This window comes from Vespa crabro, chromosome 8, assembly GCF_910589235.1.
Source record: "Vespa crabro chromosome 8, iyVesCrab1.2, whole genome shotgun sequence".
NCBI lineage: Eukaryota > Metazoa > Arthropoda > Insecta > Hymenoptera > Vespidae > Vespa > Vespa crabro.
In genome coordinates, this window is record NC_060962.1 from 2,719,870 (window position 1) to 3,008,227 (window position 288,358).

At 35.2% G+C, this 288,358-nt stretch overlaps 11 protein-coding genes across 31 annotated transcripts in view; 5 read left to right on the forward strand and 6 right to left on the reverse strand.

Moving 5' to 3' along the window:
• Positions 1-47,038: 47,038 nt before the first annotated feature.
• Positions 47,039-50,219, reverse strand: LOC124426109. The gene is made up of 3 exons (XM_046967396.1): positions 48,239-50,219; positions 47,620-48,125; positions 47,039-47,374 (listed from the first exon to the last, which is right to left on the reverse strand). Exons 1-3 carry the CDS (start codon positions 48,374-48,376, stop codon positions 47,182-47,184), a joined length of 837 nt encoding a protein of 278 aa, XP_046823352.1. The 5' UTR covers positions 48,377-50,219; the 3' UTR covers positions 47,039-47,181.
• Positions 50,220-50,371: 152 nt separating this feature from the next.
• LOC124426108 lies at positions 50,372-52,185 on the reverse strand. The gene has a single exon (XM_046967395.1). The coding sequence runs from the start codon at positions 51,591-51,593 to the stop codon at positions 50,688-50,690; it is 906 nt and encodes a 301-aa protein (XP_046823351.1). The 5' UTR covers positions 51,594-52,185; the 3' UTR covers positions 50,372-50,687.
• A 5,184-nt stretch (positions 52,186-57,369) lies between these two features.
• On the reverse strand, positions 57,370-58,107 carry LOC124426175 (histidine-rich glycoprotein-like). The gene has a single exon (XM_046967559.1). It carries the CDS (start codon positions 58,105-58,107, stop codon positions 57,370-57,372), a length of 738 nt encoding a protein of 245 aa, XP_046823515.1.
• A 1,170-nt stretch (positions 58,108-59,277) lies between these two features.
• On the forward strand, positions 59,278-60,177 carry LOC124426176 (histidine-rich glycoprotein-like). The gene is made up of 2 exons (XM_046967560.1): positions 59,278-59,404; positions 59,456-60,177. The coding sequence occupies exons 1-2, from the start codon at positions 59,278-59,280 to the stop codon at positions 60,175-60,177; spliced, it is 849 nt and encodes a 282-aa protein (XP_046823516.1).
• Positions 60,178-61,671: 1,494 nt separating this feature from the next.
• On the forward strand, positions 61,672-62,397 carry LOC124426177 (histidine-rich glycoprotein-like). The gene has a single exon (XM_046967561.1). The coding sequence runs from the start codon at positions 61,672-61,674 to the stop codon at positions 62,395-62,397; it is 726 nt and encodes a 241-aa protein (XP_046823517.1).
• An 11,512-nt stretch (positions 62,398-73,909) lies between these two features.
• LOC124426178 lies at positions 73,910-75,608 on the reverse strand. The gene is made up of 3 exons (XM_046967562.1): positions 75,371-75,608; positions 74,223-74,474; positions 73,910-74,139 (listed from the first exon to the last, which is right to left on the reverse strand). Exons 1-3 carry the CDS (start codon positions 75,606-75,608, stop codon positions 73,910-73,912), a joined length of 720 nt encoding a protein of 239 aa, XP_046823518.1.
• A 5,757-nt stretch (positions 75,609-81,365) lies between these two features.
• On the reverse strand, positions 81,366-191,870 carry LOC124425943 (ankyrin repeat and SAM domain-containing protein 1A-like). 10 transcript variants are annotated; one of them, XR_006942614.1, is made up of 21 exons: positions 191,635-191,870; positions 179,245-179,325; positions 178,864-179,020; positions 178,482-178,627; positions 177,995-178,117; positions 173,888-174,114; positions 173,273-173,489; positions 170,762-170,983; positions 170,136-170,412; positions 168,555-169,304; positions 165,920-166,094; positions 146,511-146,831; positions 146,247-146,374; positions 145,780-146,157; positions 143,796-144,131; positions 143,544-143,702; positions 143,133-143,270; positions 141,906-142,137; positions 141,003-141,090; positions 120,898-121,199; positions 113,819-120,576 (listed from the first exon to the last, which is right to left on the reverse strand). XR_006942614.1 is itself a non-coding variant. In XM_046967062.1 (19 exons), the coding sequence occupies exons 1-19, from the start codon at positions 191,736-191,738 to the stop codon at positions 83,142-83,144; spliced, it is 4,236 nt and encodes a 1,411-aa protein (XP_046823018.1). In that variant the 5' UTR covers positions 191,739-191,870; the 3' UTR covers positions 81,366-83,141. The 10 variants fall into 10 exon arrangements, 7 of the variants coding, with proteins under 7 accessions (XP_046823018.1, XP_046823019.1, XP_046823017.1 ...); XR_006942615.1 differs by lacking the exons at positions 113,819-120,576; positions 120,898-121,199; positions 141,003-141,090 and adding exons at positions 81,368-82,026; positions 82,374-83,206; XR_006942616.1 differs by lacking the exon at positions 141,003-141,090.
• On the forward strand, positions 174,138-177,906 carry LOC124425947. The gene is made up of 2 exons (XM_046967069.1): positions 174,138-177,149; positions 177,424-177,906. Exons 1-2 carry the CDS (start codon positions 177,086-177,088, stop codon positions 177,813-177,815), a joined length of 456 nt encoding a protein of 151 aa, XP_046823025.1. The 5' UTR covers positions 174,138-177,085; the 3' UTR covers positions 177,816-177,906.
• Positions 191,871-192,019: 149 nt separating the features above from the next.
• LOC124425944 (transmembrane 7 superfamily member 3-like) lies at positions 192,020-198,445 on the forward strand. Its single transcript, XM_046967064.1, has 8 exons — positions 192,020-192,287; positions 193,695-194,030; positions 194,835-195,094; positions 195,385-195,553; positions 195,670-195,837; positions 195,937-196,083; positions 197,419-197,679; positions 197,788-198,445. Exons 1-8 carry the CDS (start codon positions 192,191-192,193, stop codon positions 197,925-197,927), a joined length of 1,578 nt encoding a protein of 525 aa, XP_046823020.1. The 5' UTR covers positions 192,020-192,190; the 3' UTR covers positions 197,928-198,445.
• Positions 198,446-198,570: 125 nt separating this feature from the next.
• Positions 198,571-231,043, reverse strand: LOC124425945 (paired box protein Pax-6-like). Of its 4 annotated transcripts, none has more exons than XM_046967068.1 (9): positions 230,577-231,043; positions 220,136-220,388; positions 219,580-219,760; positions 216,182-216,458; positions 213,354-213,518; positions 212,999-213,081; positions 207,033-207,259; positions 206,470-206,723; positions 198,571-202,541 (listed from the first exon to the last, which is right to left on the reverse strand). In XM_046967068.1, the coding sequence occupies exons 1-9, from the start codon at positions 230,587-230,589 to the stop codon at positions 202,453-202,455; spliced, it is 1,542 nt and encodes a 513-aa protein (XP_046823024.1). In that variant the 5' UTR covers positions 230,590-231,043; the 3' UTR covers positions 198,571-202,452. The 4 variants fall into 4 exon arrangements, with proteins under 4 accessions (XP_046823024.1, XP_046823022.1, XP_046823021.1 ...); XM_046967066.1 differs by having other exon boundaries at positions 206,470-206,708; positions 230,577-230,760; XM_046967065.1 differs by having other exon boundaries at positions 213,011-213,081; positions 230,577-230,759.
• A 39,970-nt stretch (positions 231,044-271,013) lies between these two features.
• Positions 271,014-288,358, forward strand: part of LOC124426152 (torso-like protein) — a 23,756-nt gene continuing 6,411 nt past the window's right edge. The window contains exons 1-2 of one of the 9 annotated variants that reach the window (XM_046967493.1): positions 271,014-271,591; positions 287,313-287,393. In XM_046967493.1, coding sequence (XP_046823449.1) covers positions 287,384-287,393 — 10 coding nt within the window. In that variant the 5' untranslated portion in view covers positions 271,014-271,591; positions 287,313-287,383. Of the gene's footprint in view, positions 271,592-285,283; positions 285,520-287,312; positions 287,394-288,358 lie in introns of those variants that run through there. The other 8 variants (XM_046967496.1, XM_046967495.1, XM_046967497.1 and 5 more) reach the window with 8 other exon arrangements.

The window sequence follows — 288,358 nt, forward strand, 5'->3', positions numbered from 1 at the left end:
CGATATATGTGTACATATATACATATATATTGCTAAAGAAAATTAAAAGTGATGCCGATACCTTTCGTTTTCATAAAATGGCACATTTAAAAAAATACAGCTACAACAATGAGTAATAATGTCGAATATCTTAGATATAGCAGACATTTTTTACCTTGGAAATAAAATATGAAAGTCGATAATTAATTTTAAAATTCATGATGGATAATTCGAATATTCGCCGAATATTTCATTATTTTCTCAAAGCCCTAATAAAGGACGAACACTACTTCCGAAAGTTTCCACTTCAAAGTCTATCCTATATTTTCCCTACTTTCTCAAATTTCGTACCGGATTCATTCGAGCACACGTACTGTAAGTGGAGAGAAAAAATAGAAATTACGGGAATTGGCTGGCGATCTACGTTAATCTCATGGTCAAGTATTATAGCTATATCAGAAGGGTAGAAAACTCAAATTCGCAACGACCAACCCTTTCGGAATTTTTCTCGGTGTAGTGATAATTCGTCGTTTAATAAAATTTTCATGCTAGAGATATAACACATTTATAAGTAAGTAAAAAATATGAAAATTTCAATAACAGAAATTGTATTCAATCGATAAAAAATAAATACTCGTTTATATTTATACGTTCTCAAAGCCTGTAATTTGTATTTAATTTAACGTTTTTGAAAATATTCTTTTTGCTATTCTAAAATACTATATATTTCTCAAAACAATTCAAATATTTGCTAATTTGTTAATAACTTTTTTCTTAATAACCTCCTCGTTCATATGTTTTTAGAGACATGTTACACCTCTGATACATTATTAACAAACGAATGTATATAATGTAAATTTGTAAAAACTTATTTATAAACATTTTTTTAATAAATTGTTCATAACTAAGTAATTAGTTATAAAAATTGTTTATCTTCAATTGTTTATAACAAGTTATTAAACTGATATATGTATGTAAATATAAATTGATTTCTCTCTTTTATTTATTAATGATCTATTTGTTCGTATGTTTTTTATAAATAAGTTGCCCTTCTGATACATTTTCAACAAACGTAGTGTTAATATAATGTATTATTAAAAAATTATTTATATCATATTATTTATATAATTTTAATTATAAATTTTATAAAATTTTAATTATACAAACATTATTTATTTTAAATTGTTTATAACAAATTGTTAAACTAGTATATATGTGTAAATATTCAATATTCATTATACGATGTTCTTCTACAAGAAATTGATTATAAAAATATTTTATTAGGAATTGTCTATAATATATTGTTATTAAATATTATTAAACATTTTATTGTTTAACTATAAAATGGAGAATAATTTTTTCTTTGAAATGATTTTTGTTTAAGTCTCTACGACTTTTAATTCCGAAGATATTCCTATAAAAATGTTAGATGTTCGAATTGAACTACTGACCTATATAATTTCTTAACGAAGCTATTGACACAGTGAACTATATAAATTCCTGGAATTTACAGGACATCTGCTAGCTGACTAATGTAAACAGTTTTTTCTATTTACTACGATGTTTATTTACGTTGCTATTAACACAACATTATAGAATTTTGAATAATAATATTAAAAGTCATATCTTCTGAATGGAAAGTTATAGAAACATGAAATATAAATCGTTTTAAAGAGAAAAATGCTCTGTTTTTTAATAACAATTAATTACAAAAATATTCAAATACTTTTTGAATTAAATAATATTTTTACGTTTTACAAATGCAAGCTAAAAACATCCTCATGCACTACTATATCAATCTATAAGATTGAGTAGCTTATACCACTTTCGCACATAATATAATGATCGATTTGGATTAGACTAAACAAAATGTTCTAAACGTTTGAGTAAATTTATGAAGTATTTAAAAAATTTGTTAAAGTTGTACTATTGTTATAGCAACAATAAAAAAGATAAAATTTCTTTATAGATTTTTATATATTAAGAATTTTAAAAAATATGAATATATTTTAGAGATCTTGTTATTTTGCATTTTGTAAGAATGACCAAAATCGACAAACCTGTTAAGGTAATTCATCACCTTTTGCTTGAAACGTATGTGACTTCAGCGACAGGTATGGACAAACTATATACTACAAACGCAAGCTGAGAACACCTTCATGTACTATCATATCAGTCTATAAGCTTGAGTAGCTTATACCCCTTTCGCACATAATATAATGATCGGTTTAGTTTGGATTAGAATAGGTAGTGCTAGTAGACTGTGAACTCATGCGTTTCATTCTCTCACATTTATATCCTATGATAGCGTGTCTGTGCGAGTAATCCGTGATAAATACGATACAGCATAGATAACTTTTACGATATAAGTGCATTAAGGTTAATAAATATAATTGATAAGAAAATTAATGAATATTTATATATGAAATATTATTTTATATAATATATGTATAAATATATTTCTTTTTCTACTTCTTTTTATTCTTGTCATTATTCTTATTATTATATTATTATATTATATATCATTACTATAGTAATACTAATAATACAATATAAATAGAACTATTCCAATTTAATCACGATAAGAATAAAGCTAGAAGTTTCACTTTATAGATAATGAGAAAACGAACTAATGTTTTGTTTTTTTATAAAAATAATATGTAATATATAAGTATATATTCATTAATTATTATTTTTGACCAAATAATTAACAAAATCTTGATTTTAGTCGCTAATTTATATACTTAATATTGTCCATAAAATTCTACTATATTGAATCTGTTAATTTATGAAAATATTATTATCAATTTAAAATGTTATTATTTTAATGTTTAATCAGAATTAGATTAATGGGATTTTGAAAATACATTGAAATATGCATCCATTCGACCGGTAGTATTTGTATCAGATCGGATTTTAATAGATAACAAGTAATACCAACCAGGTCTCATCACGTGGAGGTTGCTGTTCCTGGAGACCCACGGATTGACGATGACTTTACTTTAAAGTCTGCATTCTCGATTTTCTAATCGAAATTACGAACAATAAAATGAAGTCCATGATAGGACTTTTAATCGCGTCCACGAACACCCACGCCTGTGTCTGCCGACATACGCGCGAGTGTTCTATCTATATTACCCCTACTTATGTAAAATACTCGATGGTGAACCAAGCCGTTCGATGATACATCGAATCCGAGTCGATAAATCGAATTCTTAAGGACTAATACTCGCAGATGAAAGTATCTCTTGATGATCCAGCCTGAAGAAGAAGAAGAAGAAGAAGAAGAGAAAAAAAGAAAGAGAAAAAAAAAGAAAACCAGAAAAGAAGAGAAAGCAAAAATGAGAAGAAAAGAAGAAGCAAAAACAAAGATGAGAAGAAGAGAAAAAGCAAAAGCAAAAATGAGAAGAAGAGAAAAAGGAAAAGCAAAGATAAGAATAAGAAGAATAAGATAAGAATAAGAAACGAAGATGAGAAGAAAAGAAAGAGAAGATAAAAAAGCCGAAATATGCGTGCACGTGAGAATGAAACTCAGAACAAGAGGTGAACATATTGAATATCGTTCGATCCGAGCAAAACTAAAGCAGCAAGAAGAAAACTTGCCCAGGGCCCTTTCAAGGGCCCATATCCGAAAGACTTTCCCAAGGTTCTCACTGGAGAGTTTTACGCAATACTGAGAGAAAGCAATCCGCTCAAAGCCCCGCACTCAAGGGTTCATCCTAGGGTCCTTAAAATAACCGGTAACTTAGTCATACCATGAAATTAGCCGTACCATTTAATTAGCCGTTAAAAAATACAATATAAAGATTATTTTACTTTTATATTATTATTCTTTTAACATCAAATAAAATCTCAATCACGTTCAATGTCTTCTAGAAGAAAGCGTAAAAAATCGTTAGTACGACGAAATACATTTATCTTAATCATAAAATAGAAAAGCACCATTTCACATTTCATCTAATCGAAAAGGTTTTATGTTCTTCCGTATAAAAATTTGTATATTCAATACGAACAACTTTAAATCAATACTATCACGTTATCTATTTCCTATATACGTTTCATTATCGTCTTCGTAACCCGCGTATATCACGAATAAATCTATGTTCCTCTAAATGTAATTTTCAAATATCAATAACTTTGATATATTCCATAATTTACATTGAATTATTTCTATCGTAAAATGAAAAATGTTTAATCCTTCATCGCTTTCCTGTGGAAGTAAAGAGAATGGCATATATTTAAGGATACTTGTCTTATCCTCATGTGCAGTGCTATTGTTTCCCACAATTGTCATTTTATATTCCTTTCGTGATTTTAAAAAGTCATTTCGTGATTTAAATTTAATAACTCTGATATTATTTGATTTCATAGAAAATAAAAAAAAATAAGAAAAGAAATATGAAAAGAAAAAAAAAGAAATACATATATATACTACTTATTAAAGAATTACTTATGAAAGATAAAATATTGAATTTAATTTTATTTGACACGAAAAAAAGGAAAAGTAAATAAAAACTTCTCGATTATAATCTAAATAAATATTCATTTCCGTAGTGGCAGAGAAAGAACTTGACACGCATCCCAGCGTGCATGTTTCAACCCCATGTGCATCTTTATTCGGTATAGTTGCAGTGATTTCCATAATCGTCATATCTTATACGTTTCGTGACTATGATTTTAATAGAAAATAATATTATAAAAATAAGAAATATAGTACTTATGGGAGATAAAAGTATGAATTTAATTTAATTTTAAAGAAAAGAAGAAAATGAACAGTTAATGACTCGATTTTAATATTAAAAATGCATACAATATGAAATAATCTGATTCGCAAATGGGAATTAGTTCATTAATTTCTGAAAATCCTGAGTTAAAAATTGATGAACTTATTCTAGGACCTACGGGTTGTAATTTTGCAAGTCTCTTTATTAATGACTCAACTTTTTTTTTTCAATGTAATGACTCTACTCGACTTTTTTCATTTAAAAACAATGACTCAACCGAGACTTTTATTTCGTCAACAAAATTGATTAAATATTTAATTAATTTATATTTAAAAATATAATGAAAAATCTTTGGACGCTCCTTTTTACAAGATATTACCCTAATTATTAGAAAAAAATCATTAAATTACGTAATCTAGAAACGAATGTTCCATCACGAATGTTTTGTTGCTCATTCTTTATTAGAACTTGTTAATATCGATTCTTTAATATTTCCGCGAGAGAAATATATTTAAAAATGCATTGAAATATTCAAACTGCAAATAATTATAAACCTGTATGAAACAAGAACACCCTATTCTGATCTAATAAATAAATCAAAAAATAAGAAACTATTCACAAATAAATTTCCGAAGAAATTTATTCGTGTTCACTTAATGCTCTTTTGCTAATTAATTACAATCAATCACTCATGCCGATTCGATCCTTTCGTCCTCGACATGATTGAGTGATAGGAGGGACTTAAAAATTCTCTTACTACTTAAGGAGTTCTGAGATGGTTCCAAAAAAATTATTCTCAATTTAGGATGAAATTGGAAATGGATAATTTGTAAGTGGTTAAAAATGAGATAAGTTGACATCGATGTTGGTTGATCCTCTTCAATAATGCACTAACTCTAATTCGCAGTAGTTATTTTTTAAAGGATGATCACTGAAGTTAATTCGCAAAATTCTAATGTCTTTTATAAATACAGTTTGTGCTATAAAAAAAGAAGCAAAAACTTAAATAGTAAGTGATTATTAAAAAAGCAAAAATTTTGTGAACAAACACTGACTCTAAATTGCATTGCACGCAGTTGAGAACGAATAAACACTCCTTCTATTTCGCAATATTTTGATTTTTGTTTTAGAAATAAAAACACTCAATTATATTATTGCTTCGCGCGCGATTGTAATGCTGTTCTGAAATAGAAAATTATTATTATGATTGTTCTAATATGAAATAGTATACTCCGCACACGTATGAAATTATTTAAATTATTATAAATTGATCGAAAGTATGATATATTTAAGTGTACTCATTTGGAAAGAGTCTGATTCGATGTTTAATCTACTGAATGCAAAAGAAAACTGTTTCAATAATAATTAAAGTCAGCGAAATGTTTGCTGACGTAAACAGATAGCGATTTCAAACATTCAAATTTTAACGCTATTTAAATATTAATTTAATTCTATTTTTTATTAATTAGTTATACTCCGCACATGTTTTAAATTGTTTAAATAATTCTAAATATAATTGAAAGTATAATTTATTTAAGCTTACCCATTTGAAAAGGCAGAGTTTCAATCTTTATTTGTAAAAACCTCGTTATTGTTCAAGTTATAAAAAAAACAAATACCGCGACTTCGTAATGTAAATGTTTCAAAATATTAATTTAAATTTATTTTATATTAAATTTGTGTTTCGAGCTATAATATATTTAAATTAATGTGTTATTGTTTAAATACTAGTTTATTATGATACGCAAAGATTACATATTGCTTCAGTTATTATAAATTTATTGAAAGTATGAGTTATTCAAGCTAAATTGAAGATATACTTGAAATGTTAATTTTTAAGTACTTTACATTATTGATCTTTTACATTCATTATAATGTTATTAAGAATATTCTATCGCTTAATTATTAGTTGATCACAGTTCACGTACCTCGAAATAATCTTATTTATTAATTATTACTTCCTAAGTTCACAATTTATGCTTATTGAAAGACTAAATTGGATTTATTTAATATTTATTGTGTTTCCGATCTTTATAATGTTGCTAAGAATGTTCGGTTGTTTAAATATTAGTTTATTGTACTTCGTGTACATTGAAGATTGCTTAAATAATTAGAATATTGTGAAAATTATAATGTATTGAAGAGTGCCCGTACAGAAAGAATGATTTTAGATGTTTACTCATCAATATTTAAGAGAAAACTAATGCAATAACTAACAAAGTCTTCTGAAAATTCGTTTGTGTTAACATTAAATGAAGGCAATTGTCTCTGCGTTCAAAAATTTATTTTTAGTAAGATATTAACTAAAATTATTTTATATTTAACGCGTGTTACGAGCTCTGTAATGTTAAAGCGAATGTACTATTGCTTTAATATTAGTTTATTGTATTCCATATACATTAAAGATAATTTAAATAATTATGAAAATTATTTATAAGATCAGCAAAATTATTTTAATTAGCATGAACGACTGAATCTTTATTTGCTTATTTTTACCATAAATCCATCAGTCGAAAGCTCATTAAAATGTCTGAATAAATTACCATGGCCTCTTCGTATAAGCACGACGAAACACGTTTCCTTGTGTTTAGAATGGATTAGAGAATCTGAGCATCAGTTTACACATGCCAAACAAAGAAGCAATCGGCTATTTTATGAAAATAAACCACACACCATACTAGCGTTTATATGAAAACACTAGTGTGGGTAAGTGCTTCTTCTCTTTTGCCGCGATATGGCAGGGAGATCATTAAACGAAACAACTTCGTGAAAAATTTTGATGAATATGATCTCATTTGAAAAATGAATTGTCGAAAAAACAGTATTTTTTAACATGATTCTTTTGAAAGAAAATAATGCATTTGAAATCTATAGATATCTATAGAAATCTATATAAAATACGAAAAACTTATATCCTCGCTTGAACCTTCATTTTTAAAATCAATATTCTTTAAAAATTACGCATATACTCATTATTGACGTAAACTATTATAAAATCAAGGGTGATGAACAGCCTTGAGATATATTTCGTAGTTCTCCATTTCCCTCTCTCTCTCTCTCTCTCTCTCTCTCTCTCTCTCTCTCTCTTTCTCTCTCTCTCTGTCTCTTTCTTTGACTATCACTCTTTTTTGATTGATTTATAAAGTTTTTTAATTTCAAAAATTTTTGTTCGAATATTTTTACGCCAATACTATCAATATGATATGATTAACTTCGTAAAAATGTTTTTGATCCAGATATTCAATGAATTATTACAATCGATTTTCTAAACCGTTGATCTTTCCGTATCTTTATGCAATGTTTAGTGATATAAATTTAACATCGTATAAAGAATATTTGAAATGTTCGAATGAATGATGGGATCAAAATAAACACTCGTTTTCCATTGATTTTTTATCGCCGTACGATAACAATGGCTCGAGTCACTTAAATTGGAAATCTCCAATGGAAATATTCTATTAAAACGATCGAGAAATCTATATCTCTTACGAAAACACGACGTGATAGCCCTTCATTGATTTCGAAAAATCCATAGAAAGATAAATATCTATAGGCGCTGAATACAATCTGAAAATTTGCAGTTCGCCTGATCTCATTTATATCGATCGATTTTCGTTTTTCATATATTCGAGCTCGAGTTCGCTTGCACGTATCTACCTACGAATTGTATATCAGTTTAGATACAATACTCTTTTACAGTTGTATTCCATACCGACACCGTTTCGCGTATACTCGAAACGTAACGAGTTTTGAAAATTGATGAGCCACGTTTCGTGATTATTGCGGCTCTTAACAAGACTCGAAACAACATCCGCTATCGAGTCGGCACGGACACCGTCGTTAAAAGCATTAGTTACGCTTACGAACCTAACTTTTTTACGAGACATATTCAGAAAAACAAAGTATCCGTAATAAAAGCAAAAGAGGGAAAGAAATAGAAAGATGAAAAGGTTAAAATTTTCAACAAAAAAAAACCGAAACACGTGTAAATTTATAAATATTAGGTGGACTGGAAAGTAATGTCGCGTTCTTAAATTAAATTCAAACGAATAAATTTTTAAAAAGTTTTTATTTTTAATCAAATATCGATATGCGCAGAAAAGACATTACTTTCCGGTCCCCCTAATATATGTAATCGATATGTAAGAGAAGATGAGAGATGCTACAAAATAAATATAGATTAAATAGACATATTTCATTATTATTTTTTCGTATAAAAGTCCTTTCTATTGTTGTCCCTAATTCATTTTCACAATAGATGTGCTCTTTTAAGAAAATAAAACTTTTGAAAAAGTGTTTAACAGATTTTCATATTTCCAATATTGCGCTGAAGATGGAATATTCCACAATAAATAGTAATACTGTACTTGTACTTTTCATATTCGATATAATTCCATTAAAAATACAACTTATTATTGAATGAAGAGCAGTGTGATTAAAAATAGAAATGAATCGTACTTTTTCGAAGAATTACCTTTGTTCGTCGAAATAGAGAATAACTCAGAATCGTAAAACTCGAAATAATTTTATTGATATTTCGATCGAGTCTACTTTATTTTGCTAGTATGAAGTTTTTTCTCCCTAAAAGTTGATTCGAACTTTGATTTATGAATGGTTTACTTTAACCTCTTAACCTTTTCAACTCGTTCTATTACATTCCGTTATTGATTTGTTCACGAAATGAATTCGAGAGGAATTCTTAAACTTTCTTATCAAAATTCAAAACTCGCTTTAATGAATCTTCACATTTGCCGATATAAAGTTTCTCTCGGTATAGTTGTGAAAAGAAATCAAGTACTATCCATTTGTTTCAGTACTCATGAAAAAGACTTTTTCCAAAAAAGATCCTATATATTTTTCGTCTGCTACAATATAGTATATTTTCAGATCGCGAGAGAGACATTAGTGCAATAAAAATTTGTTACACGCATAGATCGTTATTGTATTGCGTGCGTGTCGTGAAAAACGCATTTTTTTCTTCGTACCATTTTCGTCGGCCGACCAGTGAAAATGTTGATGACATAGCGTATAACGATTAATAACGTGGGCATCGAGATTGATGGTCGTAACGCAACGAGACACTGCACCGGCAAATTTGAGAAGCTGAATGACCATTTCGTGCCGAAGAAATAAACTGCCGCTTTTTTATGACTTTACAGAATGCTATTTCTTTGTCCTAGTCAAATGAGATTGCAAATAGCCATGTCTACGGCGATTTCGTTCTTTTTCAAATGATATAAAAACATCTTTGATAAATTGTATCAGAAAAACAACGAATACATTCTCGTCACCCACAAAAATTGTGGATTAACTCCAAATTAATCATCAGCCTTCTCAGTTCAAACATATAAATACGGATAAACATTCAAGATCCGTGCATGTTGATTTCTCGGATTAGAAAAATTTGTTTTCTCCTTTTTATTCATCCTATAGAATTTCAGAGAAGATAATCGTAGTGTTTAAACGTTGATGAGTTACTATATTATCGATTTTCAATTGTAATTGAGTTGAAAAGAAATCTTGTAAAATAAAAACTTGATGATAAGTGTTGTATCGATTTTACAGTGTTTTTTTTTACATAAGCGTAAACGATATGTGTTTCGATGAAACACACAACAGATAAAGTCATGTTCGATGTACACGAGAAGCTAAAGTTTAGCGAAATAGAACAAAATTCATATGGAATGCAAATGGACGAGAAACTTTTTAAATAGTTCGTTTTACCATTGATTTTCAAAATTTTCTCTCGTACATTCACTTTATTTGATGAATTGTTATAAACAACGTCCATTCCTGTTACAATATTATACAACAAATGAAACGACGGTAGTGTTTTCGTATTGATTTTGCTAAAAGACTTGACCATTCAATACGATAATCGATATACGTATTTATTGTGACATTTTCTTGAGAAAATCGTACTTTTCTACAATGAATCTATAAAAAGAACTTAGGCACCACTTCTTTAGTCAAATAAATTTTATTATCTTCCTATTTTTCTATCTTTTTCGTGTAATTTTCACCGATGACGATAGAAACAGAATGTAGTAGATCTAACAGCGTTGAATAAAATTCATGCTGGTCGCGTTTACGTTCTGTTTGTCCAGGTGCTAACGAACTATGAATTCGTAAAGCAAAAAAGGAATAAATGCCGCGGGGAGGGTAAACCATGACGATGGTCAGAAAAGATAGACAGAGAAAGGAAAGAGAGTTGGATGGATAGATAAAAAAGAGAGAGAAAGAGAGAGAGAGAGAGAGAGAGAGAGAAAATGAAAGAGAGATAGACAGAAAAGAGAAAGGGTGGGAAATGAAAAGGAAGGGTAGATTTGTTCGAACAACGTTTTTTGTACTAGCCGCGAGCAACCGCAAGTGCGGATGAAACTCAATGAATTATTCACCTCCATTCTTTTCCGACTCTCCTCTCCACTTCGCTCAAATTTGCGCGCGCATGAGCAAGCGAGAAGTAACGAGGAAACGATGTGTACGCATGTATCGACGGTGAATGACACAACTTCGTGTCAGTGGCTAACACTTCCAAACTTTTTCTTTCACGGCATACGCCAAATCTCGATCTCGTTAAAAAGGTCCGGCACTTTCCGAATTCTACACTCGATTAGGGATTCGAGTCGAAATTTAAAGTTACCGTAAAATCATGACAGGAAGTGCTGAAAGCAAAGCTTTTATTAAATAATGTCTTATTAAAGACGATCTTAATTATCATTGATCTTTCTTCATCTTATCTTTTATGTAGACATATCAAATAATTTAATAACTATTGAAATTTTAATTATATCTGAAACTATTAGAAATGGAGAAAAATGAACATAAAACCTATGTTATTTCCGAATCATAATATCTTATCTATCATACGAGTTTACAAAATTTTAATTGTTTTCGTTGTATAGCTACTTTAACTGAATATTAATTGGTTATTATTTTTATTTCAATTTTCATTTATATATCATAATATATATATATTATATATCATAAAATATATATTATATATTTTATCGTTAACCTCATTAAATGTTATCTAATAAAAGAATTTCTCCTGCGTATAGAATTTAAAGAAATAAATAAGATAGATAAGTAGATAGATAGATATGTCTAGATATATATAATCTCTCTCACTCTCTTTATATATATGTATATATATATATATATATATATAAGAGAGAAAGGGAGAGAGAACGGACGATAACGCATAGATAATGGTGGGAACTCGCGCGTTCGTGCGTAGTCACGCTCGATTCCGCGTGTGGCTCGAGGAGGTGGGCATCCCCGATTTATCCCGTACGTGCAACCTGACGACCTGTATTAATAGTCGTCGTCAATCAGAGAAGGCCGCTCTCAACCGATGGAATGCGATTAATCTCGATCAGCTCGTCTACCGTAAACGAACGGATTCGACGCTTAGCCGAAACACAAAATTGAGTTGGTCGCTTTTGGGAACATATCGAAGATATGTTATTATTGACATATAATTTTGTTAGAACGAAAAAAATTAAATTTATTTCTTGCACGATCTTTTCTTCATTAACTTTCAGAACAATTTTTTTCTTTTCTTTCTTATATACCGATACAATTTTTCTTATCATTCCGATTTAATAGAAGAATTAATGTCACCGACTATATTATTTTTAAGTAACTCATACTATCTCTTTCCTTTCATTTCTAAAATAAGAACCTTCAGAGAAGTACCTAAAAAGTCAAATGGAAAGTTCGTAAAATCTTCAAATTGAAAATCCATTTCTTCCCTCCGATTCCTCAGCCTTGTTATCGAGGTTACCGATAATCCCGTTCATATTCTTGTCGACCAACCAAGACGTCGTCGAAAAGCTCGATCATATCTTAGAAGCTTGAGATATGGACAGAACGGTTCCATATTAAAATCTGTTAGAGAGTACTTAGCCTCTTCAATCGACATGAAATAAACGGACCATAGAAGCACTTAGTCCGCACACTTCAAATTCGAAAGCTGATTAGGCGCGATTCACCAAAATTATCTCTGTAATCCGTTGCAAGTCTGGATTAAAGGGATCGCATTCAAATAGGATTTCGAATTCAAGCTTCTCAGAGTTCGTCCTCCAGATCTCCCTTCTCTTCTTTTTCTAAGCTCCATCTTCTTCCCCGTCCCTTGTTCCTTGCCCAATCTCTATCGAAATTCTCGAGGGGCCACAGATAGAGATCCATTTGTCATATTCTCGAGGATACCGAACGCGAAAATGAGACGCCGGTGAATGCCTCCTGGCACATGGCTTGAACGGCTTCTGTGATCCTAAAGAAAAGAATCCTCGGGAAGGAAGGAGTAATAGATAGATAGATAGATAACAGAGAAAGAGAGAAAGAAGATGAGAAAGAAGTAAAAAGAAGAGATTCGTGCCAAGGTGAACTAATGAGTTACGTGTCGACGAATCTTCCTTCGCATTTCCAAATCCAATTACGAAAATGAGATGTCTGCGTTTTATTTCTGCAAAGAATTTTGTATATGCAAAAATCGTATAAGTAAAATTCGAAATAATCTTCAGCGACAAGAAGATTTTTAATATCACTTTGATATTCATTCTACAAAAATTCTAAATACGTATATATATATATATGTTTTCAAAATACTCATAATAATAATAATAATATTAATAATATTTACTAATATTTTCTGTAACTTCGTGATTTTATTTTTCACGAAAATTTATATTTTCTTTCGACAAGAAATTGTATTTAAGCCGCTTTCATACAACAAAGCTGAAAATCCTCCTACGTGGACATTCGTTTTTCAATGGTTATATGCTTTTCGCCGTGATACCAAATGTTCATAAAAAGAAAATGGTTACATTTTTTGACTAACTCTGAGATTTTTTAAAAACGTATCCATTAGAAACGAATTAATTATACGTGTGATAAGTAAACTTTAAATTTGAAACAAAGAAATTCAAAATTGATTCTTTATCAAATTATTCGTTGTAAACAAAAAACGAACCATTCGATTAGACGACTTCCACTTCGTTTGCAAATCTTTGAAAAATAAACCTCGATCCTCCACGAATAAAAGAAAGCACTCAAAGAAAGAGTATAATCAAGACCGTCTAATGAGAGACGTGGCACGAAATTCTTATTTGCATCTCTCTTTCTCTTTCTTTCTCTTTCTATCTATCTATCTATCTATCTATCTATCTATATATTTATCTCTAAAACTGAATTACAAGAACAAAAAGGAGAATGTTCCCGACATGGAATTATCCCAATCAGATCCACCCTTAAGTTCTTTTCTTTCTACTCTGAAAATGAAATGACGATGAACTTCTTTCTGTATATACATATATATATACCAATAAAAAGGGGGATCGCAAGATTATATAAGGTTCATATATTTCTGAATGTGAATAACGCGAAATATTTTTCAATCAGTATTCGACGTTACTTGATAATTAAGATATTAAGTTTTAGAAAGAAAATAAGAGATGACAGTAGATGGTACTCGTTTTACTCACGCGGAGAATACGCAATAGGACTACGTCTACTTTATAGCTTAGCTAACTTCTCATTAACCCAGATATCTTGGCAAACAAACCAAACTCACCGTACATTCTGTAGGGCCAACGCGCTCAGTATCGGTGTACTTGCATCCCGAGCATACGTATTTACGCCATCATGGATTTGGTGTTCCTCGTTCGTTCAACCCACCTCTCCCCATTTCCTCTCCTTTCTCTCTTTATACGAACTCACGTGTATTACTGAGCGTACTCTAGCATAAAATATAACCTCCTAGTTGAGAATTATTTGCCAAGTAACTTTCGTCCCATATTTTTCCTCTGTTACTAATTAAGATACCAAGTGACTATGTATGCGATATACATAGATACACATATGGATATGACTGTGTATGAAAAAGGAGTCACTGAGATAATAAATTCTTACTAAAGTGATGTACATTTAAAGGCTTCTTCTCCTACGACATTTTAAACGCAACATTATGAATTTGCATTTCCGCGATAAACTTTGTTGCAAGGTTTTATAGAATTTGAAAGACATTTGAAAATGTTGTTCTTCTTCATAATAAAGAAAGAAGATCAAAAAAATAAATGACGCGTGGACGTTAAAACGAAAGAAATATTACTATCCTTTATATATCATTACTTGAACATTATCATATTTTAAAGTGAATATTTACGCATAGTAAATAAAAATTAACTTATCTGATATCCGATAGAAATTACCATAAATATGCTCATAATTTTTACTATTTTATATTTATCGAAAAAATGAAATATTTTATATCTTTTTTTTTTCATATATGAGGAAAATAATATTTTTAAATTATAGAAACAGTTCTTCTTTATTGTAATATGTACAAGACGTCGATACTTCTCTTTGGCGGTGTTAACAATTAAAATAGATTTTGTCGAAGTAAACTGCGATTCGATAATGATTTTTTTTTTCAAAACCGATTACATTTTGCGTTGATCATTGCAAACCTAAACTTTTCTAAAATATTGATTTTAGTCTGCATAATCTTTGATTTAAAATCAAAAATTTCTGAGGCAGTTCAGGCTCTTACAATAAGGTCGTATATACCAGATTCTATCCAAGTCGCTTTATTCTAAATACCGTGAACAAAGTTTTGTTCGATTATATGTTCTGTTTAGATTATAAGTTCTGCTTCGGTTGTTAGTCTTTCAGATTCTGAGTCTATACCATAGATATAAGCAAGATGAATTCTAAGTTTCAAAATCTCTCTATAGTCATAATCTATAAATTCGATTTCAATGTAAAAGTTTTACTTTTAAATATAAATATTTTTTACATCGTACAAATTGTATATCATTTATTGTCTAGGATCTTTCTGGTCTATATCAATCCTGAATAATTCGTAAACTTCCAGCAACCTTTAAAATCTGATTTATTCTTTAATCACAAAGGTACTAAATAAATTTGTTTAAAAATTAACAAAAGCTATTGTAACAGCGACAGAAACATTCTCTAAATTATCAGAAATTTTTTCTTGGCAAGCCATTGAGTCGCCAAGGACAAAACTAGCAAACTGTGAGACGACCACAAAGAAGGAAGGGTTACGGGGGAGCGTTCAAGTTATAAACTATAATAAATTGTATGTAATGTAGGTTAATGCGGTCAGTGGAAGAATTATCAGCCAAATTTACGATGAGCTTGTTGCCAAAACCGCCATCATAAAGAAAAGAAGGAGCAATCCGTGTCATTGGAAAGAGAGTATCTAACCACGAAGATAATGGTCTCCTAGAAAGAGTGAAGAGAGGTGCAGGAAAAGGATGTCTCAACGAGAGAAGCTTGAGGAAGAGCGTGAGACGCGCCGCGGCACCGAAGAAGTTAATTTCCGAAAGAGGATTCCGTTCCGGACGGAACGTTTTGTAATCCCTAACAAAGGACACTTGTGCCGTTGTGCCAAATTCTCTCTTTCTCTCTCTCTCTCTCTCTCTCTCTCTCTCTCTCTTTGTCTTTCTCTTTTCTTACTTTGTCTATATCATAAAAAAAAAGAATAATAAATTTGCTATTTTAGAATCAATATTTAGAAACAGCGAACTATTTGAAAGAAATTAAAGTTAATGTTGATAATTATGATAAATATAATTTAAAATCTCGATATCAATGAAATTAAATAGAAAATAACGATTATGAATATCTTTAAATAATATGATCGTATAATAAACCAGATTTTATCTGATGACAATTGTTTGTTTCTTAATTGTTCTTTATTAATCGATGGCTTTATCGATAAATAAATGACAAATAATCTGATAAATATACACGGTATTTGAATAATTCACGTAGGTTTTGAAATACCGCGTGATTTTAACGCAACGATTGAAGCCAGCCAGGCATTAACGTTATTATATCTAAATAATACGGGAAAAGCTACGAACCGAAACAGGAAATAAACACGAGAATCGATCACGCCATTCTTGCTCGAAAGCGCACGTGATTACGCGTAATACTCGCAGATAATTACGCACAATGGCATCGTGTTTGTCGCTTGCTTAATCGGACATCAAAAGCGTTTTCATTATGTTCGATCGTTCCATGTTATTACCTTTCTTCCGTTCTTTTTTAAAATAACGTCTCGGAAAAATTAACCGACGACGAGATGGTCAACGATACCGTGAAATAATTATTGAGTATTTCTCTTGCGTGTTGATCATTCACAAAAGAAAAGATTATTTTACGGTTTATTATTTTTATTACATCTGAAAATATCTGAGATATATATATATATCTAAATGGAATTTAAAAAATATGCAGAGATAATCGTAACACTCATCTAATATGTGGATTTTTCATGTAAATATAAAAAACCTACAATAAAAACATAAATGGAATATTCACATCGTAAACGCACCAAAATAATGCACGTAAAAGGAAAAAGTTTAAAGAAAGATAAATCACGGTCGTTGAATATTTATGTGAAAATTACACAATGCGTACTTAAAATAGTGGACAGCCGAATAAAACTCTGACATTATATAGAGTTAAATAATGAGAGCATATGAGTGAAAAGGATTTAAAAGAGAGAAAAGGAAAGTTAGAGAGAGTTGGATATATGATGAAATACAAAGAGAATATGAGAAACGGAAAGATTGATCGACTGAAATAGAGAAAGATAAAGAAAGGCAGGGTCAAATGTGAAGAGAGACGGAAAGGATGTGTGAAAGAAGTAGATAGATAGATAGATAGAAAGATGTAAATGTGGTAGTCATTGTGCATAAATTACGAAGAATTTATACGCGCTGGCAATAAATCATCTTCCGATCACGAACAACAAAGACAGGAAAAGAGAAAGGGAGAAAAGGAAGACAAAGAGAAAAGGAAGACAGAGGAAAAAGGAAGAAAAGATCACGTTGCGTGTCACACACGATTTCTAGACTCGTATATGCGACTCATTCAATGGCTATTTCAAATATCAAATTTTTAAATTATTATATGAAAAATGAAAGTCAGTACGAGAAACGTATTAAATTGAAAATTTTCAGAATATATCACAATCCAATTAATTTATGAAAGAAATTTCATTAAACTGTTTATTCTCTATATCTCTAAAAGTATAATTTTAACTATGAAAATCTGTAAATATAAAAAATTAAAGATTATTTCTCAGTGTTGCAAGCGTTTACGAACTTTTGTCATGTAAATCCATAGTAATTTTTTCCTCTAAATTCTGTGCCTATACGTATTTCTCCCTTTTTTTCTTTTTTTTTTCATTCTTTCCTACTTCCGTACATCATCGTCCCTTTTTTCGAGTGTCCTTAAATTTCGTTTTCATGGTACGAGAGTTACATGGTAACCAGCATATAGTTGAGCAACTTGAAACTTTCTTTCGGAATATACCCATTTTGCTAGCGAGCTTTTTCAAACTTCTATGATGCTATTTTGCACCCTCTTTGTTTCTCTCTCTCTCTCTCTCTCTCTCTCTCTGTGTCTTTTTCTCTCTATCTTTCTTTTATTCGTCGTTCTTTGTTTCAACGTACTCTCATGGTAACTCGAAACACATCGAACTTTATATTGTCGGTCATTAAAAATGATGCATGAGCTTCGAGGAGAAAGCAGAGAGAATGGCGTTCGTGGAAAAATCGATTCAAGCAACATTGCAAGCTCGTGCCGAATCGTAATCTCTATCGATGCCGTTCCCTATTCCGAGCGTTGGTACTTCAAGTGCCGTACGATTTCGTTTTTTTGCGCTCGTAAAGTAAGCGCCGCGCTTTGTTTCAAAGCACACGCACGTACCTACTCGACCACCGTCCCTTACAGCCACACCGCGCCATTAATCATAAAATTTTTCCCCAAAGGTAAAAGCTTCCTGCGAGATGCGAGACTCTATTAAATCGTTCTACGTTTCGAGATTTAACGATTATCGTCTAGGGAATATGAAAAGAGTAGTTTCTCAAAAGTAGTTGCCTAGATTTGTGGATATGATTTAATTAATTAAAACATGAACACTTATTTGAAACTTTAGAAGTTTATTTTTCACTACACTTCGAAATTCATGTATTTCGATTCTGAAACATTGTAGAAATTGATTTACAAAGAATTGACATCTTTGGATCGTCGTTCAACTTAGATAAGACAAGAAATATTGTAAATGATCATGGACGTATTATGACTTAATGGTGAATCTGAAAAATAGCCACCTTCAATTTTAATGGTACTTCATGATTTGATACAACAGATAAAAATAAGAAATACGTATTTTTCCTTTTCTACAATAATTCGATTTAAAGAGATTTAAATCATCCCTAAATTTTTAAATCATATCGCATTGATAGTGAAAAATCGAAAAACCTACAGACTATTATATTTTTGATGGAGAAATATTTCAAAATCGATTTAAGCTTTCAAAAATTCAGTGATACATTTTTGAAGCTATCAAAGCATGAAATAGATCAGAATTGTTTAATCAACATGCCATACGCACTGTACACACGTTGATTGCATAGTCGAAACTATGCTTGACGAATAAATTGTTTGATGTTTTAAATTACAAACAATTATACAAACAAAAATGAATCACATAAGTCAGAGGTCGATAACTGATGATCACATGTAACTCGCGGTCCTAATTGTCTGTGTCGATAAGGTGGGAGAAGACGACCCCTACTATTTGATGTCTCCCTCGTGAGCCCCACCCTCGTGAGTTGGCACGCCTTTTGCTTCCATTTATTTATAAATAATCGGTTGAAGTAATGGCTAGTGAACTTACATAAATAATGGAGAACGGATTAATTGATAGTAGGAACTGTGTGGGTCGCGGCAGAAAAAAAGTTGCCCATCTCTATGACATAAACAAACTAAAGATAGAGTTTCCAAATTCAAATAAATCCTAAAAATGATTTCGATCGATGTACAGATCTAAGTGCATCGATTCAAAATAGTTGAAAATTCGATGATCTCGATAAATTCTTTCTTTTCTTAAGAAGAGTAGTGCCGTCTAGTTATCTTGTGCTACCATAAAAAAGTAGATGAAGAAGGGAAGATGGAATGCGGCAAGGAAAAGCGTTTTATTCGTTCATTAGTCACATCGACCAGATTGAATTCCTCTCGTGTCTTCTTCCAAGCTTACGGCCCTGGATGGAACTCGATGGTGGTATGGCCGATAGAGCCGGAGGTTACGAGAAAATCCTTCGTCTTCTCCAGTTTTACGGGCGGTAGGATGAGAGCTAACCACCACTAACACCATCTTGAGTGAAAGTCGATTTTTTCAAGGATTTTCATTAGCTAGGCTGCTCCTGGACCATCCTCGCTTCGTTCCTCTTTCACCGACACTTTCCCTTAACCTCGTCTATACTACCTACCTTCTTCCTTTTTTTCTTTTTCTTTCGGTCTATGAGCTCTGAAGAGTGACGCAAGACGAAGGCGAACGTGACGTGTCGAAGATCGATAATCCCGGTGCATTATTGTAGGAAGGACGATAACGCCTTCGAAACCGATTCTTTAGAAGCTGAATAGACCGAGCATCGATGGACCGAGCTTCTATTATCCAGACTGTAAGAAAGTTAAGCTTTTTATGAACGACTCCAAGATAAATCTTGCCTGGTGTGCTTATACGACAACCGAAAAGAATTAACGAAGAAATATACGATTTTTCAAATTTATCGAATTAGCTTTTCAAACATTTTATATGATTTTTCTACATTTTTTTACGTTATCCATTCGTTGATCCGTGCAAAACACATTTATTCCTTCGTGACACTTTACTTTATGTGTAGTATGTAATACGATATATAGGAAAGATAAAGAGAGCAACTATAGAGTTCTCGAGTGTAGTTAAAAGCAAGCAATTAGTAAATTACCTCATGTGCGGCGCATTTTACGCAAAAGGGTAAGATCAAACAATTTAATATCCACTTGCGACAAGTAAGCTTATACAAGTTCTTCTTGTACAAACGACACGTAACAAAGTACTTTTTTACGAATTTTCACAATATTTAGCACTCGTTTGTAACCTTTCCAAAAACTATCAAAAGGCGACCGAACGATGGGAAAGAGAATGGAGGGTTGGAAGTTTGAAGACGAATAGACAACGATGAGAAGGGAGTGGAGATGAAGGAGAAAAAGAAAGTGGAAGAGAAGGAGGAAAAGTAGAAGCGACGTTTGAAACACAGAGAGCCGCTAAGATGAAAAGTTCGGCCTTCCTTCCCTTTGAAAAGTTCGTCATCCGATTACAAAACTTTTCCTGGATACTCGCGCGGAAGAAAATTCTAGAAGCGGCCACTGGAGGTAATAAAAAGGCGTACATAAACGCTCAAAGGTATTTACATGATGTTCCTAATAATAACCAGAAACTTTCAACTTCTAAGCGTTGGCGTTCCGTAGTTACCATCAGAAAGAGACCGTCTTTTCATCAAATTCCCAAGAACGAGAAGATGAAACTTTACGACTTTATGTCTTACTTTTCGTCGATAATATCTAATACGGCTTGCTTCCATTGCAAAAGCAATATGAGAGAGTATTAAGAAATAAAAGGTAATTTCTATTTCATCATTCAATTAGTTCGTTATCTATAACGGTTCTTTATGGACGTATTTTTTATTAGATGAAGTAATATGTAATAAATGTATCGATCTGCCTCTTAATTGTTCAAGGATATTTTTCGTTCCGAACGAATAATACGATACATCTAACTATAAATTAGAAAAAATTGTTAATGAATCTAGAATAGGGAGAAATTATTAGACAATAGATGATTCAAATTTTGATATGTTACCTTTTAAATGAATCACTGACGATGCATCCTATTCCAGAAAAAGCAATTAAATGCAATTGTTATTAAAACGCTCATTGTCAATGACGTCTTTAATAAATCGATGACATCGTACTCGTTAACACGAAGACAATGTGTTTTGGTGATATCAAGAAACAGCAGTTGCGATCGTAAGCTAGATTTTGGAACGGCCAATGTGGACCAAATATTTCCAGCTGACGCCTTTATTGCGCGCAACGTCACGTGTGGATTAAAACGCCTTTTACACGGATGTTAACAGTCGCTCGTAAATCACGCCTTTTATAAAAGGTAAGGCGCCGAGACAACCCTTCGTACCTTTTTATTTATGACAAAGTGCCAGATAAAACGAAGAGAGTCAAGGTGAAGAGCTTTGGATTAAACGTGAAAGATGAGATTCTATAAGATTTCATCTATCTTTACGATCCTTCATCTTTTTCGCAGTAAGTATTTATACGCATTCTATTTATATCTTGTATCTAATCTCATAAAACAGTATCCCTTAATATATAATAAAATAACATATTTCTTTGGTTCACTTGAACCAAAAGATCGAACTTTTGATCGTCCACAAACTCAACCAATATCAACCATCTCTAGGAAGCTTTCCTGTAATTAAAAGCTGTCGATAAAAGAGTCATCACGTTCGAGCCAACCATTCTCGGTAATTACCAAGGTCATGTCGCGTATTATTGAACTTGGTACGTGATTTCTTTATTGGCAAGAATGACACAGATGAGAAGAGAGAGAGAAAGAAAGAAAGAGAGAGAGAGAGAGAGAGAGAGGAGAGAGAGAGAAAGGAAGAAAGGAAGAGAGAGAGAGAGAGAAAGGAAGAAAGAAAGAAAGGGAGAGAGAGAAAACACCGGACTCAACGAAGGGAAAAAAGTGAACAGAGAAAAGGGTTAAGCGGAACAACGGGATACTCCTCTTCGAAATAGGATGTGGACGACGACAAGGGTTTCGTGGTTTTCGTGGTCGAAGATAGAAGAGAAAAGGAAAGAGTGAGAAGGAAAGTGTAGGGGTGGCTTCTCATCCGATATATTGAGCCACAGTGGCCACGGTTGAACACGCAGGACTTCAAGAAAGAAGAGAAATGGAGAGAGAGAGAGAGAGAGAGAGATGGAAAAGAGAACAAAATGGAGAAAGGAAAGCTCGAAGAGAGAAAAACGCCAGAATAGTAGAATTAACTCTTTCTTTCTTTTTCTGTCTCTTTATTTCATTCTTTCTTTTTCTCAAGTCTGCTAGTAACCGATCAATACCGATTATCATACTCGAATGAACGTACTGAACGTATGTTACATCGGACAGTGGATTTTCGCGATTTGCCTCGCTTTTTCGTCGAAAGTTTCGAGTGGAAAATATTATATCTGCTTACCTACCGTCCACCATCGATTACTACAATTCTATTGCTCTCTTATACAACTCTTTCGATGTATTTTCTCCCATGTAGTCTTTCGCTAAAGTGACTTCAAGCGAAAGATTTTTCGAAGGTAATTAACCGAACTTTCGACCTTCTTCTCGATAAGAGTTTCACGATTTTTATCGTGAAACCATTATAATACCTTTTCATCGTCTTCGTTCATTAAAAATATTTTACCATATATTATAACCAAAATATGAGAAATCTGTAAAATCCATTTTAGAAAATAAATTAGAAAAGAGAAAGAAAAAGAAAACAGAAAAATTGATAGATTTAATAAATTCTATTTGATTTGATGATTTCTATTCTTTAGTTCTTTTTATTTATTTTCCCGAAGATTTCCTTTTAGTTCATGATATCTTTTTTATTTATTTACTTCCTAATATTACTCTGAGTCCATCTGCAATTCTTCCATGGTCACACATATAGAAATTCGCCAGCGGCGAAACGGACCGTCTTTCTTTTTGGCATAGCTGCTCATGGATATTTGGTATCTGCAGCTGACTCTGCACAAAAACGTACTCTAAATAATTCACATTTAATTACTGCTCTCCCTGTGTTTTCACGAAGCGTAACACACTTGAATTCCCAATGAAAAGCAAATCTTGCTCTCTCCTTCTCTCCCTTTCTCTCTCTCTCTCTCTCTCTCCTTCTCTCCCTTTCTTTCTCTCTCTCTCTCCTTCTCTCCCTTTCTCTCTCTCTCTCTCTCTCTCTCTCTCTCTCTCTCTCTCTCTCTCTCTCTCTCTTCTTAACCTCCGCCAGTCATCTCTCTTTTCCAACTTTACTGAGTAATTCTCTGCATCTAAATTTACTCATTGACTTTATAAATAGATATTTGACAAACAATAGAATGAAACGTTTGCATCATCGATAATTGATATTTAGGCACTTATTCTAATGTTAAAAATCGCAAATGTTTTGTTACAATAATCAAACAATAATATTACATTGTCAATAAAGGAACACTATAAATAGGATATAAATATTGATAATCTTTTATACCTGCATGCAAATATGAAGAAAAATATCCAGGATAAAAATAAAAGATATTTAATGCCTCGATAGCGATATTAACATTTTTATATATGAAATATCGCGAGAAAAAATGTTTATATAGAAAAAAAAAGTATCATATTCTGTCATTCGATGTATGTATATATGACGCGATTTCCCACGGAAATGAGCTTCGCATCACGCTTTCAAGCGATTCTCTCTCTTCCTCTCTTCTCTCTCTCTCTATCTCTCTCTCTCTCTCTCTCTCTCTCTCTCTCTCTCTCTCTCTCTCTCTCTCTCTCTCTCTCTCTCTCTCTCTCTGGACCGGCCTCGTTGTTGTTATCATTGTCGTGAAATCTCCATATCGAAATTCCGCAAATCGTTCGACAAGTTACGCATAGACCTGTACAAAATATGTAGATCTGCTTGGAGGATAATGTTTAATGACTGTATTTCGTGTTTATTCCGTTATCTGATTTTACACGAAGTTTAACGGGATATTAGTTTACAATCAGTAGGAAGGATCGTACTAGTCCGCCGTCTGGAATATCCTGTATCTGTCGCAGTCAAAGTTTCCGCCATTCGTGGAATATGCATTCTATGTAGACTAGACAATATGCATGGGAAACCCAAGAGACGTTCTCTCTTTCTCCCTCTCTCTTTCTCCCTCTCTCTTTCTCCCTCTCTCTTTCTCCCTCTCTCTTTCTCCCTCTCTCTTTCTCCTTCTCTCTGTCTCTCTCGGCGACTAAGTTTAAATGCTTTCAAGGTGTTAGTTTTGACCCAGTTCTGACGACGGGATATTGGTTTTATCCCACGGGAGATCGTCAACGTTCGATACTTTCCGCTTTGCTAGACACAATAAAGGTGCGCGTGACATTAAACGTTTAAACTGTCGAACCGGTAAAAGCGTTTTACGATAATTCAAAAATGTAGTTCTCTCATCTTAGCACGTCGACATCTCAAGACGTTTCTACGATCTTGCAACTTATAAAATACATACGCTGCCATATTATCAAGAAACGTTCGATAATGGATTCATGTTAAAGTAAAATAAAATAATATAGTGGATATAAATGAGAAACAATGCATGATAATTTTTATAGTTGTATTTACAACAAATGCAGATATTCATGCTTTCTATGTATGCAGCACTTTGAAATCGCACGAACCTGCGTTTTTGTAATTACAAAGCTCGACTCCCATTGCCAGCTCTTTTATACTACCACATAGGAAAACTCACTGTGTACAACGGCCGCAACTTTAGCACGGAACACGCATATTTCGAATACGGCTTGTTAAAAGTTTGCTGGTTAAACGGAAATGGATTTTGCGTCGAGTTGTAGGCGAGCTAGCAAGCTACCGAGCGAGCAAGTACGCGAGTGGGACTAGGAGACACGAAACCACTTCGTGATCTCGACGCGCACATCTGCCTCAAACTACGTTCATCATAGTTTGCGAACGAGTGAGGAAAAATAAAAATGCAAATAAAAATCAAACAAACAGACAAGAATAAATTTGAAGTAAGAAATATTGAAGTGCTTACGATTGACTTTTACAGCTTGATGTCGAAAAACGCGTTTGATACATCGTACTGACAAAAAAACAAGATGAGAGTTGGAAAAAGTGTGTACTCGACTATATAAAAATTGTTATCCCGGTTGCCCTTCCTAATTCGTATATCGAAAACATTTTATCTCCCTTAACTTTCGTAGACTTTTCAATTTTTCTAAAATAATTTTACTAAATCGCAAATACATACGAAAAACGAGGTTATTTCTATGAAAGGATGAAAGCTTAAGGAATTAAATTCAAAAAGAGAAATCTCCTAAGAAAAATTTTTAAAATCAACTGAATGAAGTTTATTTAGCTTCTCCGAAACAACTTTAAAATCTCTACTTGAAGTTTTGATCGCAGCAAGAAGGTTGAATCGATCATTTGCTTGGTCGCTTGACATACGTCCTAGTGTCCGCTAACTTTTACAATCATTTTTACCGTTGGAATAGCCATGTTTTTTTCTTGTACAATCTCGGCGACGGTAAAACAATGCCGAGCTACTGATCTTTGTCTCTGTCTCAAAGCGGAACATGGTGCAAACTTCTTCGTTCGCTCGTGCGAAGCCAGCGAACAACGAAGAAACGAAGAGAAAAAGAAAGAGAGACAGAGCTAGATAAGGGTTCTTCGCTTGAACGAATGATACAGGGAAAACCGTATTTTTTTCCATCGAAAGTGACGGAGAAAAAGTTTTGTTCACAAAGCATCTACCGGACCTGGTGCTCGTAAAATCCTTGTTGAACGACAAGATTTATTCGTGAAAAAGGAGGAGAAAGAATAAAGAGAGGGAGGCTGATGCGCAGCACAAGGATTATCATATTTTCCTCGACGCTCGAAGCTTGAGAAAGTCAACCGAGATTGTGCGGCATTATCGTTCGCGAAAAAGAGGTGGCGAAGGGGCGGAAAGGATGCTGGTAGTGATGTTGGTTAGGGGAAAGGGCAGATGGTAGAACAAAGAAAACAGAAGAAGATAGAAAGAACGAACAACCAGGTACAAGAAAGGGATGAAGATAGAAGCTTTTAATGCACCTCTCAAGAGCTACTGGCACGGTCTTCCAAAAGAGTAATTGCCTAGGAATGGCCTTATGATATTACGGCATGTAACATCTGGCTAACTATTTCAGGGTTTAGTGAGTTTTCAGCTCGGATTCAAGGAAAAGCGAAAGTTTTAAAGAACGGGAGAGATAAAAATGAAGAAAATCTGAAAGAATATACAGGATTAAAGGTATTGATATTTCCTTGAATTTAAGTTCGGATAATCATCATTCTTTTTATTTATCCTACTACGTAAAACCAATCGATCTCATGATGAGAGCGTGAACTTAAACGGAATTCAATATATTCGGTAAAACATCGTCCTTCGTTTTTCACCACTTTCACGGTTTTTCCTAATCATCCACCATTTTATCTCTATCCTTCACGCCATTTACACTGCCAACTGTCAATGGGTAAAACAGAACGATATTTGAAATGGCGAAAAACAAGTCAAATACGTTATCGACGAGAGAGTTTGGTACAAATACAAAGAGAAAAGAGAAAAGAGAAACGAAAGTTACATCGCGTTATAATCGATATCAAAGCGTATATCTATATTTACAGTTGAGAACATTTTTATCGATCATACAACTTGAACGTGTAATCGGTGCGTTTCAAAGATTAATTCCTCCTCATTATCCATATTATGACTCGTAAAGTTTCATTCTACTCGCAAATATAATCTTTCTTATGAGCTTATCCGTAATAGGAAACGTCGTAAAATTAATAATTCGTATCGCTTGTGAAAAGTTCTATTTTCCATTTCTTCTTTCTTCGCTATGCGTTAGCCAGATGTACAAGGAAACATTGGAAGGGCATAGGAATTGGCTGTAATTAGGAAAAAATGGCGCGACGCGTCGAGTTGATATGTTTGCACAGAAGCTGGTCTTTAAATTCGACTTATTCCAGTAGACTCCTTTGTCGAATGAGCGCTGTTTAAACGATAACTCGATTAAAAGAGCCGAGCTGAACCGAACAACGGCATTTAATTAACAAAAGTGCTCACTGAAAGTTTTACTGCCACTCTCGACCCCGTCTCTTCTTCTCAACATCTACCATTCATCCCCTTCCCGCCACTCTCTCTCACTCTCACTCTCTCTCTCTCTCTCTCTCTCTCTTTCTCTCTTTAACGCCACTACCACCAACGGCTATCCAAAAGAAAAGAATAAGAGAAAGAAAGAGAAAGAGGTTAAAATGAAGAGAAACGGACGCTCTTTCCGAATTCGCAGCCCTTTACTTCCTGCTATTCTGTCTCCTCTTCTTTTTCTCTTTCTCTCTTTTTCCGTAACCTTTACCAGCACTCGTTTCTCCCATTGCCTTCCTTCCCTTCTTTCGTTTCTTCCTTGTCTTTCTTTCTCGCCAACTGCTAGAGAATAATTGCGAGAATGTATTTAGTACCACCGAGTAGTCCCGCTAGGTTTGTCTCTCTTCTTTTCTTTCATACTCTCTTCGTATTTTATTATTCCCGTTGTCTTTCTGTTTCCTTCCGACCTCGCCAGGATCCTAATTCTTTAATGCCCGCTTTCATTTGAACTTCGACAATGCACACGTTAATTCCACGAATTAAAATATTTTTTCCTTTACTGTCATCGTCTCCATCATTGTCATAACGATTAATATAATTTCGTTTGCGAACTCGTTCATCCTGACATTCGATTTTATTCGTTTCGATTCGATTCAGTTCGATTTGATTCGATTGGTAAACGAAAAATAGTATCCATAAATGTACATCTTGATAGTAAATAGGATGGTAGGTTATCATCGAATTTGAAGGACCATTCCACAGAACGGATGTTAACTCTCCGGACGATTTTCTCGAATTTATTTCCACTGGGATATATGTTATAATGAAACTTTTTGCATCGATAGGTTTTCACGCTCCAATGATCAATGCACGATAAGAGAAAATAAAATTGTTGAAAAACTTTCAAGCCGAGCGAAAACATCGTTTATTGTAAAAAAAAAAAGTAAATTTCGATTCAAGCGATTGATATCTTCGATCAAAGATTTTTTATTCCTACATGTACTTAATTGTCTTAATAATTATTAAACGAATATTATGGAAATATATTATAACATACGTACGTATGTATATATATATATATATATACAACATAGCTTAGATAACGACGACGGAGAATGCCGATAATTAATTACTCTAGTTATTTAATATTCCAAGAGCAGCGTTATTATCATAAGGCGGACAAGATAGTAAAAGAGACAAGATAGACGAGGATCTCCTACAATCTTCATCTTTCCACTTGGATCATCTTTCAGATTAGACGACTAGCAGACGCTCGAATATTAAAGGAACCTCATCAGCTGAATTCAAGTGAGCAGAATCAGAGAAGGCTAGCTCATAAAGCAAGTGTCATATTCAGAAGCTTCTAAAATCTAATATCGACTATAAGGGATGGACGGGTACAGAACAAAAAGCTATCACCTGATCATCATGGATCGTTGTTCGTCCCTCATATAATAACTAACCATTCAAAAGAGATATTCCATTAACTTTCTAATTGTAAACTTTTTCATTGTCATTTGCGTTCTTATGAATAATTACTGGTCTCTATACGACGTATTAAAAATAAAATAAATTGTACAAGCTTTAGTCGAATTCTTACTCAGCAACCAGAATTATCTTTCTCTTTCGATAATCTTATAGTCATTTAACCTTTCTTTCATCAATCACTCTGAAAACATCGAAGTTTGAAAGAAAGTCGGCGCTATCCGCGCGAAGTTTTATCATCGTTTGAAGGTGCCAATCTTATATTCGTAAGGTTTTAGTACGTTCGTGTCATGCAAATCATGTTATTGAACTCTTCGGTTTCCTCGACATTTACGTTAGATAGAACGGAGGATGCATCTAACACGACAATTTCAACGAGCAACAGCATATACACATCTTCCTCATCTTTCCTGGGTCGCTTAAATCTTCCTAGATCCACTCACACTCCAATTTCCGCATAAGCGAATCCGCAAATACGTTGAGGACTTGTGTCGTAGACGCTTCTCAAAGCTCTTTGAAGTTTACCAGAAATAGAGTATGTGCGTGTGTGTGTGAGGAACGTAGACGTTAAGTAGCTAACGTTGGCAAGTGGGCCTGGCGTCAATGAAAAGAACGGGAGATAAAATCAAGAAATGCACTCGCACATCGATTTGTTTGCTCTCCTTCCGAGCTAAGCTCTCGGCTCATCCCTTCGTTCCTCTATCTAGACTTATCATCTCTTTATCTCTTTCTATCTTTATCTCTATCTCTTTCTTTTTTACTTTTTCTCTCACGCTGTCGCTGTACGCTCGATTCTTCTCCGATCTTTTCTCTTTGCCACCTCAAGTGGAATCCGATCGACGTAAGAATTCTACTTAAACCACCCTCCATTTCTCCTCGCTCGTTTCTTCGATTCGCACACAACGTTTCCACTTTCCTTCTACCCTCATCCTCTTCTAACTTTCCTTCCATTCCGTCTTTTCTTCTTCCCCTTCTCTTTTCTCACGTCCGCCTTTGTCACCAACGTCAGGGAATAGACATTCGTCGTTGGTGTCGCGCTCCGCTGCGTTTAACGTTTCCTACGACACTTCGCTATTGTGCGGGAGATCCCTATATTTCACGTGAAAAAATGTGTTATCCGCTTGGCAATTCTCTCTTCTATAGATAACCGAAGCTTTCATGACAAATAGCACGACGTTGACATTAAATTTAACTGATACTTTACGCTACATTGTTATGTTATAATTAAATACGATGGATGAATTTGTACTGCAAAGATAAGCCATTCCGAATTAGAATGATTGCACTTTGTTATTTATTTTAAGTCATTAATTTTACAAAACGGTTAAATTAAAATTAATCAAATCTCTCTCTCTCTCTCTCTCTCTCTCTCTCTCTTCTTATCTACCATTTGACCTACCTGCGTCTTTGTTTCCTTATTTAGTCTTTTTTAAAATGCATGTCGTGATACAATGCATCTCTCTCAAGAAACTACGAAACTTTATTCTATTTCTCTCTCTCTCTCTCTCTCTCTCTCTCTCTCTCTCTCTCTCTCTCTCTCTCTCTCTCTCTCTCTGTCTTATTTTTCACCTCTCGCATTTCTCACAGTACTATCGTCAACTTTCTTGAATTTCTATTAAAGACCGAAGGAAGTATTTTCTGGTAATGCTTACCTATTAAATGGATTTCTCATTAAAACTGGAAAACGAAATTATCTTTGGTAGATATTTGTATACGACTATGTTCATGCATGGAATATTTAAAGTCTCGTATGTATCTCCGTGTTTTTCACAGGCTGTCCTTTCACAGAATTATTCATTGCAATTGTCTTTTGTACTTCTCGGATATTTTATTATGTTGAATGTGTAAAATTAAACGTAATTATAACGTACATATATATAATTGTGACAGTGATAATGATAATTGTTATGGGGACAAGTATAAGAACGAATTTCACTTACTCATCTTTGCAAATATACGTTCAAGATTCTGAAGGCCGATGCAACTGACAGGAACGGAGATGCTTTCTGCAAGTATTTCAAATCAGAATCACGTACACCTGCATCCATAAATGACGTATAGTGAGAATTCCTTCTACATGCGTCTGGCAATGAGTTTTCGTTTCCATCCAGTCTTATGTTCTCCTTTCGTGCCTCCATCTCAAAATGAAAAATCATTGTATGTAAAAGAAATTTTTGTATGTATTATGTATCAGTAAAACAATAATACATCTAACAAAAAGAAGAAAAACCTGTCAAAAAAAAATGTCAGATTATACTTTTTTGAAGATAGATTATTTAATAAATGTTTGTTAATTATACAAACGTTATATCTTTTCTTTCTAATTATACATATTTAAGCCATTAGCGTAATATTAGTTAGATGGAATAGTAAAAATGATACACATTATATTCAAAAAAATATCGTGTATTTATATCTCATCATATAAAGGTCTCTGCTTAGAGATTTCACCATATAGAGACCATCGAGCTAATGATGAATTTACTCATTTATTTTAATATTATTAAAAAATCGAAGCAGTATCAAAGCAAAATATAAGTGCCGAAATGACTGTTACTTCGCGAGAATTCAGATGCCAACTGCAAGCCTAGGTAACAGATAGCAAGATCGTCCAACATCAGTAGCTTCAGTTATTAAGCACGATCGATCATATTTTAGCAATTCTGTAACTTACGTCAGAGCCTAAGATTCGATCCTATTATACTCACGAATACTCACACGAGTGTTGTGGACACGCTCACGTGAGTATTCTACTTAAGTACATTGGGGACTTAGCTTGAACTTAATCGCGCCCGTGAATATGCACGCGAGTTTCCGCCTATACTCCGCCCAAAGTATCCTTTTACTCTATTTACACGGGAGAAAGGATATTTTCTTCATTCTATATTTAATGTGATATTATTTCAAAAACAATCGTATAAAAATCTAAATCGATTTGAGATCACAAATCCCTCGATAATGAATGGATTTAATCTAAAGAAGAGAAAAAAGAATAAAAGACAAAAAAATCCATCCAACCATAAAAGTCCTTTTTTAATAAAGACCCATCTAATCATAAAAGCCTCCTCTAAAGAAAGCTTCACTCGAAAGCTTTTGCGAAAAGAATAAGAAGGTGCAATAGAACGTGTAAGAGCGTGAAAACAAAGAAACTGATAACAAGGGGTGGGGATCTTGAAGATCATATATTAATAATTAATAAGAATAAATAAGAATAAAATAAAAAAGTATAAGAATGAATAATAAGATGGTAGAATTACGTTTACCGATAGCTAAATTTTTTTTAAGCGGTTTATACTGTAAAACTAGTCCATTTCGAATAGTCCGACTCGTCTATTAAAATTAGTTTGTCAAAAAAATGCGAATAATAAGTATAAAACTAATTCATATTAAAAAAAAAAATATTAATCATATTAAAAACTAATCATATTCACAGATTATAAGACAAAAAATATTAACATACTAGTATATACTCATACTTGATATGATTAAATGATCGGACGACTTAAAAATTCACTCACTACTTAGAGAAGTTCTGTGATGATTCCTAAACAAATCTACTTTACAGGAACCACAGTAAGAGTTCCATCCAGAGTTTCTTTTAAGAACTTCCATCGAAAAGCTTACTTTTCTTCTTCTTTGAAAAAGAATAAGAATCATTGTTACATGTAAAACAGAAAAAGAACAAGACGATAAGTTGTTTGCAATAACGACCCAAAGTCAAATAGAATAATATATATACATACAAAGAAAAATGAATAAACAATCGTTTCTTTCGAATGGAGTAAAATTCCATGATAATGCATCTTGGAACTCGTGTAAAATTAATAAAGCGTAAATGAAAATAAAAAACTGTAGATGTAAATGTATTGCGACTGACACTGGCTCTATTTTGCGATTGTATAAACTATTGTTTAAATATTAGTTAATTATATTCTATGTACACCATATATTGTTTAAATGAAAGTCAAATAATTGGATGTATTTATTATTTCAGCTTGACTGTATGGAAAAAGAGAATATCGATGTTTACTTGTCAGAATATAAAATAATACTAACTCGATAAACTTTAAAGTCGGTTGAATATTTATTTTTGCTGACATTACAGACAAGCAACGGCGTTAAATTAGAGATTTAAATATATTGAAATATTAAATTATAATTATTTTATATTTAACGACATTTTACGAGTTATGTAATGTTTAAATAAATGTAATATTGTTTAAATATTACATACAGTTAGTTATATTAGCATACAATGATCTTTGTACAATATACATTGTTCATAAAAGTGAATGTATAATAATGGAAGTATAATATTATTCATTTTAATGTACCTGCCTCATGTGTGTGAGAGAGAAAGAGAGAGAAAAAGAGAAAGAGAGAGAGAGAGAGAGAGAGAGAGAGAGAGAGAGAGAGAGGAGAAAGCTACGACGTTTATTCGACGGAGTATAAGAGAAAACTAACTTGTTAATTTTCAAAGTCATATTTGGTTTTATTTACATTACCAGCCTGCTTCGACTGGTAGTTACACGTAACGGAGATCCATATTAAAATTTCATTGTATTTAAATTACTGTAATATTAATATAATATTTAATTATTTTATACTCTTTATATATGGTAAATAGAAGTACTCTTTATTCAATAATATTATCAAACATTATTTAATATTCAATAACATTGTTAAAACAAAATTCTTTTGTCGATGTTCAATGGAATTAATTAATTCAGAATTCTTTAATATAAAATAAAAATTTTTCAATCTCTTTCCAAACCCATTATTTCTTCTTTCCTCGGAACGTTTTTCTTTTATTCCTTTGTTGTATTCAACGTTCTTCTCGATCACCAATGGGACACGTATAAACTCGCGTACGTACGATCTGTGGAAACTTTTCTATGGCTCCTTTTAATTCGTTCAGGGACTTCCTGCTTCGAGTTCACTTTCAACTTCGGTATCTAGCCTCGCGACTCTTCGCGTTATGAGGAAAATTAAACTTTATTCCCCTCGGTTCGATGCAAGATTCAAAGTGTACGAAATAAGGCGACGAGAATTCTACCTTTTTCATAAAATTTTAACCTAATTTAGAGTGAATTATGAAATTCTTGGTAAACTTCATTCTCCTGAAGACATTCTCATTCAATTTAATGTATCTCGACATGTACCTAAGTATTTCATAATTTTTTCAATCAATTTTATTCATCAGAATTTTCCATTTTTACATTCTGGTTCTATTATCTATAAACCAAATCAATGTTACCAATACGTTAATCTGAAAAAATATGCGGAATATCGATTATATTCGACGAACGAATTTGCAAATGAAATTTTATTAATCGCTACGGTGATTACTCTTTTCCCTCTCTCTCTCTCTTTCTCTCTCTCTCTCTCTCTCTCTCTCTCTCTCTCTTTGTCTGTCTGTCTGTCTCTCTCTCTCTCTCTCTCTCTCTCTCTCTCTCTCTTTGTCTGTCTCTCTCTCTCTTCCTCTTTTATTCTTTGTGTCTTCCATTGTTCTCTATCTTTCTCTTCCTTAAGCTTTATGTTACGTTGCAAATGAACGAGCACCAAAGATAAAAGCGCGTAGGCGTCCAACATCCTTTGCCAGGAAACTCGTTGCTCACACTACTGGCGCTATTTGGTTTATTCAAACAGCTCTCTTCGATAAAGAATTATACATACTCTTATAAAATAGCGAAATTTTTAAACGACTAGGACATATTTGAGAACATCTTTCATAAAATGAAATATCTCCATTTGTGTCATTTCATATTATCGAATAATAATCTAATAGATTATTAGAATTATTCAATTACACTTTGATTATTTTCACCAATCTTTAAAACGATTATTAATTAACTAACAAGAACGTAGAACAAAAGCGAAAATAGATAACGAAGCTGAACGACCAATTGATTCCAATAAGCATCATCGAAAGAATTCGATCTGACAGAAAGTAAATGTTGATGCGATTAATTGACATTGCAGTAGTTCAAACTTAAGATCGAACGAGCCGTTCTCATTCATTGATTGAAATTCCATGGTCTTAACTAAAAGGCAATTAACTTTTAATCGAGAAAGTTCGAGGTTAGCATCTCTTTGAACTTATCACCTTTCTCCCTTCTCTCATTCCTTTCTTTTCTTTTTCTTCTTCTTTTATTCACCCTCAAGATTTTCTCGACGAAATTTCTATCACTTAGCAAGATGTGTACGTTCGATCTTATTGTTAAAACAACTGATTTATAATACGTATCTATCGATCAATCTTGTTAATCTCTCTCTATCTCTCTCTCTTTCTCTCTCTCTCTCTCTCTCCCTTTCTCTTTCTCTTTCTCTTTTACTGTTTGCATTATTTTCGATGCTAATCGATATTATTTTTCTACGTAGTTTACTACAACATTACAAGATACATACGTAATTTATTTAAAATTCATTTTCAATATTATACGTTCGAATGTATGAACTGACGGAGAAAAAATCTTTTATTTCCCAGTAGGCATAACTATATTCCGTATTTTTGAATCTTTAATCTCTTGAAAATTTTTTTACGATTTAAAGATATTTTCGTTATTAGAATTTGTCATCATATGCATCTCAACGTATAGAAATCTTTTTTAAGAGAGAGGACTGTCTTGTATTATATGTATTATTTAAGTTATTCATTTTCTTAATAAAGACATATGTTATTTTAAATTAGGAATTATTAACGTTTCAATAATTTCTAGTTCTCTTATGCAAAATTTTACGCAAGATCGGTTTCTCCAATAAAGATTCATCGTAGCGTAAGCATAATTAATGAAACAAACCCACAGAATTTCTCATGTCTCGATTCAAGCTATACAACAGCCAGTAGCATGTAAGCGATGTATGCAAGTATTACCACGTCAAAGCTGTTAAATTACATTCTCATCGTAGACGCTACACGAGAATCATCCACGTTCTTGTCACGATCTACTGCAAATGAAATTAATTATTCGTAATATATCAAAAGCGTATCAATTTACAAATATTAATTAAAATTTAATTATTTCAATGATTCATAGTGTATTATAAACGTATTACGATGTCGTTTCGATATATAAAACATTAAGTACATATGCATAAAAATTATAATATAGATTCCAAACAAATGATCGTATCAATGATGTTGAATGTCAATAGTTTTTACGGAATACTCTAATTCACGTGAAATAGCAAAGAAAAATTTGACGTAAATAGACGACAAAAATGGTATAAAAATGACGAAAGATTACTTTCTATAGTAATAGGAAAAAAGGTGAGAATATATTTTTCTCACGGTGTTATTTTATTTTCGGTTGCTGCCGAAAACAGATTACGCTGGCATTTGGTAGACGAAGTATTGCGTTTCGCTGCATCGATGGAATTTCGAGTATTTTCAATTTTCAACAATGCTCTCACAAACTCAGGTATATACACATCCAGCCAATAATGACGCACCAGTCAATTTCACGCCTGTAGGAAAAAGTTCCCTTTTAATCTACCTAACATTATTGTATTCGTATAGAGACAAATTTATTATACATTGTAAATTTTTCTATGGATCACAAACACATTTCATAGACATATGAACGAGTATATAATTGTTTCGGCTGCTAGAAAAATTATGATCTTTATAACATTATCACAATAACGATCATTCATAGTAAGAAACTAATATAATTTATTTGCCTATGTTGTAAGATAATGAAAAAGAAACCTTCTCATACCAACATGAAATCGGTTTTCTATTACAGATAGCTGAACAGATTATTGACATTGATCGTATTATTTATGTCAAATACGTACAACGAAGTATCTTTCATTTTTAAAATAGCCTGTAGCATATTTTCTTTTGAGAGATCGAATTTTTTATTCCATAAAACAACACGATCGACGTATCTTTTAATAGCGCATAGTTTTGAAAAGTGGTTTCGCTATTCTTAAAACGCTTCAAGCATATTCCCCTTTAACCAGATCTTCCTGCTTTCTCTGAAATCTCTAATTTTGACGAATTACAATAAAAATATTATCACGAACGTCATTCGTATGTTTACATACTTCTCACTTTTCTCATTAATAGATCGGTTTTCTTCTTTATCTCGTCATGTTTCATGTTTCAGTTTTCTTTTCGTTTACGTTAGATTTTCATGAATGAACCGAGGAACGATGAATTCATCTAAAGATGAATCGAAATAATCAAGTATTCGAATAGATTTGCATACAACACGCGGCCCGACCGTGCCTCGTTGGATAGTTGAGTCCTTTGAAAGGATTCCTGATTGCGTGTACCCAACCTACACTCCTCTCGAACAACGCATTCGCTTTCGCGATCGTTAATAGACATTCGTATAGTGTAGTATCATCAAGAACGAAAAGGCCACCGAAAAGGGACTCAATCGTAAAGGTTACAACATGAGGAAGAGGAAGTCAGTTAAAGAGTGACCTTCGTCATCGCCATTTAAGCTTTCGTAACGGAATTTATTTGGGTAGCGGATTAAAAGTGGATTTGGTTCCTCTAATTCGATGATCGTATTGATTACCTTTTACGAGTTCGTACTGATGTCTAACAACTTACCCAACTTCTATATCACTTTTGCTCTATCCCTCTTCAACCGATATTTCTCCCTATTTTCTATTTCTCCAGGCTTATATATCAATCTTATTTACGAACTTGATATATCTATGGATATAACTTATTACAAGCTTGATATATCTATGGATAATCATATGTAAGTACTTGTTTGCTTTAAAAGTAATCACTAAAGCTAGATCTATTTTCATTTCTCTCTTATATCTATATCTATTTAAATACCCTACACATGATAAAGCTCTAACCATCAATATACACGAATGTATATGTGCTTACGTAGTTTGTTGATCTCGATTGAACTACTTTTTGTAAGACAATATATATCCGTTGCTCCATTCGGTAGACACTTTGAGAAAAAATTTATACGGGACTCGCGTTCGGGACACCTCGAAATCGTATTATTTTCCGTGAGAAAACGTGAGTAGATTTTTCTCCCGACACCAACCACTGTGTTTTCTTCACGGCCATTCTTCTTATCTCTAAGATTTATTTTAATTCGTTCCTTGGTTCTTGCGCCTCATGAAGTCCGAGCACGCAGCTGTGGGATAATTGCGGATAGTGGACAAAGAGATTTTCGTGTGACTGTTCTAATCGTACCAACGTTTCCCGTGGTTCTGCCGTTCATTTCTTTTTTTATTTATTGTACTGAAAACGTCACTTAAGAAAAGAGCAAGAAAAATTCAGTGCCATATGCTCGAGTCTGAGCTTCTATGTGTCCTAAAAAGCAAAACCAAAAATTTCACGTGATTACGTCTATTCTGGGAAAAAAAGATGCACTTCTTTTCCTATTTAATTTATAATATCGAAAGAGGATACAAGAGAAGACGTCTGTTGATACGAAGAAGGAAAAAAGCAAGAGAGAATATTGTCATTCCAATAATGTCCTATTGCGCGTGTAATTGTCACGCAACTTCGAAAACGTATAGGGTAGAAAGGAGCGTGATATAAATCAAGCTGGAGAGATAGGCAGGAAAAATAAGAAGAAAGGGAGAGAGAGAGAGAGAGAGAGAGAGAGAGAATGAATAAAATGAGGGAGGACTGGTGGAAGAAATCAAGAGACAGAAAAATAGACACCACCGACAGTGTGGAGTGGCGTGGATAGAGTGACTGAGGGAGAGAAGGCACTAAGATAGCGGAAAGGAAAGGGGCGAGGAGAAAAGAGGGCGAGGCTGGAACGAGAAGAAAGTATTTTCATTAAAGTACCGACGGTAACGGAAGGCGTATAAATAGCCCTTGACAAATATGCTTCGATGCTGGTAGTATGGAAGAAAGTTCTCTCTCTCTCTCTCTCTCTCTCTCTCTCTCCTTCTTCTTTCTATCCCTCTCCTCTACTTCCTCCAACCGGAAACTCGCGAAGTACCCGCTCGTAAATATTTGCCATTACATTAGCGCGAGAAAAGTGAATACAGCATCGACTCCCGTAATTACATCCGCACGGTACGATAGCTTAAGCGAGTTAAAAATTGATTTTTCTAAGTGTTACATTTTTATAGATTTTAATGTTGCTACGAACTAGAACGGAAACATTCAGAAATTTATGTACATATTTATTATACACATCTATTTTGGAAAGTGTAAATATAGAAAACTGCAAGAAGATTTTCAAATGTTTATGTGTATCTGTCTAGTATAAATCAATGCTTAATATCGCGTTGAAAGAACAACACGTTAAAGAGAGACAAACTTAAACCAAAGACATAGTTATACTTTTTAGATACATAGCTAATGTTTTGCTTCACGAAAACCAATTAAGGCGAAGAATTAATGCCGTTTCCAAAATGCCAACAAACGCGGCCCTCTGGAAACTCTCCAGAGTTATGCGAGCTCTGCCAAATGCGTTAAACTTCATTGATTCATAAATTATAATGCGAATACATTTAATCTTTATGGCACTGACAAAAAATTTGAGAAAATATATGGCCGCTAATAGATAGCCACGTATAATCAGTACTGTAACGAATTTTTGTTTATCGTTAAATATCCGTACATTTTGTATATTTTTCTTTCGTATTTTATTTCTCTTTTTATTAATACGGATAATGAATGTTAATAACATAACGATCATAACTCGCTCGTGTCATAAATTTTTATTTAAAAAAGGCCTTGCATTATGGCACATAATCGCTATTTATCGACGATCAATTAAAATATAAGTTTCGACGGAATGAGTATTTATCGTTTATCGAATCATTTCTGTCGTTCCATTATAATTCTTCGTCGTGCGATATAATCCCAACAATATTTTATTGTGCTTAACCATGGAACAAATTCTTTGGTAAACGTAGTTTAATATTTCTGATTATTTTTATCCGGATTACCTCGCACATTTTTATCGTATATTCACACATTTATCACGAAATATTGAAAAACGGTTTAGAATATAAAACAAATAATTTATATAAAAACACGTACACATAGATACATTTACATTACATGTATATTAGATGCTGTAAACTGTTAGTTTTTAATATGTTAAAAAAAGTAGTTTTTTGAATATAAAATGGTATGGTTCCGTCAATACATTATAATATAATGTCTTATTAGTCTTTCCTCTTTTAAATATTATGTTAAGCAAATTCATTCTGAAAGGTATATTTAATAATTACAAGAAAATTAATAACATATTCGTGAGAATTATAACCATCATTAATCATAAATATCACAATAACAAATAACAAGATAAAATTGTACATTGTTGGAATAAGTAACAGAATAAGAGGATAGTAAAGATAGAAAAAGACAAAGGAACGATTAATGGAATATTTCGTTTGAAATTACGTCGGTGTGACTGTTCTAGTTTAAGCCACTATAAAATCTTAATAGAGAAAAGGAGAGAAAGAGAGAAAGAAACAATGAAAGAGAAAAAGAAAAGAACGTTAATCGGACGTTTATAACGCACTGCCACAGCTGTCCGTATCGTGAGGTCTCATTTGAGACACCTGCATGAAGCTTGCAAGCTCACCACACTTTGAACGTCTCGTGATACTCACATATATTGTGAATATGTGTAAGAGAGAAAGATATGTAATGGTCGCGCGACCATCACACTAGACGATTACAACACGCACAAGCGGGCACAAAGCCGAGGACGCGAGCTTTTCATCGTCGTTCCTGCTCCGCGGATTATGTTATCTCTCGAGCATGTGATATATCGCACACGGAAGCGTTCGGTGCAAACATAATAAACCGACAAACTGTACCGCTATTTATAGCGATGAAAAGCCGTGTGCAAGTAAACGTTTGGAGAAATCAAACTAAAAGAGATATAATTCTTACGTGAATACAAAGTTAAAAATTATATCTACTATATAATATACTATAAAGTCTTTCAGTGATAATAAGAAAAGTTCTAATAAGAAAATTGTCCCGATTATATCGAACAAATTGTGTTCTATTGCGATAATTTTTCTCAATGCAACAATTGCACTAACTAATTTAATTTTCAAATGAACTAACCAAAGATCTTATTTACGAAACATTTATCAAAAAAAAAAAAAAAATCAAAAGAGAATACTAAAGAAATTAACGTCCTTTCTCGTTTGTTTCTTCTTTTCCCATCATACTTCTCCAAAAAGAAAATCCGATATATTTTCTCATTATAGAAGATAACGAAATAATTAAAAAACTTTAATAGAGATTTTACCCAGAGAAAAAAAACGTACATCGAAATATTTTATCTTTTTTTGTGAATTATTTTCGCTTAAATCAAGATAATTGTTAAATGAAAAATTAGAGTATTCTGTAAGAATCGATTTCGTTAAAGTATGTCACTTGAATATGAACAATCTAAAAACAATTTAAGTATGACATTGAACGTGTCTGTCAGGTCTATACAATTCCGAGAATAGGAGCAAATTGATGTAATGGACTTTGCTGTTGCGGTTCGTACATCTCCAAACCCAATTTCGGTAGGCGAGGTATTTTCGTCTTTTTTTTTTCTTTCTCTATTTCTCTCTTTCATTTTATCTACTATTTCATCAGTCCTCGGCTCTTTTTCGTCCTTCGTGTTCCTCAATGTTTACACGAGTAAATGTGTGTATTTATTTTTTTTTTTGACATTACATAAACGTCTCATGTTATTCATTTGGAAAATGTTGTTTCTGTATAATATTAAATATACATAAAATTATTAATCAAATATATTTCATATATATATATATATATATATATATATATATATATATATGAAATTACTATATTTAATATATATCAAATTATTAATCTCATTTCCTATTTCGAGTTAAAATTACTAATAGATATTAATAATAATTATTATTATTTTTATTACGTAAATATTTCATTATGTTTAAATTCTGATACAAATTTGTATTATAAATACAATAAATAGAAACGAAATAATAATAACGACTGCTTTCAAAGGATACTGATAAAAATCGTGTCGTACGACGAAAAGAAAATCCTGAAAATAAGAAGTCGTTCTCTACATAAATAACGGCTTTCCTAGATTACCTCAAAAGAATATATTCACCGATTCAACTTGCAGGCGAATAGTCGGAATATGGCGAAAAGCTTAACATATCTAAAAGAATAGTAAAAAGAAAATGAAAGAGAGGGAGAAAAGAAAACTAGAAAAATATGATAGTAAAAACGAAAGAAAGAGATAAAACGAGTAAGAAGCTGGAACGAACGGAAATGTGTCTATATGTAATAATTTCGACGAATTTCATGATTATACACGTCTGTTCGTATGTACTTATTCGATGCGAGGGACGAAATGGCGTCTTCGAAAGAGTTATCATCATGCGCAAGTAATCAGACGTGTATATCTTTCGTGTCGTAGAGGTTCTTGGAATTATTTCTCAAAAGAATCTTTCAATGCGTTGAAAATGAGAACGAATAACGAATAAAACTATAAGAAAAAGTTCGAAAGAATATAAAAAGAAAGCAAACGTAGAAAATAAAGTAAAGAAAATAATCGAAAAAGCAAAATGGCAAATTTACGATTTTTAATTAAAGTAATCGAAACGTTATAAAAAGAAATTGTAAAATTACCGTTGCCATTATCAAAGAGGATTTAAATTTTCAGAATTGTTGTCGGAGCTAGTCGCTTGTGAAAGGGTTGAAATTATCTGCTGACATGAAAATTACCTACGCTTCAGTAGAGATTGGCCGGACGAACTTCAGCCATCTGCAGCTGGTATGCAACAATCGTGCTTACTGCGTAGAACAACGTGGAAAGGCAACGTTCGTACAAATGTTCCGAGACTATTCGTATTCTCCGAATTCACGCTCACTCTAACTTCTTCTTCTAAAACTTCTTGCGCCTCTTTTCTAAAACTGCCTTGTATTTACGTGCACGGCTTGGATCGTCGGTGTCGTCTTTCGGAAAGAAAAAGAATGGGAAAAAAGGAATAAAAGATAGGGAAAAATAGTGGAAAAGAAGAAAGGAAATAATAGAACAAAAGAAAAGGATAGCTAAGATAGAAAGGTTGGTAGAAAGAGAAAGAGAGAGATCCATGTAGGAAAACGGTAACAGTCTTCGAGCACGAACCATAAGACAGCGAAATCCAATTCCATCGCCGGTTAGTGCGTTGTCCGTTGCACCTGGAGACACGTCCGACGAATCAACGAGGTTTATATCTTCGACGAAGTACAGGAAGAGATAGAATGAGAGAGATGGAAAGAAAATCGTAAGAGTAAGATAGAACATTTATTCTTTTCTTCGGAAGACGTTTTCTTGTTTCTCAAAAAAGCAACACGTTGTTCAGATAAACCAAAGATTCAAGCTGAACTTGTTACCCATAAAATAAATAAATAAGTAAATATATCGTTCAAAATAATCGATTCATTAACAAAATTGATAGAGTTCAGGAGAAAAGAAATGTTTACAATTCCTAATAATAAAATTTTTTCACCTGAAAGCTCTTTGAAGTATAAAGAACGAAAAATGGTATGATCTCACAAAACGATACACCATCAAACGATATTTGAGAATTCTCTTTGCGCTCTATCTTGAGCGCTACTCGTTGAGATGCCGACCGAGAGTTAATTCGTTGATTTCATTACGTGGCTAATTTGACTGAAACTTGGACCAGTTTGAAGAGACCAAATTAAAGGTCCTCGACGTTCTTCAGTTTTAAGTGATGTTTAAAGTATGATTTTCATTAGTTATTTAACCTCAGTAAGTAATGTAATATTTCGTATAAATGTTATCAAACTTTCATGAAAGTACTTCAAAGATGTTATGAGTCAAAGATCATGTAGATTTTTTAATTTAAATATATACAATCAAATACGAGCAAATGTTCTAATTTCTATTCGAATGTTCGTTCGTTAATTGAAGTCCAGTCTTAAATAGAAGAATTTCGCTTCACCATTTCAATTCTATCTCGCAATTTCTCTACATATATGATCACAAAATGTGGACCGAAGGAGAGAGGTACCCAGCTGATGGTAGATAAGGGCGGATGTCTCAACTCAAACTATTTCAATTCGGCAAACAATTCCCAATGTTAGACGGGAATTACTAGACGCGAACGCGTGTTCCTAGAAATGCACCGACGAACGTTTCGCACTGTGGGATTGGAATTATGCAGATTAAGCGCCTTAACACCGGCTTCTCAGATGCATCGTGATCCTTACTTCGTTCATTAAGGTTCCATTGATGCATGCTTTTTTGTATGCGAGATAAGTAATATTTATAAATAGAGATCAATATCATATCCATTTACAAAGAAATAAAATCCATTTTACGAATGTAAATAAGTTGAGGTTAGTTAAAAATATAGTCAGAATATTGAATCTAATTAAATCGGGTACTAATTATATTACATAAAATGGACAAGTCCTTTAGGCTTTCGGCATTCTACTTTTTAATTAAGATTAATATAACTTTGGCTTTGATGTTGTTACAATCGCGATATCTTTCAACAGTTTTTAAAAATATAATGTAACAAATATAAAAAGAGATGTCACAAAAAGTCGCGTTTATGAAAAAGATATTTTTATCAACGCTTAACTTTTCTATTGTTGACTATGTTTTAATTATAATAGAGATGTTGAGTTTCAATGGATTTTTTAACGTCTATAAGTTTATGAGCAAACAGAATTTAATAATTTTATTTCGAATAAAAGAATTGAAAGTATGAGAGAATAAATTATTCCTAAATTTACCAGTTGTTGTAGCTTTTCGAATCAGTGCTATGAAATTTTTGTGTGTTGCAATAATTAATAAGAATGAGATATCCGAAAGATCTAGTCGTAAATATTTAATATAATGAAAGTATAAGGCAAGTAAAATATAAATTATGACAACAAATGTACATCCTTATATAATATTTCAATTTTTAGAAAAAATTAAGTTTAGAGATATTAAAAATACATAGTCAGCATCATAGCGAATAGCACACACACGTTCTCATCATAAGAGTACCTGATGCAAGGGTTAGTAGGTATTAAATGCGTTTCCACTGTATGTCGAATCAAAATCAAATCGAGTTTGATACGTGGTCGGATGGCTGCGCCAAAGCAGCCAAGGCAGCTAAGGCGACGAGAGAATCCTCCAACCGAAACGACGTCGCACTCTCCTAACTCACCTCGAAGTTTCTCAACTGTAATTCCGACTCGATAGTTGCCACGGTATTACGGAACCTCGCGTAGCTCTTCTAACTTCATTAATCATTACAGTTTCGAGATCGGCAGAAGGTTCTTTTTGAAAAGTATATAAGAGAGAAAAGATTGGTAGGATGTGGTCTGTAAATAAAGAGAGAGAGAGAGAGAGAGAGAGAGAGAGAGAGAGAGAGAGAGAGATTCAGAGAGACAGCAATCACAAGTTGTTGATGACTCACTAAAGATCTTATCTTGTCTCCAAAAGTCATACGAATTTTGAATGCCTTTATACGATCGTATATCAACAAAAAATGTCATCTAAGTTATATATCTAACACTTTTATTTGACTTCATAAAAATGTACTCATCAGCGTCTAGAACGAGACGTTGTCATACTGTTATATTGACCTAGATGATTTCTTAGAAATCTGTTGAATGATAAAGAACTCCCTGCAACGTGGTGTTAATGAATTCCATATCGCAGCTTATCCTTTATCCTATCTGAATAGAGCTGACTCTTAGATACATGAATTTTTAGTTCGAAGAGACGCCGGTGGTAGCTCGAATAAAGCACAAAAAAGATGTTTTACCGTCACGACGTTAAGTCTCCTGTATACGGGCATCTCTGTCCTATATAAATTCTCAGAACTGTTCTCGGCCATGGCAGCATTTAGAAAATAGGTCAGTGCTGTCGTTTAAAGAAGATGAATCGATATTCTCTATCTTTGGAAGCGCGTATTTTGCAACGAACAGTTATAGACAGAAAACTACTTGTTGAATTTCATGCAACATCAAGTACCGATGTACATAGATTTCTAAAATAATATACGCGTTTTATTAAAATAATACTTAATGCTGTAATAATGATTTCATACCTATTATGAATATGTTACATAACTTAAAGTTAGAAATCGTAGCGACGTTTCAAAAGCGTGTTTATCAAAGTGTTGAAGCTTCATTTCATGTTTCATAAATAGAATTCTTTTCTTTTTTATGTCAGAAACAATCTTCGTACGTTACACGATACGTCCGACTCACCATTCTCATCCTCTTGCTTTCATAAATCTAATACGGTTGATGAAATAAAAAATAAAAAGTACTGGTACACAGGTAAGTACATAGATAGTTATACTCACTGAATTTACGTCGACGTCATTAATTTGCGTTTAAACTGCGTCTGAAGATGGCCAGGAAGCGTTAGCCTACCTTCTGAGCGAGTACGCGCACACACATCGTATGAAGGGTAAGGGTATTGTAATAAATCGTTGGCTTTAATGGATTTTAGTTAAGACCAAAGTAAAGACGACGTACACACTAGAGCACAGCGCGTACAGAATTTATCTCTAGTTGCACCGATGATGCATGCGAGCAACCCCCCACGAACAACCCTCTCGTAAACACGCCCGTAGAGCCCCACTATTGCGGGCACTTCGCATTACCCCGATGTATTTCGCTCACGGCACAACAATTCCACTTTATCTTCGAGCCAAGAGAGCGCCGAAATATCCTTCTGAATTTATTCACCGTGGATACTGACGAAAAATATAACTTTTAAACTTACGGGTTTCATTCATTCTAAACACCTATTTCATATACTTTATAGCATTTCTCGATGAATTTTAATCTCCGTTACTAGGTATGTTATAAGAATTCATTGTATACAATAAATGTCATGATTTGTATACATGAAATGTCATGTGAGAAAAAATGGATAATAATAATAATTTAATAAAATAGAATATAAATAATAAAAGAGATATGTAGCAATTATTGTAAGTACAAAGTATTAAGACTATATACACGTTATATTATGCAAAAATCTATTAATATTTATTAATATGATTAAATGACCCTTTCTCCAGATTCTCCAGATCCAGAAATATTTCAAAATGAACAGAGCACGTTTTCGAATTAGTAGACGAGAATACAGAAAATACATATTTATTACATCTTACCTAGCGAACAAGTTTATCTCTCGAAATATTACAAGCAATAAAACAGTGAGACATTAAATAAAGAAGCTTAGATAATTTTTTAAAAGAGATTATCTCTTCCTCTTGTTTATCTTCGAACGGATCACTTGAACTTACAACTTTTATATGGCAGATGGTATGCATTAAGAAACTTGACATGATCGATATAAACTTTAATTTCTGTATTAGGTTCTTGTATATTTTGGAATACCATTTCGTCATTCTTGACGTATCGACAATAAGGTATCGTACATATTTTAGTCCATCCAAAACCTTCTGCGATTATAGCTGTATATCTACGTAAAAGAACGTACATACAAAATACAAATACAATATTTCAAGTTCGAAATAATAATTTTAAGTTAAAAAATAGAAAAGGAACGAATATTCGAATTGAAAGAACAACTCGATCTTGTACTACTTTTGAAATGCTGGTATTTTAATATTATGAAAAATTGATGATTCTAAGAGAAATCACTATTGTTCGATGCTTTGAATGCTTTTGATGCTTAAATAATCGATATTACAGAGTCAGACTCACATGTTAGAACAGTCGATACGGAACAATCGATAACTACAATCTCGTGCGAGATACCAACTCTCTTCAACGAGCTTCTTGGCTATACCCATTCCACGATATTCTGGGTCAACCGCCACATAGTTGCACTCAAACACCTTGTGAACGCAATAACGATTCCAAACATCTGGCTTAAGAGATACATAAGAATAAAACTCTATCAGGTCGCGCACTAGACTCTCTTCCTCGCAACATCTCGCATATTCCTTAATTTTTTTTGGTTCCCACGGACATGAACAAATGTTTACAGCAGCACCGATTATGCAACGGAGTTGATTTTCTGCGATTATCGTCATGCCGTTTTTAAGGTTCTCTTGCAAGATCTTCAACATGAAAGCTGTTGGTGATATATTACTAAGACCGATATTTACAATACTTGGCTCCTCTTTAAAATAAGTCCTGCACATGAAATTTATTACATTGTCATAATCAACAGGCATTGCCAAGCGAGTAATATAAGTTGGCGGCTCCTGAAATAAAAATTATTATTTTCGAAGATTACGATTATAAATGAAGTTAAATTGAAGAAAATAGAATAGCTTATTTAAATTATTTTAACTTTATTCTTTCAAATATTACTCACGGGACAAATGCATATTGTATGCTTTTCCGAAGCATTAAAACGAGATTGCGAATATCGAAGTTTTTCGATACTCCGAAAAAGTTTGACGTCTTGAAAAGTTTTAGTATTGGCGATTAATCTTGAAAGCAACGATACCATGTTTCTCTATATTTCATCGTCGATCTGCCGTGAAAACCGTTCGCTTCGTGAAATAATACGTAAATAAAAGATAGGAATTGCTCGTGCGCACGTTGCTAAATATATTTATCGACTAAAATGCCGATAGATAGCATATATAAAACAAATAACGGAGCTATACGTGTGAATGTGGTTTACCGTTCGTCGACTGTAGCGATACTTCAACGATTTGTAGCCAAAATCGCATAGGTTAAACTTTTTAAGAAACTAATCTAAAGTATTTTGAAATAGATGAGATCTGCCATCTCTTGAAATTAAATTTTGTACATAATAAAAATATATATTATATATAATATTCATTCGAAATTAACGACATTCGAATAGGAAAAAACGATTGTTAATAACATAAAATGAGTATTAGTACAAGCGATACGATACCGCGAAACACTAAAATTTTTGCTATTTCTGTTTCTATTCTTTCAACGATGTATATGTAGTTCTTGCGAGTATCCGTGAGACAATAAACTTTCATACGAAAGTGATCGAGACCTCAACATCGAACCCTCGTCCTCGTGAAATCGTACGAACACTTCTTAACTGTTTTATTCTCAGATAAAACGAATAAAAAGAAAAAAAAGGTAGAGAAAAACGGCGCAAGGAATGCTCACCTCCTCCCTCTCATTCTCCTCCTCCTCCTCCTTCACCCTGGCTTACTCGGAGAAAGATTAACGTAAGATAAATTGCATTTCTTTCGGAAATCGAAGGATTCGTTTGAAACGACGTGATCGAAAAGATTCCAACGTGTTTCTAGTTTGTTCTTTTTCTAGAACTGATACAGTCGTTTTGCGGTAATTTTTTTTACTTGTATCGCACTTCTTGCTCAATAATCTCAATAAAAATAAATAGTTTTTTACAAACGTCATTACAAATGTCATTAGATATTAAAGAAAATGGTAACACGATCTATTCCGAACTAAGATCAATTATTTTTTATCGAAAATAACTCAATTTTTAATACTTTCTAAAAATTGACACGTTAAAGCATATTTTTTTTTTGAAAACGAATTTAGCAAAAACATTAACCATGAAAGTAAAAGAACATTAGCAGGCTCATCTTTATCATATTTTTATCCAACGCTTGAAGATTAAGGTGTAAAACCACACTTGCTTACCCGTTGTCGTCGTGGAACGTGCACAAGCGTTCTCTCAGTATTTGCAAAGGCGGACGATAATTCAGGTACGGCTCTATTCATTCATAGCCGTTGTGCCAAGTGATATGGCTGGCAGCAGTCTGCAGACTGGCGCACCTGATTTATGTATTCCAAACGCGTTCCACAACCTACGATGCACACTCATCCATGCACACAAACAAACACACACGCGTATACATAAACACGTGGACCTACTCATAACTGTGCATGCATACACATAGATTGGGAAAAGGAGGAGGAAAGGGAGGAGTGTGTTTGGGGTTGCTGCGGCTTATTGTTGATGAATGCACGGAACCGGAGCTCACTGAACCACGAAGGGAATGGTACCTCAACTATTCTCACCCTAGTCAAAATACAGGAGGATGCGAATGTATCCGTGTGCGCGCTCGCGCGTTACCTGCCTGAAAAGCTGCCTTCTCCTCCTTCAACCCCTCGTTTCTCGTCCAAGCGAGCGATGCATCAATTATCACCTTTTATTCACGTCCCAGCTAACCGCGACGAAAAATCACAATTTATTGCGGCAACAATGGCGAACATTATTAATATCCATTAATCAACGTAACCATCGTCGGCAAATCACGTTGTTCACCGTGGGAAACCTAGTCGGGGGTTGCTCCGTGGTCGTTATCAAGGAACAGGACAATGCGTCAAGATGAACCTGCAATCCGATCGAGGTATTGTCCCCTTGGGAATGTATCGATTATCGATACGACTCTGCTGTGCTCTTGATTTTATTTTACACCTGCAACGTAACCCCTTAGAAATCGATACGTCAAAGCAAATTTGTCAAAAGGAAGAGACATGGTTATAATATCTTTCTAATCTTTATATGTGCAATACATGTATCGTCTACAAATATTCTAATCGTTTACAGTATACGTTAATGCTATAAAATACATTTTTTGTAAATTATCGTTATCAAACGAAAAGAATTAGAACACATATTTTGAAGATTTATCGTTTCATTAATCAAGATGTAAATGTTATCTAGCAACGTGTAATAAATAAATATAAATCTCTTTAATAAACAATAATACTTGAGTCTACGATCTTTAATCATGTATACAACAATAATAGAATACACCTTATTAAAATGCATCCATGTCTATCAGTGAGTACTTTTAATCCTTAGCAAGTCCTACTTTTTTAACGAATTCGTCAAGATTATGAAAGAAGCCATCGTAGCCTTGCGCAGCAACATGACCTTGGGTTTCTTCATTGACCCGAGACTTCTTCGATTTTCCTTCTTTTTTGGCTTCAGCCAAGTCGAACGCTGAATCGTGACTTAAGCCCTTCTTGTAGGAACGTTCGAGAGAATCGTGCTTCTCGCCGTATCTTCCGTGTTTCTTGAACTGTCCACCTTGATGATCGTTGTCGTAAAAATTGGCATCTTTTTTGTATTCGTCTTTATGATAAACATTATGGAAGCCAGCAGCGTTGTGACCTTTATTGCGATTACCTTCAATCTCATAGCTTCCACCTTTTTCGTTAAATGCTTGATCCTTTCGACCACTAAAATTGTTTTTGATGACGGTATGTGCTTTCTTTTTGCCAGCCGCTTCGGCATAATCTTTCTTCTGTTTCTCTTTTTCTTTCTCACCCTTTAAGCTCTTTTCAAATTTAACCGTTTTCTTACCACCCTTCTCATTCCTTACTCCTTGATTCGAAAATATGTACTTAATAGCCTTCGAATCGGTAGCCATTACTTGTGGTTCAGCAAGAACAAGTTCCATGTGATCAACGCCAGGTGGTATAACACCTTTGTAATTAGGTGGTAACATTTCTGCGTCTGGTTCCAAAATTAAAGGTTTTTTTGCATTTTTTCTTTGGATTGGCTCATCATCGAAATTTTCCAGACCTCTGTCCACACCAACAAATTTAACTGGTGACAAATCTTTGATGATATAATCGGTAGAAAAATCTTCAAGATCAGATTGTGTTTGGTTATTTTTATTCACAGGATATGTTGAAACGCGAACAATGGCGACACAGAGAACGTACCAGTACAACCCCCACACGTTTTTCATCCTCCTTTCTCTATGTCTACACCTGACGTGTCTAGTTTATCGTGTTTGTGATAAAACAGAAGGTTTTACTTCTTTTTCTTTCTCTTTCTCGAGCGCTCGCGATTAGGAAAAACGCAACGTCAACGTGACTAGGTATTTTTTTCTTTCTCTCTCTCTCTCTCTCTCTCTCTCTCTCTCTCTTTATCTCTCTCTATCTTTCTCTCCCTCTCTCTCTTTCTATCTTTCTGTACGGTTTTCTTTCTTCTTTTTCTTATATCGCGTTGAGTCTACTCGCGGCGTTTCGATTCTTGCGTTGAAATAAACTGTAATCACTGTTCCATGTGGCGAGCTCTTTTATATCTCCTGACCGATCGCCGGAACGCCCGCGCTCGATTGGCTCTTGCCCAGAACTGGTGGAGTACATCTGAAAGGACGGTACTTCTCAAGACTAGTGATGCTGCGGACAAACTTCGTTTCCACCGATTTTGCGCGATCTCACCGAGATGTCTCTTATAGAAATCATAAGCTGGCACGTTTTTCTCAAGGTCGTCCCACTTTGCTCGATCCGTTGAAAGTCGAACAGTTTCGTTCGACTATTCTCGAATAACTACTCTCGAAAACGAGAAGCTCATACGGGCTTCGTTGTATCCATTTGAGCTTTTAATCCAATTCAGCCTTGACACGTTATTTTTATTATTTTGTTTTCTTGTTCGAAGAAAAACGTGACACATTTTCTATAAACGTATATCGATCTATACGTAGCATCAACGAAACATGAATAATATTAGAATGCTGAATTATAAAAATTCGCGAGAAAATATCATTGATCATAAGCCCAAGATGTTTCATAGAACACTCTCTCGTTCGTAGAAAATGATCCTCAATCGACGCAAGAACGTGAACGAATGTTGCGTATATGTCCAATATTATCATACCACCACATTGAATCTAGCGTGACTAAAAAGTAACGTAAATATCTTTTCTCTAAATAACTTAGATATACTAATGGCAATGGTAAGCCATGTTTTAATCCAGCCGAAATTTTAACATCCTGCCGAAACTATGTTACGCAAATCTGACCGATTTATAGGAACAATCACAGCAGGATAATTGGAGTGTCAATAACACTTTGTACTTGAATTTGCTTTGCTGACCATGAGATAGTTACATAGAAAGGAGCGAGAATGTTTACCTTGATTGAAGGACTTTTGTTACCAACGCGTATATAAAAGCTAAACCAGTTACTAGCATAAGTGCCAGAGTAAGCGAGTCCACCTTCGACTGAACCTGCCAATTTTCGATTTTGTTCTGCATTCATTATGATTGCGATCATGACTATCCTTGTATTGATCTCGATCGGATTCAACGATGGATCATCAACGAAAATGGAAAAGATGACAATCTCGAAAACGAGTATGGCCGACCTTGTGTCTTCTGCTACGGGTTACACGTACGAGCAAGGACAAGACTATCCTGTGACCTATGTACATTACAAGTACAATTATGGGAACGGACATTACTACGATACGCCATTGCATTATGGTAGTAGTGTGGGTACTGCAGCACCTGTTGCTGTATCGGTTCCTCAAACGGCGGGTTTCTACGAAAAGCCTGTAATCTCTTATGCTTACGCAGGACAGAAGCCGAGTCTCTACGTGCAACAGCAATTGCCTTACATAAAGTTGGGTAATGATCACGTGACAGGACAAGGTGTCTACGTTGTCTCAGGGAAACCTTTGGCATCTTATCACGTGCCTGTGAGTAATGAAAAAGTAGAAGTAGAAGATGGTAATCAAGATCATACCGACGAGAAGAGTAAGGAAGAACATGATGATGAAAAGGAGGAATATAACAATGAACACAAAGATGATGGTCATGAAGATGATGACGATGAGGGCGATGATAATGACGACAGTGGATATAACGATACTCATGAAACTCATTACTCCTCGTTTCCATCAAAAGGATTCAAGCATATTTATCTAGAGCATCCTCAAAAAAATACTCTAAAATTATATAATAAAGATCAAGGTGATTTTGATAGTTCTCAAGCAGACGCTGCATCTTTCCTTAAAACTGAATCAGATAAACAATACTCCGACGAAAAGCATTCGTCTTACGGTGAAAAGGGTGATAGTGATCATAATAGCTATGACGAGTTTGACAAAGGACAGAAAAAACTTTATGATACGGCCGAGAATGCTGGTTTGTATTTTGCTTCTATAAGACAAAACAATATTCTTATACAAAATTATAGATAAAACTTCTACTTTGCAGTACATGGCTTACTTCTATGTACTTTGTTTTTCTAGGCCACTATAATCTAGAGGGTGGTCACAAAAAGGAACATACCGATACATCCAATACTTATGGTCAACACGATGACTTGGAGAAGGGTGAAGAAGGTGCCAAGCATGAACACAGTTCATATCATAAAAAAGGAGGAAAGACTAATGGTTTCCACAAAGTCTATCATAAAGACGAATATAAAAAGAACACGGAATTTTATGATGAAAGCCACAAAGACGGGGAGGTCAGTAAACACTTTGCCTTCGACCAGCATCATAATGCAAAAGAGGGTGATTTTAAAAAAGGTTCTAATCACGATTCTGGCTTCGATCATTGGGATAAGATGAAGAAAGATGATTTCTATAAGGGTCACGACATTAGTCACAATCAAGGACACCATTCCAAAAAGGGCGAAGATTCTTATCATAAAGATTACTCTGATTATTTGAAAGAAGATAAAAAAGAAGTAGGAAAGAAACATGGTTTTTCTAAAGCTCACAATGATCATTGATAAATAATGTAAATATTTATTTGATATATCTACTTTGCTATTATTATTCTACGACATGTATTTGGAATAATATAAGAAATAATTTAATGTAACGTTTGATTTCATAAATTTCTTTCATATTGTATAATTTGCGCTAAATTACGCCACAAAAATATATCCATTTGTGTGAGTCTGTCCCGCATACTCAAAAAAAAACATAATCCAAACGTGATAGAATGTATTCGAATGTACAATGTATTATACGTGACTAACAAATAGATCACCATAGAGCATTGTCAATCATAGCTCACATTTTTGTAATGCCTTGTCGATACTTATAACACGTGAAATTCGTAGTATTGCCAGACTAACCCTCTTTCAAGGTATTCATCGATCAATTAGCGTAGCACCGAAGTGAGTAACTGTCAAGTAAGACAGTGATGTAATACCGGCTGTTGTGCATTCCCGTGGTATTCTACTTTCTAAATTAGAATAGTTCGTGCTCCGGATTAAAAACAAAACAGTAAAGCATATACCGATCGAAGTTAATTTTTTGAGATAATGTCGCGTTACGGTCAATAAATCGAGCTCTACCATCGAAATAACGGATATGCGATTTATTTTCGAAATCTAAAAGGAAATATGGTCTGATAAAACAATCTATATAATTTTACGTATCGTCTTTGTTACTGATTATTATAAATGACGTATCCTATAAAAGAGTCGTTAGATCATATATATGTAATCAGAGACACGTCATTCGAACTCTCGAAGTTCTATCTTTGGAAGTATATAAAATAACATAAAATTATGTTAACAATTATGAAAATGGACGTTTGTTATGTCGTGAGTGTAATATGTTTGCTGGTATGCGAAGGAATCGAGGTGAAGGAACCCGAAAAAATTAAAAATAATTTGAACAAATCAGTAGTGGAAGATATGGAAACGTCAAGCAACGAATACGCATTTAATAGAAGAGGATATGAGTTTAAACGATACGACACAATTGACGAGCGTGGAACAGATGAATTTGAGCCTTTTATTAAAGGCGATGGATTTGGAAATTCCAATTTAAATGTGGCTAACTCGATTTACGGATTCAATTATCCAAACGAGTATAAAATTAGAAATATCGACAAAGGTATTCATTAGAATCTCTTTTTAATAAATATCTTGTAATCGTTGCAGTTATTTAACGACTATAATAAAATTGGACGATATCATTTTAATCATAGTAATCACTATGGATTATACGTATATTTGCATCAGGTATCCTTGGCGTGGAATCGAGTTTACGACGTTTAGGTGGACAGGATAGTAGCCTTGGCAACATCGAAGAATTCGATTACGATGGAAGCGATGGATTTCGCATTAAAGGAAGCCTCACTCGCTCTCAATATTATGGTTTACCAAGACATGCAGAAAATTATAAACTTTCGAGAAGCAAACTGGGTCTTGGTGGTACGAATATCAGACTGCATTCTAATTTAGATACTGACAATTTAAGGAAATCGATAGGAACACAAAATATTCCGTATAATATTTTGGAAAATGATTTTCTCACCGATAACATCGTTATACCGAGATTGAATTTAGAAAATGAATTTAAGAACGAAATAGTTGAAGACAGATATAATTTTGCTATTGGCGATATTTCAAGATACCAAGACGAAGAAAAGACTGAGACCGTCGAGAAGCTCGGCAATAGATACGAAGCAACCGAAGATTTTGATAAAGACGAAAAGGAAGCTATCGAAAAATCTCATCTTTTTGGATATCAACAAGACATTGCTGAAACTGAAAAGGACGAGGAGGAAGAAGATTTGAAATACGACAAAAATGAATCTGCTGCAAAGGGACTGTCGAGCGAAAGTCATGGAAAAAACGAGAGTCATAAAAAAGGTCACAAAACGTCGGGGTTTCATAACGTTTACCACAAGGACGAATACAAAAAGGACACGTCCTTTTATGACAACGAGCATGTCGACGAACACGAAGAGAGTTATAGCTCGGAGAACAGCGAACACGAAGAAGCGGAAGGTGAACAAAAGAACATCAAAAAGTTGGATGCAGGTTACCACGAGAACGAACACGCACAAAAGGAAATATTTCTCAATGGTCATCAATACGGTACTGCTCAAGGACACGATAGGGAAGCTAGCGGAAAAGAGCATTATATCGAGAATGGTGCATTTTTAAAGAAAAATGAACATAGTACGTCAAAAGTGAAAGGTAATTCATTGTATTTAAACAAGCACTATTAAATTATTGTTAAAGATCTATCACTTCTTTCTATTTGACGTTATTTATCAATTATTTCGTATAAAATCTATTGTTGTATAAGCTATTACTAATTTGCAGAATTACTATAGTTATTATTTCTATATTAGTCAACAATTCTAACAATTTCTATAAAGTTATTTTTTGATAATTTGTAATCCAATGCAAATTTATGATCCAATATGTAAAGTAAGATATTTTTAAATATTATAAAATTAAATCGATTTTAAGTAGTTTTATTTCTTATTTCAATGATCATTGATTAACTTTTTCTTTGAATGTATATAAAAACTGAAACAAATAGGGTGAAAGTAACGATATTTACCAATTTAATGATTGCATCAAAATCGCTCGTATTTGTACGGCAATATTACTTAATACTCAAGGAAGGGATAAATGACTATATAAAATTATTTTTATTTCGAAATGAAAGTTTGAAGAGTGATCTCATTTTTTTCTGTTTATAATAACAAAATAGAACGCGTGACCATAATCAAATATTCGAAAACGCTGTTACTGCAAAAATGAACAGGAAAAGTTATATGAGTTCTTTAATAAAGAATGATCTTTGAAATTTCTATATGCTGTATATCTCAATCGTTACTCGTAGATTTGATTTTGATGTTCTACCTATGAACGTAGGAAAATATTTATTTTGATAATTTGTAATTATACAAATAAAGTACAGCTAGAAACAAACATAATCCAACAAGGAACAATAATTGTGATTGCTACGACTTAATGTCCATCTTTAAAACCCCATTTCTTGTGATCTTCGTGATCACCTTTTTTACCATGCTTAGAATGATGTTCATAATGTTCTTCGTGTCCACCTTCACCCTTGTGACCCTTTTCATCGTGATGATGATGTCCCTTCTCGTAATGACCTTTTTTCCCATATTTATCCTCATGATGACCGGAATCGTGATGACCCTTCTTGAAGTGACCGCCCTTTTTGTGCTCATGCTCGTGATGATGACCACCGTGATCCTCGTGGTGACCAGAGTCATGATGTTCGTCGAAGAATTCTTTATCTTTTTTAAATTCATCTAATTTATGAACTCCGTGATGCCCCTTGGTACTATGGCCCTTACCGTAGTGGCCTTTCTCATGAAATTTATGGCCCTTTTCGCCCTTTTCACCTTTATGATGCTCGGCGTAGTAACCATCATCGTGGTGATGATGCTTCTTGTGTCCTTCATCCTCGTGATAGTGTCCCGAATGTCCTTCTTTGTCATGGTATCCCTTATCACCCTTTTCGTGATGATGTTCACCCTTATATCCTTTGTCGCCCTTCTCACCGTGTTTGCTATAATGATCGGAAAAATGCTCTTCGCCACCACCCTTTTCTTCATGATGACCAGACGCAGCTACTTCCAAGTCCGACAGATCTATCGTAACTTTTCGGCTTTCAACCAGAATTGAATGAGCGATCGAAATCGCTACGATAGAAATCACCAAAGCAAAACACCTCATCGTATCGACTGAATATTTGCTATACTTGTCAGCACCCACCTTTCGCTTCAACGCTGCGGTCGGTGTGATAAAGCCAAGCGCTACTCTCTTATTATATACAGAACGGAGAATAATCGGCGATATTAGGGAAGCAATACCTCCTTTTCTTGGCTGATTAGTTCGTTGCGAAAGTTATGTCTTTTTAACCTGTTTAAATCGTAATATCGACTTCAAACAGTTCGTTGATCATGAACGTTATGTAATCTCGATCGAAATCGTCGCTACGCTTGCACAAATGTGACGCCGACGTCTTTTAATCAAAGATTTTCTCTTCTCGATCGATCTCGAACTTCCACCACTACTTTCTTCCTCATCCGAGATGACTTAGCACATTTCGTGTAAATATTAAAATGTATTAATATTGAAATTCAATCTACCTGAGCACCAATCGTTAAACTTTTGACAAAAAGATACTTATCTAAGTACAAAATTGTGTGCAATAAATAATATTTTAATTGCTAACAAAAATAAGATCTTTTATGATAAAAATACGGTGAAAATCTAAGATAAAACGAGATAAAAAGTTTATAAAAAAGCCATTGTACAATCGAAGTATTATAGATAAAAACAACTTAATTATAACTTATTTCAGATACATATTATTCGCAGGAGTTATAGGCGTACAAAAAAAAAGGAATACTAAATTTACTGAATATATAATTCCGATTGAAAGGCTGTGCTTTCTTTAGAAAATGCATTTTTTCTATTGTATTTTTAAAAATACTTACCATTAAAATATAAAGTACAAACCTTTGGTGTACTTATGTGATAAAGAACAGTGCAACAATACCATAAGAAATGAAAGTTATGATTTAAACTTATATCTTATTTCTTTAATAACTTCAATGGTTTCCTTATATTTACATTTCAAACTTGATTTTGATCAAACAAAATAAAGAAGTATTCTACGAAAAGCTTCGAAATTACTTACGTTAGAAAGCACGTTCGCTGATGGCGCTAGATGATAGAAAGAAGATTTACGAAACGCGAAACTCGCTTTGTGGACAAGTCGATGAGAAGGAACGAAAGTGATTACGTACGAATCCAGGAGCGGAGCAACAAGTATATAAGCTTTGGTGTAGTGAAGCTTGGTCAGTCGATCGTACTCGTTGGTCCGTCAAAGTACCAACAATGGCTTGCTACGTGTCTCGGATATGTCTGGCTTTCTTTCTCCTCTATGCGATTGTCGATTTCTCATCGGCGAAGAATGCAAAAGACGAACGAGATCTAGAAGTAGCTGCTAGCCATCACCACGGCGGTGGTGGCGGTGGCGGTGGTGGTGGCGGCGGCGGCGGCGGCGGTGGCGGAGGTCATCACGAATCTGGTGGTGGCCATGAGCATCATGGTCATCATCACGAAGAACACGGAGAGAAAGGAGACAAGGGTTACAAGGGTTCTCACCATCACGAGAAAGGCGATCATGGCCATTATGGTAAAGAACATCACGAGGGACATCATGGCGAACATGGTGGACATAAGAAGGGACATCACGAAGAGGACGAACATCACGGCCATCATCACGAGCATGAGCATGGCCACAAGGGCTCCAAATTTGGTCATTCGAAGGGTCACAAAAAAGGAGAAAAAACTCATGGGTATCATCACAAAGCTCATAAAGATGAATATCACAAGGAACATAAGTTCTACGATGATTATCACAAAGGCGGACATCATGAGAAACATGGATCCCATCACGGACATCACGGAAGCAAAGAGGGACATCATAAAAAGGGTGGACATCACCACTCCGGTCATCACGAGGATCATCATGGAAAGAAGGGCCACCACGATAAAGGACACTTTGATGAGGATCACAAGGGACATCATGGAAAGCATGGCCATGAGGAACACTATCATCATCACGAAGACTATGGAAAGAAAGGCGAACATCACGGAGGGAAATCTCACGGATTCTCGAGCGGTGGTGGTCACGGAGGTGGTGGCGGCGGCGGCGGCGGAGGTGGTGGTCACGGCGGCGGAGGTGGTGGTCATGGCGGCGGAGGTGGTGGTCACGGCGGCTACCATCGCTAATCATTATCGCAACAAGTTCATCCTATTGTAATTCGAACGTTGTTGCATCGTTAATATTTGTTCTCTCGTTGATTATTTTTAAACTCTTTTAATCCCTAATCGATCTGAATTGTTAATTTTAATAATTAAAATATATAAGAATTACAAATCATATCGCATATCTTTTTCTTTACGAATTTCCGATCCAATTTTATATACACTCCTATGATCCTTAATTTCAGCATAAATCTTGGAGATAATAATTATTATTTTATTTAAATAAAACAACCGATTGATTAAATTATCAATCTACTTATGAGCTTTATATTTACAGAACTATATTTATGTTCACGTCAGAAATTACATGAGGACTTTAATTTATTATTCTTTTGCTTTCAATTCTTTTCTAAATATTGTTACGAACATTCTCTGTGTTTAAATTAAATATTATATCAAATATTAAATTCTTTATAATATAAGTTGATTTTCAAAATTGAAGAATAATATCTTAATATTATGTCAATCGTAGCAAACAATTAAAATTATTAGCGTAATCAAATTTTTTTTTAATGACCCTTTTCTATTAAACCGTATAATATATTATTACAATATTGTTCTCCATTGTGGATAAATAATCTCCTATAACCATTATAATTATAACAATATAAAATATTTATTTTTAATGTGACTAATGAGGATAATCGTCATTAGCACAGTGTCACGATACACATATCGAATGGCGAATCCAGTTTAATATTCTCCAGCACGTATGATAATAAATCAGCTAATACCAAAAACTAATTATGCGAAAGCACGCACAACAAATTATGTTACGGTAACGGTATGTGAAATGGTTTAACGTAGTAATTTTGAAGAATCAATATAAATTTGTTTGATCTATTTCCATAATATCACTTCAATATTAAAACAGAAATTGAAATAATCGACAAAATATTTGTAATTGTTTCGGTGACTATAAATTTTACTCATATAAATATTGATTATAACAAATAATAATAGTAATATTAGAATATATATAATGGTAGAAATATTATTTAAACTGAATTCTCTTATTTAACCATTGATATTAATAATTGTTATAAAAAAAAGTCATAAAATATTGACTATATAATTTTTTTCAAAAGTTGACCAACTGGTTACGTATAAAGTTTCTTTAACAAAACTCAGTGAGACCGTTTCGTTTCCCGATCATGAGAGCAGAAAACAACGTTACAAATGTATCAAACCGAAAAAAGGACGATCTCTATATAGCGCAACGAAGAGAGAAACCGAAGCTATTCGCTCCCACCACAGGAACCTAGCTGAAAACGCCACCACCGCTGTTGTGGTTTACCCACCTCCATCTGCCAATACATAGCGCTGGACTGGGTACGAAACGTATAAATTAATCGGCCTGGTATCGAGATCCCATCCCGTCACCTGCATCAGCTGGATGCATTTGAATTGGCAGTGGGTTACCTTACCAAATATCAACCATACTGCTAAACAAACAACATGATCGGTTTACGGGGTGCTCTGATAACAGTGGCCCTTTTTGTCACACTGGCCCTGGCTAGAGATATTAGTGGCTTGAAGGATTTAGAAACAGCTGCCAGCCACCATCATTTTGAGAAAGGTGGTGGGGACGAGCATCACTCCGGTCATCATAACGAACATGGTGAAAAAGGAGATAAAGGCTACAAAAGTTATCATCATCATGATAAGGGAGAGAAAGGACATCATGATAAAGAGGGACATTCGGGACACTATCACGAAGACGAAGGACACAAGAAGCATCATCATCACGATGATGGTTATTACGGAGAACATCACAAAGGAGAAAAAGGCGAAAAGGGCCACAGCTTCCACGAGAAAGGACATTATGGTAAGGGACACAGTACCAAAGGGCATCATGAGGTAAAAAAGTTTGACGAATTTAAGAAGGATAAGGAATTCCACGATGAGCATCACGACTCCGGTCATCACGAAGATCACGGTGGTCATCATCACGAGCACGGTCACAAAAAAGGTGGTCACTTTAAGAAGGGACATCATGATCATGGCCATCATGAAGATCATTACGGTAAAAAGGGCCATCATGAGAAGGGACATCACCATCACGATCATAAAGGTCACAAAGACAGCGGTGGACACGATGAACATTACCATCACGATTCTCATTATGGTAAAAAGGGTGGTCACGAAGATCACAAAGAATGGGGATACAAACACGGCCATTAAGAAACTCATCTAATTAGGAGATACCACCAGCTGTTCTTTTACTCGATTTGTTGTTCTCCTGAACTTTCCGATCACAATTTTCCTAACCCCCGTACGATTTCGGAACGGAATTCAAATGATATTTTATATTTATAAATTGTTGATTGTTAATTTTGTTAATTAATAAGTTGGAATTGTTCGTTAAAAATAAATTGTTTTTGTTAGAAATAAAATGACCGTCCCTAAAATGTTGTTTATCGATTTTTTGCTTGTTTTAATAACAAAGAAAGAGCTACGATTAAAATTTCAGTTACAGTCGGTTAGTGACATGAAATTCCTTTCGGACTATCTCTGTTATATAAGATAGTAAAAAGATTATTCTAGAGATATAAGCTTTTTCTTCGCGCTTAAAGATAAACACTTTCACTTTATTCATTCGCGTAGAAAAGCCTTTGATCTCCATTGAAATAAAAACCGTTCACAGATCCTGCGTTTTAGGATCTCCTTTCATATTTTATTTTATACCGCATATTATCACACTTTTACCATATTTTATTCAAGAAAAACATTAATAAGGTTTTCATATACGTTTAAATATGTATCAATAATCATAAGAATGCATGAACACGTTTAAATATTACGCGTAAACAGTCGGTATCATTAGCATTATATTATTATCAAAAAACCGTGTAAGAATGGAAAGCTTTCATTGTCATTAAAATAATTCCAAAGTTATATCGCTTTTTAAATTGCGATATTGAAATTAGATTTAAATTTAATTAAATTTAAACTGAATTAAATTTAACTGAAATATTCTAAGAAAGTTTTTTCTTAAACTACATTGAATAATACAATATTCTATAAAAAAAAAAAAAAAAATGAAAAAGATAAAGAAAGAAAATATCGAAATCAATATAATAACCGTTTAATTACGGAGTCGAACATTGTTCTTATCATTTGAATACGTACGGATGATTTTAGAAATTGTCATAGTATTAACGAATATAGTATACTTGTATACGTATTGTTTGTATATCTGCGAGAGCTTCCGATCTTGCCAGAGGCATTGTTTGTTAGAGGTAGCGCATTCGTGCGATCTAGTGCAGCCTACTTGATGTTCCCAGCTATTCATTTTAACGATGACGAAAGAGCGGGTATCCGCCATTGTTTCGATCTGCGTCGCACGTACGCGTTGCCGGATTAATTAATGTAATTGGAGTGGTCCTAGTACAAAGGAAAAGAAGCAAAAGGAGAAAGAGAAGCAGTATACTAAATGCATACGTGATACGTGATATGAGAGAAATGTTAACCGTGTATCTACCATTACTGTGTACACACACATATACACACACACACAACGCATACCAAATCAGTTTTATCTTTAACTTATGTAAGGTAAATACAGTAGAATAGATGAACATAATTTAAAACAAGTAAGCTTGATTGTTTATCTATATCTCTTTATAAAAAGATTCTTTATTTTAACAAGATAAAAATAAAATGTACATAGTTAACAGTTTCTCAGTTATCGTACTTATAAATATCGTACATAAAAAAATATAGTTTGAAATGTGTTTCTTTATCTCTCACAACAGATCAAATCGACTTTTTCCAATTAATTTTGTTAAGAATAGTTCTATAAAAATAAACTGCAATATTTAGACCAATTATGTATTATTGACGTACAAGATAGTTAATCGAATGAAATGACGTACACGTTTAACTAAAAATCGTTAAACCCTTTTCAATGCTATGATTTTCGAATGAAATTTCTCTGAGAGAGAATAATAGCTATTAATTAACAATGCAAATAGCAGTAAGTTACTAGTCAGAAGCAGCAAAGCCAGCAAGTATCCCCTTCGTTCTTGTCTAGCACTCTAGTGGTGGATGTCCTGCCGCTTCCCACCAACTTTGACCTACTATTTGACTCGTTTCGAGTCAGTTACGTTCTCTCGCTTTCACATCTCTAACTGATCGCCTTTCTTGAACATTGGAACAAATTGGATTCGCTTGAAGAATCATGATTAGAAATTCACAAAAAATGTAGACAATAATCTCTATCATTTTATCGAAATAATACAGATTATTGACACATTTATGTACTTGTATTATCAATTCGAAAAAATCAGATTAATTTACTGTTACTTCTTATAGCGTAATCTAATGTGATCAATTTTTTATCAGGGCATAAAGTCTCTACTAGAGATTAATCTTAAAGAATGTAAATTCGATAATGGAATATGAGAATGGAGATATAAACCGATAGAATAAAATGGAAAAAGTAGCACAGAAAAATAAAGATTTCAAATTGCTTATCTTCTCTACGAGTGCTGTAACGAATCAAGTATGAATTCTCATCTTAATGATAAGCGGATAACGTTCAGTAAGAGTTATAAGAGTATATAGAATGTTCAATTTATTCCAATCTTATAAATTTATTACTGTTTTTACAAAATGCAGAATACAGACTTATTTACTAATTATTAATTAATTAGCAGTTTCATGGAATACAAAATACAGAATTATTAATTAGTTACTGGTTTCATAGAATAGAGAATGCAGACTTATTAATTATATGTTTCACAGAATGGAAGATATAAATTTAAGAGATAATCACAAAATTATTAACTAATTAGTGATTGGGTTTATAGAATGACAAATACTGACTAATTTTCCAAATTTTTCTAATTATCCCTTTCTGACTTCCCTTTTTTCTGACGCATTTAACTCATCACATAAGAAACTTGCCAACATAAAAAATCTGTTTTTTCTCTTTCTATTATATAAAAATGCTAACACCTATAATTCTAATTGGTTTAATATTTAATAAGGAATTTATTGTGTTACGAAACGAAGTCTAACTGACGTACAATTAAAAGAATTTAATTGAACGCATTTTTATAAGCAGAGGTATTGGAAATCTAAACTGTTTATGTTTCCAAAGATGTTGAATAAACGTATTGATGACCTAAATTTCGAAGAATCATAAGATTTCGAAAATGATGCGATAAAATAGTAATCTTTTGATAAATATTAAAAATGTTATCGGTTAACTTTACGTTTTAAGTGGATCTTTCCGTTATACATTACTAATCTCAACGAGGAAAATATTACACGTGAGAAAAGGAAAAAAATAATTATACGCAGAATGTAATAGTATTGTTCTTAGGAAAATTGATTAATATATATACATGTTGGTCATAGCTTCGTGATAAAATTTCATGCCACAATATACTTGAAGAAAAAAAAGGAAAGAGAAAGAAAGAGAGAGAGAGAGAGAGAGAGAGAGAGAAAGAAAGAAATAATAAGACGATATAACTTACTTAGTCACATAACTTGATGAAAATCCTACGAATTCTCGAAGTTCATTGTTGTTGACCTCTCGCCACTAAAAGAGAAATCGGCTAGACGGGTTAGTTGATGCCAGACAATAGCAACATACCGAGACCACCACCCTAAGCTTGTCTTATATAAGCAGAAGAACCTTTGATAAAATTTTCACGAGATGGCAGCAACCTTACGAATAATAAACGCGTCCGCGTACTAGAGTCATGTAATGAAAATTGCATCGTGAAGCCGCATAAGGCGAGCTCTTTTGATGGTTGTAAGCTCGCGGATTAAATACTATGGCCAAGCTTAACTTGTTTATATGCTGCTCTTTCTTGACTATCTTAAAATGTGTGATATACGCTTAAGGTATATCTTTAATATTCTATAATCTGGATAGTAAAAGTTTTTCTTTTTGATTTTTATTTTTTTGCAATATAAAATTGAAGAGCAATAATTTGAGCGTATTAATTTTTAATTTAATATATAAATTAAATACATACAAATAATATATGTATATATATTTAAAAAAATATATACATATATAATAAAAATAATAATAATAATAACAATAATAATCATTTTTATTTTACGTGTGGAATAAAGTTTTGCTATATCCAACAAATATTTTTACTTCTACTTTAAAGAATAATATAACCGCGCAAGCAAATTTAATAGATACTTTACTTCATTTTTCTAATATAGATGTATGGGATTACCAATTGATAAAGTATTAACGAATGATGTGTAAAACGTTCGTTCATCAAAATTATGAGGAAGGGTAGCTATGTAACGTCACGTTTCGCTTTAGTTGCTACGCCTAGTTAATAGGTTGAACCTCTTTCTCTCTCGCTCTCTCTCTCTCTCTCTCTCTCTCTCTCTCTCTCTCTTTCGCGTTATTAGCGCCAACATTTCCGATGCAGAAGGCGCCAGAGATTCGAATTAACGCGAACACGTGTTTTCGACGGGTTACACCGGCTGCCTGTTCGTTCACATATCGACATAATGTGTGTGCATACTCAACGCGAATAACGAATAAAGCATTCACGAATATGAAAATATAAGAGACAAGAGAGAGACAAAATATATCAGAATCATGCAAACATTTATATCGTAGCAGACATGTCAATTTAGCAAAAAGCGAGTATCCTGCTATGTGGGTCAAAAAAGAAATAGAAAAAAGATAAAGAGGATGGGGAATACGTGAGAAAGCTTTTTGTTGGTCATTTTCTGCAGCAAAATTCCAAATTTTAATCCAGCGAACCAAACACGAAAAATGTCGCCCTATAATGATAGGTATAGTATGTAGGTCATCGAATTGGTATAATTACCTGAACGAATCGATAAAAATGTTTAATTAAAAAATGTTAATATCTTTCGACAGCACTGTCTCGGATTAATATTTTCGGATGTCTCGTTCAGTGATCTATAACAATTTTCAGATTGTTCTCAGTAGAAAGTTCTCTTTTTTGTTGAAATGAATTCCTATAAAAAGATTATTAATTATCATAAGCATATCTTGTTTCTTTGATACAAATGATTGCAAAGCAGAACAAAAAAATTAATTGACTGGTTCAATACTTTAAACTAAACGATAAAACGTGTAAATATATATATATATATATTTATAATAAAAATTAATGTATTCATAGACGTATATATATTGCATTTTGAAAATGTATGGATGTTTTATAAGCATTTGTGAAATTTCATTTTCAGAAGGAAGAAAATAAACGGAAAGAAAATCTCGATTGTGCAGTTTTCATTCAACACAATCTTTTTATTGCGATATGAGTCCTTCAAAAAAAGAGGTAAGAAAACTCCTGAAGGAAAACGTTCGCAATAAATCACGACAAACCTATAAGACACAATATCGCGTTGCCGTCTGAACAGTAATGCAGCTACTTACTATCGTTCAAATATGAGCCACGAGAAAGCTTATTTGTTCCATTATCAAAGAAAAAACTCAGAGATATTAAATTATATACTTTATGTGTTTTATATTTACTTATACAATCTTATTTTTAATATTTTATATTAAATTATATTTTATTATAAAATTATTCCTTGATAATGTTATTATTCTATTATCACGAAACGAAGCGTACAAAAATATTATGTTATGTCTGATTATTTCTGTTATCATTGCAATAATATCATTGTAAATTATTACGATTACTATTATCGTTAGTTTCACGTTATCAGAAGAGGCGCAATGAAAACAAATGCTAAAATCCACGCTTAACAATATTAAATGTAGCCAAGGTTATAATACCACTTCCATGATAGGACAAGCCCATGAATATTTGCATTTCCATGTTACATTTGCATGTTAAAGATAGTCGCGTTAAATATATCCTATATCCGATTATTACTTTTAACTTTCACGCTCTTATCATTTTCAACCGGCAAATTAAAAACTATACCAAAGTTTTAGGAATTTACCTTTCGATGTTCTAAAGAAAATTTATCGTCATACGTTTATTTTATCAGTAATCACCGATAAATTGTTTCTTAAGTAATAGTAATCTTTGTTAAGTAAAGAAATTATTCCTTTCGTACTACATAATTCCTAAAAATTTTCATTCGTAGAAAGATCGATACGACCAACTACAAAAAAGACAAAATACATCTATTTCAAGTTTCTTGCTCTTAAACTTAAGAGTCTCTTTAAATGTCTTTCGTTGTAAAAATTAACCTTTATGATCCTTGTTAAAACCATACTTCTTTCCAGAATGATGATCACCCTTCTTGCCATAGGAATCATGATGAGCGTGATGCTGCTCGTGCCCTTGCTTGGCATGATGTCCTTTATGTTCCTCGTCGCTGTGGCCCTTGTCTTGATGTCCTTTTTTACCGTGATGATCCTCCTTATATCCCGAATGTTTGTGTTCGCCCTTTTTATGATGACCTTCCTTCTTCTCATGATGTCCATGGAAATCACCGTGCTTCTCGTGATAACCACCCTTATGGTAATCATCATAGAACTTGTGCTCTTTGTGATACTCATCTTTATGGAATTTGTTGTGATAACCCTTCGTCTTGTGTCCTTTCTTGTGGCCCTTCTTCTCCCCAAACTTGCCACCCTTGTGACCCTTTTCCCCCTCGTGATGCTCTCCGTACTTTTCGTTTAAATCGTGATGACTTTTCTTGTGACCACCGTCTTCCTCGTGATGTCCAGCATGATGTTCTTTATCGTGCTTACCATGATCACCCTTATCATGATGATGATGACTCTTATAACCCTTGTCACCCTTTTCACCATGCTCCTCGTGATGATCGGCATGATGTTCCTTACCACCACCAACCTTATGATGATGTCCTTGCTGTTTGTGCTCTGTTGCAGCACTTTCTAGATCATCTTCTAGGTCTATGTGACTCTCAACATCCCTTACTGGAAGAACATGTTTATTTAGAACCTTGGCCTGCAAATCTTTCGCGTGACATGTCTTCTGGAGTAAAAAGGAGCAACAAAGAAGGAAAATAATCGGCAGGAGAGTCGTGACGCGTGTCATTTTGACATCCATTCACATCCGGCTTCAGCTACTGACGAACTCGAACTCCACGGTTCTCACTTAAATATCGTTCGATCATTACTTCCGTCACGGATCGAGCGTTTCCGACGGTTTTACTTTCCTCCGTACGACCACTCAGACTATTCGGTTTCTCCATTTGACGTTCTCCGATTCTCTGAGAATCGACGAACGTGCCTTCATGAATTCGACTTCCTTTCACACTTTCTCCCATTGACGACTACGTCTACTATTATACTCATACTCGCCATTCATATACTATTTTAAAATGATTAGAAATGGTACACTTTGACTCAAACATGCTTATTGTCCATTTTGATCATTTTAAAAAACTCTTAGTATATATTCCTATATATTTTTTATTACCAATATTATACATTATTATAATAATAAAAAACAATGATCAATGTATATATTATTACGTTAACTAAATATATAATAATTATAATCACGGAAACTTGACACGTATCTTACAACGTCAAATTATCATATTAAAAATGTTTCTATATTTTCTTATATATGAATATACATAATAAATGTACACCATTTCAAAACGTCAGTTTTACAAAAAAATTATCTCTTTGACAACCACGAAAATGGTGCGTTCAAGTATTACGTCGTCGAAACGGAGTATCTAGAATGATGAAAACGACTTTCTATCGTCACTTTTTCTTCGGTCTTTTTTTCAATACTGGCACAATACCACAGAAACTTGTGAACCGCGTCGAATCTGTCTTCTTGCAATAAGAAATCTCACGTTTTTATTAGAAACGATCTTATCCAATATAATAAATGGCGATAGTTCAATAAGAAAATATGCAATACAGTTTGCTGACGCGAACAAATTGTCACCGCTGCACGTGCCGCGACGTAATCATGTTGAAATATCAACGATTTTGTTAAACGTATCTAAATAATTAGCCACAAAACCGACTATCGATAACACCCGGAACGTTCATTGAAACCGAAAACCGATCAAAATGCGGAACAGCACGCTGATAAAAGTCAATCGGAAAAGTGATCGAATTTCCGATTAAATGGCACTGGAGATAACCAAGCGTAATGAATTTAATTTAATTAGCACGGTTGACGCTAGAATCTAGATTTTAGAATATATTGCAATTTGAAGCCAAAAAGAAATATTTAATTGACATTTCTTGCTTCTATTCTTCATTCGAACTTTTTATATTTCCGATCTTCTTAGAATCGTTCTTTCAATCTCTTGCTTTTTTCTTCTATTAACAAATAACGGATTGTTAATAAAATCATAAACTAACATCAATTTACCGAACTTTTACGGATATCACAGAGTGAGTTCTTCAGTTATTTTGATTATTAATGTTTGTTCTTTTTATTTACATTAATGATTTTTGTCAAATGCTTATATAAAAAAGTATTTAAAATAAAATGTAAATGGCATGCTATATTTCTTATCTACTTTCTCAATTACTTTTCTCTCCGTCATATCAATTTAATCTCAAATTTATTTTTTCCTAGAATATCTATACTTTTTATTATACTATAACGATATTCTCATGACACGATCAGCTATAGTTGGTACAACGAAATGATAATATCTAGCAAGACTAGGAAGGAAAGATATTAACGTTATCGTTCGACCGGGGGAAGAGAAAAATTGATTCTCAAAGGCTTCGTAAAGGCCGATAAGCGAAGGTATATCGAAGCCATTAACTCGCTGCAGCGATCGCATTTTCTTTCGCATATCGCATCCAAAGGCGGACGTCGAACCTGCTCTCCATTGCAAATCGTACGAGCTGGTCGAATTCATAGAGAGATAGAGAGATAGGTAGATGGATAGATAGTGAATGGAAGAGTGGGAGAAAGGGAAAGGGACGGGCTCTAAAACAGTGTGATCGATAGGTTCCTCGGTTCCTTACGACCTTATTTGGCAACGCCTTAGACTGGAGATTGGCCCGGATCGGTGGCGTTGGCGCTGCATAATCAAGATAAAGATTGGTTACTGCACGAGCACCCTATCTTGATCCCTTCGAGGGTGATGGGAAAGTCGAATATAGAAGGAGAAATATAAGGAGAAGAAGAAAAAGGAGAAGAATAAGAAGAAAAAGAAAAAGAATAAGAAGAGAAACCGGGAGGCCAAGGCTTCTGCCAAGTTCGATTTGAACTCGGCATCTCTCGTCGTAACGGAGATTAGATTAGATGGTGTTCGCTTTGGACCATCCGTATAGAGAGAGACTGCTTTGTAAGCGGATCCAAAGACGAGTGGTGGAACGTCGTCGAGACAATTCGCTCCTGTTCGCGTTCTTAGCCACCCCAACCCCACTTCCTTTCGTCATCCACCCTTGATGCTTCCCAACGATCGTTGCCTTTCTCGAAACGGAGACCTCAAAGCCTTTATGAAATCAACAATAGTACTGTACTCGAAGAAATCATTGTTCCGTAATGCAACGAGTGATGAAGAATCTTGCTAAGGGAATACAAATCGATGTAATTTCTTGTACATCTATATTTAATCTGTTTCTCACAACTTTTCAAAAAAGAAAAGAAAAAAATATTTGAAGTAATAAATTATACAGTTTAAAGAAACCGCCTTTAAATTGGTTTAATCGTCGCATCAACTATGAATAACCGATGTCAAATTACATCGCGTAATTAAATCCGAATATCTCTTTTAGAGATTTGCTTAATTACGTGCACCCTTTCCTTCCCTTCTCCGTTCACGTAGCAATGCCACCAACAGTAACCCCTCCGGCAACGTCTCGCGGGGTGTGCAATCAGTTGATGGCCCGGCAGAGAGAACTCCAACCCTTCTCAACCTCTCGTCCAAACTACCACCCTTGCATTCAAGTCCAACCGACGGTTCTCTCTCTTTCTTTTCTTTCTCTTTCTTTCTTTCTCTCCCTCTCTCTCTCTCTCTCTTTCTCTCTCTCTCTCTCCCACGCTTACCAACTTAACCATCCTTTACCGCATTTTCGCTAGATGAATAAAACCGGCGGACTGTGCGTTGGTGAACAAAGGAACTCGCGCTACCTTCTGGGCTGCTAATGAAATTGTTTCCTAATTTAAATCCTGGGAGAACCACGACGTGGATTCTATTCTACGGTCAAGAGCTCCCATTCAGCCTACAACCTTTTCTCGAGAGGGATACGGTGCAGAGAAATGATGCTGATCGTGAGTAATTTCGTATCTTTCTCTCTCTCTCTCTCTCTCTCTCTCTCTCTCTCTCTCTCTTTCTCCTTTCTTCCTTTTTAAACAAATAAAAGTCAACACAATTCTTCCAAAGATATCCTTTAATCTTCCTTTTTTACTATCATATAGATCTCGATATCCATTCAATTCGAATCACTCTGATAGAAGAATTTTACGATATTAATTGAGACGAAGGCCATAGGAAACATTGTTGATCTTAAAAATTAAGGATTTTGAAACGATAGGGAAACTGGGCTAACGACCGAGCGTTGGTCGAATGGAAATCTAGCATCGCCACTCATCGCGATAAGAGAAGTCGACGATCTTCATAGTAGCATTTCAAGTAGTAAACCCATTTGTTTGTTTGCGCTCAGGAAATAGCGTTTACCGGAAATGCCTTGGAAGAAATTGGCGTATCATTAAAGTTATAATTGAATTACTCATAATTGAATTACGTTGTCATAATTGAAAAACGAAAAAATAAACTTGAACATCATATCCCAATAATGTTATTCGTTCTTTTTTTAAAACTTGTTCTATTTTAGGTATAAGTAGTTAAGAATAAAAAAAAAAAGCAAAAATAAAAATTATATCGCTTGCCAACCATGAAAAAGAAAAAAAGAAGTATAATTATCCGGTGCAAGCAGTCTCTACCTCGAATATCTGCGACGTCTACGAAGTTTTGCTCGTTATAAATAATTGCTAAACGTAGAAACTGGTAGGTTGGTACCGGCAACACCTATCACCATGCGATATGTGTAGAAGCTCTCACACCATGATCGTCGCGTGACCGAAACTACTTTTTAACGCTCGCTTGCGAATTCTTCATCCGTCAGGTTGAATCGTGCAGCAAAGCGATATGTGTCTTCCTAAACCACCTAACTCGTGAATATCAACGTAAATCTAAAACGATTTCGAAACGGCGAGTTGTCTTTAAAATCTCGAAATGAAAGCTGGATGAATAAGATCATGAAACAATAAGACGATCGATTGACGAAGTAAGATGATCGTACTTCACGGCAAATTTTCTTTTTCCTTGTAAATTTCAAAGAACGTTCAGTGAATTCTTATTGTCTCATGTAATCACACCTTTGCGTGTTACCACAAGCAATCTAGGATAGATTATTTGTTAATGATTAATCGTATGAACGTTTAGGCATCGCTGACGTATAGAGTTTCATCAAATGATGCTCTTGAACGATTTCATGATTTCCGTCATACTTTTGAACAAAGTTACATTATAACAATACAACAAATTAATATCAGCTAATAACAAAAACCGTGAACAAATTGTTTAATTAACTTGTATTACAATTAATAGAAACTATTCAAAATTTTGGATAGAAACGCAACATTTCGAAGTTAATAAATTTTTAGAACATAATCGAACATGATCGTTATATTTTCAAATCGAACGATCATATGTTACGTATTCTTCCCGTTATCTGTTTATTCGATGTATAAAATAATATATACATAGGAAAAACAAGTATTATAAAATATTACTAATAATGTTCCCCATAATCGCCTCCAGAATCACTACCGGAAGAATAAGAGCTGTGGCTCTCGTAAGAACCTTCACTACCGGCAGAATAATTCTTGCTGTGGCCGTCGCCAGTGTCGCTGTAACTCTCAGAGTCTGGTTCTGCGACCATATAATGACTTCCATAATCGTCGGTATGTTCACTGCCGTGATCTCCTTCGTTATCCACATAGTGACTGTCGACGATCGTACCTATGAAAAATCGTTTATTTATGTCATTAAAAATGAAAGCTCGAAAATATGCTTTCATTCTTTCTATCATTTTATATTCTTACCTGCACCTTCGTGATCTTCCTGTTCTCCTACTTTCGTACTTTGCTCGGCATGCTTGTCAGTCTCGTCGGCAAGACGAGCTTTGCCGTAAGCAAAGTGTTTCTCGAATCCATACTTGTCTCCATCCTGCTTGTGGAAAGTGTCAAGCGTCTTGTATCCGTGGTCACCCTTGCTATAGGTTTCCTTTAAGTAGCCCTTCTCACCCTCTGCGTCACTACCGTACGTCTTGTAGTAGCCACCCTCGTCCGATTTGCCTAAAACCACAATGTTAACGGTCCTTGTTAGTCAACACGGCCGTTCGACCAAGCATCCGTGAAACTCGATGATTAATTGGATCTACAGACGTGCCTTCCTCAAACGATTCCGTATTACTCGAGAACACGTGTATCGAGTTCGATCGAGCTACGTGGCTAGCGACGTGAATTCGATCTGTCTTGACGTTTCGACAAATGCCTCCGACGAGTTCGATCCGTTTTGACGCGTGAACAAACAGACCCCATCCTCCGAGCTTCAGAAAGCTCTAATTTCTCCTGACTCCATGATAAATCCTAAATCGACGGTCCGCGTAATTTCATACGAATTTCCAATTCGAATAGATCTTAACGTCGGTAAGCTTTTACAAGCTACCAACCAACGTCAATGTCGTCGCGAATCTTATTCGTCTCCAAGGAGACATCGACGAGGGCGTGGCTCATTTCCCTCGATCGAAGTATTAAATTCGAACGAGTTTCTTCAATGTCGACTAAATTGGTCTCTGGTTCGAAAAGGAAACTGGTCTTAATGGGGATGCTTGCTCCGACAGATTGAGCTAATGCTACTCATGCTCGACGTTTCATTTGGAATGTGACAATCGTTTTGAGAAAGAGAAATAGAGAGAGAGAGAGAGAGAGAAAGAGAGAGAGAGAGAGAGAGAGAGAGAGAAAGAAAGAGAGATTCTCGTTATTCTTGTAATAATGAACTTTATCTACTGTACGAAATTACTCCTGACCTAAATAGAAATTGATAACTTTCATTTTTGAAAGAAAATACTTTGCGATATCTATAATTAACTTTAAAATAACTAAATAACCAGGATCATTATCGGCGATGAATTTCTCCTAATATTTCAAGGATCGATCATTAACGTGCACGGAAATACCATTTGACCTACCAGACGCATTCTTCGCGATCTTTTTGAAGTCCTTCTTCGGCGAATTTCCAGCTTTCGCGAGATCCTCGACTTCCGAGTGGAACTTTAAAGGTATCGACTGACGTAGCTCTCTTTTGAAGGACCCGACGAACGCCATGTCTTCATCGAGAATCGGATATTCTTCGTAATCCATGGGCATACCCAAAGAATGACCGAGAATAAGAAATGAAACGAACAACTCGTACGTTTTTCGACGCATCCTTCTCCGTTACGTTGGCTCTACTTCGATCTATGGATCAACGGCTAGACGATTTTCGTGATCGACAAAGACGTTAAGCTTTCGAGACTGTCCATGACTCTTATATCTTCTCCCACTTTAAAGACTCGCAGAAATTTTCCTTCGACAGGAAGGGACACAAAGAATCGACGCGGCGGATATCAAATCGATTTCGCAAGATCGATTCTCGTTTCTTCGCTGTGAAAGGCGATCTCGTCGTTCGATCGCTTCCTACTTTTCAACGTTTCATGAACGTCTTCGATTTATCCAATCCGAATAAATTTAAACTCGAATCAAAAAAGCGAACAAATAAAAGATTCATAATCATAGATTATAAACCACCGAACCTTTTATATTAAAATTTTATAAATTATTTCTTTTTGATATTATCTGCACGATTATCGATCAGCTAGACAACCAATCATATCTATATCAAACGTATCATACGATCGATTTCGCACTTTCCATATTCGATGACAATAATAGCATCGCAGCGGTCATTGACCGTTCCCTTATCATCTGCGCCAACCAGTCGTGCATTCGTATATCGATTACCATACTTGTGAACAAGAAATTAATATACGGATCTATATTATATTTCATTGTGATAATTACAGAGATTTACACTTAAGAATAGTTTAGGTTTATATTTAAAATTAGTATACATATAAAAGTTGTTATACATATAAATTGAATAAAGAAAACACGGTAGACTTTATTCATTTAATTCCTATTCACTTTCATTATTATTTATAGTTGTTAGTTAATCTGTTTCTAAAAAGGATAAATACTAAGAAATACTTACACATAATATATATTTTGTTTTGTGCACATTTAATGTATTAGAAAGAAGGACGATCAAATTTTAAGCGATATTGTGGGATAGAAAGAACAGTTGAAAAGAAAGACTTCCTTTCTTATTATTTATAATGCTAGTTAGTTACTCGTTCTGAAGAAATATCTCTTCACGCACGAATGGATGTATCTACGTAAGCAACTCTCGATTTCAGTCTAACTTTTTCATGCAAAATTACCTCAGACTTTTCGAGAAGGTAATTTCGCTCTATTAGTCTCCACGAACATTAGTCCATTGCATTATCGGATCAAATATAACATCATGTTGTATTGAAATAAAATTTCAAATTAATGTAAAATAATATTTATCATTCGACGTTTGTTATAACAAAATTCATGATTATTTTATGACAAGATATTTAAAATTTTACTTTATTAATTCATTTTCAACATTCTTATAAAAATATTCATCCGATTTCTACATATTTATATTTAATAAAAATAACTTATCCAAGAATTCGCTACACAAATCTCATTTTTATATCTCATAATTATTATATAATCCCATGTGAAAACAAAAAAAGGATCCTAAATGCCCGAACTATTTTATAAAGTGTAATCGTTTAGTCAAGAAATGTCATAGAAATCACGTTCACTGTAATTTCGAAAATCTCTCTCTCTCTCCCTCTTTCCCATTTTGCAATCCTCTTCCTTCAGTATCCTTGCCGATACTGCGGTACGAGACATGTCAGCGTACCGTTGCCGTTCGTCAGTGTCACCGCAAGCCGGTAGTAAATCGCAAAGCGACCCTCCTTCCTCGTCTAAGTCGAGCTAGGCAGAGAATAGGAGGAAGCCGAGATGATTACGCTTAACACCGTGTGAACCACTTGATGCAGCCGGTGTCGGGAACGTTAAGCGCCTTATATAGCTACAGCGCCAGCTAGTTTCAACTGAGATAATCCACTAATTTGAAAATCTTGGATGGAATGTTGCATTATGCCGTGTTACAACCACCCACGCGTTACTGTCCTTCCCTTCTCTCAATGTTCTTTATGCTACATCTTAAAAATATTGCAGAAATTTATTTTATGATCGTATTTTGCATTGATTACGACTCGTTCTAAAATAATAAAAAAATATTTTTAAGCGATAACCATTTACATTTCGATATAAATATTTTTATTCCAAATTTAGTATGTAAATCGTAATAAAATTGATACGTTATCTTTAAAGAACAGGCAAATAAATTATATTGTTACAGAATTATGACGTTGCTTGAGTTTAATCTTATGATAACATCGCTGAACTAACAACAAACTTTTCAAATGATTATAGTCTTCAATCCTGTTCTCTAAGTCACGTACAAATATTCAAATTTCCTTCAAATTGTCAAAGGGAAAGAATTTTGTGACTCGATCGATCAAATATTCCGTTTCCTTAAATCGCTGAATATTATGAGTTTTGAGATCAAAAGTCAGCACGTGTAACAGCACCCACCCTAAGATACGATCAACGACTTGGCTTCAGCCTGGAGTTAAAGCTTCGAGAGTTGAAGGGGTAGCTAACCCATGATTCGCATACTGATTAGCTTGAGAGAGCGGGTAAAGGTAATCTCATTGGCATATATTAGTGGGATATTGAGACGGATGAATGCACAGTCGTTTGTGTTGTCATTATATAATTAGAAATTTAATGTTCCAAAAATTACATTTTCTCGTATTATCTATTATAAAATGCACGAGAGATAAAATTTAAAGATTAAGAATTTTTAAATAAAATTTTATACAGCTATAATTGATATATATTGAATATATTTTTATATATTGACTCTTGAAATCTTTAATCTTATATGTTATTAAAAAACAATTTTAGTAATAATCATGGATACAGATAAAATATGATACGACAGAAATATTGTATTTTCTTAAACAATAATCAAAATTTGATAAATTTCCAAATCTTTTGATAAGTCAATCCTTTACTAGTAATAGGTATGTTCATCTGCAGAAAAGTAAAGGAGCATGGTATAAACAATACCTACAATAAATAAAACAGTAATCTGTATTATGTACTATCTTTGTGTTATATAATATTAGATAGTACCAAGAATTATCAACAGTAGGTTTTAGCGATAGTATCAGTAGAAGTTAATACCCACGATAAAAATCAATAGTCGTCTTGCATGGTACTTGCATCGAATGTCGACTGGCTTCCATACCGACGTAAAAGTATATGTAATATTTGTTATAAAATCTGTTAATAAAATTCTAACAAATAATAATTGCATTTTAATTTTATGTGGTATGTAGTTTTATGTATGTGTGTGATTATAAAAATATCTCGATGGGTAATTATATTACTGAATTAACAATATCGATATTACTCTATCGGTAACATTCCTAATGATAATCGTTTGTTGGTAAGACTTCAACCAAATTATCTACAATCGATATCATTGCTATCTATATCACAATATACTGAAAATTGAAATTAGTATCAGAATACACAGATGTTAGCACCATAAAGAATTTTGCTAAAAGTTTCAACTTACGAAAATAATTGAACTGATATCTGCTATGAAGTGATTATTACTTTAATATAGTTTTTTGTAATTTATGTAATTGTATATTTATAAAATACAAAAAATATTAACAAATTACATACATACACACACACACACACACACACACATATATATATATATATATATATATATATATATATATATATATATATATACTTATATATAAGTTATAATTGTAGTAAATAAATACAAAAATATATTATTTAACAAAAATAGATCCCATTACTAGTTTATCTAATAAATAAAACAAAATCAAAAAGAAGAATTGTTTGAGATAAACTATCGATTAATATCATTCCACTCTTATCCCCAATAGCAATTAATTCCTACTAATTCATACACGTTGCTAAAACGATTGGTCCCTCCCTTTCGACGTCTAAGCAATCTTGTAAGGACGATAGCCCCTCGGATAATAGCGTTCGTACGTTAGGACGATGGGATGTAGGTGGCTGACAAAGACAGGCGAGCAATTCAGAGAGAGAGAGAGAGAGAGAGAGAGAGAGAGAGAGAGAGAGAAAGCCAAGCAATTAAGAGAGAACATAAATCCCTTGGTTTAGCGCACTTCCTAGGAGTGAATCAATCGGCGTAATGGTCGATCGATTTAATTTTCATTTGGTTTCTAATCACGAGAAATAGTTTGCGAGATTTATGAATGCATAACACATTGGTCCTTCTAAATCCCGCATATATATTATTTTATCTGTAGATACAATAGAGATACCAACCGCAATATGGGTTTACTTTATATGTTAAATTGAGCAAGTATGAAATTTCATAAACTTCGAACTTGATCGCCTATGAATAATAAATCCGCGATATACAGGAAATTAATCAATATATGAATAATCACAAATAATTGTGAAACATACTCAATGTATTTATAAAAATAATGATTATTCAATTTTAATAACACAACTTTGAAATTTAGTTGAAATAACTGGAAGATAGAAAAGGGGAAATAATACTTCTGACAATTCAAACGGTCGAAGCGGAAATAAATTGGCAACCCGTACTATTCGGTTAAGTCGAACATTATGTAACGGCTCTGTAACAAAGATAAGCTTTGAAAAGTTACGTTTTATATCCTCGCGGTAATACCAGAGACTGATCCTCCGTTTCATTTCCTTCGTGGTCCATGAAACTTATTGAGAGTATCATTTCTAATGTGACACTTCTACATCAAAAGTTATGTAATAGTCTATCTCGGAAAATAAATCTATTCTTTTTATTTTTGATATTGACAAATATCTTCTCGATATTTATAGAAAATAACTAAAGAGAATAAATTGATTGAAAAAATTCCCAAATTGAAGTAAATCATTCATTTTGTAAATATAATTGCTTGTTAAACATTGCAATTGTTTCATGAATTATTTAAATTATTGGAAATAAAAAACCAGAAAATTGATCATCTTCCTCATCCATTTCTCTTTCTCTCTCTCCCTCTCTCTCCCTCTTTCTCTTTCTCTCTCTCTCTCTCTCTCTCTCTCTATCTCTCTTTCTCTCTCTTTCTCTCTCTTTCTCTCTCTCACTCTCTCGTATTAGACATCTTGTTCGGCTTTTCGCAAGCAACCCGTGGACAAATTATCGCTCTAGCGTAGTAATCAATCTGGCAAAGCCATCGACGGCAACGACTGGTGTACGTGCGAAACTGCACGTGTGCTGACACGTACGTACGTAGATCGACGATTACCTATACCTTCCCTTTGGTGGCACGTCTCCTCGTTGCTTAACTCTCTCCCCATCTTCACCTGACATCGACATCGTATTGCTCATAGACGTGCCAAGGATTAACTTCGATCCATACTCAACGTAATATTCAATTTGAGAACAAAGAGATTTTCTAATCTTGTAATTAAAATCTATTGATTCATTTACATAAAAATACATTTTAAACTTGAATTAACATTCGTACATTTCTTTAATTTCAACATCAAAGATATATTAAGAAAGTGCTGACTTCAATCTTATGACGTTGAACATATAGATCTCACTACATGGATGCTGACAAGACGAAGGAAAAATAAGAGGGGCCGAGTTAGCTTCGTTGAAACAAGTAACTCTCTCTTCCCGGTTCACGAATTTCTCTTACTTTCCCCTTTCCTCGCACAACGTCACGAGCCACGAAAAGCGAGGTCAAGCCGGTAGCTTGGCCGGCTCTCTGTATACGTCCCGCGGAACCCACGATACATCATTTTCGGCTGGGATGATCTTACGGTAGATTTACCATTTGCACAGTTTATGGGCGTCGGTCTGGGCCATAAACTTGGGTTGGCAATGACGGCGACCCGTGGCTGCCGTCGACTGAGTTAGGTAATCTCGAGGGTAACGTAAACGATAGAAAGAGAGAAAACTACAATAGATTACTATTCTCTTCATTCGCTTTATTCTTATATCTAAAGGAAATCTTCTTTTTGTTTTTTTAAGTCATTGTGATTACAAATTATCAAAATTTGTTTCTTAAAAGTAAAATATAAATACGATCATTATACTTCATATGTGCAATAAAATATTTTATGTCATCTTGAAAGAAAAAAAGAAAAATAAGTTATTATTATAAAAATAAATATGTAATCGGTATTATTAGCTCGATCAAATTTACATTAGATCCAAACAGGGGCGTAGACATAAACGAAAGAATTCGATCGATCTCGTTTCTTTAGTCTGAACCTTAACGGTTCAAGAAATTTATTAACACGCCTACTTCGATGCCTTCCGGCCAACAAAAGAGATCGATTATACACGCTCGAACCGTCCCCTTCTTACTTGGCTACCGGATTTAACTTCGCGATATCCACACCTGTACTTACCTGCACCTCGAGTGAGATGAACCGAACATAATGGGACAACCCTTACTAAATCTACCATTGTAAGAAATCGCTCGGAGTTAATAATGAAATTCGGCTTTTGCCATTGTGGTTTGCGGCCTACATTGTGATGCAGGAGATCACGAAAGCATAGAGTTCATCGTTCTTTCTTTCTTTCTCTCTGTCTTTCCCTTTCTCATATTTTCAGGAGATGCTATAGACACGAAGGACATGCTTTATTATTTTCTTTTTTAATCTAAACCATCGATTTATATGAACAGGCAGATGACACTCATAATGGATTAAAAAAATGATAAGCATATCAACCTATACGTATAAGAATACATGCATACAATTCTAATATAAATGAATCTAGAAAAAAATTATCTAGTCCAGCTGGATCAGAAACGAAATATAAATAATAACTTGAAATCGTCGAAAATTTGATAAGACAGTTGAAAGGAGACATAAAACAGTTTTAAATCTCGAAACTGGTACAGATCGAAATCAGCTTTTAACCAACGTATCGATCAAGAGATAGAATATGAAGGTTCTTTTCACCTGCGGCATACGCGCGCTTTTCGTCAATGAAGAGGCAAAAGAGCCGAGAAAAGTATCGGCACGAGATAGAAGTAAAAGGGGCGAACGGGAAGGCTAGCAGCATCTGGTGTTGCCTCGCTCCACCTTCCATCCTCTCTCCCTCAATCTTTCCCTCTTTATCTCTCTCTCTCTCTCTCTCTCTCTCTCTCGCTCTCTCTCTATCTATCTATCTATCTCTCTTTCCATCCTCCGTCCTCATTCCCGTTCAGGCCGCTGCCGTTGTCCCGACGTTACTTCCATGACGGTGAGCTTGAATGCACGCCGATAGTCGCGGCGGGAAACCAACGAGCCTACCCAAAGTCGTCCATGGTTTCCACGCATCCAACCCAGCACAAGCTCGGCCTAGCTCAACCTGGTCCAGAGAGACGAACACGTCGACAACGGCTGTTGCCGGTAGGTATACTACACGTACGTGCACACGCACGAACAAACACCAGGATCTACGTCATCGTTGGTGGAGGCAACACCGGTACCATCGGCAGCGGGGCCGCTCGCTCCTCTGAAATAATAACAGAAGAATGAAAATGAAAGAAAAGGAAAAAGTAATAATCTCGAGGGATCTTTTAAAAGCCATCGAAGCAAACGAAGCCGCCGGATTGTCGTGCGTTATAAGGGTTTCTCTCTCTCTCTCTCTCTCTTTCTCTTTCTTTCTTTTTCTTTCTTTCTTTCTTTTTCTTTCTTTCTTTCTTTCTCATTCTCCTTTTTTTCGAATCCTCGCCTTCCTCTTCCTCAACCCCTGTGATTCTTCTTCCACATCTTCTTCTCTTTTTCCGAATGCATCGAGCGCGAATCTTCTGTAAAAGAAATGGTTACATTGGTATGTGTTCATGTGTAAGTATTTCAATGTATAAACATATATATAGCTACGGTTACGTGCGTGCATCAACAACGTCGACGATGAGAAGGATGTATTATTGGAAAAAGATAAATGTTGTGCCCAGAGGTACATATGAAACGATTTATCCGTTTTTCTTTCTGCTCGATAACAATAACGTTGTACATTGTTATAAGTCAATTTTCTTCCGTTCGGTGATCATCTAAACCAAAAGATATTTTAAGAAACCTGTATAATTCTTCGAAATAAAATGAATAACTTGGTGCGATCATACTTTGACTTGGAATGCTCAATTAGGATTCATTTTGATGTTAATATTAACACAATGTTGATGATAATAGAACAACTTAAAATCTTTGATTTCTCAAAGAAGAAAAAACCGAATTGATAGAAGATACACGTTTGATGGATTAATATGATATATATATACATACATACATACATATATATATATATATATATATAAATGAGAGTAAGAGAGTGCAAGAGGTATAGATCAAGAGATAAAACAGCGAAGAAAGAAGAAGATGAAGAAGAAATAGAAAAAGAAAAAGATAAAGGAGAAAAGAAGAAGAAGAAGAAGAAAGAGATCGTAAATGGTAGAGAATAAGAGACAACAGATGAGATAAAGTGAGACAAGAATAGACAGGAAGAGAATGAGATGGAGAGAGAGAGAGAGAGAGAGAGAGAGAGAGAGAGAGAGGGAGAGATGCGAAGTTGGTTTCATTCGGGGAGAGCCGGGGGAGGCACAGGATTTCACGGGAGGCTGATCACGAATGGACGCGTCTCCCGCAGCTCTGCCGCTGACAGCCAGGAATTGGAATTGCATCGGCGTCGCTCGATAGCCAACCATCCCGCCAGTCAGCCAGTCAGGCAGCCAAACGGCCTAATACAGCCTACCTTGCTTGCCTATCTATCTACGTAGATTCTAGCTATCTACCTACCTACCTACCTACCTACCAACATACCTACCAACCTACCTACGTACCTAACAACTTGACTATCTGCATGTTGGTTTGCCTGTTAGAAGCATCGACTCCATGTCTGCCTATGTACCGACCAAATCTACTACCGTTTTCTCGTTCAATCTCGAACGAGCTCTTCCGATCGATTCGACGAACTACTACATTGCTATATAGTCACTCGAGAAATCCAAAGATCCAACGGAGACGGATGGATAAATCGGTTCTGGAATCGTCGCTCTAGCAATCGTCTGAATGACAGTTAGAGATATATCGACTTCAATTCGGAACATTTTCGACGATAAAATCTTGAATTCTTCGTTTTTATATATATATATTATATAATATTTTGGATCCTGTATTTATATGATCTATATATATATTAATATATAAGATTAATAAAATAAATATAGATATTGTGAAAAATAGCGATTCTTATATTTCTTTCTCTAATATTGTTAATATCGACATTAACAATATTTACCTTGAAATCGATTAGTCGAAGTATTTTATTGCTATAATTAAAAAGTGACCGTTCTTTTCTATAAGATCCTAATTGGGTCTTACCTTGTTTAACGAACAAAATAACAAATTACAACAGGTTGACAGGTAGAACATCGGTGTTGCATTCAATATTCACCGCGAACTCGTTATTCGAGGTATCGAATAAATGCGCATCGATAAACACTGGATACGTCACAACTAGGTATAACATGAATTGATATCATTGCTCACTAGTTTCATAGGAAATACTTGTATTTATAAAATTATCGCTGTCTACTATTTTTGCTTTCGAATAAATAACACTTTTTAAGTAAAAAGTATTATGATCGAAGAGTAACATACTGCTTTAATTATCTTATTTAAAGTACGACATTAATTATCAAAATGACAAAGAAAAATACGTGAAATTTATAAAATAAAAAATGTTTTCATCGAAAATATAGAAAATATGTCTGATCGAAATAAACTTTAACTAGTTAAACCTGCCATCGTACACATTCGAAATATGTTTCAAATTACAAATATAATCGAAAATAATTTTCACTTGTTTCTATACAAAAGAAAAAGCAGTTATTTTACCTTAAAATATAAAACTTTTATTTATTCTAAATAAACATTCCTCGTTTGTAAATAGATCGCGTGGGAAAAGAATTAAAATATATACGTCGTTGTCATAGGATATCATTGGAAGACTAAGATGACCGCAAACCACCGTAAGAATAGAAGGAATAGAAGGGGAATCAAGAACGATAAACGTAAACGACGAGAAAATGGAGTAACCGCGGAGAAAGCGAGAGAGCGAAAAAGGCGGTAACGCGGTAACGAGCGCAACGTTACGATCTTGCCGTCGAAAAGGAAGAGGAAGAGAAATAGAGAAAGAGAAAGAAAGGGAGAGAGAGAGAGAAAGGGAGAGAGAGAGAGAAAGAGTGAGAGAGAGAGTAAGAGAGAAAAAGAGAGAGAGAAAGAAAGAGAAAAAGGGAAAGGGTACCCTAGAGAACGCGATTGCGTGTCGTCGTTCCTCGCCCTAACAAGGACCCCCGTAGTGGCGAAGCGGCTTCCACGCTTCGCCCGTGCCAAACTAAAATCTCCCTTTTCATTCTAGCGAAACAACCCCTTGATATCAGCAGCGGGTCGGCGGTGTCCCATCGCTAACCCCTAGCTCGATGCCAGTACAGACCGTCTATATGTATATCGATGGACCCAGAAAACGCTTTCTCCTTCATGCTAATAACACGGTGATAGGACGACTCGCACGCGGTAGCTCCCACACGAATATCTTTATACACCTTTACCAATATCTATTATATATATACGTAACAGTAGACCAAATAAAGTGTTACAATCTGTTTTTGAATAATCTAATAGATATAGATTTCAAATTGAATTGTTTTTTCTTTTTTTTTTCTATATTACATAAGATGTTGATTAATTATTTGATAGGAGATTTTATTTTCTTTTAAATGTAATATATATAAGCAATTTTTGTTTTAAATAGTACATAAATTTGTGCAATTGTTAATAATTCTAGAGAAAGTGGGATAATTTTATTTAAACACGGAACACTTTAAATGTGTTTTAGTCATAAAATAATCAACTTTCGTATCTTGTTTAACTTTCTAGGAATATTAATCATTGATACTAGCGATTTCGAAGTAAATAGCTTATATCGTTCTATTTGCCCCATTTTGTACGTGTATATATGTTATATATATATATATATATATATATATATATATATATATATATATATATGTTTATCCGTATGTATATGTTATATATATATATATATATATATATATATATATATATATTATAGTCAGATATGAACAGAAATATTTCTTCGATATCAAACGTAAACTACGATTCTACATTTCTTCACCCTATGCTCATAGCTTCATCTCTCCTCTTCGATCCCTTTTTACGACACCCTTTTTTTCAGTCTCTCTCTGTCTCTTTCTCTCTCTCTCTCTCTCTCTCTCTCTCTCTCTCTCTCTCTCTCTCTCTCTCTCTCTATAATGTACCTTACGTCCAAGCGGAGAAGCGCGTTAAAACGCTCGTCCCTTTGGCGCGTTACGGTCATAGAACGATTTACGACAATCTAAGGGATAGAGGGGTTGTTCGGCCCGAAAGAAACTTGCTTTCACTTGCCTTCGACACGAATGTGACCCTTTTCCGTGAACGCTCGGGAAACGCTGATCATTATGAAATAATAAAGTCAGATAATAATCGTTAGGCGAAAAAGAGAGAGTGTGGTGGACAATGAACTTGGAATAGGACTCAAACGTTTTGAATGTTTTTATTCATGCGTACCGATAGATAATAATGATAAATATAACAAAATATTCATCAATTGTCAAATGGAAAGATCACGAATGATATCGAGGTATGTCCGTGTCATAAATCAGATTCTGAAATCACATAATTATCTGTGTAATCGAATGAATATTATTCATGATCAGAACGATGCAATAGAGAGTTTATTTTAACCTGCTCGTACTGTATTCTATATCGACGTATTCAAATCCTACGGTATCTTTTGATTTTCGAACAGTATACCTGTCTGTTCCCTTCCACGATAAAGAAATCCTCGGGGATGGTAATTTACTTTGAGCCAAAAGAAGAAAAGAAAACAGTACCGTCGAAGGAAAGATAAAAGGATGAAGAATACGAAAAAAAGGAAAAGAGAACTAATCCAGGAAAGCGAAGCACGAGGATTCGTGCGGAAACGACGCGAGTCAAGGGCTCATAAATGGCGTAACACGCGTCCTGCTCGGATATTTGCAGTTACATATATAAAGACGTTGTAGTTTGTGGCATAGGTACGCGCATATGTAAGTATGGAGAGAAAGAGAGAGAGAGAGAGAGAGAGAGAGAGAGAGAGAAGGACACAGAAAGAGAAGGAAAGAAAGACGCGCACACACTGGATGACGCGTAGGAAGTTGACTGCCGTGAAAGAGAAAGAAAAGATGGGTGAATAGAGGGTACGAAAGACGGAGATTAAGGGCCACCGAGGAGATGAGTTTGTTAAAAAGGCAGAAGCGGGCTAGCAGCACGCATCAGGGACATCAAAGCGACAAGACGAAATGAAATCCAACCGCTGGCGCTGCTTCTGCTGCCGCCGTTGCTGCCGGTCTCTCAGACGGAGAGTGCCAGGAAGAGAAATATAGAAAGAGAAAGAAAACGCGAAAGAGAGAAAGAAAGAAGAAGAAGAGAGAAAAAGAGAGAGAGAGAGAGAGAGAGAAATTCTTCTCTTCCATTCGTTTCTCCGTTGTCCTTTTCCTTTATCCGCTTCTACTTTTCTTAGCGTTTTCAACCTCCATCTCTTTCTCCCTTTTCTTTCTGACCCTTTCGCTCCCTCGTCGCGCCATCTTTTTTTCCCCCTTTACCCATCCCTATCACCCAGCGTCGGTACTCCATATCCGCTTGAACCCTCGTAAAGCGCGAGCCGGAGGTGGAGAAGTTCAGAGTTGATGGAGGAAGGAGTGGAGGAGGAGAAAGAGAAGGAGGAAGGACGACCCTCTTCTTTCAGAGAAAGACGATGGTCGGTGTGCAGTGTTTCTGCTCGCCCATTTTCAACAAAGTTCTTCCTCTCGGTATCTCTTTTTTTCTCTCTCTTTCTCTCTCTCTCTCCCCCTCTTTCTCTCTCTTTCTTTTTCTCTCATTCTAACCAGCCGTCGCCGTCTCATATTTTTCACGAACGTATACAGGCTAGACTAAGGACGGGGTAATTACCTCTCACATAGGTAGGTACACGCCACGCCCTGGAATCGTCTCGTTGCAGCCTCTCGAGAGAAACGCGTTACCTCTTTCCATTCTTGCTTGACGTGTCGAGGAGCTAGCTGCTGAAAGTAAAGGAGCTTGGAGAGAGGAACCAAGAGTGAAGGAGGAAAAGAAAAAATGCTCTTCGAAGGTTAGAATTTTCTATCCAACAAGCCCAATTGCGATGAGATGTGCCAGAGTAAAGCGTCAAAAGGGACCAACGTTATTTTTCTTTTTTCCCCCTTCCTCCCCCTTTTTTTTCTTCTTTTTCCTTCTTTTTATTTTTTCTAATTTGTTACATTGAGTAAAAGTGGAGACACGGTTGAAAGAAGGAGCACCTTTGCCGCTGTCCCTTTGATCGTTCTAGAATCTTCTTTCGTTTCTTCCTCTATCCTTCCCTCCTCCCATTCCACCTTTCCTTCGTCCACCTACAATCTATCTCTCTACATGCTTGTCTCTCTTTATTTCCTATCTTTTTACTTTCTTTTCTATCATTCCATGTGTTTCTCTTCTTTTTTCTTACATTGTGACCAACTTGATAGTGAATTACCCGCATTGTTTTCCCAAGTAACGCGAAGAGTTTTGTGCCTTTTGACAGAGAGATATATAAATAATATAAATAAATGGCATCGTCAAAAATTAGGAAGGAAAAATAGACGGTGAAATTAACGATTACATCTCTCGACCGTTGACATTTTTTTCATAATGCTTTTGATTATCTCTTTTACATAACGCGTAAACGCATATACTTTTAAATACTAATATTACAAACAAATTTATCGGTCGATAAAAAGAGTCACTTAAATATTAATGTTATATGAATAATACATAGAAAAAAATTCTTCGATTATCTGCCGAATGAACTTTCACGGTTTCTTTTTCTTTCTCTTTTTGATTTTTCTTCAAACATTGCATTACGAAATATTCACGGTCTTACGATGACTCGATAATATCTATAAAAAAAAAAGAGAAAAGAAAAAAAATTCCGATAATGTCCGCATTGGATTCATGCGACCCGAAGAATAATCCGTTTAAAGAAGAAATATTTCAAAGCGGCGTGAAACTTCTTTGCAGTTCGTCGTCGCTCGAACGAAACTCGTTCGGCACATTCTTCGATCGGTAAGAAGGAAAGAAAAATAAAGACAGAAAATGAACGAAGAAGAAAAGGGGGTAGACTTGAAAGCGAACACTCTCAGTTCGCTGATTCGATTCAAATTTCTCGCACGAGGACGATCAAATCATAAATATGTATCCCCCTTGGCAAACGCTAAATTCATGGAAATTCTTTAATTGAGTTATTTTGCTTTATCACAAAAATGACTACCACAGATACGAAGACGAGGAGAAGGTTTTGATAAGAAAATCCTTGTGGGAAGCATGACAGCTTCGAAAATCTCCTTAGACGTTACCAACTTTTAGAATTTCCTAACTAACACGCTCGCCACAAAAACCTCGTTATTGTTTTATTTCGGCTAAATATTTGAATGGCATGCTTCGATGAAGAAGGATATCTATCACTTTTAGTAAGAAATATTAAAACTTATAATCGTCGTAAAGTAAATTCAATTGCACACTCATCCAGAGGATCATTAAAATAATTTATAAATTCTACATCTCAACATTTGAAATTTTGAGAAAATTTCATTTTTATTAAAATTCTTCTCCAACGAAACAAGAAAAGAAAAAAGAATGGCTTTGGCGCGATATTCGAAGCATTTACGTCATCTTTATGTTCACAGAGAAAGAACCTACCGCGTAAATCGAGTATAACAGACACGTCGGGCGATGGCTTAAAGGAAGTATTCCCGGCATTTTAATATCGCTCGTTTGAAGAGGGTTAGCACGTATGAGCAACGCCAACGAAGTATCTAAGGTGAGTAAAATAAGGGAGAAGGGATAAAGAGAAGTATGGGGACGAATGAAACACGATGGGAGAATAAGGAAAAGGCGAGGGGAAGAAAATAGGGATGGAAAGGAGCAAGGAAGGAACAAGCATGCTCTCTGAAGCTATATAATGACTCGTTACGGATGTAACCGCCATAACGAGGCCACCCACGAGTGTCGATGGCATACCTACTTATCGGCACTCCCGATACGAGTAGACCGAAGGTGAGAAGAGGGATGATTCCTGTGTTCCCACTACTTGTTCCTCGCTAACGCTGTCAATTTCACACGATTATGCGCATTCCTGAACTCCTTTGAAGTTTCAACGAACATTATCGAATTGATAGCAATGAGAAAATAGAAAGAATATAAATAGGAAATAAAGAATATAATTGATATCTTTAATAAAGATTCATGACTTTTCATAATTATATAAAAAAAAAAAAAAGATTACAAATTCTCATCGACGCGTTTGAAACACCTTAATTTATAAAAGCAATAATAGTTGAACAAGTTTACGAAATTAAGTTTACGAAATGACATCCATTAAGTTCTAATATTGAGAAGTCTCAATCGTCGATACATAAAACTTGTTTGGATATCTTCAAAGATTCTGCTCAGTAAATGCTTCAAGAACGATCGATTCTCATCGCTATCTGGCAGAGGTGAGAAGAGAAGCGGACAGAGAGTTTCCGAGGTTGCCTACCTACGCTCCTACATATCCGCCACTTTGCAGCCCTTTCCTCCCCTTTCCCTGCCCTCTACTATCTCCGTATACAAGTCCCTCTCCTCTTCCTCTCTTACTCTCTCCCTCTCTCTCTCTCCGCCATTATGTTCCCTTTTGCTAGGCGTCTCTATAGCAACCCGCCGCCACTAACGCTGGCAGACAAGAGAACGGTTACCTACGCACACACCCACGTGGTTAGGAGCATGCGTGCACACCCTCTTCCTCCTCCTCCTCCTCCTCCTCCTCCTTCTCTTCCTATTCCTTTTTCAACTCCACACGTTGGGCATATCGTACACGGACCTGACCCATTTCAAAAAGTCCTTCAACAGAGCAAAGGTGAAAAGACGTGACTCGAAAGCTCTAATCTAGCTAACTTTCATTACACTTATCAAAGATTCACATGTCCCCTTCTTATAATTAGGTTAAGCGATTCATGTTCGTACTATTATAAATGGCAATTATAACTTTGCATAGAAATTCCTAAAGACTATACGTCGAATCACGAGATTATTTATCTGCGATACAAATAAAGAATTGGAAACAATTTATTTTATTATATTTTTATATATCTTACTTTCACGTAATAGAAATACCAGGATCGAATTTGAGTGGTTTTCGTTTTCGTCGAAAAGCTTTCTTCCACCTTCCGCTATTTACTAGTTTAGCGACGCGTAAATAACGCGTCGCCGATGGCGATACCATACAAGGAATAATAGGTAAGTTAGGCAAAATGCCTCGTACTTGTAACACCCGTAAATGGCATCGTAGTTGAGAGGATCCGAGGCAACTGAGCGCCTAGGGGTCGGAACGCTTTCGGGCCCCTTGATGAATTGTCCGCACGTGTCTGCCCGCGTACCACCGCCTAATTACATGCTGATCACAGCGAGTACCTATATTGTTCCCTCCTTCCTCCTACGTTAGGTCACCCTCGCATAACCGTACGCTATCCTACCCTCTCTTACTCCACCCTCATCCTTCCTTCTCTCGCTAAACGCGAAATTGCCTATTGTGCTCGGTTTCGCGGTCGAAACGGCCAACAGCCTATCATCAAAATCCACCGACTGATACTTTTGTAATTTGCGTTTATCCGCATGTTGAATGGTTATGGAATTTTAATAAATTTCTCGCGACGCTTTTACGAGACTTATGTGGGCGAATTTATGATATTTTTATAAGGTTTTACGTAAAAATTCTTAACTTTCTGAAATCAAGTCAAATTGTCGTACGTTACTTAATTGTAATTTGAGTCTCAATTTTTTTAAAAATTGATTTTTTTTATCTTCAACTTTCAATTTAATCGATTTTTTATTTTATATTATTTTTGTATAACTTTCAAACATTTTTTCTTCAAAAAGAATTTTGAAAAAAATACCTTTGACATTGTTTTTTCGTGGAATATTGTATAGTTTCTCGGACAGACCGATAGTTTTAACGAATCATTCGAGGCAAATAAACGATCATGGATTCCGAGCTTCCAGGGAGCGTACCATCGATCCGATTTGCCAATCGACATTTATTTTTTTCCCACCCTTAAAATTGTCCATCGTGGCGTGAGTCGTGGATTGATGTGTTTGCCGGAGTCGCTGATAGATGGAGGCGCTCGTGTTGTCGGCGCCCTTCCTACCCCCTTAACATAGACAAATGCTTCCTATCCACCCCTAACAAATATCTCTCAGATTTATTATGCGAAACCGTCTTCGCTACACGACGACAACCTTCCTGAAAAGTTCGAGGCTGCAAAAAATTGCTTTCCTTTTCGGCTCAATCGTGCGTAACATGACATAAGACAGGAGAAATTCGTTCGATACATCAAATCGATAATAAATTCACTATAAAAATGTACGAAAATTTACTTAATCCTTAAGTCAATCTTTAATTTTTATATTTCTCTTTCGCTTTTTTAAAAATACATACGTTCTAAGTTCATAAAAAGATTCATATAGTTATTATCGATCCATTCGTAAAAAGTAAAATTAAAATCGTTTTTTATTATAGAAATATCGATAACACATCTTATTGTATATAGAAACAAGTTAAATGCCATTTTTTGTGGTAATTTCTATGAACGTCATTTTTTTTCACCTTGGATTTGTCGGCATCGAATTAAAAAAATAAAAGAAAGGAAAAGAAAAAAAAAGAGGAAAAAGAAAAAAATAAAAAAGAAGAAAAAAGAAGAAAAAGAAAAAGGAAAAAAGATAGAAAGAAGGAAAGATAAATTGACCCATAGCCAGTGGGCCGCGGTTCATTATCATTACTCGCGGTTCGCGTGATACGTCGCCGTGTGCGTTCGACTGTGCGCATGGTAGATGATGTCGGGGCACCCTCGCAAATTATTGTGGATATAAAAGTGCTGCGAAGTGATACTACTGAATGAACATACGAACGAACGAACGAACGTTGGAACGACGGAACGATGGAACGATGGAACGATGGAACGAACACCGCGAATATCGGCGAACAAAACGCGCCGGCCGATCTCGTCGCATATTTGTGGCTCCGCTATCCGGTCGTAAATAAAGTCCCTCTAAAAACAAAAACACGACGAAATAACGAACAAATGCACCTATCACTTCTGGTACATAAAGTTCCGCGATATTTTCTATGTGTATAAGAGTAAACATGTGTGAGTGAGGTGGTGTACGAATGCATGCTAGCTCCTCCAGTTCGCGACAATCCTGATGGCAACGATAGTGTTCGTGTCGTCGTTGATATTTTGATATAAGCAACGAGACAAGAGTGTGAGGAAAAGAAAAAAAGAAATAGTATATGTATGTCTGCGCAATGAAAAACTAAAACTGTTGTTGTATACCGTCGAATGTTCAACCAGTATGAGGTTAATAGTCGAACAAACGAGGAAAGTAATGCAGACCACCGTGCTTGCGCTTTTCTACCAAACATAAAATGATATAGCGTCATACGTTGGTAAACTAAAAAACATTCACTTCGATGTTCTTGCTATTCATTTTATACAAGGTCGATGTTTGTTTTTCCTTAACGAAAAAAAAAAATATCTTATAAGTAAAAAACTCTTGCATTTTACAAATGAAAAGTTGCTAAAACTTATGGAACGACTATTACATTACCATTACACTCGTTCAATGTATCTTTTTCTATCCAATTTAAAGTCTGCCTTCTCATTGACCTCGATCACTTCTTTCTGCTACATACTCGAGTAGACGAGCATCTAATCGTTCAAATATCATTTTTTTTGTTTTCTCGTATCTCCGTAAAACTTATTTTTGGTCCTCTGGTTTCGTCCACCAATAAAACAAAGAACTGTTACGGATTGATGTTGGGGAAAGTAAGAGAATGGGAAAAAAAATAAATAAATTGCGATATTCTTGGGTAGTACGAACGCAATATCGGTGTATATTTACGAGCCTTCAGGGGGTTGCCGTAGAGGCTCACATCGGCGTTTCGCAAAGGAAAAGAGGCTAAGAGAGAAAGAGAGAGAAAAAGAGAAAAAGAGAGAGAGAGAGCGAAAGAGAGAGAGAAAGAGGGTGGAATGGTGGAAGAAAGGCAATGCGGCTGTAGAGAGGATAGGAGTGGGTCGAGGAGGGTGAGTTTGTTGGGAGCGAAGGTCGGTGGCGTTTCTTGCAAGAAGAAGCTCCCCGGGCCGTACCGCTCAAAAAACATTCAAATTAATTCCAGCCGGCTTGTTCCAATGATGGCGGCCAATGTTGTGCAACATAAGACGAGAGAGAAAGAGAGAGGGAGAGAGAGAGAGAGTGAGTCTCGGTCTCGTACGTGATCTCCCGTACACAGATAATGCATGCGAGTGAGTATGTGAGCATCATGACCGGATGTATATGTACAGGTATGTACATATGTTCCGCGTGCGCTTATGTACATTCCTACGAGTACATGCACAGCGAAAATCCATGCAGGTATCTATTTCCACGTACGTACGTACAGGGTGCTCTTTCAAAGAAAATCTGTTATGCTTCGTCGTTTTGCTTTTTCTGATAAAGAATCGATGTCCAAAAATATAAAAACTGTCATTTCCATCAAAAGGAATCGTAACAAAATCGAGAATTATTTCCGTGACTTTAATATAGGATTACTTTTTTATCAGTTTCGAATGTATTTATAAAAGAGCCATCATACTTGTAGAATATAATTTTGTAAAAAAAGAAACAAAAAAAAAGAAAAGAAAAAAAGAAAAATATTGTAAATATATAAAAGATGCTACATCTGTGTGGTTTGAATAAATACAAAGCACATTTCCAATTACATCGTTCGAATGAAAAGAGTTTCTCTCTTATGGCTTCGATATTAAAATAGAAAAAATGTACTCTGATAAAAAGAGAAAGAGAAACGCGACCATTTTCATCGAGACACCCCGTATTGTTACGCGTATACGGAGGAGTATCTTTTCTGGCCAAGCTATCTGAGTGTCTTTTCTTCATCGCCATTTTTCTCCCTTTTTCTCTCTTATACCTCCATCCAGATGTATCCTTCTTCCTATCTCTCTATCTCGTGTACTATAAGAAGACCAAGGCATGTTGGTAACAACATACAGGAAAGGAAGAAGCTTCGAGAAAGGGGAGAATTCCACGACATTTTCTCACTCCCTACTCTCTTTTCACCCGTCTTTGGTCTTTCCTTCTCTTTTCCTCCTCTCGTCCTACTTTGCATGCCTTTATAGAAGAGAGAGGAACCGTCAGGATGCGGGAAGGAAAGACGCGAAAGAGGAAAAGAAAGACGGACCTGGAGGGTGGGATGAAGACAGGGAAAAACAGAAAGAGAGAGAGAGAGAAATGATAATCCATTCCGCGGTCATAACGCAGTGTGCTACCGTAAAGCTCACTAGACAAGAAATACGGCCAACCAACCACTCTGTCTCACCTCCCTTTCTCTCTTTGCTTCTTTCTCCCTCTTTTCTTCTCTCTCTCTCTCTCTCTCTCTATCTCTCTCTAACTCTTGCTCCTTTCTTCCCCACCGTATGTCCTCCTCTTCTCGTCTTTCTCTTCTTCCTCTGACTCGGTCGCACGCTCTCTTTCTCTCCCGTATATCCCGCGGCAAACTTATCCTCCTGGTTATATGCAAACCACCATCGTTCCCCCAGGCCAGTCATAAACTTACTGAATTATATTACGTGGACTTGCTGCTACCTCTGTCCACTTCGCTCGGCTCTTCTCTTCGGCTTTTTCCTATCCTTTTTCTTCTCCTTTCTCCCTAGTGACCTTCGTTCGCGGACATTTCCTCGAATCAAAAAGTATGAGTTTCGACGTGAAAAGTACGAGTAACGTAACCAAGATAAATAATTAAGTGCAAACTTTATTGGATTATTAAATTTCGATAGTTGACTTTTGTACTACATAAACATTACCGGTACTATAAATATTATAACACGTAAATACTTACTTTATAAATGTTATATCAAAAACAATTAGAAATGAGATAACATTTAGGCTATTTCTTACATCATCCTTCTCCTTATTTCCCATTCAAACAAAATAACAAGCAACTAAATATAGAATGCTAATAGAATGTGATTCGGGATTCGGAGCAATCGATCGAGCATATATGTGCGAGATACTCGCGAGTCGGTACAGAATGTGCCGAGGAGGAAGACGAACATCATTACTAAATGCAAATCGTGAGCGTGGCATGCCCGTTCGTCGATCGATCCAGTTTGCACACGATTGTTCCACGCGCCAAGCGACGGCCGATGCGAGACAAGCGAGCCGAGCGAGCCAAGCAGCGTGCGTAATGTCGTTTAAACGTTTAGGGTTGGCGCGCGTTAACGGGGTGAGAATCGGCCGTCACCACTACCATCACCAGCACCATCACTATCACTACGCCAACGTCGTACAGTTCGACACGCGCCTCGTTGGACAGCCGATCAGCTTTTTTTCCTCTTCGTCGCATTTTAATAACCTTGCTTTCCTACTACTTTTCTTTCTCTTTTTTTTCTAATTATTCCGTTACGTGGACGTTTCTGAGAAAAAAAGAATGAATGAGAAAGAGAGAGGAGAGATAAAGAGAGAGGAGAGAGGAAGAGAGAGAAGAGAGAAAGAGAGAGAGAGATAGTAACAATAAGATACTTTACTTAAGCTCCGTCAACATCGACGACGTTATTGCTTAAAATTAGACGAAAAATGTTTTCTTTAACTTTGTTCCAGTGATTTCGATAACAAGGCCGAAGTTGATACGAAATATATTAAAATACCTTTTTACAAGAGAAACTTTAACAAAATATTAAATGTGTACAAGATGTTTTGTAAAATTAGATAAGAACAATTATTAATTATATTATTTATACGATCATTTCCAATAACAATGTTTCCCTCCATCTTGAAGAGCTTTTCTTTATAATCGGAATAGTCGATCCATATCGAAGCAAAGTCAACCTACTACCCTAAAACGCATTCTTGTTCTCTCACTCGACGTTCGAGCAAAACTCCCATAACAATCGCCGTGTAATTCGATTCGATATCGAGAATTAGAGTTATGATTCCATAGGAATAATATACCAGCAGGTCTTACTGTGATCGCACAACGTCCCGGCACGTGCGGATCGCCCATAAGCGCCGCTCGTCCAATTATAATGCGCGATTTGATACACGTTGCCTTTCTCGTAGATCGACGACGACGACTCAATCCACTGAGATTTCCTCGTCCACCCTCGACCTATCTAAAGTCATTGTGTATCCGATTTTCTCTCTTTCCTTCTTTATATCAATAATATAATTTTCTTACAAAAGTATAATGTCAATTTATGATCATAAGAATTATCAAAATAATTTTCTTTCTTTCAAAGAAATATCAATTTTTATTTAAATTAATAATTTATAATAGAATCAAAAAGTAATACCTAAGATGCATTTAAATCTTTGATTTATCGAACAAAATTTTACGATAAAGTTATCTTGCTGATCTTAAAATTAGCTGAAGTTTCATATCATAATCTGATTTGAGGCAGAAAAATTGTGCCAGTAGATAATGACCAACGATGTTACAAAGCCAAGCGATAATTCATTTCTCGCTGGCAGATCGTCCGTCAATTTCTTTGGATTTTTTTTTCTCAAAGCGAATGGTCGGACGTGCGTTCACGTACGTACGTATAAGCCCATTCTTTTTCTATAGGTTAGCCCTCCTACAGCGACACGAGCAGTCACGTGTCGATGGCACCCCCCACCCATTTTCGACCACCGCCCACCCGCACCGTTCACAGGAGCCTTCGCTAACCCCTTTGTCACCAAGCTGCCCACTTTAGACACCCCTGAAAGAACCACCCTGTTACGACCTACCCTCGTCACCTCCGCAACGAGTTCTCTCTTTTCTCTTCCTCTTTCTCTTTCTCTCTCTCTCTCTCATATTTTTTCTCTTTCTTATTCATTCTTTGTTTTCTCCCAATGTGCAGCACGTTTACGTGTTGGAAGCTTTAATAAAAACCTACTTACTTTAAGAGAAACGAAGATTCTTTCTCTCTCTCTCCCTCTCTCTCTTTCTCTCTCTCTCTCTCTCTCTCTCTCTCTCCCCGTCTTTTTCTTTTTTACATTAATTCTCTTTTCCATTTTTATTTCTATTATCTCTATATCTTTATCTCTGCGTACAATGAATTGGTACTATTTTTATAATATTGAAATAAATGTTATCTACCTACATATATCTCATGCAGATAGCATAACGCTGATAAATAAGATATTCTAAATAGAAAAAAAACATATATGTGTAAAGAGTTATATAAATTTAAGATGGAAAATTTAGAATATTTTAATTACGATTATTAAGAACTTTCTTGTCTCCCTAAAGTCCTAACGAGCTGACGTTCGTCCATTTGCATTTTACTTGCGACCCGAAAACTCATTGTGAAATCCGAACAAAGAAACGATGAGTAAAGGGTCGCGCGTTGTTATCATCTATCCATCGCAGCTGATGAAGAAAAGGAAGAAGAGATACAGGAATAGAAATAAAAGAGAAAGCATGACGATGAGAGAATGAAAGAAGAAATAAAACAATAAGAAGAAGAAAGCAAAGAAATGCGAAAGGGTCCAGGATTCATTCGCAAACGACAGTTTGTCTCGTGCTGGTTTACTCTTTGGGGGTGAAAGCAGTTCTGGCGATAATTTTCTCGCTTACAGTTACACAAAACGATAAGCTATGTCGCGGACAGAGGAACTCGTTCAGATGGCGGAAAAGTGGAGGGCCGAAGTGGAGGGAGATGGAAGCAGCGAAGAAAGGAGGAGGAAGAGGAGAAACGGTCGGACGGTCACCGTCGCAGTTGGGAAAATATGTACAGCAATTCGGACGAACGAAAAGAGTGTGAGAGACAGAGAGGGAAAGGGAGAGAGAGAGAGAGAGAGCTCTGGTGAACTTTAATATTACAAAAAGTTGTAATCTGACGGGCGGTGATACCTGAAGCGTAAACCTCGGGCCATCCAATTTATAAAAATAACGATGAAATTACTGTTGCGTGAAGTGTAGCATCACGCAGGACACCGATGTAGCCAGCAGCTAGCAGCATTTGCAGCAACGATGGTAACGTTGCATCGTGCAAAAGGATGACGTTCGTTCCATGGCCGAGTGTTGGTGAGAGGTAGCTGCTGAAAACGCGGACGCACGAATATGCGAGAGAAAGAGAAATAGAGAGGGAGAGAGAAAAAGAGAGAGAGAGAGAGGGAAAGAGAGAGATGTGCGCGTTTTGTCCATCATCGACACGGTGAATCGTCCAGAGGGATGAGAAGGATGAAGGGGTGGAAGAGAAGAGGAGAGAAGGGTACATAGGGACTGGCGGGAATGAAATTGATGTTTTAGTCTTCTCTACTACGCGTTTTACGTTCGAAAAAATATGCGCACTGGTACGTAAGCTAATCGGTGGCAATAACGAAATCTCGAATCCGATTAATTAAAACGGCCGGATACGCGAGCAGGCTCGAGAAAACGAGCTTTTCAAGTTCTTTCGAACGTTGCTATCGGTGAAGTATCGTCTACGTCGTCTCTTTTCCTTTCTTTTCTTTCTTTCTTTTCTCTTTCTCTTTCTTCCACTATCTATCTTCTATCTTCTCTTTTTCTTTTTTAATTTTTTCTCTTTCCCTTTCTCTATCTCTCATTTCGCCGTCAGTGCTGGTCGCACATCAGGACTGTATTTAAACGTACACCTTCTGTCGCTCTTCCAAGAACCACTTTTCGGAATAAACGTCGGCAAAACGAAATTAACTTTTTCTCACTACGTTTCAATGCAATCGACTTCACCGGCAACGAGAAAGACTTATTGCTCATCGTTGGGTTTAAGTTCGGAAGAAAAATCAATATTAAATCAGTGAAGATAATTAACAAACTAAAACTCGTACTTCTTCTCTTTAGTTAGAATACGTTAGAAATTCTAAACGTTTTTAATCGAATGATTATTTTCAGGAATATATTTTTAATATTTAAAAACAAAAGTTAATTTATCTCTTTAAAAAATGTACAATTGAGAAGACACCACCAAGAGCAAGAAATAAAAAACTTGAAACCTTAATGGAAAACGTTTGACGTGGCCGATCACGTCGGGAGGAGCAATCGAGATTCGAGATCCTTGTCACTTTATTAGATCACGATGAATCAGAGGACGTCGCGATTTTCGCTCAACATCGACCATTCTCAGAAAAGGGTCGGTCCTACCCAACATCGTTCTCCACCACCCTTACCTATGCAATCCTCATCGGTCTGATGCTAACAATGTTTGCAGATATATTGTATCTCACGCATCACTTGGTCCGCAAATTGTTTTATAAACAGATTATAGCTACAGCCGGGTCGCTACTACCGTAACGCCGGTAATATACTCCGGCCATCCTCTCAACCCCTCTTTCTCATCCCTTTCTCCCTCCTTCTGTCTCTCTTTCTCTCTCGTTTTCTCTTCTGGCATACGCGCGGATTTCCTCTCGTTTCAACCTCGACGATGGTAGCAGCCTTCATCAAATTCTTGATGCAATAAAGGAGAGAAATTCGCGTGACCTCAGAGAGACTCTCATATATCGTCACGACGAATCGCGGAAATAGCGCAACGAGTGACCCGGAAGAAGCCACGTTTCCGAATTTCTAGGCTATGAATGCGAACGCGGTTTAGTTTCCGTTAGCCCAGAAATTGGGATAGATTCTCAATCGATCGTATATCTGTTCGGAAGATCGATTCGAAGTAAAAATAACTCGTTACTTCTCCGTAAAAGCATTGTTCTGGAACAAAACCTGATCCCTTACATATTTTCATTTTTTATATTCTATAAGTACAATCATTTCATTTGTTATTTCTAATATCTCCAATGTAATTATATCTTTAAAGAATACATTTTTTTTTCTTTTCTTTTTTATTAAATCTCTTGCAAATTATAATTCTTTTTAATTGAAGAAAGATCTCTGAATGAAAAAGTTATAAAAAACACATTAAAAAGTCATAGCAGTACTCTATCTGAAGGATCGAATATTTAGGGGTGGCTCGAATTTCTACATTCGAGAAATGGGAAAATCCCAGTGAATCAGTGATCCTGGCTCATTGGCTCGATAATAGCGGTTAGCCGCTACCCGAAGCGGAACACCGGCCCTTATTGTGGTGAACCTGAGGCTTAATGGCCTGTGACCCGGACCAATGCTATTGCAACGTGCATCCGGACACATAAGTGTAGAAGAAGAGGCCATCGTGTTTCGCTATCGCCGTCGTTTTCATCGTCGTTTTCGTTGTCGTAGTCGTCGTAGTCGTCGTAGTCCTCCTCGTCGACGGGAGGAGAATCGCGAAGCGAAAACTTAGTTATTCCTGCTGCGACGGAAGACCTAACGTTCCCGGCGCCGCGACGCGCCTGCCAGGCGTCTCCGGTCGCGTGGCTTTATAGTCCCGCATAACCTCCCCCTTAAATTTGAAATGCTTCGAACCCCTATTGCGTCTTTTCTTCGGCTGGCTCCACTCCCAACATCTTTCGTGAATTTTCACAAGGTTTCCTCCGTTGAGGACTCTTCCATCTTGATTTCTCAGTTTATATCGCTTTCAGATATGCTGGTTTTATAATTGAAAAATATAAAAAAAAAAAGAAATATTTTTCTTCTTTTTCGTTCGTCACTTAAAGTATGTCGAATAGGCAGATTTATAAGTTTTGAATATTGATGTAAATTCAAACGAATCGTTTATATGTTCAAGAATGAAAAAATTGATACATCGATATTTGTCACGTATAATCCAATATCTTAAAAAAACCAAACCGATCGATAAGCTTTTACGCGAGAACTCGGTAGATGCCACGCAAGGGAAACACGATTAAAAGAGGGAGACGCACGTCGTATGACTACAACCTACGAGAGATGCCCCGCACGATTACCTACCCAATTTCGAATATAATTTTCTTGTTAACTGTAAAATCCAATAATTTTTGATTATGACTAACCCGGTCATAGTCGTTCTTCTTTCTTCTTTCTTCTTTCTTTACAAACTCCTATCTCCCTTCCTCTATTTCTCTTTCGTTTGCTCTTTTTAATGATAATGAAGAACGTAGTAAAAGAGAAATGAACAGCAAAGAAGATAGAAAAAAAAAGATAGAGATAGAGGTGAAAAGGACGAAAGGTCACGAGAAAGCATAAAAAAGTAGGAACTGACTTAACCAACTCTCAGCTCTTTCTCACTTATTTTGCGAACTCGACGTAACACGATTCCTGTAGCATTTCTGTTTTTCTCTTTCACTCTCTTTCTCTTTCTTCTTGACTTTTTCAAAAAGATATCGTATACAGTAGCCGTGCGTTCTGTTCCTCTATCTTTCGTTTCCTTCTTTCGTTCATTAAAGCCTTTCTCTGCATTTCTCCCTGATAAAGAGAGAAAGATCTGGCCATAAACTGGCCTGCCCTTTGTTTTTTGCGCAGTCCTTCCAATTATACCCAAATAAAAGGGCACAGGGCACTCTCCTTTCCTCGATCTCCTATCGATGTTCTTCCTCCTTGCCTCGTTCTACCCTTATTCTTGCATTACCATCGAAAGCTCTCACAATCAGCGCTGATTCTTGAGTGGGAAGTTTCATAGGCGGAGCTTCAGCGACTACATTGAACCAGTAGATATGGTTATAGCGTTGTTGGCAAATGAGTTTCGCTCGAGAAGAGATGCCCACCTACTTGATAGGTTCTCCTCTTAAGATCTTGTATGAACTTATAAAGGAAGATCTTTAACTCGAAAATTCTAATTTGAGAATTTATATTAGATACATAGAACACATAAAAAATCATATAAAGAATAATTTTCTTTTCGGCTTAAATTTTAAATTGGAATCACCTCTTGAAGTTTTCTTAATTTCTCTTTTCTCAAAACTAACTTTCTAAAAATCTATTTATACTATAAAACAATAAAAGATTATTATAAGGTGAATAAAGTCATTTTTATTGCGAATTCTTTCTTCGGTACCTGAACGACTCAACTTCGTCGATCTTGGTTTCTCAGGTCTCTCAACGACATAATGATATTTTAGTTCAATTATAAAACGGCAATCTTCGGTTGAAACGATTCAATCCTCAAGAACCGACATTTATTCCAAATCATTATCGTGATGGTAACGTCACCACTACACTCCTCAAATTTCGCATTAAGTGGATCCTATTCACTAGGAGCAGCCTCCTTCTACTTGTTTTTTTCCTACTCCTTATTCTCCTTCTTCTTCTGCCTTATTCTTCTTCATCGGCAATTATTATTATACTTTCCCATCCAAGTCGATACGCTGCGACGCATCGGGCTACTGCGGAAGAGAATAATGGGGGCATCCTGATGCAGGAGGTTAAAAGGAAGGAGAATGGTAGTAGGAGAGGGAGTGAGGAAGCAAAAGAGGAGAAGGGTAGATCGTTCTACCTTGGTCCATGATCCAGTGGTGAGGGAGCCAGTGCCCTCCTCTTCTATGCGCCTCGCTGACTACAGACCACGGAGTTGAATCAATTAAAGTTTAATCCGGAACTGGGATCGAAGGAAACGCTAGGCTCCTCTCACCCTTCCTCCTCGCACCCCCGTTTCTTCCGTTACCCTCGTTGTACCGACCTTCTCTCTCTCTCTCTCTCTCTCTCTCTTTCTCTCACTCACTCTTTCTCTTGCTTATTTTTTCTATTCTCTCTCTTTCCTTCTTCTTCTCCTTCGACGTTACCCACCACCCCCTTAAGAGAGCCGTAGGGATATTGTGCGAGCTACGAGCTTGGCAATGACGGAAACGGGGAGACAAGGATAGCTTGAAGGAAAGAATATATATATATATATATAGACAGACAGACAGATAGATAAGAGAGAAAGAGAAAGAGAAAGAGAAGTTAGAGAAGAAGGCAAAGTATGGTCTAGTAGGGTGCCGTTTCTACGGGACGAAAAATGGGGAGACAGAATGGGGATAGAAAGGGCCCTCCAAAACTGTATCGTTTACGTGAGGGTCTTCGATCACAATAGGGGATTCGCAACGAGCGGAAAGAATAGTTATCCGTAATATGGGGCGACGCGTGCTGATGAGTCGAGCCGGAAGTTTCGATCGCTCGTCCCGTCGAGAATATCGAAGACATCTACCCTCGTTAAAAACGATCTACGATCGTTCACAATCCCGTTGTTCCTGTCGTTCTTGTCACGCGATTTTTTTTATTCAACATACCGATCGAACATTCGTTATATTAATAGAATATTCTTTAACAAAGAGATTATTTCACATTAAAGAGCTACACGATATTTATACAAAAGAGATTAAATTTATCATTTAATCTAAAAGAATATTAACGATCTATGATTTTCGAAAGGTTTGATTGATTTTTAAGTTACTTGGATTATTAATACCTAACGTGAACGATCGTATAAACAAAAAACACTGAATTAATCTCGTAGAATGTTACGGCAAGCGGTCATCCATAGAGCAAACGTGAGATCCTTTTTAATCGGATAACCCCGCGGCACGCACTCCGAACGATCGAAAGTGCACCCACTCGACATCCACTTTCTCGGTCGTTGACTTTTTGTTCTTCCCTGTATTTCTCTCTTCTCTCTCTCTCTCTTTCTTTCTCTCTTTCTCTCTTTTCCTCTTCTTCTTCCTCTCGCTTCTATACTCTTCGAACAATGGACGTCAAGCTTAGAGAATGCGTCCGTGTCCGCCCCGTTTACCTGCAAATGCTTCGAGCACGGTGTAGTCGCTGACCCGCACGGTAATCTCTCATTTTTGCTCGGGACAAAAGCACACTAAATCTTATTGTTCTTTCGCCGGTAATTAAGGGGTGGGAGGGAGTATAAGTAAGAGAAAGAGATGAAGATGCTGAAGGAGAAAGAGAAAGAGAGAGAGAGAGAGAGAGAGAGAGAGAGAGAGAGAGAGAGAGAGAGAGAGAGAAAGAGAGAGAGAGAGAAAGAGAGAGAGAGAGAGAGAGAGAGTGAAAAGAATAAAATGACGAAGATGCGACGAGTATAGTGAAGCGGTTTTCTGAATTAGTTCACAATTGTTCTTCATTTTGCTATACTTTTTCTCTTTTGCATTTTTCGATTTTACCTTACTCTCATCTTAGCCTTCGTACACATAATAAATAAGATTCCCGACAAGATTTCCTTCTTTATTTCATGATTATGTTTACGCTCAACCGCCCGCGTAGAATTAATGAAAAAAAAATTGTGCGACAAAAATTGTGACGTGCTGAAATAAAAGGAGAAATACTAAGAGAAAAATAAAATTATTCCTACAACGATTAACATTATAATTACGTTTAATCGATTTCTTCCTATTTGATACTCATCAGATAAGAATTAATCGTTATAACTATGAGCAATCGTATACATATCTACATATGTGAGCGCCTTGTATTATCTATCAACTCTTTTATCTCATGAACATCATTGGTTCCTTAATGACATTCTTCGTCAAAATCTATAATACTCTAATTAAATGAGGAATTCTCATTTTATCATTCGTATTTCATAAGATAATCTTTCAATAATGTTATTATCAATGTCGTACGAGCGATATTGTATATTTATAATTTTGTTTTATTATCGATACTTCGAATAAATAATCTTTCGATTGAAAGGTCATTAAAGAAAAATTATTAAAAATTTCACCTACTTTTACACAATAAATACGTTATCGTACGGATATAATTATCTTTTAATTTATTATTAATAGAAATTGACATGTTTGATATTTTTTGGCAAAATTCTAAATAAAGCGTCGATTTCTTTGTCTCAAAAACCGTAATGCTTTGTACTTTTTAAGATAAGGTCGACGTTCGGATCTCGTTTCGTGGATGGAGTGTAGAAAAGTTGCGATTGCAAAAACTTGTCTGGTCTTCGAGACAAAAGAAACAACTTCGATGTATTTGGAAGTAGCTAGAGATTCTGACTTCTTCTTCTCTTTCTTTCTTTCTCTCTCTCTCTCTCTCTCTCTCTCTCTCTCTTCTTCTTCTTCTTCTTTCTCCCTGTTTCTCTGTTTCTCTTTCTCTCTTTCCACTCTCGTTCCGATTTTATTCGCAGCTTCCACCTATTTTCCCACCCTTCAGAGAAACTTTCGAACGATGAATCGCGACTGTATCTCGTACTTAGAAACTACGTGCTCTTCACTCCGCGCATCATCGCCGTAAACTTTGTTCAAGTTAATCGAGATATCGTGGAGCTTAAAAGCAAAAAATAAATCCTTGAACAAGCATCCATTGAATGATTCCTTTATCCCATAATGCGGAGAAAGAACTTCCTTGAATAAGAACGAGATTATTAAACTCGATTAAAAATTATAATATAAAAAATTATGGATTAAATGTTAAAAATGAATTTCTCAGTACATACGCTTTTGAAAGGATTTTACTAATTTGTAATAAATAATCTATTTACTTTCGTAGAATACTCAATAAAGTCATATATGATAAATGAATTTTTATCACTGAGAACTGTATGTAATGGAATAATAAAATAATGGAAAAAGTGAAGATTGATAACTTCACGATTTTTCATGGATAATTTTTCAAATTGAATTTACATATCTCCGATCGTTTCTGTAATCTCGTTGCTGACAAATCTTTCTTCTTTTCTTCCATCTAACGAAAATCTGCTACAACTGACGATTCACGTGATCGCAAAAAGTTAATTTGCATATTCGAAACCTTCCGTAGAACGGAAATTCTTCGGACAGAGCCGTTCATCGAGCATGACGAAGCATCGGTGCAATTTCTGATCGTACTCGTTTCTGATCGAAAGATTCGTCTCGTTCTCCGCGTTTGAATCTAAATAAAATAGATATATGGAAAATTTTTCAATGTAACGATTCTCCAAACGTTAAAAAGAGTTAGTAAATATTCTATCGTTCAACCCTAAAAATAGTCTTCTCGAAGTTTTACAAAAATTATGAAATTACAAAGAAGACATCGTTCGAAGTTTTACAAAAATTAGGAAATTACAAAGAAGACATCGTTCACTTGAAAGCAACAAAAAAGTATCCAACGGTACTCGCATAATCGAAAGATATCTTTGGAAGGGATGAACAGATTTATCTTCCACACGTTCATCCTAAAAATCTCTGTCCTCCCTGCTCATAGACTACCATCGTCCGTTTATCAAATAGCTTCAGTTAATCCGGTTACAAGCAATCCGGGAATGGTGGAAGACGAGCAACTACTGTGCAAAGAGATAGAGAGACAGAAAGAAAGAGAGAGAAAGAGAGAGAGAGAGAGAGATAGAGGGGAAAAGAGTAAGAGAAAGGACAGTGGCGACTGATTGCAATGTGTAATGATGGAACGAGGGGTGAGCAGTAGCCTGGAAGTAAGTAAAAATTTTAAATTTAGTTACAGCTCGCGTGCCCACGCCCCTCTCTCATCCCCATGTTGTATCCTCATCGACTCAGAAAATGTCGCTTGATACTAGACAAGATGAGTCAGCGACAAAGATTTGCTATTGGCAAGAATCGTTTCGATGTAGGTTACTGCTATCCTACCTGATTCATATCATTGAATTCATCTTTTATCCTGTACTCATCAATTTTTTAGATATTTATCAATAGATATTCATAAAAAGAAACCGAATTGATATCCATTTATTGTTCCTTATTGAACTTAATGTAAATTTAATTAGAATAATATAATAAAGAGTATCATTTGATGATATTTATTTAATAGTACGTAAATTTTAATAAGTATTACCGTATTTTCTATTGATTTCGCACATCGTTGATCCAAAAACAAAAAGGTAATTCTCAACAGAGAGAAAATGTAAAAAGAAAAAGAAGAAAAAAGATCTCGTGGAAAATATGGAAGGGCGAATAGAAGAGGTATCGGAAAAAGTAGGAAGGGAAAAAGAATGAAGGGACGAAGAAATGGAAGGGAGGCGTGTGGCTGATCGGCTCGAATAAAGTTTGGGTTGCTTCCTATCCAAGGGTTCGCGATACTTTCTCTTTCCTTTTCTTCTTCTTATACTCACATATATACTAATACACGAGTCGAGTTATTCGTACACGACTAAAACTAAGCGATCAACAACCAGATTATTAGAGTATTAGAACTTGTCTCATAACTCACGAACCTAATGGCCTTTGACCCGGCTGCGATGGCGAATCGGCGCTCGCGTGTTCCGTATTGCATTTGACACGACGGAGAATCTATGAGAATCGTTCGAATTACACTCCTTTTAGCCTCTCCCCCTTTTCTTCGAAATCATTCTCGTTTCCGCAAGAAATTGTTGTCCCGATGATATCGGTCAGATTTTTTTCTTTCTACTCCCCTCGAGCTTTCGGCAATTGTTGTTTCAATCTTATAGATTCCATGAGTTTGAGTTATGACCGATGAATTATTACCAAGCTAACGATGAAATTTATGAAGTTAGATATTTCTAATGTTACATTCACATAATAATATATTCCGTTTACTGATATTGAGTCTATGTTTCTTATTAACTTCTTAAAAACTTCTTTATTTTTCGAAAAGAGAAATAAAAAAATCTTCATACCTATGGCGTAACATACCGTTCGAAAAATCTGTCGATAAAAGTTTTCATCCGTACGATGAGAACAAATTTTCTCTTTCCAGTATTTCTCGATTTCCCGAATTACGACGAAATCCAAATAGTTTTTCAACATCGTCGAGAGAGTTTCGGTCTCGAAAGTAACTCAAGCATTTTTTTGACGAATGAACGGTAGGAAAAAACTAGAATATATTTTCGATAGGTGGTCAGCCGTAGATCTTTCGTCGAGAAGAGAGAGAATAAGAGAGAGAGAGTGAGAGAGTGAGAGAGAGAGAGAGAGAAAGAGATAAGGATAAAAAGAAAGAGAAAGAGAGGGTAAGAGAACAGCTGCAGCTTTAGAGCGACAGAAAGGATGCCGTGAAGTTCCGCGAAGCTGACGCAGCCGATCTCGCATTAGGCGAGCGAATGCACACTCTCGCAACAGGATTGTTTTAATGCCATTTAAACTAATCGAATTAGAGAACGAACCGATGTGACGATACGGAACGATAAAAGAGGGTGTAGGAGGCAAAGACTGGATGGAAGAAGGGCTCAAAGAGGGTTGGGGGTGGAGGGTGGTGGTTGCGATGACGATGGTGGTGGTGCTGACGGCCGGGATGGATACGCAAAAGGGGGCGCGTGGATGTGCAACAACAACCTCCCGTCCTGCAAACTCCGCAGCTGCCAGGCACAGCACCCACTCGACCGGAAGTAACGCGACTACTGCCTACTACACGTCGCTCTCTGTCTCTCTCTTTCTTTATCAGCTTCCCTTACTAATACCACTATTCTCATCATACTTTTTTCATTCTTTTTTCCACTTAGGTACTATATTTATCTGTATATCTATCTCACTTCATTTATTTGTCTCTACTCATATCTCGTACCTTCTTTCTCTATTCTCGTTGCTCCTCTACTCATCCCTGTCATTTACATCCTCCAAGTCAATATACATTTATCGATTTTGTAGATAGATACTTGAATAGTTAAAATAATCTAAGAATCCATAATTTCTGTCTTTTGATAAAAGGCAAAATGAAATAGCGTGATCTTCGATTTCTATCCATTGAGTTAATTAATCATTTTAATTAATGACGATGATAAATAACCATGATTATTTTAATCTTTAAGCAGTAAAAATAAAATGATTCTATTTCCTATTTATTATTAAAATGATGAATAGAAATAACTTTTAAGAGAAAATAAATTTGAGGATAAACCGTAGATTAAGAGCAGTCACATTTTTAAGGAAAAATGTTGTATAAATAAATAAAAACGTGGAAAGGAAAAAAATCAGAATCGCGTGAAAAACGTGTAGCTATTATGGAAGAGACTTTCAAATATAAAACGCAAGAATCGTAAAGTTCGTGTTTACGGTGACTACGTTCTCCCTCTTTTTTGCCTGTTCATTTTACATCGTATGTTTTTTGCGAGCTGTCAGGAACACGAGGATTTACACGCGTTCACACATCACGTACACGGTGACGGCGTGTGTTACCTAAATGCTAATTGCATATGTAATTCATTACCGCTTCGATGCGCATATAGGGACGCGCGCTCTCCCGCGCTCCTGGAAACGTCAGAAATTAAAAATCGCCGCGCATTTTCTCGCAATCGTAGTAAACTCTATATGGATGTGTGTGTGTGTGTATGTGCTTGCGTACATACGCAAAAGAGAAACGCAACGAGCATTTCACACCGTCGAATCGAATCGAATCATTTCTACTTCGCTGCTGACGCACGTGTTTGTCGTTCGTCAGGGGACGAGCTCGAAGCTCGCGCGTTATGCGAAATATTACTTCGCACCCTGAAATAATGACTTTTTTCTTCGAGATTTACAATTTAAGCTTGGATACTGTACGCGACGGTTCCACTTTATCTTGCAACTTATGATTTTTTTTTTTCTAGAAATGGCTGGAATAAAAGTCTTTGAATATTTCTTTGTTTTCTCGTAAAATTCGCATGACACATTTCAAAAGTAAAAATTGAAAGATAAATAAAAACTTTGTAGATTTAGAAATATTTGTTTTTAATAAAAAAAAAAATTTACGATATACTTTGAATTGATAAATCATAACGTACGATATAGATACTTCAGTTAAACGTTAGGACTACAATTAAATTATGTACAAGCTATGTCGAACATAATATGCCTATTGCTTATTATACGTTTCTCCTCTGTCCTCCCTCTTTCGCTGTACTCCACGTCACAGAATTGCGTACACCCCTATCCTTCATTAAATAGGTCTACGTACTCTTACTTCCGTAATACATACACGTCCGTCTGAAAGCAAATGATGATTATTATTATGTTCGGAAAATGTAAGACACTTTTAGAATTATTTCCGACATTTCGTATACAGTGAAAACACATTAAATAATAACTTCGAATGATAACAACAAATTATAATATAAATGTATTCAATTTAATACATATACATTTTTTTAAAGTATATTACATATACTCGAAAATCAATTATTTAATATATTATAGTAACTCGTGATTTTTATCTGCAAATTAAATTCATAATAAAAACTATGATAAAAACGCTTATCGTAAAAGAAATTTAACAAATACTTCGGTTAAATATATGCATACATATTTATATATTTCAATAGTCACCTACAAAGTAATTTCAACTATGATAAAAACAACATTAACAAATAGATGCGAAGGAACATTCTGTAATTAATAATTCGTTTACCCACGAATACCGTCCACTTAGTCGATATTAAATAATAATACAAAATAATATAAAATCGTGGATCTCGAAGGGCATGTGTTAAATATAGAGAAAAAAAAGAAAAAAAAAAGAAAAAAAAAAAGAAAAAAAGAAAATCTATTCCTCGTGGAGTGGTTTACTGTATATACAAGATGGAATAGCGCAATGCGCATGTAACATCGCGCTGATCCAACCCTCCGAAAAAGCAACCCCCCTCGAATAGCCGGTTGCAACCCTCCTATCGGCATCGCTCCGCCCCGTACCACCACTCTTGGTGCACCCCAATACCCGTGCGCCGGTTTATAGTCGCCTATAGGACTGCAGCTTCTGCCTGGCGTTGCGAGCGCGTCGGCAACAAACCCACTGAGTTTCCTATCCCCGCTATCATTGTTCCTTTTCGCGAACGTTTCAAGAACTGAATGTACCTCCTCATCGTACTTGTATCCGTCCATTCCTCGATTCCTTCTTAACAATCCACCTTCCACTCCATCTACATATCTTGTATATGATATTATCTATCAACTATGGATCTATATATCTCGAAATCATCATTGATACCATTATTTCTTGATTTTATTAATTTCTATGATAAATATATTTTAAAGTTGTCTCTATTATCTATCGTAGCTTTATATTTTACACTATTGGTTTGTTTTCATTATTTCTTATTTTTACTTTTCGCGAGTTGTTTCGATTTATTAATAGAAATTGATTGAAATCAAATTTAAATTAACGATCGTTATTTCTTTTGATAAAATGAGATGAAAAAATATTTTTAAAGGAGGATATGTTTTTCCTGAAATATATTATCTTTTCGTGTAAATGGATAGATAAGAGTAATATTATACTAAGAGATTTCATAAAAAAAAATTTCGTGAAATGCTTAGGCGCAATGCGTAAATTCGCTAATTCGGGAAATGGAAAGAGAGCGAGCAGCAGAGAAGAGGTTCGGCTAAGCCGCTAATGAAAAGGAGTGTCATTTATTTTTTTTCTCAAAAGAACTACCAAAGTAGCCATAAATTAATGAGTCCGTCTAAATTATACTCCGTCATTTTGTAAGCATACAAAGAGACGTACGTAGTAATATGACAAAAAGGATTAATTATCAGGATTAATTAAGAACGTTAAATCTTTGCACTCATTTTGAAAATAGTTCGCTGGTAATTCGTTCTGTTAATTCATTTCAGAGGTACGCTAGTCTTACGCACACTTGACACGATTTCTACGTAATAACGCAACGTTCTACCTCCATATTATTTGATATATCCAAAAAATAAAGATGTTTAACTATTTCGTATTTTTCGTTCTAGCTAAAAATACGACACTAAAGTCATAGTTTTATCATTTAAATGAAACCGCACAAATTAATTTCCCTTCACCGATGATAAACATTATCTCACAAAGTGTGATACATTATTATGTGATATTAAAAAAAAAATAATCTTAGAGAAAAATTATTTTAAAATATTTAATCAATTATCCTAAAATTTAAATTAAAATAAAAGCTTCGATATACTTATATACAATAACGGATTACATTCAACCAAGCAAAGCTTTCTCTCTTCTTTAGAGAATCCATTTTCTTGATTCGTAGGTCTCTCGTTTTCACTCTGAAATATTATACGCGTCCAATACATTAGTGGAAAGTCTTTTCGAGTATTCGGCGGCATCATACGATGTAGATGCCACCAAGGCATTAAGCTGAATATTACCGAGGAATATTTTAGCTTTTAGCTTCACGCTATACGTTTCGAAATACCGAGATGCATGCTCATTTCGAGATTATTTCCAACAACCTTGATGTAGTTCTTCGATAAAAAAAAATGTGACTGTCGTAGTTTATTTTGTACTACGATAATAAACAAAGATAATATTATTTAATTAATAAGAAAATTACGAATCCTCGTGAATGTTGATCTTTGAGAATATATTTGAAATTTAATAAACAATACTTCTCTCAAAATACTTCATTTAGACATTTTAATTCGAATAATATATTTTTAACATAATGTTCAATCTAAGTTTATAATTTCTTTCTTCCAACGAATTCGCAGATTCAGTAAAACAGACAAACTGCAAAGTTAATGAAAATTACTTTCGTTCACATTATTCGCTTTTGCGAAAATAAATTATATAATTGTATGATTTTGCAATATCCTCCTTTTTTACAAGAGATCCTGCTAGACTTTTAATTTGATAAGAGTGAAACATCTAAAGCAACTCGTTTGAATTAACAAACTTAAAAATATTACTATTCATTACCTAAATTACTTCTTTAATGACAATATACCGAACGATGTTTTATTAACCATGTTTATTTTTACTGGTCAGAAAAATTCAGAACAGTATTAAACCAATTATAAATAAATCATTTAAATTTATCTTTTTAAATCTTTTTAATATTGTTAGTACTTGCTTTTCATAAAGTAAAAGATCAAATTATCGATTTAAAATATCGCAATCGATATTTGCAAGTCTCACGTCACGTCCTCCTTTTTAGTCATTTATATTATTATTAAATTTATTTCTCGAATAATTGAATTTTACCTTTTACATTTATTTATAAAAATAATCATTATATTTTCCATACATGTTAATAATTCAACGATCTTCATCAATTATTATTAAAGTAAACTTTGTTGTAAAGATACGAGAATTCCGAACTCAGTTTCGACTTTCTAAATACACGAGCCCACATTGCGAACTCCACCCATCCAGAAATCTTGTGCGAATCTCAAAAGATATCTACGCGAGTGAGATGTAGGGAGATTCTTCCTCGAAACATCCATCTCCATCTCCAGGTCTTTCTCGCTCTCATTTCGGTTCCTGCACTACTTTGCCCAACCTCTTCTCTCGTTCGTGCTCTCGCCATGATCCACCGTGAAGAGGACACATCGACTTTAAACCTCAGCCAAGCAAGCAACCTACGGACCCTACTACGAGTCTCCTTTCATTAGTTGGAGTAGAGAACCAGCCAGCCAACCAACCTACCTACCAACTAACCATCCATCCAACCACCGCAACGACCTATCCACCATTACCAACACCGTCGTCGTCAGTGGCGGCACTACCACTAGCATCACCATCATTGCCAACGTTGAAAGGAGAGAGAGAGAGAGAGAGAGAGAGAGAGAGAGCGAATGGGTAAGAGGGAAGGAAAGAGAGAGAGGGAGAGAGAGAGAGAGAGAAAGAGACCGAGAGCTTCCATGATCCACTCTCGTTTCTGGCGCCCGGTTCCTGATCTTGCATGCGGTTGACTCGTTTTCAATGAATACAATGCCGAGACAGATCATATTGAATATGAAAACGGGAAATCAACGAGTGCTCCATCCCTCTTCCTTCCTACCCCTTTTCGAACCACCTCGTTCGTGTACCCATGCTTCTACCCCTCCCTCATTCTCCCTCTCTTTCTCTTCCGTTCTCTCACTCGCTCTTACTACGGACTAACCGTACAGACCGGAGACAGGATTTCCACAGGTTCGACTGTTCTTTGTCGAATTGAGCCAAAGAGAAACGCTAGAAAGAAACGAAAGAATCTAAGAGAGAAAGAGAGAAAAAGGAAAAATTATATTACGTACGATCATCGGATACAGTGAAAATCTAGTAAATAATATTCAACAATGCTTTTAATCGATATATGCTAAATTAGTGTGAAAATTCTATCCATTTTTTTCTTTCGTCTTTGTCGTTCTTCTCATTTTACTATGCATCCAGCATGCCTTTATTCGTTAGGATACTTCGTTTTGCACAAATCTAATTTCGGCTCTTTTTAATTTTGAATTCAGTTTTTCGCGTCAATTTACACGTTGTTTCAAGAGAATATTCGTATTATAAATAACAAGTAATCGTATCTTTTTCGAAAGGAATACACATTAATCGTATGCACTGACGAATTCATCGTTCCAGTTCCAATATTATTCCATATCTTTTTTATTACTTTCTTTTTTCTGTTTTCTTTAATCCTTTAACTGCTATGGATGCATATATGCGCCCAGCTAAGGTTTTGGTTGTTTACTATTGTCTCATTTGTATGTCCCTAGCAATCGCATCCACGGGCCGCATATTGCTTACATGAAGCACTTCAGCTTAGAACGGCTCTCAATCAAAAGGTTAATCGATCTTAACAAACGCGTAAATCCGTAGACGATAACGATCTTCTTTAAACCACATAGTAATAAGACCAATACGAAGAGATAAACTGGAATTGTTATGAGCTGAGATCGAGATAGGATTATTATACTAGTCTCGCGCGGTTTGTTTTATAAGCAGAACGAGAGTTCCCATTATTTCTCGAGTGAAATATTCATCTGTAACTATTTGTCGGCATGTTTACGCAAAATGCAAATATATGATACACACACATATATATGTACATATATATATGTATATATATGTATATATATAAATATATATATGTATATAAACATATAACGTATATACATATACGTATAAACTGCTGGAAATTCGCGCGCGCATCCTTTGTTTCGTTACGAACGAAAGGCCGCTCTGGGAACAAACGAGTGAGGGCTCGGAGTGTCTAGATATCCTTTAGCTCGAAGAGGAGAATGAGTCAACTGTTAACGACTTATCCCGGATTACGTTTTCCTTTGGCTCCCGCTCGCTCCCCATATTTCGTTCCCGTGGGCTCGCAGCAAATACACTTCGTTAGGCGATCCACTCTCCGTTGTTTTCGAGCGCAAGCAAACTATGCACTTTACCCTCTACACAACTAGTGCCTTTAACCCACTTACAGCCCTGTTCAGTATATACTCTATAGACACGTATTCACGGCCAAAGTCAACCAAAGTCGATTTTACTAGAGTCCTCAATTGTCGTTCGAACGTTAAAAATAAATTTTTCTTCAAAAGAACTATAATAATCTTTCTTCAACCACATAACCCGATTCCGACTAAAACATAAACGAAGTGTCGCGAATGTAGATGACGTATTTAAGTCAACGGGCTTTCTACTATCATTACCTTTTTTACTTTTTCTACGCAAAAGAAACAAAAATTCTAGGTCGGACCGATTAAACCATCCAAGGTAATTAGCTCCTCAATTTTTTTTTTTGGGAGTAATTCGTAATTAAAAATAAAGAAGGAAGTAAAAGGAGAAAGGTAAGATTGGAGCAGAAAAGACGAAACGGATTCGCATCTTTCGTATTCGACGGATGGTCGACTTTTCTTTTGGCTTCTCTTATTTCTCTTCTTCCTCCTCATCCGGTGGGAGTCAGAGGGCAAAGGCTGAGCCGTTCGCCCATTGCTGCCGTTGCTGCTGCTATTGCTACCGCAACTACAGCTCTTCTACTTCTCGGCAGCTCTTCAGCTCTCCGCGAGAGAGGATTCTCTCGACAGTCGCGCACAAAGCTTATTATGCCGGCATGCTTCGGTCTTCCTCTCTCCCTCTCTCTCTCTCTCTCTCTCTCTCTCTCTCTCTCTCTCTCTCTCTCATCTCTCTTACTCTTCAACCTTGGAGGAGCACATGGACTCGTGCTCGTTCTGCCATGGTACAAGTTAAGTCGATGGCACTTGACGAACATCCTTCCTGTCTACATTCTCTTTCCTCTTCCATCCCCTCCTCTTTCTTTTACTTCTCCTCTTCCTTCTCCTCTTCCTTCTCCTCTTCCTTCTCCTCCTTCATCTCCTTCTCCTTCTTCTTCTTTTCCTCATTCCATTCGTCTATCTACTCTATCGTCCCCCTCCCGCATTTCCCTCCTTCCAGCCACCCTTTTCTTCTTTCCGTCCCATCCTCTACACCAGCAGCTCCACTCGTTTGACCTGAAGAGCCTTCAAACCACCTGGCTTGCATTCTCGCGCTTACCCGACGTACGTCGCTTCATGCCGAATAACGTCAACGTCACTCGACCTCCTCCTCTTCCTACTCCTCTTTTTCCTCTTACTCTTCGTCTTCTTCTTCTTCAACATTGTCGACTACTTGACGACCGAATATCCGATTTTTCTCTTTCGCATGTTACACTCTTCGCCGAATTTCAGGATCCCTTTTACGTCCTCCGAGTCCCCCGTTAGCTCCGAGTCCTCTTGATCCACGATTTTTCGATTTCTCTTCCTCGTTTTATTTCGTCGCTCTTTTTACATTTCATTTTCATAAAATTTTCGATAATTCATCACTCGTACATAAAAAGAAGAAATGAAATTGTTTGATAAGCTTTTAAAAATCTTAATCAATTTTTTTCCAGTACGCCTTATTAAATTACAATTTTTTCGTTAAAAAAATATACGAAAAATTTCGTTAAACATAGAATGGCAAATCAAATTTGAAATAACATTCTTTTTCTTTTCACGAACACGCTAACTTTCATCGCGTTCTAATTAAAGATTTACCTTCGACATTCGCGAAAGTTTGCTCAGAAATATCGCTCAAAGTACAGAATTTCGTAATAACTTTTGTACTAACTGAACATGTAAGTACGACAATGTGTTTTCATCGTAACTCAAATTCTTCGAATAATACTACGGCGATCGAGACGATGATCGAACGTAAATGTATTGAATATATCGAATGAATATAAATTCATACAAAAAAATCACTAAAAGATCTCTAGGGAAAAACATGCTGAAATGATTAGAAAAAGTTTGTTAACTAAATATCTAAGCAATGATGTGTTAGTTCCTTTTCCATTCGTCGAACTATTTTCACCAGAGTCAAAGGGTGTTCAGGAAGAATATATTGAGGAAGAATAAAAAGAAGAAGAAAAAGAGATGGATAGAAAAAATAAGGGCAAAAGATCCGATATGCTCGAGGACGATGCTGCGACGGTGAGCTCCGTGGCTCGACTGATCGCCTTCTTCCTCGAAAAGCCTTATATAGGCTTCCCCGAATTTTGTGGTCCACTTAACTAGAAAACCTGGTGCTTATCCGACTCCGGAGCCGGTGCAAAATTACACGCTTCGGCTTATCAAGCCGTGAAACCGGTATTAAGCATCAGACGAACGAACGCGCGCCAACCAGGCAGCGGGTGCTCTTACACGCGCGCCTGCCGCTCGTGCACGCGCGCGGAGAGAAAAAGGTCTCTCCGGTTGCCGGCGCGGAGAATCACTCGGTCGAAGCTACCTTCTCACCATCAGCCTTAACCATCACTGGACCCAGAATGCATCGCTGATCTCCTTTACAACGTTTACGATTGTCTTTCGATCTTTTCATTTATCTCGTCAATCACCTTCCATCTGATATTTTGATCTTGAAAGTCTTCTTCAAGAATCATATACATATATTTAATCGAAATCAATAGAAATTCTATTCAAACAATATAACGTTATTATTTCTCCTTATCTCGAAGAATTGTTTTGATTTTTTTTTTTTTAGATTATATCCAAAATTTAAAAAATACTGTTTAAGTATTCTAATCATGAGGTTCTTCATCAAGGTAAACTTGAAAACTCAACAATTAAATTTGGTTTCTTTGAATAAAACAATGATGATAACAGATGATATTTTCTACAAGTAAATAATGAAGATTCCCTTATGAGGAAGTATACTTAATAAGGAATCATTAATACTAAATAAAGGAATCATTAGTGCATTATAGTTCATGAACATTCAGTTACTTATGTTTGCTGCAATTACAAAAAATCGGTAATTGTGAAATGCAAATGTTAAAACATGTTTTACCTCTATCTTACCAAATAATTGTATACTTACTTTATAATTATGTAACGCAACGTATAGAACGTAATTATACTTCGTACTACGTTTGAGCTTTAATGTTTTATATACTTTTTTCTTACTATGAGCGTACGGGGGATTGAAAAGTTTATTACGAATGATGAGTTTTATATATCGCTCGTGGTTTTACGCGGAATATTTCTTTATTGAAAATATTTACAGATTCAATCGAGTCCATCTAATCGATTATCCGATTTTTTAATCGGATATATCGAGCCATACATTTTCTCTATTCTCCGGAGACTCGTTTAAATCTATACGTCGTATTTGTGACAAAGCAAACATATAATTTCTCGAAATTTGTATAGTTGGATCATTTAAGTTTACTCGATTTTCATGAATCCATCCAACGAAACAATATTCGATAGGGAGCGTAATATGGTTTTGAATATAAAACATAAAAAGATAGACAGAAAGGAAAAAGAGAGAGAGAAAGAGAGAGAGAGAGAGAGAAAGAGAGACAGATTGAAAGAGGAAAAGAGAGTTGTATTACGTCGTGTACAGTTGTGTCGTTGTATCGTCACTCATAGCATAGTTTCTGCCTAATGAGGCTGATTAATTACTCGCACGTTGAAGTTTTATTAATTGCTTCTATTCGCTCGTTCGACTTTTCGAGCGTTCATTATAACCTCCCCAGTAGCCGTTTTATTTCCAACGAATTGAAATTCGTTTTAAAAAGTGACGTCGGAATCGTTTAATTTAATTATTTTTCGTAAATCGAGATTAATCACTCAATATTGGTTTTATCAATGAAATTTTTAATGCAACAAAATACGTGCATCTGACTTCTACCATAAATATTAATGATCCTCAAATAGAAAGAATGTTGAAAGACGACAAAACGTAAATATGATACAAAAAAAATTTTAAAGATAACAAAAGTTTCTCTTAGAAATGATAAATAAATACGTAAACTAAACGTTAAAGTAATAGATATGATTTCATATAACGAAATGACCGTATGGTTTCAAAATACAGACGATATAAAAGCGAAAACGTAAAAGGGGAGAAAAATAACGATAATGGCGATAAGGCGGATGAGAAAAAGGATAAGAGAAACAGATGGTGGAATTCTTTCTTCTTCGAGACTTCACCCCCTTCGAAACGATCCCTGCGATATCCTCGGCTTAGAAAAGATCCTCTCGTCCCGCAAAACTTGCTCCTTCATCGATGAATCTCTTACGACTGGCACTCGATCAGAGCCTGAGTCAACTTACAAGAAACAACAACATTGAAGAAGAAAGAAAGAACAAGTACTTCGGTTTCGAATCTTTTGTTTTCGAATATCCAAAACATTAATGATAACCTTATAATAACTTACAACGAGAATGTATATAAGATTAAAAACCGAACGTTTTCTATTATTTATAATCATTCATATAATAAACTATAAAACTGTTATGAGAAATTGTTTTAATTTTAGACATAATAGATATATTCTTAGTATCTCGTTAAATTCCAATACATATCGATTCTATTTTTTAGTCTGTATCGTTGATGATTAAAATTAAAAAGTATAATTTATAGTTTTACCTTTCCTCAAAAAGCTACTTGTCATCATAGTACATCATAGTACATCGTAATATTTTCCGCGTTCCTAAGCAATCATCTCTATGCTTCAACGGAGCGGCATATGTCAATGACGTAAAACCATGGAATGGAATTAGGCTCACTTAGGAGAAAATTGATGGCCATCCACGCGACACGTTGGAAACTCAGTTCTAATGTCGAAGAACGTGTCAACAACAGGGACGTTATTTTCCGACGGCGTGACTCGTGCTTTTCCTTTTCTTACGGCGTTCTTTTGTGTCGGACCGTTCCATGCTCGGCTTGGCCTGCGAAACGACATACGATATTCACGCATGCGTCAAAAAGAACGGCTAACAGTGAAAAGAAGGGGCAGGGGATAGCGGTGTTGCTGCTAGCGACGAGGACGTACAGAGACCAAAGAAGAGAGAGGGATGAAAAGGGAGAACGAGAGAAATAAAGACAGAGAGATAGAGAAAGAGAGAAAGAGAGAGAAAAAGAGAAAGAGAGGAAGAGAAAAAGACAGAAAAAGAATACGTACACGGAAAAGAGCGCGGCGAAAAGCTCGGGAAACGTGCGAAATGACGGCTGCGAAATTTCCAGGGAAAACAATTTGCCGCTCAAGACGACGAATCCCTTCTCCCTCTTTTTAACGCGAAAAGCACTCGAACTCCATAATGGAATTGTACGCGTCGCGGAGGGCTCTGACTTTCTCTCTCTTTTTCTCTTTCTTTCTTCTCTCTTTCTCTTTCTCTTTCTCTCTTTATTTCTTTCTCTCTCTCTCTCTCTCTCCCTCTTTCTTTCTCTCTTTCTTTCTCTTTCTCTTTCTCTTTCGTTTTCCTTCCCCCTGATCTTTCTATTCGGTGTACCGATCAGAGCGAAGCGACCTTTTCGATTTTTGGTCCCGGTTATTATTCGACAATGCACTTGGCTTTCGTCTCGAGCGCTTTTTGCCGTGTTTAATGAGAGACGGAGCTTTGTGGTTCAAGTCCATTCCGCGAAAGACAATTAAGTTCAAAATCGTTTAGTAAATCTTAATTCGTTTCAGAAATTGCTGGTGAAATCGATCGTGCACAAGAAGCAAAAGAACTTGATAAATTTTGAAAAACAATTCACGAAAATATTTCGTACTTTCGAAGGTTATCAATATCGAGGTAATATAATAAAACGAATATTTGTTCTAAATACAAAAATACTCGTCGAGGAAGATACGAAATTCCTCAAATATCCGTAGATTGATCGGTAAATATTCCTTTTGGAACGAAATCATTCACGATAAGTGATGCATATAGCGAGTTGAACGGAGGTTCAACGCAACCCTTGGTTTCACGCATCGCTGTAGGACAGTGTAGATTCGTAACGTGAGAAACGAAACTCTCACTTGCGTCACAGCATTGATTTCAACTGGACGAACAATACGCATCACAGTACGAGTACCCAGAAGTCCAATCGTCTCGCTCCCTCTCTCTCTTACTCTCTCTCTCTCTCTCTCTTTCTCTCTGATCTCTACCCCTACGGTCCGTTCGCTTTTCGTGCGATCTAACCGTGGCGGTTGTGCGCGACGTCGAACAAGTCAAGCGTTCGGCACACAATGGAAGCAGCTTAAACGGCAGTAATTATATTTGCGGGTGAGTGTCGACCTGGATGGTGCGCCAGCTAGTAGTAGTCCAGTTGGTTGAGGAATGGGGGTTGGTTGGATACGTTGCCGACGTACGTGTATCGCTACCCCTCGCGAACAACACCACGAAATGTAGTTCTCTGTTTCTCTCTCTCTCTCTCTCTCTCTCTCTCTTTCTCTGTTTCTCTCTCTCTCTCTCTTTCTCTGTTTCTCTCTCTCTCTCTCTCTCTTTCTCTGTTTCTCTCTCTCTCTCTCTCTCTCTCTCTCTTTCTCTCTCTCTCTCTTACTAGCAGCTACTGTTGATGGTGATGACTGTCAAGGGGCGAGAGGGGTTCAATGTAGAGGCGCCTCTAGCACGCTTGCTACGACATAGCACCACCTACATCAGTGGTTCTCCGATATATTCTATATAAACTTGTTACGAATTATTTGACTTATTCAAAATTGAAAACATTTAGTAGTCAGTTTCCATTTAGATCAGAGATCTTTTTTCGAAGTACAATACTTATAAAGATCATAACAAGTTAATATTACAATTGTAATATATTATACATGTCTTGAACGTTGATTTCTCCCATCTCTCTCTCTCTCTCTCTCTCTCTCTCTCTCTCTCTCTCTCTCTCTCTCTCTCTCTCTAAGGAATTATTCTTCGATCCTGGTTTTCAATTCATTGTCGTTCGTCAGGACAATCTAATAAAGATACGTAGTATTAATAAAAGATCTCCGATAATTTTTGAATTATCTCAAACAACGAGATTCTTCCGATCTAATAATATACTTTGAAATTGTAAGATTAACGCTCTATTTATATCACAATAACCTTCCATTCATTCATTTAATACGAAAATATTGAGAATCTCTGTGACTCGTGCGAGTCACGCGAACGTACTCGATCGTTCAAATTTTTCGCTTTCCTTCCGTATGCGTTATGACTAAAACGAGAAAGAAAGAGAAAAAGAGAGAAAGAGGGAGAGAACAAGGGAGAGGGAGGGAGTAAGCTCGCGCGCACGCACCCCCGCGTCGTTATTAATGGTAATACAAATTTCAAGAGTCATCGAGCGCTCTTCAATCTGAATGCCTTCTGCTCGTGACGTCATACGAGTTCCTCTCAATATTTCTTCGCTCTTTCTCTTTCTTTCTCTTGGTATACAACTACGTTCCCGTTTCTCCCTCCGACCCTTTCTCTGTCACCAAAAGTTTGTTGTATGTTTTTATTCCCGATGAATGACTCAATCGCTTTGGCTTTGCAATCCGCGAAGCGGGTACGTGAAGAGGCGTACGCGTGCGCCTCCAATGGGAACACTTCAACGAACTCGACTTACGTAATGCGAAAGACCGCGAGAGAATGAGCGCGAAACCAAGAAAAAGAGTAAGAGAGAGAGAGAGAGAGAGAGAGAGAGAGAGAGAAAGGAAGAGGGAGAGGAAGAGAGAGAGAGAGAGAGAGAGAAAGGAAGAGGGAGAGGAAGAGAGAGAGAGAGAGAGAGAGAGAGAGAGATAGAAAAATAGAAGAGAAGGAGAAAGGGGGTCGGCAGAAAAAAGAGAAGCTTCAATTAACTTCCCCGATCGTATCCGTGCCCACATGCGGTGGCACTTTTGAAGTTCCAGTCGCGTGCGCGCCGGTCTATACGCTTAAATTATTTAATTGCGCCGTGCTATTTTTCCTCTCTCTCCCTCTCTCTCTCTCTCTCTCTCTCTCTTTCTCTCTGTTTTTTTCCTCTTTTTCTCTCTTGATCTCACTCGCGGTGTACTTTTGCTCCTGTTTCTTTCTTTTTTTTCTCTTGACTCCTCGAAGCGCGAGAGGGTGAAACGCAGAGGGAATTTGGTACCCCCGAGTTCTTTGTCATTTCAAACGTATTCTCTTTCATGCTACGTTTTTCTGTTTGATCAGAATCTACTTTAGTTGCGTGCTGACTTTCGATGTTCTGAAATCAGGTACGAACGAGTAGACCGTAAGAATTTTTTTTTTAATTGTAATAAAGCCTTTATATATATCCTACACATGATTAAATCCCTAATTTCAATATTAATAATGTTCCGAAGTTTGATGAAATATATCGAATTTAATTGAAAATTATAAGAATTGGTACTTATTTAATTGTACCATCGCACTGTCGTTCACCAACATCAAATCTCTCCTTCCTCCATTACCATGTGTGAATCGAATGATAATGAGATTGTTTGACGGCGCCGGATGGCAGGCTCATTGGTGACAGCCCGAGGCTTTATCCACCCTCTTGGTAGACCCTCTTCTTCCTTTCTCTCTCTCTCTCTCTCTTTCTCTCTCTCTCTCTCTCTTTCTCTCTCTCTTCCTCTCTCGCCTCGATCCACGTATAACTATATATGTACGACGACCACCTCCGTCTCGATACACTACCTGCTAATGCATCCACATGCGCGAACGTACAAACACATCCGAGTATCCAGAGGTGCACCTGAAACTGCGCTATCCACGAGCTATAATGCGAGCCAGCAGTGCATTGGGCGTCAGTAACGTATGCAGGAAGTGCGGGTTTGCATCCCTCTCTCTCTCTATCTCTCTCTCTCTCTCTCTCTCTCTCTCTCTCTCTATCTATCTATCTCTCTCTCTCTCTCTCTCTCTCTCTCTATCTCTCTCTCTCTCTCTCTCTCTCTCTCTCTCTCTCTCTCTTCATCTGAGAGAGACTGAACTGGCTTGTGGACGTCGGCCGTTCAAGCTGAGCGAAGAGGAAACGGAGGATCAGAGAAAATGTATGAGTGTATGTATGTATGTGCTTGCGTCTCCGTACGTACATGGGAGAAGAGAAGAGAGAGAGCGGAAGTACAGGTCGAAGGCTCTACTACGGTCTACGCCCTCTTGCCCAAGGGCGAGGGTGAGGCCGAGGGCCTAGGGCCGAGGGTGCTGATATCCGCCCGAATGACTGCCACGTAATCACCGGCTAATTATCCGATAGATACCCGGGAGCTCTCTCGATGCCCGGCGTCAGTCGCAGCCTCGCTTTGCTGTGTCTGCGTGAATATGCGCCTTCGTATTCGTATGCGTTCATCTATCTCTCTCATTCTGTACATGTATCTATATGTGTATGTATGTGTGTGTGAGTGGATGCGCGTAAGTAGACTGAGGGATTGAGGAGGGTTGTATGCCAAAGAGGGCGATGGAAGAGGGTATGGAGGAATATCCGTGCGGAAGGGAGAGACATTAGCAATATGGAGAATATGTACATAGCTAGTTCCTGTTATCTCTTTCTCTCTCTCTCTCTCTCTCTCTCTCTCCCTTCTTCTCCTTTATATATATCTCCTTCGATTTATGAAAACTTTGAATGTGTTTCTATGATCAACGACATTCTAAACCAGTAACAATTTACAATCTTGATCGCAATTAATTTTACTCCTTCAAAACATGTTTCCATGATCAATGACAGGCTAAGTCTGAAACAACTTGAGGTCTTGTATAGCGGACTCTCAATCATAATTAATTTTACTCTGGCGGAAGATAGTTGGCAATAAAAACAAAAGAGAATCGTGATGTTTCGATCGAAGTAAACATTCATTATTTCCTGACGTTCGTTGATAAAATCAGTATGGTTCCAAATATTACGATCATTAAACCGCGAATATTACTCCGATAGCGCGAATAAAGTCGAAATTCACGAAACTAACCAACTGCAACGGGAATGTCCTCGAGCATCAATACGCACTACGGCTGCTCATTCCGAACATCAGGATTTCAATCATCGCACGCGACTGTTCCGTGGATAGAGAGTATAATTTCGTAGATTGTCAAACACTATCCTCAAATTTCCAATTGTCAATTTGTCGATGATAATGAATTCATCCGTACTCTCTTGCTCTTAACTTGATGTTTAAAGTTCAGCAAATAAATTTATCAATTGTTGCATACATAATTGTAAACATTTATGAAGGTGAAAGTATATCAATAGAAAAAAAAAATTAAGACACTTTTGCAATTTCTACGAGTTTCATATAAAAAAAATTTATACGCAACTATATTAATGTCTATATACAAATAAATCTTCGTAGAACATTTTAAAATCTGAATATAAGAATTGTTATCGCATTGAAAATCTAAGTATCGATAATTGAACGCGTTCCTTGATACGCAACATATCACACAGCTTCGAACGTGCGATTCGTCACATGGAGGGTGCTTGGAATAATTAGTCTGCTATAGATACAAAGTGTGCTTATACGCGCACACATAATAAGGTGACAGATACTCATACATATGCACACATACATGTACGCGTAGAAACGACGTGGAGTACACGTGAAAAGCTACGAGCGAGACGCGTCGCCCTGTGCAACGAGCTGTGTCTTAGATAACATCTAGATCCTGTCCTAAGCCTGACTGACGTTTCACTACACGGGCGTGTCCGTCCGTAAGTGTCTTCAGTGGCCAATCCTCGAGGGTTGTTTCCACTTTTTCCACTCTCTCTCTCTCTTTCTTTATGTGCATTTGATTGCTTTAACTGACGAGAAAAAAAGAAAGAGGGAGAAAATACACAATTTCAGCGTGTCTTTGGGCCACGTGGCTCAATGACAATACGACAAAAAAACGGAGACGACTAGTTTCGTTTTTGAAGGAACTACGTACGATTTTCAAAAGCTGAACCCCAGGCAATGCATAGAGTTTGCCTCGATATCGTGTGCCGATATTCGTCACGCTTCGGCGATGAGATCCAAAGAAACGGGATAAACGATAAAAAAGAGATATTCCTTTGCTATTTTTTTTATATTCTAAAAAGAGACATTTAATAGTTCGCTTCATAAGTTTTTAATAGATAGAACCAGGAGAAAAACCAGAATCGTCTTAAGTAAACGACTCGTGGCAATGTTTAGAGAGAATGCTTGCAAAGTTGCTCCAAGGGGTTGTTTCGCTGACAGGGTGATATTGGAAAATGATATTGTTTGCGTTAGAAATACCCTTAATATCTTTAGTTCGTTGAAATAACGTTTGAAATCGTAGTAAAAAAGAAGAAAAAAAAAGAAAAAGAAAAAAAAAGAAATAAAAATCAGAAATTGTATGCGTCTTTAATTAATTTAATTCAAATTTAAATAACCATGAGGAATTTAACGATGTTAGCAATTTACGATTAAATCCATTACATTACTCTTACTTCATTTTAACAAATATTTCAAAAGCGAGCAGAGCAACCATTTGCCAGAAATTTCTTTCGAGTCGGTATTACTTGACTATTAAACTACAAAGCATAAAAATTTCACTCTACCGTAAGCAAAATAATTCTATCAAAATGAGAGTTTCGTAAAATGAAACGCGATGAACAGTTTGAGGTTCAAAATGTACCGATTAATAATACGAAGAATTTCAAAAGATAAAAAGATACGAATCATTTTGTTCCTTCAAAATTTTAATTTAAATACGGATCTTTTCTTTTATCAGAATATAAACAATAAGAAACATTCGCATCTATAAATATGAATCCATCCTTAGTTGATGACAAATGTTTAACCCGTATTCTTATTTGTCATTTTTGATAAGCTTATTTTTCTTTTTTTTTCAAAATCTCCAGCAAAACCGTAGCAAGAAGGAACACCCTTCGCTATCGTGCGTAAGAAAAGAAATAAACGAGTAGGTGGTGTGTGCGTGACACGTCTTCTCTAGCGCATACACGCGGAGATAAGAAAAGAAAGTGCGTCGAGAAGATATGCGTGCAAACAATGGCGCGGACGGTTTCTTTTGCGAGAAGAAAAGAAACACGAAAAGACGGATCAGAATTGAGAAAATCCTTGGATCCGGAGGCAACGACGTGCCTGGCAAGAGAAAATCGCCGATTTCAGCGGACGAAAGCACGGTTCAACGTCGACAGGCGTATTCCTTCGACAAATCATGCTTTCTTACCTTTTTCATTCCTTCTCCACATCGATCTTCACCTGACATATATTTATATATATATATATATATATATATATATATATATATATATATATAGATATAGTATATATATATACATATCGTATATATATAGTATATATACAAACCTACTTCTTCTTGTTTCTATCTCCATCCTCTTGGAAACATCCAATTTGTCCTCCAAAATGTCGTCGAATCGAAACCTGTCTCATCGATCATATCAACGTACAATTTTTCTCGGTCAAAGTACGCCGTCGGCCGACGGCAACGTTGAAACACAGGCCACCAATCATATATAGTACGAGTTTCTCTCTTTCATCTATTATATCTTTCTCCGAAAGAATTTTCTCGATATATAACATTTCAGCACACAAACGACGTCCATTCCTCAACGAAGTCGTCTCATTCTTTTTTCTTTCGCTACATACATAATATATAAAATATATAATGTATAACGTATAAAATTATATATATATACATACATACAAAATTTTATGTGTTCTTAATATATGGTTCTTAATACAATTTAATTAAAATCTTGAACTAACAAGACGAAATCGTGCGTAAAACGGATCCGTCGACCGATCGTCAAAAATGACCGTGATTTCGTAAAGTTACGAAGAACTATTACGTCCGACGAAATGAGGCAATCCCATGAGACATAAATATCCGAAAATTAATTAACGCTCCCGTTTCCCATGTTGGAGGGTAAAGGTCATTTACGAATGGATTGTATATCAATCTCGAGGTGGACTGGGGCGCTGGAAGAAGGATAAGGCGAAATATACGCAAGCGTGCAACGAAACGAATGTGTTCCGCGTACGATTTTGTGCGAGTCGCGATACGTTATCTGTCCCTTTGAAAAAGAGAAAGAGAGAAGGACGAACACCAAATGAGAGAGAGAGAGAGAGAGAGAGAGAAAGAAAAGAAGAGAAGGGAGAGAGTCGTTTCCGTGGACCCAGGTCAAACGCCGGCCTCGATATCCATGGAGAGGTCAGATAAATTTGCCCCCCTAGGATTACGCGCCTGTCACTTTCATATTCATCGAGATACTTCACTCGAACGACCGCCCGTATTTCTACTATCGGCTTGGGACTCTATTCCCCTCACCTCGTCTCTCTCCCCGCCATTCGTTCCATCGTTTATCTTTTTATTTTCTCTTCTCTTCCACCTCCTCCTCTCCTTTTCCACTCACTCACTCTCTCTCTCTCTCTCTCTCTCTCTCTCTCTCCCTCTCTCTTTCTCTTTTTCTTTCTTTCCCTTTCGTTTTATTTCTCTCCTTTTCCAGATTTCTTTTCTCTCCTCGTCGTCCGATATACGCTCGAATTACTCTCGATAAGCGAGCTGAACGAAGGCGCGATCTTTCCGCTTCGATCGTGCGAAGAGATATCGTTGACACCGCTCGAATGTTTCACGAAGGATTTGGGGATATATTTCTTAAGATTTCCAACCATTTCTTCGAGAGAATGAAATGGATTTAGATTTTTTTGGATGATAATAACGATAAATTTGATAATTTCATTCACGATTTATAATTTCATTCACGGAATTAAGAGGGATAAGAGAAAGTTAAACGGAGATAGATGAAAAAGTGAATCGTAATCGGATCATATTCTTTTCATTTTGTTTAGTAATTACTAGCTAGGTTTCGTGTTTGAAACGATATAATCAATTGCGTATTCGGATTTAAATGTCGGACGTGACTTTGACCGGATCGTTAGAGCATAGAATCGAGCGATCATTCGTACGGAATTCGTTGATAATGTTAATTAAATCGGATTATTCTGAACAGTTTAATGTAGAATGCTAATTGCAATCGTTTTTCGCGATTGCCGATAAAATGCACGTGTTTCGTATTTCGAAGTTCAGGATAATGTCAGACAAGAACGCGTAAAATATTTGGAAATATTTAAAGACAATTAAAAGCGATCAGCGTTATTTAATTTATTATCAATATATATATATATATATATATATATATATATATTTATTTATTCAATGATATTCATAATTAATTGATTATAAATTTACGTTCGGTTAATTGTTCCATCACAATTCTTTGCTACTCGATGTGAAAAAGTTTCGAAAAATCATTAAAATATGTACCAAACTCTTACTTTTTTTCTTTTTTTCTTTTTATTACTAACGAGCGAACTATCGTATTTTTTTTGTAATGTAAAAAACATTTTACATTTACAAAATGATTATCCAAACACTCAGACGAGCGAGAACTATCGGCGTTCTATAGAATTTCTCAAGCAAGGACGGTGTTCTTAACGACTAAACTTTTCCGCGCTCGACTTTCTATTATTTCGCTGCGTTTCGTTACTACAATTTTGGATTTGTTTGGGAAAGCAAAGGAAAGGAAGCATGAGAAGTAGAAAGAGGAAGAGAGAGAAAGAAAAAGAGAAAGAGAGAGAGAGAGAGAAAAAGAGAGAGAAATAATGACGAAGCGGCAAGCCGCGCCCGCATCGTATAACAATTTACTGGCTAATCGAAAAACTTTGTTAAGACTGAAACTTGGTTAATTAACATCTTTACCGTAGGCCGCCTGCTTACCTTGCGGCGTTCCATATTGCCGTCGGCTAGGAACGGAAGGAAGAATTTCCGAGAAAATACAAAATGCAAGCCATTGACTCGCATCGGCTAACAATGCTATTTCCTAAGGTAGGAAAACTTGTTTTGATTTGACTTTAAAAGACAATGGACAATCTCCTTTCTGACTAGTGGAAAATAAATAAACAGATAAGTCGAGCATAAAGTACAGCAGCGTTATATTTTATTTATTTTCTACTCGATGTCTATCTTTTATATTATATTATGCATAAATGCATAAGAGCATCTGTATATTTTATTAATATATACTGTTCTTCAGATAAACTTTGTTGATTTTTATTATTATAAATTATGAAAACTAAAGAATAAGAAGAAGAGTGTGGTATAAGAATTGTTTCTACGTAAGTAAATAAATAATAATTTTACTCACCCATTTATTACATTTATCTTATAATATATGATTTTTATTTTAGCTTAAGAAAAAAATTTTCATTAATACAAAAAACTAAAATTTGGAGAAATATAAGTGTTCAATGATTCTACCATCGATATCCCATAAAGTATTTATTTTATTTTCCTCAAGGCGTTATAGATATCCAGGGAATAATCTCTGTTTCATATATATAATATTCTAATAAACATGAACAATAATAAATATAATGTATACAAGAACGTAGGAAGTTTGCGTCTAATCAAGCTGCTTGGTATAAAATAGCGTATTTATTATATTATTATATGGCATCTTCGGCAACAGCTTTTAATACGAATAGTGCATCTTTTCTCCTTCTTCTTTTTATACTCTTTTCTTTACCTTCGTTTGATTTCAAGAAGTCCTGACCACTTCCAAATCTTTTCTTCCTTTTGAACTTGAATGTAAATATCCAATATTTTCCATTTAGGGAGAAAAACGCTACATCGTCGAAGCCATCGAACTTTTCACTCGAAATCTATCGAAAAATCAATTTCATTCAATCCAAAAATTCTTTTAAGTTCTCTCTATTCTTCCTTTGATATTTTATGAAAATTTCGACGACCGAACGACGAGCCTCACAAAATCGTCTTTATAGTTTTACGAATTGCACGATCTTATGCTTTTTCTTTTTTTCTTTTCGTCGTTGTCCACCTACAAAATCTTTTCTCTTTCCACTTTTTCAAAATTGTTATAAAATATTATAAAATTCGCACGAAAAATATTATAAAATTCATTAAAGATTTAAATACAAACCTATAAGGATATAAGCAACTTTTTAAACGAACAAAACGAGTCAATTTTATGTACGCACGTAAATAATTACGAGCACAATGCAATTGACTCATTTTGCCTTTGAACTTCCTTTGAAAAATAATAATTTAATGGGATAAATATCTTCGTGGTCGCTGCACCAATTGTCTTGTACTACAAATCGTGTGAAAATTACAAGATTTATTATCTCGTTGTGGTATTAATAGATATATAATATCGAAAAAACATGGTTGAGCGATTCAATATCGAAAAACAATATATTACTACTGTATGTGGTCGACGGTATTAAATGTTATCTGTGACTATTTAAAGTGTCAACTTAATAATTTTACTTATTGCTATGTTGTATACTGTTTGCATTATTGCCAAAAATATCTGCGTAGTCTCGAGATTGTTCGTATACGTACTTTTTAAAATGAAATACAAAAGAAAAGAAAAGAAAAGAGAAAAAAATAGAAAAAGGTATAAAATGACAATATATATATATGTGTGTGTGTGTGTGTTCGTGTGTGTGTTTGTGTGTGTGTTCGTGTGTGTGTTCGTGTGTGTGTTCGTGTGTGTGTGTGCATATATATATAGTTATCGATTCCCCGAGAAAAATACTTCTCATTCTAAGCGTTTATCCAATTCTCATTTTCCATCCTTTCGCCCCTTCTAATTCGTATTTAAATTATACGAACATTCTCAAAATCGTTCGATGGTAAATCTCGAATGACATTTCACATAAAAAGAAATCGTAATTTTAAATCGCAAGTTTACAGGAAGTCGAAAAACCTTCGCCTTAACACGAAGAATTATTATACGCTTTTTGAAAGACAATGATTTCGCATGAAGAATCTATGAACGAATTTATTTTATTCGTGCAATTACATACTAACATGTTCCATATGAATAGAATGCTAGGCTCTTTCGTCATTCTGTATACATACATATATGCATCGCTGTTTCCACGTAGAACTAGACAAGAAAATAAAAAAAAAAGGAAAAACAGAACGAGCGTAATTAAAAATAAGAAAAAGAAAAAAAAGAAAAAAAATATCATGTAATACATCTAGACCAATGATCCAGTCTAGAAACTCATAGAAACAATGATGCTGAAAATGCCAATTCCAAAGGAGATACGAACTTACGATCGAACAATCGTCCCATTTTCTTTCGTCCCTTCGCGACCTTTTCTTTGAGCAAAGTCGCGCGTTTATCAAGATATAAATTTCTCTCTCTCCCTCTCTCTCCCTCTCTCTCCCTCTCTCTCCCTCTCTCTTTCTTTCTTTTTTCTACTTTATATTACAACGCTCTTTCTCTCCGTTTCTTTTTATTATTATACAACACACACACATGACTTTCGCATGAGCGATATATCAAGAATACATAATCTTTTCTTTACATCCATTCTCATTAGCTCGGCCTCGACGCTTTTTTCTTTTATTCCTTCTTTCTTTATTTCCTCGTTTTATGAATTTAATTTTTCAAGAAAAATATAAGATGTGCAATATTAGCTAGAAGAAAAATACGTCGTCTATTTTATTTAGATACGTTCATTTAAAAAATTCGAAATATTATGACATTGACAAATGATGAAAATATGATAAACCAAGATTTATCTTGAAAATAGTCTTGCTATTTCGATTAGAATAGTTAACGTTTAATTTAGAAACTACGATATTATACATGAGTGATACATATCTACATCGACGATCATTAATCTAAATCAAAATGTTTCCTGCGATGGAAAGAGTTCATTTTACCAATTTACGAATAATTTCGAACTACATTTTCTTTACAAGATCGACGAACTGTTAGATTTATGACAAGATAGAGAAAGACAAAGAGAAGATGAAAAAGTTTAACATTAAGAGAAAAAGAGAAAAAATCGTTTTAAATGATTGCGAATTTATTGCACGACGTTAGCGGTCGTTGAAATATTTGAGAGAGAAAAAGAAAAAGAAAGACGTAATACTTAATAGAGAATAATTAGAGTAAGAGTTAGATATTATACCAGTCCGAATTATATTCTTGCTAGCTACTGCTGATTAAATAAAGAAGTGGCTAGTTTTTTTATATTTATCGTATGTACGTGAAAGTATTTACAAATTCTTATATGATTCATAAAAGAGAAAAATATCATTAATCTGTACAATTTTATTATACTCTCGGTTATGCAACCCGTTTTTTTTCTCTCTGTATTTTCAATGGTCGCAGTAGCGAGAATAATGATAATTCGGACGGCATAGGATAAATGGAAACTGTAACCACCAGATATCGTCAAAATAGAGGGCGATATTTTGTCGTGTTAATAAGGATAAATTACAATCGTTACGCGATGATTTAAATACTGCTATAGATTAAAGTTATGATATATTACTAATATATCCGCATATTACTTGCTAAATATCACTATCGGAACATTATCTCGCTTGGACAAGAAAGTATACGTCTTTGACGAGCATCAGTTCCCACGACGTTTTTCTCACGCTCATGGAACGATATTATTTTTCTCTAATGCTAATAATATTAATAATAATATAATAATATAATAATGATAATAGTAATAATAATAATAATAATAATAATAATAATAATAATAATAATAATAATAATAATAATAATAATAATAATAATAATAATAATAATAATAATAATAATAATAATAATAATAATAATAATAATAATAATAATAATAATAATAATAATAATAATAATAATAATAATAATAATAATAATAATAATAATAATAATCATTGTAAGAATAATATAAAAAATCTAAATCACCTGAAGCCGCTAACGTGGTGCTACGAACATCATAGCACGACAATATTTCGCTTCGAAAAGAACACCGATACACCATTATTCTACATGCACTTGTACTCCTTAATCTTGTTTTATTTATTTCTTTTTTCTTATTTTTATCTTATCTCTATATCCCGGCGAAGATGATCGAACGTCTGAACGACGAGTAGCTTTATTTGTTTTCTTACGTTCGGAGGATCGATCATCCCTTGTCTATTTTTTTTTCTCTTTCAAAATCAAAATCATATTTTACACACATACACACAATTGTTTTCTTATTGCACATACAATGATATTTTAGAGTTCGTAGCGTATCTATATTTATTTATAACAAGTATATCGTTCAGTGATGGATATTTTTTCTACGTTTCCGAAATTTATATCGAAAATTTCTTTATGTCGTAGAATTATGAAAGCTGAGAAAAAAATAAAAGAAAATACATACTATATTGCGACATATATATGTAGATACTAGATTAATAACATCGGGACTAAATTAACGGCTCTTTCGATATTCATACGATAGTAGAGATTTATTTTCTTCTTCTCGATTTTATTTTTCGAAAATTAATTCGAACCGTTCATCACACTCTGAAGCTGCCATGGTGATTAATAATGTTATTAACAATCAAACGAGTTGCCCTATTAACGTTCTCATCCCAAATGATTAACGTAACATCTCGAAGCAATATACAAGCAATCAAACGTAATACGTACCATTTCGTTTATCGTAACATTTAAAGTTCATTTTAAACATTGCCTCGAGGTGTTTGTTAGAAAGCCCTTTGAAAGAGCATTGAATCGTACTAGTAATGCGTTCACAAGATATTGCACTTGTGCTTTGCCATCGGAATCGGTTCCCGCAAGTTTGAGGATCGATATGTGCGAGTCGACGCGAAAGAATCTGCCTGCTTCTCAATTTTAACATATCGCCAAAATTTTATTGGAAAATAATATATCGAACTCTTCAAAAATGAATATTTTCCAAACTTTACTTTCAAGCAATTTTTATTAAAAATATTAAAAGAACAGTTTGACTACTTAAAACTTTTATTAAAAGGAGAAAACTAAACGTAATAGAATATAAAAATTATTTTTTATTTTTTAACGAATAATAAAAATAGATGGAAAATATAATTTAATGCGATTTACTGAGATTTTTAATTTTATAAACCAAAACTACGCCTATCATTTACTATTTCAACATTTATCTCGAATAGTTGATAAGATTTTGTATAGTAATGAAAGGGTAATGTTAGAACGGTCTTAATTAAAATGGAAATATAGTTCGCTTGGATTTTGCGAAGATTCACGTACTTTTTGTAATACATTTTCCAAACAGACCGGCGTGCTATTAATTTATTTCCTAACGAGATGTAATTCATAACTTTTCCTCGGATGTCATTCAACTTGAATCACGAGACTTAATCATTAAGTTGGAAGAGGACAAGAGAGATGCGAGAGACGGAACTCTCTTATAAATTGATGATATTTTATGTAAACGTTATGTTTAATGACACTTTACGTAGTAGATGATAAATTATGTCGACAAGTTCTTCGTAACGAGCAAAATCTATTTCGTTTCTGCTAAGTTAAATTACATATTCAAGAAAATGAAATGATCGTCTTACTAGAAGCATGACAGATTTACAAACGGTCATATTATCAGCACATAGCGATAATCAATATCATTATAAGCTTACAATAAAAATGCGATTATATTAAAGCTCACATATTTAAGGAGAAATAAATTTTGTTATAAGACAATTACACGATCTCTATCGCGTGCGCACTTACACACGCTCATTCACGTTCTTATTATATATTTATATCATTTCTTCATATATTATTATTATTATTATTATTCACATCATCATCGTTACGGGAAATTGAGTCACGATGGCACAGCATGGAAAATTGCTTAAAATTCATTATTATGCAAAGATACGATACATTTTAGAAGAACCTTAGCAATCTTATTTTGTTGATAGCGATCAGTCATCTAGAGATAAAGAGATAAAGAGAAATATAGGTATATAGGTATATGTATATATATATATATATATATATATATATATATATATATATATATGTGTATATATAGAGAGAGAGAAAGTCAAATGTTAAATGTCTTTATGAAAAATCACAGCGGCTACATAACACCGCTTTATAAAATTGTTTCGAGGTAAATCCGTGACGAACGAGTCACCCCTTTGGGCTTTCGTTTGGTCCGAGAAAAATTTCACTTTGTGCGACTGATAATTCATTATGTGTCCCAAAAATCCACTGTGATCGCCGTAATAAGATCAAGATGATTCATAACTAGAGTTTGATTTACGAATAAGAGTTTCGACATTTGTTTGTCTCTTTCCTTATTAAATATTTGAAATACCTATTCGGACAATCGTCCATCTAAAAAATATTGTATTAAAATTTCATAGTACTATCAATGGTACGTACAAACCTATGTGATATACGATAAATATTATTACAAAAAAATGTGCCTAAAGAGCGTACAAATATTACGGAATTGAACGACGAAATTATGGACAATTTGTAATAAAGTAAATGCAAAACTTGTATTGGTCATTGAATCCCACAATAATACTGATTTAATACATTTAATTATTATGTAAATTACACTTTTCTCATAAGCAGTCAATTAACTAAGTTATAAATTGGATTATCTTTCGAAGAACATCAAATGAAATACATAATGGCAGTCAATGTTAGCAACTTTAATAAGATGTCCGATTATTCCGTAATAATTGTTAACAATATAGTCTCCCATATAATATGTTTTTCCTGGCATGGTCGAAACACAGTGGTGTAAAGTTGGCACTTCCCGCATTAGCGAATATCATATATGTAATAAAGAAAAAGAAAAAAAATCTGACCGATTTTTATGTAATGATGATCATTGTAATACGAACGAGTCTTTAGGAACGGTCAGGAAACTACGATATTATTCTTTTCTCTAATTCATCTATGAATCTTTCGTAAAATCTTTTATGTATAATTATCGACACATCGAGGGTGTATGCTTCATCATTATCATTATCATCAACATCATCATCATCATCATCATCATCATCATCATCATCATCATCATCATTATCATCATCATCATCATCATCATCATTATCATTATCATCATCATCATTATCATCATCATCATCATCATCATCATCATCATCATTATCATTATCATCATCATCATCATCATTATCATCATCATCATCATCATCATCATCATCATCATCATCATCATCATCATCATCATCATCATCATCATCATCATCATCATCATCATCATCATCATCATCATTATCATTGTCATCTTCGTTTTTTCTACAATAGCACTACGAATTCTACAAATAGCTGCTACGCGAATACATCAACGCTTCAAGAGAGAATATTTAATAATGTATATTACATAATACATTTTGCAAAAAAGGAAAGAAGCCATTGCGCGATCATCTCAATTTCAAATTTTTCTTCTCTTCCTTCTCATTCTTTTTCTTTTTTTTTATGCCACCTTCCTTTCTTACATTTCTTATTTCTTTTTACGGGCATAAGTAAATCTTATGTTTTAATTTCTATATGGATTAATTACCTACATTTGTAAACACGATAAATACAAAGTATGTGCGTACAGCCATGAGATGCTTCTGGTGTATCTTTTTTGGCAGTTTAAGATTTCCCTCACTCTTTATTTTTCCTTATCCTTCTTCCTTTTTGTTTATTTTCTTTCTTTTATTTTTTTCCGTCTTTTTTCTATTTTTCTTTTTAACGGGGTTGATAGTGGTGATGGTAGTAGGGAATGGGGAATTAACATCAATGACTTCAACGTAGATTCAGTACTCCTACCAAAACACGTTCTCCGTCCTTTTCGCTTGCGATATGATATATTTGTATATCTTCATATTAATACACGCATGTGTATATATTTGAATGTCTGTGTGTGTATGCATGTATACGCGTATTTTTGTCTATGTATTCGTGTTTGTGTTTGCGTGCATATATATGTGTACCTACTGCGAAGATGAAAAACGTTTGAGCGGAATTTTCACCGAGGTTCGAGCCGATTTAAAAACAAAACGAAAAAAGAAAAAAAATTATTCTTTTTGAAAGGCTCTTCTTTCGGATATTTTCAAACAAAATCGTTTTCCATCGTCGGATTAGAAACGCATGTGTGAATACGTGCTTCTTTGGTTTCTATAAAAGAATGGGAGAGAAACGTGCAAAGCTACCATAGGTTCGTTGTTCGACATTTAGTTTCCTTTTTTTTCTTTTTTCTACAATTCTAAACGCGTTTAAGTGTCAACCCTTTACAAACTGTAAAAGAGAAGATTCATTCAAAAATCTTCTTCATAATATTTGAATAAATATTCAAATAATTAAGAAATTTGTTGAAATATAATTAAAGGAATGATATTTCTCGATTAATACATTTATATTACACTATCATGAAATTTTCAAATTAAATGTGATACATTTCAATTAAAATTAACTTCGTAAAGAGTTTGTAAAGAGTATTTCCTTTTCGAACCTTTGTCTATAATCGTAACTCTATCGTTTCTTGATCCTACCCCTTCTTTATATTTTTCATCGTTCTTCTTTTAGAACAAATCGTAATCACACTCGAGTATCACTACAGTTTCACGAATATCTATCAAGTTCCTTTTTAGGCTCGTTTGCGGAAAGAAAAAAAAAAATATATATATATATATATATCCTAACAAAACGATCATTGATGCCCTACAAACTATATAATACGTTATTTCTCTGCATCGACTTTATCGTTTCTATTATCGCTCTTTTTCAAGATCGTATTTCTTTTACAAGAATTTTTGATCTATAGCTGCTTTCGAAAGAGAATTTTTATTGCGATCATATCATCTTTTTTTCGCGCTCGTTCGTCAATCATTCTAACGAGTATTATATATATATAATTCAATAAAAATATAGTTACGTATCTATACATATATATGTATATATGTACACACACATAACTATATCCATATATATATTGATATATTTCTATGTATTTTTTCGCGCTTTCTTGCTAAAGCATCGTCTTCTAATCGCGAGGTTTAGTCGGATTAGTTAATACACAATAAATACAACTACTGTTATCTATATGTATATATATATAATCATTATAATAATATTATGCTTAACGCGAAGTATCAAACGAGATAAGGACTCTCAGTCTTGAATAATGAAACGTCGAAAAAACAGTGGCCACTTTGAACTGGAAATTGGAGAAATTCGAAAAATCATCGAAAAATCATCGAAAAATCATTAGGAGAAATGTGGTCGATCGAACGTCACGTAGTTTTCACATCGATCTTTTCCAATTAAAGGAAAGATTTCGATTCTTTCAGCCTCAGAATCTCACTCATTACGAATAATTACTGGAAGGGTTGATGAAGCAATGTTTGTGTATGTGATTTTGTTGTGTGACTAGGGTCATGATACACTAAGTCTTTCGTTTTTTTTCCTTCCATCTTTTCAACGGGAATGTGATAGATACATCGACTCGAACTTAAAATGGGATAATATGATGTATATCTACTTCTTTTGTTTATAGGTACATATGTTATAAATCGTGTTAATGTATGTAGCATACGCTCAAAATACGTGAATAATTAATTACGAATTATCGTTAACACAATAAATCATCACCATTAACGCATACGTTTTATATATTGAAAATTTCTTCGATAACAGTTCGCGAATGTGAATTCTTTTATTTCGAATAAAATATTTTCGTAAAAGATTATATGTATAATAAAAACGAAAAGATTCCTATTTTCTATCATTATCACATGATTTGGTGATCTCATTAAAGAATAAAATATATTTATATAATCGTTATCGTCGAATTACGTTATAACGATCGATAAAATCCTTAAAATTTGTCAGAAACCTTTTGAACATTTTCGTTTCAACTTAATCTCGATTAGTTGATGTGTGCGTCATTAAAACTCACAGAGTATCTTGCCAGTGAAGAAATAATATTCGTTACTTACCTTCGCGTATTTTCGAAGCTCCATGTATGTACATAACTTTGAAGGCAGTTGAAAAGTACACGATGATATCCTTCCAGAATGTACATACCTACGTTATCATACAGAAATTAGAAATGGAACAGGTTGATAAAGCGATAATATCACCAATGATATCTTCGTATCTAAATTCAATTGATGGTTCATTCCTAACTCTGAAGAAACATCGATGTCCTTCTGATCATGTTCTTACTGTGACTAGGTTCGAGCGAAATACAAGGCGATGATGATTTCATTGGGTTAACTTTTGATCGCAATTATTCGACATTGCTATGATTTCAATAAGGAAGACAATAAATCAAAGAATCGCTGAACAACGCGAGGGTATGCTCGTTGAACGATTATTGAACGAATTAACGATCGATGAATTAATAATAGGCCAGAAATAATGAAAGTCCGAGACCGATCGAAATGACGAACAATTATCAAATCTAAAAATACGTATATCGAATAAAAATCCGATAATGAATCGGAAGAAAAGTATTGTTTAGAGTTCCTCGGATAGTGCTATCGGTGCACGAGAGCCAGGCTTTAAATCTTTTACACCGACGCCTATGTCGTCTACCGGTACCGGAGGAGCCAACTTAAGTTGATTGCCGTTCACCTTGATGTCATTTACGGAGTGAGAACGTCCGTGAGTTAACAGAGGCTTCGCGGTAGTCTGATTGGTACTGGTGTTCGAATTTGAGCTAGCAACTGAGTTTGAGCTAGGACTCGAAGCGGAGTTCGTACAATTGGCCGTTGTATTCGAGCCAGAACTGGAACTGGAGTTGGTTTCTTGCGAGGTGCTCACGGAATAACCGTTGGGATTAGGAATGGACTTGGATCGTGGCTTCGCTTTGAGATTTGACGTAGAATTGTGATTACTTGGAATGGTTGCAGTGACCTCATGATCGCTCTCTCGGATGTGTTCAATAGTTGACTCAGGAGAGGATGTCTTTGCCATTATTCCACTGGATTTAGTCGAGCTCGAAAGCGAAACTAACTGATTGGCCGATTGAGAACGTACGGCGTGTCCCCCCAACTTGTCCCTCAATGCCATCTGATAAGCTACCTCGAATGCTTGGCCCAGCGTTAGGATAACTTCGGTTGCTTGGTCCTGAAACAAACGCGTGACCTCTCGCTTTCACTGATGAAAACATTATGAATGTGCTCTATAGAAGTCTGTACTATTACGTGAATGTAAACAAATATTTCATAATGAAAAAAAAAAACTATGTTTTCTTTTGGATTAATATATGATTATCAAGTATAAACACAACGTGATATCTTTTATTACGAAGTCATTAAAATGTCATATATTATACATTTTAATGAATATGTATTTGTTTACATTCAGTACTCACTTTGGAGTAAGTAAGTAATAATGTAAATTCACTAACACATTTAATTACTAGTCGTTATTAAAATAAAATATTTTCGAACTGTAAATGAATATACCTCGAAATATGTTATTTACTGTCTCATTTTTCTCTTAAATATAAAGTATATTAAATAAAAGTATAAAGCGAAATTTATACTTTTAGACCGTCAAATTTATGAAACACCATCAATGTAAGTTTAGATAATCATTGTCTGCTGTCATTAAAAATTTCAAATATAAAATGAATAGTAAAGCTTGCATTGATGTTCTTGACTAGCTTTAAGCTTTCAAGTTATTTATATAAAACTTATAGTCCGAGTCAGAATTTATTATACTACCTGGAAACTTTAAAAAGCAGTATCAAAGATGTACATGTACTCATACCGAGAGACGAGGGTATTTTGAAGTTGCAAAACATGAGGAACAAGCGTGAAGTTCCATTCATAGAGTTCCAAAGCTTCGAGACTGCTCAAAAGTTTTGACCAAAGATCAAAGTATCAAACGTTACGAATAGGTTTTACCGCGCATAAGCCGCAACTTTGTTTCCGAACGACTACGATCGATAACACTATACCGTGATATAAAAACAGTATCCATTGAACGAATAAATGGACTAAAAGATCTTCTTAGAATTAGATCGTGATCAATCTTGATTTCACTTTTTTCTAAACGAGTTTCAAATGTCGGAACAAAACAAAAACTGAACGTAAAATAATATAATATAAATTTACCATAGTTGGCACGCAGAATACGTGACAGAAATGTGTGCGACTCGCATGATCCTTGGTGATGTAGGCAAAATGTGTAAGATCGTCGGCATCTTGACAAGCACAGTGAATATTGCGTATCTCATGTTCACAGATTGGCTCCTGTTTAATACAGGAATTTGAAAAAATAGTAATGTAAAAAGTGGCCGATCATACTCGTTTCAAATTCTAAGGTTCTTAATCTTTTACCCATGACCCATTTTTTTGTCCAACTGTTGTATATTTTAAATATATACTGATATCGATTAACTAATTTTTTTTAAACAATAAAACACGAGATAACTGAAATTAAAAGTCGTATTTGCCTCGACTTTTGACTTAGTCTTGGAGTAAAGATCAAAAACTCTTGATACTTAACGAGATTAAAAATCTTACATTGGTCAATGTATTCAAAAACCGTACGCCCCGATAAGAGATGGCAAGGGTTATATCAGGCGTGACTCTGGTGTCACGACAAGTCTTCTTGAGTTTTTGAATAGATTTCTTGGTCGACTCTGTACCTCTTAATTCTTTCACGACGGTGGAGCCCAGGTACTGTGTAATTACGAAAGTAATACAGAGGTACCATCTTTTATGCCAAAACAATTAAATCGAAAAAAATAAATAAAATTAGACGATCGAACTTACGTTGGCAACATAGTTGACGCAGCCAGTGACTAGAGCCTTGGGTTGATGCCTCCATTGCGTCTTTAAAGTAGATGGTACACCAAATAATAATTCCGAAGGTGCTCTGATCTCGAGCTGTTCAGGAGCAGTGATCGCACCGTTGTGCGAACTGGGTCGTTGAGGTGGTTGTGGAGCTGGTCTGTTTTTGCGATGCCTCAGTGTACCAGTGTTCATCGAATTTGTTACGGTTACCGAGACACTCCCGTTACTCTCCCCTGTTGTTTCCGGCAATTTCTCTCGTATTTCCTCCTTCAGCTGTTGTATATTCGTTTTCTGCAGAGACCAACAACGACGAAACTATCGTCATTCGTACGTCCCGCTTATTCGAAAGATCAAAACTATGATGCCTTTTTCTCACGATATTTTCATAAATAAAATCAAGATACGTTATAAAATTCGTCTGATCTGACAGATTAACCGATTTTTCCTTTTCTTTATTTAATGTTATAAAAAGTAGGTAATGTTTAGCGATGATCAAGAAAAAAAATCGTATTTTCATTTACCAATAACATTGTGTTACGTGAACTCATTATTCGAAAAGAAGAAAAGAAAAAAAGAAAAAAGGAGTTCGTGAACGCGAGAAGAGATCGAAGGACGAATATCGTCTGACAATGCTTTTCTGCGTACACTCGATGAGATTTTATTGAATCGCACCTTAATGTAAATATCGCGGCTAATTGGAGAGGACGTATCGTAAAGCTTTCGCGTATAATGCGTGAACTTGCGTGCGCACTCGCAAGGATACGAGGATACGTATCGAAGAGCAACCTTTCAGCCTGATCATTCATGCGATACTTAATGCTTTTTGTTCAGAATCCTTGAGCGTATCAGATAATGCCAGATACCCCTAACGCACTAGTATGGACCAGTCAACATCCACTGAGCCTTTCGCTGCGCGCTCTCTTAATTAGCTCATTAAATTCCGCTAATATCCCTTCGTCGATGTGACTCGTCGATCGACGCGTCAACTTGCCGACCTCCTTCTTGACTTTCCCTTACCATGTGATAATCCTGACAAATTGGTCTCTTACGCTTTTTCGCTTGACGATCGATAAGCGTCATTCGAATTCGACACTACCTACGTTCCGTTGATACCGTCGTTCAACGAACCGATCGACCGATTCTCCCTTTCTCTCTTTCTATTTCTCTTTTCCGATTCCACGGTTCGAGTTCTCTTTTAATCACACTTCCGAATTGTATACTATACGAGGAATCCTGCGTCACATCCGTCGGACAATAGATTTTGTTATACGACAGTAAAGATCGTTTGTTTCGAAAAACCGATCTTTCGTATTTACAATTACTCAACCGTGTATAAAGTTCCTCTCGCAAGCTTTACGAAATTTCTCTTACTCTAATTCGTATAGGTTCAATTTTAAATTAATTTGATAATAGCTAAGTAATAATTCGTTCGAATCTAAATAAAATTTGCATTACTTTATCGGATCGCAGATATACGAAACTATAATATATATTGATATGAAAAGACATCTCTCTTTTATAACGAAAAAATTTCTTCGCTACGATGAAAGAACCTGCTATGATACCAAAAAGAACTTTTCAAAACTTTGCAACATTTTGATGTTTGGTAGTACTCGTGGTTTCAACAAATTTTCCGAAAGCTCGCGTCATTTTAATAGCGATCAATAGAAACTTCCAGCGTGGAACGTACTTTCTACTACAACTTGTGAATAATAATAATTATAATACATTCACCAAAGCGGTTTCTACATATCACATCGAAATAAACCATTGCTTTTGTCACAAATATATATCGTGCAACCGTAAATTCTCTGATTAATCGTTTAAATATATATCAACCAAATTTCTTTAATTTGGTTTCGAAACAGATATTATCAAAATTAAATAAAAATCAAATCGTAAATATATTAATAAGTAATAACTCGTCAGACATGTACATATATTAATAAAACGTTCGACTTACTAAGGTGTTCAAATCCTTATTGAGATCCTCGAGGTTAGGGCCAGTACCGTTCCGCGTCTGAGCTCGAGGATTCGGTCCACTGACCGAAGCCAGGATTCGCTTTCGATGTGCAGACTTTTGAATCTCTAATACTGCAGCCAACTCGACTTCCCAGATACGACTCACGCGTTCCATGTCGGTGTAAAGATGTTTTCTGAAGGTCTCCATATAATTCTCCATGTGAATGCTTTTCAACCATTCGTCCACGCTCTGACAGTGACTACCAAGATGCTTCTCCACACGTTTATTCAACAAGCCGGCAGCGTCCATGATTATCGCACGTTCTTGATCACTATTGATTCCCATGTCTCTCAAATCGGATTCATCAAGAACTCCGTTCTTCAAGTAAAAAATTCAAATATTTAAATTATTAGTAGAACTAATAAAGTCAAACTCTCGAAAAAATATATACATGCTTAGATACTTACTATAAATTCAAGATCATCGAAACCATAGTTTATGAAAAGGGATTCATAATCAGCGAGTCCTAAACTCGCTAACCATTGACCGACTGACGTGGAAACAATAGGACTGCTACTGGTATCGGAACTTAAGCCTGAGAATAAAAAAATGAAAAATATATTTATTCATTATGTTCATATCCAATAAAGGAACACGTTAATATTTCATTGCTACAAATTTCATTCGAAAAACTAAAAATATGGCGATCCTAAAATATATAATTTCATTACCTAATCTTGTTTGGAATTCTTTTTCGAGTTCAGTGACGAAAACCGATTCTCGTACGAGTCCTGTGCCAAAGGATGCCATAATCTCAGAAATTTTTGCCCATTCTTCTTGCTCATCAAACGGACTCATTATGCTAAGTGATTTTTCATCTCTTTCACGATCCCTATCAGATAATCGAAAATTCACTTCGTCGTCTTCAAGACGTTCTCCACCACCGCCACCCTCCCCGCCGGTTCCCATTCCGCATGCGGACTGTCCGTAAACGTTCCGCAAACGGCGCAATGTACGCGGCCGCTCCGCTGTGACGGAGCCCTTTAACAAACCTGTTGATAAACATAATAAATAGAGATAAGTTGGAATTTTTAAAATAAATATTTATTTGTTTTTTTATAAATACCTAATATGCTAAGAAACTTTTTGTAGTTACACCTTATTATTCAAACCGTTGTTCTATTTCTTTGTATATAGAAATTAAATCTAAAACAATGGAAAAAGGAAAAAACAAATTTTGCAAAAGTCCATTCATTATCGTTGAATTCGTTAGAAAGAAATTTAACTACAGTGAGTGTAAAAAGTATTCGTACAGTAGTGAATTTAAACTAAACTTTCGTAAAATTTTGTTTTGCACACAAAAAATATTAACAAGAAATATATATACCTATTCTTAGAAATCTCTAAAACGAATTAAAAAATAATTATTTATTTATATTTGTTATGAAAATATTTAAAAATTCTCAAAAATTAGCAGAAAATATATGCATAATAAATATTTGTACAGTCCTTAATTTGTGACATTATATATAAAATAAATACAAGATAATAATCTTATATCAGTATATCTAGGATCAATATACCTGGGGATATTGTCAATACAGATAATGTTCTAAATTCATATATAATCAACAGTGATAACCATAAAATGGGATGAAAAGGCAAGGAAAACACTGAAGAAGAAAGGAAAACTATTATAAATTTACATAATAAGTGCAAAACACAGAGAAATGTATAAAATTGTAAATATATCACGGTCCATGATTCAAGGAATCATTGACAGATATGGAGACCAAAAAACTTTAAAAAATAATCCATAAAACGGACGTAAACGCAAAATAAATGAGTACACTGATCAATGCATAATTCAAACAATAAAACAAAATCCAAAAATAAGTGCAGTAAATATCGCTGCTGAACTTAAAAATAATCTTAATATTAATGTATGCAGTAATACAGTGCATAATTTTTTACGAGCTGCAGGATATCATAGTAGAGTAGCCCGTAGAAAATATTTCGTAAATAGAAAGAAACAATTAGAATTTGTGAAATAATATGTCAATGTTCCTATGGAGTACTGGAATCATGTTATATTTACTAATGAAAGTAAATTTAACATATTTGATAAAGCATGGAGGAGGCTCGGTCACAGTTTGGGGCTGCATGAATGCAAATAGGGTTGATTCTCTCCAGTTTATGGATGGTATCATGGACAATAAATTATATATTGATATTTGAAAACAAAGTCTTCAAGCTAGTGCAAATAAAATTGGATTACAGGACAATTGTATTTTTATAATTAACAATGGATCCTGTATAATGTACCAAATAGAACATTTATAGAGTTATCTCGAAAAAAAATTTGTGATCATCACATTTCTTCAAAAAAGATTTAAAAAAGCACTTTTAGAAGAGAGGAATAATATTTCTAGTATTAAAACCAGAAATTTAGTAAATTCGATGCTACAATGGCTTAAAGCAATTATATAACCTAAAGAAAATCCCACTAGACACTAAAATTGCAAATAAATTACTTTTTTTTTACATTTATAGTATAAAATGTATAGTTTTTGTTGTAAACGTAGAAATTTTTCATTTTAGAGATTTCTAAGAATATATATATATATATATATATATATATATATATATATATATATGTGTGTACTTCCTGTTGATATTTTTTGCTATTAAACAAAGTTATACAAAATTTTTATTCAAATTCACTGCTATACGAATACTTCTTACGCTTATTGTATATATTACGGATTGATTGATTTATAATTGCGATTAATTGAATGAGAGATGAATTTCATGAATTTTTTATATAGAAAAAAAAATAAAATCGACTCGTGCCTAGTTTCCATTTCATTGATCGCGAATCTTACTATCCAATCGATAGATATTTCAAGTGAATACCTGTCTACCCACCATAACCCGTATCCATAATGCATATATCTATGCATCACTTACATATATAGACATATATTGATAAATACGTTGAATATTTATTGTAAAATAGTCATTGTTCGATGCTCTCGAAAAATTAATATTTCGAAAAGAATTAAGTTTGATACAAAACCTCACACTATTTCATAAAAGATATGGTCAAAAGAATTTATCGTTTGTTTCTTCGAAAGACAAAAAGGAAATACTTTCATACAGAAACGGAAAAGATTAAATCCTATGTTGTACATAGTTCGATCAATGCTTCGATCAGATACGAACAATACATATGTCCATACTTGTGTTCTCGTGGAGAACGAATACGGATAAACGAACGTCACAGAGAAAAAATTCGTTTGAAGTCCGACGTCCCGTAAAAAAAAAAAAGAGAGAAAGACAGAGAGAGGAAGAGAGAAAGAGCAGGAGGGAAGAAAAAAAGTGTAAGAAAAAAAGAAAAAATGTTTCCGAGGGTCGAATGATTTACAGATAACCAACATTTTTTCCCCGTTCTTCTTGTCGGTCATCGGGCAGGAATTTTTAAAAAATATATAGATACATATGTGCTCGTGCGCTCACAAAGTTACTCACAGTCGAGATGATGCAGCTCGGTTAAAATCATACTCGTGAAAGAATGCAAATATAAAGCCCTCGTTTTTTTGAAACAGTATATAGTTTGTTGATGAATATAAACAAACTAGATAGTAAAATTAACAAAAAAATATCAAGGTAATTATCTTTTTTTAAATAAAAATTGCATTTTACGATTGTTTATTATCATTTAAAAACATTATGCATATGTATATCTATGTTCTCTCTATTGCATATTATTAAATACAAAGAATCAAATATTTTATTTGTGATCGAATAAAAATTCAGAATAAAAACATGATCGCAGGCATAATAAAAGAATTTGAACTGAAGAATATTATAAAGTAATCTTTGAAGTTATACATTGTATCTATAAACAAAAATATCTATCCATTTCTATCTATCTTTCTTTTTGTATTACGCACGCGTAAATCGATATTACGTTCGTTCGACGACACGATCCGAGCGTATATAAATACTAGAAAAATATAGTATTGCATAATAAGTACTTGTTTTGAGTTTTCCTCTTTTAATATATTCATCCTTCTTGTTCAAATTTGACGTTTCTCTTTTCATCTATCTAGTTGCTACGTTACGTACGTATATTATATCTGTTTTTCATATTATTCATTAGATGAAAAATCCTCGTACCTTTGCCACCATCTTTTCTACAATATAAACAAAAAGCTTAATATAAAGATGCAAAATAATAATTCCGTACCGTTGAGGTCCAAGTTGAAATAGACAAATTAAAATGAAAAAAAAAGAAAAAAAAAAGAAAAGAAGAAAAAAAATTAAGTCTCTCCGCTAATGACATCGGCTTGACAAAATGGCATCACGAAGAAGGAAAGCAAGTGAGTAGTCTCGTATTCCCGTTAGCTATTCTGAAACATTATTTCCAGGAGAATGAAATGAATTTACGGTCGGGATGATCCTGACTTTCGTTTTTAAATTCAACGAGAACGAGATCGCAGCAATTTCTTCTCTTATATTTAAACATCGCATCCTGATTTTCTCGCTGGCTTCGACTAACTCCTTCAACCCTCTGTATTTCTCTTTTCTTCTTTCTCTCTCTCTCTATCTCTCTCTCTCTCTTTCTCTCTCTCTCTCTCTCTCTCTATTTCTCTCTCTCTCTCTTTCTCTCTCTCTCTCTCTCTCTCTTTCTCTCTCTCTCTCTCTTTCTTTCTGCACTCGAGTTTTTCAGAAGCATTCCCTTTCATCGGTAGTGTGAGCAAGGGGAGGGTCCTTATTGTGGTCTCGTATTATTTCGTCGTCACGAAAGGACAATTCCTCGTTTTCAAACCACGACACAATCGGCGTTGGCGGCTTCACGTCTCTACGATTGAAGAAGGAGGAAAAAGATAGAGAGAAAAAGAGAAAGAAAGAGAGAAAGGAAGAATAAGAAGAGAAGGAGCTGCAAAAAGAAGACTCTTTCATACGAATTTCGCAAATGAGAATTCACTCGAATGCGCGAGTAGTTAGAAAGAGAGTAAGAGAGAGGTAGAAAGAGGGAAAGAGAGAGAAAGAAAGGAGGTGGTTGTAAGTAATAACCATACACGATGTCTGCCTTTCAAAAAAGCTTCGTGTCCTTTAATGCGCGAAGAAACATAACTAGTGATGTATATATATACATCATATATATATACACATATATATATATATACATCATATATATATACATATATATATATATATATACATACATACATATATACTATATATCCATCCATGCATGTACCTATATACGCATACGTATGCATACATATAAATGTAACTCATATGAACCTGTATACATATACAGAATGAAAAGCTCATAAAAATACTAAATGGAGAAATGTGGTATAGAGAGGAGAAGATGGAGCAGGAGGGTTGATATAAAGAAAAAGAAAGAGAGGGAGAAGAGGGAGAAAGAAAGAGAGAGAGAGAGAGAGAGAGAGAGAGAGGAAAACTCTCGCGCCGCATTACAAGCACCAAACGTACGTAATTTTAATTAAAGCTCCATGACGAGAAAGCGTCGCTTGCTGTCAAGCCACCAACGTTATATTATGTAGGTAGTTATTCAAGTCATATACACAAATTACGTAAATCCTCATCATTACACCCTCCTTCGCGTCCCTACACTTTCTGCTTGCTCTACTTGCGCAACACGCGCACACCTTCCCTCAATCCATTTCTCAAACTTCCTTTTCTTCTTATGTATCCTCTGTGTCTTCTTTTATATTATCCTTGTTCATCATCTTATTTCTCCTTCATTCTTTAATTTTTTTTTTTCTATACTTCTTGCTCTAATAAAAAAGTAATATTACTTACAATAAGACTCGACTTTCACTTTAAGTTTAAATCACTGTTAAGATGTTATGAATTCACTTAATACTTTGATTCCTTTTTTCATTCGTTGTTTTCGTAACTATTAATTACGGAATGTTTTTTTTTTTTTAAGAACATTAATCGATCGATCGTATGGATTTCATTTTACCATTACTACATCTATAATATTAACTTTCGGTCGTTACCTCTCGAATAATATTTTATTCCTAAAAGAAACAATAGGAAGGTTAGACTTTGTTTAGTCGATTTTCCGTACTTGATGATTCATCCTTATCGCGTGCCGTCGATGACGCGTTTTTCCACGAACGATCAAAATCGTGTCGACGAAAAAATATATATTTATGTATATACCGATAACACACCAGTATAAATTTACATCTGATTTTCGAATCTATAATTCAACTTATACTAATGAAGATTATTAAAAAAGAAAAAAAAAAATTGATCGTTAGATAAGATCTTTGAATTACGTGAATTTCAAATCGAATGTTTGGATTAAACGATATAAAATGCTTGGAAAACCCGAAAAATCGTTCTGCTATGATTTTACAACATACGAACAGTAAGAGGAAGAGAGACAAAGAATCTACAAGCAAAAAAAAACGTCGGACACCAGTTAAGACTTCTTTAATTCTCAAATAATAAATATTTCCTCTTATCTCTCTTTCTCTCTCTCTCTCTCTCTCTTACATTTTATGCTCTCTTACTCGACTCGAAGAGATCATCACCGTTACATTATGACGGGTGCTAACTTCCGCTTCTCTTAATTTGCCTTCTTTTTTCTCTTTCTACATTACTCTCTTCGTACCAAAGGATATATGATGCGATCCATTAAAGCAAGGAAAATCTGCAAATGGTTTTGCTATCCCAACGACGGCCATAAACGTTAAAAGCTATCCTTGCGTAAATAAATGCTTTGACAAGGGTACACGTTTCATGACCTACGACAAGAGGACATTAAATCTCAATTTTTCTTAACATCACAATCTAAATATATATTATAAAAATGCAAAGTGACGTACCATCACATTTTTTAAAATCTTAATGTATTCACTTTATAAATACAAACATAGATGAAATGAAATAATACAACAATTATTTTATTTTTTACAGAGTTACAAAACAGATATATAATAGTAAAATATTCTTATAGCAATCTTAAAATATTTAAATAACTAGAGAGAGAGAGAGAGAGAGAGAGAAATTGAGGTCGAACTATGTCTGGATGACTAGAGCTTTAAACCTTTGCTATTTGTTACGAGCATATATATCTATCTATTTATACTAGCAACTGGGATCAACGAATCTTAACCGATTGTGGGTGCTTGTCATTTCATAGTTCTCGCTAACACCTGCCATCAACTTAATCATTTGAGAAAACTAAGCAAAGAGGAATCTAGCGTGAAATTGCAATATCATATAAGTCAATTGTAATTGATTCGGCTCATAACATGATATCGTTACGAATATTTCATTTGTTGCATTTTAATTGGTAGTAGACTCGTTCGCGCGTGAATAGATTAGAATGGTAGATAACATCGGATAATCGTTCACGACTCTCAAGACGATTTATCTCAATGCATTACATTACCTTCCGCTCAGATAACAATCAGCCTCGAGCATACGTTCTGTCAAGTTTAAGTGGCAACGATTATGCGACGCGGTGATTCGTCCTCTACTTAACGCAGGAACAGTTCAATGGAATAATAACGTCGTCGTTAAACCGTGCCGTACTATCTAGAATACAACGTCAAGTAGATAAAAAAATATCGAATTATCTATCATCTAAATTCTTTAGAGATAATTATTATCAATTGTATTATCTTCCTGCAAAAGATGCACTCATTGTGAAACGCATTAGTTGCGTTGCATACGATTAGAAAGATTATTTTTATCAATTTTTTCAGGCTTATTATCTAAACTGAAATAGATAATATTATCCTCTGAGCAATATACGAATGCTGACCTTGTCATTTGTTATTTTAATCCTTTCACTGTCGAACATTTCCTATTTTTTTGAAGATTGTCAGATTAAATGAAAAATTAATTAAAATACAAGTAAGAGTCATAAAAATTGGCAAATTTTACAAAAATCCTTATATATCGCTTTCTAATGTTTACAGTGAAAATACTTCAACGTTTTTCAAAAATTAAAAAGAAAGAAAACAAAATCCCAGTGAAAAATAAACGAAAATACTTCACGATACTATGGGCTCTGCTTATAAATATCCTAGGCCAAGCATCGACCGTAAATTGGAACGATGAGTAATCGAATTTACTACGAGTAAAAAACACGTTCAGAAAATTGACGTTAACAGCCTACCGCAAAATACTATCAATAGAAGACATCCTAAATAGACGAAAAATACTTCACCAGAAAATACTTTATATAACACACTGTGAATATAAATTTTGAAAAAAATATAAACGAATTATACATTTTTTTAATAGAAAAACTTCAGAGAAATAATAGCTCAGATGTCAATTAATCATTAAAAACTGTTTAATCTTACTATTTAAAATCAGGGTTTATCATATTAAAAAAATTTCTTTTTTTTCTTTTGGAGAAATATCAAGAAGATCGTTTTAACGTATTATAATTTGTCAACGACAAATATTTTACAATACTTACAGTCGAATTGTAATGGTGCGTGTCTTGGGACAACGAGCTTGAACGCCTGAGACCAAAGTTAGAAAGCCGTCTAAGAATATCAGAATTGCGAGGCGAGAATAGACCAGAGAAATAACATTAAGTGAAAATCTACCGTTATTCGAAGTTACGGAAATATCAGGAATGGTGGAAGAAACTCGATGTATTTATACCTATCGTACTCCTGTCCTCCTTTTCTACAAATCTTCTGTCACTATCTTCGTAATTGGATGAGATTCGTTATTTGCATCAACAATTTTTACATTCACGAAACGCCAAAAAAAAAGAAAAAATCATCTTTCCATCCGAAGGAATGTACTTATTTTTTGTTTTCTTTTCCCTTCAACGTCTAATGCAATCTATGTTATTTCTGAGTCTTTAAAGCCAAATTGAAAGACAAATTACAAGGACGTGTTAATATAAGAAAAATTTTTTAATAAGACTACGTCAATGTGAAAATGTAAAATTTTATCACATCGACGAACATACATAGCATACGAATTAAAAAATCATCAAGTTGTTTCTTCCAACTGGATTTATTCAGAAAATACTCGACTTCCTTGAAGTGCATACGAATGCGTGTAAGTATGTTTATTAGAACACTAATTAACTGCATAACATTTTTTCTGTAGTTACGAAGTAAAAAAGGACAAAGTTATTTCGGGACAAAAGAATGGTGAGGATGAGAGAGAGGGAGGGAGAGGAAGAGAGGGAGAGAGAGAAAGAGAGAGGACAAAAAAGAAAAAATGCACAATCCTCACCTCGAACAGATAGCACTCGAGTAGTCTTCGCGAAGTGACGTAATTCGTGTCCGTCGTATGTGCAAACTATTATTACGTCAAGGGAACGTAAAGAGCAACAAGTATCGCGGTTTTTGCGAAGCACGCCAGGAACTTCGAACACGCGGTGTACTCGCCGAGTGCACGTGGCATGACTGAACACACGCATACACGAGCAATTGCTTTTATATACACACTATACCAACGCAAAAGAACGATTGCACATTTGGAAATAGTAGAAGCAGAGAAGAAGATTGTCCCCTCAGTTACAATCTTTCTCTCCCTCACACACACTTCTCTCTCTCTCTCTCTCTCTCTCTCTCTCTCTCTCTCTTTCTCTCTCTATTTTTCTCTCATTCTCTCTCATTCTATCTATCACAGATGTGCACACGTTTTATAGCATACTCGTCCTCTCTTCGGTCAACTTTCTCATCTCTTCCCTCTCTCACTCATTCTTTTTATTTCAAAGATCCGCTTTGCTTTTTCCTCGACTCAGTAAACATTTCTTATACTTCTCTCTCTCTCTCTCTCTCTTTCTCTCTCTTTCTCTCTCTTGCATTTTATTTTGCATATAACCGTCTCGTTTCAATCAAGCGCTACGAACGTAGAAAGGAAGGTATAAAGAGAAGGTCGAATCTTCTTCTATCCTTCTTTTTCCATCCGTATTTCGAAGGAACGAACGCGCAACGAACGAGCAACGAACGACGATCGAGTTTTCCTACGCGACACGCCCTAAACGAGACTAACTCGGCTCACCACCTGTCTATCTACGTATCCTCAATCGTAGGATCGAACATACCCATCGATCGTCCTTCTCGAACGAGATGGTGCACGTGGCTTCCACCTGCTCCTCCTCCTTTTCTTCAATAACCAGCTTCCCCTTTCGCAATGCAGGAACTCAGAGATATCCTCGACACCTCCACCTCGCTAGAAACGGAGGTTTTACGAGGACAACGTCGTAGAATTGCTTTTCCATCTCTCTAGTTCTCTCTCTCTTGTCGCCAAGACGACATTCTTTCTACATACGCCGACTCGACTCGTCGACTCCACTCGAGTCCAATAGAATCAGCTGACTTCGACGAAAGAAGATATATGACCTCTCTCTCGGACTCTCATTCGTATCGATGTTTCTCGTTTAAACCCGTGATCACACTTTCCAACGAACGTTCCGGCCTTTTCTTGGCATCTTCGACGTTAGAAATGGATACAATGCGTGAAAACAAAACTATTGAAAATGTTTTACTATCGTCCGAAATTCACGACAAAACTCTTCGACATACCGCGAGGCTGCTTAACGAGACGACTAATTCGAACGTGTTGGGTCCACGAGCACAAATGAGGAACAGTGAGGAGAAGGAGTAGGAAGAAGAGGAGGTGTGGTGGTAGTGGTGGCAGAAGAGAAGGACGAAGAAGAGAAGGAGAAGACCTCGACACCCGCACTACCGTCTGTCTGACAATACGCTTGTGAGAAGGACAGAAAGTGAGAGTGAGAAAGCATGAGAGAAAGAGAGAAAGAGAGACAGAGAGAGAAAGAGATAGAGAGAGAGAGAGAGAGAGAGAGAGAGAATCCGCCTTCTCCGTTTCTATGTATTTGTATTTGTCTGTGAGTGGTCTGACCGTCACGGAGGAAGAGAAGAAAGAGGAAAGAAAAAGAGGAAGAGTGAGAGAAAGCGAGAGAGGGAGAGCTAGTGGCCAGAGCAAGAACGTGCGAGTAGTATGGAAAGATGACCCCAGATATGGGACTAGCACTCGACGGGACCCCGGACCGAATCGCACTGCGTTGTGTCGAGTCCAAACCCGGGGCCCTGACCGATCGTTTAACCGGAGAGGGACTCTCCCTCTCTCCCTCTTCCTTCCTTCCTTCCACCTCCACCCAACCGTCTCTACGTGGGATCGTGCTGGCACAACCTGCGAGACAACTTGCATTCCAAATTTATGCAGCGTGCACGCATCGCGTGTTTTCGAAATAAGAACGGGAATTTCTCTTGCAAAGTACGATGACTTTTTCATATCTCCAAGCAAGCGTTTTCTACGAGTAAACATTCGTTGGAAGATTTTTCGAAAGGTTTCTTGTCGAAAAATGTATCATCTTATTGATGATCATTTTCATAATAACAATTATAGAATTGAGCTCTGATTAAAACCAAATGTACTTCTTTTACAAATCTAATGTCATTTTATTTTATTATATTCTATTGTATATCATAATAAATAAAAGTTCATGACATTTACAAGAATATTGGAGATACGATTTTTTCCCAAAATATAACGATAATAATTTGATAGAAAAAGGTTTAAAAAAATGTATTTCTTTTATTATCTATCTACGTGTTCAGACAATATGATTAAATCTCTTTCAAGATTCTTTTATTGTATCACGAATGTAAGTTTGTTCGAAGAAAGCTTTAACCGAGCGACGTTAAGAAAAAGATCTCTTAAAAGATTTATCTACCTTTCCTGCTCGGCCATCGATGTCTCCTACAACTTAGGTAACACGCCATGCATGCTACCTTAAATGTTTCCTCGCACGTATTCTTTTAGATTTACCAGTGTATTCACCATTCTCCTTTGTATTTTTTCTATCACAAATTGCACAATTAAAATTTCTATATAATTTTTGTCGATAATTAAAATTTCATAAAATAAGATTAGGTATATGTAAATATTAAAATGAATGCATTTAAACTAAAAATATCTTGTATTATTTATTAAATTATGCGAATTCTTTTAATTTTGAAATACTGCAGGAAATAACAAAGAATTCAAACGTTATACGTATGCATGAGCTTAAAATGAGGCTGTTTTGTCGCAAGGTCGACAATTTAGATTAGCACAGAATATTCGTTAGCTCAGGGTTCTCGAAAAACCTTGACACGACCCTGACGAGAAGAATTGAATGACACAGGCAGCGCAATGAATACCACCGCCGTATGAAGAGTATGCTTACAGATGGTAAATGTCGCTTCCAGCTGACCAGACACGGTCATTGTGATGTTAATGAACACAGGAAGAAGCATTTTTGATCAAGCAAATCAACCTCCTGCTTTGTATGATATTCGTGTAGAAATAATGTGTTATTTTTATTTCTATCTTCATCAAAAAAGATATTAGAATATGAAAATATAATACATTTAAAGAATCATTTTGTACACTTTAAAGTAATACTCGATATATTACGATATACATCAATAAATTAAGAAATTAAAAGGGCAAAAAATTGAAAATTAAATAAAAAATAAATAACATACAGATAAAAATTAAATTATCAATAAAGTAGATGTAAATTAAATATCGATATAAAAATTTAATATTATTCAATAAAAAACAAGATACAATCTAATGCGACCAGATCAAAATTTCAGACAAGTTTTAACTAAGATTCTTAACGTTGGATTACGATATAAGATTACGTCCGATATCTCGGCAAAGCTAAGAACATAATTAATGACTCTATTAAAACGATCTTCTTAAAGAATTTCTTTCTTACAGATTTTTCGTTCTTGAAACGACACATCGAAGATTAGAATACAGTGCAAATGATAAATCGATTTTCGATAAACGATCATAAAAAGCTTATTCATTGGTCATGGATAAGCTTTAGAAAGCGTTTCAAATCATATTATACATATGTTATTGTACTATGATAAAGCGTGATCTATTTAGACATTTAATTAAAATCATACTCGAATTAAGCGATTCTCTTTTCGTGACGAGTGGACGTTGTTCGAAATAATAATAATGGATGTATATTTGTATGTGTGTCTGTGTGTGTGTGTGTGTGTGTGTGTGTGTGTGTGTGTGTGTGTACATAGATACATGTACATACATACGTATACAACATCAAAAGACGAGGTCTTCTCCATCGCGTGTGAGTCACATCCCACGATCCAAACATTCCTGCGTGATGTCATAATATATGTTCCCGAGCATACGACATTATCGTTACATTTTTTTTTAATTCTCGCAACGCAAAATCGCCACTCGTGACGAGTGTTCTATATACCGATGTTCTATTACCAACTTGAAAATATTAATTATACCCTGAACGATCAAGAGATATCATTGAAATTAATGTTACGTTTCATACAGATTTTACGTAATTTTGATTTTTTCTTGATCAAATCCCCAGAATATTTTTACGTTTTCGCTTCTCTTATTAAAAACGTGTATCATCAATTGTAAATATTGTGTATTGTTTCTTCGATATATACTAAGAATATGATTTCTCTATCGTGATCGAGTAAATAAGAACAGTCGTTCAGTGCATGGATCTGGAAAGACCTATTACGCCATTATGAGATATAGTACTAGACGACTAACGAAGTTGAATTAATAATTATATCATTGATGAGTCATTGTAACAAGTCGTGCGAATGCCAGGACATTCTTTTGTGTGAATGATAATTTAAAATTCTTAAAATCCATGAAGGCATATTATATTTTCATATTTGCTTTACGATAAAAAATAAACACATACGCACATACACACGTACGTACCTCATACATACAATCCAAAATTGTGTAACTTTGAACTTATCGATCTCTTTATGATAATTTTTCGAAATTTTAAAAATTGTATTCTAATTCTCCCCTATAATCCGGGTCAAAGCACCCGTATTTTTTTTCTGTACATTAGATAAGGTATACCACCCATGCGTGTTACTAGGAACTGGTCGCGATAGAAGCTTTACCTTACCAGATAAGAAAGTTTGAAGAAAGGCAGCATTTTCGACTTACCACAGTTCGCTGAGCTAACAATGAATCTTTGGAGTACGTTATATGAGAACTCGAGATAATCGAAAGTAATAATACATATACGAATTTATTATCAAAAAAAAAAAAAAAATAAAAAAAGAAAAAAGGAAAAGAAAAAGAGAAGAGTAGATAATTCAAGCTGAGATCACAAAAAAAAAGAAACGAATAAAATCTCGAACGACTACATTTCACATACGTAGATAAATGTATTCCATTGTTTACACTATATCATTCGGTGCTTAATTTTTTTATAACAATACGAGTTCGATACTTTGTTCAAAGCTAACGAGAAAATTGTCGTTGAACAAAAGGAAATACTTTGAAGTTCAAATATTGAAAATAAAGAACAATAGAGATAGGGTTGACGAAGAAAATAAAAGAAATAATCAATTCATTCAGAGTCATAGTACTTAAAGCTCCGTGTGTAAGTGTATCCGGGCGAAGTGCTTAAAGAATTAAAGTGGCCAAGAGAGATAGAAAGATAGAGGGAGAGAGAGAGAGAGAGAGAGAGAGTGAAAGAGAGAAAAGATAAAAAGAGGAAGAGAGATCGCGACAAGAGGAGTTTCCCTATTGAAGCTAAACGGTTGTACTTTAACTGAGAACATTCGCGTTGTGTGGTTGTAAAAAAAAAAAAGAAAAAACATAACAGAACACAGCACCGTTGTATCGCATTACACACCGGCTTCACGCCGTTGCGTTGAAAATGCGCACGCGATTATTAAGCCGGCTGTCCGATGTTACCCGTTGCCGGATGTCATAACGTAGTTTGTCTTATTGTCGCCAAATCCATTAACATTCTCATGGCGTTGGTACGATGCCAAAACCGACGTACGTTTCTTCGCAAAAGTCATCGTGAACCGTTCGCCAACGAATCAAGAGAGAATCGTTCGCATTAGATTTTTCAAATCAGCTTTCGTTTTACCGTTCATCGTTTAATACGACGTGTTCGTACGAATGATGAAAATTTCTTTTTAGTCAACTTAATAAAATCTATTTTTGTTTTCTTTTTCTATTTAATTAATCAATGAAGTACGGATATTCATAAGATAATTTCGGATTCTAATAGGAGTCCATTATTTTTATAAATTGATAAAGAATATATCATTTATATGTTTCGATTGAAGAACATTTGATCCAGAAGAAGCAACGATCCATAACCTACGACAAATGATACGATGAGAATATTTAATGATAAATGAAAGGAGAACGTATGATTTGGCTACAAAAAGAAAAGAAAAAAAAAACAAGTAAATACAATTATCTCGAAAGTTATGCGTATGTAAATCTTTCTAATGACGTGTGTAATTTGTAAGAAAAGAAAGATAAAATGAGAAATAAATATTAAAATTATCGTACGATGAGTGATAACTCACTAAGAAGCGGAAATTCACGCGTCAATACGTACACGGACACGCCGTCCTTGTGATGGCAAAATGTCCGGCAATGAACTATCGCATTGCAAAATGTGAAAGCGATTAAAATTCCAACGAACGGACGAGTCTTTTTCTCTTTCTCTCTCTCTCTCTTTCTTTCTCTATGTTCTGTGTTATTTCTATGAGGTTCTCCTCACGACTCCTTTTAGCTTCGAGTTACGTGAGAAGAATGTATACTTTTTAAGGTGAGCCCACTTTTTACAATGAAAACAAATAATTTGAACGATTCTTTGAACATACGATTACCCATTTAATTTTCTTATTTCACCACGCGAAAACAATACTCATTTGTTCGACGTTTCTTTTATCAGAGAAAGAACAAATACCTAATTAATCGATTCACGCTTCGAGAGCGAACGAAAACAACGCTTAGCCGGTCGAAGCGTCGCGTACCTACTGACTCTCCTGAGACAGAAAATCATCGTGTCTGTCCGCTGTCAGATAAGAATATCTATCGTCAGCCATCCACGCCTCTACTACGTATACGTACGTAAACGTATGTGTGCCTGTGTGTATGGACATAATGTACGTTAATACGTGTGTACGTTTCTTGTGTATATATTCTACGTTTATCTGTACGCGTAGAAGAAAAAAAATACATACAAAGAGCATATGCGAGGAGAAGAAGTTGTTCAGGTAAAACGATACATTCTGTGTTGTCGTTAGTCTAAATGTAACGACGATAATGTTACCAAACGTATGCAAAACAACAATATCGGTGACACTTATAATACGCGTGCGAAAAGTCGCGTTACGGGAAACGTTACTCGTGGAATTTATGAACAAAATTATTTTATTTGATGAACAATGAAATCTGAAAAGAAAAATACTAATTGATTATTTTTTACCAAATCAAAAATTTTACATCGATTGTGAATTATTCAATTCAACGAATTAATAGTAATCGTGAAAAATTATGAACGATCTATAGATAAGTTACAATTATTATTTTAAAATAAAAAAGGGAAAGAAAAACGTGTATAGTCGATGTTATTAATGCAATCTCACCTTGCCCTAGTTGAATCGATCGAGACTCACCTATCATGATGATTTTTTACATTATATCAGCGATGATGTATAAATTATTTTTTTAATGCAACGTCTGATCGTTTATACTTAAGACACATTATCCTTAATTTAAATATAGTCGTAAAATCGATAAATAATGACAATTTTAACCGTTCAAATATGTTTCTCACTCGTGAGTATTTGCGCATTTACAAATATTTAGAGAAACCATTTGCTCGTCAGCTTTGTAATGGCATAGCTGATTAAATACAATTAAATAGACATTACCTGAGCTTTACTGATAGGATAAAGTTAAAATTTTGAAAGTGCGTTTGAAAAAAAAGAAACGATATATAGCGAAAACATGCATTAGCATATAAGAATTATATGCAATTTATAAAAAAAATTGAAAGAAAAATGAATATCCAGATTATATCGTAAACAAATATGTTGAATAAAGTATATACTGTATTCACTGACCTGTAAACAAAGCTTCGAAGAGAAAAGTCGAATTTCGGGCGAAATTCTTTAACAAATTTACTTCTTATCTAATGAAAGAGCGTCCATATGTAACATCTTTTAATCTCATTCCTTGCAATTGCATGCATTGTTATATAAGAACGTCTTCGTTATGAAAAATGAAAATTATAGATAATTGGACGAGACTTTTTATATGTGTTCGTGTATGTCAAATATTTGCAAGCATGAAATTGACTCATCGTGTAAATGAAATACGATGCAAGGAACGCATCTGTGTAAATGAATATGATGCACTCTGCTTGTAATAATCAGCAAATGATAATTACATACATATATACAATTTGTACAATTTTTATTACAACAATATTTGGCGGATGTAGCACAATTTTGAAAACTATCGTGCCATACAATAACTCTCTAAATCGTTCATTATTACATCGATAGCGTTTACTGAAATATTATATATATATAAAAAAAAAAAAAAAAAAATAAAATATTGTTTATATGCTTGACAAATACGAAGAGATATTACTTAATATCTCACAAAAGCTTTAAAGGACAAACGAAGCGACAAAATAAATGTAGACATCGCATACATTATAGCAGCGCAACGTTTATTACCAAACCAATGTTATATTATAAACGATAAATTGCTTAACTTTAAAAAGTAAATATATATATACATATATTTCTCCTACTATCTAAATAGCCTTTTATATATATATATATGTCTGCTCGCATATCTCAAACGATTACATTAATATCAATATTTGTGTGAATTATCTTATATCAGAGAATAAATTCTGAAATAAATCACAACAAATTCAAATATGAGGAAGACGTTTAACTACTTTTCTTATTTTATAATCCTTTAGTATAATTTTTCCACGTATAAGATAGATTCGTTTTTGACTATAGAACTTTATCACATAGAAAACAGTCTCGGCTTATTGAGAATAGTGAAAAAGAATTTCAAAATTGTCTATTATTTAACTTAACTGTGCTATATTTTAAATTATATCATAAATTGAAATTGATTAAAGTCACAGGACATTTATATATGTTAGTAAAAAAAAAAAAAAAAAAAAATAAAAAATAAAAAAATAAAAAAATAAAAATAAAGAAAAGAACAAGAAAGTATGCATGCTCTAAAATTGTTGACGAATTTGTTAAAATTCTTATTGTTATAACATTCACTTCACACGTTATTTACAGGATCAAAATCGAATCTATCAACGACATTATAATATTTCGAATACTTCATTATACTTACTACATCAATGAATAACATTTTTACATATATATATATATATATATATATATATATATATATATATATATGTAAAATATATATATATATAGGTATATACCTGCACTACTTGGCTCCACTATATTCGTATACACATACTTAATAGTATAACTTATAGATACTAATTTGGACTCTACTATTTATTAAATTCTTGTCTACTTTTATCTACAATAATATCTCTTAATACTACCAGTATACGGACGCGAAGCTACTCTTTGTTAATATCTATACTGTCATTAAATACTGCGTTATAAATGTAATATCAAAGAGATAGATAAGTATATGTACTTACATAATTGTGTATTCAATAAAAAAGAAAAATATATCTATTCAAAAAATATACTAGAACAATAACGATAATATAAAATCTCTAGTAACACTACTGACAAATGAGAATCTCGATTCTTTTTTTTATGCCAAGTTTCTATCTTGTATAATATAATATCATTAAAATTGTTTATAAAACAAACAATATGTTTATCATTGTAGTAAATATACGATGAATCAGGAAATAGTATTTGAATACATTGCAGTTGCAATATAGATTTCGTAAAGTCTCCATATATAATTATAAACACGTTATATATGTATTATTATATACAATACCTATATATACAAAACCTAATACATGATAGATCATTTTGATTATTTCCTGAAAATCTAACGAATTAGCTTATTCACTGTACATCTGATACCCCTTAACTGTATCATTTGTGACACTTACGTTAACTAAATCGGTCAACGAGCATGGAAGGGTCATACTGGGAATGTTCAATTTACCAAGCACGACAATTACGATGGACGTTAACTTCTCGACGTTTTAATCGAAGAGAAATTTCTATTACATACGTCAAGTTAATTTACGAACAACAATCAATAATTGGCTAGTTACTATTTTCGATCACGTGTCACAAAAATAACAAGCTTTCCGAATCGTTAACCTCTTTTTCTACTAACACAATCGTGCTCTTTTCGTGTCACGTTTTAAAGTTTTATTGTTAGTTCGGCCAAGATATAAATTCGAAATCGTTTCGATTTTATTATACTAGCGATCGACGTTCTTTCTGCCATATATATTTTATATATATATATATATATATATATATATATATATATATATATACATATACGTATATACCTATATACGTATAACCACGTTTCAAACCCCATCCACACCCTTAACCGTCGAATGAACCTCATGGTCGCTTCCTTTTTTTTCTTATAAAACCAAAAAGGGCTTTTCAATACCCGATCCAAGTTCCGATGGAACGAACGAATTCTTCCTCGAGCTGTCCGATAACGGAGGTACTACTTGCCCCCAGGATAGATTACCTTCCCTTTTTTTCCAACAAAGGTTTCTTCAGGTTAAAGTGCATCCGATTAATATCAGGAGCGAAACGAGCGGGAAGGGAGATTGAAGTTTCTACAGATTTCTTTTTCTTTGTGGTGAAATTTATCGACATTAATACATTTTTTGGTGTATCGATAAGATTGGAAAGATAACAGAAAGGAATTTATATATATACACACACACGCGCGCGCACGCGCGCACACACACACACACACATACACACACCCATTTAATTAGAAATTATTATGTGTGTGTAAAAAATATTCTTTTTTCAGATATCATCGATTTTTAAACATTAAAATGCAAACTCTATAAGAAAAAAATGGAATAAAAAGTGGGGGAAGGGAATTGGAAAATCTTTATCGTGAGGAAGGAGAAAAAGGTCCGGTAACAAGTGTATTTCTATCCGTGTTCAGGCAAACCGTAAACAACAGAGACGCAACACAACGATTATGCATGTACACGTGGTCAGAAAGAAGCGTCATGCGGTGCAGCCAAGCGTGCGTTGCTGTTTACCTGCGAAGGGCACGTCTCCGAAGTATTCCTCAACGTTGTCGGTAGACATGCTCTTGTCCGAAAGAGAAACGCTCGATAAAGAACCGCTGGATGCATCGAGAGAACCGCTTGCAGGAAATTGTAGCAAATCCTCATCAGTTTCCGTTTCCATGTCGCGAGATCTTCTTTTATAAACCTGCCGAAAAACGAACGTAAAACATTTTTCTCTTTTCTTTTTCTCTCAGCGAAGTTTTCTTCTGATCACACATAATTGTGATCTCTGGAGGATTATGTACGATGGGCGTTGTTTCTTTTTCTTTTTATAATCTTATCAAAAGATATAAAGATTTTTATCTTCTATTTGGAAAAATTTATTTATCATTCCTTATTTATTTTTATAACAAATAATTCTTATGGAAACAAACGTTTAAAAATGCATTTTCTTTTCTTTCTCGATAAATTTAAAGAATCGATTTTTATTAGATATGATATTTATACATTTAAAAAAAAAAAGTAAATAAATACAACTAAAAATACAATGCAGAAAGCAGCGGAAAAAGAAATTTCATGTGGCTCGATTTTTTGCAATTAAAATCCCAGAAATCAGAGATAGCAGACACGATCATCATTACGATGAACATTCTGGAGGTAAAGAGCGTAAACCATCACTAAAAATTCGTACATTTTTCTGTGCTTCAACGGAATGGAAGAAGAAAGAAGCTTCAGAAAGACGAGGTAGAAGAGATGGCGGAGAGAAATGGAGAAACATTTTCAAGAAAGGAAGACAGAGAGAGAGAGAGAGAGAGAGAGAGAGAGAGAGAGAGAGAGAGAGAGAATCAGAGAAGCGCAAAAGTCGAGGACTTCATTATCCAAAGGGTGTCGGCATCTTGCATTTTGCTGCTCTAGTGAACCCCCGGAAGTTGACAAGTGAAAAGCAACCATCCGTAATCGGTTCCTTCATTTTCGTCCTTTCCTTCGTCTTTTGCCTGTCGAGTCTCTGATCTTCGTCTTTCTTCCTATCCTCGTCTATTTCACTGAGCGTTACCAACAATCGTAACAACATTTGATCAAATCACGTCAACGATCACATTTCAACAGAGAGACTCAACGGAAAATTCTCCAAATAATTTTATCGTTCATAAGAAACATATCTTAGACGATTTTAAAGCTATTAAAACATAGTTCCGTTGATCTACAATGAAATAAACATGATCACGAGAAAATAATACAAAATTTGACACGTGAAATTCATTGAAACTTTTTCGTATTTCTATCTAAACCCCAACATCCTGGATTTATTGTATAATCATAACTGACAGATTGCAAATGTAGAAAGATCGTATAGTTGAAGAAGTGGATTTCTAAATAATAGCGGAAGTCGAGTCGAGAATTCTCCGAAGATGCAACGAAGCAAAAGCCGAGAATGCTCGATTCACACGATTTCGACGTATCAACGGATCCTTCCGAGCAAACGGAAACGTATCCGTACTCCAACGATACACGTTGCTCCCTTCAGAAGGAACACGTTCTCCTTTTCCCTTCTGTGCCATCTAGCGAAAAGGATATATATACATATACATACATACAAACACACACACACACACACGTATGTAGACACACGCGCGCGCACACACACATGTATGTAGACACGCATACACACAAACACACATACGCATATATATACACATATATGCATACACATATATATGTACACGCGCGCACACACACACATTCACTGTGTTAGATTTCGCCGAGCGTATACGGCCGTTGAAAGATGTGGATTTGCAAGTGCATATACCAGCCGTCGTCGCCGTTACCGTTTGATGAAGAGAAAAGCATCCTATGCTGACTAAAGAGAAATAGAGAGAGAGAGAGAGAGAGAGAGAGAGAGAGAGAGAGAGAGAGCGAGAGAGAAAGAAAGAGGAGAGAGGGGAGAGAGAGAAGAGATAAGAGAGCACGCTACGGATATCCAAGTACCGGTGGATAGGAGAGAGGAAGCGTACGCGTAGAGTCGGTCTCACAGCAGAGCGATCACAGGATGACGCGGCAAACGGCTGTGAAGGAGCGATGCTGATACCACGAGCAGAAACTAAGAGAGCGAAAGGGAGAGAAATAGGGTAGGGAACTGCCAGATTTGGCTCCTTGGAAATCGCATCACAGATCAAACAGGGCTTGTATATTAAACATAGCCCTGTACGTAAGACGTTCGTACATAAGTATATCTATACATACTAGAGACCATATACTACCGCTTATCTTCTATCCAACGATTCGGATCGACTGAGAGATTTAACGATCTTTGACATGGATGGAATTTCTCGACTTCGCGACGTTTCGCGCAACTCTGATACGAGAATATATGAAATCGAACATACTGTTTTGTATGCATCAACGATCATGTAGCAAAACGTGCAGAAATGAATCTTCTAAGATCTTCCTAAGATATACTCGTTGAATATTGACAAACCGGAGAAAGCAAATATTTATGACGACAATTACAAGAAATCTTTTTCTGTAAATCGTATATCGTAATACTATCGAATATTGTATTATAAATAAAAAAATTGTTCTGAAAAAAAAGTTTAAAATTATAAAAAATACGTGAATTTTATTAAAAAAAAAGAAAAAAAAAAGAAAAAAAAAATACGAAGCTCACCTGGCTCAACGGACGAATACGTTCGTGAATCGATTTCTCAGCTTGCATGGCAGAAGGTGGTGGATGATCGGGAGTCGGTGGTTGAACGTAATGAGTTGGACTCGTAGGAAACATCATTTGTACACGTCTGAGTCTTTTATCTGTTGCCTCTCTGTTATCCTGAACCATCATTGTATGACCACCATCAGGAATCTCTCGTTTTTCGTCTAGCAAGCTTTCTTGGGAAGACTTCAAAGTAAGGAAGGCGTTAGAGACGAAGGTTTGTTCCTGATGTATAGAATCGTTCTCGCTACAGGGCGACTTATCGACGCAAGGGCCGTTGTTATCAAGCTCATAGCCTTCGTAAGCGTGCCTACGAAGTTTCCTTCGTGGATTTAACATCTTTATCGGGCGATTCTCGTAAATAGATGTTATTGCAATTGGTTCTACATTGGTGTTCGCTGTTGTTGTTGTTGTTGTTATTGTCGTTATTGGCATTGCCTCTCGTCGATTGCCACTTTCCACGGACGGCACGAAACGAGATTTCATTTCCACGTACTGGTCCACGCTTCTCGTCACGTGTCGTAACTGCTCACGACGTTTTTGCAGCTGTTCAAGATCGATGTGACTACGCGCACCGCTACGCGCTAAGAACAAGTACTCGTAGTTACTCGGACCCAACGAACAGTCCGCCGAAAGTGACATTTGAGTCTGCAGGTGCGTCGGCGAAACCGATAGGTTACGCCTCGGTGGTTTCTTCGGCGGTGTCGGCTACAAAAATCGCCACGAAATCAGCCTCCCTATTGGTATCGATCATGATACCTACTTTACAACGATCTCTATGCTATACGATATGAAATCAATAATAGATCGATTCGTTCGATAGTAAGTCAATATTGTCGCTGCAGAGTATATTAAATGTATGTATTGCAAACGAAAAAATAACTATACGTTCGTTTGTCATCGATCAACAACTACACTCTTTTATATCTAAATATAGCATCTAAATATATATGTGTATATTATACATATATATATATATATATATATATATATATATATATTATATATATCCGAATACAAATTGGAAAGTAGTCATAAAAACGCGTTAACCTGAACTCTATTTTCAAAGGATTTTCCATCAGTTCTATATTTTGTGTTGAGCGATGCAAAAATCTATTTCCTCTACCTTCGTATTAGATTTCTCCGTTACAACGATCGAATCGACAGGCCAATTATCGAGAAATCGATCAACGAGGAGAATTCTCTACCGTGGAAGCCACGAAATTGATGATACCTCCATCAATTTAAAGCACACTCTATGGTATAAACATTGTCGATATCTTACTTCGCTACGTATAGAACATCTACAGAACCATTCTCTTGTTAGAACGCGTAATCGATCTGGAATATTAATCGTAAACTAATAACTTTATTCCTCGTATTCTTAATTTAATGATGACGATTGCTAAATCGATCGTATAAACGGTGGAATTGAAATATTCAAGACATTATTATTAACATAAAAGATCGATATATCCGAATAATTTTGATTAGCTTATGACGTCATTTCACCCCCATAAAAAGAAAAAAATTTCTTACGGAAACTTTGCTGTTAGAGGCAGGGCTATGAAGTGAGCTGGACAGGGGCGCCATTGGTAAGTAAATCCCAGGGGCACCGGAATCGTTGGCCAAACAACGTCGTTCCCGTGGACTCGGTCCACCAACGCTAGATGACGAGGAGACGCTCAATTGATCGGACTCCCTGTTACCACCATATCCCGTGGGCAATGTCAAGGACAGATCCTCCGACACGAAGCTACCCTCCATAGTTCCTCTTGGTACAGGTGGCGTTTGATACAATCCGCTATCCGAACCCCTATGATAACAGATCCACAAACTACATCCTTGAACTTTATCAATTACGATTATTACCGTTACAAATACTAACTACATACCAATCAAATCGAAGTTTCCATACTCCTATAAGATCTCGAACGGAAGTCAAATTATTCTACATCCTCCGATTATGATTCAAACCGTTATAGCCATTAATTCGATCGAACTGAGCTTTCCAATTTGAATTATATATCTACTTATAAATTATTCTAACTCTAATATTTAAAGGGATTATTTCGAAAATGAAAACGCAGTTCGTTCGTTGTATTTCATGATAAGCGAATTATAAAGATGTGAATGATCCACGTGCTAAATGTTTATGTCATTACCCTGTCGTGTCACGTGGTTGTAACGGTGTTCTAGAGGTGATAGTGTTTTGTACTTTGTCTTCCGGTGTTTGGTCGGAACTTTCAAGAGTATTTATGGAGTTGAGAGTGTCAGACATGGACATGAGAACGCTGTCGAAGACTGAGCTGAGGTCGGAGTAATCCTCTGTCTGCGGGATAGTCCTCCGTACTCCATTCACTGGTCCCCTATTCTGCCCGTCTTCGCTGAAACGCGTTACGCCAACTATGCTCGTCAAATCTTTCTTTCATAGTTTTAATCATTTTCTTTTACTTTTTTCAAGGGAAGCTTACGGAATTGATAACATCGATATCGAACATGTCCCATCGAAGTGAAATCGTCTATACTTCTAAACCCCCTGGATAATTTCGAAATGTATCTGATCTATTTCAACAAATAGGAAACGATATGGGAAAACAAATGCTAAAGAACGACGAGAGAATATCTTGCGAAAAACAAGTCGAATAGCAGGAGAAGAGAAGTCCATGCCCGGAGGACACGGTTGAGAGGCATGGTTATTAGTTTTGTGCTGCTGAGACGGGCTAACATTTACATTGTTTAACGTGATGGATTCATCTCGAGGCAGGCCGAGTCGGGGATACCAATGTCAAACACGGACGATGGAGGGCTTTCCTGGCTGGCGTTGCACCCTTCATTCTTTATCCTTCTCACTCCGAGTCGAGTTCAGCCAACCGGTCGGCCTTAGTAGCTAGCGGAAGTAGAGAGCGAGAGAGCGAGTAGCAATGGGGCAATGCGGCGGGGGTGACCTGGGGCAAACGAGACGGTCGGACCCACCATCGCCTGCCTACATCAGGAAAATTAAACCAAGCCAAGCGGTGCTTAACGCGCTGGGGCTACACGCGGCCGCGCCACCTCCCCTCCCTCTCTCTCTCTCTTTCTCTTTCTCTCTCTCTCTCTTTCCTCCACCTATACATCGAAACTTCCCTTCTCGATCCGAGAACCTCCAGCTCTGTGGCTAACGCAAGGGCAACGCCAACAGTGGCAGTAGCAGAAGTAGTAGCAGTAGCTCTAGCAACACTAGTAGTAGCAGCAACTAACAGGAGCCAGCAATGACACCGGCTGTGGCTAACAGAAGCAGGTATAGCTAGCTAGTGTGGGAGATGGCAATGATGGTGGCAGTGGTAGCAGCTACGCAAGCAGACATCATCACCCCTCCGCTGGTCCAGTAACTTTCTCTTTCTCTTTCTCTTTCTCCCTCCCTCTCTCTCCCTTTCTCTCTATCTCTCTGTACTCGCTCATTCACTCTCACGATGCTAGGTCCACGTCTATGCTTTTGTTTGCCCACATCTCCTATATTAAAGCTAACACACAGCAATGCACGTACTTGCACGCACTTACGCGTTATACATACATACAAATATCGAGTCTTTCTGCGAAATATTACGTCCCTACTACGTTTTGCGAGAATGAGTTGGTCTCTCTCTCTCTCTCTTTCTCTCTCTTTTTCTTTTTCTCTCTTTCTTTCTCTTTTTCTTTTTCTCTCTTTCTTTCTCTTTTTCTCCTTGCTCTCGTTTATTTTTCTCTCTTCTGCTATTCATCCTTCTTTCACTCACATTCCACGTTTCTCCCTTTCTTTGGTATTAATAAATAGTACAATGATGATAGTTCGAAGAGAGCAAGAATCACGCGTTGCTCGTTTAAGGATTAAGCTTACTTTCTGGAAAAATGTCAGACTAATTAGTTGACCGAAAACTATCTAGATGAAGATTCTCTTTCGCTCGGTGTTGCTACGCGTTTTCTTCGTAAAAGTTCATGCGAGCACTCGTTCTAATGAGGAAGCGACGTGACCGGAAACTGGACGCAAACGAGAACAAAATAGCGCTAAATTATATACCCGTAGTAAACTAGAAACGTACACATACAATGTTTCCCAAAGTGTAATTATTCGATGTAGTGTATCACTTGAAACAGTCGAACTTATGTTATGTACATTGTATCCGATATGAAATGAGTAATATGATTCGTTAGAAAATATAACGTTTGACATTTTAAATATAAATAATATCTACTTGACTTATAGCTAGAAATGTTCGAAATTCTTCTCTGCTTCGTATATAAATATAAAAACGTAAAAAAGGTGACGACAAAAATACTTGTAAGCATTAGATCATACACTGTGATATCTAAATGTCTATGAATAAAACATGGTATTCTTTATAAAGAAAAAAAAAAAATACAAAAAATATCAGATACGTGTGTTATTACAAAAACAGAATCGTTACTCCAAAATTTGATGATTAATTAAAATTTTCTATCTTATTGGATCAAAACAAATTGCATAATTGTCTATATCTTTCGTTCGCATGAATATAATCCATCGATGCTGACGAAATTTCAGCGAAGGAAAAAAAAAGCAAAAAAAAAAGAAATAGATAACACGTAGGGCGCAACGAAGTCAATCGTGAGAGACGCAATAAAACCGGAAGAACGAGGAGAAAGAAGAAAATAAGATGAAAAAAAGAAAGTATACTCACAAAGACATAACGGAAGTTCCGGAGACACGGCGATCATCATCCCGAGGCTTATGATAGAACTGCCATTGAGTGGGCGACGTCCCTTCCGCCGGAGAAAGATCATCCCCAGGGCGTACATTCTCATAAGGGCTACCCAACGAGTCACCACCCTGAACCGGAATCGGTGGCAAGTTCTCACTGTCGGCATCGCTTTCCACTCCGGAAGAAGACCTGTGCCCTGCACATAAAAGATAATATTATATCATTGCACGTGTAACAAAAAAAAAAAGGAGCGATGTTAATTCTAACAATTGATAGATCACGTATAATATATTGATTCATCGAAAAGTTAATCAAATAGATTCTAAAAAATTATACCTTTCTTTACTTTTTATATATGTTACAAATCTTTTGATAAAGATTTACCATTCTTACAGATTTTTATTCGTATTTATTTACGTAATAAAATTATGAATAATAGCGTGAGTTATTCGCTTCTCTCGCATATGCATAATTATGGTAATGTTGAATACCGTAAAAAGGGTCGCAATTAATATTCTTGTAATTAAGATGAAAAATATGGAATAGAAAGAGATGAGAAAAGTAGAAGGACAACCCGCAGCAATTCCAACGTACTCTTTATTACAGCCGTAATATCTTGGGTGACGTGTGGCGGAAATTGTCCCAAAAGGTCTAAAACGGTGTTTTGACGAGAATCCCTGATTCCCAGATCCACGCCTCTGTCCAAAAGTGCTCGGACAACCTCCATCTTACCGCAAAGTGCCGCCTCGTGCATCGCTGTACCAGCGGACGTTCTTGTGTTGACATCCACTCCCGCAGCGAGTAGAACTTCCACGACGGCTCTACAAAAAAAAAGGAAAAAAAAACCAAAAGATAATACCATGATAATAATAAGAAACAAAAACGAACAAATACCTTGATAATTCGTTTTAGTAATCAATTTATATATTGATTATCAATTTACTCGGAATATTTATTAATTTCGAATCGACTTTAAGAATTTCTTAAATATAATTTATAGATAAGATTCATTTGTTAATTAAACAAATTTGATTTTATTAATTAAAAAATAAAACCGATCGAGTATTACCAATAGGATTAAATGACTAGATGACAAAATGGTTATGAAGCATTGCCTATGGCCAACATAATAATCCTCTTGGTAAAATTGAACAAAGAACGCACCCTTGCCTTTTCCAAAGGGGCTACTAGCATGCGATCGTGCAGCATCGGCACGGCGCATATATGTACATACATTTTCGATAGTCTCGGACAATCGAAATCGCAAAATACGAATTCCATCGCGCGGCCCACGCCGACTGCAGTGACCGCAGCCATCCGTCGCATATAGGATTCGCGGCTGAGGATCGGATTCGCATGCACCTACGTTGTTATTACCGTGCCATAGGAGTATTTGTATACTGGCTTACCGAGAGCAGCGATATTGAATCCGATAATAGACATTACTCCACCCCCACCATTCGCTTTCTCCCACACTCACCCTCTCAATCCCTTTGCTCACCCGCACTATCGCCAATCCTCTCTCTTTCTCTCTCGCTCATTCTGCAATTCCAGCAAACGTCAAAGTAGAGTTCGTCTCTTTCTCACTAAAACAAACTCAATCTCTCTCTCTCTCTCTCTCTCTCTCTCTCTCTCTCTCTCTCTCTCTTTTTCTATCTATCTATCTCACTTGCACATACACACGCGAACGTACAGCTAGGCGTTATTTAACCAAAATTCGAACGATAAAATGTCACGTTCCTCTTCTCTCTCTCTCTCTCTCTCTCTCTCTCTCTCTCTCTCCCTCTCATTCTCTCTCTCTCTCTCTCTCTCTCTCTCTCTCTCTCTCTCTCCCTCTCATTCTCTCTCTCTGTCTTTCTCTTCGTATCCACATTCAAGCACGCAAACGTACGCGCCATCGGTATAAAATGCAACCATCGGACTGTACTGTATATCGCCAAATGCGATCGCATTATAAGCAGCGAGCGACGGTTAAAGCGATTACCGGCTGCGAGGATGCATAGAAAAACCGACGTTATACCCGATTACAATGTGAGCACCGTTTCGCGGCGATTCACGATCGCCGACCATTTCGATACCAGCCACTACCACTCACTCTAACCCATTCCAACATTCAACCCTTCGTCCCTCTTTTTCTCTCTATCACACATACGCGCACATGCACACATACATACATGCATACATACATACATACATATATACATACATACATACATACATATATACATACATACATACATACATACATATATATATACATACACACATTCTACACATCCTATCGGCGATTATTTTAAAGGCTTACCAAGAGGATTATGGACGTGTACCATCGCTATGTTAAATGAAAACGAATCGGCCGAAACGATAAAAATGGATATTCCGCTTGTTAAACGAGCGATCGTCCAAACCTTGAAAAGAGGAGGGCGGGTAACTTTATATCAAATATAATTGTTGAAAGAACAATGATCAAAATCATTGGTGCTCCGCTACAGCTCTTCGATACTATTGCCATTCCTGTTGTTATTATTACTCTGCCATAAGATTTTATATTGCGGAAAAATAAACGAAAGAACACATTTCATGAGAAGCAATCGAGCGTGAGACTACTATAAAGGGAGTAAGAAAACTAATTCAAAGTTGGCTGATAGAATATGTTAATAACGTTTTCACTTATTTTCCTCGCGCGATCGTACCACGTCAATGTAATCGATTATCCGGTTAATCTCTCACGCCATCCGATTAAACGATCGATTGGACAACGTACGCCGGTGCTTACAATATTATTTAATTAACAAACCATTAACGCGAATACGAATTTACGATTTCCTATGGCACATACGTTCTAGCACGCTCTTTCATTCGCATTTTAGGAATCGTGACATAGCCTGAACAGACTGCTCTAATTTCATTCGACGATACAAATAATGAGATTTGTGCATTTTAATCTATGTTTGATATATCCTTTTTCAAATGCATCATTATCCTTGATGATACATGAGGTATAAAGTACAAAGCTTCTCTCTCTCTCTCTCTCTCTCGTTCTTTTTCTCTCTTTCTCTGTTTCTTTCGCTCTCCTAGGCGAAAATAACTTTAACCTTTCCATTAGCAAGTTTTCAAAGTTCACGTTATGATCTATACACACACATACACACACGGTCACGTGTATATCGGTTAAACTGCATATACGTGTGAACTGAAAATACGTGAGGATAAGGAAGAAGATAATGACAACACGGCTGCTCTCATGCAAAAGGTTAACTCTTTCAGGTCGACCGATCTATTAGGGTTCTTTAAATAAACCGTTTGAGTATAAATCTTCGAAAATTATTTGCGATGAAAAATAATCTAATTCACTATATATAAAACATATATTGATTAGTTTTGTTTATTAAACTATCAAAGACGATAAACAAGTATACGTCCGGATGCCCAAAAGCACCTTTTGCTAAAGGCAATCGTAGATAATCTAGGTCGATACGTTCTGACGGTGTTAATTAATACGATTCTCGCTATCGAGAGGCGGAGGTCGATTGCAATTCGCACGGATGAATCAGAGAGAGGTTGGCCGGCTGTTGGCCGGCATGATGCGTTCTGATGCATTCGTGTTCGCAAGAGAGAGGAGAGAGGATACGTTCGAACTGGTAGATGGTAACATAGGACGTGTTACTCTGAGAGGGTTGCATCGGACCGTGCCAGTTGGATGCAGGCATATATCCCATTCGACGGGATTACGCAACACGGTGCTCTCTGATTGGTTCTAATCGTCGGCTCTGCAAATGGCTCTACATCGTTATGGTTTGCTCGAACGAGCCCATTGTTGTCCAGGTTTACAACATCGCGTTATGGGCATTATTTGGTAATTAGAGCGGATGGTATAGCTGATAAGAAACGATTGATAAAAATTTCCCAAAGAAAAATGAAAAGGAAAAAAAAAGGTTGTTCGATTACGTTTCGTCGATCGGCTCTGATCGGATTTGTTAATTTCTATTTCTTATTATTCCCAAGTCTATAAAAGTAAAGATTATATTTTTTGATTAATCGATATAGTCCACTGATATGTGATCAAATTTATGAGTTCGGTTTGGATAAAAACGTAATGACGAATTTTTTTCATTCCAACAAAATCACAGGACCGCGAAATGGTGTACTCAAATGCACCGAAATACGCATCGGTGCAAATACCCTGCTTGCGCGAATTGCGGCTAATCTAACAGCGACACCGCCAATTGTAACGCAATATAAAATGGCGTTGATGGTGATGGTGGTGGCAGTGGTAGAAGTGGTCGTGGTAGTGGTGGTTACCAATGAATGTGTAGACCAATGCCCGGACGCGTGGTCAAACGCGCTGCAGCGATCATCGGATCAGCTTAATCAAATAAAGAGAACGTGGGCTCTGCACAATATCAAATGGATCCCGAACTTGCGGTACTACAAATCGAATACCAAGACGATTCACGATAGGTCCTGCAGAAAGCTTAGTCAGCGGAATAAAGTGATCATGATTTATGATTTTTTCAGATGAAAACTTTTGTCATTTAAAATATATAACAAATAAATAAAAAACCAATTCAGATAATCTGAAGATTATATATATATACTCCGAAAGTATTAAAAATAGATAAATAATATTCCAATTTATAAAATGCTTTTAATTAGAAAATTTAAGATCTATAGTAAACTAACTTGAAATCAAATACTTACCTATGTCCATTACGTGATGCTAAATGCAATGGAGTATGTGGGAAGATCAAAGACGAAGAAGAACTACGTAGAGATTCAATCAACTCTGGATGGGTTCGTACTAGTAGCTCCACTGTTTCCAATCTATAAGTGAATGACATGTCTAGCATCTTCGATATCCTTTATATCTAGTCTAATGATATTTACAAAATGATATTCTATAAATATGTTTACCAACGATATTAGACTTTGTTAAAGACCAAACAAATACTTATATAACATCTAGATTTATTAGTTTTATATTAATTCTTTTATAATAAAAATTATTATTTTATTTGTAATATTCTTTCTTACTAATTTGTATATTATTTTTTTGTTTTAAACCACGAATTGTAAATCAACTCGAATAACGTTTTATATAAAATAAAATCAGCGTATCGACAGATGGACCTTTCTCTCTCCATCGAACTTTCTCTCATAGATTTAAAAATTCGTACAATCCATTTACCTGCCATATTGTGCGGCGAGGTCGAGAGCAGATTCTCCGCGGCTGTTGCGGATACTCGGGTCGCATCCGTACTGCAACAGCTGCGCCACTATTTCCGTGTGTCCATATTGTGCAGCACAATGCAAGGCCGTCTCGTTGTCCTTTGTCTGTAATCGTATAAAACACAGTGCAATCTCTTCTGGCTGTAGTTCGATAGATAAGTTTGCAAGAATTTTCAACTTCGAAGAAACATCGAAGAGATATTTTCTCTTTACCGTTATTTTATTGCTTTACAAATTGAGATAATACGAAAATGGCAGGTACCATCGAAAAATTCTCAAGAAGTATGATCTTTTCTCTTAAAAAGATTTTTTCGAATGATTTTATTTTTGAAATCGCTTACCGCTAGATTGACTTTAGGTACCGAGGGCCCTTGGCTAAGAATTAACCGCACAATTTCAGCATCACCTGCCCAAGCTGCCAAATGAAGTGGCGAAGATCCTTTAGCATCTACGACGTTGGTAGAAGCCTCATATTGGAGCAATAACTTGACTACTTCACTGGATAGAAAAGAGCAACGATAAAATTAGCGTTAAGCCGTGTGAAAAATTTATAAATCGATAATCCGTTAAAATTATAATCAAAGTAGTATAAGAAAAATCACGTATCAATAATAAAATCTTTAATTGAATAAACTTTGAACCATGGTTAAAAAGTTATATTAAGCATAGAATGCAAAATTTATTATTTCGAACAAATGATTTTAATGAATTTGAATTCATACCGATGACCATTGAGAGCTGCATGATGAAGGGCTGTATATCCACTGGCATCTTGCACGTTAGCACCCGGACCTCGTCGTAAACTGCAAATACGACATATTAGAAAATCTTTTTAAACATTCTATATCTTCTTTGTTTTATATAATTTAACAGCAAACGAGGACCATGGATAATTTTTTATATAGATTGCATTCTACCACGTGAACGAAAAAACATACTGAAGCAAATAATCTGACAATTTAAACGTCGTTAAAATTTAACAATGATAACTGGGTCACCAATGATGTATCAGTATCGACCATCAAACGCAAATAGAGAATAAGTACGTAAATAAAGAGAAGGGTAGGGAACTAGCATCCGCAATTAAGAATTCACATTGAGTCATTGTAAACGATACCCTGACTAATTGTTTTATACAAGCAGGAAGATGGTTTCGTGTTACATGATGTATTTGCATGACAAATTACTGACTAGTCTTCGTCATTTCTTGAGATATTTTCAAAACTCTATCGAAACCGAGCGTATGTATCATAAAATTAAATTATTCATTATTCGTCAAGTTTTACTAACAGAAGATAACAAATGAAATAGAAAATTTTTTCTGAAACTTGTCGCCTTTTTTCGTTTACTTGCATGCAAACAATTTAAGAACAATTTATGTAAATAAATCGTCGCAAATGGAGTAATGACTCGTTAGTGTTTGTTGATAAATCATCCGGAACATGACAAGGTTCAGTTCTAGCTTCATTTCCGTTATCAGAAAATCACTTTGACTCTCGATCCCTTGATACTCTCTACAATCACTCGATTGCCGTCTCTTCTAAGTTTCATCGCAATTGCATTGACAAAGTATGACGTAAGCATTAGCTATCACGACACCGGCCACTATCGGCACGATACAGAAGGTTAGATGGTGTCCACAATAGAGTCCGCAGACAGGAACAGGTTCGCTAATGAAGCTTCCTGCATCCGACACATGTTCTCATTACGCGCCTTTGTTGCCCACCTAGTTCCAAAATAAACGACTGCATTCTCGCAACCCCCACAAATAGTCCTATAAATGTGAGCAAGCTTCCTGTAGTTCTGTCTCTTTCGTTGTGTCTATCTATCTATCTCCTGGATATAACGAAAAGCTGTAATACCTTGACTATCTCTCTTTTTTCCTCTCTTAACCTTTCGTAGACGATTCTACCTCAGGATCCTACCCTCTTTTTTACTTGATACTGCATTAAAGATACATTAACTCGAAGAAAATGTCATTATATGATATGTCGACAAATATGTTCAAAATATGTTTCGAGAAAAAAAATAAGAATTTCGATGGTTTACTTACAGGAACAATAAAAGTGTGATAAACAGGAAGAGAAATTCTTGAGAAAAATCCTGAACTTCCTACAGTCAATTTTCTTGATAAAAATAAATCCCCAATATTGCTTCTCCTTCTACAATATCTTTGCTATGTAATAAACGTCACATGAAGGATGTCGCAAAGCATCATATTTGCTTGGCTCTTAGGTGATCCTAATATTAAAGATGCTTGATAATATATTGTTGTATTCGAGTTTAGTCAAGATATTATCGACTAATAAAGATGAAGGAAGATCAATAAGATAATGTCTACGTTATCTCTTAGATTTTATTACTATAGTTAATCTTTTATATTTGGATTATATTTCAAATAAATTCTTATAAATAAAAATTGTTCTTTTTTTCTTCTTTTGTTTCAAATGTCTAAAATCTTCGATTCAAGTATCAATGAATATGATACTGAAAAATACAATGTTTCTCATCTTTATTATCATATTTCAAAAATAAAGTAACGTCAAAATTTTCAAATTGCTATAGGCGTAAGTTAAAAGGACGTTGCTCGGACGTACAAAGCTTCGCGGTCGGCCAAAACTTATGCCATCGAAGGAATCCCACGAACAATGAACAAAAATAGAATTGGCACAGCCGCCAAAACCATTACGCGAATCCGGCACAATCGTGACTTCAAAGTCAACGAACGGACCAAAGCGAACGTGCACGTACGCGTGTTCCCGACGAAAACGATTTGTTAATTTATGCGAGGAAAATACTAACACGATCTTCACATTATTGCCTTTTCTGTTTGTTTATGATACAAGGCTTACTAAGATACTGTACCATTTAAATGTTAAACTTGACTAAATTCGTCGGACGAAATCAATAGAACGCACCGATCGGTCACATATCAGTGACTTTCTAAATATTTTTCTACAATATTTGTACTTATAATAATAACAAAATTTTTTTCTTGCATCATCACACGTAATCAAATATTTAAATTCTAGAGAAACGTCTTTCCTTTAGACCTGCAGATTTCAAAACAGAATAAAAAGAGAAAGAGAGAGAGAGAGAGAGAGAGAAAAAAGAGAGCTTTATCTAAGGGCATGGTAGATGAGATCAAAGCTTGCCGACGTCGTCTTCATTAAGCGTCGCCCATCATTAAACATTTCGCTTAACGGTCCTTTAAATCATCGACTTTTCCAAAGCGGCACGCGTGCCGATGCTTTAAACATCGTTCAAGGTCTCCCACCCTTGCAACATCTCGTTCCTTCTTTCGAAACCTCTGATCCATTATAAGCGAGATCAAAACGAGGAACGATAAAAAGGAGCGGCGAAAGGATAAAGTCGGACGTATAAAAGAATAAAAGAAAGAGAGAAGTGGAAAAGGGTGGGAGAGAGGTGGTTCTGGAGGTCGTTGAGAGTTGGCACGACGCGATGTGGCGACGAGTTCGAGAAGAGCTTCGTTCGCTTCGTAGAAAAGAAAACGAGAGAGAGAGAGAAAGAGAGAGAGAGAGAGAGAGAGAGAGAACCGGAAAAAGAGAATACACATGCTGCATCTCCTTTCCCAGCCCATTTACTACCCTTCGTCGTTTCTCTCTTTCTCTCTCTTTTTCTCACATTCGCGTCTTGTGGAGCTAGTATATACTACGTCGTCTTTGCATCGAGTGAAGGCACGTATTTGTTTTCCGCGCCCTAACAACTGCTGGCGTGACATCGAAGGTGGGCGAACGGACTTTTAAAGCCAACCATGAGGGGATAGCCACCCTTTCCCAACTCGTCGCATCCGTGCGTACGACGCTTTTACATACGTGCAGTCAAGAATCTCTCCCCCTCTCCCTCTCCCTTCTTCCTGTCTCCTCTCTCTCTCTCTCTCTTTATCTCTCTCTCTCTCTCTCTCTCTCTCTCTCTCTCTCTCTCTCTCTCACACACACACACTTTCCCTATCGTTCTTGCTATTTCGACCAGGCCATTCATCGAGTTCATCCGCTCGCGAGTTCCTTAATTAAACTCCGAAGATTGCGCGCAAAAAGGACATCACCCAATAGCCCTACGTTCCCTCCACATTGCCTGGCCTAACGAATGAAACGACATAAGGGTGGCTAGGAAGAAGAAGGGAAAGAAGGGAATTGAGGGAGCTTGATGTGGGCATACTTTCACCGAGAAGCAGATCGAGAAGAGAATGAAAAGAGAGAGAATGATATCTACTTGTTAGACCACGTGCAATGACAATTTCTTGTCGGACTTAATCAAGGAACTAGACGATTGTCGAGTATGGACCCGCTTGTTAACAGTAGATCGAGGAAACTCGTCGTTGTTCTTCTTTCTAACATGCATAGTTCTAAGTACACAGATCTTGTTCTGACAATGAAGATTTTGAAATCATTCCAATTGATATTTATTTATTAAAAGTCTCTAATCGATTAATAATACAGTTTTATACTGATCTTTGCAAACTTTGTAAAAATTCATATCGATTGTATAAAACATGTTTAATTTATTATATATTAAACAAACATACGAAAAATTAATGTCCAGTATATTGTTAAATATGAAAATGTTAAACAAAAAAATTCAAAAAAAAGAAAATAATATATAATATCGATATGTTTCTCTGAAAATTTCTATACAACTATTGTATGTAAGATAGAGATTACACTTAATTTAAAAGTCTTTCTATGTAATTTTGTATGATCATTATAATATTATATGACCGAGATGCGTATATAAACATATTCGATATTAATTGTATGATGATAGTATCATGAAAATATCATAAAATTGTAATGCTCTTTTAATCTCACGTAATTATTTTTGACATTTATCGATCGTTTGTTAGTAACAAACAACCGGTAAAAATATCAAGCTCTAAATGAATTCAAAAAGGGATTCAATTCGGAATCCAAAGTTCGTGATACCTCTTTTTTTTCGAGCCCTAGTCCAGTGAGAACAGTGTGATCTAAAACTAACAGTCGATAGAGGGGAATGAACTCATTGGAATACGCATGAGTTGTACTGGATGTCGGTGGTGAAATACTTGTCCTACTGTTTCCTCTTAATGCTTTGCGAGAAACTTTGCTATTTGTTTTAATAGAACAACGTGTACGTGAACACGAATTCCATATCATCTTCAAAAATTTCATTGTTTATATTATATTACTAACGGATAATACAAATTCTATCAAATTCTGAACAATGAGATTGTAAACGGTGAACAAACGAGTTATTGATTCAACTGAACAAACGTGTAAGGCTTTAAAATAAAGAAAACATTTACCAAGAAATATTTATAATACAAACAATTCTCTAACAAATAAAATCGCAAATGTAAATAGTTTTATTCTTGAGTATCGATTCGTTGATCCGATATTTCGAAAAAAAAATTAACAATCGTAAGAAGTTCAAAGTAAGTAAGTATACGTCGAACGCTGCAACCCCGTTCACAATCGTGAAAGGCACCACCACGTGAAAGTTGAATCGAACGGGTAAAGCACGAGCCTTGTGTTCCGTAAAAAGTGCAATCTATCGTTGAAAAGGGAAAAACAATATGCCAACACTTAACGCGAAAATAAGCACGAGAGTCTTAAGTCATTGAATTACGTGGTTTTTCCCCAGGCGTTTGCCAGATAGAGGCGTCATAAAATGCAGAGGGATAACAGAATTCCTATAAAGCCCTTTCCGGTAGCAGTGAGTGCTTAGTGCGAACGCACCCTTAGGCTCGTAGCTAAAACGAAGAGGAAAACTAAACTGACTAGAGAGAGGACGAAAGAGTAAAAGAAGACGGGATGAGAAGAAGAAGGAGAGCAAAAGAGAGCAAAAGAGAGCAAAAGAGAAAGAGAAAAAGAAAGAGAGAGAGAGAGAGAGAGAGAGAGAGAGAGGAAATTGTGTGTGCCTATACGTGTGAGGGGTTGCTGAGGCATCAATCGATAGTTTCCTCCGGCGAAGAGGAGAGAAATTATATGTGCTGACATAGCTGAATATCCTTCTCGAGGAACACTTCAAAAAGATTTTGAAAAATCAAGTATCTCTTTCTATTTTGTTCTTTCTTTATCTGCAATAGCATTTGCATGCACAGATTGCAAAGATTTCTAATGATATTTATAATCACTGAACTGCGAAAAAATATCTTTTATTTTCTCTTTGTATAATCTCAAATGAAAATGTACTTATGTATTAAATATATATTCATAGTTCTTTCAAAGTTACGAATGTTTTTGGCTAAATATAATTTTTTTTATTCAATATATAAAATAATTTTTATTCAATTATAAAATAAATTTCATTTATTTCAATTATTTTTTACGCAAATCGTTTGACTTTCTATTAAAAAAAAAATACTTTTCTATCAAAGTAAAATCTTTTTATAAACTCGTTGTCCTTCAGATATATCCTGTACAATAAAGGAGGATAAATTCGATGGTTATTATGATTGCGATAAGAGTAAGGTAATTGATAACATTCCTAATGTCACATGTACTCGATAACACTATTTATCATTTTGAATTCTCATAAGCGTCCGAGTAAATTATTAGGGAGGAAAGCTAAACTACGTGTGGCAAAAGCGAACATTTTCTTCACGGAAGGATGATCCCGGTGTCGACTAATTGTACCCTCGACGATCGTCGTTTAACGCATCGATTCCTTCTTCCAAACGAGTAGATGCAAAACAAAACATTAAGTGAATGTAAGATGGAAAGAAGGGAGAAAATTGCCACGTTACTACTTTTTAGGATCCGTCCACTGAATTCCCTTTTCTCTTCTGTCGCTTTAATGTTATTCGCAAAAAAAAAAAAGAAAAAAAAAAAGAAAAAAAAAGAAAAAAACATGATCGATCCCGTGAAGAGACAAACTGGAAGAAGAAGTAGATATAATTTCTAACACAAATCTTTATGATTCATAAATAAAACTATGATGTATGCAATGATCATTAGCATCATACTCTAAATAAAATTTACAGTATGCGACTTCGTTTTACAATGAATGATAAGTTAAACGTTCTTCTTGGAAAAAAAAAGAAAAATAAAACCGATTTGTAAGATTATTTAAAATATAGTAAAAGGTATGAACTGACACAAATTCAAATACCTCGACTTTTAAAGCGTTCAATTTTCTAATGAAATATTAATGTCTTCATTCGTGAAGACCTGAAAAATGTCGAGCCTTCGCGAAAAGCACACTTTAATAATACTGCTGATTCTGCGACTAGAATTTTGCCGACTAAGCGACGCGGCAATGTATAATATATATATATATATATATATATATATATATATATATATATATATGGATACATAGTTGGAATGCAACAGCATCGTCGATAACCTCAACCTCAATGTTAGTGAATGGTAACAGTAATAGTTTCCTTTTCACACTTTTGAAAAAACATCGACGATCTTAATCTTCCTGCTCATATATATGGAAAAAGTCGTGATTTCTAAATGAAAATAGAAAATGATTGAGAGTCTGTCTATGAATATACGATTACACATAGGTAAGTAAATATTTATGTTGTATTATAAATACATACGAACCACGAAATTGCGTTAAATGTTCTAAATGCTAGGTTAAAAAATAAAGAAGAAAAAAAAAAATCTCGAGCAACTTAAAGTAACCATACAAAATCGATTATGCAATTAATTAATAAATTGAGCTTATTTTTAATCGTTTGACCGTTCGATCGATGTATAAAAGTTATTTAGGTTGATGCACAAGGGAATACATAGTGACACATATCCAAGCAACGACAAAGTATACTCTTTTAGTTATTAATATCACTTTTAAAGCGGTCACTCACACTGATACATCTATCCTACTACAACTATAAAAAAAAACACAGAACCGATATTCGTTTATGAACGACGCTGCAATTACGTCCCCTATGTGAAACATTAACTAAATATTTAAAGACCCTCATCGATGTCGAGAAGTTCTTTAAATACATCGATGTAACTTCGAAACAACCCTTGTAAACAGCCGATTCTTTACGAAACACAAAATCAACGCCGGGCATACGTGACGAGAGTCAAACAAACGATAAATGCATTGGCCGAGAGAGTGAGAGAGAGAGAGGGAGAAAGAGAAAAAGAAAGGATGGGAGGGCACTCGTACGCGAAAAGTGGCGCATCCACATTGCGATTAGCATCGCAAAATATTTCTCGTTTCCCTTCCGGGTGCAAGTCGCAAGGGGTCGACGGTTTCGCACGGGGTGCGGCATTTTATATTACTTTCCTCTGATCTCGAGGCGGAAGAGGAGAAAGAGGAGGGTAAAAGTGCAAAGTACGATATGGAGCAACGACAACATGGCCTGGAGTAGGAGCAACGCTTGATACTGAAAATGGAGCGAGACAGAAAGAGAGAATAAGGGTGCAGGGATGGTAGCTTTGCCAGAAATTTGCCGCAGGCACACTTTGTAGTTATGGACAAGTTCCACCACCCGACGATGATGAGCACGAGAGGCAATTTGTTAGAGAGGAGGAACGCGTTTGTCATGAGACATTTCGAATCAGACATTGAATCTTCTTCTTCTTCTTCTTTTACTCTTCATCTTCTATCCTCTCTCGAATACGTCACGATCGAGTACAGAGAAAAATAGACGCATACGAGAAGATTGAATACATTCAAAAAAAGTTTAATTAAATGCATTAAACAAACAAAAATAAATAACGATTTAAGTAAATAATTATTTCTTTATTCTGTCTTCAATAAAAATCTTCAAATAAAAGATTTCAAGAAAACGATTTTAATTTAATAATCGAAGAAATTATAAATTCTGCTCGAGAACGTAAATATAAATAAAAACTAAAACATAAATGTAATAAAAGCGATGATCTTTCGGGTCTCGCTAAATCATTTACGATCGCATTTTCAGCATATTATGTTCGATCAATGGACAAAAAGAATGGAATTGCAGTTCCAACGTCATTGTCCATACTACGACCGATCGAATATTCGTTTACGTGAAACGATGTAAAACAAGCTAATATTTCTCGAAGGCAAACAATCGCAAATGAAAGCATTACTTCGATAATATCGTGCATCAAAAAAAATAAAAAGAAAAGTGAAAAAATAAAAGAAAAAATAAAAAAAAAGAAGCAAAAAACAATGTCAAAATTGATACGGCGAAATTAATAAGGAATAAATATTTCTTATTTCAGTATTTCTTATTCTATATTTCGTTACTATCTCATGCGTTCTCGGATTAAGAGAAACGAGCACTTATCGTCGACCTTAAAACGCGCCGGTCCACGTGCATGCACATAGAAAGCTCACTCAAGAGAGTAAGAGAGAGAAAGAGAGATGATGAATTCTCGGCGGCGCGATGAGTAGCCGTAGCGTGACTTAATTAATGCGAAACGTGGGGTTAGCACCATCGACAAAGTCGTCTTTGTCGTTGAGGGTAATAGCAAGAGAGAGAAATAGAGATGGTGGGAGGTAGCTCCCGGGACTGGGTCAATAAAGACGGTGTTTCGACTAATTGCGCGAGCGCTACTTGCTCGATGGAGAAACAAAACGATCGACGATCCGAGGCCAAGTAATTAGACGAAATGAAGAGCACCACGATCAAATTTATTCGAGTTCGTTCAATACTCGATCGAGTGAATGTGATGATTTATACTCTCGTAACTATATCCGAATCTAATCAATATTTATTCGTGTAAATAAACACTCGCGGACATTAAAAATTATTGTTTTTTCACGGTGAACATGAATTCATGATTCTTCGTATCTGTCTATAATAAAATATCCGTTAAATATTTTGATCAGAAAATTTTTTAACTAAACAATTTCCGATCGCTTTTGTATTTTTTTTTTTTAAATATACATTTCTCATATATATATATATATATATATATATATATATATATATATTATATAAATATATAAAATATACGAGAAATGATATATGGATCACGACATTTTCATTTCTTTTTCACAAAATTAATGAAACTATTTAATAAAAAAATGAATTACTCATTTCCGGACGGATCCAATTGGAATAAAAAAGAGAGGAGAAAAAACGGATATAACATAATTTAATTCGTTACGCGTCAAACCGGTGTAATAAGTCATTATAACATAAAAGTTTTTAATGAGACGCACGCTTTTTAAACAACCCGCGAATAGCTCATTTGCCGACGGGTGATTCGGTACCGTTTGAAAGACCGATTATTCTACACGATCATCTCTTTCGTGGAACGTGATTTATCGCACAAAAGGTTATAATCGGTAACATTGTTCCAAATTGAAAACTTACCAGAGCAAATATCGCAAAAATTGCTCTTTATAATAACGCGCGATCTATTTCGAGCCAATTATTCGTTAAAATTCATTCTGATTTTTATTAACGAATATTAAAATGCCGATATCGAGATCATTTTATTCCACTTAATTGTTTATCATTGGCTTACGCAAAAAAAAGAATTTTATATTTTTTGTTCTTTTGTTTATAGCAAAGATATCTCTATCTTTTTCTTCTTTTCTCATCCCTTTCTTCTCGATCGAATCAGATATTCTTATCGTTTTCTCGATGACCCATTCTAAGCTACAACAAAAAGCTCTTTCGTTGATCATGGATGTACAAAAAAAAAAAAAAAAAAAAACAAAGAAAGAAAAAAAAACAATATCCTTAAGAAACATACAAAACTCTGAAATCCACTTTAATGTGATGTAATCGAACGAATAACGATAGAAAACGCTATTACGATGATAGTAATAGAATTGGAAACATGTCGTTTCACAGCGAGCGAGGACAAAAAATTTAACGTCATTTACGTAATACGAATAAACCGTATTACGCTCCTTTATATAAATCGAAATGTTCGGTGGCGTGCATTTCATCTTTTTCCTGTTTTTATTTTTTCTTCCTTTTTTCTTCCTTTTTTCTTCCTTTTTTTTTTTTTTTTTTTTTTTTTTTTTTTTTTTTTATACATAATCTCAGAACGATGCAACACCACAAAATGACCCGTTCTCTTTTCTCCTTTTAGAATCTATCACAACCCCGAGTTAACGTTATCATCGACCCTTGAAAATAAATAGCTCGAACGCAAGAATAGGCTCTATTTATCTGACGCCGAGAATAGAAAACGTAGTGGACTCGATGAACTTTTCACGACGAGTACTTAGACACGTGCACGTATCTCGTGATATTAACATCATTACTTTTACACATTGAACATAATTTTTCTTCAAATTTATTCATAAAACAATCGGAAGAAAACAAAAATAAAAAAAGCTGACAAACGTCATTTCTATTTTATTTGAAACAATGGTCAAAAAAAAAATATCAAAAGAAATAATAAATGAATTTCAATAATTTCGTAAAAATTAATTTCATACATTATTTTCATAGAAAAATAATGCCGCTTACAATTAAGACATGAGAAAGTTGAAAATCGAACTCTAACGGATAATGAGAGCTAATTAAACTATCTCGGATAATTGTAAGAGTCGAGATAATTGGTAATGAGGTTCTAAGGTCGTACGTGGTAGCTCGAGTGTTTCTACTATCTAACACGCATCTCCATGCATCGTCATACCGTATGCGCTCAGGGTGATTCATGGTCACGGTGAAATCACGAATAGACACGTCGGAGCACGATCGAAAGAAAGAAAGAAAAAAGGATGTTGATCCAAATATATACTTCTCGTCTTTCGAATGCATCAGACAAGACGAATGTACAGCAATCATCTTCCTTGTGAGCGAAAAAAAAGGCATTCGGCTTTTCAATGAAATCGTAAAAAAGTATATCGTCGATAAGTTATCATAAATGGAGATACAATATTATCAAAGCGGAAGATTATTTCTTATCGTTTTAATAATATAATAAATTATTTTTCTATATTGTCTCAGATAAATAAACATCTTTCGTGTTAGATATTTTACAATAACATATATGTATAAAACTAAGTTATTATTTAACATTATTAATAAAAAAAGATATCAAATAAGGAATCAAAGTTAATCATATGTAACAATATTTTAAGATCATGTTTTTGAATTAAATTAAATTAAATTAAATTAAATTAAATTAAATTAAATTAAATTAAATTATAAAAAAAAATATATTTAACGATCGAAAATTCAGGTATTTTAAAATTACTTCCGTTCGAATCTTCGAACAGTGTTGAACGTCGGTATGTTAGTCGAGAAAATAGGTTCATCGAGGTGCGAGTTAAGCTAATAACCGCGTCAAAAGAATCGCAAGAGAAAAGCGGGACGGCGATCGGTATCTTGTAGGAGGCACAAACGACGGAAGCGGATCCTCCGTGAAAGCTCTTACGAAAGCAGCGGATTAATTGAAAGAACGGCGCGCGATCAATCGAGCGTGGGTAAACCTATCGCGCAAAAGGGAGAAGAGAAGCGGCCTCCCGACCAGTGAGAAAGAGGAAGACAGACATATACCGAGAGATAGGGGAGAGAGAGAGACAGACAGACAGAGCGAAAGAGACAGAGAGATAGAGTGAGAGAGAGAGAGAGAGAGAGAGAGTGAGAGAGAGAGAGCCAGACAGACAGAGCGAAAGAGACAGAGAGACAGAGTGAGAGAGAGAGAGAGAGAAAGAAAGAAAAAGATAGCATCTCAAATCATTGAAAACGCTATAACCTAACCTCGATTTTCGATCTCGTTATTGCACAAAAGTCTTTGCTATGAAAACTTGGAGACAGGAAATACAGAATTTTTCGTATTGCTCGCATTAACAAAGAAAAAAGGATAAAAGATACTTATAAATTACAATCAAGTTTTCTTACGAATGTTAAAAGAAGATATAGAAAGAAACAAACAGACATTTAAATGGATGAATAGTAGAGTAAAAGATAGAGAGTACAGAGTGAGTAGGCTGAAAGAGAGAATGAGAGAGAGAGAGAAAGAGAGAGAATATTGCTCTCTCGTCCTGTCGAAAGGACGACTCGATATGATCTCTCTTTCTATCTTTTGTTGTAATAATCTGCCAGAAAAAAGAGCCTATGATGATGCTAAAAACATTATTAAAATGATCGGACAAATAGGAAAAATACGTTAGACGAGGATACGAGGGGAGTAGGTCGAGGGAGAAAAAAGGCCGAAAGTGTCTGGCACGGTGACACCCACCTTGCCAGTGGACCACTCCTCTTCGCTCTTTGTCCGAGTATCTTCTCGACCACAGTGACGTTTCCGCTTCTCGCTGCCTCGAGCAGCTCCTGGTCCTTCCCCATGTTCCATTTACACCGTAATCAGCCCTCGATATTCGACCGCGCACTTGTCAATTTCTGTTTTTACTACGATTACTCGCGTTTCATTGATCCAGCGTGGCCATCTTGCCGAAGCGACTGAGGCGCCTTCTTACGGGCAGCGCTTGAAGCGCCATCGCCGCCGACGGCCGACGAACGTGCGACGAACGAACCTCAAAGAACGTGGGTGCAAGCAAGAGCGTTGTCCTCTGTGAAAGAAAGAATGAGAACGATAGCGTGCAAACGAAAACGACGCAGGTTACGATCCTACACGAATTCTCCCGAACGAACGAACTAATATTAAACGACAGCTGTAAAGCCATTGCTGAATTTTCCTGTTCTTTCAACAAGAATCAAGTTTATACGTGTTTAATTTTTTATTATTTTTATATATTGTAAGTTTCTTCATTTTATCGACGAGGCTTAATCAATATACAATGAAGCACGTTGTTCTTGGATCCTTTTTTATCACACTATGGTTACTCGTAATTAGTGAACAAACTCAAGAGGCTATCACGTCCCCATCAACTTTTGGTAAGCATGATTTGGAAATTTAAAAGATTATGTTCTATTTTTAAATCAACATCCGATTCTTCGATTCGTTCTGTTCATTTAATGCTAAAAGATTTCTCTGTTTTTCTTTTCCTTTCCTCAAAGAAAAAGAAAATTTCTTTTTCTTAAAACTTGGGAAGCATTTTGGAAAATGTTATTTCTTTAATTTTGTCATGTACTTACATGGTATCTTATCAAGATCATGTTTGTTTATGTATTATTATGGAAGTCAGATGAGAATTTAATAAAATATTCATTGAAATGCTTTAATACAGATACTATATAAAATTTTTGAGAAATACAAGCTTGTTGATGCCATGTTCTTAGATCATATAAGAGGAAATAAATTCTTTATAATTGTAAAGTTACAATCAATAGTAAAATTAAGATTAGTACACCAATAGTAAATAAAATTAGGATCAGTACATTATATAAAACAAAACAAGGAAATATAGCTGCTTGGAGCTAACTGTATTGCTCTTCCTTTCTTTTACCTAACCTTTGAGAAAGTAAATAGCATGTTGTACTTCATATGATAAAATTAAATAGCTAATATCATAACAGTAAGACAAAAATGCTTTTATCCTATAATAATCCTATAATAATTCTATATGCGTTGGAAAATATTTATATTTTTATATAAATATCAAAGTTATGTCTGAATGTGTCTCTTATTGTACATATATAGTTTAAGTATCATTTATAAACAGAAAGTATATAATATTAACCTTTTACTATCAATCTATTAAACTAGCGATACTGAACTGCTATTAATTATTAAAATTTGCTCTATTAACCATGCATGTATATTAACTGTATAATTATTAACTTTATAATAAAATAAAATATCTAACAGTATTAACATAGTGACGTTGATGATCAATTACAAATAAATATATTTGTCCAATGTTTCTTTAACTTCACACTTTTTTATTATTTTTATATAACTGTTGTTTATTTTAATCCTAGTTGTGCACATTTGAAAATAATTTGAAGTTGTGCACTTGGAATGCACCTCAGACACTTTAAACATTTATACAGAATGAATAATTTTGATCCAAAATCAATAACTTTGATCCAAAATCAATAACTTTAATCCAAAATAGTACTACATATAAATCTCAGAAATAATAATCAGTAGGTTTGAAAACGTATTTTCATTTCAGTAATTATAAAAAAAGAATTCATGAATCATGGAATGCGTAAATTGTTTTAATTGAGCTTAAATTTGATCTGGGGTGTTGTATACCCCACAGGCACAACTAGGGTTAATGTAAGAAGGCTCATATTTTTCTTATTACATAAAATATCTATTACAATATTATAACGATTATTTAACAAAGAAATACCATTGTTTTCATCACAGGAGAATAACATAAAATTTTACAGATGATAATATAATCTCCATATCGTTATTGAATTATCGAGAAAACGAAGCAGTTAAAAAAAGGATAACGTTAGTTCCTACAAGTAATTATACGATAAATATTATCGATATACCACCTATCGTTTCATTTCTTATCTTTCAAGTTCACACATATCAATATAATATTACTCTTTCGTATGATAAATTAAATCTTAATAAGGTGTCAAACAGAAGTCTATTTGGATCTAACGTCGGTTTATATATCGTACCAAAGAAAAAAGAATCGACGTTTTTCATTAAAAATGATAACGTTCGAAAGATTGAAACTCTGTTGGCAGTCGTTCCTTATATCAAACAAGGTGAGTATATAAATAAATATAATAAATCGATATTAATATTAGAATTATTGAAATATCCTTTGATTGATTTTACAAATGATCAATATAAAGCAAATTGTTCTTTCGTAATATTTGATTTTATTTTCGAAATTACGTATTTCATCATCCTTCTAAATTTACTTAATATTCGACATTATTAATATAGCAAAAAAGAAACAAAACCAATTATTTTTTTACATTATATATATTATATATATATATATATATATATATATATATATATATATATATATATTTCATGACTTGTTCACAAATTATACTCGATGCTCAAACGATTTAATAGCGTACGTTGTAACAATAAAATTGATCCCTTTAAATACATGAATGAAAAAAAAAGAAATGAAACACGAGAGAAAGAGAGAGAGAGAGAGAGAGGGAGAGAGTGGGAGATAGAAAGAGGAAAGCAGAGGAATGATTTCCAAAAATCTCTGTTACACTGCTCAACAATTTACCGATTGCAAACCCTTTTCCCTAATCCGATAGCGGCGTGTAAAATAATGTTTTCGCAAACTCGCAAAAAACAAAAAGCATAAAAACAAGACTATCTAAAGGGACTCTCGAAACACGAGAAAACGTACGTTGTACGTTTTTCGCGAACAAATCCGCATCAACACCCGCAAATCTCAACAGCAACGCTCGTAAAGTTCGATCTGGCAGCGACAGATATCTCTGTTTCTCTCTCTCTCTATCTCCTGTTCTCTCTCTCTCTCTCTCTCTTCCTCCCTCTCTCCCTCTCTCTTTCTCTCTCATTGTTGCTATTCACAGCACCAGTACCAGGCGGCTGTAACATGGAATTCAATATCGAAGTAGCACCATATCAAAAGCTATTCGTAAACGATTCGATCGTTATCCTGGATTCACAGTCTGCCTCTTTACCACTCACGAGCAACGAAATCGAGAGACGCTGTATTTTTCCAGAGACATATCACTTTTTCCTAACCAAACATGACTATTCCATAGAGAGTTACTTCAATGCTATTAGCAGTATGCTCACCGTCACGGATATTCTTCGTAATGGTAAAAAGGTACATTTTCATGGAGAAAATATAATAAAAAGAACAAATATTTCATTATTCATTCTTTCATCCTCCCTCCTAACCCTTCTCCCACCACTCGCCTGCTCCTATATTGTTTTTTTTCTACATAACATGTTCCTTCTTGAACGAGAACGATTAAACTGTTGTAATAAAATTGTTTATTTTTTGTTAATCGATTAATCGATAATCAACGATTAGACGACAAGAAGAAATATTTATTTATTTTTTTTTTATTTCTTTTTTCTTTTTTTTTTTTGGTTTGTTTGTTTCATTGTCAGATACCAGCACCGAGCATATCTCCGTTAAGACGAATCTACAGCCGTAATAATGGCATGGGGGTCGTCTACGCGGCTGTAGTTTCCTATGGAAATGATTATTCAGCTTACGTACCAACTTTCACCTACGGATTCAACTATGCTCTCTATCCTGAGGATGATCAATTTTTAAGTACGTTTCTATATTATGCTTTATTAAATCGGTCATTATCTTATTACTCAAACTTAGCAATAATATAACATTAATGCAAATATAAGAGATTTTTCTTGTTTTATTTTCTTTTACAGATGATATGCTATCGAAGTTATTGTGCATTCTAATGTTTATTGCTGGTCTCTTATGCATCCTTAAAGGACATAAAATGATCACCATGGAGTTCGTCGTGTATACAACATTCTTTGGTGGCATAATTAGTTACATCGTAATTAAATCTTTTGCATCATATGATATCGCAAGTAAATAGTAATATTTATGATCATTAATTTGTCGAATAACAAATCTAATTATGACTATCTATTGATTGATACTAACTAAATTCTTTCTTTTTCTTACAGCAAATATTAAAATAAGCATGGGCGGAAGTTTCTTTTTTTTTCTCGTGGGCGTTATTTCCTGTTTCATGAAAATATATATAATAGTCTTTCTTTCTAGACTTTTTTTCGGATTTCTCTGCAGTTCGATCTTCTATTTCAGTGTAAAAGGTAAAGTATTTAATGACAAATGGAGAAAAAATAGTCATTTAATTTTTATAACTAGAACAGAAATTACTAGAATAAATGTAGCTAGCGGATAATAGTTTGTTCAACTCTGAAGGCAAATATAGGCGTTTATTAGCATTTGTTTGAAGCGCGCTGAAGCTTCGCTACATAGAGCTTCTAAAATTGATCTTAAGACAATTATTATAAAAAATGTATAGATTCTAATCCTTTGAACTAATAGATATCCATCTATTAGTCCCAAACTAGATATCTATCTATCTATCTATCTTGCTACAGTCCTATAAACAAAAAAAAAACCAAAATGTTTGATTTTACTTTCGTTTGAGAAATCTATATCCGTATAAGAATATTTTGGTGAACCAAGTATCTTACTCAAAATTGATAAGACAGACGATCAAAAGAAATAGACTCCTTCGAAATATACTCAAGAAAATATTTTGACTTGGCATAAAATAGTATTGATGGCAGCAGCAAGCGTAAAAATTTGCTAGGCGCGTCTTTTCCCATTTGATCGTTTTTAATACTAAAGCGAAAAGAGTAAGAGAAAGAGAAAATAAGGGTAGAGGGTGTATGGGGGAGTGAGAGTCGGCCAGCAGGCCGAAGTTAGTTTGAGTTTGGCGAAGGGATGAAATGCGGAGACTTCGTGTCTCTCCCTTTTTCGGGGGTAGCTTCTATCAATGTTGTCCGCTCATGTGGAAACTTTCGACTGCCGAATCCCCCTCGGTGCAGAGAGTAGAAACGGAGCGGCATCCGCGTTACCTCCCACCTTTCTCACTATAACACGAGGACGAGGACGAGAACGAACACCCTCCTTACCCTTCCATTCTGTACACGCGCGCGCGTACTTTTCTGCGCGTACAATGAGTCTTCGTCCACTCTCTGCCTCTCTCCCTTTCTCTCTTTCTCTCTTTCTCGCTCCCTCTCTCTCTTTCATTTTTTTCCCTATTTCTCTCTTTCATATTGCCTTCCAACTCCAAATCCCACGGAACGATCTAACCAGCTTGAAAGATTTGCATTTACCTAATTGTGTCCCCTCCGTATTTGCTTAGTACCAAGACCTATTTAGATTACCCGCTTTTAGTAGGCGCAACCCCATGTCGAATCCTTCTTGATTCTTCCTCAAACTCAAAGAAAATGGCACTTCTGCTTTTTACATATTATTTTTATCCTTTTAACCTATCAATATCGTTTAACGAAATGGATATAGGATTTCACGAATCATCGAATCGAAAGAATCATTTCAATCTATATGTAATCATTGTCATACGAATGACACGGATTAGGAATTCACATTATCATTTCTAATTAACCTTTCAGAATCTCTAGGAATTTTGGAGAACGATTGGATGTTCTGGTCGATTTATTTGTTCATCGCGCTCATCGTCATGATTATTCTAATCTCGACGTCCTGGTTTGGTCTTCTTTTGACATGCGCTGTTCTCGGAGGATTCATGATAGTCTTATCGATCGCTTATTTTGCGAATACAAATTTTGTCTACATCATTATCAACGTTATCAGACGCCTGACCGTATCTTTGTTTAATTATGCGATCGTTAGTTATCCGTTACAGAGCGCAGGTAATCAATCGTTCAATTCATTTTTTTTATTTGTATTAATCATAGGTGAAAAAAAAAACAAAACAAAAAATATTGATCTACCTTCGTTTCTTATTTTCTCCCTTCTAGACATAAGCTTGATCGTGTTATGGGTTTTATTGGCCATAATTCGTATCTACAATGACAACGTTTTTGGACGTTTGTACACGAAAATGTATCGATATGACTTGAAAAATATATCGGATCAGACGCCATTGTTAGATAAATAACTTTATAAACGGATTTATTTCGACGAGTGAATGCAAAGGCACTATACCATTGAAAAGCAAGCTACCATTGACTTTCCTATCATTTGTTTTTCCTTTTTATTTTCATTTCTAAGATAAATTAACTTATCTTAATTCTTTCATTTCTTTTTTTGTCATTAGATACGTTATGTTACTTAGAAAGATAGTTATACATTTTATAATATATGTACAAATATCTATCGATGATTTTGTTTTTTTTTTTTTTTTTATATTTTTTACGAGTAGAAAAAAAGAATTATATGCCTGCTCATTTATTTTGATTAGCAATTGAATAAATATATTTGGTTTTGTAATTTTGTTTAGGTTTCTTATTAACGAAATATGATATTATATCACTTACCTACAATTTTACATTAAAAGGTTAATGTGATAAACGATCGAGATGCAAAATACGTTATTGTGTTATCGCAATATATTTATACGAAAAACGATGATATCGCAAACAAATGTGATCAAAACAAATATATATGTTTATGTCATTAACGCGTACTCACTTCGATATTCACAGTCTTCTCTTCCTTGTTCCAACAAGTGCACTCGAAAGTTTGCAATCTATATATTCTTTAATGCAATGATGTGGGTAAAGAATGTGACTCTGTTAGGATTAAAATGAAATAACATTTATTGGAATCGAGACAGTGACAGCTAACAATGGTTCTAATTTCCTACTACTTACAATCTTAAAGGTAATCACAGCAACAATATTATCTCATTATTCACAACACTTACATTGGATTACGGTCGTATTAATATATATGCATATACGTACGTAATATTTTATATACATTTTTATTATTTCTCGTTAATAAATTTGCTTACATTCGTACACTGTATTCATTACTAGTATCATTATTACAGATAAGAGAAGTGTTATGTGACCACTTCCACGTCATGTTTATTTAAATTACTTGCTGATAATCGTGGGAAAGAGATAATAATGCCGTTCGATTGGATATTGAAAAAAGAAAAAATATAAAAATAATCGAGTTACGAAGTGAAATGTGGAAAAATCTTCTTTGCCCTATTAGAGCGATTAGAGAGAAATTTACGATAATAATCTGTGCAGAGAGCGAGCAAACGAGAACAATTCGAAGTTTCTCCCGGACATATATAAAGACGCAGAAGTGGTACTTACATAGTGAAATCAAAACGTACGTAAATGTCTCGAAACGATGGACAAAATTGATAAGGGACCTCGATTTGAAGATTTTTGAACGTGTTATTTTGAAAAAGATGACAAATGAACAAAATGGAAATAGTAAAAGTATCGTAAAAAGTAACGACCGACAAATTCTATCTACGGATCTACGATCTGTGCTCGCTTCTGTCCCTGCTTCTATCCTTTTTAATTTTATTTTTTTTTCCAAAAATATAAATTTACTAGAGAGATAATGTACATTATGATTCCACGGTCGAGCGTATTAAACGCGTCGCGTAATAAAAGCGCTTTATGATGATCGAAAGAGAAAGAGAAAAGTTTGCGAGTCTACGAGAAAATATCGTTCGATTCGTTTCCTCTACACTTTTTACAGAACTTGATGGGGTAGATAGGAAAAGGTAATGGGGAATGGTCGCGATGGCGATGATCGATAGGACAAACGTTATTATGTTTGACATGTCGTTAACTTCTTAACACAAACGTATAGGTATTCTTTGTGATTAATTATTGACCGTATGACAAATTGTAAGTGCTTTTTTGCTATATTTATTACAAAGTTCGATTCGTCGTAGCCCTTTCCAGACGTTTTTGGCGAGAACTCGCGGCTTTGTTTCTCGGTACGTGATCGTCGACAATCGAGAGAGCTTTCGTACAAATCGTTGGGGAAAAAAAGGAAGAAGGGATGAAAAAGAGAAAAAGAGAGAGAGAGAGAGAGAGAGTGAGAGACGAGAGCAGTCTGGATCGTTTAAAATTCGAAATAAATACGTCGTCGTTGGCTCGTCGGCTTTTACACCGTTTCCGCATCGGACTCGGGGATCGATGGACTAATTATTCACCGCGTGGCACTCAATTAGCAAAAAAACGCGTTGTTTCGTTCTGCTTTGTGCATCATTAAAAACATTCGGTCGAATCAACCACGTCGCATCCATCGTCACGAATCTCCAACGGAAGTTACAGGTGGTTGCCGGATAGGACGACATATTTATTTTTGCTCGCGCGCGCAATAGAATTTCACTTTCCCGTTGAATATTTAAACCGGACTGTGCGGTGAATTAGAAAATGCGATCGAACGATAGATTTCGACTTCGTGGAAGGAAGCTTCTTTCTTTAAAATGCGCGCGATTGAACTCCGTGATTGTGACGTTAATTAAAAGAAAATGACCCGCGCGAATTTGTTCGCCGATGCGGAAATCAATATCGTTCCTAGATCCTTTTGCGGAAATTTTCGGAATTTTCCGTTCGAATACGCTTCGACGATCACAAGAGAACAACGATGATCGCGCGTACGATTTTAAGCCACGGTTCTTAACGTCTGAATTTATAGCGACGATCGATGTTTCATATATTTTTGTTCTTTCTTCTTCATTCGTTCGTTTCTCTTAACTACAACGTATATACAGTATGCCGATGATTATCGCTAATTTACATGTCTACAATCTACCGAGAGTAACAAATGCTATTTTACAATCAGCTTTATACAAGAAGAAATGTCGAGATTAGGAATTGAAGGGATTAGGTGAGGGAGAAGATATTATTTGTCAAAGGAAAAACGGAAAACGAGAAAAAAGATCGACTATCAAAATCCGATGCGAAAATGTCGAGCATTTTTTCCAATCATTATTTCGAAAAATAATGCTTCGAGGATCTTTCTATCGCAGAACTTGGACGTCGATTCTCTAGACCGTTTCACGAGTTTTATAAAGCTACGGATTTACGGATTCGTCTTATTAAATAAGATAGCTCGAACGAAACGATCGAGCTATCGATTGGATTTCTACGAATGATTGGTAACATCGAATGTTTTCGAGTTAAATAAAAAAAAAACTTGCGGTTTGAAAACGCATACGTACGTTCGTTCGTTTTTGTTGGTTTTGAGTTTCATTAAAAAAAAAGAGAAAAAAAAGAAGAAAGAAAAAAAGAGAAAAGAAAAAAGTTTACCCTGTGATTAAACGTCGACGTGTCAACAAAAATTTTGCGATAAATGCACAATTCGTGCCAAGTTTGTAACCTGATCTTTCCTTCTTGTCCCGTTCGGAGTTATTAAATTACGTGTACTCTCTTTCTTGGCATAATTCATCTCGTCGACGCACCGTCATTGCGATGAGTTTCGCATTTTTTAATGAACCGATAAGAAACAAATGTTCCTCGACATTTTCACGATTTCCCTTTAAAAATTTTCTGTTATAAAAGTCATGCGATGAACTTGTTCGAAATTTTCTACGTACATATTATCATTAAGTCATTAGAAATGAGTAACTAATATTGATTTTTGATCGGTTCAACTTGATAAAATGACGATAACATTTAATACTCCTCTACGTAAAAACATTACTTTATGACAAAAAAGAAACGCTCAAGGCTACGGGCAAATCGATTGAAATGATTCGAATCGGTTATTTCAATGCAATTCCGGTGTATCATCGAAAAAAAGTTCTTTCCAATGCGATGATGTGTGTCTTAATTTATATAATATCGTGAACGGTGAAATATACCCTGTGTGACCCGGGTCATGCGTATACAATCTACGAGATCTAGACGATACACGGATGATCGTCACAGAGACATCGATATTTTCGAAAAAGTTCAATCTTAAAAACGCAGGTAACTTTGTATCGTTGATCCGATAAAATCGAATTGATTTAAAAATAAAGAAATATCTACTATAGCTATCAACGTAGATATTTCTTTAACATATACATCTTTTTCTAAAAGGAATGATATAAATAATTAAAGAAGGATTCGTCGAAATAAAGCTGAAGATAAAAAGAAGACAAAAAATTAATGATGATTAAGAAACGTCTCACCGATCAACGATGCAAAGTCCTCCGAATTCGGTGCGAGTAGATGAAAAAAGTAGGTGAGGTATCCGGTTCGAGGACGTCATCAGTGCCGAGTAACGTTTCGAGGCCTCGCTTGACAGGAAAATATCGTAAGTCTTAGAAAAAGGTCTTTCTCGCTGTGGATAGAAGTCTCGATGAATTCTCGATGATTCTCTCGGTATTTTTCTTTCTTTCTTTCTCTCTCTCTCTCTCTCTCTCTCTCTCTCTCTTTCTCTCTCTTTCTCTCTCTTTCTCTCTCTCTCTTGAAAGATAAAGAGAGTGTCGCAATGATGCGTCTCGTTCACTCACTGGTATCGGAGGTATGTACGGGGGTCGTTGCCGGCGTGCTGCTCGGCTGTTGCTGTTGCTGAGATGCCGTCGGTGGTTGCGTCGGTATGCCGAGACTGGCTAAAAGCGGTCTCGAAACGGCACCTGGTGTGACCGTCGGTGGTGGCGGGCTCTCCTGCCCCACGAGCAAGCTCGCGGGCGGGAACCCGAATAGCTGGGATCACTGGAGCCGAGGCCAATAGCTGCCAGTCAGGTCCGGAGTCTGGGATGGTATCTGCACCGGTACCGATACGCCTGCCGATATTACACCTGAAACATATTCAAGGTCGATCACTTGCTTTATCTTCCTTTTGTCTCATGTAAAACGACCTTCCTTTCCCTAATTTCTCTCTCTCTCTCTCTTTTTCTCTTTCTCTCTCTTTCTCTCTCTCTTTCTCTCTCTCTCTCTCTCTCTCTCTCTCTCTCTCTCTCTCTCTCTTTTTATTTCTTTTTTTTTCCTTTTTATTTACTTTTTTATTCGGATAAAACTCGAAGGTCTCGAAGGATTTCTTACGAACAGAGAACGTTTAACTCACGTACTATTTACTGATATTAATCTTTCGATTGACAAATGATTAGAACTTTTTCAGATAAACCGTACGTATAATTACAGAACCATCAATCGTAGTTGCTTCAATCGTAGAATTAATCCGACAAACGTGGCAACGTGAAATTAATCCAATATTATACTACTTCGAACATTCTCGTCTACGTTTATAAATATTATGTATAAGCTATTTCTTTTTCTTAGTTAGTCGTTTATATTTAAACATTAGACTGAATATGATCAAGAATTTTTGTATAATTATATTCCTTAAAGTAACTTTGTTAAAACAAAATATATTAGTTAATATTATCTCATAATATAAGACTTCTTAGATTGGAGATATCTATTACGTTACTTTCAAAATAATTATAAATACATTTCTATGAAATATGACGAGACAATTGTGTGCGTAACATCTAACGAAGATACATTGAACATTATTTATTTCAATATAATAAAAGTTTCGAAACGAATCTCTCGGAATTATCCTTTCAAAAATTCAACCAGAAGAAAAAGAAAAGTTCTACCCTGGATGCATGCATTAACCTTCATTACGTTGATGCAAGAAGGTAGAAAAAGCGAGAATATTCCCAACGGTGAACGGTGTCTTCACCACAACCGACTACTTAACTATGAAAACGTGCTTCTCTTTGCAGAGACATAGGTGCCGAAGGAAGGAGAAAAAGACAGATAGAAGAAAGACAGAAAATAAGGTGCAATGATAACGAGAGCGTTGTAGAAATCTCTGGCGTTGGCGCACGTAAAGCGATTATGAAGGATAATGGCGTGTAAGAAGAGAAAAAAGGAGGGAAAGATAGACGCCGTGTTACAAGAGAAAGAAATATATATATATATATATATATATATATATAGAGAGAGAGAGAGAGAGAGAGAGAGAGAGAGAAAGAGAGAGAGGAAAAGAAAGAGCGGAAAAGAGAGTAGGAAAAGAAGGCCGCGCGTGTTCCGCAGTATTCCACCATTCTACATCGTTCCACTCCATTCCTGTAGGTACGCCGCGCACCCCCGTATTTCCTCCCCTTTGGGTTCGCACGTTATTGAGCGCTCGCCCAGCCGAGGCGAGACCCAACCCATCCACATCCTCTGTTCACCCCTGTACATTCTGACGAGAGTGAGAACGAGAGAGAAAGAGAAAGAGAGAGAGAGAGAGAGAGAGAGAGAGAGAGAGAAGGAAAAGCGAGTAGAAGGGATAGAAGAGAAGGGTAAGTAGGGAGGAAGAGAGATACAGGACGAAGAGGATCGACCCTCGACGGCTTTCGTTAAACGGGAGAGGGGTGAGAAATAGAGATGGATAGAGAAAATGAGAGGAAGACAGAGAGAAAGAGTGAGTGAGCGAGTAAGCGAGCGAGTGAGTGAGTGAGTGAGAGAGAGAAAGAAAGATAGAGAGAGAGAGAGAGAGAGAGAGAGAGAGAAAGAAAGTCGAGAAAATGGAAAATTCAGGAGCTCTACGTCGACGGGGGTGGAAAACCGCCGAACATCCCATTCTTCGATTCAGCCCGCCGGCGCCATGCGAGATTTGTTTTAAAATCCTTTTACAATTCCGTGGGCGAGCGTCGACCCGCGTGCTATAACCACTTGGACCACCCCTCGCTCTTCTAGCTCTATCTCTCTCTCTCTCTCTCTCTCTCTCTCTCTCTCTCTCTCTCTCGCGCGCGCGCGCGCGCTCTCAGAGAACGGGGTTTGGTCTATGTAGATTGCGTGCAAAGAGGCTCCCAGGTAATCCTCGCCGCTTTATTTTGCACTCGACACTGAGCGCAAAAAAGAAAAAGAAATAGAGAGGAAGCGACGATTCGTGAATAACGAAGAAAATTCGAAACAAAAACGGACTCGACTGTGTTCAACTCTCTCGTAGGAAGGAATCTCCTTGTTCTTCGACGTGAGTTTTTTTCCTTCTTTTTTTTCCTTTTTAGTATTCGACTTATTCCAATATTTTAAGATATCCTAAAAATATTCCTTGTCGGAAAGGCCCACGCGAATGTTTCTTTTCTAAACAATGCAACATCGATTTAACGCATATTAAAAAAAAAGAAAAGAAAAGAAAAAAGAAGCAGATGAATAGGATATCATTAACGGTACGTAGGAAATAATTAAAGGTATTGAATACACGCGTGGAAGTGCAGATAATAGATTCACCGGCACGATTATTCACAATGTCATTGGGAGTGATAAAAATGAAGGATATATTTCATGGATATGAAGCATAGCGGTATTCTCTTTCTCTCTCTTTCTCTCTCTCTCTCTCTCTCTCTCTGTCCCTTTTCATGGAAAATAGCTCTCTCGGTTAATAGACGCCGAAATGGTTGAAAGCTTACGACATAAAATTAGCAACACCCCGAAACTCTCCGGAGATACGAAGCGAGAGATCAAATATCCAGAGATAAAGTGCTAAAATAAAAGAGACAATGAGACGCAACCGAGAAGGTTAAGCGAATGAACGATGCGGCACGCACGCGTTATTATACGAATGCGAGGAATTCTTAGATTGAATTGACGAGCGAATAAAAATTTAATGTATCATTCAAGCGAACTACTAGAGAACCTTATGCAATATCTTAGTGAAAACTGAATCTTTCTTTTATTGCGTTCACATTGCTACTAATGCCTTTTATTTAATTTCGAATTCCACGAAATAACTGTGATTAGTGTTTGAAAAAATGGATATTCATAAAATGAAAATAGTCATAAAAATGTCGTCAAATGAAATCCGGTTTAATGGCCGTTTATTCTTTCTTTTTTATATTTTCCAATCGGTTCTTGCAACGTGTAAACGAAAGTGGAACTCGCAAGAAAATTCGAGCGATCGACGTTTTTGGAAGAACCGCTGTATCATTGCAAGCTCAAACTGCGATGAATATCGGAGATACCGTATTCGTTATCGCGCGATACTCACACACGTGCGGGTATGCTCACCGACGACGTTCGCCGCTGATAAAATCAGCGAACGGGGGCCGTGCGGGAAATCGAAACGGTAATTTCGTTTCAGTTTCGAATCCAGTTTACAGCTAATCTGCTTTGAAACTAGGGTGTAATGCAAACACGACAAATATTGACCTACTCAAAATAGTTGCGAATTCGCATTTGTAAGAGTGAAGAGGAGAGGATACTCATCGAACGATTTTCGTCCATCGCTGAAACAAAATGATATCTTTAAAATCATTGCGTGCGAATTCTCCGTTTCGTCACGGATGCGTTAATTATTCTATTATGGTTTTCTCTGTCAACGAATCTATGTCAATATAGTTAAATTCTTCCCTAATTCTCGTTAACAAGCGGAACGATGAATACAATCGATGTTTGTTGTTCCTGACGAAAGATGAACAGACGAACAGTATAATGTAAGTAATATAAATATATAGAATAGAAAGAATAGTACAGTATAGATATGTTATATATATGCAAAAGATGACAAAATTGTTCAAATAAAATATTAAAAGAAGATCCGTAGAAAATAATACTACTCTCCATTCAGTCATGGATTATATTTAACCTTTCGTATTATATGGTTCATTCAAAAAATTAAAATATGTAAAAAAATTTTTTTTTATAGCAACCTCAATTAAACTTTAGAAACAAGTAAGAAGTAAAATAAAATGGATAATCATGAATACTTATATAAGTCAATAGAAAACTTACCAGTCGCGGTCGAGGTCGTCGGCTGATAGGGCGCACCACCTGGTCCCGCAGGTTGGCCACCCGGCGTGGTGGGGGTACCACCATGGGAGGTTGGAATACCACGATGGGGTTGCGAATGCGCAGTGCTGTGTGCGTGAGTGTAAGACTGCGTGAGCGAGTGAAGTGGCTCGTGGAACACGTACGCCGGGTATCCCTCGGCTCGTTGCTGAAGGCAGCTTCCACCCATTGACCCGCCCAGACTACCCGACATTGAACTGACATCAGAGAGAAAATCCACGATGGGGTGTTGAAAATAATTCGCCTTTTAGACGTTTACCAAACTTTTCAATAAGATTCGTTACGCTCGTTACATCGTTTTAAAGGACACTTACCCTATTATTACCCAAGTTATTGATACCTAATTTATACCAAAATTAATTTATTTAAACCTTTTTTGAAAACTTGAATACTTACCGATATCGAAATATTACATTTATGTAATGGTAATTTTTTACTTTACTTTTTAAGATATATGTATATATACATAGACACGTTAAATGCAAACGAAGTTTTTATTAACTAACCTGTAAGTATCAGGCATAGTAGCAATTGGCTGTGGTATCGAAGAGTACATGGCGTTGAATCCAGCGTTTAGAGGCAAACGTGGAGTAGCCGGTGTCGCTGCGGGAGGTGCGGCACTGCTACTACCACCCCCACTTCCACCACCGACTACCTGATCGACGGCCGCTCTTCTCTGGTTTCGCAACTTTTCCTCTCGACGCCACTTTGCCCTGCGATTACTGAACCACACCTGCAACCGGTGAAACCATACGGTGCCTCTGTCACGATAAATGCGTTATTCCCCGCGATTCGCCTTTCTTCTATCTTTCTCTCCCTCTCTCTTTCTCTCTTTTTCTCACACACACACACACACATATACGTATACACTTTCTTTCTCTCTTTCTACTTTTTTTATTTTGTATCTCCATCTTTCATCTTCAATCTCTTCCTTTCTCTCTGTCTCTTGCAAACAAGCATGCACACCCACACTCGCACTTCTTCCTCTTTCTCGTACTCTCTTTACTCTTTGCTTCCTTACTTTCGAATTAATATTTTAGGTTATTAGAGGTGTTTCTTTTCAATATATTTTTACGCTCATTGATTCTACTTTCTTTTTTTTTTAAATACTATTTCTGCTGTTTCTTTTTTTTGTATGAAATTCAATCTCGCGTAGTTTATTAATTGCAATTAAATGATCGAGAAATTGAATTTCTCCTGCTCGATTGTGTTACTCTCGCGTTACAAATGGTGACATAAATGTTAATGATTTACGAGAGGTTTACAAAACTTTGTATCGAAATTATTAAAAACAAAATGAATGGAGGAGAGTGGAATGAAACTATCATTTTGCTCTTCACTCATATTACTAGATTTGTAGTGATCGTGCTTATCGGGTAACTTACTTTTCAACCTCTTGAAAGTTCCAATACAACGAACAAAAAAAGAATTTTCTCGTTCGCAAAAAAATGGAAACTAGGAGGAATATGGTTTGAAGGAATCGAAGTTTTACCTATTCTCTCTTGTTCTCTCTCTCTCTCTCTCTCTCTCTCTCCCTTTCTTTCTCTTTCTGTCTGTCTATCTGTCTGTTTCTCTCTCTCTCTCTCTCTCTCTCTCTCTCTCTCTCTCTCTCTCTTTTTTCCTATACTTCTCTTCTTCACTCTCGGCGTAGCAAGTAACGCGGTTTCGAGAGCTACCCATCGACGAGCGTCAATTGAATCAAAAAATAAATTTCATTCCCCGGCAGTTTGCAGGAGCGACCACGAGGGGATAGAAGGGTAGCAAATCGTGTTCGAGCAACCCCACCGTCAAATATCTACCATTCGCTCGAAGCGTTCTCCTTCCGCCCAATACCGTCGCTCCTCGTAAACTCGTCCTCCCTTGTCCCCGAAAACTCGTTCGAATCGATCCATTCGGAATTCTGCGATCCCGAATAGACCTCGGGATGCTCTCCCTCTATCTGTCTATCTACCTCTTACTTTCGACCCTCTTATAGTAGAACGAGAGGCGGATAAAGAAAGGGACAGACAGGGAGAAAGAGAAATAGAGAGAGAGCACACACCTTCTATTCTGATTGACGATATCTCAAAGATGGTTCCGATCTTTGAATATTCAGTAATTTCTACACGAGTTTTATTCAAATCAAAAAATGTTTGCAGAAATGAATCCGTTTGTAAAGTCAACAGACGAGAGATTGAAAGGGATGATAAGTGATGACGAAAATGAAGAAGATGAGTTGATAAGACGAGTTGCAACTAAGCTCAGTTAAGAATTAGAATTATCCTTATCAAAGACGAAGATTTCTAACGAGGAAAGATAAGCGAATTGAACGAATGAGATTGAGTCGATGATAGAGAAAGAGATAGTAGAAGAAATATAATAAAAATATATTCGAAATAAGAATCGTTCTTTACGTTCCATCACGAAAAACGTTTCACAGCCACCCTCTAACGATTTACCCTCTCGAGACGCGTCGGAAATCCTGCGGTATACCTCCCTCCGAACAGGAGCATCCCTTTTTGTCCATTTCTCTCTTCTTCTTTCGCTTTCTCTATCTTTCTTTGTCTTTCTCTGTTTCTCTCTGTTGAAGAAGGGAGAGTCGCGTGCGATGATAATCGGCGAGCGGTCTAGGCCATGGAACAACCTCGTGGAGGTGCCCGCTAGTACACAGATGCATGAAAGGACGAAGGAAGAGCGAACGAGGAACGGCCAATCGGAGGACAACCTCCCCGGGGACGCGTCGTTGCCATGGTTGCGTCCGAACCCTCTTAGGCCTTCTGCCGGATCCCTCGCAGCTCGCCGAGAGACTCGTCCGCGTCGCGCGCGCTACCTATACGTTACTTCCTCACCCTCTATTTTCCTCTTTCTATCTGACTTGCTTTCTCTTTTTCTCTCTTTCTCTACATACGCCCAAAAGTCTACCCTTATCTGTGTTCTCACTCTTTACGCATGTGTGCGTATATGTATGAAATTTGGCATGGTGGTTCCACCATTTGCTTGGCCGCCGTTCAGTACGCTCTATTTCCTTCTCCTTCTTTTTTCTTTTTCTGTTCTTTTCCTTTCATTTGTTTCCCTCTTTTTTTTGTTACCTTTGATTATCCATTTATTTTGTCAACTTTCTTTAATTCATATTTTCATCTTCATTTTTCTAATAGTATTCTTTCCCAAGTAAATATCTTTAGCCATTTCGTCATTTTTTACTATCTCCATTTTATTTTCTTTTTTTGTCATTTTGTTCTCTAGATTTTAATTCGAGATATCTAAATATTCGTACTTTTAATACTACTATCCATCCATTTTTATGTACGCATCCATTGATTTTTGTCTTTACAATGCGCAATGTGGAACTTCCATCCGTTCAGGGAATCGACCGTCGGTCGAAACGGTCGACTCATCCCTTTCTCTTTCTCACTTTCTCTCCCTCTCTCTCTCTCTTCTCTTTCTCTCCCTTTCTTGTTTCCTCTTCCTCCGCTTGTTCTTTCCCTCCCTGTCTGTCTCCCCTAGTCTTTCCCTCTTTCTCGCCCTCTCGCTCTCCTGGCACTCCCGGTTTCCTGCACTTAGCAAGATCAATACCAGCCAACGAGGCTTGAAAACATGCGTCAACATGGTCTTGCACTGTTTGTACGTCCACATAACGCTCCGCGCACGGCTACTAGAGGCACGCCAACCACCACCACCACCACTTCCACCACTTCTACTACTACCATCTCCACAACCACCACCACCGGCAACATCACCACCCCTGGCCGGCCACTTCGCCACCCCCCATCGTTGAAACAGGTGAGGAAGGGAGAAAAGAGAGAGAGAGAAAGAGAGAGAGAGACGGTGCTCAAATATCATCCCTCGAGAGACGACAGAGAGAAAGAGAGAGAGAGAGAGAGAGAGAGAGAGAGAGAGAGAGAGAGACAGAAAGAGAGAGAGGTATCAGAGCGGTACGACCAAACAATGTCCGACAAGGCTGCGTACATATTAGCTTATACGGCCATACGTCACCCTGCGGCTCGACCGGCGGTATTAATTAAAATAATACGCCGTGAAGCGCGCCTGCTCTACATCCTATCGTATCTTCATCCCTCTTTCTCTCTTTCGTCTTTCTATGTTTGTCACGTTTGATGAAATTGCGTTTATCATTGGACATCTAACCGAAATTCATCTGATCAAGAAAATTCAATTGATCAAGAAAAGAATTATCGTCATCGACTATGATTTGTTACCTGTAACTAACTAACAATAAGATGCAAGGAAACCGATTGATGGTTACATGTTTTATTTTATTCTGTTTTTTTCTTTTTTCTTTTTTTTTATTTCTTTTACTTTCGTCCATTTATCGAAACAATGTGAAAACGATTAATTTACTTGGAGCAACTATTTCTATGTATTTTATTTTTTAACTTAATTCAAAAATAAATACAAGTATTCGTTAACGTTAAAAAGTTTCAAAAATTCATAGGATTCGCAAACGAATTTAGTCCTTCGCATGGTTGAAACGAAATTCGAACTCGGATCTTTCGTTTGTCGGGCTATTGTTCTTTCAACATTTAATTCTTTTTAATTCTTTTTTACTCTAGGTCTTTCAAACAAAAATTTTTGTGTTTCTATTATATTCGATACTTACCTTCCAACGAAATGTTAAAAAAAATTTGTTTAGAATTTAATTGAAACATCGCGTTTGGAATTATCGTTTGTATGGTCGAGTCAATTTGCCGTATATTAAAGCCAAATTTAATTCATATCGGAAGATGGAGAATAAAATATGAAAGAAACAAAAGCCTTATGAAAGCTTCCGAACTCCATAACTAGGTCATTGAAAGCTATAAAAATTGATACCTTTGTGGGAAGTTAATTTCCCATGGGGAATAAAAATTCACGTAACATGAAATTTGGATCGATAAAAATACAAAAAATTAATCTATGTCAGAAAACTTTTGAGATATCCGCCTATAAACTTGATAATCGAACGCGCATAAAAGTTGCCTTTGTTTGTTTTTAAGCTTATATTTTAACTCAATGACTCGTTATTATATTTGTTCTAATATATTATATCCCTGTATATGTATGTATATGCAAGTATTGATCATTTTATAATTCTTATTTCGCAAAAAAATATTGCGACTAGCTAATTGAGAAACATTTCATAAAACGAATTTACAAACGATATATTCCTTTGCATCTGTTAATATGCACAAGATATATAAACGAAGTCGACTGGCAATTGTATTCCCGTTGAAATGGTGAATATTTGCGAACGATGCTTGGATATTTCAGTTGCTAACAAACATGGATCATTGTTTTGAAATAACAATATTCGATATGCGTTCATCTTGCTTTCTCTCTCTCTCTCTCTCTCTCTCTCTCTCTCTCTCTCTCATTCTCTCTCTCATTCTCTTATCGATTTCGTAAAATCATAACACATCATATTCGTTTATCGTTCTCTTTGTCTCGCAAAAATTCACATTAATTCGAGATAGATGTAAAAATATTAATTCCCGTTACCGCACACCATGAGAAAATCATTCGGACACATATTATTTTTTCCACTCTTCCGAACTTGTGCGTTTCATTACGCGTTTTACAGTTACGGTAATTTAATATTATTACGAAGAGCGCTCTTGTAAATGTAACAATGCGTGGAAAACGATGCATTGTATCGTGCGTATAAATCTCGTGTATACCATATCACATTTATTAGCGAATCGTGCAGAAAATATTAACTAAATATTCGCGTTGTCAAATTCGACGATTTTCATCAGGAAAAACGGGAGATCCATCCTCCCGGCGATAATCGAAACGATGACGGAATTTCGCATAAAAAAGAAATAAATTAAAGTTCTGAAATTACGAGGAAATATTTCTTTGCTTGAATAGATATAATGAAATAACTATAAACCATGAGACTTCGTCTCACTATTTGGACGAAAAAGAAAAAAAAAAAGAAAAAAAAAGAAAAAAAAACATATTTTGCGGGAAAGAAGAGTCTTCGAATAATCCAATTAAAATCGACGTCGTTAAGGGAAAAATTCCAGAAAGATCGGGATCCCTTTCGTCTCATAGAATTCACCTAACGAGTAAAACCCATGCGAGCAAGTGTGAAGGAAGACCGAAAGCAAGAGAAAAAAGAAAGAAAGAGAGAGAGAAAGAGGGTGGAAAGAGATTCGTTGGGAAGTTGGGTAGGACGTTACTCTCTCGGCATTTAAAGTGCATCCTGCGTGTGCATTGCCGGCGGTGAGCACGTTTTAAAACGTTTAATGAAAGGGCGTCTCCTTGCTTAACGCCCGCTCGTTTCGAAAGGAATGAGCGGACGAGAGTCGAAAGGAGAACAGTGAGAAAGAGACAGAAAAAGAGAGAGAGAAAGAGAGAGAGAGAGAGAGAGAGAGAGAGAAAGAGAGAAAATTCTCAGTAAAGGAAACGGAGAAAGGAGACCGATAGATGAAGGGTAGGATAGGAGTGTACGAGAAAGAGGAAGCACGCGCCTCATTCGCACATTCACACTCACCTGGATACGTGCCTCGGGCAATCCAATCTTCTCGGCGAGACGCTCCCGCGCAAACACGTCCGGGTAATGTGTCCGCTCGAATTCTGAAACGAAACCAGTTTGCAACAAGTGTGCCAAGTTATTGAGGGAACACGGATTTCAGATTCGTTATGAATTTTTCGTGAAAGGATTAATGTTAAAGAAATCAAGTGTAAATGTTTGTGTTACGTAGATAATAAACAACAATCAACTACGATTTATAATGATATAAACGATAATTGTTTAGAGAAAAAATATAAAAAGTTAATTAGTCGAAGTTTTCTTGTCGAAAGAGAATGATAAATAAAGGAATTTCATATATATTTAATATATTCACCTTTCTCGAGGCTGTCTATCTGTTCATTGGAAAAGGACGTCCGATTGCGCTGGAGTTTTCGCTTCAGCCTAAGTCGTACTTGTGAGTCCTCGTCGCCGGATGAATTGTGTTCCGAGTTACCGTCCGACGTTGTCTCCTGCTGATGCGACAACAGAGAACCCGTGTCTGGAAAGAGATTTTCCAAAACTTCATGCGGATGATCCTACTAGAATATTTCCTTTTCTATTCATAAAATTAAACTTCGCGAGGTACAATACAATATGTACATTGTACAAATATGGGATTTAAAATTCTTTTGAAATAATTGACGAAAGATCAAGAGAACGTTAGATTTTTCAACAAATTTAATATATTTCACGGTAAAACGACAAGGATAGCAGTTCCTGCCAAGAAGGAGATCGATCCAATTAAGGAAGCAAGTTTGGTTCCCCTCGATGAGCTTACGTTTCAACGATTTCAGCTACGAGCAACGACTGCGGTGGTGGCAACGAACGTCTGTTGAATTCCTAGACACGAAGAGGGAAAACGCGTCTAGGCGTACATTCCACCCTCAATCTTCAGGGTCGCCATATTGGTGCGTGTATCGGTGCGTTCATACACACACAGGTACAAGTGCGTTATCGCGAGCCACGATTACTTTCCGCCTCTGCGAACCGAACCCTCGGCACTTCTCATCCCTTCAGAAACCTTTCTTGCATCCCTCTGTCTCTCTGTCTACCAACGCTGCCAATCCTCTTTCTCTCTCTCTCTCTCTCTCTCTTTCTCTTTCTCTTTCTCTCTCTCTCTCTCTCTCTCTCTCTCTCTCTCTCTCTTTCTATCTATCTATCTATTTTTTCTTCTCTCTTTCTCTCTCTCGTTTTCCCTCCATTTCTTTGTAAGCCTTTGCAAAAGAACAAGAGAGAAAGATACATTGTTACGTATAGAATGTCCCATTTTCGATAAAGCCAACGTTTAGCCTTTAAACCGCGGGGAACAGAAAAAGACGAGGACGAAAAGGAAAATCGAAATAGACGTCTCGAAAATTTTGTACTTCAATCGTAATCGTCGTACTCGTTCGTTTCATCAGATCGATCGTTCATTATAAAAATTCGTTAATATTCTCCTGACACTGACATCGTAACACGTTTTCACGATAAGTCTGCGTCCGACGGAGCAAACAGAACATCGAGACAGTATAATCGATCGGTTCAGTTATGTCGAAATAAAAAGTATAAGTAAAAAGAGATACTTACGGTCGAGGGAAGACACAGATAGAGAAAGAGAGAGAAAGAGAGAGAGAGAGAGAGAGAGAGAGAGAGAGAAAGAATGATTAAAAAAAATGAACCATCGCAATGGAATAAAGTCTCGATTTAAAGACTAATATTTTATCGCGTCATCGCGACGTCCATTTACGAAGAATTTAATAAATGTATTAAAGAAGGGACTGGTTAATCGGAAACAAATGCATGTTAAAAGTTAAATGTACGATAACTTCGTCAGCTTCTCTCCTTCAGAACAAAATTATATTCTCTTCCTCTTTATCTTTGTCTTTCTCTCTCAATTCTCGCCCAATTCGAAATGCCGTCAGCCCCAAACACTGCGGCCGACGACACCCCCTCGTCGTCGTCGTTCTTCTCACAAGCACGCTACCCCTGCGCGTAACGACCGATAGGGAGGATCTCAACAGTCCCCTGCAGACCGATCGTTGGCTTTAATTTTCTAGGTGACGACGCACCAAGCGAAGAGAAGAGAAAAGGGATTAGCCGTTGCTGCTGCTGATACTGATGTTGATGCCGATGCCGATGCCGATGCCGATACCGATGCCGATACCGATGCTCATTCGATTGTAAATACGAGACTATCGATAGATACAGTTTTTGCATTAACACCAAAGTATAGAACATTGATAATAACACTTTTCTATTTTTTCCATTCGATCGATCAATAAACTTTCTGTACATTTATATGTCTCAATTATCGATAATTATTTCTTATACTACAGAATATATTTTTTGTACTACATTACACTTATCGATCACCTTCTTTATTTTGAAACGATCAAAATAATCGTTCTTGAAATGAAAAGTCGAGTTTAAGATTCAAAGAAGAATAATTTCAATAGCAGCTTTGGGCGAAATATTGGGATAATTCTTGAATCACGAACCCCGACATATATTGCATTGTTTGTCCTTCACATACGAGAAGCAGAGTTTCGCGTAATCCGGATTTCGGTGTAGAAAGCGCATCTGGAATCGTCATCTGTGGCGCAATCTCGACCGCGATCGAAACGCGCACACGGATTTTCGTGATCCTATTAGAGGTGGAGGACTACGATCATGCAGGTATCGTCGACATTGCGAACCCACTACGTTGCATTGAGTCTAAAGGTTCTTCTAGATTGTTCGTAGGTGGTTCAACACCAGAGACGCCCTTCACAATGCTTCTTTCTCAATCTCGTCAATGAATCCGACTTAACGCGTGCATAGAATCGGTAAGGAGCGTTTCGAATTACAGAGTCACGCGAATGACTTTCGGCTATTGTTGATCGAGAAGTGGATCGAGGGCGCGAGGATTACGAGGGTTCCTTCTCAGAGCTATTGGAATCCGTCGGGAGAAAAAAGAAACCATAAGAAAAAATTTATTCGACCACGTGATTTTCTAAAAATAACGTTATGTATATCTACTCTTATATCTATTTATTAGTAAGATATTCAACAAAATCCAAATAATGGAAGAAAAATATGATTTTTGCATGATAACTTGGAGAATAATAAATTGTTAAATATACAATATTATTTATAATTCCGATACGAATGATCCATAAAATATTCCTGGACATTAGAACTCACCGCTTCGTTTGAGAAGAGAATCGTCGCGACCATGTAGTTGACTACCGGGTAAAAGAGACTGTCCGGAACCGGGGGTAGCCGCTGTTGGAATGCCAGTGGCCAGTGGATGATGAGAGGGCGTAGCCGAGTACCATGCCGGTGGCCAACCTGCAGCCTGTCCGTTGAACATTCTCAGCTTGTCGTAAACGCTTTCGGCGCCTTGATGCGCTTGCACTGCTGCCGCCTGTTGCTCCTTCTGAGAGGCTAGGTTTCTGAGTACCCTGTTGATCGACGACACCTACAAAAACACATCAAATTCTTCGATTGATATTCTTTCCAATTTTGCTACTGTAGTAATGATCATTAACCAAATACTATCTTGTCGAAGATTTCTTTTTTCTTATTTTAAATCTACTACAGAGATATTGTATATTCTCAAAAAAAAAGAGAGATATATACTCGAGAGCAGTAAAAACTCTTTGTAAAAATTTGTCTACTCTTCGAATATTTCAGATTCGTATTCACCCGTGAGTCCACGAATATCATCACCGGACATCTCTTTCTCTCTCTCTTTCTCTCTCACTCACTCACTCTCTCTCTCTCTCTCTCTTTCTCTCTCTCTCTCTCTTACATTTTTTCTCTTTTCAGAGCTTCCTCTCTCATCGGGATAGGGAAATCTCCAGATGAAAGGATGCCGCCATCCAATTATTATTACATGAAACGGTTTCCATAGCTCTTCGCTCCCTCTATCCAGACACGGTCGTCTTCACCTTGCACATCGCGGTCGAACCACTGGCTAACTCCTAAAGTTATAACGAGCCACGGGGGTGAGTTTCGGTGCTCTCGACTTGTACATAATAGATCCTCTGTACTCTACGCGTGCCCTCGTCCGTCATTCTCTCTTCATCCTTCTCTCTCTCTTTCTCTCTCTCCCTCTTTCTAGTCCTCTTTCTGTGTAACATGGATGGTACAACCAAGTTGGATATATCCAGAGTACATACTACGACTTCACTCGACGAGTATTGAATTAAGCATCTTAATTACAGTTTCGGTTAATAGCTTTAGCGAGAAAGTGAGAGAGAGAGAGAGAGAGAGAGAGAGAGAGAGAGAGAGAGAAAGAGAGAGAATAACGAAACACTGATTCGATCCGATTTAAAAAACATAAAATAACGATTATACTTCGTTAAGTGCTAAAGATTCTAATAGAAAGATGAATCAACGATTTATGACTATTTATGACTATTAGAAGAAACATTGAAGAACGAAGATACTAGACTAGATAAAAATTAGACAATAATAAAAGCTGATGATAGTATAATGATAAATTTAACAACTGTCAATAAAGTTTTCATTTGATCAACGAACGATTGATATCAAATTAGATGCGACTCGTTAAGAAAGACGTCTCATTAATAGTTCAACCTTGTTTTACCTCATCAAACATACATCGTCGATCACTCTGATACCATTATTACTGAAGGAAGAGCTCGAAAGGGTAGAGGACTTACTGTAAAGACCGATAGTTCATCGATCCTCTCTCATTAATCGTTGTATCGAATCCGAGAACGAGATAGGTACATAGCTATAGTAAAACGATAGAATCGAGAGCGGACTCGTTTGGAAAGGTTCGTTCGCGTGCGAGATTCCCTTCCGATTTCGCGACGTAATGACAGACTCCGAGGGATAGGTGGACGGTGATTGTACGAGACTAGGGGTAGAGAATATGGAGTGTGGGGTATGCAGTGAGGGAAACGAAAAGGACGTTTCTCGACTAACCGCGCTCGACAGCAGTTCGCCCATCCTGATCTAGCCTTTCCATCATCGAGTCGTGCAAAGCCGGCTATGGCTCGACGCTATGGCTCGCATTGCCCATGCTCGGCCTCGCTCAAGCTCCGCTCTTGCCGCACAACAGCCGCAGCACCGATGCAGACCATTACACGCGCGACCGGACACGAATAATTGTGCAACACGCTTAACTGATCCCATTCACTCTGATTCTACCCGCTTCTCCGTTCGCTCGACTCCTCTCTTTCTCTCTCTCTCTCTCTCTCTCTATCATTCTCGTTCTATCTTTCTCATACCTGATCACCCCTACTACTCGTGTCCCTTCCCTGCGTGCCTCCTCACACCCCATCGTCGACGACGCCACAATGTGTACCCGCCGCAACAGCCACGACCGACGCTATTAGTATTACGAATACTGTTATTATTGCTATCACTGGTGCCAGCATAGGTGGAATATAGATGATAGTCGTCTGGACGTATCGTTAAGTGAGACAGAAAGAGACGTCGATGTATATGAGACTATCGATCTTCATCAGGATCGTTGCATATTTTGTAATCGAGCATTAAGTGATACCGTTTGAAATTGATCCTAAAAATTTTATTATCGACACTTCTAATAGTACCAAAAATATTATTGGATACAGATTTTAGACCAGACAGAATAGTTTTTTTAATCGATCGATACAATATATTCCATTCGTGGTAATAACATAAAGGAAACGTAGAATTGAATCTAAATTAATTGTGTATATTCCAATATCTCGAAAACTAATTTGATCGTAACTTCTAACCCTCTTGAGAACACCGATGGACAACGATTAAAATGAAAGATTCTTTCATGATCGGAATAATGACCAGAACGCGTGCGATGTCTCTCCCTCTCGTTATTTCTCTGATGAACGTCCTGATCTAAAGGATAGGCAGAGAGCAGGGAAAAGGGAAAGAAGTGGACAGACGGGAAACGGCACTCGAAGGAAAAGCGAAATACCGTTCGAAGATTCCTTCTCGTCCGAACAGATATTCGCGAGGAGGGTTGAAAAGGATGTTTGGAAGACGCACGGATGTGCTGTATGTACGAAAGAGCCGATTCTTTCTGACGGAAGGAGGGTGATAGGGGGTTCAAGGGAGTTGAGAGAACATTCGACGCGAGGGTGGACAATAGCCTTGGTCCGCGTAATGGACCGATTACCCCTCCCAACCGATCGTATTTACGAGACTTTGATTAGGGTCGAGTGGCCGGATCCGACGGGTAAGTACCGGACCGCGTCCGCACCCTGATAAGCCACCGACTACTCCTATTTTCTTCTTTTCTTTTCTTTTCCTTTTTTTTCTTTCTTTCTTAATCTCAACTTATCGAGATTTATATCGCGTATTTCAATCGTTTTGTCATAAGAATGTACGCTTGCGGAAATTTTTTACGCAAACTCGTAAAACTTTCGATCAAATATTTTTATAAAAATAATCTTGTATAAAGACGGAGAAAATTATTAGGTATTATTGTTCTTTTTTTTTCTTTTTTAAGAACTCATTTTACAATTGTAAAATAATATAACGAAAACCTCGACGAAATGATTCAAAGGAAATTGACATCTATTATCCATGTTCTTACGAAGTACATGTAGATCTTTACTCACACTTGGTATATTGTCATTATTGCAAACGCCTTCCTGGAGAAGTCGGTCTCGTATTTCCCAAGCGAAAATCGATGGACACTCGCGCTTATAATCGGCGATCTTATTAACGACCGGAGTGGTCGCTACTCGTGGCTTACTACCACCTATCGCGCGTGGTTTTATGGATCCAGTCTCATAATACCTGTAAGAAAAGAAAGACCAATGTTACTAACTTCTTCAAATCAAAATACGTGCATATGTCTTCTTAATTTATCCTCTAATCATTTGAATCTTCATCGTGACGGTTACAGGCTCGTCTTTTTTTCGTGTCTGTACTACCGTTACGTTTTTTTTCCTAAACATTGACTTTATATAGTTTAAACAAACGGTCTTCATATTCGTCGAATATATTAAAAAATTTTCCATTAAATGATTTTTTTCAAACGATTTCCTTGACTGATTTAAACAAAATGTTAAAGCTTACAAAAAAAAAACAATAAACTATCTCATTTTATTCCATATAACGTTGAACTCTGATCAACATATAAACGAGTTATTAACTTACAAGATAACTCACCTGCCGAGGATCTTGGAGACGCATCCGTTGCTAACCTGCAAAATTCGTGAAATATCGCAAGGTCTCGCCCCACTATGCGCCAATTCGACTATCTTCTGCCTGGTAGAGTCTGGCAATGGCCGACCATTGACGTAAACACCGCCGAGCTGGTTAACTCCGCTGTGTCCTGCAGCCGAGCACCCAAATATTGAGTTCTGTCCGACCATAGAACCCCCTCCAATACCCGCGCCACCCCCGTGCATCAAGTCCTCTTCTGTGAAGCAAAACGCGCGCTATTTGTATTTTATTATCACATTCGAATAGCTCCTTTTATTCGCCGATTAATTACCAATTAATGTGTTCACATCAATCGATCATCGACCTTTCAACGATCCTTCTATGATTCCATCGAAACATACGTTCGCTATTTTACATGATCAAATTCCTTGGAATTTTGCATGTTACATAATTGATCACAAATACGAACAATTCGATGCTTTCATTTAATCCAACAGAGTTTCGAAATTAATTCGGATTAATTATATTTAATCTAATTCAATCTAACGTAAAACCGTACTTAATTTAATTAAACGTGACATCTTAATCTAACGTAATTCGATTCATGATATCTAAAATAGAATAAGAAAGAGAGAGAGAGAGAGAGAGAGAGAGAGAGAGAGAGAGAGAGAGAGAGAGAGAAAGAAAAGTTAGCTGTAATATAATTAAAACAGTAGAATTTATGATAGATGCTTTTCCAATGAGAACGAGAAAAAAGAGATAAAGAAGAAGAAAATATTTTTCAAATATTTTCTTCATGAAATATTTTCACAATGAATCAACTTAACGGAGTATATTGATTGATTCACGCGTATCAATTCTTCAAGAAATAGTGAAAACAATGAAAGATATAGAGAAAATATAAAAGATATAGGGGAAAAATAAAGAAAAAGAGAAAAATAGGAAGAGAAGAAAAATGGAAAAACGGAAGTGTGAGAAACGAAGCGGATGGACTAGTAAAACGCGAAGCTTTTTAACCTTTGTTGTCGCTTTGTAAATTCACGCGCTAACACTGACGGCGGACTGGCGGAGAGAAGGGTGTAGGAAGTTAGGGTGGGGGTGGTAAGGGTCGTACAACGAGAATGCGTCGTGACTCACCTCGAGGACGAAGAGAAAGAGAAAGAGAGAGAGAGAAAGAAAGAGTGAGTGAGTGAGTGAAAAAGAGTAGGAGAGAGAGAGAAAGAGAGAGGGAGAGAGAGTGAGAGAGAGAGAGAGTGAGTGAAAAAGAGTGAGAGAGAGAGAGAAAGAGAGAGAGAGAGAGGAACTCGAGGAGACTGTGCGCTAAATGCATCTTGCAATTAACGAATTTAATTAATCTCCCACTTTTGCGCCGTGCAAAGCGACAAGAAATAGTTGGAATGTAATTTGAATGGGCTGAGCACGGCGTCACCGTACGAAACCACTTTGTATAACGACGCACGACGCGTTTCACAGGTCCTCTCTCCCTCTCCTTCTTTCTCTTCCTCTTTCTCTCCTTCACTCTTTGCTACTACCACCAGAACCACCACCTTCTCCTCCTCCAGTACCTCTTCAACGAACACTACGAGGAGCCGAGATTCCCTGAATTTTGTGATTACTTGATGTCGTTGGAAAAAAGGAGGAGGTTGTCCTCTCCTCATATGATCTTCCATTTCTACGTGCCGTGCCAAGTATTCATCGTTCGTAGGCGTAATCATGTCCGTTATTTTCTATTCATCAAAAACTCTGAACTATTTTCTCGTAAATATTTGCAGACATTTATGTTGTGTGTAAGAAACACGTTGATTAAATATCATTTCTCTTTCTATACATTTTTATCTATTCTTATTTATTTGTTTTCTTTCATTTTTTTTATAGATATCTATCTTATAATTCGATATATATATATATATATATATATATATATATATATATATATATGCAGAAATAATCCATAGGATTCGTTAGAAATGCTTATTCTTGATAAATAGAATTTCAAAGTTTATATCAATCGTCGTAAATAAAAAAAAACAAACAAATAAAATAAAATAAAATAAAATGAATAAGTCTATCGATATCCACCTCGAAATCAACGAAATAAATTTCAACGAATTCACGTACTGTAATAAAAAAATTTCTATGAATTCGATTGTCTACGAAATAAATCCATCGATCAATTTAAATTCTCGAATATACTTAAATGGAAATATGACTGAATTACATAAATACTTTATTCTGTTATAGAATTAAAATTTTTTCAATTTTATCTGTTTAGAACCATTAAAGAAAAAAAAAAGAAAATTCATATTCTCGATTTTATTAACCAAAACTTACTTGAACTGAGAAACTACGAGGAAAAACGGACTATAAAACCTCTGTGAAGAATAAAATGAAGGAGGTGAAAAGGAGAGAAAAGAAGAAGAAGAAGAAGAAAAAGAAGACAAAATAAAACCATCTTTCTTCTTCTCTCGAAGCAATTAAAATGACAGCCAAGACTTGGAGAGTTCTTTTCCACGTAAAGAATCAATGAATATTCATACGGGTGCCCAGTTTAATAAGCAAGTATGTAGATCTGTCCAACGTTCCACGATCTTACCATTCGCATTTCCTTTAATTTATGCAACGAGATACATCAAATTATAATTCTCTTTTTCTCTTTATTTCCCTATACCTCCTTTCTCTCTCTCTCTCTTTTTTTCTCTCTCTCTCTCTCTTTTTTTTTCTCTCTCTCTCTCTCTCTCTCTCCCCCTCTTTCTCTCACTCTCTCTCTCTCTCTCTTTCTCTTTCTCTTTCACTAACGGTAGCACGGTTAACGACGTGAGGTACCAACACCGACCAAAAAGCTTTAATTAAAAAAAAAAAATTAAATGTTCCAACTTTTATTTCTTTTTTTGTTGGAAAAAAAATGAGGGACTCACATATTCAGATAGTTACTAGCCCGATTTTCTTTTCTATTAAGCGTAAATATACAATGTATTTCATTTTATCAGTTAGACAAATAAAAAGAAAAATTAATATCATTCTTTGAACCAATTGAAAGACTATAGATGCACGTTTTTTTTCTAGATAAAATTATTTCCAGTTACAAAACGAAAAGTTTTAACAAGAAAACATTATCTTAAATAATTGAGAATATATCTAATCATCATAGATAAAATAAAAAATAAGAATAAATAAATAAAACGTGACGTTGAATGGATCGAATTTTCGTTTGATAAATATTTTAAATATTAATTGTTAACGTAGGAACTGTTTTAAATAAATTTAGTTCGTAGAAATAATAGGAGAATTTAACGTAATAAAAAGAGCTTGATACAATAAAGTTTGAAGTAAGTAGAACGATCATGCTTGTCGTCCAACCGCATACGAGATGAAAAAACTAAGTCACCCTTTGAAGAAGGCATATGACAGGGGGTGTCTCTCGCCCCGCTACAGTTTTAATTCGCTACAAAGGGCGTCCGAGAGAATCCGTAACGTCAGCTCCTGTATCTATACGTATACTATACGAAGTTTCACACGATGTAAACCGACAAAGTTCGAGCCCCCTCCGAGCTTTTTACTTTCGCCCCTCTTCGTGTCGTTCTTTTTAATGGCGCACCTAAGATACGGGATGGAAGGGCGACCGACGATGAAAATAAGTGACGATCAATTTGCCGAAGATAATAATATCTTGCTTGGGGCGTATCTAACGTTATTTGTATAATAAACGACGCTCCAAAGGGATACCGCGTCCTAGATTTATGCCAGCGATCTTATTTACTTATTTATCGAACAACTTTATCCTTGATAATCTTGTTGATCGGGCTATCTATCGATTAATCAACGATTTTACAATTTATAGAGATAATTAGTAGATATTTACTTGACATTTTATATTTCAAATTCGACATATCTACTTGAAATTTATTTCATTTTTTATTTTATAAGATCATCAGTTTGTAATGTATCTTTATTTTCTATAGGTCGACATAAAGATAAAAATCATTAATTGAAGCGAAGAACAATAAACATCGAATAATGGCCCCTTCGAAGATCTCTTAGGACCAATCGAATATCAGAAGATACGTGACCGGTAGTTAGCATTGTACACAACATCTTCTCGCCCAATCCCGCTTCGAGGCGAGAAAACTGTACCGCCCTTTGAGGTATGCCACGACCCTAGTGTTCTCCGTTAGCGCTTTAATTCATTACAAAGGAAGACTTCCCGTAGATTTGCACCTACACATACATACGTACATACATACGTATATACGCGTGTATATAGGAAGTTGCACATGAGGTGAACGCACAAAGTGCATACTACCTTCTCCCTCTTACAACATCCTTCCTCTCCTGCTTTCTCTCTCTCTCTCTCTCTCTCTCTCTCTCTTTCTCTCTCTCTTTTTCTCTCTTTCTCTCTCATTCTCGTATGTTGGCACAGCAAGCAGGGTGAATCGTCCAAGCAACACCGGCGATTCGCGAACACGATGTGCGCGCGCACACACACGCTAACTCCGCACACATTCTTTATATATAATTTCGCGTTAATCTACGCGACGACCAGCGCAAAAGCGAGTCATGCCGCAAAGTGAGGCAAAAAGGTTCCACTTGGCTAAGCGTGAAACGGAGCACAGATTAAATCCCTTCCTACTGGCGCACGACGTCGCGGCACCCTTCCACTACCACCTCCACTACTCTCTCCTCCATCTCCTCCTACTCATTCTACTCATCCTTCCTTCCTTCCTTCCTTTCTCCACACTACCATCACTTTAGCCAGCTACCGCCTACTTTCCCTTCGAGAGCCAAGAATCGTCTCCGTTCCTCGTTAAACGGCTCGGGCAACTTCTCTGTCCTTCGGACACCCTTCCTTCTTTTTCTTTTTTCTTCCTTTCTTTCATCCTCTTTTCGTTCCTTTCACGTGCAAAAAGAAAGATCAAAAGAGAAAGTCTCTTCGCTGAGAAAGAGGAACTCAAACCTTTCGATTTTCTCTTTCGGAAAGCGAAGAATTTAAAGGACGAAGAAGGTTGACTTTGATATCCATGGTGAGTCACATTACTTGTTACGAGTTTCTATCAGAATACTCGTGATATCGAGAAAGTTTGAAGCAATCATTTTGAAAGTGCTAACAAATTTATTCAAATATATTCAAATTTGTGGATTATCGTTGTTTATATATATATATATATATATATATATATATATATATATCAGTCTCCCTTTTTATTTTTTTATGAAAAGAAATATCAAACAAGGTCGTATAAAGGTGTATAAAATTTTTTAAAATATAGCAAAACTATCGAGAAAATGACGCCACATTATTGAAAACGTAATTATACGAAACGATTTATATCGTCACGCTATTAACAACACGCGATCAAATAGTTACGAACATGTAGATAACCTCGAGTCTCTATCTTATCAAGTGGAAAGATTAAATAATGTCATCAATTATATCGTTGATTTCTCACCTTCCACGGAAAATCGGTGAGAAAAGGGAGACTTTGATCATTGCATAATGTCGCTCATTGACGGTGTTAAAAAAATTGTACTTATTTACACATCGTTGAAATATCTCCGAGTATTATTATCACGTCATCGCGTGCATCTCTCATTTTGCTGAGGAGAAGGGTTGAAAACGTATCTCACTTCCAAAGTGTTTCAAGATAAACTCGTGAATTTCGTTTCAGCTCGGTTTCAGCTCGGTTTCTCTTTCTCCCTCTCCCTCTCCCTCTCCCTCTCTCTCTCTCTTTCTCTCTCTCTCTTTCTCTTTCTTGTCATCTCTCGGTCTCTTTCTACAGATCTCACGACAGGGGTGACATCAAATATGTTGCTGAGGGCTTACATTCTCTAATGAGTTGAATCGTGAGATACCTTCTCTCTCTCTCTCTCTCTCTCTCTCTCTCTCTCTCTCTCTCTCTCTCTCTCTCTCTCTTTAGTTTTCAAGAGTTGAATTCATTACATACGATGTTAGGAGGTAGCGTTTGAATTAGCGAGAACAGCTACTACACACCGATGTCGTTGTACAACTCATTATCGCGCGAGTCTTGGAACTTTGTCCCCCTTTTTCGTACATAAATTGCAAAGTTTATGGAACATGTCTGTCCCTTCTTGCGTCCACTTTTTCTTTTTTCCTTTTCCTCTTTTCTTTTTTCTTTTTTTTTCTTTTCTTCTTTCGAATCCGATAAAATTCACACGTATTAGGAAATATTAAAACTAAGTATAAAAAAAAGAAAGATAATTATTTTCTTGATTTTATCAGAAACAATTATGAGAATTATTTAATATGGGCTAAGAAAACAAAGTTAAGAAAATGTGTCATTAGTTTTTAAAATTATTTCACGATTCGTAAACGAATTTCGAAGAGAATTATTTGTTAAAGGATATATTATATGTAAGGATATAAAAATACAGAGTTGTTGTTTTTCGATTCGTAAGACAATATGTAATCCTTCCTTGGTGTAAATCGAGCTCGAGAGCAATTAAAAGGTATAAAACTTGAGGTTAACAAATACACGACCACAGAGCAAACCGTAAGAATTTGTACTCGAGCAGAAATATGAGTAGTGGCATTTCGCCACCTTTCCCAGCCCTTATCCCCCCTCACACTCCCGCCCAGCTTGACAATAAACCGGAGTGTCTCGGTGTGACGGGCCCGCCATGAATTCGGCTGACCGCAACTCTTTCTTTTTTCTTTCTATACAGAATGTGAGGAAGAGCCAAAAAGAGAGAAAAAGAGAAAAAAGAAAGAGACAGAGAAAGACCGGTTCACGTCCGGAGATACGAGTACGTTCGTTGTCGTCCTCGTAACAAGACAAAAGGTACAAAAGCGTAAAGATAATAGACGTCAGGGACTCAGCCAAAGGGAAAAGAAGCAAATATAGTAGCATGACCTTAGAATCGAACGAAATCGTTTACGGCGAAATAAAAATCCAAGAAAATTATCTAACCGAACAATACACTTTCATAAAAGAGAAGAAATTGTTGGTTGAGTAGATAAACGATAATTACTTGACAAATCGACTTTATCGTTACAATAATAATTTCGATTACCTTTGACGAAACATCTTTTTTAATTCTACTTCTTGTTTCATATCATTCTCAATTCGAGACTTTGTTCGAATATTAAATCACTTAAAACCTTCTCGTTTCGATTTGATACGACATACGATACGACAATATGTTTAATAAAAGTAATGAAGAAAATTTTTGAAAAAAAAAAAGAAATATCATCGTTCTTATCTTAAATGAACGATTCTAGAAACGTATTCATTCGCAACGAAGAATAATTTCGATGGATTTGTGGGAGACGGCGTTACAAGACAACCATAATCATTAACAAATCTTGTAGCGACGTAGAAAATAAAATACTCTCGTGAATCGACCGTTTGATTCGAATAGCCTACGGGAGTATTATGGGGAAAGAGAGAGACGGCATCGTACCGGTAGCTGGATGCTCTGTTGAATGAATGGCTGACTGGTTGGATGGATAGATGGATGGATGTAGGATGGATAGTTGGGTGGATGGACGGTTTTGCTCGGAGGGTCGCTTTTGCCCGGCGTTCGTTCGCTCGCTCGTGCCAAGCAGACATTGTCCGCCCCGAAGCAATACACGGTGTTCGAATGGTTCACGATCGAGAAGGGGGAAAGCACACTTTACTCCTCTATAACTCGTATTATGATCTCGAGGCGTGTAACGCGATACCAAAGTGTTTTGGTGCGCCGGAGCGTGCGTAAAGCCGCAGCTCGCTACAGAAAGTATTATAGAATGCTGCCTCGTGGTGGTTTATGTGCCAAAGGGTAAATCGAAACAGGTCTTTGCTAGAACGAACACTACCCTTTGTCAATGAGTTTCTTTCTGAGCGTTATTATCGTGCGGATTAAAGGAATACAGCTAACAAAACGAAGAGTCATGTTGTTAATGAAACCAAGACTTCTTTGTTACTATGAAATCGATACAATTAAAAATTAATGAACAATACAAAAAAGTTTTTTCTACTTCCAGTATTAAAAAACTAGTTATTTTTAATAGACAATTCACTCTCCAAATATCCATAATACTTATGATCATGAAAATTATAGTTGTTCGATATTCTTGACGTTTTGAATGTTTTTTAACTGAGAAATCAAATAAGAACACGTCAAATCATTTGTCACGTATAACAAGGTCTAAAAGATCTTTTCAATAACTAATTTGTAGGTATAAATCGGTGTTATAAAAGACATAAAAGAGGCAGATACTCCCAACGTAAAGTAGAGTCTATGGCGTGTATGGCGTAGTAAGTTGGATTCGTACGCGACGGCTTTTAGGTGAAAGGCGCCATCCTTCAACGGCGAACTACTGGCTCGAAGGGGCTGTTGGTCCGACAGAAGCCAAGGAAAGGCGTGTCGGGTTACGGACTAACCCCGGGGATAACCGCCAGCCCCACCTAAGCCCATAAGCGTAGACGTATTTACTTCCCTTTCTCTTTCTTTCTCTCTCTCTCTCTCTCTCTCTCTCTCTCTCTGTCCTATTCTCTCTCTTCAACCCTTTCAATGTATCTTTACGCAAAGGTCATGACTTCGAGTCGAAGGATCGCGAAGGAAATCATGTCCTACTAAATACGTCTCATTTTACACGCTCGATCTGTTCGACCCTATACGGTCAACCCTTTCGAACCCTCTTAACTTTCTTTAAAATTGATACTTGAAAAATCGCGGTTCTTCAATATACTTCATAATACAGAATTCATTTCTTCAATTTCTTAATTCTTAGCAATAATTATATATTCCTTCGAAGAAAAATAATGGTATAAATCAATAGATCGAGGAAATAAAACTGAAAGGAGAGAATTTTTACGAATTAGATATTTATAAATTTTATGTCAATCATGAAATAAACCGAAGTCGTAACTTTCTTCGTGCGAAAAATATTTGCAGTTTGATTTTTATCCACGTAGAAGCACTTGAAAAGAGAGAGAGAGAGAGAGAGAGAGAGAGAGAGAGAGAGAGTGCAGTCCTTATAACCACTTTTGGTTGGACTCTCGAAATCCGTCTAGGAAGATGATGCGTCGTCGCTCAAGCGTAACTAGATCGAAATCCTCTAGGACCATATTCCACGCGCCTTGTCGAAATTGACGTTAACGATCGACGACAGCGTGAGAGGCAAGAAGAACGTATGTACCTAGACTCATCCTAATAAGAATCCATTAGCAAAATGGGTGAAGTGCTAATACGCGTTAAGTATTTGTCTCATGAAACATCGAGTCTTGTGCATCTAAGCATTTCGATAACGAAAACAACCGCAGTAAAGTATCGAAAACACGAAAATCATTAGTCATTGGTCGATGATTAAGATGAAGAGTAATCATTAAAGATGACTATATCACTGATAATAATGTAATTCAGAATTTTTTACGTTTTTTACGTTCATATTTTGTATTCGTTTTTTTTTTCATTCATCTTAGTTAGACCAGCTCACATAACGATAATTATTGTTTAATAAATAATTCAATAAGAAATATCGGCGCGATAAAATATGAAATTATGATTAACTCTTTGAGGTTAGGTGAATTTAAAAAAATCCCACCCTTTGCTTAGCGTTTTATGTATGATAAGATGTATTTTAATCCACCCCGAAAAGTTAAAGTTATTCATAATCATACAGATTAATATTTTATTTTATATAAAATATTAAAAATTGCATAATTACTATTATATTTAAAATTCTGTACAACTTGGATTTTTATTTTCTTTAAAATCGTGTGCATCGAAGAGTTAAGCTAAGACCATAACTAGATACTAATTGTACTTATATTTTTCATCCATCTTATTTCGTTTTGTATCTGATTTGTTTTTATTATTACTTAGGATGCATAGGGAAGATAAATAAAAAAAAAAATTTTTTTAATCAATATTTAAAAGGGGATATAAGAAGTGATCGATCGTGTTCGTAAATGTAAAAATAATGAAAATTATTCTTCTCTTATCACATAAGTAGATAAACATAGAAATATTTTATTTACGTATAGCTATATTAAACAGTACGAGAGTAACATAATGATACTACAAATTCTGCTTTAATATAAAGATACAAAAAGATAGCAAAACATATTCTAATACATAGAACAAAACAATAGTATCAAAAATAACAATCTGCAGATAGATTTTTGAATAGTAATTAAAAATAGTAATACGCAAGAAGTAGATAACTAAACGAGAAAGTATATTTCATACGTGATATAGATACCTATCAGTTAAATGTTATAGAAAAAATGCAAATGGAAATGTTCTTGATGAACGATAGAAGAAAGTGAGAAGAAAAGAAACAATATTTAAACGTATAGGAGTGAAGTAAAGAAGAAGTGGAAAAAGTCTTAGGAAGAAAAGATAGTAAGAAAGATGAGATCCGAGAGAGAGAGAGAGAGAAAGAGAAAGAAAAAGAAAGAGAGAAAGGTAGAGCATTAATCTTTGGAATGGTAATTTGACCGACCTTTGTGCGGCATCTTCCAGAAGGGCGGCTCGGGGGTGGACGAGCAAGGGTTAGCCACCCCCGCGCCCAACAGGGTCCTTGCCGCGTGCAGCGCCGCCGCCGCCGCTTCCCTGCTCCTCGCAGCCGCTACACTCGGTGGATAATCCGAAGGGCTATCGCCTCCTCCTCCTCCTCCTCCTCCACCTCCTCCACCACCACCACCTTCTCCCCCACCACTTCCTCCTCCACCACCGATTCCGCTGCCGCCGATTCCTCCGCCTTCTCCTCCTCCTCCTCCTCCTCCTCCTCCGCCGCCGCCGCCGCCGCTGCCGCCTCCGCCTCCGCCGCTGCCGCCGCCGCTACCGCTACCGGCGCTTCCGCCGGTACTACCGCTGCAAGGACGAAGCTGCAGACTCAGCCGACCACCTCCTCCACCACCACCACCGTCTCCTCCGCCACCACCGCCGCCACCTCCGGCCACGCTAACACAGTGCTGAAATCAGTCAAAACGTCATCATCATTCACTTTTTTCTCTATTTCGTTCGTGAATACATATCATGTTTTCGGCTAACTACACGTTGAAATTTATTTTCTCTCTTTATCGTTTTATTTTCATTCTAGATAACATGTCGAAAGTTTGATACACTGTTGAATGACTGACACTCAATTGTACAGACTTTAAGGATCTCTTTTCTGACGCTTAAAAGATCATACAGTATATTTTCTAATAAATATAAAATCTGATGAATTTATTTAGAAAAATCAGATGTTTTTTAGATAAAGTTGGAATAGATATTAGATGATAGATATATCTATCAATTCAAGATTACTTCAGCAATATACAATGTTAAATTCTATCATCAAGATTTTCGTAATCCTTGATATTATTCCTTAAGAACGATTTAAATTATCAAATCAAAATATAAATTATAAAATATTTTACAAGCTTCAATGAGGGATATAGACGTAGAATACAGCAGATATATCTCAATCCTTGTTAGTCAATTTTAAAAATACATTGATAAACAATAATAGAGTACTTAAATCAAAATAACATGTTCACTTATGTATCTATCTATTCTTTCCTACGTTTATCGAAGTTTCAAAAACGCACAATAGTTGGTTGCTATATGTCGCGAGGATCGGTCCGCTATCAACGACGAGTGCTTTCGGAAAATAGAGACCGTATTCGAAATTGTTAAAATGCATTTAGAAATAGTTCGTTCGAACGAGCGAGGAGAAGCCGACGGAATGGGAACGGGAAAACCGAATACGATGCGTTCGTACGCTCGCTCACGTATTGTACTCCGAAGCCCGAAACGAGAGATTAAAACTATTTCTCTCGAATTTCGTGTTGCACGAGCATCGGCCGCTAGGTGTACACGACGAAAACACGATTGACTTTTATACAGTTCCACGCTCTTCAACGCTATCTCTCTCTCTTTCTCTCTTTCTCTCTTTCTCTCTTTTACGCTCGTACATACAAACAGCGCGGCTTCAAAGAACATAATTCAGGGGATTATCGTCCGCGAAATGGGGTAAATATTAGCACCATCGAAACCGTGCCTTTCGCCAAAAGCAAATTTCAAAGTGCACCAAAAAATAAATACGCCTACCGAGCGACAAATAATAAACATCGGCCGCGTCGACGGTAAATTTTCCCAATTTTTTCAAGCCTGATTACGTTTCTAAGTCAATTTTCAACGGTTTGGCATGTGGTGTATCGATGATAGAAAAAAGAAGAAGAAAAAAAGAAAAAGAAAAAAAAAAAGAAAAAAAGAAAATTCGTTCAATGACAACATTCGATTCGAATTATTTAACATCGTTTCTCTCTTCATAATAAGAACATGATTTTTTTCTAATCGTAAATAATAGTTCAATTATAATTTCTCAATCGTCGAATATTCTTTTAAAATACGCATTGATAAAAATTTTTTTCAGTATTTTAATCGTAAGATTCATTAAAAAGACCTTGAACTAAATAACATGACGCGTTTCATAGAGTCCGAAGTGTTAAGAAATATTATTTTCACGAGATGAAAGCAATAATAACGTTGATAAGATTTCATTACTCTTGCGAGAGTCCAGGGGATTAAGAATTGAAAGCTCACATCGGTATGGAATCTTCTTTTCACTTCTCTATCTCTTTCACTCCCTCTCATTCTCTTGATAATCGAGATAAACTTTGGTGTTAGCCGCCGAGCTTCTCCATCCACGTAAGAGCATTCCAATGTCGCTTTCGTTTGCGAATGGTTAATCGTCCAGCCGTTATGAGAAACATTAATTATCATTCACTACGGGGCTCTTAGATCATTAGCCCCTTTCATCTCCGTCACAAACGAAGAATTCTAACGTAATCGTTGAGAAGCGCGAACTCGCACGTGCTGACGATCGAAAATAAATGAAATGTTATCCGCGATGACAAATGCACGTTTCTTCGTTTCAAACTTTCTTCCTAGCGATAGAAACGAATTTCTGTCTTTTATCATTATTATTATTATTATTATTATTATTATTATTATTATTTTCTTCTATTTTCTTTTTTTTTTTTTTTTTTTTAATTAATACATAAACATTCGAATTTTTGATAATACCGATTTTATATCATAATACGAATATCGAACGATATTCTCAATTGAATTAACTTGACGTTCGTATACGAAATACGCCTGAATTATGAAATATATCACTGGAGATATTTATGTTCTGTGATTTTTATATTTAAATTGAATATTTTCTCTAACACTTATTTAGATAAAAGGAGATGATTTTAATGCATGCAAAATTCCGTAAACTTTAAATAATATCCGTGAAGATAGTATATAAACGTTAATAACGTTGGAATGCAATCGCTTTATCTATTGATCTCGCGAATACGATTAAGGATTCAATCGAGCGAAAAAAATTTTAATCCATCCGCACGTATCGTTTTATTAGAACTTGACGTGAAGGTTTTCCGTTTATTCTCTTTCTTTCTCTTTCTATATATACACACACACACACACACACACACACACATATTTAGTACGAAATATATAGATGGATTTTGAATAAATACAATATTTCTTTTAACAATGTTGATACAAAAGCAAATACACGGTGGTCGATCGATTAACGCCATTATAAGCAAAAGTACAAAACAAATGTCTCTTACAAAATCATGATATCCGACGGTACTTTCGAAACGACAGAATCGTTAAATACACTTTAACGTAAAAATATCACAGTGTTTCTATTACGATTCAATGTTTAATATTTACTCGAAAAGCTTATTTTTGCTTACCCGAGCAATTTTTTTTTTTTATGTATAATCAAACATAGATCGAATACATTTGGAAACAGTGTAGGTAATTATTTGTCGAATTCGATTGATAAGCGATCGTTTTATTTAACGTCGTATATTTCATGAGAAAAACCAAATTGAAAATATACCGAAACATTTTTTCGTTATTTTCATCAAACATCCATAGAAAGATAGATATTCTCCAGACGTATTGGATCAGAATTTCATTTGTATCCACATAACTATCTACTGTTTCATCCAACTTAAATAAAATAGCAACAAAGTTTTCCGGTATCGTTGAATGCAATGAAAGAGAATCTTCCTGTCTCGAGCTTAATGGTTGCTAGCTAAGATAGTTGAATGGTAATGAAATTACTGTGTCGTATCTACCGCGAGAAGACGAGGAAGTGCGAGCGAAGGAAATCAGAGAAACGAGCCGACTCTGAGTCTCCTTTTCGTAATGATGCCAGTCGTGTTACCTCCTATTCGAACCAGATACCTACTTCGTTTCCTGAACTTCTTCCGTTAAGCATAGAAGACTTACCTAATCTCGAATCTCGTTACGTGTTTGACGAACAAATCAGATTATCCAATCTGTTAAGAAAAAAAAAGAAAAAAAAAACTTTCAAACATTGAAATATAAATTAGTGATTTTCCCGATAAAAAACTTAGACTCGATGATAAATTGTTGAATTGAATAAGAGATTGATATCTTAAACATTGCGACGCGTGTGAAACAAACGATTCCTTGTAAGAAAAATATCCCAATAGAATTAATGAATTAAATGGACGTAAGGGATATAAGGGAGTACCAGCAATCAGAGTACCACGGAAAGAAGTAGTTAGGTACATGGAATTGGCAAACAATTTGAATTTTCGAGGCTCCTACGAATCTTGTCCTTTCGCTCTCGAGCCTTGAAGTACGACAAAGGGCTTTCCACGGATTCTCCGAGGACAGCACGAGATTTCTTTGTCAAGCACTCGAGCTACGAGGGACATCTGTTACTTTCCAAGATTGTATCGCGTTTAGAGAAAGAGACCTCTCTCTTTTTCTTTCTCTCTCTCTCTTTCTCTCTCTCTTCTTTCTCATCCTTTTGAAAATAATAAACGACGACTGAGTACCCTTATTTTTCTAAGGATCTAACGAAATATATATTTACAAACATAACAAACCAAATTATACGTCGACTTAAACCACATAAACCACATTACAATTTATTGATATTCTACTATCCGATGTTGAAAGAAAAATATATTTTTTATAGTTAACTATTCTAATTATTTTTAATCGAACGTAAAAATTGTCCTTCTTCAAAGCTTTTTCCCTACCCGTTCGATCGAAACGATTAAAAGTTTTGCTTGGCAATCTTTCGGGAGAACAGCGGATTTTATTTTTTGTGTTCGTCGTCGCACCATATTTATGCATGAAAATAACGCCGATATTAATTGGGCGGACAGGTGAATGTGTGCGCGCGCGAGCGCGAACGCGCACGTGCTCGCAAAACGCTTTTCTGATAAAACTTTGAGGAAGCATCGCACCGTATTATTTCATCATCCCTCTTCGTTAAATAAGCACGATGAAAGCGTAGCTCGTTCAATCGACACCAATTTTTCCGCGATCACAACGCGAAGCGTAAGCGGAGAGTTAACTGCTCATCATTGTACAATATACAATTTGTATTAGCGTCGCGTTACGCCGCTACTCCAAGTCATTACATTTCTATCAAACTTTATTATATTTTTTTCTTCTTTCTCTCTGTCTCTCTCTCTCTCTCTCTCTCTCTCCCTCATACATTTTTTAATTTCTTCTTTCCGAACAAGAAATCAATTTTCATAGAATAATTATTTTTTTAGCGGTTGAAAAATCAATGAAAGAGACGCAAAATACCTAATAAAAAAAATTAAGATACAGTTCTTTTTTTTCTTAGACATTTTACGAAATATCTTAGCAACAATCGATAATACTTTGATCGTTTATTGCTAATCGTTTTTCAAATTGAATTTATAATCGATCAAATTTTGCATGTTGTTTAACTTTTAATCAGATATACATAAATGCCATTAAAAGGTCACCAACTTGATAAGTAATCATTGAAATTGGGAGCGTTTTTGTTATTGCATAATTATATGTCATAAATTTGTAAACTAAATATCACCATTAAATAGATTCAATAAATTACATTTGCAAAATCTACAATCGACCATGAAGGAGTAATCTGTTAAGGTGTGATCATAGGATTTTATTCCAATCAAATACCGCGGAATTTTTAACTCTTTCATGTGAAGTCGATTAAAATTTATCAGATACGGGAGCTTACTACCTGTAGTTTTTAGCAATCCGTCGGATACTATCAGATACTTCGCAAAGACTGTTCTTGTTTTGATTATTCAAATTAATTTTTCATTTAATTGATTTTAATATTTTATCACTTATTTTACTCTTTCGTTATACCTGACGAAATACTAATTATTACGTCAAAGTTACACATACTTTTTTCTCTCTCTCTTTCTCTCTTTCTCTCTCTCCCTCTTTCTCTTTCTCTCTCTATCTATTTATTTATCTATCTATCTATCTATTTCTCTATTTTTAAAAAGATAAAAAAATTCAGTATTTTAAACGATTTAAAAAATATCTAATAGACACCTTCAAACGATCTTACGAAGATAAGATTAATTAAATTTAATTCTGAAAGTTTTTACCAAAAATATCGATAAAATAGAGCAATCGAATCTCATAGAAAAAGTCGTCAAATATTTGGCTGTTTACTCTTAATCCTTACACTTACCGCGATTCGAGATTAAACTCGAATAAAACGCGCGATTATATTTTCTTTACTCCTAAACACGTACGTATGATGATGATTGAAAAAGAAACGAACGTACCGTGTCGAGAATGGCCGTGGTCAGGCCGGATCCAGTCAACAGCTAAAAGCACTATCCGCGTGCGGCGTGGCTCCGCTTGATGCTCTCCTTCTCACTTGCCACTTTTCCTTCTACTACTGCTTTCTCCTTATGAATTTTTTCTTCTCGTTCCTTTTTTTATCAACAATACGATACAACAAAAGGGAAGAGTAGGAGAAAACAAGCTGGATCACCAGCCTCCACGTAAATTATAGTCGTCTTTTTCGTCTCGGTACGTCGTAGAACGCGACAAGATATTCTTTCTCTCACTGATCACCAAATAATATAATAATAAATATATTGCACAGTTTTGGTACCAAATAACCAACACTTTCTGCTCGTTCAGCTCGCGCTCGCGTCGAGTTTCGTGGAAACTGCTGATGAGAAATGAGAAGAGAGAACGAAGAAGAAATCCGTGGTGGAATTCGAACACAGCTCCTTTCTGCACGCGGGGCACGAAAGGACGGACGATGAACGGTAGACCGATGAATTCTATGAATTCGATGCAGCACGAACGAACGTAAGGGTCCTCGAATGATATCCCTTTTGCTCTAGACGATGCACCTTGTGGAGAGATATTTCTCTCCCTCTCTCGATCTTTCTCTCTCTTTCTCTTTCTCTCTTTCTCTTTCGCTCTTTCTCTCTCTCTCTCTTTGTCCTTTTATATCTCTCTGTCTTTCAATTATCTGTTTCTCTCTTTTTCCCCCCTCTTACGTGACGTCGGTCGCTTTGATTTTTATCGTCGTTTATCGCGCCTGGTTGGCCAGGAGAGAAACACGAGGACAACTCGGCGCGATTCCTTTTGACACGGTGACGAAGAGAGAAGAAGAAGCGGAACAAGAAGAAGAAGATGACGAAGAAGTAGAGGTAGAAGAAGAAGAAGAAGAAGAAGAAGAAGAAGAAGAAGAAGAGGAGGAGGAAGAAGAAGAAGAAGCACGTGCGACTTGAAAACGGGGGTGCAGTGACGCGTCGCTGCTACGGTGCGCGGCGCCCGATTGACCACCAGAGTCTGCCTTCCCTTCATGCGGAGATCCCTGCTGTACGATTTCGGCGTCCCCCACCCCTATGCTTCTGCCTCTTCCGCGTCCTCGGTACCCCTTCTCTGAATCCTTCTAGGTGCCCCTTCCAACTGGTTCCGAGACTCGTCGCCTTTGCCTTTGCAGCACGAGAAGAGAACGAGCACGAATACAACGGAACGAGAGAGCGAGGGAGAGAAATATAGAGGGAGAGAGAGAAAAGAGAGAGAGAGAGGATAGAGGGAGAAAGAAAGAGAGTATATGGAAAGGAACGCGTGTCTGGACCAGTAGGAGGAGTCTCGATTTGCGATGGGCGTGGCCGGTTATTCCCCCACAACCTACTATCATATAAGGGACCGTCAAACGTACCAGGAGTGGGGGGTTCAAGCGAGTTAATCACGCCCCATACCTTAAAATAACATCGAAGGACCTCGCAACAACACGCAGCGCCGTGCCTATATAGACACGAGCGACGTTGGGCGTCGCTCCGTCGTAGGCGGCCTCTCGTATCCCGATTGGCTCGTACCAAGAGACGCCATTGTTCTCGTCCTTTCGCGCCTCTCGACAAACGCGAGAGACGCACGCCGACGCCCGGCGTCGCGACGCCACTCTCGCAGGCAACGCCGTCGTCGCGCGGCCCTCGTTCGACTGTCGCTCTTCTTCCGTTTCTTATTCTTTTCTTTCCATCTCTCTTTTTCTCTTTTTCTCTACCTCTCTATCCATCCTCCCATCCGTCTATCCATTCGCTCAACCATCCAACCATCCATCCCTAAAACGTGCATAAGGTAAGTCGAATCTTCGTATATTTTTACCAACATAACGTGCCCCGCGTCCGTTTTCCTCCGTTATTATCGTATCGAACATCGACGCTGCCGCCGACGGCTCGAGGACCGTTTTTCTTTTTTATTCTTTTTTAAATTTCGACCATTTTTAACCCTTTCATATCTACGATTTCGCGCCGGTGCGAAGACAGTGCTGATCGTGGCTCCGAGCGATATCGGCTCAGGTGGATGCTGTGAGATGACGAGGCTATCCAAGGCTCGAGAGAGAAGATGGTGCTTTATGTTTCTAGTGTCTCAGAACATCGTTAAGATTAGTCGGATCGCTATGCCATCGCCAGTGATATATTTCGTCGGGATTACTTTTCTTGTTCTAGGAATGAAATCACAAAATGGTAGAGATTATATCTTTTCTATGTGCAATAATATCTATACTCTTGTTTCTTGAATTTTCATAGGTATCGTATAAGTTACATGATGATCCGGTCTTTATGATTATCTCTGTAAACATCCGCTTACATATTTGTTTCGTATTAATCTATTTTTTCTATATAGTCTTTTTGCTATTGTAATATTGTATTGTGATTCGTTCGCGTTGCAGAAATTTGGAGACTCTTTGAAAGGGATAAGTATTTATATTAACGTAAGAAGGAATGCCAATAGTAAAACAACTGTGATATTTGTGTTGCTGTTGGTTTATATAAGAAACAGGTCCTTTGTACTTTGACTTACAAAATTCACTATTGATGTATAATTAAGATCAAAGTGAAGCTTACCGAATGATGTAGCACTTCGTCCAACAATTTTCTTCGTCGAAGTATCAAAAACATTGATATTATTCCATTCAATATGCTTAAATAATGCGAATCAATGAAAATTTTCCTAGACTTAGGTATGAATTTCAATTACGTTTGTAATAAAAATTAAGTATTAGAACAATTCAAATTTGATCATGATCGTTCGTTTTTTTCTGAACATGTTTTACATGAACAAGAAGTTTATATGAACTACTCGCGTTTAAAAAAAAAAAAAACTAAATTTTACTAATCGAATTTATTTAATTTCTTTTAATCGTTTATCTTAGTAATTTAATCATTTTTACCGTTAATCCATAGGAAAAGCATACGATTCTTTACATAGGAAAGTATATATCCAATTCAAAATGGTGGTAATCAGAGAGTGAGTCGTGTCGAACGTCGAGCGTTACGTCCTATCGAATACAGGTTTTTGGATTAGGCGAGTCCCGTTTCGTCATTGGGCTAGCGATACGTTCTTTTTTTCTATCGTGACGAGTCTACCAACCCTTCCTCCCCAATTTGGACCCTATACTATCCCATTGAATTGTAAATCAAAGACGGTTGCACAATCAGACATCGTTTTATTTCTCAATTCAATTTATATAACTCTCCAAGGACTGTAATAAATTATATTTATTCTTTCGATTTTTAATTATTTGATTACTTGGTTACTTATCAGAGTACTATGATCTGTCTAACTTAAACTCCAATCTTTCGAATCGATTCGATAGGAGAAAACACTTTTTAATATATTTCTCCACTCTCGTGTACGTGGCTATCCTTGCGTATTGTATCACCTCTTTAATTGTTAGCGACGAAAGAGGATTCAAAGAATGAAGGAGAGAGAGAGATAGAGATAGAGATAGAGATACAGATAAAGAGAAAGAAAGAAAGAAAGAGAGAGAGAGAAAGAGAGAGAGAGAGAAAAGTGAAGCAGCCTGAAGGCATCCTCACTCAAAATAAATACTACAAGGCCGACGTCCCTTTGCCCGCTTCGATGGAACAGGTGGCTCCAATTAAGCCCCAATTACCTGTGTATCTAGTTCTTATTTGTCCTAGTAGCAATCGGGATACAGCTTTCGAGTATTCCTATGGGAAGGCTTGGGTTCGTGCACAGTCGACTATTTAAAGAATCGCTATTGGACGAGACGAAGATATGATATTGTACGATAAGTCGATATGAATATAACGAATCATAGTATTCTATTAAATATCCCTTTTATTTCATCAACTTATCTTACGTAAAAAGGGCAAATGGAAATTCACTTAAATTCTAATTTACATAATTTTTTCTACTAATACGCTCCAAACGATTAGCATTCTTTTTTTCTTCGTTATCTTCTTCATTCAACCAACTAAAAATCCTTCTTTTAGTCAATACTAATACACAATAAGTTGAAAAACGCGATAGCGAGTTCTAATGAGGCCTTTAATGAGAAGATGTTAAGTATAGTGAGACCATTCCATTGTTTACATTCAGACTGAATATTCACACGAAAGAGCGGGGACCTCGCGGCAGGACATCGAAGCTTACCATCAAGGGCAAACGATCTCACTAAATACTATAGAGTCACTCGAGCGTGCAATAAACCATTCATCCGTGTCTAATCGATTCCGAAACACGTAAATCCATGGTCTGGGACCATCGTCGACTATATCCTATGCATTTTTCGAATATTCGAACGCGTAGGTATTAAAATACTTCATACGGTGCATTTACATAATCCTTGTTTTATAAGTTCGACGAAAGAAGTTGAACAATGTTAGAAAGTTAAGTAAAAATTCAAATGAATTACAGATATTGTTTTCTGTCATCAAATGTTAAATTAATTTTGACGTTAATAAATACGGATAAGACAGAAAATGTTTAGAAAAAAATATCGAAAATGAACAGTCGCATATAATGATCTATTGTGAAATAGACATATTATATAGAAATGAAATATTGTGAAATGAAAATCTAAGAAAAAGAATAGACAAAAAAGAAAGGAGCAACGGTATCGGTGTAAGTGAATAATACGTGGATAAATATATCTAGCTAATTACATCCGGACATTTGAGCGACACTTCTCATTTATTTCAACTGCTGATCCCCTAGCACAAATAGTCTACTTTAGATAGGATGCTCATTATATCGAACGAAATGAATCACATTGATCTAAAGCCCGCCCACGTTGCTATTTAATTTTAACTTCTGCGTATTCGCGTTAATTTTAATATTATAATTTGAAAAAAGTACGTTAAACAAGAAATAATAAAATTATCTAGGCGTATGAAAAATTCAATGGAAATTTAATGCGTGGGAATCAAAGAATACATCCTATAATTTTATAATCCTAAAAATTAAGGTTACACAAATATCTAGATATTTTTTAGAATTACAAAAAGAAAAGAAAATGTTAGAATATTTTAACAACGCGTTAGAAAGATAAAAAGGAGAATATATACGGTAGCCGAATTCTCTCGATGAAATTGAAACTTCCAAAAATTTATTAGATTGATAGCATCTTTTATCTCTCTCTCTCTCTTTCTCTCTCTCTCTCTCTCTCTCTCTCTCTTTCTCTCTCTCTCTCTCTCTCTCTCTCTGTGTGTGTGTGTGTGTGTGTGTTTGTATGCGTATGTGTGAATGTGTGTATGTGATACATTTTTACGTATTAATATTCTTGAATAGTAGATATATATAAGCGATAAGTAACAGTAGTCATATCGTTGTCAGAGGTCTATAGCTGAATCTTTCGTCACGCCCCTCATGTATCCTTCGGCTTATCCACCGCGTACAATTGGATTTATCAAGTTAGAGCTGAAACGTAGCGAACTCGATGTATTTCTTGTTTGACTGTGGCTCGTGTACAACACGAGTGAGTATCGGATGAGCCTACCAAACACGACGGAACGAAGTAAAATACATACCAACGTAACGATGGATCCTCATTGAACGAATCATCTCGATCGATCGACTTGTAAATTATTTTCGATTCATCGAATAGTTAAGTTTATTTTCCTGATAATTTGTTATTCGATAATTGATATCTATCTTAGTCTATATTACTACAATTTGTATTAAATCGTTTTTGATAAAATGACTAACATATCTACGATACAAATTCTAAAATATATTTGAAAATGTTCAGAAAGGAAAAAAAAAGCTAAAAAAAAAATAAAAATAAAAATAAAAAAAAAAACGTAATGCGCTTTGAAAGAGCCAATCCTTCAAAAACGCATACATCCACCGTTGTTACCCGGGAAAAGGGCCGATTAATTCGCAAAAGCACTCGCAACGTATTTTCTACGATAACGTTTAACAGTTTATCGAATAAAGTGATACGGATATATATCGGTCGACCAATCGAGATGGGTTTCATATTCACCGCCAATATTTGAACGTTTAATGCGCGTGTAACACGTCCAAAACCCGCATTTATTGTTGGCAAGCATTTTCGTTCAAAGCATTTACAATTCCACTTTATTGCCTTTCGGCTTATCCGGGATTGTGCGAGTGCATTTATGAGTCGCGTTTCATTCTGATAATTGCCATTAAGTTAACGAACTGCAATATGGATATTCGAGCGCGATCGTGGAACATTCCGATTAACGTACGTAAATAAGATTACCTAGCACCGAACAACAGATTATTATACATTTCGTAAATGTTACACCCATTATTTGAAAATAAGACAATAAACGGAGCTATCGAATCATAGAAGCGAATGTTTCGTTTCGATTATAATTCATGATTTCATGTTAAAAAAGACGAATCAAAAATTCGATCAAATTTTTCAATAAAATCTATAAAATAGATATATACATTTGTATCGTAATTTTGTTCGTAGCAACAAAGAGAGAATTTCGGGGAATCTAATCCAAATCAGGCAAAAGTAAATTTTTTTTTTATAGAAGTTTAACGAGAATTTTATTAAATGTAGGAGAGAAAGAAAAAGGAGGCCACTAATTTCGCCTAATCGCGTACATGCTGAAAGGGCTTTTCGTTTGAAGAAAATATCGGGTTACAGGAGACGCGTTCTTGAGTCGCCCTCGATCGAAGATGGAAGAACGTAGAGAAGTCAGAACCTCGTAGAAAGAGGTGAAAGAGAGAAGGGGAATGAGAAAGAGAGAGAGAGAGAGAGAGAGAGAGAAAGGGAAAGAGAGAGAAAACGAAGTATAGTGCGTGGACCCTTCGAATACGCGGAAGTCGGCGACGGCGCTCCGAAACGCCAAGCGGCATTAGGCGAATTTTATTATTCTCCGATTTCAAGGTTCGCTGCGCCGCAATGAAGGAGGATAGAAATGGCAAGTGCATTTTGCGGCAAACGAGCCACGCCGACATCTCGGTGTAATCAGACACTGGCGACGTGCTGCTGAAGCTTTAGAAAGAGAGAAAGAGAGAAATGGCAGAAAGGGAAGAGAAAGAAGGAGAAAGAGGAAAAGAGATAAATGTAATTGAAAACATCCGAGACGAGAGATCCGCCACGCTTCTGATCCCAGCCGCGCTTTCTCTCCCTCTCTCTCTCTCTCTCTCTCTCTCTCTCTCTCTCTCTTCTCATCCCTCTTCCACGTTTCCCATCTCTGTCTCCGTCTCTCTCTCTCTCTCTTTATTTCTCTTTCTCTTTTTTTTCTGTTCTACTCTTTCTTTCACTGCATTTAAACGCGCGCTCCCGCTTCTATCTCACGATTAAAAATCGCTCTTCCGACGATGTACAGCAACATACATACGAATACATTTTATAAAAGTATGCGTATTCCTCTTTTCTCTTTCTCTTTTCTCTTTCTCCCATTCCCTATCTTTCTCTTATTTGTCTCCTGTCAGTCGTCAAGTAACATGTCACTCTTGTACTCCAAATGTTCTTGCTTTTACCCCATTTTTTACGATTCCCTTTATACCTTCTATCCGAGTAAGTATAACCCATATCATTGATTCTTTTTACTTTCTCGTATAGGTCGTTTCTATGATCGATCGAAAGTACCAGGAACGTTGTATGTAGCATTGAAGAGACACGCGATACGATTCGTATGCCGACAAGAACGACGAGACGTTAAAAAAAAAAAAAAGAAAAAAAAAAGAAAAAGAAGGAAAAAATTACGATAAAGAAATCCTTTCATAGAGTTGCGGTATTCTATGGTACAGCTATCGACTAGTTTTCTTCAAAATTCACGGAAACGGAGCGACCTCTGGATGATCGAAAAACTCGAAAACACCATGCACAACCCATAGCTCTTTGAAAAGGGACACGATCTCTTCTCGAAAAAGGGCATGTAGAAACGCATGGATAAGCAAAGAGCGCGATAATACGTTTTCAAGTAACCTTCCTGGTTGACGTAAAGAAGGTGTAAATACTAGGAATACATGGGGTAGTGGGGGTTTAGGGGATAGGGGGACATTTTCCGCGTTGGATCGGCGCACATCGGGCAAAGGAAGCCGCCTCCATCCTTATTTTCTCTCTTGCCAATAATTTCAATGGAAACTTTTTCTCACAAAATTCTCTCTCCCTCTATTTCTATCTCTTTCTTTCTTTCTTTCTTTCTTTCTTTCTTTCTTTCTTTCTTTCTTTCTTTCTTACTATCGTTCTTTCTTCCTCTTTGCTTCTATTTTCTCGGTACGTCTCCATTCGTATTCGAGAACGTATTTGTATCTCGGTGCATGTGAAACGATAGAGCAAAAAAGGGATCTCGAAATACGCTGACATACAGAGAGAAAGAGAAAGAGAAAGAAAAAAGAAAGAGAAAAAAAGAGAGAGAGAGAGAGAGATCCGCCTCTGATGAATACCGCAACCAGTGGCCATCGTGTTTTCCCTCCATTGGTCCATCCTAGCAACCTCTTCTCCCCTTGAAATCATCCCCTGTGTTGCATCCTTCTGTTCGACTTTCCAACCCCTCTGTAAACCGCGAAACGAATTCTCTCTCTTTGTCTCTCTCTCTCTTTTTCTTTTTCAAGAGCGATACGTAGAGAAATGTATTCTTTTACATATGGGTATAAGCTGTAAATATGTTGTACGTATTTACATATCCATATGCATGCGTATATACGTAAGTAAATACGTAGTAATTTTTGTGTAATTTTTAAATACCTACATTTAAATTCCCGAGTACGTGTTGGATTAAAGGATATTTAATAATGAATGATATTTTCTATATTTCCTCATTCATTTCTATTTAAAATGATGAAAAAAGAAATACGTCTTATCGATGTTTCAATTGATGGATGGAAATTTCATTAAAATAGAAACTTTGTCCGCACGTTCTTAACGCTCTTAAAAAATCTATGCATGCTATGTTCACCTATCACGAACGAGGCGGCGGCATTGAACAAAAAGATACCTAAGAAGAAAAAGAAAAAAGACGAGGAAGAAAATGAAGAAGAAGGAAAGAAAGAAAGAAAGAAAGAAAGAAAGAAAAAAGATAAAAGAACGAAAAGACGAAAAGAGAAGAGCGAAAGAAAAAAAGAGCGACCGATAAACAAACTCCAGAGGATCGCGGCACTTTAATCTCCCTTTGGAGGCATCAGCCGCCCTTTGCGGCACGGAATGAAAAGGGGGCTTGAATTGATGGTGGGGGTGTCCTCTCCCCACCAGGACTCATTATAGCAACATGCGGTAAGTATGCTCGTGCTTAAGTCTCGCGGTACCCTTCGGAACGGAGGGGTGCCTTGGTTTGGAGGGTAAGCATTGGTTATATGTATATATACGCAGTCTCTATAAAAAGTAGTTGGAAAAAAGAGAGATAGAAAAAGAGAAAGAGAATGGAACGCGGAACAGTAACGTTGAAAGCAAGCGGACAGCGATGGAACAAGGATGGTCGGAAGGAGCATCCCTTATTTCGTGGCTGCTCGTTGCACGGCTCGACGCATTCGAATGGTCTCACTCCTCCCTTGTGATCCGGGCGGTTCCAGGTGGTTGCTGACCCCTCCTCTCGAAAATTAGCTGTACCCCTGATCTAGCCTAGCAGCTCTTACACAGCTGCGACCAGGTCGATTCGTTGCGTTGATGCATCTAGATAGGTGTATATATATATATATATATATATATATATATATATATATATATATATATATAAGTACGTATCTGCTCTCTGTTTTCTATTTTCTTTTTTTTTCTTCCCCTTACACACGACATTGTCTTCCTTCATTGAAGTCGCAAGCGTCTAGACTCTAGAGAAGACAAAGGGAAGTAGATAAATTTTTTTTCCTACGGCTTCTAACGTAATAAAAAGCTTTGCGCGAGGCTGCTGTATAATTCGCTTCTTTTATCCCTTCTCGGCGACGTGAAAGTATTTAGGAAAAAATTTAAGAATTTCCTCGAGCCAGGTTTATTTAAGTTTAAATATATTCCTTAATAGATTACGTAGGACGTAAAAAAAAAAAAAGAGAAATAAGAAATATTTACATATAAAGAAAAAGTAATAAAAATAATTTACATTCAATTCTTTGATTAGATATTTCATTCACAAGTATTTTCTGATACTGTAACCGAAAATATTTGATCAATATAAAATTTTGCATATCTCTTCGTTTTTTTTTTTTTAATCAAAAGGTACAATATTATTTGAATTATCTGATCGATAAGAAAATAACAAAAAAATCTCTCTTCATACTTATAAGTATTTAAATCTATATAACATTTATGACAGACACTTTTACGATACAGGTAAGTGAAATAGAGGAGAAAACGGAAAGTCTGTTCTCTCTCTCTCTCTCTCTCTCTCTCTCTCTCTCTCTCTTTCTTTCTTTCTTTCGTAATGCTAAAAGGAACGGCAAAGGTGAGAGAAGATAATCTCCAAAGGATGAAACGATGGCGATAGTGCAAGTAGCGGCTGTAATGCCGACGACGATGGTGTCAGTGCTCGTCACGTTGGTGATGGTGGTGGTAATGCTAGTGGTGGTAGGACTTAGCCCTCCTCTCGATAGTACGAGGCAACCCTTGGTAAGAGGCAACGATACTGCTCTCGCGTCCGTGAAAAGCCGCTGCGAATAACGTGCTTACACGCGATCATCCGACCGCGATCTTCAATGCCCGTAACAGATCAAGCTGCGGGCCCCGTGAATCGTACTTCTAAGCCCTACACGCTAAGAGCCAGCAAGTATGTATTCTCGTGCCCATGTAAGAGAGAAAGAGAGAGAAGAGAGAGAGAGAGAGAGAGAGAGAAAGAGAGAAGCTAAGTCTCTTCGCGGATGAACGAGCCACAACGCTTCTACGCTCTTCCATCGGCGACAATACGGTGTAGATTACTTTTCAGAATGGGCGGCGTGACGTAAACGCAACGAGAAGACCGTTTTTCTCAAAGACGATGAGCGACACAACAACGAAACTGTTTGCCAACACAATTTGCACGGATTAAACCGCGTGGGTGTCCGAATTTTTTTCTCCCTGAACTCTGAGTCGTGTTGTCGTTAAATATTTCGAACAATACTTTTTCAATATTGTCATTTAAATAAAATGAATTGAAAAAAATCGAACAGACATTTTGTAATATTATTTTTAAGAGTTTTTTCTTTTTTTCTTTCTTCCTTTTTACTATTTTTTCCTATTTTCATTTACGGACAGCAGATTTTTTTTTTATGAGAATATGAGAAATCTTTGCATGATGTGCATAAGTATGTAGCTAGAATTAGATAGATTAGGTTGTACAATTGATCAATATTAATTGAATTATAAATATAAAAAAGAGAATTTTAAAGATTATTCTGGTATGTTAAATGATCAAAATTGAATTTATTCGAATGATTTACAATGAAAATGTTTATGTTAAAGATTGCAAAAAGAATTAAAAGTATATTTTACCGAATTCTAAGCAACGATTCATCCAAGGTAATCCTCGTCTTATTCAACGGGGACGAAAGAAAACGCAACGTTTCTGCTAACAATAAGGTGTAGATTACCTTTCAAAAGGAGCGCCACGGTGTAAATACCACGGTTATTTATTGTTAACCAAACAATGATAGCGTTCATGGATGAAATCTATGAAAATCTTTGATCTTCGAGTTCTTTACATTTCTGCATTAGTATATACGTAGCATTCTATCGAACTATTTGCGTATAAACTATTGTAACCAGAAAAAAAAAGAATTCGTATACTTAAATAACGTTCGATTAAAAAATGTTAATAAGAAATTTATATTTTCATAAAGTTTTCTACGATTATATTTTCTAAAGTTATTTAAATGTGCATGATAATTTAATAATATTTAAAATTACACATAAAATTAAGGTAGTCAATTTTAGATATTATATTATATATTCGATCAAGCCCATAAAATATACATAGGATGTATCTCCAATAAGGATCAGCAAAGGGCAAAGGTGGAATCCCTAAAAGAAATTAATTGAAAATTTTTATCAACGATGACGAGCGAACGGTAGACGTTGAACCAACTGAGGACTTCTCGAATTTGTTGGGTCGGTCCAGGAACGATAGTCGAAGAAGAAAGATGGGTATATCAAAATGGAAAAAGAGAAGAAGCAGAAGAAGGAGACCGCATTCCTAGACGGCTTACCGGTTAGCTATCACGGCGGCCATCGCTCGGCTTCTCATATCCAAAGGTGGCGGATTTGTTTCTTCTTCTTATCCTACGAGGACCTTACTTTAGGACTCTCCGAAAGACTCTTCTCTCTTCTTCTTCTTCTTTCTGTCTTTTTCTCTTGTGAGGGTTTGCCGGTTGACCGATACAAAAGACACCCCGGGGAAACAACTACGGTGTCATCTTCAAGGAATTTTCTTGAGCTACCGGATTTGAAGATGCCCCTCCTACCAAATTGCTTTAAAGATGAGATTTGTTTAACTCCCTTTGACAGACGTTCGATAATATCAATCAGTGTCAATAATATTGTTATATCGTAAGTATATTTAGGATGAATTATTTTACAGGACAATGAATGACGAACATCACAATAGAGCCAGCAACAACAGATGCAAATGTTCCTCTATCGTGAGTTCTATATCTATGAAACAATAGAGACAATGGCTTTTGGTTAATATTTTGGATAGAGTGGCACGATAATTAGTGCCAATGAATAAGAATGATTAATTATGTTTACGTATAATAGTATATATGTGTGTGCGTGTGTAACGACGAAGGGTGAGAGTTCTACCTAATTGAATTTCATTCAACGCGTAAATTAATGCATTTTTACGAAATCGTTATTAAAGGGAGAGCGTTCTATCGATCGAAACGTTAAGTCTATATTGAAAATATGAAAAAAAAAGGAAAGAAAAAAAAAGAGCTAACAACGAATAGTTCCTATTTGCTTTGGCGGAAACGATATTTCGTTAGTTACGGTAACGAGCTAGGAAAGGGAGCGAATGAGAACAATGGGCGCGTACTTGACACTCACTTTAAATAACACTTACCTTTCTCCGCGATAGGAGATAAATAAAAGTACCGATATTTATGAAGTACTGATTGCATCATACAATACCGAGTCAAATCACTGATTCGCTCCCTCTCGACTATTGTGCAGGATAACATCCCCTTTTTCCATTATAGGAAATCAGTCGAGTGTGAAGTATTATCATACAAATATAATTCCTCTGCTCCCTTCTGCGAAATAATATTTGTCCTGATCGTCGTACGACCAATTATCCCGACTTGCGCGATATGTCAACTCGCATACGCATACACGCGTACAACGTCAACGTTACCCCTAGCGCGGCCGCGTGCTCTTCCACTTTGTCCCTTCTCGTCGATGGTCGTCGAGTCATCATCGACGATGGAAGCTTCCCTATGAATTTTATATGTCACTCGATTTTTATTTATTTTTCTTTCCAATACATATTCCAATTTAGAACATTTTTTTTATTTCAGTTAATTTCTAAATAATAAATACACACACACATACATTTATATATATATATATATATATAATATATATATATTAATTGATCATCTCTAAGATTAAATTCTATTTGGAAAATATATATTTATAACGGTATATAAAAAATGTACCTATCAAAAACATCTTTGCGCATCTGGTCTACATACTACAAAGAACTTCTATGTCGCGATATGAGGGTGAAAACCGATTGCGGATCGTCGAGCATGGCTGGAAAACGAAACGAATCTCTCTGTCGGTGAAAAAGAGAAAGAGAAAAAGAGAGAGAGAGAGAGAGAGAGAGAGAGAGAGAGAGAGAGAGGAAAGAGAAGAGATGGTAGTCGAGAAGGACGAACAGCCGACAGTGCGCACCATTCTCTGTTTTCTGGCTCTCGCGAAACAGTTGGCCACTGATTGGTCATCTGTGTGTGATTGACCGCGTTACACACAAGGATGAACCGAACAACGATACGCGTTCACCGTAGACCAGGGAGTAAACGTCCCGTGAAAATCTTCTAAATCAATTTCTGCGCCGGCATTTATCGAGTCGCCTCTCTCTCAATCTCGATGGATTTAAGGGATGGAAACGAACGTCCTTGGATTCGAAGGAAATCGATCCTGCGACTTGCGAACTGCTCCTTATATACCGGGTATCCTACTTTCTCTTTCTCTCTTCCTCTTATTTTATCTTTCTTTTTTCCTCTTGTTTTATCTCTCTCTCTCTCTCTCTCTCTCTCTCTCTCTCTCTCTCTTTCTTTCTCTCTGTTTCTCTCTGTCTGTCTCTCTCTCCCTCTCTTATCTCGATTGAACGAAAAGAAAACGACGAATCAAACTTGACTATGTATAAATCCTTACGGCTTAATATCGTCCCTATAATTTCTTGCATTGAATTTCTTCGAGAAAATAAATTTATTTATTATTTATATTTTACGATAGAAAAAAAGTTTCGAAGTTCTTCCTCGATATAATTCTATTTTTTGAAATCGTTTCTATTCATATCATTTTTTTTAATACTATATCGTTCCTCGTAGGAAATATTTATATTTATTTTCGATTTACCATTCAAAATTATGGAAAATGATTTAAACATATCCCGATGCATACAAGCACATTATGGTAATCTCTTCAGTGCCCTTTGCAGGCATCCCTCTTCGTGAATGTGCTGGTAACGTTCCCGCGTTTGTTGGGCATGAGGGTGCATCGATCTAAATTCGATTTGTTCCGTATTCGAATCTAATATTATTTCTGCAATTTATTCCATTACGGTTGCCCGCACTGATTTTATTCCGTATTACCGCACGACCAGTTTGAAAAAAAATTGCTAGACCCGAAATTTATCTTATTTTCTAAACTTACGTAATTTCCTAAAAGTTTATGGATTCGAAAGTGATTACATAAATACGTACTGTTCAAAATAGATCACAACAAATAAAAAATTGATGTACATATCTAGCCATATGATCAATGACGAAATAATTATAATGAAAATAATAGTGTATGAGAGCTCCTGGATAGATCCTGAATCAACTTTACTAAAACGAAAAAGATAGGAAAAAAGAAAGGAAGAGTGAGAGAGATGAACACAATCAGTTATAAGGGAAAGGTCTCAAACCAGTAGCTCGAGGAAACTGAGCGAAGGATCCTCGGCACCAGGCAAAAGCATTCCTGATGTCAGGACTTCACCGAGGCTCGGTGATCTCCAGGTCGGACGGTTGGAAGGTAGAGTAGCAGACATGGAATATCGAGAAAGGTCAGCGGGAGACTCTTCGAGTAGAGGCTACTGGTTTCTTCTCTCCTTCCTTCTGAGGAGAGTGCTTGGATCTCCTCCTATCCATGTCCGTTCTCTTTTTCCTTCGTCAAAATGTCCAGAGCCATCTCTCGTACCTTAGTTCGTAGCGTCGCGAAAAGATCTCTCCGGCACAGCGTGAGTTCTCCGTCAGTTTTCTATATGTCCATCCTTTTCATCTTCTTCGTTATCCTTAACAAATTTCAGCAGTGATATTCTCCTCGAGAGATTCATTTCTCTCGCACGTCCTTTTGATAGTTAAATTGATACGAGATAACGAAATAAGATTAGAGTAATTTACTTTTTTGTTTTCTATTCGTTTTGATAATTATTTTAAAAATTATTTTCTTTCTTTCTTTTTATTTTTTCTTTTATTTTTTTAATTCTAATGAAGAGAAACTTTTATCGAGAGTAGTTAGTTTAGCACAGATTTCGATGACATGTTCATATAAATTTTATGAAACACATACAACAAGAGCAAATATCGATAGATTTTAGAAAGGGTCAAACTCGAACAATCCGTGAAGACAATAACGAGCACCGCCCCTAAACGTTGATGTACATTTTATGCCATGCTACAGCCCCGTCGTTCAAAGTTCGATCGTGCGAGCAGGGTAGTAAGCGATAAGCTTTACTAGGGGATGTTAGCTAAGGTCACAGGCTTCACAAAAGGAGCGGTTAATATCCTGTGTGAGAGGTTAATTATCTAACTGTCGTTAAAATTCAAATAATATAAATCATTAATCATCTATTCATAATGTATATATAATATACATATGAATACATATGTATAAAGAGGATAAACATTTTTAATTTCCTTTTCTTTGTGATTTAAAATCAAATCATATGTATCTTTACTTAACAAATAAAATCTTAAAAACATAAAATAACAAGAGATGATACAGATCATGGACTGGATCGAAGTAAATTTCTAGCACAAGATATAAACTCGGACACACGTAGGTAGATCGAGATCGAAGCAGAGGAGGAAGAAAAGAGAGAGAGAGAGAGAAAGAGAGAGAGAGAGAGAGAAAGAGAGAGAGAGAGAGAGAGAAAGAGAGGGAGAGAGAGAGAGAGAAGAGAGAGAGAGAGCATTCTTCTTGAACCAGGTACGAACAAGTCTGCAGGATATGAGAAGGAGATCGCTCAGGCCGGTGACAGGGGTGCACTCTCTCGAATCTCTGTTGGTTTGCGAAGGTACGATGGAGTATGAGAGAGAGTGAGAGAGAGAGAGAGAAAGAGAGAAAGGGAGAGAGAGAGAGAGAGAGAGAGAGAGAGAAAGAGATGAAGAGATGGAGAGAGTATGAAACGAAGGAAGATAGTAACAAGTTGAAACGAGGGAAAGAAGAAAGAAGAAAGAGATAGAAAGAGAGGGACAGATGGACAGACGGACCACCCCGTCCGCTAGCGATCATGTCTCGATCACGTAAACTGGCCGCCCCCTCATCCATCATGCCTTCGCCGTACGTTGTCACGTGTTACCAGGACGAGTCGAGCTCACTTCTACCTTACCTTTTCATATTCCTATTCTTATATTCTTCTTTTCCTTATTTTTATTTGCGACGGTGACCGTTCCACGACAAGATGCCGCAAATTGGCACGATGTCATCGTATGGATGATCGGGAAAACTGGTCCGACGTAAGATGCGGATTGTTTTGTATCAGGTGTGGTCAGTGTCTTAAAACGACGCATTTCAAAATCAGAAACGTCGACGTTGACGTTGACGACAACTCAGACAACAACGACGAAGAACGCTGGTTGTCATCCTTTCGAGATGATGTAAGATCATGAGCCAGCGTGTGTGGTATCTTTCTCTAAGACAAGGCATTTTTTCTCTTTATCGTGGAGCAATTATATTCCCGTCGCCCTTTTGCTTCGCTTTCGCGCGATCGGAGGTAATACGAAGCAATACTGTGTGCTTTCATCTTAGAAGATATCACCATGTGCTATTTCGATTTTCTCTTTTTTCTTGTTTTTCTTTTTCTTTCTTTCTTTTTCTTCATCTTTCATTTGCTTCGACAAGATACGCGTCTCCCTTTACTATAATTTCAATGATTTATGACGTGAAAATAATAACAGGTTTTATGGATTTTTATTCCAATCATCTTCGTTTTTTATAAAAGATATAAGATATTCAATTCGTTTTATCATTGATCTTTTAATATAAGATTAGTTGAAATGAATAAGATCGAACATACGTGCAAACGAATATATACTTGTTTTGTAATTGGTTTTAATTGACAATAATCCATAAAATATATCATGGTAGAAGGGTTAGTTGAATATACCATGGCCAAAAGCTCGAGGACGCTTCTAAAAAGCGGTCTATCCAAAATCCGACTACTGATTACAGAGTTTCTACATTGAAACGTATTGAGAGAGAGAGAGAGAGAGAGAGAGAGAGAGAGAGAAAGAGAGAGAGAGAAATAGATAGAATGTATAATAACGTGCTTTATTATGAACGAATAATCTCACCACTAGTGCGGTTTCATAACTTCGCGTTGACCGAAACGATTCAAGCCGCTTTCAAACCGCGCGTGGCGTCCGGCATCTTTCATCGGACAGTATCCTGCTAATTGCTGATTGACCGTTTCTGAATAACGCAATTAACCGAAAGAGAGAAGCGTGCCTCATGTAATTGCACGAAAATAACAAGCGGAGATTATTAAGGAACGACGTTTAAAGATACACCCACTCGAGAATTAATGTAGCAAAATTCAATTTGTTCTACTTGAAGTAACGATCGTGTGAAATCCAAAATTATTAAACTATTACGGTGTGAACTTTTTGTGCCAAATAGATATTCAAAACTACATATATTCATATATATATACATATATATATATATATATATATATATATATATATAACTACAAATCTTCATTTTTATTTAACATTGAAAGCGATAGAAACTCGTAGAATTACATATATCAAAATTTAGATATGATGATTTTAACATTTAACTGTCTATAATTCTGTGTAACTTAAAGTTACGTGGAAAAGCGGCTTTAAAACTGTACGATCATATATCTCTATTTTTAGGTTTTATTGTTTATCGTTTATATGAAAAGTTTAATATTTGCTAAATATGAATTATACTTAGTATAGTAGAGTTAATATAATACATTTAAGAAAATGTATTTTATCGTTTTTGAAAACGATCAAATTAACCAAATAAATCTCAAATTAAATAGAAAAACGTGTACGGAACGATATATCCACCTTAACTTTCTTTTCATCGTTAAAAGGAACATTTAAGCGCTAAGGGAACGTGAGTAATTGTCATTTAACTGTAAGTTAATTGACAGTAGTTTAATTGTCAATAGTTGTTATTTAACTGTAATCGGATTACCTTTGTACGTTTTCCTTTGAAGTTGGAAAATTTTGTCACACTTGACTTTTGTCGATTTGAAAAAAAAAGAAAAAGAAAAATGAAATGATATTGAGTATCAAACTGGGACGGTTTCCCCTATCGAGCAGGGTTGATGACACAGTGGGCCAAATAAAGGGAGGATAGGGAGGAAATAAGGGTGAAAGAGAAAAAGAGAGAGAAAGAGAGGGAAAGAAAGAGAGAGAGAGGGAGAAATAGTGAATAAGAGAAAGAAAGAGAAATAGAGGAAGAAGGAGAAAGAGAGAGGTCCTGGCAGCGGCACGTGCGAGGTCTGCCAACCGCAAAAGAGGCGGCTTATATTATTATAACACGGGCAGGTGGGCGAGGCCACTCCATTGGCAGTGCTAACGAGGGAACGGTAATTATTACCCACGACTTAACTCCTGCCTGGATGCTTGCCTTGGCTCGACTCGACTCGACTCACTGTTCGGCTCGTGCTGAGGCCTTTATTGCGCTCCGCCCTAACTTCCTCTCGTACCTTTTCTCCGTTTTTCCTTTTGCCAATTGATTTTTCACTTTGTCGAAGAACTTCTCTTTATCGTTCCTTGATGGAACTTATTAACTATCGCCGATAAACATGTATTTCCTTTCTAATGAAATGACATTTTTATTTATTTATTTTGCCTTTGTCCTTTTTTACTTTCAAACAAATCCTTTTCACGGTTTACATTTACGATTTCTTTAGCGGGATAATTTCTTTTTTTCTTTTTTCTTTTTTCTTTTTTTTGATTCTTGTTTTGTTTTGTTTTTTCTTTTTTTTTTTTGTATTCGAAGAAGAATTTATTATTCCGTGTCTTTTATTTGTTATATTAGATGTACACTTGTTCGATAAAATAAAGATAACCGATAATAAATTTATTAGATTGTTATCGTTGAAAAAAACGTACAATTAATGAACGTATCGTACGAGCGAAATTAAATAAGCAGAAAGATATGCTCGTAGATATGATAATTTTGTTCCTTTATTTCCTTTTTTTCCCTTTCTTCTCGTTTTTTAATTTTGATGGAGCTGTTGACCCTCGTAAATGTATACCTGTGTGTGCCGGCACGATAATATACTTTCAACGCGTTGGTGTGAAAGCACATTTACCCGGCTGGTCAAGGTGAACGATCCATCATTGTGTCAACGGAGCATTATGTCGAACGCAGCATTTCTAACATTCTCAGATTCGCCTACGGGAAAGTAACTAAAATCCGTGCTACATAGCCACGATAGATTTAAATATAACTAATCGGAAATGTGATTAGAAATCATATCGAACAAATATATACATACATATATATATATATATATATATATATATATATATATAAAACTATATACTTAATATATATTTAAAACTAAATACTCAATTATTTCTTTCTTTTTAATATTTGTCAAATTGCAAATTAATGTCATTAAGTTAACAAACTCAATATTTATAAAATTTAAGAATACCTTTCATAAATAGTTCTTTTATAATCGACCAATTTTTCTTCACAATTGCAGGTATCTTTGTACAACACCAACGTTAAGAATGAATCCTTTTTGATCCTTTCTCCTTTTTGTTCCACGCTATTCTCAAAAGAGGATAATCGCTCATTTCTTCTCTATCCTGATTCTTTTAAATGAGAAAAAAGAAATACATTTCTAAACGTTTAGCGAATTAACATAAGTCTTTTTTAAATAATAAACCTTCGTTAAAGTATAATGAACTCGAGACCCATCACAGTATGTTCTTAAAGTTATAGTCCATTACGATGTATAACTCCTTGTCAACTTTTACGAATATCCGTGAATGGAGAAGAAAAGAGTAGAGAAAAGAAAAGTAGGAGAAAGAAAGAATAGAAAAAAAAGAACAAGGATAGATAAAGTCTTGTGGATGGTTATAGACCAATAGAAAAATGGTTCAAGGAAAAGAATTATATGGACATCCGCGCTTAGCTTCATTATGAACCAAGACTTGGATATTTGGATACCTATAATCTCCTTTCGACGACTCCGCTACAAGTTCTGATCTACCTGACTGAAGAAGAAGAAGGGTGACAAATAATATCAAGTTGCCGCGAGAACGCAGCGGTGTCAGCGTCTGAACCATCCAGAGCCTGCACCTCCTGGACCTGATATCTGATTGTAAAGGATGCGAAAGATGATCTACCTTTCGAGTTCGAACGAAAGATATCCCTTAGTCCAAGCAAAGTTTTCCAAACGAGAAATCGAAGGATTTCAGCGGTACGATTGTGTCCACAGAACCGTTTCGTTTTACAAGTTTCTTTACTAAAAATAAGTGCCATCACAAAGTATCCGCCGACAGATTATTAAGTATTCGTAGAAAAGATCTAAGATAAATGAGATATTATAGAAAGTGATACTATCAACTGATAATGTTCATTTATATATTTACGGACGTATATCAAAACCAATTTCTAATTAATATTTCATATCAATGCCAATTTCTAATTAAATGTAAGTCAATTTAAACTGGAATATATCATCAAAATTTATTTACTAATAATTGAATTATTATATTTTGATAGGCACGAAATAAAGTGAGAATATTATACGATGTTTAATAGTTTTAATAATGTTGATAATTAAAATACTAGGAGAACTATATTGCTGAACGCTTTATCAACCAAATTATTTTTATTTCGATTCATTAGAAAAAAAAAAGAAAAAAACATAAAAAGCATCATTAATCATGACGAAGTTCTTCGACATTTTAAGGAAATCAGAGACTGAAAAAAAGGAGAGAGTAACGTCATTACACGAATGTAATATTGTCGAATCACTCTGCAAAACTAGCAGTTCACTCTTTCTCTCTTTCTCCGTGCTTTCTCCTTTGAAGCTTTGCCATCGATAGAGAAACTAGTGGTAGTGAACGCGCACGTTCTCTTTCTCTCTCTCTCTCTTTCTTTCTCTCTCACGCATCCCTCGCAACAGGAGTCGTTTGTGCGTGGATCCGCTTTGCGCAAACAAGGTTAATCGAGGCTTTCCAGCGTTTCCATCGGGCCGACTAACCCTCCACCCCACTTCCAATGAAACGAAAGAGCAGCATGGCGCGACGCGCGCAGACATGTTAAATACACGACGCTTCTCCAAGGACGTACGAAACGTAATGCTGTAAAAGGGAAAATTGTCGATTCTCGTCTACGTTGTGTATGTGTGTGTATGTTATATATGTGTAGCGCGTGCATGCGTACATGCATTGCGCGGTTGTTCATCTCGCACGCGCGTCACTACTCGTAAACGAATAAATGAGATTCGTACTTTTTAAAAAAATGATAAGGATTTTCGAAAAAGAAATGTACCGTAACATTGATAACAAATTCGAATTATTAAATCAAATTAATAAGATGTAAGTATGTAACAATGTGCTAATGAGGAAACATTAATATTGAAAAATAATCGAATTTTTCTTTTTTTCTGATTTTATACCAAAATTCTAATTGAGTACGTTTCTACACATAAAATCAATTTTGCTCTCACGAATATATTAACTTCATTTTATGAAAGGTAGGTATTATGAGTGAACGTGTAAAGAGAAGAAGCCACGATGTAGTGTAAGAAAGAAAAGAAGCAAACATTGAAGATGAGAAAATAGTCGGGCAAAAGGACAGACTACTCTTGATCTGGAGTGTAGAAGAAGAAGAAGAAGAAGAAGAAAAAGAAGAAGAAGAAGAAAAAAAAAGAAAAAGAAGGAAGATAAGAAGAATCGGAACGGGTAAAATCGGTCATGAGAGGAAAACAGACTGAGCAAGATCAGAGAAAGGCAGGTAGATGGGTGCGTAGTCAGTACAGTGTTTTTCAAAAATATATATCTGATCGAAGATATCTTATAAGAGATAAGTTAAATTTTTATTGATTGATTAATGAAAGAAATTTTAGAAAAACCTGTCGGGTTCGTTAACAAAATAAAATACTCTACGAGTATTATAAATTTTAAGTCTATCTTGAATTTGTTAGAGAAGTTAATATTTTTGAAGCGTCCTGTAGAGAGACGTTTGTATATGTGTGTGTGTGTGTGTGTATAAGTGGAAGAAAGAAAAGATGGAGAAAGAGAAGGAGAAGAAGGAGAAGGAGGAGAAGGAGTTGCCTTCGTTGAGGCACCGTAGGCAGTGGCGGTCTCTGATAGACGGAGCGGCGGTTCCCTTTGATGTTTCACCGCCGTCATCTTACGCGTTACTTCACCGTTGGTGGCTCCGCACGTCGGTCGACCGAACGAACGGCGCAAATCATTCTCCCTCTATCGGTACTAGTACGTACTTGTCCGTACGCCGTAAGCTGTTTCGACTCACCCACCCTCCCTCCTCGTTCTCTTATCCCTTTTAACCTTCTCTCCGATACGTATACGAGTAAAGAGAGGGATTCGGCGAGGGTGGAATTGCGTGTCGGCATCCCCCTTTTCCTGCTTATCCGACTGCTCGGCCTAACGCGCGACCATCGGTATGGCGCGCTAAACCACCCTTGCGGCACATCGTATTTCCCACTCTTATTTTCTTTTTTATCTTCTACGTTCCTCAATTTTCTTCGTTTCTTTATCATCAAACTTTCTTTGCTTTGATACTCAGTTAGATATGTAACTCTAACTAGTCTTTGCAAACGATCGTTCGATCGAACGAACGATCGATCGATCATATCTAGAGATTAATGTCGCGGAAATAGTTTCGCAGTAGCATAATCGTAAGAGATTCCTACGAGATTTCTACTGGTAACGATCATCATTCGTAATCAATATTACGGCGTAGGAAATCGTGACAAGAAAAGAGTGAAAGAGAGATAGAAGGTTGACGAGAGTTCCGCTACTTTCATTCTCGAAGAAGATGACCAGCCGATTGTATCCCGGTGGGCATCAATACTCATTAATGTTTGTCACATCGCCGATCAGATCGCAATGCGGGACAAAAGATCTCACTGACCCGAACGGTAATCGTCATAACGGATGACCGTTCGGTGAACGTGCAGGTCTTGGACGAAACCAAAAATGATCTTGAGGTGAAATAAAAGAGACGCCATACTCTTTTATCAACCAAAAACTTTACTCTCTTGAAAAGCTATTCGAAAGAAAGAAAGAAAGAAAAAATGAAAAAGAGAACGCGTATTCCTTAAAGGATGATCCTCAAAGTAGTTAGGCTTGTTGGTTAGCGGAAAAACTCTACGGGTTGTCCTTGAAGTCCTTATATTGCTAGCTGTACCTTCTCGCTTCAGTCGATCCTTTCTATTCTGTTTCAAGAAAAAAAAAAAATAATTATGGGTTTAAAATTCTCGGCAAGTTTTTCGTAATCTCCTTTCTCTTCAACCCCTTCCCCTACTGCTACTTCTTTTTCTTCTTCTTCTTCTTCTTCTTTTTCTTCTTCCTCTTTCTCCTTCTCTTTTTCTTTCTTTCTCTCATCCTTTTTTCTCCCCCATTCTTCTTTGTCGTTTCATTCTTCTTTTTCTTCTTCTTTCTCGTTCAACCGTAGTTATACGCCTTGTTAAGCCGTTTACTTTCGGCGCGCGCTATGAAAGTATCATGTCGAGCGACAAGTTAATTTTTCCTCGACCATCGGAAGAGAGTCGAGAGTCTCGTTCTCTCCTTCACTGATCTACCGCTACTTTCCGGCCTCGAGAAAAGTTTTCAATTTGAGGGTGAACGACTTCGGGACCAAATGTGACGTCGTCCTACTAATTGGGTTAAACACTTTGACACGATGTAATTAGTACTCGCAAGTAATATCAAACCCCTGGGGAATTTTCAATGCCGTTATAATTAATTTACTTGAATTTTAATCGCCGAAGATTCTCTTCTTTTTCTCTTTTACGAAAAATGAATTTTAAGAAATCGATCTTACAAATTAAACGAAAGTGAATCGATTATCGAGTAAAATATTTTATTTTTCTTATATTTGTCATTATAATACGTACATAATATCTAATGAAATAATAATTCTTTAATATTTTTTATCTCTTAGAGATACGTGATTGAAATCATTGTCGATTATAAAGAAGAGCTTTGTGTTTGATTATTAAATATACCTTCCCATCAAAAACTTATCATACTTTTTGTTCTGTCGTTTACAATCTTACGACTTCTGTAGTAAGAAGTAAAGAACTTCTGTAGAAAATTATATGTACAAGGGAAATCATTGAAATAGGGGACCAAATTTATCTAGAGAAAGAGAGGGACGAATAACAGTAAAGTTTACGATAAAGAGCTCATTCGTTCCTTTCCCTTTTCACTTTTCTCTCTCTCTCTCTCTCTCTCTCTCTTTCTCTCTCTCTCTCTTTTTCTTCTTCTTCTTCGAGTACTCCAAAAAGTACGATTCGTCACTGGTCAAAAGATTTTGGTCAATGGACGAAGAGGAAGAAAAGTCTCTATGAATTCGTACACCTGTAGCGAGACCCTCTCGAAGAACTTTGAAAAAGTACGAACACGACGACTTTTCGTTGACTCTTTGACCTCTTCTCGGTTTCCTTCTTGAATCCAAGAAAATCGATGAATTGGACCAACTCTCCCTTTTGCTAGTAGTCCAAGTGTTCAATGAAGATATAAGAAAAAGTTATGCCTCATGTGGCCGATTATCGCTGAACTTTTCTATTATTCCGAACGATGACTGTGAGAGTTCTATTTTGTTAGTTCGACCGTTTTACGAGGACGATTCTTTTCTTCCTTAAATCTTTCTATGTTACCAATACGGAGAAAGAGAGAGAGAGAGAGAGAGAGAGAGAGAGAGAGAGAAAGCTGAAATATTGTAAGGTTCGAAACGATGATCGTCGTTTATCCTAACTCGAAGATCTATTGTATCTATATAAAACCAGGGTATAGAAATATTCAAACTTTTTAGAAACGAGTAACATTTTTTAGACCGAACAAACTAACTGCTTTGAATTGATGAATAAATAAATGGTAGAAAGGTATGTTTAAAAATAGAAAAAAGAAAAGAATTTAGTTGCAGTAACCATAACAAATACAAAATAAGCTTTTATTGAATTTTGGATAAAATGCTTTTAATAAAAATGGAATGAATGCACTTTGCATATATGTATTTCTCTCTTTCTCTCTCTCGCTCTTTTTCTCTCTCTTTTTCTCGTTCTCTTTTTTATGACTTCGTTTTAATGACAATCCTCTTACTTGTAGAAAGATTAATTTTCGAGTGAACGTCAGCAACCTTTTCGTTGTAATCATAGGTTCGGTATAATGCAATTCATACCGTAGCAAACAGGGAGATCCATATGTCGACTTCGTCTTTACACGACCCCTCCAGCTATAATTCTTATGTAATCAAGAAATATACACGGAAGAGGGGGAGACAGTCGCTAATGATAATCGCATAACGAAACCACGAGGGAAGGGTGACAAGCGTTACAAGAATCGAGTCTGGTAATGATAATCGCGCTAAAAATTCAGGAATTCGTTACTTGGTGCATATAAATGAGCCAATACTATTCGCACATACTTTCCTACAATTTTATACTTTTTTTTTTTTTATTAATAATTTAACTACAGTTATTTAACACACATTGTTCTTAATTGTTTAGATTTATTTCTAAATATATGTCTCGCGAGATAATAAAAGAAATGAAAATTAAATACTTCGAAAATATTCACGAATGTTATACGTATGTTATATATATCGATTTACGCGAAATTGATTTATCGTCGTCATTTTATTTCTTAAAAAAGATTTTAATTGAGTAAAATTTGATAAAAAAGAAATCAAAAAGAAAAAGAATGTGAATTTTCTATGTTACGAAAAAAAGCGTAAAAAAAGCGGAGAAAGAAAAAACAAAAAACAAAACAATAGAAAAAATGTAAAAAGTAAACAGAAGAAGAAAAGAAAGTCGGATTTTTCTCCGAGAATTAATGTAACCCCTTAAAATGTAACGAAATACCAACGAATTCGATACAAATAGCATCTCTCTTTCTCTCTCTCTCTCTCTCTCTCTCTCTCTCTCTCTCTCTCTCTCTCTCTCTTTCCCACTCTCTTTCTATTTCGGTCGTTCGCGGGAGGTAGATCAAAAGCAGAATCAGAGAGATAGCTAGGAAAGGTGCGGTGCGGAACAGAGCGGAGCAACATCGAGTCCGAATGAAAAGGCATTGGCTTCCCTTTCATCGGCTTACAAAATGGGCGCTCGGTTGCGTCGGCGTTGCGACGGAGCGCGGCCCGTAAGGCAGAACTCCTCTCTCTCGTAATCAATCAGTTCTGTGGGAGCTCGGAGGCTGCGTTCGCGTCTCACTGCCGCTAATGCTCTCTCTCTCTGGGAAGAGAGGGTGAGAGAGAGAGACAGACAGAGAGAGAGAGAGAGAGAGAAGAGAGAAAGAGAGAGCAAGTGTGGTAAAAAACTATAAGCGCGAGTCCGTAAGAGCTTTAAACTCGAGCCATACGTACAGTGACTATCGAAAGTACATTATAGTTCATTATATTATTGAAAAAACGAATATCAAATCTTTTTAGGGACTTAAATCGATAAAATATATTTTTATATAAGCATGTCATGTCGAATATATATATATATTCGATTGATATTATTTATATAGAATATAGAGACGAGGAATATCTTTGATGTGCATGGAATATTTGAATATATTACTGAGTTAGAGAGAAAGAGAAAGAGAGAGAGAGAGAGAGGAAAGGAGAAAGATAGAAATTTATCGTCCGACATACTGTTGCAAATATCTCATATGTATATTTTTCTGTCCATTCCCGACGATTCTCATTTTTATTTCAAAATTTGTTTTAATGGGCGACTTATTAATAAAAATGATAAATATTTGAAAACTTCGTAGAATAACCGATACAATTAATATACTTCTTAGAATTTACTTTTAGTTGGAGTAAGAAACGTTAAAAGTCAGATTATAAAATACTTTCGTCAGCCACTGTACACGTAGACGAAGGCTCGTCGGTGGACGAACGTGGGAGCATCGTGGATGAGCGAGATGAAGGGAAGGATGGTGGCGGAGGGGGGAGAAATGAAGGAGGGGGATTCAGGTGGCGCAACGCGAGATGAATATACACGCGGGCGCAGGTTACGCCGCTCTGACGAGCGCATTGTGTCGGCGCGACGACTAAACGAGTCACGCTGCGTCACGTTTCGAAGCCAACGTCGAGCCGACGTCGTGTAACCACAGCAAACTCCGGAGAATCGAGGACTTTAGGGCGCGAGCCGATACCCATCCCCATCCCCTTCCCCATTCCCTATCCTCATCCTCGTTTTCTCATCCCCATCACCATTCATATCCACTTTAATTTTCCTCTTTTCCAGATATTTATCGATTTTACGAAAGTTCATCGATCAAATTCTGTTGACATATTTTGTTAAACACGATTGCCTCGTTTATTATTTAGAAAGAGAATCTTGAAACAATCACGTAATATATAAAAGTTCATGTATTCGTAAAGGATCAAGGATCATGTAAAAGATAATTTTTACAATCGACAAAGGAACCTTTGTCATTAGATACATCACATATGACGACGATGAGATCTCATTCGAAACGTGTTCATAAAAAATATCATAGCAAAATAATACAAATTATCTCTCCTTTTCTCTTTCTCTCTCTCTCTCTCTCTCTTTCTCTATCTATCTATCTCTCTTGTTAGACTTCTAGAGCTACCTGCAGTTTTAATTAACATAATTTTTTAAATTTCGTGCTACTGATATACGCTTCAACGAAATTAATTAACATTAGTATATATATATATATATATATATATATATATATATATATATATAAAATTATATACATACATAAAAACAGCGACGTTTTATTGTTTTGTCAGAAGAATATAATTTTAGGAAAAGTTTTTAAATAGTTTGATTTTCGACTTTGTAACGATCAATATGTATTTTTTTCTTTCTTCGTAATTTTTTTTGCTTTTTTCTTTTCTTTTTTTTTTTTTTTTTTAATGATTCATGCGTATTTATAGGTAGAAGGGAATAGAATTAAGGAGAAAATATTTTTCAAAAGTATCGACAAATAGAGCAAAGTTATTCGTATTAAAACGATTTATAATCTAATCCAGACCATCGACGTTCTATAATCCTCATATTTGTTGCTTCTCGAAGGAGGCCACGTATTTTCGATCAAGCAAAGCGGATTATATGCCTCGAGGTCTTTTCGATAGTCCTAAAAATTCGCGTTGGCATTGGCTACGAAGGTTCATAATTTAATGGGGTTGACAAGTCGTCGATGATGATGATGGACTGCGATAAAAGGAGGGATTTTTCAAGGAGCACCCAAACCCACCACAGGGGGTTTTAGAGAACGATTCGATACGGCCAGCTGTGGCGCCACGATCACCCATAGTCCTTGTTCTCTTTCTCTCTCTCTCTCTCTCTCTCTCTCTCTCTCTCTCCTTCTCTTTCTTTCTCCCTTTCTCTCTTTCTCTCTTTCGTTTTTCTTATTTTTGTTAGGGTGAAAAGACAACGCACCCTTCTCGCTACAACTAAAGCTATCATCGACGTTGTCGCATTTACCGCCGTTTTGTATTCCACGCGTTACTCCACGTACGAAGTTAGGAGTATACAATATACTTCCGAAAATAATTCGATACGGCGAAATTCCAAGAGGGTGCTTCACCATATCATCTTCAATCTTTCTTATATATGACGTTGCTAACATAACAATGATTTGAATATATTCATTTGCAGAAATATCTTCCATTAATATTTGAAAAGTGAACGTTTATGAAAAAAAAAAAAAAGAAAAAATGAAAGATCTATCGATTTTATAAACAAATTTATACATATTTAGATATTATAAGAAATTAAAAAGAAGATTGAAAGATTATGAAAAATTATAAAAACGATTGGATTTCCTTAAAGAAATTCGAAATAAAATGTTCGTTTTCGATAGAAAATTTTATCTAATAATTCGTTGTGGAGATATATACACACGTTCTACGGTTCAGCGCCTTGCATTCGTTACAGCAGGAGCACGTGCGTTTTATATGGGTGACTTTCGTATCCTCGCATTATGCACGGAACTCGTCACGTTCAAGTGGCCGAAAAGAGGAGAGAACCTCTTCATTATGCTACAACCGAAATTTTTCATTCATGGACGCTTTGACTCGGTCACGTTACAACGCCGACCGCGTGCGCCTGCCTGCACGTACTCGTTCGCATGCATGATTACGTGCCTTTTAAACGCGACCACGGAGAGAAAAATTATATGGGTGGGGGATTGTTGATGGAGCAAGTTAATGCACCATGGAAGAATTTATTTTTTAATCGACGTTTATAAACAAGTGATTACTTCTCTGTGATTTAAAAATGTTCACAAGCATTATCCTTAATTATTATAATATACTTATAATAAATTTTTTTATGGAATTTATTTAACAATCAAATTGTTATTTAAAATGATCTAGTTATTTATTTAAATATTGTTCTTTCATACTTTTTCAAAATAAGTCAATTAATTTGATCGTACTTTGAGAAAAACGTCGCATTTGACACCTTAAATGTGTCTAGTTTTTAAACAATCATTATAACTATCATAGTTTTGAATGTGAAAATATATATGAGCGCCATCGATAGTAAGTTTTGTTGCTCGATGGATAAATATGATGAAATACTCGAGGGATAAGAGGAAAATTGCAGTAGCGCCATCTACACTTGTTAGGTTACCGACCAATACTTGAAGATGTCGATAAATGTAAATGAAATACATTTAAGTTATCAAAATTTTCATAATTTATTGTAGACTTTATACTTACATATAATTAGATTGTCAGATATTAGATTTGATTTTATATCTCGTTTATAATGCATATAATATAATAATTATCAATTGTAAAAATCTACAAGAGATGTCGCTCGTAAGAATTATTCAAATTCATTGTAAATATTTATAGTCCATTGTAAATTTTTTTATTGAAAATAGTCTTTGTCTATTATTTTTGACTCCACTTTTCATCAATTGAGGACGTAAAAATTAAGAAAAGGATTATTGTTTGTATTTTGTTATAAAGTATTGCTAAATTACAATTTCTATGAACTAAATATTATTTTTTTTTTTTTAAAGCAATTAATTTACACAAATGTATAAAATAGTAAAAATAAAAAGTGTAAATAAAATCCATCGGTGTTTGTTACAAAAAAGAAATAAATATTACAATATCGTTACGTTCGTGTACAATACATTTAAAGTAACGTAAAATTATCAATGGCTTCGCTGTAACAGTTTAAGAACAATGATCCGGGAAGAAAATAGAAATATATATATTCACGTATATTTATAGATGAAGTAAGCAAAATGTAGAATATTTATATCTTTCTGTGAGTCAGACATTTTAGTAGTGATAAGGAAGCATTATTTACTCGAATTTCGTGGATTGCACGGAAGCAAATAATAAAACCGTGCAATTTAGCTGCGCCAGACATTTTAAGAAGAGGATGTTTCGTTCAATGCTCCTTGCTTCGCTCACATTTTATCATTTTATTTTCGTTCTTGAGAAGAGATCACAATTGTGCACGTTCGCATACCGATAACGATTCCGTACATTCATATAAACTGTTCGAAACACTTATGCATCGTTGCAATTCTAAAATAATGAAATTTACAACAAGAAAACGTATTAAAAAGTTCTTTCAAAAATAGAAAACTTTTTCAATAATAGAAAATGTTTTATATATGATTCTGAACAGCTCTTAAGCATTTTACTTCGGTAAATATATTCTTATCGTACCTTGACATCGTTTGTTCCGTTTTTTATTATCATTTATTCATATTACAAGTCCAAAGGACTTTCATATCCGTACTAAATGACTTTATTTTTTTCTTCTTCTGTTACCAGTGCTTATTGCTTTGTACATTTCTATCAGTCATTGATACTACTCGAGCAGAGAATTTTTCTTGACAAGACTTCATAGGCAAGATTTTCTTCTTTTTACATTTTTGTTCAAGGACGAAACATAAATGTCGATGCAACTGATAATTATATTTAAATTGATCTTTAACTTTTACGAAAAATTAGAAATTCAAAACTTTTGTCAGTTGAATTAATTAAACATTTTTTTTCACTAATATTATTATTCGATTCCTCATAGATAAAATTTATATTGAAAATGACTGCAAAAATTTTTTCTTCTTTGTATTTATTTCATCATTCTTAAATGTTAATTCATTTTGTCGTAAGTTTCACTGTTAATGCTAGTAAACGTGACATTGACCAGAATACGCCTCGAGACACGTACTACCTAATCGATCGAAGACTTTCAATTTATTACGAAAGATTTCCAATTACTAAAATGCCAGCACGTAGTATTCTTTGACATCGAACGAAAGTTTCTGTAATTATCATTTAATTTTATATAGTAGGTACAAGTAAATCGACGAACTTTGAACCACGATTGACCTCCTCTTTTCTTCAATTAATGGTTATCAAAAAACGACTAAAATAAGAACGTTAAATATTATCTCGAAATGACGTAAAATTTCTTTGTTCAGACTGACAAGATAATTAATATAATCTTTCGTCAAATATAAAAAAAAAATTCTTTTATTTGAAATAAATACATATACGATTTGTATAAAAAATAATATAAACCTATTATTTAAATTTTTCGTTCAACAAAAATATATATATATATATATATCATAAAAGATGACTTGATTAGAAGTATATATGCAAGATTGCGCGAACGATTCTCAAATCGTTCTCGCAACTAGTGTGACCTTCACCCTTGCCTCGTTTCAACGACTGGTCATTTCTCTTACCAATGAGTTAAAAAACGTCTTGGACTAACGATCCAGCCGGTCTGGTTACTGATGTCCAAGGGTGATAAGAGAGAGAAAAAGAGTAGAGGCGAGGAGAGTTACAAAAAAATAAAAAACGAAACCACATAGAAACGAGATTCTTTAAGGATTTCTTATTTGTTTCTTTTAACAATTGTGTATATATATATATATATATATATGTATATATATATAGTTTTTTAAATATAGTTTATAATTATATATTTATAATTATATATGTACTTAATTGTTTAAAAGAAATAATAAATTAAATTAAATTTTATTTACATTTTGGAATTCTTCATTGCTATATGTACATAATCTCATTCTAATGTCTTCGTTTAAGATACATTAGTATTACGTAACAATTAATACAAGAGTCGTATAGCATAAACATAATTTTGCTTATGCAAATGAACGCGCATCTTAAGTGGTTAGCACGCGAAATGCGTGAAGAAAAATTGTAATGGTTTCTCGCGAGACAAATTAACTTTCATGGTCTCAGTATTGTTACATGATTACGAAATTAGAAGGTGTTTTGTGTATAACATCGATTGCATCTTTTTACTTTTGTTGCATAAACCAGAAAAATAAACTAATATAATTAGTATGTGGAAATAAATAGTAATTGCAAAAAGAACAATTTGTTGTTTCACTTAGTTATTTCAATTAATTAAATAGTTTTTGTATTTTACTGCAATATAAATAAATGTTGAAGAAAATAAATGAAAAAAAATGTTATGTTTGTCAATTGATTAGATAGATGTAACATTGAATTACGTATACGATAATTAGAAATCTATTGTATAATGATTCAATGGCATATATTAAATGACGTTTAATCAATGACAATAAACGTAAAGAAAGCAGTGAATAAAAATAAATCATAAATAAGGAATATCCAAATCGAGGGTCTTCGATCAAGACTCGTCCTAGTATTAGATAAATTTAAATCCCTTTCACCGACCATATATACGATCTTGTAAGATATTACATAATAAAGTAATAACCGAAAGTGTCGTAATAAAGGTGGAAGCATAGTTCTTCCTTCTTCGAAAAGGATCTTCTTTGGAATAGTCCGATATCAATTCTGAATTTCTAAGTAAACCTTTTTATATAAAATTATTTAAATGTAAACAAATAAATTGATTGTATTAAAAAAAAAGCATATGTAAGAACGAAAGTAAGTGGATAATGAATGAAAAAGATAAAATAGAACGAGTTAAAGTGAAGGAAGGAAATGTCCAATGAAGTGTTATAAATTCAGAATCAAAAATTGTGCTACGTAATTTTCGAGCAATCTAGTAGTTTGACCAATGTTATAAACTATGATTCGACAAGATTCGATGTGATAGTCGTCCCCATTCGCATGACTATTGTTAAATAGTCAATTTTCTTTCCAATTTGTATCAAACTTATGTATTCATTACGTAATTGTAAACTTTATACATATATATATATATATATATATATATATATATATATATATATATTGTATATATATAATTTATATTATTTATAAAATATAATATAAGAAATTTAGATAACTATCCTCATTAAGTCAATTCTTATTCGTTTGGTTTATCTTCAGTATTTAATATTTAAATAAAATAATACGAGTATCCTTTACAAAAATATTCTATTGCTTATTGGCCAATTTAATATACATATATTTACAAGCGTATTCATTTTTGTTTTCGATTATAGTTTTTTAAAGATATATCCTTTTTTCCACACTTATATATATTAGATCAAACGATCAGGTAAAAAAGATCGATATTAATCATTCAAGAATACGAGGCCATTTCATGGAACTGATTTGCATTGAAGTTTTCGTTCAAAGCTCGAAAAAGATTAGAATTTTTTGTATAATAGAATTGAGGCTGGCACTAAGGAAGAAAACTGTAGACCCCACCCGCATGGTTTTCTCATATGTATAGACTCGCAGTCACTAAGTATAGTCGTTTGTGATAGTAGTGGCGCTAACTCGCGCGAGTGAACGAGCGAACGAGCGAAGGAAGGAACACGCTCTCGGTGAAGTCGCCGATTCGAATATCCGTCGCAGTCGTGGATGCTCAGTCGAAGCAGCGGGATCGAGAGCAGGAGAGGCGAACAAACCGCGATCGCGATCGATCGCGATCGATCGATATTTTCTGGTGTCCCGTGTCGATTTTACTATTGGACAGTGATATAAGGTGCTATTGGAAATTTCGAAAGATCTTCCTTCCTTTATCGTGATATATCTTCAAAAAATTGATCAAATGATTTATCATTGATCTTTATATCGAAAAACAAGCTGATTTTGTGTTTGTAAATAAATAAATATAGTTTTAATAGTGATCTCTGGGTAATCTTTGATATTATTGAATTACCATTCAAATCGACTTGAAAGATATCGATCTTTGGAGGAGGATCTATGAAGTTACGATTCATCAAATAAACACGCTTTCAAGTTTACAACGAGATGATTGCTACTTAGAAAATCATTTAAAGCTATCGTACGATTAAAATTTTTCTTAGTGACGAAAGAGATAGCAATCAAAGCGTTAATTGGAAATGGAGAAACCTTGAATTTACCAGGTACGATTAAAAACAATTATATCTTTTATGCTTTAATGATATTTTACGTTTACGAGATATTCGAGATGTTATCATCGTTATATGAATATTTATGTTAAAAAATATCTTGCCAATTGTCGTGGGGCGTGATATTCTCGTTATAAATATCACACTAAACCGAGAAGAACAATCGTAAACTGGTAGAGGGCCGTTTATGCAATATCGATATCTGCACAGAATTTTCTTTTATTCTCTGAAAGCAGTTACGTGCACGATATCGTGAAATTTCGCTCGTATCAAGTCGTACCTCATTGATTCCCCCTTTTTTTTTTGTATCTCGTGTTCGCCATACCGTATCGATATTTCTTGTCGGGCAACTGATAATTATTATTTAAATACCAATATATCAAAGCCGGAAGTGTTACTATTTTCGAGAGTTTCTTGCTTCTATTTCGTTGCCATTTACATTTTTTTCTAAAAGTTTTTCTTTAAAAAGTATCTGAAAGAAAATAACTTAAAAAATATTTGAAAGTTAAAGCATTACAATCTCAAGGAGACCTGATATTTTAAAGAAGTACTTGAAAAAGAATCTTGATTAAAGTAAAAAAAAAAGTGAACATTTTTTTAATTCTTCCATATATTCAAATATTCATAAATCAAATGAGAGAGACACAGAGAGAGAGAGAGAGAGAGAGAGAGACAGACAGAGTTTGTTGGACACTTCGTTTGGATATACTTTATCATTTATTTTCGAAGTCAATATAATCGAATAAAAAATTGAATTATGTATTTCTCGTAGTACATTTTTCCACAAAGAATTATATATGAACGGTTGTGCTTGTTGGAAAGCCCGTTCGAAGAAACTTGTCTTTGTCCAAAGAGCAACGAGTAATTTACTCTCATCTCACGTCCTGGTTGCACGTCAGTGACGAATTCCGAAATACTTCCGGCGCGCTGACGTTTCTTCAGAAAATTGGAAGTATCTAAGTATCTACTTCGTAGGATCCAGGAGAAAAGACGACCCGTTTTAACTCAGCTTGTAGTTAGATTCGATTAGAATATATTTGAAAAAAAAAAAAATAAAATAAAATAAAATATGTTGGATCGTTGGTATTTATTACCGAGAGTTATTAAACGTTTTTAATTGGATAAACTCTATTTAATTATATACGGATATTAATATTAAATATTAAATACCAATAGAAGATTAAATTTCTATTTTGTGGATTAGCTTAGGTTTGGTGGTAAAATTTTTAACAACCAATTTTCGATATAGTCGAATTGAATTAATAATCGTCAGTGGATAAATCGAATCTAATCTCTCCTATAGTGGCTTGCTAAACTGGGCTTCTATTCAAGAAGAGAAGTTATCGTCTATAATAAATATATATGTGTGTAAAAGGCACGTGTAAACTCGTTGCTCCAATATTGCATGTCGGCTTACTCAACGTGTTATTCAACCTCGCACATATACCAAAAGCCGGATTACGTAGCGCAGCTTCCATCGAGATCCTGCCTGGGATTAATGCACGGAAATCGCAAGCCGTGTACGCCTTGTCTGTTCCTGAAATTCGTAACGAACCTTTAAATACGATTATCCATACTCGAATTATATACTTCTTTCGTAATCAAAAATTACGGAATCGGTCTTCTTTATGACTATACTTTTGAATACGTTTTAATGTAGGTACTTTAATTAAAACGACAATATTTTTTAAGTATAAATAACAATATTTATTCCATTTGTTAAATGATCATCGACGATAAGTTTTTCAGAACCGACATTCTACATATATATACATATATACATATATGTATATACAAACAGGATAAAAGCTATTGTCTTTATTGTCTCATATACTTGATACTGTCACTTGTATTATGTAAGATAAATTTGGTGATATAAGTCGCCGAGGAATTTTTATTCCAACAATTCACATACTCTATAATTTTATCTTATCAACAAATTGATAAGTTGGTATTAAAAAAAAAATAAAAAAAGAAAAAAAATACTGGAAACAAAAAAAAAGGAATTGATTATACTTATTTGAGAAAGAAAAGGGAATACCTATTTTATATTTAACCTTTTATTACGATCGACCTTGATAAAGTATGAAAGGGAAAAACGAAAATATTTAGCAGAAGTTGCCAGGATAACACGGACATAAGCGTAACTGAAAGTAAGATTGCGGCATTACAGCCTTGTACTCATTGCAGTTAAGGAACCAGGTTGTCTGTTACAATTACTGTCGAGATACGGTGCGATCCTCAAATAACTACCGAGCGCAATATCCTTTTTTCTTTCTTTTTTTTTTTTTTTTTTTTTTTTTTTGTTATATTTAGAGTATAAAGAATAATTAACTCATTATTCAGATAAGATAAATTTCACACAAGTATGAGAAATATTTGAGATAGGTAGGTAGATGAGTAAAATGAGTTAACGGTACTCGGCTGATACCTGATTTGTCACGTGCTTCATTTCTAGATGAAATTATATAATACCAGTGAGAAAGTTCTGCTTTAAATGAATCATTCGTTACAGGAAAAGCAATGATCATTAATGAAAGGGAGAAAGTTTAAATCGAAACGATAATTTTCCTAAGAGGATGTTCAATAATTTTTTTCTTTTTTTTTTCGCGATTATTTATAAAAATAAATTTCACATTTCTGATTTAATTATACGAATGATTTCCAACATAAAAATATTTGTAAATAATATTGAATCAAAATATTATCGATGATATTGTATAATTTCGAACTTTTAATCTCATTTCACTCAACAAAGGAGTACATCTTTACGAAGCAAATCTTTAAATAATTTGTATTAATATCCTAATAAAGATAAACATTCCGTTTGTTTCAGAACATTAAAAAGAAAAATCTATACATCCGATTATTTAATATATCGTGATTATATTTTATTCAATCAGTGATGAATGAAAATTGCTCTATCTTTAAACGAGCTTGTTTCGAGACGCCGGTTTAAATAAGGTGTCGAGGAGATACGGCTCGTAATCGTGCTCGATATTTCTTCCTTCTTTTTCTTCTTTTTCTTCCTCTTCTTTTTTTTCATCTAAAAGGACCAAATACAGTAATGTAGGCCAAGGTAAATCGAACAAAAAAATTATACGAATTTATATAACAGAATTTATCACGATAGAAAATATTAAACCATAAAGAACACATGATCCTTAATATTTTTTTTTTTTAAATAAATAATGTGATGCAAAAACATTTCCTGATTTTCAAAAATTGTTTCTATTTTTTGTGTAATTAACTATAAAAATCTTTAAATTTATTTGAATTTAAATTTACTTTAAATTACTTTAAATATACTTAAAAATTTTAAATTTACTATAAAAAAAAAGATTAATGTCAGAAATTATTTGCAAATAATTGAATTAGAAATAATTATTTCCTTTTAAAATTTTACATTTCATCTTATTCAATCAATCCGATGAGAAAGTAAATTGAATAAAGGTATTAAAAACTGATCATTCCATTTGAATGCGTAGTAATTAATTTGTTATGCTTTTATTTGAATCTTTTTAGAGACTCTTACATCGAAGGAAATTAGATTCTCGCGCAAATCTTAAACTAAGGAATCTTAAAAAAGGATTACGTTAATTAACGATTTGCATGGAACAACCGAAAGATTGTTCGAAGGGAAATGAAGTCAAAAGGAGTGGCGTATAAGTTAGGAGCCGGTAGCAAGAAATCATGTGGTAGTCAGCATTCAGAAATATCTTTGTTCGAAGTAGCACCTGTAGACAAAGAGAGATCCAATCATGTAACTAATAATCGTTTAACCTTTCGTTAGTCATGGTTAACGATATCTACGATCTTTCTTGTAATATCATTTCAATATTCATCGTAAATATAAATTTGCGTTATGATGAAAAATCTGAACTTTTACGGATAATGAGAATATTATAAGAATAAAACTATCGTTTAATTTATTTTTATCTTACGATAATTACATTACGAAACTATAAATATATATAACGATATCTAATCAATACTCTTTTTGTATCTATGTAAATTCTTATAATCGTTAGATCTTGTTTAATCTAAATAACATTCTCTTGAGAATATTTTCTTTCTTTTTTTCCTGTTCTTTCCTTTTGGAAAAGAGATCTTAGTGACGAATACTGAGTAAAATATGAGAGAAATGAGAATGGTTGTTCTCCGGTTATGAGTCAGCTCGGTCGAACAAGTTCTAACATACACCATTTTCAGGTTACGCTCTTGTATGACCTAACGTCGAATGATCGCGATCTATCATTCGTTTCACGAGGCATACATGCGAGACTCGCAGGTGCAAACACAATTACGAGCTCGTGCCGTACAACCCAAACACCTGGTGAACCGATCTCGCGCTTTGAGAAACGAGAAAGAGTATCGTGTTGGTTTGCGCTTAGTGCAACATTTAAAACTTATCTATTCGACTTTTCGTCACGTTTATCAATCCTATCGTTAAAGCCGTACTTTCACGTATGGTGTTTCTTCTACACGCTCGATTCGTTACGCTAAGGACTCTCATGCTTGCTTGCTTGCTTGCTTGCTTGGTTGCTCGCTTGTGTCGTTGTCTTCGTAACAATTAGAACAAAAAGTATTCGACGTAAGACACGTGCGAATACGAGCGAACACGAGTGACCGTCCTTACACCATTTACCCACATTTTCAACCAGGAATATACTTTACTGCTAATAATAGTAGCCGTATGATCGAGAGTAACGAATCCAATGTCTTAACTGATTAAAACATTTATGATTTATAAATCTTATTATTTGTATCCTGGTTTATGTATTCTTTGTCATTTTTTTTCCTTTCTTTGTCTTTTTTTTCTCTTTCTTTCTTTTCTTGTCTTTTTTTTCTCTTTTTCTTCTTTTACAAAAAATAGCTATCACTGAAAATATTTCTCTCTTTAATCATTATACTTATATAAGTATATTCTATCGGTCTAAGTTTTCAAGTTAACCTTTCTAATTATATATATATTCTTGATCTTTGCATATTAATTTTATATTTTGTCAGTGTATTCAAATCGTTAATATCTTACGTTTGTCTATTTGTAAAAATATAAATATAATTTTTAAAAATTGTAATATATAAATACGATAAAATGTTTGTGTAATCGTGTTAAGTAACAATCAATTCGTTTTGAAACCGTATTAAGAGAATTCGTTCTTTTTTTTTTTTAAGATAAATCTACATATAAAATAAATCGAGTGAAAATGAAAATTTAACGGATATCGATAGGAACATAGACAAAAAAACTATAGATCGAGGTCGGTCGTGCGAATGATTTTTCTTCGATATCAAGGTGAGAAATAATACCTACTTAGAGCTCACGACATACAGAGTTAGAAACAGAGAGAAAGAAAGAAAAAGACATATGTCCTAAACAATAGTGAATGTACTCGTAATTCATTCGCTTATGCCACGTACATACGTTTTATGTATCATACCTCCTACCTCGTGTTCGATCTCATATATCCTTAATTCTTATGATCACCTATATCAGTGACCATGAATCAACCATAATCAAATTTTTCAAACTTTTTCACTTTCTGCATCATACGTTTTCAAGTATAATATGTATTCATGTCTAACATGAAAGAGGCGTATACGATTTGTAATGTTTTTGATTTTGACGTTTGACAGTTCTTTACGAAGGTTGTTCGTAGATACATCTATCTGTATCATACCTGATTATAGTAAATTTACCTAGATTGTTGAAAGTGAAATTGTTCCGTAGAAAAATAATATCTTTAAAGGATGATGAGAAGAACAATTCTTCTCTTTTTGTGTTGCAATCATTTTTCTGATTATTTCAGAGAAACATTATTGAGACGTTTCAACGGTCGTACAGAGATAGAACGTTAGAAGGTTATTAGTAATTTAGCACTATCTTGATACTTCATCGCCTTATACGCCTTAAGAGTTATCAGGCAAAAACGACACGTGCTTTTTTGATCACAGCTGCTGTTTGTAAATATATATAAGGAGAATATACCAGAAGTAAATAGTCATACATTTTCTATTGTTTATCATTTTATCATAACATAGTAATCGTTTCTCGTATTCTAGATAACACGTAGAAATTTAGATATGGTAAGTTCAATGTTCCCCACCATTGTATAACTTACATTGCTTTTATTATTTCACCATGATTCATCTTAAAAAAAAAGGAAAGTAAAATGATGATAAGAACATTGATTCAAGTGAATTGCTTAATCTTTGATAAAGATTTCACAGGCACAAGAATTCTGTTACACAAATTTATTTAACACGTATGGATAAATAGTTAAACGGGTATTTTTAATATTCATTCGAGAATTCCAAAGAAATTAATCGAATCGACTATTAAATCATTGACCGAGAAAGATTACAGGATCGATGCACTTTCCTCGAAAGAATCTTCGAAAGAACCAAGATTTCTTACAGATGAAGTAAAAGAAGAAGCGATGGTGGTAATGGTACTTACGAAATCAAGTACATATATATATATATATATATATATATATATATATATATATACACACACACATAAATACATTCCCAATGAAAACGTGACTCCTCGGCCGAGATCCCGTGATTGACTCCTCATGCGGCACGAGATTTCTGTCTCTTTTTAAATTCTCCCTTTCCAATTTCTTCTCTCTTTCTATCACCCGAAGAAACATGTCGTAATGTTCGGCTTACCAACTCATGAGAAGAACAACGCATTCTCTTCTTTCATCGGTGTAGAGATTCGCTCGATTCGCAGCACGTTGCGATGCAACGTTTGCCATCTCGTTAAATGTCATGCGGTTTTATCAGAAAGGACTTGCACGCGGTTAATGATCAATGCGTACAATTTCTCTCTATTTGTGTGCGTATGAATGTGTCTCTATGCGTGTTTTTGTTTGTTTATTTTCTTTTTTTTTGTATTTATTTTTTGTGTTGCTTTTTTTTTACTTTGCTAATAATAGACCTCACATGATACGACTGAATCGAGAACGAAGCTAGCGAAGATGATTAAAGGTCGAAACTAGCTTTGACATTAGATAGATACTTATGTATTTTTATGTACTTATCATTTACCGACGACCGCTACTAAACTCCGTTGTTATTTCTTCAAAGAACGAGTTTAAATGCCGAGTACTCGTTTACGTTCTAAGCACGTACCAAAAGTCGAAAGGGGAGTGCTGTGAATTATAACGAAAGAAACGAGAGAAAAGCTTTCTTAGCACGTTAGACGAAACATGGTAATGGGATGGGGGAGGGTATGGTAAGGGCGATGCATTGAAAGTTAAAAAGCATCTTTTACTGAGTATTGTTTCGAACGTTTTTAAGTCGAATATCAAAATGTTATAAGAGAAATAGTTAACTAAATATTACATTGAAAATGTAATACTATAAAAAAAACTATTTAGAGACATCAAAAGAAAAAAAAAAAAAAAGAAAAAAGAATATATATATTCTTGAAAAATTCAAATAATATCTACAAAAATACGAGGAATATTTTGACAAAAAAAAATATATATATATATTTACGTATGCAAATATTTTCTTTGAATTAGTGATGAACAAAGGATTATAAAAAATAGTGGCACATGCGATGAAGCTTCAAATGGTATGATCGAACAATAAGTTATCCAAGGAAAGGGAAGACACGCATCGTCGATTTCAAGTCCGTTCAAATATCGCAAAAAAAAAAAAGAAAACATTCTCACTCGTGCATAAATTACAAAGGCTAGTGGTTTCCTCCTCTTTCTTCTTTCTCTTCTTCTTGCCTTATGTTTTCCTGCGGAAACTCGCACGTTGTTATCTTACCGCACGAAATTATTGCATCCTGTCGAAGGACAGTAGGAGGACGTCGCGTAAGGAAATCACGCAAGAAGGTGAACTCGATTTGGATCGCAAATCTCGAGAATCCTTCCTTTTGTCGCATGAGCTATTCGCATGATTACATTAGATTCTCGTCGTTTAGATAAAGCACATCAACTTTTTCTGCGAATGAATTTTTATAAAATAAAAAACGTCCTCTGATTTTTATTATTTTTTTGTTTTTTTTTTTTTTTTATAAAATAATATTATGAAAAGTTATCGAATACGGGATATCGTTTCGTTTCATTATTTAAAAATAGTTCTTAAAAAAATCAATCGACATGAGAAAAATAAATAAAATGATCACTTGATTCAATTATTTGTTATTAAAAATTGATCACGTTGATATTTAAAAGAATCGAATTTATGAACTTAAAAGAATCCACGGGAACGACTTGATCTTAAACAACAGAAACGTATATTTATCGTATCTCAGCAAATGCCAGACGGAATTCATGCAAATAACAAGGAGAGGACCGCTCGGTTCTTTCTCGAAATATGCATAATAAAGATTTGCAAGTTTAATCAAGAAATTCCATTATTGTTTGGATAATTTCGTATATAAAAATAATAAAATATAGAATAAATTTATATAAAAAAAAAGAATATATATATATATATATATATATATATATATATATATATATATATGTATAAAGGAAAAACTTTTCATACTGCCATTTAAATTTCAAAATCATTGACGTCATAACAAAGTTCATAACGAAATTCGATTTCGAAAGAAGTTTAAATAAATTTTTGTTATTTCCATAATTTTTTAGGTTTCAAGAATAAAAAAATTGCATGAAAATTAATGAAGCATATTCCCATCCTAGTAATAAAAAGATGACAAGAGATAAAATGTAATTAAAATGGTCGTAGGAGTTTATTCAATATCCCTCCTAGAGTTAAGCATTTTGTTAGGCCTAACAATGAATCATAAAGTCAACGATCAACTGGAGAAATATCAGGTCTGATTGTGAGACAACATCTGCTTGGTTAAAACGTTTCCCACGCGTTCCTCAACAAATGGCGGGTGTGAAGGAAAGGCAAAGAAACCGCAACTTTATTAAACCTAACATAAGTGTATTCACAAACGAACGAACGTTGATGTAACTTATACAATTTTCTCGCCGATGTTTTGTCACTTTCTTTCTAGAATTTATATATACGACCACGTTAAATTATTCGTCTGGAAAATGTTTTATTTTTTCCAATAAAAATTTTCATAAAATAATATGTCTGGCAAGTTTTAATATATACGATATACATTTAATGTGAATCAATCTTACTTGAATGCCTCTGTTACAATTTTCTTCGTTTAAATCTATAAAGTTCTTATCTTCCATTTGTACAAATACATATATCATTTACATCAAATTTATCTTTAGCGAAATATGACGGCTATTATTTGAAATTTATTTAAACAACATATATACGTTCTAATTCAACCGTATTCTTGTTGTCGTAGGATATATTGTTCGTGACAGGATATTCTTGATCTTCGCCTTTATAACCTTCGCCATAAATATATGTTACGTTTCCTCTGAGATCTAAAAAAGAAAAAGAAAAATGAAAAAAAAAACAAGAAAAGAAAAGAAAACAACATCATAATAAGCCTTGAATTATAATCGCATATTCATTTAATAATTAAACAAATATATGCAAATAATAGGACGAAGATAAACAGAGGTTGACATTGATAGAATTGGCATTGATAATTTTTTTTGTTAAATTCTCATTAATTTTGATGTTTTAGATTTGAATATTAATTAACTTTAATAAATAGCCACTATTGACCATAAGAAATTGCTTTCGTTGAATCGTAAATATGAACATTCGATATTACCTCTTAATAAATCAATATTCTATTACTAATATTAGCATGTTCCTTTTTCTGAAACCTGCTATTGAATGAACAAAAAATAATCTTTCTTCACGTACATACGTAAAACTAACGCAATTGATTAACATTGCGTGCGTCAGAAAAGTGAGCAACCTTGGTCTTCAGGATGTAGATTTGAAATCAACTTGCGATAAATTGGCTCATACTTTCGAACAAGTAGAATCATTGATGAATTTTTATTTTAATTTTTTATTAAAGGGTATATTTGATCAAAGATCATTTGTACAATCTGTTAATTTCATATAATATTTAAAATAGAAGATAAATAGGAATCGATTAGGAACGAATAGAAATCATTTTTACAAAATGATGCGATAATATCAAATACATATTTTTCTTGAAAATTTCTTGTTTCTCATATTCATATATTGAAAAAAGTTTGAAATTTTTTTTTTTTATATAAACAAAGAAGAAAGTTCCTTCTATTATCATCATTTTTATAAAAATGGAGCGTCATATTCACAGAATTGTATTATAAATTTACAAGATAGTATATATATATATTTTTATATATATATATATTTATGAAAACCAGTTTATCTGTGCATTTATATGCATCCACACACATAACATCTGAAAGAATGGCTGGGAATAAAAATCAAATGAACTTGTTTAAAGATAATCATCTACTGGCTTTCTCATGAAACTTATACACCAATTTATCGTAAGTTATCATAGAAATTGAGTCGAGAACGTAGAAGTAAAAAAATTTAATGAAGTATATATATATATATATATATATATATATATATATATACTTTATAATATAGAATATGTACTATATATACATGTATATGTATATAATATTATAAAGTTTGTTTTTTTATAAAAGCAATTGAAAAAAATGTTATGTAATTTCATTTTGTATATATTTTATAGCTGTCATATTTTTTATAAATACTTTACACGCGAATAAAAAAATTGCGAAAAAAATCGAATATCGGTCAAGTAAATAGGACATAATTAAAATCGGTTGAAAATTTACCATCGTCGGCAGATCGAATTTTCGTAATTCGATGAATGGATGACGTTATTGGCTTGGAAAATAACTTTAAAAATGGTGCGTAAGCAAAAATTTTCTCTGTAAGGATCTGAGAAAATAAAAGGTAAGTAATCTCATGGAACGTTTCTACAGTAATGCAAATAGTAAAGGCCGGTAGTCGATTTACGCTTTATCGATACCTACAAATCCTTCTTGAGAAGGAAATAAATCACTTTGAACGCAGATAGTTATGGTGTTTCCATTCGAGTCAATTTCTAATCGATTTAAACGTCAATCCTCGTCGATTTCGAAATAAATCAAGCTTCTAAGTAATTATTTAAAATATATCTCATGAAAATTATTAAAAGAAACAAATATACTATATGACTTTATTCAAAGAAATTTTTTTTCTAACCTTAGCTGTTATTAAAAAGCCATCGACGTATCGTAAAAGTAAAATTGCATATTTTTTGTTTTTTAATCCATCTATCTTCTTTTTTACGCCAAACAATATTTCACATCATTCGCTCTGTGTATATCACGTATCTACGTTTTAAAAATAATAATTTACATTATTTCAAAAATAAAAAAAAAATAAAAAGAAGAAAAAAAAAGAAAAATCTCTCAATTCTCGAAAGTATAAAAAGATTCGCAAAAAGTAGTTATCAGAATTTGTAGTAACGTTGATACGGTAAGTAAATACTCGAACGCGTAACGAGACGAACGACGAAATTAGGAGATCGATTTGACCAAGGACTATGAAATAAAAAAATGAAAAAAAAAAAAAATGAAAAAATAAAAGGAAAAAAGACCGAGCATACCTAAAAACATATATAAATACATATACATACATATCCATACATATATGTATTTCACGTTTCACATCGTTCGATTCGTTGCGAATTGGTGCAACGAGTATGCATTTGGTGCAACGAGCGTATCGTTGATTGGGACGGCAACGTTGCTGGGAGAGCTCACGCGTTATCTTTTAGTGTCTTGTAACAAGCGTTCAGTCAGTGACCCATAACAATTAGTGTCGATGGGTAGGGAGATAGACAGATAGATAGATAGAGAGAGAGAGAGAGAGAGAGAGAGAGAGAGAGAGAGAGAGAGAGAGAGAGAGAGATAGAGAGAGAGAGAGAAAAAGAGATAGAGAAAGAGAGAGAGAAAAAGCTTTTACATTGAATTAGAGAAGGGGAGGGACGATTGACGGAAATGGAATAAAGCTGCTTGATCCGGTAGGATAAATTGGTTCCTTAACCCTAAAGATATAATTCGTAAAAATCAATCAACAAGATCGATTAAAGTCAATTTCGGTATTATAAATTGTTCGTTCGAAAATTATTTTTCATTTTTGTTAAATTCGTAATAATACAAAGGACAAGACGTTTTTAATTAATTGTAAAAGATTGCGGTTTAAATGAGAACGTTTAACGGTGTTTTCTATTCATTTCTAGTTTTCTAAACGATAATGCTTGTTGATAATAGAGACACGCTCTGGATAAGAAGTCGCCTTCATGTCGATCTTTCGTTCGTCGTGCAGCAATCTAGTAACAAAGTCAACGTACTAACGAATAATAACGAAACATCATCGAATACGTTATTATCAATGTGAATAAACTAAACTATTTATTCCAGTATGTTCAATTTAAATGAATTTTTCATTCGAATTATTTTTTTTCTTTTTCTTTTTTTTTTTTGTTTTAAATTCTTATCATCGATTCAAACTGTTTGGTAATAATGACTAAACATAAACGCATCTGTTCTTTTGTATCTTAAATTATGTAAATAGGTCGCCTAATTAAATTTCATTGAAGCGTGAAGATGTTACAAATGTGAATGCAGTTAAGCCTATTTTTTTTCTGTAACTTTCTAACGAATATATATACATAGATAAAGACACACACATTATTACGTGACTTGTATTCTTATATATTTTCTCTCTATTTTCTATAACTAATATTATTTTTCTAGCATAACTTATAAGGCATGTTATAATGATAGACAATAACGAACATAATGAGACACTTCTTGATGTGTCTCTCGTGCGACATATTTCATATATGTATGTAATGTTTTACTTATGCGATATTCCATGACATCGGGATCATCGAAACTTCGTTCTCGATGTGACTTCAAGCAAAATATCGATTTGACTTGTGTATGTGTGTATGCATAATGAGACACTTCTTGATATGTCCTCGTGCGACATATTTCATATATGTATGTAATGTTTTACTTATGCGATATTCCATGACATCGGGATCATCGAAACTTCGTTCTCGATGTGACTTTAAGCAAAATATCGATTAGAGTTGTGTATGTGTGTATGCGTGTGCATGTGTCTTAATAATTTGTTTGCTATCTTTATTAAATTATTTTATTAGTACAATTATATTTCTATCATAAAAAGTTCTAATTAGTACTAAGCAGTTAAACATTATTACAAATAATGGTTAAAAAACAAATTTAAGAATATATATATATATATATATATATATATTTATTTATTTATTTATTTTGTCTTAATACGACTAGGTAAACAAATAACACAAAATTAGAAGTTTAATTATTTTTTGCAATCATTATTTAAAAGTTTTAATTGAAGATTTGATACAGAGTATTAGACATATTTAAATAATAAAATAATTTATATATCGTTCCTTCACTAATTATTATTTTATATAACAATATTACGATTATTTTGATAAATGTTACATACACCCACACACACACACACACAGACGTTTATTTTTATTTATAGTTTCGAAAGATTATGGTTCGTTAGCGAAGTGAAACGTCGATAAGCTACTAAATGAAAAGAGAAAAGAAAAATACATAAAAGGTAAAGATCTGCGTAGATGGAAAATGGTTTATAGTTCTCCCTCTTCCTGTGTTTAATAGGCAACTCAATGCCCCTTTTAACCATGAGAGTACTTAAGTAATTCTTTCCCATTGACCTCCGTACACAACTCGTATCTTGACGCTTCGCGACAAACGAATCACAACGTACATACGCTCAGTTATTATTTTCAATGGGGCTTCTTAACACCGCGAGAATTCCTTGCGGATCGAGATATAAAAAAAGTATTTTATAACCATATAGGATATCTTATCGAGTCATCGACGAACTTCACTTTTTGGAATTTCTATGACATTTCTACGTCTTTTGTCGCAACAATTTTAAAGGTAAATTATTAAACCATTTTTATACATTTCATTTAATCATATCTTAACCTCTATTTAATATTTGTTTAAAAAGATAATCGTGAAATTGACGATGCAATCATCAAAAAACGATAGACGATCGTTCGAAAAATAAAATCTAATTGAGATTAGATTAATTATTATTTTTTTTTAATGTACATATCGAATGGTTATTCAGAGTTATCGACAAATTTCAATTTATTTAATATAATTTAAAATCTTAAGGAAAAAGGATATATTAGATTGGAGAAAAAGAAATCTATTATTTTAATTTTTTTTTTTTATTTGACCCAAATCGGACAATCCGAAACATATTAAATAAAGTCTTGAAGTTCACGCAAAAATAATGGATTTCTTTTTCTCCAACTCAATATATTCTTAAAGATCTTTTTTGAATGAGTACATATATGTTGAATCATTTTTTAAATATTGTAAATATTATCGAAAAATATTGTCAATGCAATTTGTAATTTGTACAATGTAAATTGTAATTAATAGCATTGCCATTAACACTGAAAGTGTAAATAATAATGTCCTCGAATTAACACGTCAAAGAACTGGTATAGGTCTGAAAGCGAATAGCGAAAGTGGATCTAGTTCCTTCCGTTTTACTAATTTGGAGACTGTCATTTTCGATTTCACAGGCTTGTCGTCAATGCGGTTTAGTGAAATGGAAACTGTTAGGAATGAGGTCTAACATTAAATAAAAATTTATAATGATATCGAATAAAAACGTAATTTCATACAGATCGTTAGGTTTGAACGTTTAACAAAGAATATTACGTGCTAAACAATAAGAAATTTTGTGTTACGTATTAGAAGAGCAAAAAACAAACATTTAATAGCCGATGTTGAAACGAATAGAATAATTCTCATGAAATTCGATGATTGTCAGTAACTCGAAATATAATATACATTGTTTATACTCATTGTTCATAATTCAGCATTTACGAATATATCTGAGACATTTTATGTGAATTTATTGGACTACAATCGGAAACATCAGAAAGGACGTTATATGTCTTAAACCTTTTGCCGTAATCTCATGAATATGCATTATCACTTTCGTTTGTTGCGCATTGAATCTGGGTATGTGGAACGATCTTCCTTTCGAGATAAACCAACAAATAGAAGGAGCGTTACGTAAATTTCACTATATAGGCGCATTTTATCAATGTGGTATACCACAAGTACGTATCTCCCCTTTCGATAACTTCCTTGTATAAAAAGTTTCTGTAGAAAATTGTTTTCAATTAGGTCTATAAAAATGAAATAGAATATAATCCAATTTATCGATCTTCTTTTATCATCGAAAGATATTATATATAAAATGACAAAAGATTTTTAAATATCGTTTCAATACCAATGTTCAAAGAAATTCAATTATTAGATCGATCCAAAAAATATATATTGAAATTATATATAATGTTACATAATAGTGCAACATCGATCAGAAGTGCACTACTCAAAACGTAATGCACGATTATCGGTCATAAAAGGTCAGTAGGACAAAGAAGGGAGGAGTATTCGATAATGGCAAAGTTTATTCGATCTGGATCAATACCAAGTCAAATTAAATGATCTTTCGAAGAAATGACAAAATCGTATTAAGTAAAAGTGTTCTACAAAAGATATTTACTTTTAAATCGATTTTCGATTTTAACGATTTGAAACATTAAATAGAAAATTTGTACTCGTTTTACTAGTAATTATATCCTTTTCACTTTTGCATAGCGACGATTGGACAGTAAAAATCTTTCATTATTATTTTATAGCACAGATAATAACATCGCACAATTGGCTTTCGTGCTCGAAGGAAGAGGATTCAACGACTGTTCTTCTTCGTATGTATGTATGTATGTATGTACGTATATATATATATATATATATATATGTATGTATATATGTTAGTAGATGATTTTACGAGTGAACGGCAGAAAATGTAATATCCGGGACCGTTGCGACGATAAAAATGAAGCAAAAGGATCACTACGATGTTACATAAAATTGCTAACTTTTAACAAAATTATTTAAATAATATTTGACTTGTTCCAAGTATCAAAACAAAACAAAACAAAACAAAAAAGTAAAAGTGACCATTTTTGGATACATCTTCTTTCGCACAATTATATTTTACTTATAGTAAATTAAGTTAAAGGAATAGAAAAAGAATATTACTTTAATAAAATATAAAATTTAAGCGATCGAACATTATTTATCAACATTAACTTTTATAATTGTTGATAAGTATGCTTTCATTTTTTATGAGTTTTTCTTACTATTGGATGCTAAAGGAATCATTTTTTTTAACGATAACTTTTATTTAACATTACTTTAATACTCTTCATTAACGAAGATTATAAACGTTAGTAAATCTGATGCACAAGCAAGAGGTGCGTACAATGTGACGGATTTTAATTTTACTTTCACTCCCTTGAACTTTGCCCTCTTATGTATTTACTTAACATAAAACATTCAAACGTATTTAAATAATCATTCGTAAAACCATCCGATATTATTACATATAATTCGTTTAACCCTCTCTTTTCATATATCTTCTCTTTTGATAGAATCTTTTTGGATGAGAATCATTCAATGGAGAATCTTATTGACCTCGTCTTTGACTTGTTCTTGACATTTATCAGCAATTAATATTATAATACAGGTTTTGCATTGAATTTAAATGTAATAGGAAAATATATATTACCGTAAAACACGTCTCTTCTCTCGTCGAAGGACAACGATTTCCTTTTCGCGAGTTTTTGTCGATGATTTCTACAATTTGTTTGTCTTGCATCGCATCGGCTTATCGTCTCACCAA

What these genes read in the sequence shown, in the direction of transcription:
- LOC124425945 (XM_046967068.1), bottom strand. An exon ending in TGCCCGAGGCACGTATCCAG is followed by an intron (nt 207,260 to 212,998) that starts GTGAGTGTGAAT and finishes CACCGGTTGCAG; the next exon opens with GTGTGGTTCAGTAATCGCAG. An exon ending in GACGACCTCGACCGCGACTG is followed by an intron (nt 202,542 to 206,469) that starts GTAAGTTTTCTA and finishes AATATGTTTCAG; the next exon opens with GTGTAATATCGGCAGGCGTA.
- LOC124425947 (XM_046967069.1), top strand. Translation starts at nt 177,086, where the DNA reads ATGGTTTGCTCGAACGAGCCCATTGTTGTCCAGGTTTACAACATCGCG. An exon ending in CGCGTTATGGGCATTATTTG is followed by an intron (nt 177,150 to 177,423) that starts GTAATTAGAGCG and finishes ACAAAATCACAG; the next exon opens with GACCGCGAAATGGTGTACTC.
- LOC124426108 (XM_046967395.1), bottom strand. Translation starts at nt 51,593, where the DNA reads ATGAAAAACGTGTGGGGGTTGTACTGGTACGTTCTCTGTGTCGCCATT.
- LOC124426109 (XM_046967396.1), bottom strand. Translation starts at nt 48,376, where the DNA reads ATGGTATCGTTGCTTTCAAGATTAATCGCCAATACTAAAACTTTTCAA. An exon ending in ATACAATATGCATTTGTCCC is followed by an intron (nt 48,126 to 48,238) that starts GTGAGTAATATT and finishes TTTTTATTTCAG; the next exon opens with GAGCCGCCAACTTATATTAC. An exon ending in CGTATCGACTGTTCTAACAT is followed by an intron (nt 47,375 to 47,619) that starts GTGAGTCTGACT and finishes TCTTTTACGTAG; the next exon opens with ATATACAGCTATAATCGCAG.
- LOC124426176 (XM_046967560.1), top strand. Translation starts at nt 59,278, where the DNA reads ATGGCTTGCTACGTGTCTCGGATATGTCTGGCTTTCTTTCTCCTCTAT. An exon ending in TGCTAGCCATCACCACGGCG is followed by an intron (nt 59,405 to 59,455) that starts GTGGTGGCGGTG and finishes GCGGTGGCGGAG; the next exon opens with GTCATCACGAATCTGGTGGT.
- LOC124426177 (XM_046967561.1), top strand. Translation starts at nt 61,672, where the DNA reads ATGATCGGTTTACGGGGTGCTCTGATAACAGTGGCCCTTTTTGTCACA.
- LOC124426175 (XM_046967559.1), bottom strand. Translation starts at nt 58,107, where the DNA reads ATGAGGTGTTTTGCTTTGGTGATTTCTATCGTAGCGATTTCGATCGCT.
- LOC124426178 (XM_046967562.1), bottom strand. Translation starts at nt 75,608, where the DNA reads ATGCGTCGAAAAACGTACGAGTTGTTCGTTTCATTTCTTATTCTCGGT. An exon ending in GATCGCGAAGAATGCGTCTG is followed by an intron (nt 74,475 to 75,370) that starts GTAGGTCAAATG and finishes TTGTGGTTTTAG; the next exon opens with GCAAATCGGACGAGGGTGGC. An exon ending in GGAAGATCACGAAGGTGCAG is followed by an intron (nt 74,140 to 74,222) that starts GTAAGAATATAA and finishes GATTTTTCATAG; the next exon opens with GTACGATCGTCGACAGTCAC.
- LOC124425944 (XM_046967064.1), top strand. Translation starts at nt 192,191, where the DNA reads ATGAAGCACGTTGTTCTTGGATCCTTTTTTATCACACTATGGTTACTC. An exon ending in CACGTCCCCATCAACTTTTG is followed by an intron (nt 192,288 to 193,694) that starts GTAAGCATGATT and finishes AAAATTTTACAG; the next exon opens with ATGATAATATAATCTCCATA. An exon ending in CTTCTATTTCAGTGTAAAAG is followed by an intron (nt 196,084 to 197,418) that starts GTAAAGTATTTA and finishes TTAACCTTTCAG; the next exon opens with AATCTCTAGGAATTTTGGAG.
- LOC124425943 (XM_046967056.1), bottom strand. Translation starts at nt 191,738, where the DNA reads ATGGGGAAGGACCAGGAGCTGCTCGAGGCAGCGAGAAGCGGAAACGTC. An exon ending in GCAGCTCTCAATGGTCATCG is followed by an intron (nt 179,021 to 179,244) that starts GTATGAATTCAA and finishes TTTTCTATCCAG; the next exon opens with TGAAGTAGTCAAGTTATTGC. An exon ending in GTATTCGTCCGTTGAGCCAG is followed by an intron (nt 166,095 to 168,554) that starts GTGAGCTTCGTA and finishes GTTTTTCGGCAG; the next exon opens with GTTTATAAAAGAAGATCTCG.